The sequence below is a fragment of the Dendrobates tinctorius genome, unplaced genomic scaffold, assembly GCF_039654945.1.
Source record: "Dendrobates tinctorius isolate UK_male_01 unplaced genomic scaffold, ASM3965494v1 ptg000016l, whole genome shotgun sequence".
In the NCBI taxonomy this organism is placed as follows: domain Eukaryota; kingdom Metazoa; phylum Chordata; class Amphibia; order Anura; family Dendrobatidae; genus Dendrobates; species Dendrobates tinctorius.
The window spans coordinates 77,700,190-77,988,547 of record NW_027361684.1 but is presented as its reverse complement, the minus strand read 5'-3'; positions in this window follow the sequence as shown (position 1 = coordinate 77,988,547).

The window sequence follows — 288,358 nt, the reverse complement described above, 5'->3', positions numbered from 1 at the left end:
TCCTGTGTTGGTTGAAGCGATATCTCTGGTAGTGATGAGCAGGTAGTGGGGTCATAGCAAGCTGTAAGCTTTCTTGAAGAGCTGGGTTTTCAGGTTCCATCTGAAGGATCCGAATGTGGTTGATAGTCGGACGTGTTGGGGCAAAGAATTCCAGAGGATGGGGGATATTCGAGAGAAGTCTTGGAGGTGGTTGGGTGAGGAGCGAATAAGTGTGGAGGAGAGAAGGAGGTCTTGGGAGGACCAGAGATTATGTGAGGGAAGGTATCGGGAGATTAGTTCAGAGACATATAAGGGAGACAGGTTATAAATGGCCTTGTAGGTTAGTATTAGTAATTTAAAGTGACCAGTAAGTTGCAGTGACCAGTAAATGATGCCCAGCTTATGCTTCTGGAGACACGCACCTGCAAATTAGGTGAGCTCTCATCATTACGGAATTGCCAAACCTGTGGGTGTTAAATATGGTTTAGACACACTGGGGCTCAGAAGGAAGGGGGACATTTGGATTTGGGAGCACAGAATTTGCTGAATTTCATTTGAGGGGGCGAGAGCCATTGAACTTTTCCAGAGTCTTTTAACTACCAGTAATGTTGAAACCCCCTATATTTCTGCTAATAATTGACATACCAGAGTGGGCACTTGCTTTTTTTATGGATTGAGATGAAGGTTTTATTTGAAACATTTTACATAACATTTAGGATCACATTTATCCAGCGCACTAATGCTGAGCACTTACTTTGGGGTTTCTATCTAAATCTCCTAATGACATAATTCAAATGAAATCCCTGAGGGACACTGCCAGAACCCAGGTCACAGGGGTTCCGTCTGACATAAGTATTTCAGAGATTTACTCAGAAACCCCAGTTTAAGCGCTCAGTGCCATGTGCAGCATAGATGTGAGCCAAGCCTTACTGCAATCTTTGGGAGTGAGAATGAAAAAATCAACAGCAGGTGAAGAATTGGTTTTATTTTTTTTACATCATTTCTCGTGTGGTATAAGTTATTAAACAACTTTTTTCATCGAGTCGGTGTAATAACAGTTATTCCAGATTTATATTGGGTTTTTATGTATGGCTGCTGACACACATTAAAAGACGCTTTTTATTGCAAAAACTATTTATTACTTCCCCATATTTAGACAGCTATCATTTTTCCATATTTCTGACCACAGAATCATGTGATGGTGTGTTTTTTTGTGGGATGAATTGATGTTTTTATTGGTATCATTTTCGGTCTCATGACTTTTTTTATCACTTTCTCTTCCGATTATTGTGAAGTAGAGTGAACAAAAAACCAGCAAGTCTGGAATTTTTTTTTTTCATACCATTCAGCATATGGCAAAATTGATAAGGAGGCTTTATTCTTCAGGTTAGTATGATTACAGTGACACCACATCTTTTTTGTATGTTTTGGCACTTTTACACAATAAAAACTATTGTATAGAAAAAAATATATTTTTTACACCGCTTTATTCTGGGAGCTATAACTTTTCTATTTTTCTGCTGATGGAGGTTTGTGGCAACTTGTTTTTTGTGGGATAATATCACGTTTTCAGCAGTACCATTTCTACTTGCAATCGTCTTTTGATTGCATTTTATTGTACTTTTTGTTTGGCGGTATGATGATAAACCATAGCTTTTTGCCTTGCTTTCCATTTTTATTTTTTATTGTGTTCACTGAAGGGGTTAACTAGAGAGACAGATTTATAGAGTGGGTTATTCCGGACCTGGCAATACCAAATGCTGTATTTGTACTTTTTTGCTCATTTTTGTTTTTACTTAAATAAATGTATTTATTGAATTAATAATTTTTAATTTTTTTTTCCTTATTTGAGGATATTTTTTACATTTTTGCACTTTTTAATAACTTTATTTTTATCTTTTTTACATTATCCCACTTGGGACATCATCCTTATACTGATAGATCGCTGATCTGATACTCTTCAATGCTTCTGCTCTCTCTCTGCGATGCTCCTCAATGTCGCTGTCACTATTAACAGCGGCATCAGAAGGGTTAAACATCCATGATTGGTGCTAGCACTGATCATGGAAATCGCTGCTGGATATCAGCTCTCACATAAAGTAGAGCCGGCGTTATTGCAACACCGTACATGTACTGCGGTTTGCGAGAAAGGGTTAACTGGCCGAGACAGCCGCACCTAAGTTATCACGTAAATTGCTTCTGATACCCGCATGATCACCATGATGTACCAATACATCAAAGATTACGAATTTCTATCTAACCATGATGTCAGTGTGCAGCATGTATCATATAAGTGTTTATCATACAAGTGTGAAGCTTCAGAATTAATCCAAAGTGATGTATACAGACTGTGCCCTGCCATCTGCCACTATCGCACTCTAATCAGCATGTCCATTTATCTTTTCTCCCTACAGGTAGGTAACCCAACTTTCCACACAGACTTTTTTTTACCTCTGCTGCTAGCATTCACTCGGTACGTAACCCAACTTTCCACACAGACTTTTCTTACCTCTGCTGCTAGCATACACTCGGTACGTAACCCAACTTTCCACACAGACTTTTCTTACCTCTGCTGCTAGCATTCACTCGGGATGTTTCAACTAACCCCTACTTACCCGAATATTATTGATGACCTTGTTTACACTGCCTCGATCATATACATCTGGCTCATTCTTAATTATCTGACAAAGATGAGCATGAACACTCCTCTCTGCTTCACACCAGAATGCACTATGTAGCAAATATATTGCAAACCTTACGTCTGCAAGACATCAGTCTGCAGCATGTATCATACAAGTGTGAAGCCTCAGAATTAATCAAGAATTGAACCAGAAGGGAACTGAAGGTAACTGGATACAGTCACTGTAAACAATGTTTGTTTGTTCTCACTCTCACCCCTATAATCCTTCACTTTCTGCTAACCCCCCTAATCTCTACACCTAGTAAGGAACTGTTTATCTTTTCTTCAATCCTCCCTATCCATCTCACCTGCTCCTCAGAACTGTTCCTCAACATACAATCCACTGTCTCCAAACACAGACAGCCCCCTCATACTCTTTCCTGCTAATATTTTCTCTGCTCCTCTTCACTGCCTGTGATATTGCTCCAAATCCTGGTCCTCCCCATCACATTCCCACAGTCATTTCTACCTCCCATCCACGCTCTATCACAACTTTCTGAAACCTCTCTAACCTTATAACCATTCACCTTGCCCCCGCTTCCCCAGTCTCACTAACAGGAGCTCTTTGGAACGCTCGCTTTGTCTGCAACAAACTTTCCTACATCCATGATCTCTTCATTACTAACAAACTTTCCTCCCTCGCCATCACTAAAACCTGGCTCACCCCTTCTGAAACAGCCTATCCTGTTGCATTTTCGTATGGTGGATTCCACCTTTCCACACACCCCGCCCCAGCACCAAACATGGTGCCGGAGTTCATTTTCTCCTGTCAGATAACTGCTCCTTAACCCCAATCCCACTGCCACCTTCCGCTACCCTCCCTTCCTTTGGCTGTCATTTACCATCCTCCAGGGCCAGCCACCACCTTCTTCGACCACTTCACCACCTGGCTAATTCATTTCCTTTCCGCTGACATCCTTACTATCATCTTGGGTGACTTCAACATCCCCATTGACACTTCCCGCTGGCACTAAACTTCTGTCTCTCACTTCCTCCTTCAACCTCAATCAATGGTCTTCTGCAGCCACTCACAAAGATGGCCGCAAACTGGACCTCATCTTCACCCGCCTCTGTTCCCTATCCAACCTCTTTAACTCCCCTCTTCCTCTTTCTGACCACAACCTACTTACATTATCTTCCCTCTCCTCTCCAGGTCCACAATCCCCACCCCTCAAACTTGCAGAACCTCGCAGAAATCTTAAACACCTCAATCCACACTCACTGTCTGAATTCCTTCTTCCTCTTACAGACATAAGTTCCCTACACAATGCGGAGGCCGCTGCCATTCTATATAACACTGCAATAGCTGCAGCTATGGAATCGGTTGCCCCTCTCACACATACCAAAGCTTGCATAATCAACAGACAGCCCTGGCACACCTGCCTAACCAAACAACTGAGGCGGGCTTCCAGGGTTGCAGAGCAGAGATGGAAAAGATCCCACTCCAACGAGCACTTCATTGCATTCAAAAAGTCCCTCACTACTTTCAAGGCCACACTCGCTGCGGCAAAACAAATCTACGTCTCATCACTCATATCCTCCCTGTCTCACAACCCTAAACAGCTCTTCAACACCTTCAATTCTCTCCTCTGTCCCACAGCACCTCCTTCCTTTCCACTCATCTCAGCTGAAGAATTTTCCCCCTTTTTTCAAGCATATGATTGATAAAATCAGAGACAGTTTTGTTCGACAATCCCCAGAGCCTTTCCTCCTTACTGCCCACCCGTCCTCCTCCAAAACCAACTTCTCAACCATTACAGAAGATCGACTCCCCACTCTACTCTCAAAGATCACATCTCAACACCTGTGCACTTGACCCGATCCCATCCCACGTCATCCCAAACCTCACCACAGTCTTCATCCCAACACTAACCCATCTATTCAACCTATCACTAACAACTGGTGTTTTCCCTTTAAGCTTTAAACATGCCTCAATCACACCTATCCTAAAAAAGTCCTCTCTTGACCCATTCTCTGTATCTAGCTATCGCCCTATGTCATTTCTCCCCTATGCCTCAAAACTACTGGAACAACACGTCCATCTTGAGCTGTCCACCCACCTTTCTTCTTGCTCCCTCTTCCACTGCTTACAATCTGGCTTCCAGCTGCCCCACTCCACTGAAACTGCCTTAACTAAGGTTACCAATGACCTTTTAACCACCAAGGCCAAGCGATACTACTCTGTCCTCCTCTTCCTGGACCTGTCCTCTGCCATTAACAATATGGACCATTCCCTATTAATACAGACCCTCTCGTCTCTTGGCATCACAGACTTGGCCCTATCTTGACCAGACATTCATCATCTCCCACTCACACACTACCTCCTCACCTCGCCTCCTATCTGTCGGATACCCGCAAGGTTCAGTCCTAGGGCCCCTGCTCTTCTCCTTTTACACCTTCGACCTCAGACAGCTCATAGAATCTCACGTCTTTTAGTATCACTTCTATGCTGATGACACACAGATCTACATCTCTGGACCAGATATCACCTCCCTGCTAACCAGAATCCCACAACGTCTGTCTGTTATTTCATCCTTCTTCTCTGTTAGATTTCTAAAACTTAATATGGACAAAACAGAATTCATCATCTTTCCTCCATCTCATTCGACCTCCCTAACAGACCTATCCATTAAAGTAAATGGCTGCCCACTCTCCCCAGTCCCACAAGCTCGCTGCCTCGGGGTAATCCTTGACACTGATCTCTCTTTCAACCCACATATCAAAGCCCTTTCCACTTCCAGCCAACTTCAACCTCCTGCTCTGTGGACTCCCATCTAACACTCTTGCACCCCTCCAATCTATTCTAAACTCTGCTGCTCTACTATTCCACCTGTCTCCCGCTATTCTCTCCCCTCTCCCCTCTGTCAATCCTCACACTTGCTCCCCATTACCCAAAGACTCCAGTTCAAAACCCTATCTATGGCATACAAAACCATCTACAACCTGTGTCCTCCATACATCTGTGACCTCGTCTCCCGGTACTTACCTACATACAACCTCTGATCCTCATAAGATCTCCTTGTCTACTCCCCTCTTATCTTCTCTTCCCACAGTCGAATAAAAGATTTCTCTTGCGCATCACCCCTACTCTGGAACTCTCTACCACAACTGTTATGAATGGGTCACCGAGGAGGATAGCAGGCCCAGACTAAGCCACAGAAAACCAGAGAGGTTGGTACCTAAGCAGATTGCAGACCCCTGATCCTATCCACACAACTAGCAGTAGCTGTGGAGCGTACCTACGATGATCCTAGATGCCTCGGCACAGCCGGAGAGCTAACTAAGCCTAAAGCAAGAAAGGGGAAATCTAAACTGCCCCGGAGCAGACCCCAAAGGAATAGATAGCCCCCAAACATATATTATCGGTGAGACAAGATAAAAACACAAACGCAGGCAGAAAACTAGACTGAGCAAACGATGGGGCCCACACTGACAAGACAGGAAAGGAAAGACACTGTCTGCAATCATGCAAAAAACCCTGCAAAAAGTTCAACACGTCTGATGCACAAAAACACTGAAGTCGCACGACTTTGCCCCCACTATATCAGCACTCTGGTATATTCTGAAAGCAAAGCAAAAAGAGACCAATATAAAAGGGGGCAAAACAAACTGGCACATGCAGTAACATATGGGCGGTGATTCAGCACAGCCCCAGCCGGAGCTAGCTGACCCGCACAAAGCAGAGATAAACAAAACCAGATCAAATGCAAACAGAATAGCAAATAAACCACTTAGCTGAACATGCAGGGAAAGTCACCAGCAAGGATAGAGGGAGTCAGCTACCTTAGATCCCAATCAGAAACCCCAGATCTCTAATTGTCTTCCTCATTATCAGGTGGCAAGCCTCTGTCAATCAGATCAGCTCCACTACCTCCAGTAACCACCAGAGGGAGCCCAGAAAGAGAACTTTCAATCTGACCAGCTCCACTATCTTCAGTAATCACCGGAGGGAAGCCAGAGAGAGAATTCACAACAGCACCCCCCCCTTGAGGAGGGGTCACCGAACCCTCATCCACGCCACCAGGCCGGTCAGGATGGGCCCGGTGAAAACCACGAACCAATCTTTTGGCATGAATGTCAGAAGCAGAGACCCAAGAATTATCCTTCTGGCCATAACCCTTCCATTTGACCAGGTACTGTAATCTCTGTCTAGCCAATCGAGAATCCAATATTTTCTCTACTTCATACTCCAAATTACCTTTAACCAATACAGGGTCAGGAGGCGCCGCCATGGGAACTACTGGCTCTACAAACCTCTTCAACAAGTATTTTTGGACACGTTATGAATCTTAAACGTAATTGGAAGAGCCAAACGGAAAGAAATGGGATTAAGGGTTTCCAAAATCTTATAAGGTCCAATGAATCTTGACTTGAATTTTGGAGACGCAATCTTCATAGGAATATTCTTTGAAGACAACCAAACCATATCACCCACTTTAAACCGGGGACCAATGGTCCTATGCCAGTTGGAAAACCGTTGGGCTCTTTCCTGAGAGTGGGACAACTTATCCACCACTTGGTCCCAAATCTGCTGCATTCTCTCTACCACAGAATCCACACTTGCGCAGGCCGTAGGTTCCACCTGCCCTGAAGAAAATCGAGGATGAAACCCAAAGTTACAGAAAAAGGGCGACATCAAAGTGGCAGAACTAGCCCTATTGTTTAGCGCAAATTCGGCCAAGGGCAAAAATGAGACCCAGTCATCCTGATCAGCAGATATGAACATCTCAAATAGGATTCCAAAGTCTGGTTTGTTCTCTCAGTCTGCCCATTGGTCTGAGGATGAAATGCAGAGAAGAAAGATAACTGAATTCCCAGTTTGGAACAAAAAGCTCTCCAAAATCTGGAAACAAACAGGACTCCTCTGTCCGACACAATGTTCTCAGGAATCCCGTGTAACCGAACCACCTGTTGTAAAAACAAGGGCACCAGCTCAGAAAAGATGGCAACTTATGGAGTGGTACAAGATGGACCATCTTAGAAAATCTATAACAGATCACCCAGATAACAGTCATTCTCTGAGAGACAGGAAGATCAGAACTAAAATCCATTGAGGTATGGGTCCATGGCCTCTTGGGCACCGGCAGGGGCATCAACAACCCACTAGAACGTGAACAGGGCTTGGACCAAGAACAAGTCCCACAGGACTGCACAAAATTCCTGACATCACGAGATAAGGCAGGCCACCAAAAAGACTGACTCACCAAATCTCTGGTACCAAAAATACCTGGATGACCAGCCAACGCGGAGCAATGAATTTCAGACATTGCTCTTTTCCTCCACTGGTCGGGGATGTAAAATACAATTTTCCCATAGGGCAGCGTTAAGGTTTGCACTCCTGAAATTCCTCCAGGGCACGTCTCAAATCGGGTGAGATGGCAGAAAGAACTGCACCCTCATTTAGAATGGTAGTAAGCTTAGTCACATCAAGAGAATCCGCAAAGAAACTCCTAAAAAGGGCGTCCGCCTTAACATTCTTAGTGCCAGGAAGAAAAGAGACCACAAAATTAAAACGCATGAAAAACAAGGCCCCCCAGCCCGTCTAGGATTCAAGCATTTGGCTGTTTCGAGATAAATCAAATTCTTGTGGTCGGTGAGGACCACAACTTGATGTTTAGCTCCCTCCAACCAATGTCTTCACTCTTCATATGCCCATTTCATGGCCAACAATTCCCAATTCCCCACGTCATAGTTACGTTCAGGTGGGGAGAATTTTCAAGACACGAAGGCACAGGGATTCATCTTAGAAGTCACCAGATCTCTTTGGGACAAAACGGCTCCTGCACAAATCTCAAGCATCTATCTCCACCTGAAATGGGAGTGAGGCATCAGGTTGCCGTAGAACCGGAGCAGAAGTGAATCTCCGCTTAAGCTCCTGAAATGCCGAAACTGCCTCTGGAGACCAATTCACCACATCAGCGCCCTTTTTGGTCAAATTAGTCAGTGGTTTAACAATACCAGAAAAATTACTTATAAATTTACGGTAGAAATTAGCAAAACCCAAAAACTTCTGGAGAGCCTTCAAAGAAGTGGGCTGAACCCAATCATAAATGGCCTGTATCTTGGCTGGGTCCATTTCGGTAGCCGACAGGGACAAAATTAATCCCAAAGATGAAATCCTCTGTACACCAAAGAGGCACTTCGATCCCTTAACATATAGAGAATTTTCCCTCAAAATCCGGAACACAGTCCGGACATGTTCCACATGAGAATCCCAATCACTAGAAAAGATCAAAATATCATCCAGATAAATGATCAAAAACGTATCCACAAAGTCCCGGAAAATATCGTTCATAAAAGACTGGAAGACAAAAGGGGCATTAGTGAGCCCAAAAGGCATCACCAGGTACTCAAAATGTCCCTCCAGAGTATTAAACGCCGTCTTCCATTCACCCCGTGCTTGATGCGAATAAGATTATATGCCCCCCTGAGGTCAAGCTTGGTAAACCAACAGGCACTTTTAACTCTGGAAAATAAATCAGAAATCAGGGGTAACGGGTACTGATATTTAACAGTGATTTTGTTAAGGGAACGATAGTCAATACATGGCCTTAATGAACCATCTTTCTTGGCCACTAAAAAACCCCCAGCACCTGAAGGTGAAGAGGATGGTCTAATATGACCTTTCTCCAATGACTCCTTGATATAAGATCACATAGCATCATGTTCGGGTACCGATAAATTGAAAAGCCAACCCTTGGGAAATTTACACCTGGGCATTAACTCAATTGCACAGTCATAACTCCTATGAGGAGGCAAAGATGCAGACTTACTCTCACTAAATACATCAGAAAAATCAGCCAAATAGTCAGGAATATCATGAGATTGGGGAGAGGTGGAGAAAACAGGAGTGTCCCTAAGAACACATTGACAACCCCAACTCACCACAGACACAGATTTCCAATCCAAACAGGATTATGAGTTTGCAACCAAGGAAAACCGAGAACAATAGCATCATGCAAATTGTGCAACACCAAAAATTTACAATTTTCTCGGTGGTCCAGGGCGACCCGCATTATCACCTGGGTCAAAAACTGGGGTTTATTCTCTGGCAAAGGAGTAGCATCAATACCCCTCAAAGGGATAGGAGTCCGCAGGGGTATCATAGGAAAACCACAATGTTTAGCAAAGTCCAAATCCATCAAATTCAAAGCTGCTCCTGAATCTACAAAAGCCTTAGCGGAAAATGTAGACAAGGAGCAGATCAGGGTAATCGCGAAAAGAAACTTAGGCTGTACACTGCCCACCGCAAAAGTGTGAGCAAAACGCTTTTCTCATTTAGGGCAGACAGAAATAGTATGAGAGGCGTCTCCACAGAAAAAACACAGCTTATTACGCCTTCTAAACTCCTTACGTTGCGCCTTAGACAAAACCCTATCACATTGCATGGGTTCAGAAATTCGTTTGAAAGCGGCAACGCCTCTTGTGTAGTTTTACGTTCATGTAAACGCCGATCAATTTGAATGGCCAATGACAGTAAGGTGAGAATAAGTATATTTTTATTTTATTTTTTTAAATCTTTAATGTTGCTTTACAGCACAGCAAAATGGCGGTTATTAGCCGCCACTTTGCTGAATCTGCACATAAGCAAATTACAAAATTTTTAGTGAATGCAGATTTTTGTAATAGCTAAGCAGAATTGAGTTCCTCATGAATATATTCAGCTATCTAAGGTATAACAGATAGTGCACCGCACTGAAGCTGCTGCTGTACAGATAAGAGAGTGTCTGTGAATCAGTAACTAGTAACTGAAACAAGGTAAAAAGTGTGGCATACAAATGATCCTGTGTGACCACTGGTGTTTGGTCAGTTCACGTCTTCCTGCTCCAGCGCCCAGGACCCTCTATTGCCAAAGCACCACTTTGATTGAAGGTAGGCAGGATAGAGGGTCCTGGGCGCTTGAGCAGGAAGACGTGAACTGACCAAACACCAGTGGTCACACAGGATCGTGCCGACACGTAAGATGGATTGAGTGTACCAGATGGAGGGAGGCTGGGCACCGGAGAGCGTCCTCCCCTGAATGGCACCCACCTACCCTCCTCAAAGTCTGGGTGCACGCGGCGTGCGCCGGCCGAAGAACGCCGCCGAAAGTGTCGGAGTGTGGAGGGGGCGTGATCTACTAACGAAGCACCGCTTTGATTGAAGGTAGGCAGGATTTCATTTGTATGCCACACTTTTTACCTTGTTTCAGTTACTAGTTACTGATTCACAGACACTCTCTTATCTGTACAGCAGCAGCTTCAGCGCGGTGCACTATCTGTTATACCTTGGAACCATTATTGCCAGTTATTTGCACAGTAATGGCTTGAGCACCTGCAGCTTTAGCAGGCACTGCTGGGAGCGCCGGTGTATTATGATTACATTTATATTCAACTATCTCCCTTTTAGCTTTTTCAAGACGTTATGCATTAATCTCATAGTATCTGATCTAATTTTCAGATTTGACTATTTCACCATCCCATCTCTAATATCTCCTAAAGTTAGTGTTATTCATTCTTAATTCCCTTTCCCCTTGGATATATTTTATAATTTTACCTTGTGTTTTGTGCAAAAGGGGACATATGTGATATCTTAAAGAACAGATATGAACCTAGATGAGTAAATTCCCTCAGTCTTCAAAGTATAATACTTTATTTCTTCTTCTAGCAGGTCTTAAACCCTATATTAATTTCCCCACTATTGTAATAATCTCTTTAAATATTTATTTAGGTGTTCACATCAAGGAATTTTGCATTACCCAGAAAAACTGGGGTAAAACAACATTTTCAGAAGATTTTAGTTCACTCAACTACTTACAAGGGTACCCTCAATCAACTTGTTATCGGCTTTGTCCACCTTTTTATTGTCAGAAAGCTATACTGTCTTTTTAACGATCTGATATTTTTTTACTCACTGGATTATTTTTGTATATAGTCATTAAAAAAACAACTTCATAGATGATTTTCCTGTTTAGATCCATAAATAGACAAGGAAAAGTCATTGAACCAAAACATCATGTCTCTCTTCTTTTCCTCCATGTCATCACTATTTCATCACATATATTAAGAACTTGGAGCAGGTTCTACCCTTTCTAGCTAATGTTACTTCCAATGCCTACTGAGCTGTGCCTTTTTTTATTTAGAAGGAAAATGAAATGTTGTCAACTCCCTGAGTGACAATGAAATTCCAATGAATAGTCCATTCATTACCACAGGAAAATAAGAAATATAATATAGCTATAAATGTGAAGTTACATGTGGGTTTTCTTAAGTTTACTAAGTCTAGAGAATTGTGCTTCAAAAATGCTGTTTTCATTATTTTGCTGTTAAAATTTATGGTAAAAATATTGAATCTGTATGAGATAACAATTTAATTCTCAATAAACCTAGATCTGTGCTTAAAACTTGTTTCCTATGTCATTGGTGTGAAGTAAAATACTGTATGTGATATAAAAAGCCTTCCCCAAATTCATGTATACTAATAAAAATCGATTCACTGTACCAGAAATAAGAAGATACATTTAAAATTATATATTTTAAAAAGACTGCCTAAGGCTATGTGCCCACGCTAGCATTTTTAAATGCTCAGGAATCGCATCCCCTTTCCCAGAAAGCGCGCGTCTTTTTCCCGCTCAATTCTTGCGCGGTTTTTGTCAAAAAGGCGTGCGTTTTTGACGCGTTTTTTTGACACGCATTTTCTGGGAACATTGGGGGAATGCTAAAAACGCTCAGCTATGCGGAAATTAATGAGCATGCTGCGTTTTTAGCTGCTAAGCGATTCCTGAGTGGTTAAAAACGCATGCATTGGCACAAAAAGCTAAAAATGCATGCAAATTAATTGGATGCATCTTGTAAGCATTTCTGCAGCGTCTGATCCAGCACAAATGCTGTGGAAACGCTTGCAAAAATGCAACGTGGGCACACAGCCTAAAGAGGACCTAGACCTCCTAGAAAATTTCATGAAATAAAAGGAGACCAAAATATATAACATTTCTCAGATATTTATGATTAGGAAAAAGTAAAATATCTTCTCTCGCATTTGGTACTGTAATTAAATCCGTGACTGTTTAAGAGAAGGAAAATCAGCTGCTGTGAAAGCGGCATCAGTGGCTATCTGTGACATCATTGAGGTTACCTCAGGTCACTAAGGCATCATTCCCACACAGCTCTGTGAGCCAGGCCAATGAACTGTGGTGACCTCAGTGAGATCACTGCTAGCACAGAAAGAAAGGGTTTCATGGTGAAGTGCTGAGCAGAACGTGTTCACTGTAGTTCATTGTGAGAAATTTCTTACGGTGAACTCACTGAGCTCAATGGTGCACCGTGAGACTATTTCTCATAGTGCTTGCGGTGATCTCACTGAGATCATCATAGTTCATTGGCCTGGCTCGCACTAAAGTGAGCTGGGAATGCAGCCTAAGTGACCTGCAGTAACCTTGATGATGTCACCGCTAGTCACTGATGCTGCTCTCACAGCAGCTCTTTCTCCTGTGGTTTTCAGCCTGGATAGTCGCATCTTGGCACCAACCAAGTTGAAAACCAATTATAGCAGACATGGATTAAGACATGGGACAGTATGTCAGGCAGGAAAGTGATATTGTTTTTTTATTTTTATTTTCTTTACAGGAGAGAATGGCTTCAATGGAATGGGTGTTAAGTAAGAATAACTGTGTTTGTTATTTTTAAACAAATTTGTAAAATGGTGTTAAATTTTATTTCAGATAAATAACTTTATTCTGGGTGTTTTGCTGACAATATGACTTTGGGATTAGTTATGGAAAGAGTTCTCATAGATGCCTCTCCACTACTAAATTGTCATGGTCATGTGCGGCTGGACACAGCGCCTCCAGCAGGGCGAATTTAGATGACACACGTGACCCTGGATACACTGTCTCCAGTTGGGCAAAATTAAATAATAATAAAACGTGCAGCTGGATAAGCTGCCTCCAACAGGCGAATTTCGGAAATACACGTAAGTCTGGAAACCCCGCCTCCAGTAAGGCGAATTTAAACAATAAAGGGGAAACCTGGGTAACAATAACAATGGTAGCCCTGCGATAGGGAATGGGGACGTGGAGACCTCCTGCACTCCCCTGAGTCATTGTCTCTACACTCCTAGCATTCCCTAGGCTGGTTCCACACTGGGCGTCGCTCAGGATACCTTTAAACCCTAGCTCGCCCTCCACCTGAACCCTCACTAGTGAAGTGGACGGTGTGGAAACTAATCCCACCACTGCACTAAACACACATAAGGAAAAGAGACAAAACAGGGGAACACCACTTAGCTTTGCTCTGCTGCTTATGCTCCCAGCAACAGAACCCACCACCTGCGTGCATCTTTTCCTACGACTGGGTCCAACACCATTGTGCAGCCTTGGAGCAAACAGAGTCCACCACCTGTGTGCAGCTGTCCAGAAAACAGAGTCCAGCATATGAGTCCAGCTTTCCGCCAAAGAGTCCAGCATGTTGAGTCCAGCTTTCCAGCAACCGAATCCAGCATCATGAGTGCAGCTCTACACCATAGCTGCCACTCCACCAAGCCATACAAGAACTCCTTGCTGACACCACAGCTGCAACTCCACCAAACCATGCCAGCCCTCCTCGCAGACACCATAGCTGCCACTCCAGGATTCTCACTGAGCTGCCGGGACTCTCTTTCAGCTCCATCCTTCACCCAGGCTTGCATGTAACTGAGGACTAATCAACAACAGTGATTGACACACCTGACACTCTCCTATAGAGCAACCACACCTGCTACATAATTACGTGCACAAACCAAAGCAACCAAGTGCAATGATGCTCACCACCACTGGGGGTCAAAATTAGAACAAAAGACACCACAGTGCAATAATCCCAATGGCCACCGGAGGCAAAAACCAAACCTTGGCACTCAGCCAAAGGAAAAAAGGTTACTTTGTGCATTTAATCTGTCAGATCCAACCTGAATCATGACATAAATGCTGGGCTTGATGTCACCTGAAAATACAAAGGTGACATCTGTAAGAAAAAGTTCTACTGAGAGCTGGAAGAGTCGGGAAGAAGTTCCACAGATGATCTCTTATCAAGCTGAGGTTGAAGTTTATTTGGAGATACACGGCAAAACAGATACAGAATAACAGAGGAGTTGGAATATGCGGGCAAAAACAGGAATGCAGACAGGCAGAGATTCGCTAGGAAGTCTGGCGATGGTAAGGCTCTGTGCCCTGGCCATGGTGAGGCACAGTGGCATGATGGCGATGGAATGGCAACAAGCAACAGTAACAAGAGCTTCTTATACATTATCAGAACAAAGAAAGCTGCATTTTGCCGCAGAGGGCGTTAACATTATAATTCTAAGGCGTTTTCATGGTAATCTACAGAAATGTGGTTTAGAACAGAGAATATAATGACATAATACGAAGATATTAATTAACATTTCTCCAAGCAACACTAAAACCCATAAGTCATTGGTATCTATGACTACTGTCCTAAAATCTTAGCATTGTCTCCAGTCTAGGTCCATAAATTCTTACATCCTGACATTTTAACTACTCTACACTTCGCTAACACACTATCACGTATAAGCATACTGACCATATATTTGGTTACCCTATTCCCCTATTGATCCAATCTTCCTCTATGCACATCTACTGAAGTTGGTAAGAGACATGATCTCATTTTCCATCCTCCATTTAGTACATTTTATTAGCTCTTTTGTAAAAGTTGAATCTTCTCTAACTTTCAACAAAATAGCTGCTAGAGACAACATGGCCGCTCAGTATATTATGGCTGACCATTCTCTTACAACATCAACCCCACAAACTTAAACCCCACTTGCCACTGTACTAGTGCAAATGGGAAGAGCCAGACATAGAGAAAGAATTGGAGCATCTAATAGATGCACATTCTCTGAAGTAGCTGCAGGCAGCAATTTTTAGGCTGGGGGCAAATATCCATGGCTTCTTATGAGATTGAGAATACTATAACCAAGCTGTCTGCTTTAGCTTAGCTGGTTGTCAAAAATGAGGGCCCCGGAATGTTTTTTAAATTATTTATTTAAACAACTTAAAAAACAGGGTAGTGACCCCTCTATTTTAATGATAAATCTGATAGCTAAGAGTTGCAACCCACTTCTGTCAGTTTTTCCATGCGTGTTATCAAAAATAGAAAGACACCATGTCATATATGTTTTTTTATTTTTTAATTGTGCAGGCATTGGCTAATTTATATTTCCATCTGTAGCTTTTTACCGCCGGCTACAGTTGCTAGCTGTCTGATGAACCGCAGATCTTTGGTGGTAATAATCTTACCGCTGATCAGATCCACTGGGGTGGCAGATGACAGCATGAGAAATACCTGATGTTCAGGGTGCCAAACATGAACAGTAACACTGACTTCCTGTAGAATTCCATATTCACGGTCCATTCCTAAATAGTAACTGCTTGGATGCAAATATAAATATATATATGTCCCTAGTTTGATACAGGAAAGATGTACAGTGGGGCAAAAAAGTATTTAGTCAGTCAGCAATAGTGCAAGTTCCACCACTTAAAAAGATGAGAGGCGTCTGTAATTTACATCATAGGTAGACCTCAACTATGGGAGACAAACTGAGAAAAAAAAATCCAGAAAATCACATTGTCTGTTTTTTTTCATTTTATTTGCATATTATGGTGGAAAATAAGTATTTGGTCAGAAACAAAATTTCATCTCAATACTTTGTGATATATCCTTTGTTGGCAATGACAGAGGTCAAACGTTTTCTGTAAGTCTTCACAAGGTTGCCACACACTGTTGTTGGTATGTTGGCCCATTCCTCCATGCAGATCTCCTCTAGAGCAGTGATGTTTTTGGCTTTTCGCTTGGCAACACAGACTTTCAACTCCCTCCAAAGGTTTTCTATAGGGTTGAGATCTGGAGACTGGCTAGGCCACTCCAGGACCTTGAAATGCTTCTTACGAAGCCACTCCTTCGTTGCCCTGGCGGTGTGCTTTGGATCATTGTCATGTTGAAAGACCCAGCCACGTTTCATCTTCAATGCCCTTGCTGATGGAAGGAGGTTTGCACTCAAAATATCACGATACATGGCCCCATTCATTCTTTCATGTACCCGGATCAGTCGTCCTGGCCCCTTTGCAGAGAAACAGCCCCAAAGCATGATGTTTCCACCACCATGCTTTACAGTAGGTATGGTGTTTGATGGATGCAACTCAGTATTCTTTTTCCTCCAAACACGACAAGATGTGTTTCTACCAAACAGTTCCACTTTGGTTTCATCAGACCATAGGACATTCTCCCAAAACTCCTCTGGATCATCCAAATGCTCTCTAGCAAACTTCAGACGGGCCCGGACATGTACAGGCTTAAGCAGTGGGACACGTCTGGCACTGCAGGATCTGAGTCCATGGTGGCGTAGTGTGTTACTTATGGTAGGCCTTGTTACATTGGTCCCAGCTCTCTGCAGTTCATTCACTAGGTCCCCCCGCGTGGTTCTGGGATTTTTGCTCACCGTTCTTGTAATCATTCTGACCCCACGGGGTGGGATTTTGCGTGGAGCACCAGATCGAGGGAGATTATCTGTGGTCTTGTATGTCTTCCATTTTCTAATTATTGCTCCCACAGTTGATTTCTTCACTCCAAGCTGGTTGGCTATTGCAGATTCAGTCTTCCCAGCCTGGTTCAGGGCTACAATTTTGTTTCTGGTGTCCTTTGACAGCTCTTTGGTCTTCACCATAGTGGAGTTTGGAGTCAGACTGTTTGAGGGTGTGCACAGGTGTCTTTTTATACTGATAACAAGTTTAAACAGGTGCCATTACTACAGGTAATGAGTGGAGGAAAGAGGAGACTCTTAAAGAAGAAGTTACAGGTCTGTGAGAGCCAGAAATCTTGATTGCTTGTTTCTGACCAAATACTTATTTTCCACCATAATATGCAAATAAAATGAAAAAAAAACAGACAATGTGATTTTCCGGATTTTTTTTTCTCAGTTTGTCTCCCATAGTTGAGGTCTACCTATGATGTAAATTACAGACGCCTCTCATCTTTTTAAGTGGTGGAACTTGCACTATTGCTGACTGACTAAATACTTTTTTGCCCCACTGTATATCTTTGTACCGTGTTAGCCAGTAGATAGAAAAATATTCAGGATTGAGAGTCCTCAGTAGTTGATACCTTTTAATGGCTAACTGAAAAGATGGTAACACATTGCAAGCTTTCGAGATTACTCAGGTCTCTTCATCAGGCTAGACTAATACAAAATCTGAAGTCACATATTTATGCACAATACAGCCTAGAAAAAATGCAATAGATAAGACAAGTGACGTGAAGCAGAACTATCAATATGGGAGAGGGAGAAACATAAATATAAACATTGGACCAGTTCATAGATAAGGAGTCCGGATGTTTTATGGTCCTCTGATTGGGGTCTAGTTCTGTGTTGTGATGCCCCCACACGGTTTTAAAAGGAAATTCCTTAATTGATGTAAAAAGACATAAATCCATGCGACACATTCATTCCAGCACTGAGAGTGTCAAAGTTCGTCATAAATTTGTGGTGTTTACCACGTCCAGGAGGACCAGGCTGCGCTGATATTTTCAACTATTAAGATTATCCTGCGTTACAGCAGCTTTCTGACCATTTGATTACTGGCGTTAGCAGTGAGTAACATAAAAAGCGCCCTCCTTCAAGCTACTTTCAAACATACTAGCACGTAACTGATGAAGGTCTATATCGACCGAAACGTTTTCTGGTACTACAATAAACTGCCTCACCAAGCATTAAGTTGAGTGCCAGGTTTTCATTTTATCATATATGGTTTGGGAACCTTACTTGGCACCACTACAGTAGTGCACACGGTGTTTTCTACTCAACACGCAGGGCCGGCTCCAGGTTTTTGTGGGTCCTGGGTGAAAGTGTCTCAGTGGGCCCCTTTAACACGTACCACAATTCATGATGCACAGATATGGCAAAGAAATATAAGTGTAGTACAATTCCAAAGATATCACTTACTTCTTACATTACATGAGTGATCTCTATTGTAAATTCTACAATAGCTCAGAAACCAGCAAATCCTCGCAGAACACAGCGCGTGCCCTAGTGGGGATTCAAAAGTTTCCATTTAAGACTGGACAGTGTAGAACTCCATACAGTATTCTTGGCATCACATAGTCTTCCATACAGTTTATTGGGCCCCATATATTGCTTCATACAGAATAATGAGCCTCATATAATGCTCCATACAGAATAATGAGCCCCATATATTGCTCCATACAATATAATGAACCTCATATATTGCTTCATACAGAATAATGGGCCCCAAATATTGCTTCATACAGAAAAAGGGTCCTCATATAATGCTCCTTACATATTAATGGGCATCATGTAGTGCTCTATACAGAATAATGGGCCCCATACGATGTTCCATACAGAACTCCATACAGAAAATGGGCCTCATATAATGCTCCATACAGAATAATGGAAACCATATAATGCTCCATACAGAATAATGGGCCCAATATAATGCTCCATACAGAATAACGGGCCCAATATACAGTAATGATCTATACAGAATAACGGGCCCAATATAATGATCCATACAGAATAACGGGCCCAATATAATGTTCCATACAGAATAATGGGCCCAATATAAGGCTCCATACAGAATAATGGACAACATATACAGTGGGGAAAAAAAGTATTTAGTCAGTCAGCAATAGTGCAAGTTCCACCACTTAAAAAGATGAGAGGCGTTTGTAATTTACATCATAGGTAGACCTCAATTATGGGAGACAAACTGAGAAAAAAAAATCCAGATAATCACATTGTCTGTTTTTTTTTCATTTTATTTGCATATTATGGTGGAAAATAAGTATTTGGTCAGAAACAAAATTTCATCTCAATACTTTGTGATATATCCTTTGTTGGTAATGACAGAGGTCAAACGTTTTCTGTAAGTCTTCACAAGGTTGCCACACACTGTTGTTGGTATGTTGGCCCATTCCTCCATGCAGATCTCCTCTAGAGCAGTGATGTTTTTGGCTTTTCGCTTGGCAACACGGACTTTCAACTCCCTCCAAAGGTTTTCTATAGGGTTGAGATCTGGAGACTGGCTAGGCCACTCCAGGACCTTGAAATGCTTCTTACGAAGCCACTCCTTCGTTGCCCTGGCGGTGTGCTTTGGATCATTGTCATGTTGAAAGACCCAGCCACGTTTCATCTTCAATGCCCTTGCTGATGGAAGGAGGTTTGCACTCAAAATCTCACGATACATGGCCCCATTCATTCTTTCATGTACCCGGATCAGTCGTCCTGGCCCCTTTGCAGAGAAACAGCCCCAAAGCATGATGTTTCCACCACCATGCTTTACAGTAGGTATGGTGTTTGATGGATGCAACTCAGTATTCTTTTTCCTCCAAACACGACAAGTTGTGTTTCTACCAAACAGTTCCACTTTGGTTTCATCAGACCATAGGACATTCTCCCAAAACTCCTCTGGATCATCCAAATGCTCTCTAGCAAACTTCAGACGGGCCCGGACATGTACAGGCTTAAGCAGTGGGACACGTCTGGCACTGCAGGATCTGAGTCTATGGTGGCGTAGTGTGTTACTTATGGTAGGCCTTGTTACATTGGTCCCAGCTCTCTGCAGTTCATTCACTAGGTCCCCCCGCGTGGTTCTGGGATTTTTGCTCACGTTCTTGTGATCATTCTGACCCCACGGGGTGGGATTTTGCGTGGAGCACCAGATCGAGGGAGATTATCAGTGGTCTTGTATGTCTTCCATTTTCTAATTATTGCTCCCACTGTTGATTTCTTCACTTCAAGCTGGTTGGCTATTGCAGATTCAGTCTTCCCAGCCTGGTGCAGGGCTACAATTTTGTTTCTCGTGTCCTTTGACAGCTCTTTGGTCTTCACCATAGTGGAGTTTGGAGTCAGACTGTTTGAGGGTGTGCACAGGTGTCTTTTTATACTGATAACAAGTTTAAACAGGTGCCATTACTACAGGTAATGAGTGGAGGAAAGAGGAGACTCTTAAAGAAGAAGTTACAGGTCTGTGAGAGCCAGAAATCTTGATTGCTTGTTTCTGACCAAATACTTATTTTCCACCATAATATGCAAATAAAATGAAAAAAAAACAGACAATGTGATTTTCTGGATTTTTTTTTCTCAGTTTGTCTCCCATAGTTGAGGTCTACCTATGATGTAAATTACAGACGCCTCTCATCTTTTTAAGTGGTGGAACTTGCACTATTGCTGACTGACTAAATACTTTTTTTCCCCACTGTAATACTCCATACAGAATCAGCCCCATACATTGCTCCATACAGAATTGGCCCCAAATAATACTCCATAGAGAATAATGGACATCATATAATGCTTCATACAGAATAATGGGCCCCATATAATGCTCCATACAGAATAATGGACACCATGTAATGCTCCAAACAGGATAATGGGCCCCATATAATGCTCCATACTGGATAATGGGCCCCATATAATGCTCCATACTGAATAATGGGCTCCATATAATGCTCCAAACAGGGTAATGGGCCCCATATAATGCTCCAAAAAGGATAATGGGCCTCATATAATGCTCCATACATATAGAATGGGCCCCATATAATGCCCCATAGAGAACAATGGGCTCATCTTCCCCACTGGGCTCATTCTCATCTCCGCTGGGCTCATTTCACCTCCTCGCTCCCTCTCATCTTCCCCGCTGGGCTCATTCCACCCCACTCACTCTCATGTCCTCCGCTGGGCTCATTTCCCTTGCTCACTCTCATCTCCTCTACTGGGCTCATTTCGCCCCTGCTCACTTTCATCTCCCCCGCTGGGCTCATTTCCCCCAACTCACCCTCATCTCCCCTGGGGGCTGGGCTCATAACCCCCGGCCCCCCCGCTCATTCTCCCTGGCTCATTCTCCCCTCGGCCCTGCCGCCGCTCATTCTCAACGCCGCTCACCTGAGTCCAGGCACCGGTAACTTTTTCCTGTGAGAGCCCACGGTCACATGGCACCACTCATTAAGGTCATGAATATGGGTGCCACACCTATGGGAGTGGAGTGGTTTCCATATTCATGACCTTAATGAGCGGTAACATGTGGACCATGCACTTTCACAGCAAAAAATATAGTGGTGAGTATGGTGTTTTGCGGAGGGCGGGGGACCGACCCCGGAATGATAAATAAAAATTTTAAAAAAACTTGTTCAGGTTCAGAGTGGGCCCCCCATCTCACCAGGGCCCTGGGACTTGCCCGGGTACACCAGGTGCTGACGCCGGCCCTGCTCAACAGCAAAGTTGAACTTTTTGTTTTTTTATTGACTAACATCATTTGACCTCCATGAAGATATATAAGGACTCTTTACCAGAAGAAGAACCATCCATGAAGAAGGAAACCGGAGTTTACGAAACGTGTTGGTTAATGGTCCTCGCCACAACCCGTATCTAGCCCTAGTCATGCAGACACCACATGATCCATCGTATCACACATGTCCTGCTAACCAGGCGCACCAGCCGCATGTATTCAGTGCATGGCGCTTGGACACTGACTGAATTCCCTCCGACTATTGGAGGTACCTTACGGAGCAGCTGACACCAGCTGGGGTAGCTCTCCTGCAATGATCTACAGACTCATTTATTGCCATACAACAGCACAATGTCATTTTCATGAGAGACATCAAGTCTTTCACTGCCAGGATAACGCACTCTCCTATACGGTAATAGACTGCGATGTTTCATTGTATTTAATGTTTAGAGATTTTAGACAACAGCTCCTGTTGCATTGCACATATATGCCTAATTGTTTTGATTACTTGTACTGATTTTATAGTCCCATACCCTGGCAATACCATCATAGCACACTATCATCTGTGTTCACTTTTACCACGAAGTGTGCTTCTGTATGAGCAAATTTTTCTCCTAAAAAACTGGGTTTATCATCACGAATATACTATCTAATATAATATATATGCCTGAAGGAGGAGCTAGAACAGCACCAAAACGTGTAGGAAGCTAATAAGATTTTAAATAGTTATCACCTCAGTGATATTTTGTATCTCAAATACCCAGCAGCGCTGTTTCACACACATATATATACACACTCACTGGCCACTTTATTAGGTACACCATGCTAGTAAGGGGTTGGACCCCCTTTTGCCTTCAGAACTGCCTCAATTCTTCGTGGCAGAGATTCAACAAGGTGCTGGAAGCATTCCTCAGAGATTTTGGACCATATTGACATGATGGCATCACACAGTTGGCGCAGATTTGTCGGCTGCACATCCCTGATGCGAATCTCCCATTCCACCACATCCCAAAGATGCTCTATTGGATTGAGATCTGGTGACTGAGGAGGCCATTTGAGTACAGTAAACTCATTGTCATGTTCAAGAAACCAATCTGAGATGATTCGAGCTTTATGACATGGCGCATTATCCTGCTGAAAGTAGCCATCAGATGTTGGGTACATTGTGGTCATAAAGGGATGGACATGGTCAGCAACAATACTCAGGTAGGCTGTGGCGTTGCAACGATGCTCAATTGGTACCAAGGGGCCCAAAGAGTGCCCAGAAAAAATTCCCCACACCATGACACCACCACCACCAGCCTGAACCGTTGATACAAGGAAGGATGGATCCATGCTTTCATGTTGTTTACGCCAAATTCTGACCCTACCATCCGAATGTCGCAGCAGAAATCGAGACTCATCAGACCAGGCAACATTTTTCCAATCTTCTACTGTCCAATTTCGATGAGCTTGTGCAAATTGTAGCCTCAGTTTCCTGTTCTTAGCTGAGAGGAGTGGTACCCAGTGTGGTCTTCTGCTGCTGTAGCCCATCTGCCTCAAAGTTCGACGCACTGTGCGTTCAGAGATGCTCTTCTGCCTACCTTGGTTGTAACGGGTGGCAATTTGAGTCACTGTTGCCTTTCTATCAGCTCGAACCAGTCTGCCCATTCTCCTCTGACCTCTGGCATCAACATGGCATTTCCGGCCACAGAACTGCCGCTCACTGGATTTTTTTTCTTTTTCGGACCATTCTCTGTAAACCCTAGAGATGGTTGTGCGTGAAAATCCCAGTAGATCAGCAGTTTCTGAAATTCTCAGACCAGCCCTTCTGGCACCAACAATCATGCCACGTTCAAAGGCACTCAAATCACCTTTCTTCCCCATACTGATGCTCGGTTTGAACTGCAGGAGATTGTCTTGACCATGTCTACATGCCTAAATGCACTGAGTTGCCGCCATGTGATTGGCTGATTAGAAATTAAGTCTTAACACACAGTTGGACAGGTGTACCTAATAAAGTGGCCAGTGAGTGTATGTGGCGGCACGGTGGCTCAGGGGTCCTGGGTTCGAATCCCACCAAGGACAACATCTGCAAGGAGTTTGTATGTTCTCCCCGTGTTTGTGTGGGTTTCCTCCGGGCACTCCGGTTTCCTCCCACATTCTAAAGACATACTAACAGGGAATTTAGATTGTGAGCCCCATCGGGGACAGTGATGATGATGTGTGCAAAATGTAAAGCGCTGCGGAATATGTTAGCGCTATATAAAAATAAAGATTATATATATATATATATATATATATATATATACAGTTGTGGCCAAAAGTATTGACACCCCTGCAATTCTGTCAGATAATACTCAGTTTCTTCTTGAAAATGATTGTAAACACAAATTCTTTGGTATTATTATCTTCATTTAATTTGTCTTAAATGAAAAAACACAAAAGAGAATGAAGCAAAAAGCAAAACATTGATCATTTCACACAAAACTTCAAAAATGGGCCGGACAAAAGTATTGGCACCCTCAGCCTAATATTTGGTTGCACAACCTTTAGCCAAAATAACTGCGACCAACCACTTCCGGTAACCATCAATGAGTTTCTTACAATGCACTGCTGGAATTTTAGACCATTCTTCTTTGGCAAACTGCTCCAGGTCCCTGATATTAGAACGGTGCCTTCTCCAAACTGCCATTTTTAGATCTCTCCACAGGTGTTCTATGGGATTCAGGTCAGGACTCATTGCTGGCCACCTTAGAAGTCTCCAGTGCTTTCTCTCAAACCATTTTCTAGTGCTTTTTGAAGTGTGTTTTGGGTTATTGTCCTGCTGGAAGACCCATGACCTCTGAGGGAGACCCAGCTTTCTCACACTGGACCCTACATTATGCTGCAAAATTTGTTGGTAGTCTTCAAACTTCATAATGCCATGCACACAGTCAAGCAGTCCAGTGCCAGAGGCAGCAAAGCAACCCCTAAGCATCAGGGAACCTCCGCCATGTTTGACTGTAGGGACCATGTTCTTTTCTTTGAATGCCTCTTTTTTCTCCTGTAAACTCTATGTTGATGCCTTTGCCCAAAAAGCTCTACTCTCATCTGACCAGAGAACATTCTTCAAAAACGTTTTAGGCTTTTTCAGGTAAGTTTTGGCAAACTCCAGCCTGGCTTTTTTATGTCTCGGGGTAAGAAGTGGGGTCTTCCTGGGTCTCCTACCATACAGTCCTTTTTCATTCAGACGCCGAAGGATAGTATGGGTTGACACTGCTGAACCCTCGGACTGCAGGGCAGCTTGAACTTGTTTGGATGTTAGTCAAGGTTCGATCTCCAACATCCGCACAATCTTGCGTTGAAATCTCTTGTCAATTTTTCTTTTCCGTCCACATCTAGGGAGGTTAGCCACAGTGCCATGGGCTTTAAACTTCTTGATGACACTGTGCACGGTATACACAGGAACATTCAGGTCTTTGGTGATGGACTTGTAGCCTTGAGATTGCCCATGCTTCCTCACAATATGGTTTCTCAAATCCTCAGACAGTTCTTTGGTCTTCTTTCTTTTCTCCATGCTCAATGTGGTACACACAAGGACACAGGACAGAGGTTGAGTCAACTTTAATCCATGTCGAATGGCTGCAAGTGTGATTTAGTTATTGCCAACACCTGTTAGGTGCCACAGGTAAGTTACAGGTGCTGTTAATTACACAAATTAGAGAAGCATCACATGATTTTTCGAACAGTGCCAATACTTTTGTCCACCCTCTTTTTTATGCTTGGTGTGGAATTATATCCAGTTTGGCTTTAGGACAATTCTTTTTGTGTTTTTTCATTTAAGACAAATTAAATGAAGATAATAATAACAAAGAATTTGTGTTTGCAATCATTTTCAGGAAGAAACTGAGTATTATCTGACAGAATTGCAGGGGTGTCAATACTTTTGGCCACAACTGTATATACACCTGAAGAAGAAGCTGGAACAGCTCCAAATTGTGTAGCAAGCTAACAAACTTTTAAATGGTTATCGCCTAAGTGGGATTTTGTATCTCAAATCTTCAGCATTGTTATTTCAAGCACCCTTATCCTCCATTCATTGTGATATGTCTTATTAGAAAAATCAGCTTCTTTCGCCTCCAAAACTAATAATTCATTTTCAAAATTCTACTTTTATGGGTAAAATCTGTATTAAGTGAAGACTGGTTTCACATTTATTAGCCTTCAAATTTGTTTCTTTCCCATTACTGACTAAAACTACTAATCAAGATGTTTTTAATAAATTACTTTCAATTAAATCACTTCTGAGTTGCTATATATTTTCTAAAAAAAATAAACATAAAATGTTTCATTTTTTGCACAATCTTTGTGTCTTCATAGATAGCAGACTTTGCGTAAGATAAATCCAGCCATGGTTTTGAAATAACAAATATAATTACTACTATGATTCTCCCCAAAATCTTCTTTTATCTGCTCTAATAGAAGTGGAAGGTCTTGTTTAACTTACTTCTGTGTTTAAACGTTATGTTACATATACTGATTTTTTTTCAAAGATTCTATTCGATCATTGTGTTTCAAAAGAGAGTCTCGTCTATCTGGGCCCTTTCTCTACCAACACCATTTACATCAATCATTGCCCCCAATGAGGCTCAGAATATATTTTTCTAAAACACTAAATCAAAAAACTTTCAGATTGAGAAATACCCAATTAAGTGTAATTAAGTCTAAATCTTACATATGTTAATTATATTAATATCAGTAATCAGGAAAGTCAGTAGAAATGTTTTCTGTATTATCTAATCAATCAATCAATCTAATCAAAGCTCAAAACTTTGCAGCCAAACAAAAAGCCAACAAAAACAAGAAATTTAAGTCCCACTGCCTGCTCTTTACAAAATAAATGTAATATAAAAACTGAAATGTCACATTTATATTCAAAAGCCATTTCACTTTTCAATAGGTCACATTTTCTGTTGAAATTTTCATTTCCGCTCCTTGTACTTTATACAATACATGTTTTATTATTCAAGATTGATTTTCTACTTTTAAAGTTCTAGTCAACGTATTATTGCCATATAAAATGATTATGTTCTTCCCTTCATTTCTTCCCATGTACGGAATATCTTCATTTTATCAGTTGCAGTATAAAAATTAGTTGTCTACTGTTAACAGTTCCTTTAATTGTCTTACATGTTAGTTTTCGTATTGTATTTCATAATCTTTTGACAACTCGCATCCCCAGATGCTGTTCTTAAGAAATTGTATGTATCCACAGATTTTACATGCAAACTTACTTTTTCTTATTAGCTGACATTTTCAGTATGGGGTCTACTCTTGTAAAGCCTGTACATTTGACAGGCAGAGCTGTAGACATTTTTTGCATTGCCATTTTGAAATTCATTAGTTGTAGATTAATGGCTATTGCAAGTAAAATTTCCACTTGTTCCATACTAACGTCTTTTTCATACATGATTGTGCAGCTAAGCATCTTGTCTCTGCTTATTAGTTTGTTCTACTTTGCTCAGATATTGATTCAATTAACAAAACTTAGGATAAAAATAATGAGCAAACACCCTTCTGTAAATAGATAAATTAAAATTTAGTAATAGTACATTTAAATATAGGGTACTTAGTTGACACTATTTTGCTTAAAAAAGGCATAAAACCCAACCCAATGTGACAAGATGTACCCAATATGAATGGTCCAAAGCTCTAGTATTTCATTGTCAACAGGCCTCACAATAGGCGGGGCATAGCACAACTTAGACTCATGTACAAAATACAAGGAACTAAAGCAAATCTGAAATAATGGGCCAGGACATTAAGTGCACTTATACCAACAGCTGTACCTGCCCATTCCTTAGGTTTTGCATCAATGCAAGAAATCTTATAACGCTATCCATATTATAGACCTTTTCCAGAATAATGATTTCCTCAGTACTAATTTCTCAGTAAGCCAATGTTTATTGTACTTAATTTTTTAAATTTTATGTTAATTACAGTGGGGAAAAAAAGTATTTAGTCAGTCAGCAATAGTGCAAGTTCCACCACTTAAAAAGATGAGAGGCGTCTGTAATTTACATCATAGGTAGACCTCAACTATGGGAGACAAACTGAGAAAAAAAAATCCAGAAAATCACATTGTCTGTTTTTTTTTCATTTTATTTGCATATTATGGTGGAAAATAAGTATTTGGTCAGAAACAAGCAATCAAGATTTCTGGCTCTCACAGACCTGTAACTTCTTCTTTAAGAGTCTCCTCTTTTCTCCACTCATTACCTGTAGTAATGGCACCTGTTTAAACTTGTTATCAGTATAAAAAGACACCTGTGCACACCCTCAAACAGTCTGACTCCAAACTCCACTCTGGTGAAGACCAAAGAGCTGTCAAAGGACACCAGAAACAACATTGTAGCCCTGCACCAGGCTGGGAAGACTGAATCTGCAATAGCCAACCAGCTTGGAGTGAAGAAATCAACTGTGGGAGCAATAATTAGAAAATGGAAGACATACAAGACCACTGATAATCTCCCTTGATCTGGTGCTCCACGCAAAATCCCACCCCGTGGGGTCAGAATGATCACAAGAACGGTGAGCAAAAATCCCAGAACCACGCGGGGGGACCTAGTGAATGACCTGCAGAGAGCTGGGACCAATGTAACAAGGCCTACCATAAGTAACACACTACGCCACCATGGACTCAGATCCTGCAGTGCCAGACGTGTCCCACTGCTTAAGCCTGTACATGTCCGGTCCCGTCTGAAGTTTGCTAGAGAGCATTTGGATGATCCAGAGGAGTTTTGGGAGAATGTCCTATGGTCTGATGAAACCAAAGTGGAACTGTTTGGTAGAAACACAACTTGTCGTGTTTGGAGGAAAAAGAATACTGAGTTGCATCCATCAAACACCATACCTACTGTAAAGCATGGTGGTGGAAACATCATGCTTTGGGGCTGTTTCTCTGCAAAGGGGCCAGGACGACTGATCCGGGTACATGAAAGAATGAATGGGGCCATGTATCGTGAGATTTTGAGTGCAAACCTCCTTCCATCAGCAAGGGCATTGAAGATGAAACGTGGCTGGGTCTTTCAACATGACAATGATCCAAAGCACACCGCCAGGGCAACGAAGGAGTGGCTTCGTAAGAAGCATTTCAATGTCCTGGAGTGGCCTAGCCAGTCTCCAGATCTCAACCCTATAGAAAACCTTTGGAGGGAGTTGAAAGTCCGTGTTGCCAAGCGAAAAGCCAAAAACATCACTCTCTAGAGGAGATCTGCATGGAGGAATGGGCCAACATACCAACAACAGTGTGTGGCAACCTTGTGAAGACTTACAGAAAACGTTTGACCTCTGTCATTGCCAACAAAGGATATATCACAAAGTATTGAGATGAAATTTTGTTTCTGACCAAATACTTATTTTCCACCATAATATGCAAATAAAATGAAAAAAAACAGACAATGTGATTTTCTGGATTTTTTTTTCTCAGTTTGTCTCCCATAGTTGAGGTCTACCTATGATGTAAATTACAGACGCCTCTCATCTTTTTAAGTGGTGGAACTTGCACTATTGCTGACTGACTAAATACTTTTTTTCCCCACTGTATATGTTCATATTTTAAACATTATTTAAAAATCCTCTGTATTTCACACATAGTAGAGATTAGTGGAACTATATAAATGCTGTGCCTATTACACACTCAACTTTGAAAACCTTCTTATTATTCTTTGTAAATCATCTTAACATCTGAAACTTTATATTCCGTCTTAAGTATAAATGCTCTACATGTTGTATATTTTTATAGAAAACATATATGGACCTGTTGAATCTTATATAAGACATAATAACAGGTATATGTTCTACTGCTCTAATAAATATTTGGACATGTATTATCTATATTTTGATTAATTAGTTAGAATTTTGATCACTTGGGAACTACGATTGAGATATGTGACTCTGGTTTAAAAAATGTAGTGCTTCTGTCAAATAAATAATGGAAAATTTTGGAAAGTAATGGGAAAGTTCTTACAACTTGGTTCTCATATCTTGTTTTTGGATGAAGAATAACACAAGCAGCTTAAAATGTCAAGAACTTCAACCTAGCACATGTGATTGACAGTTAATTTCTACAATAAGAAAAGGTAGATTTCTGGGAACCATTCCTTAACAGTTGGCTTTTATGGGCTAAAAACATAAACAATGCAATGCTTCAATATCATTACCCATTTTTAAAAGTGCCAACATTTTCAAATAATAATGTGTCTCGTATGTGTAAAATAACAAAATGCCAAGCATTGGCAGGAGACAGAAATAGGAATGAGAGTCCTATGAGAATCTGTTTTGTATATTTAACAAATTCTTGTTATAACCTATAAAGACATACACTTAGTTCTTAGTTACTTTTCTTATTCTTTTTTGAAAAGATGATACTTTTGACTAGGTAAGGATGTGAAAAAAATTGAAGAATGGTCAAATTTCCAATATGGCCACTTAAACATATATATTGGAAATCCTGTTTGTATTTCCACCAAACATTTAAAGAGAATCTGTCATGTAAAAAAACACTTTAACCTGTAGATATAGTGTTAATCTAGAGATTAATAGTGTTCTGAACCTACCCTGCACCTGCATTTAATGTCCCACTGCCAGGAGGAAATAAAATGTATTCTCCCCAGCAGTGTTCAGTCATGGGGATGGCGCTGGCACGACCTCAGTCTCTGTGCAAGGAGAGTGTTGGCTGTAACTTCACCCCCAGCACTGACTGACAACTCACTCATCATTAGAGCTGGCTATCAGTTAGTGTTCTGGGTGTGGTTACAGCTGCCATTCTCTATATACAGAGCAATAACTAAAGCTACACTGACCCCACCCTTGTGGCCTAATTCTGCCAGGAGGAATAAAGTTAATTTCCTCACAACCGTTGGGCTCTAAGTTCCGGTATCAGGAATGTTAATAACACTATTCACCTGCAGATTAACTAACCCCATATAGACTGGGAAACTGAAACCTGCGTATCTCAGAAAGGAAACCAATTTCTGTCAGTGACCAAGGATAATTATCTGTCACAACTTTTGCAGGGCCCAACTAGAGGGACAGCCCTTCTGGACTTAATTTTAAGCAACAGGCCAGATAGAATAACAGAAGTACGAGTCGATTGTCACCTAGGGAACAGTGACCACAATATAATACAATACCACTTGTCCTTCAGTAAGGTGCCCTGGAAGGGGGCTAAAAAATGCTGAATTTCAGGAAAGCAAAGTTTGATCAGCTTAGAGAGGACCTTCGCCGAATTGATTGGGACAATGTCCTCAAAAATAGGAGCACAGAAAATAAATGGGAAATATTTAAATCAGTTTTACACATCCACTGCGAGCTAGCCATACCGTACAGAAATAAAAGGGCTAGGAACAGGAGAACACCAATGTGGCTAAATAAGGATCTAAAAAGGGCAATAAATAACAAGAACAAGGCATTTAATAAGCTAAAACAAGAAGGCAATGAAGAAGCATTAAAAAGTTATAGAGAAAAAAATAAAATGTGTAAAAAACAAATACATTTAGCAAAAGTAGAAACTGAGAGACTCATTGCTAAGGAAAGCAAAACAAACCCCAAACTATTCTTTAATTATATAAATAGTAAAATGATTAAAATTGATGGTGTCGGCCCTTTAAAGAACAATGAGTGTGAAATCATGGAGAGCGATGTGGGAAAAGCAAATGTTTTAAATACTTTTTTCTCAGCAGTGTTCACACAGGAAAAGGATTTGCCAGGGGAAATGCAGAGTGATAATGTAAACTCCCCATTAAGTATTACCTGCCTAACCCAGGAAGAAGTGCAGAATCGCCTTAGTAAGATTAAAATTGAGAAATCACCAGGCCCTGATGGCTTTCACCCGCGGGTATTAAGGGAGTTAAGTAATGTGATAGACAGGTCTCTATTCCTTATATTTAAAGACTATAGAAACAGGGTCTATTCCTTTTGATTGGCGGCAAGCAAATGTGGTACCAATATTCAAAAAGGGGTGTAAAAGGGAACCTGGAAACTATAGGCCGGTAAGCTTAACATCTGATGTGGTTAAAATTTTTGAAGGGTTTCTAAGGGATACCATTATGGAATATCTCAATGTTAATAAATGTTTAACTCCATATCAACATGGATTTATGAAGGACCGCTCCTGTCAAACTAACCTGATCAGGTTCTATGAGGATGTAAGCTCTCAAATAGACCAAGGAGAATCATTGGATGTCATTTATCTCGACTTCTCTAAAGCATTTGACACTGTCCCACATAAAAGATTGGTAAGTAAGATGAGAAAGCTTTGGCTTGGGGAAAATCTGTGTAGATGGGTAGGCAGCTGGCTTAGTGATAGAAAACAAAGAGTGGTTATTAATGATGCATACTCAGATTGGGCCAGGGTTACTAGTGGGGTACCACAGGGTTCTGTATTGGGCCCCCAACTATTTAATATATTTATTAATGATCTAGTGGATAGCTTACACAGTAAAATATCAGTATTTGCAGATGATACAAAACTATGTGAGGTAGTTAACACAAAGGAGGACAGTTTACAACTACAGACAGATTTGAGTAAATTGGAGAATTGGGCTGAAAAATGGCAAATGAGGTTTAACACAGATAAGTGTAAGGTTATGCACATGGGAAGGAGAAACAGATGCTACAATTACTTACTAAATGGGAAACTGCTGGGGAAATCAGACATAGAAAAAGACTTAGGCATCTTAGTCAATAAGAAGCTAAATTGGAGTGCCCAGTGTCAGGCAGCTGCCACCAAAGCAAATAGGGTCATGGGATGCATTAGAAGAGGTCTGGGGACATGAGATGAAAACATAATTCTCCCTCTGTACAAATCACTCGTCAGACCACACATGGAGTATTGTGTGCAATTTTGGACGCCGGTGCTCAAGAAAGACATTACTGAACTTGAAAGGGTTCAAAGGCGGATTACTAAAATGATAATTGGAGTTGGCTCACTACAATACCCAGAAAGGTTATCAAAATTTGGTCTATTTACTCTAGAAAAGAGAAGACTTAGGGGAGACCTAATATATATGTACAAGTATATCAGAGGGCAATACAGAGATCTCTCCAATGAACTGTTTGTACCAAGTACTGTGACAAGAACAAGGGGGCATTCTCTTCAATTGGAGGAAAGACAATTTCTGCATCAGCATAGAAGAGGGTTCTTCACGGTAAGAGCAGTGAGGCTCTGGAATTCTCTTCCTGAGGAAGTGGTGATGGTCAACTCACTGAATGAATTTAAGAAAGGAATGGATGCTTTTCTTGTGAGTAACAGTATAGAAGGTTATGAATAACATAATATTATAGGTAGATGGTTGACCCAGCTTAGGGGAAGGAATGTTTTTCCCTATGGAGAAAATTGGCTTCTACTCTGTGGGTTTTTTGCCTTCCCCTGGATCAACAATGCAGAACAGCTGCACTAAAAATAGGCTGAACTAGATGGACATAAGGTCTTCCTTCAGCCTTCAAAACTATGTTACTATGTTACTATATCTGCATATTAACAGTGGTTCCCTTTAGCTAAATTGTCAGATGGCAACTGATAGAGAAACTGATCCATTTATGTACAATGAGATCATTCTTATTTGTCCAGTGTATTGGTTGTGTTGGCGGACAGATTAAGGCATCGGTTCAGGGACTGGATAATGATATTTGAAACAAGTCTGGGATTCATACTCGAGCCAGCACCCACAAGAAAAATATGACATTACTTGATGACAACTGATGCATTTTTGCTTCTGTCTTGACATCAGATGTGATGAGTTGAGCTTCATCAGGCTCAAAAAAGTAAGGACCCAAGTCATCATTGCATTTGCACCTATTTTTTGTCTAGTTTTGTGTTTTCTCTGCTTTTTTTCAATTTATTATTTTATTTGTGATTATTTTGATTTCTATTTTATAAGTGCTCAGATGTCATTTTTGTTTTCTTCTTTGTGATAGACTTTAGCATTTCTGATTCATCAATTTGAGCGCTTTAAAAAAATAGAAACAAAAAATGAGAATGTTGGCTAAATTATTGTGCAAGTTTGAGAAGCATGTGACTTTTGGCTCCAAAAAGTCACAAAAACAGATCAATACAGAAAAAAATACCATTTTTGACTTCGAGCCAAATTCATGAATCACCATTTGTTAGAATTTGGTGTCAAAAATGGCAATTAATGTTGCAAGGCAAAAAAGAAAAGTAACTTTAAAAAACGCAAATGATGAATCAGGCCTAAGCTAAAATATGTTTATTTTAAAACCAATGCAAACATTTACAGTGATCAGCATTAATGAGTACATCCCAACAGATTTATCAGAAAACCTTTTAGTTTTCCTACAGGATTAGAAAAATATTCAGAATTGAGAGTCCTCAGTGGTTGATACCTTTTAATGGCTAACTGAAAACATGGTAACACATTGCAAGCTTTCGAGACTACTCAGGTCTCTTCATCAGGCATAGTCTAAAACAAAATGTGAAGAATCACATATTTATGCACAACACAGCACAGAAAAAAATGCAATATTTAAGACAAGTGACGTGAAGCGGAATTATCATTATGAGAGAGGGATAGCCATAAATATTGGAACAGTTCATAGATATGCAGTCTTGATGTTTTATTGTCCTCTGAATGGGGTCTGGTTCTGTGTTGTGATGCACCCACAAGGTCTTAGGAGCAAATTCCTTAATTGATGTAAAAAGACATAAATCCATGTGACACATTCATTCCTGCATTAAGAGTGTCAAGGGTCATCATGAATTTGTACTAACAAACTCTTCTGTCTCTCTGAGATGTGAAGTTAGCTTTCAATACCAGGATTAAACATTTTCCATGGGATATCATACTACAAAATACTCCCCAAAAATGTTGGCCATTGATTGCAAATAAAATATGCTATTTTGTAAGCCCAAATATAATTAATATTCCTAACAAATTAAGTCAGGATCATAATGCAAACATTAGTACACCCCAATGAATGATTAGGAGGATCTCTGAATGTTAGAGTACAAAATTCCGATTAAGAAAAATTGAACCACAGGCAGGTCTAAACATTCAATAAACAGGTGTCCAGCAGAAAGTTGACTATACAAGGGCATTACTTAACAAAGAAAACCTCTTCCCATTTCATGCTTCCAACAATAGCATCAAATGGAAGAGAAATGTCACAAGACCTGAGAAAATTATTTACACAAAAAGGTGAAAGTTACAAAAAGATCAGCAAACCTTTACTTATCAGACAGAATATTAATGCAATACTATAGTACACAGAATAAGGCGACATGCCCACATTGAATATTTGGTGAGTTTTTTAAACTCACGTGTGTCCATATGAAAAACACGCAGACATGTCAGTTTTTATCAGCAGCACTGACAAAATGAGGTCACCGCAGTTCAACGGGCTGCTCACAGTGAACTGTCCATAGGAACACAGCCTCAGTGACCGGCGGTGACCTCTATGATATCACCGCTTATTACTGAAGCTACACTTGCAGTAGCTGATTGTCTCCTGATTTTCAGCATAAATGGCACCATCATGCCACCATTCATTTTGAAAATGAGATGTCGGAGAGATGGATTACGGCTTTACAATGAACAGGTAAGGCATGTGGTTTTTTATTATTTTTGTTTCTTTTTACCTGGGAGATGAGCATCATAAAAGAATCAGCAAAAATTGGAGTTTTTATGACACAATAAAAAGTACTGTCAAAATTATATCTGACTAATTTAGCAAAGAGAGACAATATAAACTAAAACATAACTTTTAATGTGTTGTCTTAAAAACTGGATACATCATGACAATCAAGCCAAGGTGATAAAGTGCAAGTGCTCAGAAACTTACTAGTGTATAACAATAAATGTTTGGTCTCAACACTTTTGTAGAAATTCTCTGCTGGTTGCAGGCACTCAGTAGCCCAGAAGATGACTGTATAAACAGTGAAGGGGAAAGTTTCTGATATCCCCTATTATGCCCCTGTATTGCTCCTGCCCTTACAAGGACAGTTCCCAAGTAAGGCAACTAAAATGTACTCACCAAATCATGTCGAATCTCCCTACGCATTTCCTCCCCTTTGGGGGATTCATCAGAGGAGTACACAAACACCATATGTGTGGGGAAATCAAAAGTTCCTGCATTGGCAGGTAACTCATGTCAGTTCTAGCTAGTTTAAGCCAGAACTCATTCTTTTGAAGCCTGGTACAATTTCTACAAAAGTGGTGAGACCAAACTATTTACTATTGAGCACTGGTAACTTTCTGAGCACTTGCACTTTATCACCCTGTTTTGTTTGTCATGATTTTGCCAGTTTTTAAGACTACACATTAAAAGTTATGCTTTATTTTATATTGTCTCTCTTTGCTAAATTAGGGAGATGTGCTTCAATAGATTAGGCGTCAAGGTGAGCATAATTGTGCTTTTTTTAAACACAAATGTGTAAAACAGGGTGTTTTGTTTTATTTCAAATAAAGGATTTTATTCTTGCTGTGTGTTTACTTCAATACTTACTATGGTGGTAGTAATGTTGGCATCTTATAGATGCTTCTCCATTACTAACTAATGGGCTTGATGTCACCTGACAATACAAAGGTAACATCACCCCCAACTTTGTTACCCCACTTGCCAGAGCCACAGTGGAAGTGAGTAGAGCTAGGTTAAGTGCCAGATTTTGTGCATTCTATGCATGCACCATTTTTGAGGCAATTGATGGCTGATGTTGGTGGCCTGGGGGCATAGGGGCAAGATCTTTGGCACCTTACCAGGCTGTTAATATTAAAGCACAATTTGTTTGCTTAGATTTTGCTGGTTTGAATTTATAGGAGGACCCTGTGTCATTTTTATTGTGAGGTCCCCCATAAATTCACCAGGATAGTCTACGCAAACAGCATGGAGCTGTAATTAATAGCCTGGGAACCTTTCTGGATATTGCCCCTTTTAGCAGATTATTAATATCAGTCCCCAGCTGTGGGCTTTGCTTCTGCTAGTTATGAAAATTGCATGGTAGCCCACGCTGTTTTTTTTATTTCATTCTTTATTTTTCACAGGAGAGACACAACAGGTGTTGAATATACCTCCCATCATTGTTACCTGTTTTTTCTGATCTCAAGGAGATCATGCAACAATGATGAGAGATGCCCTCAGCAGCTGGCGCCTGAGATCAGCAAGCACAAACTGTACTACTTTTCCCAGGTGCCGGTATGTGTCACACAGACACACGGACTGCACATGGATGCCACACAGATGTGAAAGTCAGACACAAGGACAGCAAACTGACAAACAGATGTCACATACCGTTGGCACATCGATAGGTCCCATGGATCTCACCAGTATTATGTTTTCTTGTATTGTAATCATCAGGACGTGTGAAAGAGATCTAAAGTGGTTAGTGTTACATTATGGTGGTATACAAACCTAAAGACGCTCAAAGATTTTTTTCTGGATTCAATTAGTCATTCATAGAGTTTAACCCCTTTCTGTCATGTGACATACTATCCCGTCCATGTGCCCTGGGACTTCATTCCCAGGGACGGGATAGTACGTCACAGCGATCAGCGGCGCCCACGTGGTGAGCGCCGCTGATCGCGGCCGGGTGTCAGCTGATTATCACAGCTGACACCCGGCACAATGTGTCAGGAGCGGTCATGGACTGCCCCCGACACGTTAACCCCTTGCACACTGCGATCAAACACGATCGCGGTGTACCGGGGGTTAAAGGGAAGCATCGGCAGGGAGGGGGCTCCCTCTGTGCTTCCCTGAACCCCCCACTGCAGCGCAATGTGCAGCACTGCTGCGGGGGGCTCCATCCCTGCAGGTCCCCGAATCCAAGATGGCAACGAGGACCTTCAGGAGCCTGAAGGGAACTGGCTTCCTCATGCCTGCAAAGCGCAGGCAAGAAGGAAGCCTTGTGCAGTGCCTGTGACAGATTGCTGATCTGTCACAGTGATCTGTCATGTGACAGATCAGCGATCTGTCACAGTGATCTGTGATGTGACAGATCAGCGATCTGTCACAGGACAGTGGTGTCCCCCCTGGGACATTGTAATAAAGTTAAAAAAAAGTGTAAAAATAATTTTTAAAAAAATCGCTAAATAAATTAAAAAGAAAAAAAAATTATTCCCTAATAAATTCATTTTTTGGAAATAAAGAAAAAAAAACAATAAAAGTACACATATTTGGTATTGCTGCCTCCGTAACGACCCGCCCTATAAAACTTTCACATTAGTTAACCCCTTTAGCGAACCCCTTAAAAAAAAAAAAACGAAGCAAAAAATAATGATTTATTATCATACCGCTGAACAAATGGTGCAATAACGCGCGATCAAAAAGACACATATAAATATCCATGGTACCGCTGAAAACGTCATCTTGTCCTGCAAAATAAGAGCTGCCATACAGCATCATCAGCAAAAAATTAAAAAAGTTATAGCTCACAGAATAAAGCGATGCAAAAATAATTATTTTTTATATAAAATTGTTTTCATTGCATAAAAGCCCCAAAACATAAAAAATGAGGAATCGCTGTAACCATACTGACCCAAAGAATAAAAGCGCTTTATCAATTTTACCGCAGGCAGAACGCTGTAAACGCACCCCCCAAAAGAAATTCATGAAACAGTGGTTTTTGTTCATTCTGCGTCCCAAAAATCGGAATAAAAAGCGATCAAAAGATGTCACGTGCCCAAAAATGATACCAGTAAAAACGACAACTCGTCCCGCAAAAAATACGACCTCACATGACTCTGTGGGTCAAAATATGGAAAAATTATAGCTCTCAATATGTGGTGATGCAAAAGCTATTTTTACAATAAAAAGCGTCTTTTAGCATGCGACAGCTGCCAAAAATAAAAACCCGCAATAAATAGTAAATCAAACCCCCTGTTATCATCCCCTTAGTTAGTTTCCATTTTACCATTAGGGTTAGGGCTAGGGTTAGGACTAGGGTTAGGACTAGGGTTAGGGTTAGGGCTAGGGCTGAGATTAGGGTTAGGGGTGTGTTGGGGTTAGGGTTGGAGTTATAATTGGGGGGTTTCCACTTATTGGGCACATCAGGTGCTCTCCAAAAGCAACATGGCATCTGATCTCAATTCCAGCCAATTCTGCGTTGAAAAAGTCAAATGGTGCTCCTTCCCTTCCAAGCTCTGCCATGCGCCCAAACAGTGTTTTACCCCCACATATAGGGTATCAGCCTACTCAGGACAAATTGCAAAACAACTTTTGGGATCCAATTTCACCTGTTACCCTTAGGAAAATAAAAAATTGGGGGCAAAAATATCATTTTTGTGGAAGAAAATGATTTTTTTATTTTCACGCCTGGGCGTTATAAACTTCTGTGAAGCACCTGGGGGTTCAAAGTGCTCACCACACATCTAGATAAGTTCCGTGGGGGTCTAGTTTCAAAAATGGGGTCACTTGTGGGGAGTTTCAATAGCTTAGGTACATCAGGGGCTCTCCAAACGCACATGACACCCGCAGACCATTCCATCAAAGTCTGCATTCCAAAACGTCACTTCTTCCCTTCCGAGCCCCAACGTGTGCCCATACAGTAGTTTTCTCTTACATATGAGGTATCAACAAGCTCAGGACAAATTGTACAACAACTTTTGGGGTCCAATTTCTCCTGTTACCCTTGGGAAAATAAAAAAATTAGGGACTAAATGATCACATTTGTGGAAAAAATACAATTTTTTTATTTTCATGCCCGGGCATTATAAACTTCTGTGAAGCCCTTGGGGGTTCAAAGTGCTCACTGCACATCTAGATAAGTTCCTTAGGGGGTCTAGTTTCCAAAATCGGGTCACTTGTGGGGGGTTTCTACTATTTAGGTACATCAGGGGCTCTCCAAAAGCAACATGACGCCCGCAGACCATTCCATCAAAGTCTGCATTCCAAAACGTCAATACTCCCCTTCCGAGCCCTGACGTGTGCCCATACAGTAGTTTTCTCCCACATATGGGGTATCAGCATACTCAGGACAAATTGGACAACAACTTTTGGGGTCCAATTTCTCCTGTTACCCTTGGGAAAATAAAAAAATGGGGACTGAAAGATCATGTTTGTTGAAAAAATACGATTTTTTTATTTTCACGCCCGGGCGTTATAAAATTCTGACAAGCACTAGGGGGCTCAAAGTGCTCACAACACATCTAGATAAATTCCTTATGGGGTCTAGTTTCCAAAATGGGGTCAATTGTGGGGGGTTTCCACTGTTTAGGTACATCAGGGGCTCTCCAAACGCACATGACACCCGCAGACCATTCCATCAAAGTCTGCATTCCAAAACGTCACTACTTCCCTTCCGAGCCCTGACGTGTGCCCATACAGTAGTTTCCTCACACATATTGGGTATCAGCGTACTCAGGACAAATTGGACAACAACTTTTGGGGTCCAATTTCTCCTGGTACCCTTGGGAAAATAAAAAAATGGTGACTAAAAGATCATGCTTGTGGAAAGAATAAGATTTTTTTAATTTCACGCCCGGGCTGATAAACTTCTGTGAAGCACTGGTGTCATTTGTGGGGGGTTTTCACTGTTTTGGTACATCAGGGGCTTTCCAAACACTACATGGTGTTCGATCTCAATTCCAGCCAAAAACGTCAAATGGCGCTGCTTCCCTTCCAAGCTCTGCCATGCACCCAAATAGTGGTTTACCCCCACATGTGGGGTATCAGCATACTCAGGACAAATTGCACAATAACTTTTACGGTCCCGTTACTCTTGGAAAAGTAAGAATTGAGGGTGAAAAGATCATTTTTTGGAAAAAATATGATTTTTTAATTGTACGGCTGTACGTTATAAACTTCTGTGAAACCCTTGGGGGTTCAAAGTTCTCACCACACATTTAGATAAGTTCCTTGGGGGGTCTAGTTTCCAAAATGGTGTCATTTGTGGGGGGTTTCCACTGTTTTGGTACATCAGGGGTTTTCCAATCGCGACATGGTGTCCGATCTCAATTCCAGCCAAAAACGTCAAATGGCGCTGCTTCCCTTCTGAGCTCTGCCATGTGCCCAAATAGTTGTTTACACCCACATATGGGGTATCAGCGTACTCAAGACAAATTGCACAATAACTTTTTGGGTCCTGTTACCCTTGGGAAAATAAAAATTGGGGGTTAAAAGATCATTTTTGTGGAAAAAATATGATTTTTTAATTGTACCGCTGTACGTTATAAACTTCTGTGAAGCCCTTGTGAGTTCAAAGTTCTCACCACATATCTAGATAAGTTGGGAGGTCTAGTTTCCAAAAATGGGTCACTTGTGGGAGGTTTCCACTGTTTAGGTACATCGGGGGCTCTCCAAATGTGACATGGCGTCGGATCTGAATTCCAGCCAATTTTGCATTGAAAAAGTCAAACGGCGCTCCATCCCTTCTGAGCTCTGCCATGCGCCGAAACAGTGGTTCCCCCCACATATCAGGTATCAGCGTACTCAGGACAAACTGCACAATAACTTTTGCAGTCCAATTTCTCCTGTTACCCTTGGTAAAATAAAAAAAAATTGAACCCGATTTTTTTTTTTTGTGAAAAAAAGTTAAATGTTCCTTTTTTTAAGTATTCAAAAAATTCCTGTGAAGCACCTGAAGGGTTAATAAACTTCTTGAATGTGGTTTTGAGCACCTTAAGGGGTGCAGTTTTTAGAATGATGTCACTTTTGGGTATTTTCTATCATATAGACCCCTCAAAGTGGCTTCAAATGTGATGTGGTCCGTAAAAATAAAATGGTGTTGCAAAAATGAGAAATCGCTGGTCAACTTTTAATCCTTAAAACTTCCTAACAAAAAAAAATTTTGGTTCCAAAATTGTGCTGATGTAAAGTAAACATGTGGGAAATGTTACTTATTAAGTTTTTTATGAACCTACATAGAAAACGGAGTATAACGCCATAGAGTCAATAAACATAAATAGTTATAATATCAAAAATTATTCGCTCTTTATTAGTACAGGTGCATAAAAGGTGTACATTACAAAATACAATCATATGATCAGATGTCGGATATGACACTAAGAAAGAGAGGGGATGGATACACCGCACATGTATGGTAAATGCAATGGTACAAAAATTGATAATACATAGCCCCAAAAAACTGCATAAAGGCTAATATCCATGCTGAAGAGTCTCACACTTGACCGTCTAGTGTTACTATCAAAGTGAAGTGCATACCACAAGACATGGGGAATTCATACAGGACCTTCCAGTAAAGTGCTATGTGCAAAAAGGTATGGGGAAAATTATGGAAAGGTAACCATGCTTACCCATAAGGAAAGTGCATGTGCGTGGTGTCCAGCCCCAGAGCCCCTACGCACGTTTCGCGCTAGGCTTCATCGGGGGGCATGTCCAAAATTGTGCTGATGTAAAGTAAACATGTGGGAAATGTTACTTATTAAGTTTTTTGTATGCCGTATCTCTGTGATTTAAGGGCATAAAAATTCAAATTTGGAAAATTGCGAAAATTTTCAAAATTTTAGCAAAATTTCCATTTTTTTCACAAATAAAGGCAAGTTATATGAATGAAATTTTACCATTAGCATGAAGTACAAAATGTCACGAGAAAACAATGTCAGAATCACTGGGATCCATGGAAGCATTTCAGAGTTATTACCTCATAAATAGTGTTGAGCGATACCATCCGATACCCTATAATATCGGATCGGATGGTATCAGCCCGATACGAAAAAAGTATCGGGTATCGCCGATTCTGATACCGGAAGTCCCATTCAAGTCTATGGGACTTCCGGTATCGGAATAAGAAAAAACCTTTTCTCTCCTTGTACAGCCTCTCGGGGGGGTGTACGGACCTTCCAGAGGTCTGTGTCGACTACCCGGGGGTCTGTGCGGACTGCCAGGGCTCTGTACCGACTGCCCGGGTGTCTGTACAGGCTGCGGGGGGTGGTCTGTACCGACTGCCCGGGTGTCTGTACCGGCCTGCCGGTGGTCTGTACCGACTGCCCGGGTGTCTGTGCGGACTGCCGGGGGCTGTGCCGGCCTGCGGGTGGTCTGTTCCGACTGCCCGGGTGTCAAGTCCCATCGGGCGATGCCTGCTACCATGACGGTGATTGACACATTAGCCAATGATGGGACAGTAGTAGTCCCATCATCCGGCTAATGTGTTGAATGTACAAAAAAAAAAAAAAAATCCCTACTACATACATGCTACATACATACTACATGCTACATACATGCTACATACATACTACATGCTACATACATGCTACATACATAATACATACAAGCTACATACATGCAACATATATACTACATACTGCATGCTACATACATGCTACATACATACATACTGCATATATACCACATGCATGCAACATACATACATACTGCATATATACCACATGCAAGCAACATGCATACTACATATATACCACATATATACTACATGCATGCAACATGCATACTACATATATACCGGGGGTCTGTGCCGACTGTCCGAGGGTCTGTACCGGCCTGCCGGGGGGCTGTGCCGGCCTGCCGGTGGTCTGTACCGACTGTCCGGGGTCTGTGCCGACTGCCCGGGTGTCTGTGCGGACTGCCGGGGGGCTGTGCCGGCCTGCGGGTGGTCTGTTCCGACTGCCCGGGTGTCAAGTCCCATTGGGCGATGCCTGCTACCATGACGGTGATTGACACATTAGCCAATGATGGGACAGTAGTAGTCCCATCATCCGGCTAATGTGTTGAATGTACAAAAAAAAAAAAAAAATCCCTACTACATACATGCTACATACATTCTACATGCTACATACATGCTACATACATACTACATGCTACATACATAATACATACAAGCTACATACATGCAACATATATACTACATACATACTGCATGCTACATACAGTCATGGCCAAAAGTATTGACACCCCTGCAATTCTGTCAGATAATACTCAGTTTCTTCCTGAAAATGATTGCAAACACAAATTCTTTGGAATTATTTTCTTCATTTAATTTGTCTTAAATGAAAAAACACAAAAAGAATTGTCCTAAAGCCAAATTGGATATAATTCCACACCAAACATAAAAAAGAGGGTGGACAAAAGTATTGGCACTGTGCGAAAAATCATGTGATGCTTCTCTAATTTGTGTAATTAACAGCACCTGTAACTTACCTGTGGCACCTAACAGGTGTTGGCAATAACTAAATCACACTTGCAGCCAGTTGACATGGATTAAAGTTGACTCAACCTCTGTCCTGTGTCCTTGTGTGTACCACATTGAGCATGGAGAAAAGAAAGAAGACCAAAGAACTGTCTGAGGACTTGAGAAACCAAATTGTGAGGAAGCATGAGCAATCTCAAGGCTACAAGTCCATCTCCAAAGACCTGAATGTTCCTGTGTCTACCGTGCGCAGTGTCATCAAGAAGTTTAAAGCCCATGGCACTGTGGCTAACCTCCCTAGATGTGGACGGAAAAGAAAAATTGACAAAAGATTTCAACGCAAGATTGTGTGGATGTTGGATAAAGAACCTCCACTAACATCCAAACAAGTTCAAGCTGCCCTGCAGTCCGAGGGTACAACGGTGTCAACCCGTACTATCCGTCGGCATCTGAATGAAAATGGACTGTATGGTAGGAGACCAAGGAAGACTCCACTTCTTACCCCGAGACATAAAAAAGCTAGGCTGGAGTTTGCCAAAACTTACCTGAAAAAGCCTAAAACATTTTGGAAGAATGTTCTTTGGTCAGATGAGACAAAAGTAGAGCTTTTAGGGCAAAAGCATCAACATAGAGTTTACAGGAGAAAAAAGAGGCATTCAAAGAAAAGTACACGGTCCCTACAGTCAAACATGGCGGAGGTTCCCTGATGTTTTGGGGCTGCTTTGCTGCCTCTGGCACTGGACTGCTTGACCGTGTGCATGGCATTATGAAGTCAGAAGACTACCAACAAATTTTGCAGCATAATTTAGGGCCCAGTGTGAGAAAGCTGGGTCTACCTCAGAGGTCATGGGTCTTCCAGCAGGACAATAACCCAAAACACACTTCAAAAAGCACTAGAAAATGGTTTGAGAGAAAGCACTGGAGACTTCTAAGGTGGCCAGCAATGAGTCCAGACCTGAATCCCATAGAACACCTGTGGAGAGATCTAAAAATGGCACTTTGGAGAAGGCACCCTTCAAATATCAGGGACCTGGAGTAGTTTGCCAAAGAAGAATGGTTTAAAATTCCAGCAGAGCATTGTAAGAAACTCATTGATAGTTACCGGAAGCGGTTGGTCGCAGTTATTTTGGCTAAAGGTTGTGCAACCAAGTATTAGGCTGAGGGTGCCAATACTTTTGTCCGGCCCATTTTTGGAGTTTTGTGTGAAATGATCAATATTTTGCTTTTTGCTTCATTCTCTTTTGTGTTTTTTCATTTAAGACAAATTAAATGAAGATAATAACACCAAAGAATTTGTGTTTGCAATCATTTTCAGGAAGAAACTGAATATTATCTGACAGAATTTCAGGGGTGTCAATACTTTTGGCCATGACTGTACATGCTACATACATACATACTGCAAATATACCACATGCATGCAACATACATACATACTGCATATATACCACATGCAAGCAACATGCATACTACATATATACCACATATATACTACATGCATGCAACATGCATACTACATATATATCGGGGGTCTGTGCCGACTGTCCGAGGGTCTGTACCGGCCTGCCAGGGGGCTGTGCCGGCCTGCCGGTGGTCTGTACCGACTGTCCGGGGGTCTGTGCAGGCTGCGGGGGTCTGTACCTGCCTGCCGGGGGGCTGTGCCGGCCTGCCGGTGGTCTGTACCGACTGTCCGGGGGTCTGAGCGGACTGCCGGGGGTCTGTACCGGCCTGCCGGGGGGCTGTGCCGGCCTGCCGGTGGTCTGTACCGACTGTCCGGGGGTCTGAGCGGACAGCCGGGGGTCTGTACCGGCCTGCCGCGGGGCTGTGTCGACTGTCCGGGGGTCTGTGCCGACTGCCCGGGGGTCTGTGCCGACTGCCGGGGGTCTGTACCGGCCTGCCGGGGAGCTGTGCTGGCCTGCCGGGTGGCTGTGCCGGACTGCCGGGGGGCTGTGCTGACTGTCCGGGGGTCTGTGCCGACTGCCCGGGGGTCTGTTCGGACTGCCGGGGGTCTGTACCGGCCTACCGGGGGGCTGTGCTGGCCTGCCGGGGGGCTGTGCCGACTGCCCGGGGGTCTGTGCGGACTGCCGGGGGTCTGTACCGGCCTACCGGGGAGCTGTGCTGGCCTGCCGGGGGGTTGTGCCGACTGTCCGGGGGTCTTTGCCGACTGCCCGGGGGTCTGTTCGGACTGCCGGGGGTCTGTACCGGCCTACCGGGGGGCTGTGCTGGCCTGCTAGGGGGCTGTGCCGACTGTCCGGGGGACTGAGCAGGCTGCGGGGGTCTGTGCAGGATCGTCCGATGGGACTACAAGTCCCATCGGGCGATGCCTGCTACCATGACGGTGACTGACACATTAGCCAATGATGGGACAGTAGTAGTCCCATCATCCGGCTAATGTGTTGAATGTACAAAAAAAAAAAAAATCCCTACTACATACATGCTACATACATACTACATGCTACATACATGCTACATACATGCTACATGCTACATACATGCTACATACATGCTACATACAAGCTACATATATACTACATACATATTACATGCTACATACATGCAACATACATACATACTGCATATATACCACATGCATGCAACATACATACATACTGCATATATACCACATGCATGCAACATGCATACTACATATATACCACATATATACTACATGCATGCAACATGCATACTACATATATACCGGTGGTCTGTGCCGACTGTCCGGGGGTCTGTGCAGGCTGCGGGGGTCTGTACCGGCCTGCCGGGGGGCTGTGCCGGCCTGCCGGTGGTCTGTACCGACTGTCCGGGAGTCTAAGCGGACTGCCGGGGGTCTGTACCGGCCTGCTGGGGGGCTGTGCCGGCCTGCCGGTGGTCTGTGCCGACCGCCCGGGGGTTTGTGCGGACTGCCGTGGGTCTGTACTGGCCTGCCAGGGGGCTGTGTCGACTGTCCGGGGGTCTGTGCAGGCTGCGGGGGTCTGTACCGGCCTGCCGGGGGGCTGTGCCGGCCTGCCGGGGGGCTGTGCTGGCCCGCTGGTGGTCTGTACCGGCCTGCCGAGGGGCTGTGCAGGTTGCGGGGGTCTGTGCAGGCATCGTCCCATCGGGCGATGCCTGCAACCATGACGTTGATTGACACATTAGCCAATGATGGGACATTAGTAGTCCCATCATCCGGCCTATGTGTTGAATGTAAAAAAAAAATACATACTACATACATACTACATGCTACATACATACTACATACATACTACATGCTACATACAACATATATACTACATGCATGCAACATACATACTGCATATATACCACATGCATGCAACATGCATACTACATATATACCACATATATACTACATGCATGCATACTACATATATACCACATATACCGGGGGGCTGTGCCGACTGTCCTGGGGTCTGTGCCGACTGCCCGGGGGTCTGTACCGGCCTGCCGGGGGGCTGTGCCGGCCTGCCGGTGGTCTGTACCGACTGTTTGGGGGTCTGTGCAGGCTGCGGGGGTCTGTACTGGCCTGCCGGGGGGGGCTGTGCCGGCCTGCCGGTGGTCTGTGCCGACTGCCCGGGGGTTTGTGCCGGCCTGCCGGTGGTCTGTACCGACTGTCCGGGGGTCTGAGCGGACTGCCGGGGGGCTGTACCGGCCTGCCGCGGGGCTGTGCCGACTGTCCGGGGGTCTGTGCCGACTGCCCGGGGGTCTGTGCAGACTGCCGGGGGTCTGTACCGGCCTGCCGGGGAGCTGTGCTGGCCTGCCGGGTGGCTGTGCCGGACTGCCGGGGGGCTGTGCCGACTGTCCGGGGGTCTGTGCCGACTGCCCTGGGGTCTGTGCCGACTGCCGGGGGTCTGTACCGGCCTACCGGGGGGCTGTGCTGGCCTGCCGGGGGTCTGTGCGGACTGCCGGGGGTCTGTCCCGGCCTACCGGGGAGCTGTGCTGGCCTGCCGGGGGGCTGTGCCGACTGTCCGGGGGTCTGTGCCGACTGCCCGAGGGTCTGTTCGGACTGCCGGGGGTCTGTTCGGACTGCCGGGGGTCTGTACCGGCCTACCGGGGGGCTGTGCTGGCCTGCTAGGGGGCTGTGCCGACTGTCCAGGGGTCTGAGCAGGCTGCCGGGGTCTGTGCAGGATCATCCGATGGGACTACAAGTCCCATCGGGCGATGCCTGCTACCATGACGGTGACTGACACATTAGCCAATGATGGGACAGTAGTAGTCCCATCATCCGGCTAATGTGTTTAATGTACAAAAAAAAAAAAATCCCTACTACATACATGCTACATACATACTACATGCTACATACATGCTACATACATGCTACATGCTACATACATACTACATACAAGCTACATACATGCAACATATATACTACATACATATTACATGCTACATACATGCAACATATATACTACATACATATTACATGCTACATACATGCAACATACATACATACTGCATATATACCACATGCATGCAACATACATACAAACTGCATATATACCACATGAATGCAACATGCATACTACATATATACCACATATATACTACATGCATGCAACATGCATACTACATATATACCGGTGGTCTGTGCCGACTGTCCGGGGGTCTGTGCAGGCTGCGGGGGTCTGTACCGGCCTGCCGGGGGGCTGTGCCGGCCTGCCGGTGGTCTGTACCGACTGTCCGGGAGTCTAAGCGGACTGCCGGGGGTCTGTACCGGCCTGCCGGGGGGCTGTGCCGGCCTGCCGGTGGTCTGTGCCGACTGCCCGGGGGTTTGTGCGGACTGCCGTGGGTCTGTACCGGCCTGCCGGGGGGCTGTGCCGACTGTCCGGGGGTCTGTGCAGACTGCGGGGGTCTGTACCGGCCTGCCGGGGGGCTGTGCCGGCCTGCCGGGGGGCTGTGCTGGCCCGCTGGTGGTCTGTACCGGCCTGCCGGGGGGCTGTGCAGGTTGCGGGGGTCTGTGCAGGCATCGTCCCATCGGGCGATGCCTGCTACCATGACGGTGATTGACACATTAGCCAATGATGGGACATTAGTAGTCCCATCATCCGGCCTATGTGTCGAATGTAAAAAAAAAAAAATACATACTACATACATACTACATGCTACATACATACTACATGCTACATACATACTACATACACACTACATGCTACATACAGCATATATACTACATGCATGCAACATACATACATACTGCATATATACCACATGCATGCAACATGCATGCTACATATATACCACATATATACTACATGCATGCATACTACATATATACCACATATATCGGGGGCTGTGCCGACTGTCCGGGGGTCTGTGCCGACTGCCCGGGGGGTCTGTACCGGCCTGCCGGGGGGCTGTGCCGGCCTGCCGGTGGTCTGTACCGACTGTATGGGGGTCTGTGCAGGCTGCGGGGATCTGTACTGGCCTGCCGGGGGGGCTGTGACGGCCTGCCGGTGGTCTGTGCCGACTGCCCGGGGGTTTGTGCCGACTGCCCGGGAGTCTGTGCGGACTGCCGTGGGTCTGTACCGGCCTGCCGGGGGGCTGTACCGGCCTGCCGGGGGGCTGTGCCGACTGCCTGGGGGTCTGTACCGGCCTTCCTGGGGTCTGTGCCGGCCTGCCGGTGGTCTGTGCCGACTGCCCGGGGGGTCTGTGCCGACTGCCCGGGGGTCTGTGCCGACTGCCCGGGGGTCTGTGCCGACTGCCCGGGGGTCTGTGCCGACTGCCCGGGGGTCTGTGCCGACTGCCGTAGGTCTGTACCGGCCTGCCGGGGGGCTGTGCTGGCCTGCCGGTGGTCTGTACCGACTGTCCGGGGGTCTGAGCGGCCTGCCGGGGGTCTGTACTGGCCTGCCGGGGGTCTGTACCGGCCTGCCAGGGGGCTGTGCTGGCCTGCCATGGGGCTATGCCGACTGCCCGGGGGTCTGTACCGGCCTTCCGGGGGGCTGTGCCGGCCTGCCGGTGGTCTGTGCCGACTGCCCGGGGGTCTGTGCCGACATCCCGGGGGTCTGTGCTGACTGCCCGGCGGTCTGTGCTGACTGCCGTGGGTCTGTACCGGCCTGCCGGGGGGCTGTGCTGGCCTGCCGGTGGTCTGTACCGACTGTCCGGGGGTCTGAGCGGCCTGCCGGGGGTCTGTACTGGCCTGCCGGGGGTCTGTGCCGACTGCCCGGGGGTCTGTGCCGACTGCCCGGGGGTCTTTGCGGACTGCCCGGGGGTCTGTACCGGCCTGCCGGGGGGCTGTGCTGGCCTGCCGGTGGTCTATACCGACTGTCCGGGGGTCTGAGCAGGCTGCGGGGGTCTGTGCAGGATCGTCCGATGGGACTACAAGTCCCATCGGGCGATCCCTGCTACCATGACGGTGATTGACACATTAGCCAATGATGGGACAGTAGTAGTCCCATCATCCGGCCTATGTGTTGAATGTAAAAAAAAATAAAAATACATACTACATACATACTACATGCTACATACATACTACATACATGCTACATGCAAGTAACATACATATATACTACATATATACTACATGCATGCAACATGCATACTACATATATACCACATATATACTACATGCATGCAACATACATACATACAACATATATACTACATGCATGCAACATGCATACTACATATATACTACATGCATGCAACATACATATATACTATATATATACCACATATATACAACATGCATGCAACAAATATATAATACAGATATACTACATGCAACATACATACTACATACATACTACATATATACCACATGCATGCAACATGCATACTACATATATACTACATATATACTACATGCATGCAACATATATATAATACATATATACTACATGCAACATACTACATACATACTACAAATATACTACATGCATGCAACATACATACATACTACATATATACCACATGCATGCAACATGCATGCTACATATATACCACATATATACTACATGCATGCAACATACATATATACTACATGCAACATGCATACTACATATATACTACATGCATGCAACATACATATATACTACATGCATGCAACATGCATATTACATATATACCACATATATACTACATGCATGCAACATACATATATACTACATGCAACATGCATGCTACATGCATGCAACATGCATACTATATATATATACCACATATATACTACATGCATGCAACATACATATATACTACATATATACCACATGCATACTATATATATACCACATATATACTACATGCATGCAACATACATATATACTACATATATACCACATGCATACAACATGCATACTATATATATACCACATATATACTACATGCATGCAACATACATATATACCACATATACACTACATGCATGCAACATATATATAATACATATATACTACATGCAACATACATACTACATACATACTACATATATACCACATGCATGCAACATGCATACTACATATATACTACATATATACTACATGCATGCAACATACATACATACTACATATATACCACATGCATGCAACATGCATACTACATATATACTACATATATACTACATGCATGCAACATACATATATACTACATACAATACATTCATACAATACATACATATAGACATACAGTACATATAACATAGAGTACATACTCACCATCACTTGTCACTTTGATCCCCGAAGCCATTGTCGTTTATGGAATAAAGATTAAAATAACAAAGCACAAACATACTCACCCCTGATCCGCAGAAGTCCACGGGTGTCCCACAACGATCTTGCGTGGAGAACTGCAGCATCAGCTGATGCTACCGTTCTCTACGGGCTCCAGGAAACCAGTGTCGGGAGGTAGGTTTCCTTCCGCCCTGTATTCCTCTGCCACTGTAAAGAAAAAAAAAAGTCCCTAGTCTCATTTCATGGCATTGCTGTGTGAAAAATTTCCCATGCAGCTTTTGCCATAAAGTGAGACTAGGGACTTTTTTTTTTTTTTTTTACACTGGCGGAGGAATACAGGGCGGAAGGATACCTACCCCCCGACACTGGTTTCCTGGGCCCCGTAGAGAACGGTAGCATAAGCTGATGCTGCAGTTCTCCACGCAAGATCGTTGTGGGACACCCGTGGACTTCTGCGGATCAGGGGTGAGTATATTTGTGCTTTGTTATTTTAATCTTTATTCCATAGACGACAATGGCTTCGGGGATCAAAGTGACAAGTGATGGTGAGTGTGTACTCTATGTTATATGTACTGTATGTCTATATGTATGTATTGTATGAATGTATTGTATGTAGTATATATGTATGTTGCATGCATGTAGTATATATGTAGTATGCATGTTGCATGCATGTGGTATATATGTAGTATGTATGTATGTTGCATGCATGTAGTATATATGTAGTATGTATGTAGTATGCATGTTGCATGCATGTGGTATATATGTAGTATGTATGTAGTATGTATGTTGCATGTAGTATATATGTATTATATATATGTTGCATGCATGTAGTGTATATGTGGTATATATGTATGTTACATGCATGTAGTATATATGTGGTATATATATAGTATGCATGTTGTATGCATGTGGTATATACTGTATGTAGTGTATATGTATGTTGCATGCATGTAGTATATATGTGGTATATATATATAGTATAAATGTTGTATGCATGTGGTATATATGTAGTATATATGTATGTTGCATGCATGTAGTATATATGTGGTATATATAGTATGCATGTTGCATGCATGAGGTATATATGTAGTATGTATGTATGTTGCATGTAGTATATATTTATTATATATGTGGCATGCATGTAGTATATATGTAGTATGCATGTTGCATGCATGTGGTATATATGTAGTATGTATGTAGTATGTATGTTGCATGTAGTATATATGTATTATATATGTTGAATGCATGTAGTATATATGCGGTATATATAGTATGCATGTTGCATGCATGTAGTATATATGTAGTAAATATGTATGTTGCATGCATGTAGTATATATGTGGTATATATATAGTATGCATGTTGCATGCATGTGGTATATATGTGGTATGTATGTTGCATGCATGTAGTATGCATGTTGCATGTAGTACATATGTATGTTGCATGCATGAAGTATATATGTGGTATATATGTAGTATGCATGTTGCATGCATGTAGTATATATGTATGTTGCATGCATGTAGTATATATGTAGTATGCATGTTGCATGTAGTATATATGTATGTTGCATGCATGTAGTATATATGTGGTATATTTGTAGCATGCATGTTGCATGCATGTGGTATATATGTAGTATGTATGTATGTTGCATGCATGTGGTATATATGTAGTATGTATGTATGTTGCATGCATGTAGTATATATGTAGTATGTATGTAGTATGTATGTTGCATGTAGTATATATGTATTATATATATGTTGCATGCATGTTATATATATATGTGGTATATATGTAGTATATTTGTATGTTGCATGCATGTAGTATATATGTGGTATATATATAGTATGCATGTTGCATGCATGTGGTATATATGTTGTATGTATGTTGCATGCATGTAGTATGCATGTTGCATGTAGTATATATGTATGTTGCATGCATGTAGTATATATGTGGTATATATATAGTATGCATGTTGCATGCATGTGGTATATATGTTGTATGTATGTTGCATGCATGTAGTATGCATGTTGCATGTAGTATATATGTATGTTGCATGCATGTAGTATATATGTGGTATATATGTAGTATGCATGTTGCATGCATGTAGTATATATGTTGTATGTATGTTGCATGCATGTAGTATATATGTGGTATATATGTAGTATGCATGTTGTATATATGTAGTATGTATGTATGCTGCATGCATGTAGTATGTATGTAGCATGTAGTATGTATGTAGTATATATTTTTATTTTTTTTTACATTCAACACATAGGCCGGATGATGGGACTACTACTGTCCCATCATTGGCTAATGTGTCAATCACCGTCATGGTAGTAGGCATCGCCCGATGGGACTTGTAGTCCCATCGGACGATCCTGCACAGACCCCCGCAGCCTGCTCAGACCCCCGGACAGTCGGTATAGACCACCGGCAGGCCAGCACAGCCCCCCGGCAGGCCGGTACAGACCCCCGGCAGGCCAGTACAGACCCCCAGCAAGCCGCTCAGACCCCCGGACAGTCGGTACAGACCACCGGCAGGCCAGCACAGCCCCCCAGCAGGCCGGTACAGACCCACGGCAGTCCGCAAAGACCCCCGGGCAGTCAGCACAGACCCCCGGGCAGTCGGCACAGACCCCCGGGCAGTCGGCACAGACCACCGGCAGGCCAGCACAGCCCCCCGGAAGGCCGGTACAGACCCCCGGGCAGTCGGCACAGCCCCCCGACAGGCCGGTACAGCCCCCCGGCAGGCCGGTACAGCCCCCCGGCAGGCCGCTCAGACCCCCGGACAGTCGGTACAGACCACCGGCAGGCCAGCACAGCCCCCCGGCAGGCCGGTACAGACCCACGGCAGTCCGCAAAGACCCCCGGGCAGTCGGCACAGACCCCCGGGCAGTCGGCACAGACCACCGGCAGGCCGGTACAGCCCCCCGGAAGGCCGGTACAGACCCCCGGGCAGTCGGCACAGCCCCCCGACAGGCCGGTACAGCCCCCCGGCAGGCCGGTACAGCCCCCCGGCAGGCCGCTCAGACCCCCGGACAGTCGGTACAGACCACCGGCAGGCCAGCACAGCCCCCCGGCAGGCCGGTACAGACCCACGGCAGTCCGCAAAGACCCCCGGGCAGTCGGCACAGACCCCCGGGCAGTCGGCACAGACCACCGGCAGGCCGGTACAGCCCCCCGGAAGGCCGGTACAGACCCCCGGGCAGTCGGCACAGCCCCCCGGCAGGCCAGCACAGCCCCCGGCAGGCCGGTACAGACCCCCAGCAGGCCGGTACAGACCCCCAGCAGGCCGCTCAGACCCCCGGACAGTTGGTACAGACCACCGGCAGGCCAGCACAGCCCCCCGGCAGCCGGTAGAGACCCACGGCAGTCCGCAAAGAACCCTGGGCAGTCGGCACAGACCCCCGGGCAGTCGGCACAGACCACCGGCAGGCCGGCACAGCCCCCCGGAAGGCCGGTACAGACCCCCGGGCAGTCAGCACAGCCCCCCGGCAGGCCGGTATAGCCCCCCGGCAGGCCGGTACAGACCCACGGCAGTCCGCACAGACCCCCGGGCAGTCGGCACAAACCCCCGGGCAGTCAGCACAGACCACCGGCAGGCCGGCACAGCCGCCCGGCAGGCCGGTTCAGACCCCCGGGCAGTCGGCACAGACCCCCGGGCAGTCGGCACAGACCACCGGCAGGCCGGCACAGCCCCCCGGCAGGCCGGTACAGACCCCTGGGCAGTCGGCACAGACCCCCGGACAGTCGGCACAGCCCCCCGGTATATGTGGTATATATGTAGTATGCATGCATGTAGTATATATGTGGTATATATATAGTATGCATGTTCCATGCATGTGGTATATATGTAGTACGTATGTATGTTGCATACATGTAGTATATATGTTGTATGTAGCATGTAGTATGTATGTAGCATGTAGTATGTATGTAGTATGTATGTAGCATGTAGTATGTATGTAGTATGTATGTAGCATGTAGTATGTATGTATTTTTTTTTTTTTTACATTCAATACATAGGCCGGATGATAGGACTACTACTGTCCCATCATTGGCTAATGTGTCAATCACCATCATGGTCCCATCGGGCGATGCCTGCACAGACCCCCGCAACCTGCACAGCCCCCTGGCAGGCGAGTACAGACCACCAGCGGGCCGGTACAGACCCCCGGCAGGCCGCTCAGGCCCACGGACAGTCGGTACAGTCTGCACCGGCAGGCCGGTACAGACCCCCGGGCAGTCGGCACAAACCCCCGGGCAGTTGGCACAGACCACCGGCAGGCCAGCACAGCCCCCCGGAAGGCCGGTACAGCCCCCCGGGCAGTCGGCACAGCCCCCCGGCAGGCCAGCACAGCCCCCCGGCAGGCCGGCACAGCCCCCCGGCAGGCCGGTACAGACCCCCGCAGCCTGCACAGACCCCCGGACAGTCGGTACAGACCACCGGCAGGCCGGCACAGCCCCCCGGCAGGCCGGTACAGACCCTCGGACAGTCGGCACAGACCCCCAGTATATATGTAGTATGCATGTTGCATGCATGTAGTATATATGTGGTATATATGTAGTATGCATGTTGCATGCATGTGGTATATATGCAGTATGTATGTATGTTGCATGCATGTGGTTTATATGCAGTATGTATGTAAGTTGCATGTATGTAGCATGTATGTAGCATGTAGTATGTATGTAGTATATATGTTGCATGTATGTAGCTTGTATGTAGTATGTATGTAGCATGTATGTAGCATGTAGCATGTATGTAGCATGTATGTAGCAGGGATTTTTTTTTTTTTTTTGTACATTCAACACATTAGCCGGATGATGGGACTACTACTGTCCCATCATTGGCTAATGTGTCAATCACCGTCATGGTAGCAGGCATCGCCCGATGGGACTTGTAGTCCCATCGGACGATCCTGCACAGACCCCCGCAGCCTGCTCAGACCCCCGGACAGTCGGCACAGCCCCCCGGCAGGCCAGCACAGCCCCCCGGCAGGCCGGTACAGACCCCCGGCAGTCCGAACAGACCCCCGGGCAGTCGGCACAGACCCCCGGGCAGTCGGCACAGCCCCCCGGCAGGCCAGCACAGCCCCCCGGAAGGCCGGTACAGACCCCCGGCAGGCCGCTCAGGCCCACGGACAGTCGGTACAGACCACCGGCAGGCCGGTACAGACCCACGGCAGTCCGCACAGACCCCCGGGCAGTCGGCACAAACCCCCGGGCAGTCGGCACAGACCACCGGCAGGCCAGCACAGCCCCCCGGAAGGCCGGTACAGTCCCCCGGGCAGTCGGCACAGCCCCCCGGCAGGCCATCACAGCCCCCGGCAGGCCGGCACAGCCCCCCATCAGGCCGATACAGACACCCGGCAGTCGGCTCAGACCTCCGGACAGTCGGTACAGACCACCGGCAGGCTGGCACAGCCCCCCGGCAGGCCGGTACAGACCCCCGCAGCCTGCACAGACCCCCGGACAGTCGGCACAGCCCCCCGGCAGGCCGGTACAGACCCGCGGCAGTCCGCACAAACCCCCGGGCAGTCGGCACAGACCACCGGCAGGCCGGCACAGCCCCCCGGCAGGCCGGTACAGACCCCCGGCAGTCTGCTCAGACCCCTGGACAGTCGGTACAGACCACCGGCAGGCTGGCACAGCCCCCCGGCAGGCCGGTACAGACCCCCGCAGCCTGCACAGACCCCTGGACAGTCGGTACAGACCACCGGCAGGCCGGCACAGCCCCCCGGCAGGCCGGTGCAGACCCTCGGACAGTCGGCACAGACCCCCGGTATATATGTAGTTTGCATGTTGCATGTATGTGGTATATATGCAGTATGTATGTATGTTGCATGTATGTAGCATGTATGTAGCATGTAGTATGTATGTAGTATATATGTTGCATGTATGTAGATTGTATGTAGTATGTAGCATGTAGCATGTATGTAGCATGTATTTAGCATGTAGTATGTATGTAGCATGTATGTAGTAGGGATTTTTTTTTTTGTACATTCAACACATTAGCCGGATGATGGGACTACTACTGTCCCATCATTGGCTAATGTGTCAATCACCGTCATGGTAGCAGGCATCGCCCGATGGGATTTGAAGTCCCATCGGACGATACTGCACAGACCCCCGCAGCCTGCTCAGACCCCCGGACAGTCGGCACAGCCCCCCGGCAGGCCAGCACAGCCCCCCGGTAGGCCGGTACAGACCCCCGGCAGTCCGCACAGACCCCCGGGCAGTCGGCACAGACCCCCGGGCAGTCGGCACAGCCCCCCGGTAGGCCGGTACAGACCCCCGGCAGTCCGAACAGACCCCCGGGCAGTCGGCACAGACCCCCGGGCAGTCGGCACAGCCCCCTGGCAGGCCGTCACAGCCCCCCGGCAGGCCAGCACAGCTCCCCGGTAGGCCGGTACAGACCCCCGGCAGTCCGCACAGACCCCCGGGCAGTCGGCACAGACCCCCGGACAGTCGGCACAGCCCCGCGTCAGGCCGGTACAGACCCCTGGCAGTCCGCTCAGACCCCCGGACAGTCGGTACAGACCACCGGCAGGCCGGTACAGACCCCCGGCAGTCCGCTCAGACCCCGGACAGTCGGTACAGACCACCGGCAGGCCGGTACAGACCCCCGCAGCCTGCACAGTCCCCCGGACAGTCGGTACAGACCACCGGCAGGCCGGCACAGCCCCCCGGCAGGCCGGTACAGACCCTCGGACAGTCGGCACAGACCCCCGGTATATATGTAGTATGCATGTTGCATGCATGTAGTACATATGTGGTATATAAGTAGTATGCATGTTGCATGCATGTGGTATATATGCAGTATGTATGTATGTTGCATGCATGTGGTATATATGCAGTATGTATGTATGTTGCATGTATGTAGCATGTAGTATGTATGTAGTATATGTTGCATGTATGTAGCTTGTATGTAGTATGTATGTAGCATGTATGTAGCATGTAGTATGTATGTAGTATGTATGTAGCATGTATGTAGTAGGGATTTTTTTTTTTTTTTTTGTACATTCAACACATTAGCCGGATGATGGGACTACTACTGTCCCATCATTGGCTAATGTGTCAATCACCGTCATGGTAGCAGGCATCGCCCGATGGGACTTGTAGTCCCATCGGACGATCCTGCACAGACCCCCGCCGTCTGCTCAGACCCCCAGACAGTCGGTACAGACCACTGGCAGGCTGGCACAGCCCCCCGGCAGTCTGCACAGACACCCGGGCAGTCGGAACAGACCACCCGCAGGCCGGCACAGCCCTCGGCAGTCGGTACAGACCATCCGCAGGCCGGCACAGCCCCCCGGCAGGCTGGTACAGACCCCCGGGCAGTCGGCACAGACCACCGGGAGGCCGGCACGGACCACCGGGAGGCCGGTACAGACCCCCAGCAGTCCGCTCAGACCCCCGGGCAGTCGGCACGGACCCCCGGCAGGCCGTTACAGAACCCCGGGCAGTCGGCATAGACCCCCCCCTCCGGAAGGCCCGAACTGACGGCGCATCATGATGCGCACAGACTGCGCATCATGATGACGACATTTCGGCAGCCAATCAGAGCCACAGCAGTGGCTCTTTGCATTATGGGAACTTCCGATTCCGATATCCGATATTGTAAAAATATTGGTACTCGGTATCGGAATTCCGATACAGCGAATATCGTCCGATACCCGATATTTGCAGTATCGGAATGCTCAACACTACTCAAAGTGACAGTGGTCAGAATTGTAAAAATTGGCCAGGTCATGAACGTGCAAACCACCCTTAGGGGTTAAGGGGTTAAAGTTGTTTAAAATTATGTTAGTATATAAAACAGCAAAAATAATTTCAAATTTTTCTCTGTATTCAATTAGTCTTCCATAGACTTTAAGTTGGTTAGTGTTACATTATGGGGGTATATAAACCTCAAAAAAAGTTCAACATTTTCCTTTTATCCCTGTATTTTTGATGGGTTTTGATTAATACTCCCCACTATGATGCACTTTAATGTCCCCTGATGAGTATATTAAAACAAAGTGCTTAGCATGGGGTCTTAATATAAAGGGATTCCACATTAATTCCTTCCTTGGGGTATTGATTGGGTGAAAGTGAATACCTCCTCCCTCTGGCAATAGGAATTGGTGGCCCTTCATAAAGGTTGGACAGATGAATCAAATGAGGTGAGGTTGTTCCATTATTAATGATTCCGGAATACTATACAGTATGCATAATCACATTCTACCTCATATTATGATCACAATATTGATTTAAAGAGCATTGCTATCTGAGCATTGATAATTGTGTTCATGCTGAGTGTTTTCTGATACTTTGGGTATTTCTTTTGATTTCATGTACTGTATGTGTTATATGTTTGTGTTTTGGTGTCACTCTTGAAAGTATTTTAATCATATTTAATAAAATATTATTTTAGCATTTCGTCCTACTCTGCTTTTTCTGGTATATAAAACAGCAAAAAAAGTTCAAATTTTTTTTCTGGATTCAATTAGTCATCCATAGACTTTAAATTGTTCAGTGCTAAATTACGGTGGTATATAAACCTCAAAAAAAGTTCATAATTTTCTTCTTGATTCAATAAGTCATCCATATAGTTTAACGTGATTAGTGTTACATTACAGCTATGTACAAAACTGCAAAAGAAAGTTCAATATTAGTCATCCACACAGAGTAACATGGTTAGTGTTACATAAGGGTGGTATATAAACATCAAAAAAAGTTTTTAAAAAGATAAATAATATAATGCAAACGCATGTATAATACACAGCATATCAGGGGGTACAAATGCAAAAAAGAAGGTGGGTATTAGTGGATTAAATGAAATATGATACTATGCTATCTCTTAAGAGGATTATTAAATATTTAGAAAAAAATTCATACCACATGATAAAGACAAAATGTCATATAAATATATGATATCATGCTACCTGGGTGTGGTGGGTCCCTTGCTACCTGCACTGCTGGTAACTTTACAGGTATAATAGGTCTGTTATGTCTGTGTTTGTTAATATATTTTATGTGATCTCTTTTTAGCCTAAGACTCTTAAATGGATATAATATTCCTATATAGATAGAAGATACTATTATGCTATTATAAGAATACATCAAAACTTTTTTATTATGATAATCAAATGTATTGATGTATGGATTGAATATCACTTAAAAGCATATTATTGTTAAAATCTATTCATTTTAGAGTGATTAAGCGCACTATTATATGGGTATTTTTCTGTACAATTATTTATATGACATGATAGTATATATATTTATATGATTCTTGATTTTAATATGTGGTATGAATTTTTTTTCTCTAAATATTTAAACAACCTCTAAGAGATATATCAGAATACCATATTTCAATTTATCCAGGTATACCCACCTTTTTTCCTGTATTTTTACCTCCTTGTTTTTTTATGTATTATACATGCATTTGCATTATATTATATATATTTTTAAAAAAGCATCTTTATAAGTGTTTAGTCATCCATAGAGTTTAACGTACTTAGTGTTAGATTACGTTGTTATGTAAAACTGCAAAAAAGTTAAAAATAAGTCACCCATAGGGTTTAGCATGGTTAATATTGATGGACGCACCTGTGCATGTTCAGGTCCATCATGTTTGACCGAACATTTAAAAAAAAATTTGGTTCATGTACTGCTAAGCCATGAATCCAGGAGACACTGAGCTGAGCCTGAGAACGGCTGCCTGTGACAGGTGGTAACCTCAATATCATCACTGCAGTTCATTGAAGCTGCGCTCTCAGGCTCAGCTAAGTGTCTGCTGGATTCACGACAGAGGGTTCGCATCATGCCACCACTCAGCCATGTAAACCAGATGAAGCTGAGTTGATCTCTTTGTGGCACAAATGGATTATCGGCAGACATGTGAAGTTTTATTATTTTTAATTTTACAGTAATAAATGGTTAAAAGAAGGTGGAGAGTGTTTATTTCAATTAAAGGTTTTTTTTCCGTGTGTCTTTAATTAATTTTCACTACTGGGTTAGTAATGGGGTGTTTTATAGGCATCTCTCTATTACTAACGTGTGGGATTGATGTCAGCTGACATTACAAAGCTGACATGAACCCAATAAATATTACTTGCAAATGCACCAGGGCAAGTGGGAATAACCAGGCAAAGTGCCAGAATTGGCACATCTAATAGATGCACCTTTTCTGGGGTGACTGTGGGCTGCTATTTATAGGCTGGGAAGGGCTAGTATCCATGGCCCCTTCCCATTTAGAGAATAGCAGCTCCAGCTGTCTGCTTTCGCTAAACTGGCTGTTAAAAATGGGGGTGACCACACGTCCTTTGTTTAAAATATTTATTTAAATCCTTTTTAATAAAGGCGTGGGGAACCCTCTATTTTTGATACCCAGCCAAGATAATGCTGACAGTTAGAGGCTGCAGCCTGCAGTTGTCAAGAATAGATGTGACCCCACACCATTTTTTCATTTCATTTATTTATTTGTTGCACAGGCATTAGCTGATTTATACTCTCATTATTGTATGCATGCTCTCCCTGCTATCAATGAGACCAGATGTACAATGATGAAAGTATTACTCTCATGAGCTGATGCCTGTGACTGGCTATAAACTTTTTACCACTGGTCACAACTACTGGTTCACATGCTGTCATCTGTATAATAGCGTGGGAACTGCAGCTCTCTGACAGGCTGTAAAAAATTTGCAGGAATTCAGAGCCAGTGTTTCTCGCGCTGTCACACAGATAACAGCGTGTGAAACATTGGAAGATCAGGCTGCCGAACTCCAACACTAAAATGGACTTTCAGTGAAAGCCACCAGTTGTTGCTTTCTATGGTCTATGGATTACTGTTTTACCCTCCTTATCATTTTTTCTTGGCTTTGCACTTTGTGCAAATCATTTATGAGTGTAGGAGTACATCGACTACACTTTCAAAATATTTTAACGAGGCCTGCAAGTTGTTGCCTTCAAGGGTCAATGGATGACTGGCTGATCCTCCTTATAATTTTTTCTGACTTTGCACTGTGTGCAGAGCCTTCATATGTTGGACTACCACATCTTCACTTTAGTAATATTTGAACGAGGCACTACAATTGGTGATTTCAATGATGTATGGATGACCCTGCTTGTGAATTTTGACAGTCTCTACACTTAATGCATAGCCTTTATGAATCTAGTAGTACCATTACATGACAATATGAATATAATGTGTATAAGGCCATTCTTTATATCTAATATAGACTGTATCTGAGTCCCTCTTCCATCTAATTTTTGCCATTTCTTGCTTCCTTCATAAATTACACTGAAATGTCCATTTTGTTAATAAAAAAATCAATTTTGATTTACTTAATTTTTTTAAAATCCTTTTTAAATTTTGCTATACATGTAAGTCATTATACAGAAAAGAATGTTTCTTAATTTTTTTTCTTTTAAACTCCAATTTCTCATCTATTTTGAATGTTTTATTGTCAGTTTTAAAGTGGAGTTAAAGTGTGACACCATTGTTCTCAACAGCGATCTGGCAGATGCTTTCTTGGGTCTTCCCCATGCTGTTTGTCTTCCATTCAGCATTTTTTCTATGCATTTCAATAATTTGACTGCCCCCAAACCTTCTTGTAGGCTCTGCCGGAAAAATTCTTGGATTTCCTATTGACTCCCATTATACTCATTATTTGAAGTGCGCTTCTGAACATTAGGAATTGCTCTGTTTGAGTAACAAGCATACGAGTATTTTAGTGCTCTCTCATCCCTAGTTCTAACTCTGATAATTATAGACATATTATGAAATGTAAAATCACAGCATTTGGACCTATCTAAAGGGAATATAACTAAACACAATGGGGCTGAAGGGTCGAATTTCACATTAAGGTACCTTGTAACATATGTTTACTTATGTCTGTTTTGTCCAATCAGTTTTACTAGTTTTAAGAATCTTAAAGAAACAGCTAATAGTGATAAGCCGATGCGTGGATGTTTGGGTTCGCTAGGTTGGGACCCAAATTCGATGATTTAAGATGGCTGTAAAATAGTCATTGTCAAAGCATGGGGGATGCAAAAAGAAACTAAATGGGGGTAAGAGTAGGAAAATTGCCCTTCAAACAAATGTGGATAAGGAAATGACTTAAAATAACACAAAAGAAGAAAAAATAATAATTATCTTGAACCAGGAGGCGGATGTCCAAGTTAGGGAGGAGTTGGACGTGGCGGTGTAGATGGAAGAGGCAGGAGAGAATGTATCCAACAGTTTTTTATTTTTTTTGTTAGTGAACTGACTTAAAGGAACATATAATTAAAAACGTAACAATCTAGAACCAGGAGGTTGACATGGAGGAGGAGGTTGAGGTGTAGGTGGAATATGTATAAGAGGATGAAATAGCCAACATTGGTTTGGTGTTTACTTTTTTTTGGGGGGGATGGTGTAATCTGAAAACAGGCAATGTAATAATCTGCTGGCCATTCTCTGCATATACTGTATACAGATGAAAACAAAAATAAGTCAAAATAAGCATAAATTAACTATAGTAAATGCTGAAGAAATAACTTCACTCCAAAGAATAAGGCATAATGCCTAACAACAAATGAAAAAATGAAAAAAATGGAAATGCTCCCATTAGAATGATATACATAGAGAAAATGGAGCACAGAAACACCATCCAATAAAAGAATTATATTTTATTAACTAGATGTGTATTTCCTGAAGGAAGTACAGATAGTGGTTTGAAATGGTGCCCGGGCTGCCCCTTTAAGAGAGACTTGCCTGCTGCACCTGCAAGACTTTCAACTCAGGATCCGTTTTAACTGTGGGTGCCTCTCAGGGGCCACTTTGGCCTCGGTCTGATTTTGTGGGTCGGACCCCTCAGGGCCCGATTTTGTGGGAGGGGCCCCTCTGGGTCAGATTTTGTGGCCGGGGCACCTCAGGGTCCGATTTTGTGGGTGGGGCCCCTCAGGGTCCGATTTGGTGGGCGGGGCCACTCAGGGTCCGACTTGGTGGGCGGGGCCACTCAGGGTCCGACTTGGTGGGCGGGGCCACTCAGGGTCCAATTTGGTGAGTGGGGCCCCTCAGAGTTCAATTTGGTCAGCGGGGCCCCTCAGGGTCCGATTTTGTGGTTGGGGCCTTTCAGAATCTGATTTGGTGGCCTGGGCCCCTCATCGTCTGATTTGCTGGGAGGGGCCCCTCAGGGTCCGATTTTCTGGGCGGGGCCCCTCAGGGTCCGATTTGCTGGGTGGGGCCCCTCAGGGTCCGATTTTCTGGGCGGGGCCCCTCAGGGTCCGATTTGCTGGGCGGGGCCCCCCAGGGTCCGAATTGGTGGGCGGGGCCCCCCAGGGTCCGATTTAGTGGGCGGGGCCCCTCAGGGTCCGATTTGGTGGGCGGGGCCCCTCAGGGTCCGATTTGGTGGGCGGGGCCACTCAGGGTCCGATTTGGTGGGCGGGGCCACTCAGGGTCCGATTTGGTGGGCGGGGCCACTCAGGGTCCGATTTGGTGGGCGGGGCCACTCAGGGTTCGATTTGGTGAGTGGGGCCCCTCATAGTTCAATTTGGTCAGCGGGGCCCCTCAGGGTCCGATTTTGTGGTTGGGGCCTTTCAGAATCTGATTTGGTGGCCTGGGCCCCTCATCGTCTGATTTGCTGGGCGGGGCCCCTCAGGGTCCGATTTTCTGGGCGGGGCCCCTCAGGGTCCGATTTGCTGGGTGAGGCCCCTCAGGGTCCGATTTTCTGGGCGGGGCCCCTCAGGGTCCGATTTGCTGGGCGGGGCCCCCCAGGGTCCGAATTGGTGGGCGGGGCCCCCCAGGGTCCGATTTGGTGGGCGGGGCCCCTCAGGGTCCGATTTGGTGGGCGGGGCCCCTCAGGGTCCGATTTGGTGGGCGGGGCCACTCAGGGTCCGATTTGGTGGGCGGGGCCACTCAGGGTCCGATTTGGTGGGCGGGGCCACTCAGGGTCCGATTTGGTGGGCGGGGCCACTCAGGGTTCGATTTGGTGAGTGGGGCCCCTCATAGTTCAATTTGGTCAGCGGGGCCCCTCAGGGTCCGATTTTGTGGTTGGGGCCTTTCAGAATCTGATTTGGTGGCCTGGGCCACTCATCGTCTGATTTGCTGGGCGGGGCCCCTCAGGGTCCGATTTTCTGGGTGGGGCCCCTCAGGGTCCGATTTGCTGGGCGGGGCCCCCCAGGGTCCGAATTGGTGGGCGGGGCCCCTCAGGGTCCGAATTGGTGGGCGGGGCCCCTCAGGGTCCGATTTGGTGGGCGGGGCCCCTCAGGGTCCGATTTGGTGGGCGGGGCCCCTCAGGGTCCGATTTGGTGGGCGGGGCCCTTCAGGGTCCGATTTGGTGGGCGGGGACACTGAGTCTGATTTGGTGGGTGGGGCCCCTCAGGGTCCGATTTGATGGGCTGTGCCACTCTAGGTCCGTTTTGGTGGGCGGGTCCACTCAGGGTCTGATTTTTTTAGCTGGGCCACGCTGGGTCCGATTTGGTGGGCAGGGCCCTTCAGGATCCAATTTGGTGGGTGGGGCCCCTCAGGGTCCGATTTGGTGGGCTGTGCCACTCTGGGTCCGTTTTGGTGGGCGGGGCCACTCAGGGTCTGATTTTTTTGTAGAGGGGCCACGCTGGGTCCAATTGGAGGCCAGGGTGGATCAGCCTCCGATTTGGAGGTCGGGGTGGCTCAGCCTCCGATTTGGAGCCTGGGGTCACTCAGCTTTCGATTTAGCGCGCCGGCCCTTTAAGACTCATTTCGGTGTGCCGGCCCTTTAAGAATCACTTTGGCACGTCGGCCCTTTAAGAGCTAGTTTGGCTCACTGGGCTTCTAAATCCACTTTGGCGCACATTCTCTCTCAGTGTCATGCGTCATGTGATGAAGCTAGATTTGCATTTATGCTGTTGGTTTCGCTTTAAGAGCTGAAATTATCTGCCAGAAACGCTGTCCTAAAGAGGTCATGTGAAGTTCGTAGGCGTTGGCATAGTAACTGGGTGAGCCTGCGCATATCAATGAGCTTAACTGCCACCTCACGACTGTCCCATGTTTTCCCTATGGCAACATTTTCCCATTGAAATGCATAGAGGAAAATGTTTTTTCAAACGCAAATTGCGCAAAAACTCCAAATCCGATCTACATGAAAAATACTTAGCACACCACTCGTGGACGCTGGCTTCGAAACGAGGCCTCAACAGAGTCTGTGCGTGTAGCGGTTCGGGCCGCATTAATTGCGGAAATCAACTGAATAGTAATAATAATACTAGATGTGTATTTCCTGAAGGAAGTACAGATAGTGGTTTGAAATGCTGCCCAGGCTGCCCCTTTAAGAGAGACTTGCCTGCTGCACCTGCAAGACTTTCAACTCAGGATCCGTTTTAACTGTGGGTGCCTCTCAGGGGCCACTTTGGCCTCAGGGTCCGATTTTGTGGGTGGGGCCCTCAGGGCCCGATTTTGTGGGTGGGCACCTCAGGGTCAGATTTGGTGGGTGGGGCCACTCAGGGTCCGATTTGGTGGCCGGGTCCCCTCAGAGGCTGATTTGGTGGGTGGGGCCCCTAAGGGTCCGATTTTGTGGCCGGGGCCCCTCAGAGGCTGATTTGGTGGGTGGGGCCCCTCAGGGTCCAATCTTGTGGCCGGGGCCCCTTAGGGTCCAATTTTGTGGGTGGGGCCCCTCAGGGTCCGATTTTGTGGCCGGGGCCCCTCAGGGTCCGATTTGGTGGGTGGGACCCCTCAGGGTCCGATTTGGTGAGCGGGGCCCCTCAGGGTCCGATTTGGTGGGCGGGATCTATCAGAGTCCGATTTGGTGGGCGGGGCCCCTCAGGGTCCAATTTGGTGGGCAGGGACCCTCGGGTTCCGATTTGGTGGGCGGGATTCCTCGGGGTCCGATTTGGTGGGCGGGGCCCCTCGGGGTCCGATTTGGTGGGCGGGGCCCCTCGGGGTCCGATTTGGTGAGCGGGGCCACTCTAGGTCTGATTTGGTAGGCAGGCCACTCTGGGTCCGATTTGGTGGGCGGGGCCCCTCAGAGTTCAATTTGGTCAGCGGGGCCCCTCAGGGTCCGATTTTGTGGTTGGGGCCTTTCAGAATCCGATTTAGTGGGCGGGGCCCCTCAGGGTCCGATTTGGTGGGCGGGGCCCCTCAGGGTCCGATTTTGTGGCCGGGTCCCCTCAGGGTCTGGATTTGTGGGTGGGGCCCCTCAGGGTCCGATTTTGTGGGTGGGGCCCCTCAGGGTCCGATTTTGTGGCTGGGGCCCCTCAGGGTCTGATTTTGTGGCTTGGGCCCCTCAGGGTCCGATTTTGAGGGTGGGGCCCCTCAGGGTCTAATTTGGTGGGCGGGGCCCCTCAGGGTCTGATTTTGTGGGCTGGGCCCCTCAGGGTCCGATTTTGTGGCCGGTGCCCCTCAGGGTCCGATTTTGTGGCCGGTGCCTCTCAGGGTCCGATTTTGTGGTTGGGGCCCCTCAGGGTCCGATTTTGCGGCCGGAGCCTCTCAGGGTCCGATTTTGTGGTTGGGGCCCCTCAGGATCTGATTTTGTGGCTGGGGTCCTTCAGGGTCCGATTTTGTGGCCGGGGACCCTGAGGGTCCAATTTTGTGGGTGGGGCCCCTCAGGGTCCGATTTTGTGGGTGGGGCCCCTCACGATCCGATTTTGTGGGTGGGGCCCCTCAGGGTCCAATTTTGTGGCCAGGGCCCCTCAGGGTCCAATTTTGTGGGTGGGGCCCCTCAGGGTCCAATTTTGTGGTTGGGGCCCCTCAGGATCTGATTTTATGGCCGGGGTCCTTCAGGGTCCGATTTTGTGGCCGGGGACCCTGAGGGTCCAATTTTGTGGGTGGGGCCCCTCAGGGTCCGATTTTGTGGGTGGGGCCCCTCAGGGTCCGATTTTGTGGGTGGGGCCCCTCAGGGTTCGATTTTGTAGTTGGGGTCCCTCAGGGTCCGATTTTGTGGCCGGGGCCCCTCAGGGTCCGATTTTGTGGCCGGGGCCCCCCAGGGTCCGATTTTGTGGCCGGGGCCCCTCAGGGTCCGATTTTGTGGCCGGGGCCCCTCAGGGTCCGATTTTGTGGCCGGGGCCCCTCAGGGTCCGATTTTGTGGTTGGGGCCCCTCAGGGTCTGATTTTGTGGGTAAGGCCACTCAGGGTCCGATTTTGTGAGTGGGGCCACTCAGGGTCCGATGTTGTGGCCGGATCCCCTCAGAGTCTGATTTTGTGGGTGGGGCCCTTCAGGGTCCAATTTTGTGGCCAGGGCCCCTCAGGGTCCAATTTTGTGGGTGGGGCCCCTTAGGGTCCGATTTTGTGGGTGGGGCCCCTCAGGGTACAATTTAGTGGGCGGGGCCACTCTGGGTCCGATTTGGTGGGCGGGGCCACTCTGGGTCCGATTTGGTGGGCGGGGCCACTCTGGGTCCGATTTGGTGGGCGGGGCCACTCTGGGTCCGATTTGGTGGGCGGGGCCTATCAGAGTCCGATTTGGTGGGCGGGGCCCATCAGGGTCCAATTTGGTTGGCGGGGACCCTCGGGGTCCGATTTGGTGGGCGGGGACCCTCGGGGTCCGATTTGGTGGGCGGGGCCCCTCGAGGTCTGATTTGGTGGGCAGGGCCCCTCGGGGTCCGATTTGGTGAGCCGGGCCACTCTAGGTCTGATTTGGTGGGCGGGCCACTCTAGGTCCGATTTGGTGGGCGGGGCCACTCTGGGTCCGATTTGGTGGACGGGGCCCTTCAGGGTCCAATTTGGTGGGCGGGGACACTGAGTCTGATTTTGCGGGTGGGGCCCCTCAGGGTCCGATTTTGTGGGTGGGGCCCCTCAGGGTCCGATTTTGTGGCTGGGGCCCCTCAGGGTCCGATTTTGTGGCTGGGGCCCCTCAGGGTCTGATTTTGTGGGTGGGGCCCATCAGGGTCCGATTCTGTTGGTGGGGTCCATCAGGGTCCGATTTTGTGACCGGGGACACTCAGGGTCTGATTTTGTGACTGAGGCCCCTCTGGGTTCGATTTTGTGGCCGGGGTCTCTTAGGGTCAGATTTTGTGGGTGGGGCCCCTCAGCGACCGATTTTGAGGGTGGGGTCCCTCATGGTCCGATTTTGTGGGTGGGGCCCCTCAGGGTCCGATTTTGTGGGTGGGGCCCCTCAGGGTCCGATTTTGTGGGTGGGGCCCCTCAGGGTCTGATTTTGTGGCTGGGGTCCCTCAGGGTCTGATTTTGTGGGTGGGGCCCCTCAGGGTCCGATTTTGTGGGTGGGGCCCCTCAGGGTCTGATTTTGTGGGTGGGGCCCCTCAGGGTCCGATTTTGTGGCCGGGGTCTCTCAGGGTCCGATTTTGTGGCCGGGTCCCCTCAGGGTCTGGATTTGTGGGTGGGGCCCCTCAGGGTCCGATTTTGTGGCTGGGGCCCCTCAGAGTCCGATTTTGTGGCTGGGGCCCCTCAGGGTCTGATTTTGTGGCTGGGGCCCCTCAGGGTCTGATTTTTTGAGGGTGGGGCCCCTCAGGGTCTAATTTGGTGGGCGGGGCCCCTCAGGGTCTGATTTTGTGGGTGGGGCCCCTCAGGGTCCGATTTCGTGACCTGGGCCCCTTAGGGTCTGATTTTGTGACTGGGGCCCCTCTGGGTTCAATTTTGTGGCCGGGGTCTCTCAGGGTCCGATTTTGTGGGTGGGGCCCCTCAGGGTCTGGTTTTGTGGGTGGGGCCCCTCAGCATCTGATTTTGTGGGTGGGGCCCATCAGGGTCCGATTTTGTGACCGGGGCACCTCAGGGTCTGATTTTGTGATTGGGACCCCTGAGGGTCCTATTTTGTGACTGGGGACCCTCTAGGTTCGATTTTGTGGCCGGGGTCTCTCAGGGTCTGATTTTGTGGTTGGGGCCCCTCAGGGTCTGATTTTGTGGCCGGGCCCACTCAGGGTCCGATTTTGTGGGTGGGGCCCCTTAGGGTCTGATTTTGTGGGTGGAGCCCCCTGGGTCCATTTTGGTGGGCGGGGCCACTCTGGGTCCGATTTGGTGGGCGGTGCCCCTCATGGTCCGATTTGGTGGGCGGGGCCCCTCATGGTCCGATTTGGTGGGCGGGGCCCCTCTGGGTCCGATTTGGTGGGCGGGGCCCCTCTGGGTCCGATTTGGTGGGCGGGGCCCCTCTGGGTCCGATTTGGTGGGTGGGGCCCCTCTGGGTCCGATTTTGTGGTTGGGGCCTTTCAGAATTCGATTTAGTGGGCGGGGCCCCTCAGGGTCCGATTTGGTGGGCGGGGCCCCTCAGGGTCCGATTTGGTGGGCAGGGCCCCTCAGGGTCCGATTTGGTGGGCGGGGCCCCTCAGGGTCCCATTTGGTGGGCGGGGCCCCTCAGGGTCCCATTTGGTGGGCGGGGCCACTCTGGGTCTGATTTGGTGGGCGGGGCCACTTTGGGTCCGATTTGGTGGACGGGGCCCTTCAGGGTCCAATTTGGTGGGCAGGGACACTGAGTCTGATTTTGCGGGTGGGGCACCTCAGGGTCCGATTTTGTGGCTGGGGCCCCTCAGGGTCCGATTTTGTGGGTGGGGCCCATCAGGGTCCGATTTTGTGGGTGGGGCCCATCAGGGTCCGATTCTGTTGGTGGGGCCCATCAGGGTCCGATTTTGTGACCGGGGACCCTCAGGGTCTGATTTTGTGACTGAGGCCCCTCTGGGTTCGATTTTGTGGCCGGGGTCTCTCAGGGTCAGATTTTGTGGGTGGGGCCCCTCAGCGACCGATTTTGAGGGTGGGGTCCCTCATGGTCCGATTTTGTGGGTGGGGCCCCTCAGGGTCCGATTTTGTGGTTGGGGCCCCTCAGGGTCCGATTTTGTGGTTGGGGCCCCTCAGGGTCCGATTTTGTGGCTGGGGTCCCTCAGGGTCGGATTTTGTGGGTGGGGCCCCTCAGGGTCCGATTTTGTGACTGGGGCCCCTCAGGGTCTGATTTTGTGGTTGGGGCCCCTCAGGGTCCGATTTTGTGGCCGGGGTCTCTCAGGGTCCGATTTTGTGGCCGGGTCCCCTCAGGGTCTGGTTTTGTGGTTGGGGCCCCTCAGGGTCCGATTTTGTGGCTGGGGCCCCTCAGAGTCCGATTTTGTGGCTGGGGCCCCTCAGGGTCTGATTTTGTGGTTGGGGCCCCTCAGGGTCTGATTTTGTGGTTGGGGCCCCTCAGGGTCCGATTTTGTGGCCGGGGCCCCTCAGGGTCCGATTTTGTGACTGGGGCCCCTCAGGGTCTGATTTTGTGGTTGGGGCCCCTCAGGGTCCGATTTTGTGGCTGGGGCCCCTCAGAGTCCGATTTTGTGGCTGGGGCCCCTCAGGGTCTGATTTTGTGGCTGGGGCCCCTCAGGGTCTGATTTTTTGAGGGTGGGGCCCCTCAGGGTCTAATTTGGTGGGCGGGGCCCCTGAGGGTCCGATTTCGTGACCTGGGCCCCTTAGGGTCTGATTTTGTGACTGGGGCCCCTCTGGGTTCAATTTTGTGGCCGGGGTCTCTCAGGGTCCGATTTTGTGGGTGGGGCCCCTCAGGGTCTGGTTTTGTGGGTGGGGCCCCTCAGCGTCTGATTTTGTGGGTGGGGCCCATCAGGGTCCGATTTTGTGACCGGGGCACCTCAGGGTCTGATTTTGTGGTTGGGACCCCTGAGGGTCCTATTTTGTGACTGGGGACCCTTTAGGTTCGATTTTGTGGCCGGGGTCTCTCAGGGTCTGATTTTGTGGTTGGGGCCCCTCAGGGTCTGATTTTGTGGGTGGGGCCCCTCAGGGTCTGATTTTGTGGGTGGAGCCCCCTGGGTCCATTTTGGTGGGCGGGGCCACTCTGGGTCCGATTTGGTGGGCGGGGCCCCTCTGGGTGCGATTTGGTGGGCGGGGCCCCTCTGGGTGCGATTTGGTGGGCGGGGCCCCTCTGGGTCCGATTTGGTGGGCGGGGCCCCTCTGGGTCCGATTTGGTGGGCGGGGCCCTTCAGGGTCCGATTTGGTGGGCAGGGCACCACTGGGTCCGATTTGGTGGGCGGGGCCTTTCAGGGTCCGATTTGGTGGGCGGGCTCAATCTGGGTCCGATTTGGTGGGCGGGGCTCCTCGGGTCCGATTTGGTGGGCGGGGTCAATCTGGGTCCGATTTGGTGGGCGGGGCTACTCTGGGTCCGATTTTGTGGGTGGGGCCCCTCTGGGTCCGATTTTGTGACTGGGGCCCCTCAGGGTCTGATTTTGTGGGTGGGGCCCCTCAGGGTCCGATTTTGTGACTGGGGCCCCTCAGGGTCTGATTTTGTGGTTGGGGCCCCTCAGGGTCCGATTTTGTGGCCGGGGTCTCTCAGGGTCCGATTTTGTGGCCGGGTCCCCTCAGGGTCTGGATTTGTGGGTGGGGCCCCTCAGGGTCCGATTTTGTGGCTGGGGCCCCTCAGGGTCCGATTTTGTGGCTGGGGCCCCTCAGGGTCTGATTTTGTGGCTGGGGCCCCTCAGGGTCTGATTTTTTGAGGGTGGGGCCCCTCAGGGTCTAATTTGGTGGGCGGGGCCCCTCAGGGTCCGATTTCGTGACCTGGGCCCCTTAGGGTCTGATTTTGTGACTGGGGCCCCTCTGGGTTCGATTTTGTGGCCGGGGTCTCTCAGGGTCCGATTTTGTGGGTGGGGCCCCTCAGGGTCTGGTTTTGTGGGTGGGGCCCCTCAGCGTCTGATTTTGTGGGTGGGGCCCATCAGGGTCCGATTTTGTGACCGGGGCACCTCAGGGTCTGATTTTGTGGTTGGGACCCCTGAGGGTCCTATTTTGTGACTGGGGACCCTCTAGGTTCGATTTTGTGGCCGGGGTCTCTCAGGGTCTGATTTTGTGGTTGGGGCCCCTCAGGGTCTGATTTTGTGGCCGGGCCCACTCAGGGTCCGATTTTGTGGGTGGGGCCCCTTAGGGTCTGATTTTGTGGGTGGAGCCCCCTGGGTCCATTTTGGTGGGCGGGGCCACTCTGGGTCCGATTTGGTGGGCGGTGCCCCTCATGGTCCGATTTGGTGGGCGGGGCCCCTCATGGTCCGATTTGGTGGGCGGGGCCCCTCTGGGTCCGATTTGGTGGGCGGGGCCCCTCTGGGTCCGATTTGGTGGGCGGGGCCCCTCTGGGTCCGATTTGGTGGGCGGGGCCCCTCTGGGTCCGATTTTGTGGGCGGGGCCCCTCTGGGTCCGATTTTGTGGGTGGGGCCTTTCAGAATTCGATTTAGTGGGCGGGGCCCCTCAGGGTCCGATTTGGTGGGCGGGGCCCCTCAGGGTCCGATTTGGTGGGCAGGGCCCCTCAGGGTCCGATTTGTTGGGCGGGGCCCCTCAGGGTCCCATTTGGTGGGCGGGGCCCCTCAGGGTCCCATTTGGTGGGCGGGGCCACTCTGGGTCTGATTTGGTGGGCGGGGCCACTTTGGGTCCGATTTGGTGGGCGGGGCCACTTTGGGTCCGATTTGGTGGGCAGGGACACTGAGTCTGATTTTGCGGGTGGGGCCCCTCAGGGTCCGATTTTGTGGGTGGGGCCCCTCAGGGTCCGATTTTGTGGCTGGGGCCCCTCAGGGTCCAATTTTGTGGCTGGGGCCCCTCAGGGTCCGATTTTGTGACCGGGGACCCTCAGGGTCTGATTTTGTGACGGAGGCCCCTCTGGGTTCGATTTTGTGGCCGGGGTCTCTCAGGGTCAGATTTTGTGGGTGGGGCCCCTCAGCGACCGATTTTGAGGGTGGGGTCCCTCATGGTCCGATTTTGTGGGTGGGGCCCCTCAGGGTCCGATTTTGTGGTTGGGGCCCCTCAGGGTCCGATTTTGTGGTTGGGGCCCCTCAGGGTCCGATTTTGTGGCTGGGGTCCCTCAGGGTCGGATTTTGTGGGTGGGGCCCCTCAGGGTCCGATTTTGTGACTGGGGCCCCTCAGGGTCTGATTTTGTGGTTGGGGCCCCTCAGGGTCCGATTTTGTGGCCGGGGTCTCTCAGGGTCCGATTTTGTGGCCGGGTCCCCTCAGGGTCTGGATTTGTGGGTGGGGCCCCTCAGGGTCCGATTTTGTGGGTGGGGCCCCTCAGAGTCCGATTTTGTGGCTGGGGCCCCTCAGGGTCTGATTTTGTGGCTGGGGCCCCTCAGGGTCTGATTTTTTGAGGGTGGGGCCCCTCAGGGTCTAATTTGGTGGGCGGGGCCCCTCAGGGTCCGATTTCGTGACCTGGGCCCCTTAGGGTCTGATTTTGTGACTGGGGCCCCTCTGGGTTCAATTTTGTGGCCGGGGTCTCTCAGGGTCCGATTTTGTGGGTGGGGCCCCTCAGGGTCTGGTTTTGTGGGTGGGGTCCCTCAGCGTCTGATTTTGTGGGTGGGGCCCATCAGGGTCCGATTTTGTGACCGGGGCACCTCAGGGTCTGATTTTGTGGTTGGGACCCCTGAGGGTCCTATTTTGTGACTGGGGACCCTCTAGGTTCGATTTTGTGGCCGGGGTCTCTCAGGGTCTGATTTTGTGGTTGGGGCCCCTCAGGGTCTGATTTTGTGGGTGGGGCCCCTCAGGGTCTGATTTTGTGGGTGGGGCCCCCTGGGTCCATTTTGGTGGGCGGGGCCACTCTGGGTCCGATTTGGTGGGCGGGGCCCCTCTGGGTGCGATTTGGTGGGCGGGGCCCCTCTGGGTGCGATTTGGTGGGCGGGGCCCCTCTGGGTCCGATTTGGTGGGCGGGGCCCCTCTGGGTCCGATTTGGTGGGCGGGGCCCTTCAGGGTCCGATTTGGTGGGCAGGGCACCACTGGGTCCGATTTGGTGGGCGGGGCCTTTCAGGGTCCGATTTGGTGGGCGGGCTCAATCTGGGTCCGATTTGGTGGGCGGGGCTCCTCGGGTCCGATTTGGTGGGCGGGGTCAATCTGGGTCCGATTTGGTGGGCGGGGCTACTCTGGGTCCGATTTTGTGGGTGGGGCCCCTCTGGGTCCGATTTTGTGACTGGGGCCCCTCAGGGTCTGATTTTGTGGGTGGGGCCCCTCAGGGTCCGATTTTGTGACTGGGGCCCCTCAGGGTCTGATTTTGTGGTTGGGGCCCCTCAGGGTCCGATTTTGTGGCCGGGGTCTCTCAGGGTCCGATTTTGTGGCCGGGTCCCCTCAGGGTCTGGATTTGTGGGTGGGGCCCCTCAGGGTCCGATTTTGTGGCTGGGGCCCCTCAGGGTCCGATTTTGTGGCTGGGGCCCCTCAGGGTCTGATTTTGTGGCTGGGGCCCCTCAGGGTCTGATTTTTTGAGGGTGGGGCCCCTCAGGGTCTAATTTGGTGGGCGGGGCCCCTCAGGGTCTGATTTTGTGGGTGGGGCCCCTCAGGGTCCGATTTCGTGACCTGGGCCCCTTAGGGTCTGATTTTGTGACTGGGGCCCCTCTGGGTTCGATTTTGTGGCCGGGGTCTCTCAGGGTCCGATTTTGTGGGTGGGGCCCCTCAGGGTCTGGTTTTGTGGGTGGGGCCCCTCAGCGTCTGATTTTGTGGGTGGGGCCCATCAGGGTCCGATTTTGTGACCGGGGCACCTCAGGGTCTGATTTTGTGGTTGGGACCCCTGAGGGTCCTATTTTGTGACTGGGGACCCTCTAGGTTCGATTTTGTGGCCGGGGTCTCTCAGGGTCTGATTTTGTGGTTGGGGCCCCTCAGGGTCTGATTTTGTGGCCGGGCCCACTCAGGGTCCGATTTTGTGGGTGGGGCCCCTTAGGGTCTGATTTTGTGGGTGGAGCCCCCTGGGTCCATTTTGGTGGGCGGGGCCACTCTGGGTCCGATTTGGTGGGCGGTGCCCCTCATGGTCCGATTTGGTGGGCGGGGCCCCTCATGGTCCGATTTGGTGGGCGGGGCCCCTCTGGGTCCGATTTGGTGGGCGGGGCCCCTCTGGGTCCGATTTGGTGGGCGGGGCCCCTCTGGGTCCGATTTTGTGGGCGGGGCCCCTCTGGGTCCGATTTTGTGGTTGGGGCCTTTCAGAATTCGATTTAGTGGGCGGGGCCCCTCAGGGTCCGATTTGGTGGGCGGGGCCCCTCAGGGTCCGATTTGGTGGGCAGGGCCCCTCAGGGTCCGATTTGTTGGGCGGGGCCCCTCAGGGTCCCATTTGGTGGGCGGGGCCCCTCAGGGTCCCATTTGGTGGGCGGGGCCACTCTGGGTCTGATTTGGTGGGCGGGGCCACTTTGGGTCCGATTTGGTGGGCGGGGCCACTTTGGGTCCGATTTGGTGGGCAGGGACACTGAGTCTGATTTTGCGGGTGGGGCCCCTCAGGGTCCGATTTTGTGGGTGGGGCCCCTCAGGGTCCGATTTTGTGGCTGGGGCCCCTCAGGGTCCGATTTTGTGGCTGGGGCCCCTCAGGGTCCGATTTTGTGGCTGGGGCCCCTCAGGGTCCGATTTTGTGGCTGGGGCCCCTCAGGGTCCGATTCTGTTGGTGGGGCCCATCAGGGTCCGATTTTGTGACCGGGGACCCTCAGGGTCTGATTTTGTGACTGAGGCCCCTCTGGGTTCGATTTTGTGGCCGGGGTCTCTCAGGGTCAGATTTTGTGGGTGGGGCCCCTCAGCGGCCGATTTTGAGGGTGGGGTCCCTCATGGTCCGATTTTGTGGGTGGGGCCCCTCAGGGTCCGATTTTGTGGTTGGGGCCCCTCAGGGTCCGATTTTGTGGTTGGGGCCCCTCAGGGTCCGATTTTGTGGCTGGGGTCCCTCAGGGTCGGATTTTGTGGGTGGGGCCCCTCAGGGTCTGGTTTTGTGGGTGGGGCCCCTCAGCGTCTGATTTTGTGGGTGGGGCCCATCAGGGTCCGATTTTGTGACCGGGGCACCTCAGGGTCTGATTTTGTGGTTGGGACCCCTGAGGGTCCTATTTTGTGACTGGGGACCCTCTAGGTTCGATTTTGTGGCCGGGGTCTCTCAGGGTCTGATTTTGTGGTTGGGGCCCCTCAGGGTCTGATTTTGTGGGTGGGGCCCCTCAGGGTCTGATTTTGTGGGTGGAGCCCCCTGGGTCCATTTTGGTGGGCGGGGCCACTCTGGGTCCGATTTGGTGGGCGGGGCCCCTCTGGGTGCGATTTGGTGGGCGGGGCCCCTCTGGGTGCGATTTGGTGGGCGGGGCCCCTCTGGGTCCGATTTGGTGGGCGGGGCCCCTCTGGGTCCGATTTGGTGGGCGGGGCCCCTCTGGGTCCGATTTGGTGGGCAGGGCACCTCTGGGTCCGATTTGGTGGGCGGGGCCTTTCAGGGTCCGATTTGGTGGGCGGGCTCAATCTGGGTCCGATTTGGTGGGCGGGGCTCCTCGGGTCCGATTTGGTGGGCGGGGTCAATCTGGGTCCGATTTGGTGGGCGGGGCCCCTCAGGGTCTCATTTGGTGGGCGGGGCCCCTCAGGGTCTGGATTTTGTGGGTGGGGCCCCTCAGGGTCCGATTTCGTGACCTGGGCCCCTCAGGGTCTGATTTTGTGACTGGGGCCCCTCTGGGTTCGATTTTGTGGCCGGGGTCTCTCAGGGTCTGATTTTGTGGGTGGGGCCCCTCAGGGTCTGATTTTGTGACTGGGGCCCCTCTGGGTTCGATTTTGTGGCCGGGGCCCCTCAGGGTCCGATTTGGTGGGCGGGGCACCTCTGGGTCCGATTTGGTGGGCGGGGCACCTCTGGGTCCGATTTGGTGGGCGGGGTCAATCTGGGTCCGATTTGGTTGGCGGGGCTCCTCGGTTCCAATTTGGTGGGCGTGGTCAATCTGGGTCCGATTTGGTGGGCGGGGCTCCTCGGTTCCGATTTGGTGGGCTGGGTCAATCTGGGTCCGATTTGGTGGGCGGGGCCCCTCTGGGTCCGATTTGGTGGGCGGGGCCCTTCAGGGTCCGATTTGGTGGGCGGGGCACCTCTGGGACCGATTTGGTGGGCGGGGCACCTCTGGGTCCGATTTGGTGGGCGGGGCTCCTCGGGTCCGATTTGGTGGGCGGGGTCAATCTGGGTCCGATTTTATGGGCCGGGCCCCTCTGGGTCCGATTTGGTGGGCGGGGCCCTTCAGGGTCCGATTTGGTGGGCGGGGCACCTCTGGGACCGATTTGGTGGGCGGGGCCCTTCAGGGTCCGATTTGGTGGGCGGGGTCAATCTGGGTCCGATTTGGTGGGCGGGGTCAATCTGGGTCCGATTTGGTGGGCGGGGTCAATCTGGGTCCGATTTGGTGGGCGGGGCCCCTCAGGGTCCGATTTGATGGGCGGGGCCCCTCAGGGTCCGATTTGGTGGGCGGGGCCACTTTGGGTCCGATTTGATGGGCGGGGCCCTTCAGGGTCCGATTTGGTGGGCGGGGTCACTCTGGGTCCGATTTGGTGGGCTGGGCTCCTCAGGGTCTGATTTGGTGGGCGGGGCTCCTCAGGGTCCGATTTGGTGGACGGGGCCCTTCAGGGTCCGATTTGGTGGACGGGGCCACTCGGAGTCTGATTTGGTGGGCGGGGCCCCTCAGGATCCGATTTGGTGGGCTGTGCTACTCTGGGTCTGATTTTTTGAGCGGGGCCACACGGGGTCCGATTTGGAGGCCAGGGTGGCTCAGCCTCCGATTTGGAGGCCGGGGTGGTTCAGCCTACGATTTGGAGGCTGGGGTGGCTCAGCCTCCGATTTGGAGGCCGGGGTCACTCAGCTTTCGATTTGGCGCGCCGGCCCTTTCAGACTCATTTCGGTGCGCTGGCCCTTTAAGAATCACTGTGGCACGTCGGCCCTTTAAGAGCCAGGGTGGCTCACAGGGCTTCTAAATCCACTTTGTCGCACATTCTCTCTCAGGGGCATGTGTTATGTGATGAAGCTAGATTTGCATTTGTGCTGTGGGTTTCACTTTAAGAGCTGATATTATGTGGTAGAAGCTCTGTCCTTGGGATGTCATGTGACGTTCGTAGGCGTTGGCATAGTAACTGGGTCTGCCTGCGCATATCAATGAGCTCAACTGCCATTTCAATCGCCTCAGGGCACGTTTTGCCATTACCCATTGAAAAGCATTGGAGACAGTGCATTCCAATGACGGGAAAAAAAAATTTCAAACGCAAATTGCGCAAAAACTACAAATCCGATCGACACGAAAAATACTTAGCACACCTCTCGTGGACGCTGGCTTCGAAACAACACCTCAACGGAGTCTGTGCGTGTAGCGGTTCGGGCCGCATTAATTGCGGAAATCAACTTAATAAGAAGAAGAAGAAGAAGAAGAATAAGTTAGCAGCGTTCGGATTACAATATAGTGGTTTTTTCAAACCACTATAATTAAAATAATTTTGAAGATACAAAAGTTGTACATACGAATATTAAGGCTTTTATAATAAAAAAGAAAGGAGGAATTCTACGGCCAATACAGGGATACACATGGTGATACTGCGACTAAGAGTTATACAATATGCATATCGGTAATACAGTACAACAGGATAAATCCCAAGCAAAGTATCCATACAGAAACATGAGCAAATATTAACAACATTGTCCGGAACAACTAACAGATCAGTGTGCACATCTGCATCAAAATAAATATCACTTACCCATAATCACCAGTACACCAGTGTGCCCTCCTGTGACCCCCTGATGCGTGTTTCGCTTTGAATGCTTTTTCAAAAGGGGTGCCACATATACTGTATACAGGTCATTTAATGCTCTGCACTTTTTGGGGATGAAAGGAATGAGAGGAGCATAAAATAAAGGAAATGGTTGTGTTGCTGCTGGTAGTGTTATGGCTGCTGCAGGAAGAAACGGGACATCATCAATCTTTTCCTGCTATGCACCCAAATGAAACACCTTCCTCCCGTGCACAGAGGTGACAGGACATTCTGTGTAATTTCGTAGGTACAAGTACTGATGGATGAATGGTGAGGCCAGAATAAATAGAGCTGGTTTTAGATTGGATGGCTATCAGTGCCTTCATCTTCTTGGCTTTGTCTTCCACCCAAACCCCTGCTAAAAGCTCAGATTTTGCACCTGCGACCTATGGGTGTCTGACTTTCACCTCACCACCTTGCAAATCATGCTAGCAGTTTGAGCCCCAAGTCATGCAGTAGTCACTTCTGCTTATTCATAACTCTGTTGGCAGTGGTTCCATGGCCAACCACCTGGTCCTGTCCAACAAGTGGAAGAGATTGATTGCACTGATTCCCAACAACTTGATGATGATGACAAAACACAGGTACCAGTTGCTGCAGATGTGTATAGAATAGCAAGGATGGCAGTGGTGAATGCTGGGTAGAAGATCATGTGAGGGATGATTATTATTAGTTATTTTTAGAGCACCATTGATTCCATGGTGCTGTACATGAGGAGGGGTTTACATACAAAACACAAATAGAAATTAAAATGAACAAATTAATAGTAACAGACAGGTACAGCAGGGACAGGACCCTATCCTATAAGCCTTACATTTTACAGGATAATGGAGAAGGAGACAGTAGGTTTTGGGGTTGGTGCAACCTCGACATTAGTGAGGTGGAACCAGGGTCATTGTATGCTGTAACTTGTTCTGAAGACATGGGTTTTCAAGTTTTGCTTGAAAGTTCTGAATGTAGGGGATAATTGGATGTGTTGGACCACAAAATTCTACAGGATAAGGGATACTCAGGAGAAGTCTTGCAGGCAATTGGATGAGGAACTTAAGATTGTGGAGAGGAGATCTTGGGAGGACCAGAGATTACGTGGTAGGAGATATTGGGAGATTAGATCAAAGATATATGGGAGAGACAGAGAATGGGTGACTTTGTAGCTTAGTGTCAGTAGCTTGAAGTTGAAATTTTGTGGATTTGGGAGACAATGAAGGAATTTGAAGAGGGGAGAATCTGAGGAGTAGCAAGGACAGAAGTGGATTAATAGGGCAGCAGAGTTAAGGACAGACTGATGAGGTGTGATTTTGCGATCAGGGATGATGTATTTCTATACTTCACATGGAGTCAAGGCCATCTGAGTGATGTGGGCAGTTCAAAGGAAGAGGTGGTGTTGACAATGGCCCAGCTGCACAGCAAAAGCAAGTATGTGAGCTGCTACTGGCCACCACACTAATGAACTGAACACACCAAAGCCAGCTCAAAGAAGCTCCCTGACAATACACTGGTTGTTTGCATGCTGTGCCGTCAGAGACTGAAGCGAGGCATGAATGTTCTTAACCTGTGCACCACTTGCATGACGAGGTATCTGAATGCAGTGAAGTATACACCTGAAAAACCAAGAGAGATCTGAGCCCCTTTCTGCTCCCTCTTCTGCTGCAGTCTCTGCCTCTCCTTCCCACTCCTGATTAATAGGGCCACCAAGCTGCCAGCAAAGAGAGGATGGGACAGCACCACCACTGAGCATCTACATACCATCCCATTGAAGCGTTTAGCTGTACATCCCCTAAAAACTGGATTACTTATTCCATATATGGCCTTAGGCTGGTTTCACATTCGCGCTTTTTAAGCGCACGCACGGCCGGGGGTAGCTCCGCCCCCGAGCCGGCTCTCTGCCCGGCGTGCCCGCCCCTTCCTTGTAGCGCCGCCTCCTAGCGCACAGCGGCGCCTGCGATCGGCGCACCCTATCTTTAGCATAGGGTGCGCAGATCGTGCGCTAGTTGCGCTTTGACCTGCGCTGCGCACTTTTGACGGTGCGCCGTGCGCGCCAAAATCCGAAAAGTTTGATTTTGGCGCGCACGGCGCACCGTCAAAAGTGCGCAGCGCAGGTCAAAGCGCAACTAGCGCACGGCCTGCGCACGATCTGCGCACCCTATGCTAAAGATAGGGTGCGCCGATCGCAGGCGCCGCTGTGCGCTAGGAGGCGGCGCTACAAGGAAGGGGCGGGCACGCCAGGCAGAGAGCCGGCTCGGGGGCGGAGCTACCCCCGGCCGTGCGTGCGCTTAAAAAGCGCGAATGTGAAACCAGCCTTACAAGTAATTTCTAAAGGCCTAACAATTCATTGGGATCACGGGAATTGCATTATATGGATTCAAGCCACCACTACTTTTCCAGGTGGGCCATTCCTGCATGTAGTGGACAAAATCAGGTGTGCACTGCGCAATGCCATCAGTGTAAATGTCTAAATAATCACTGATGCATGGACAGTTAAGAATGGGTAGGGACATTATATTTCTCTAAATGCCCTCTGGGTAAATGATTGGCTTCAATGCTGCCTAGGTTGGACTGTCCCACCAGAGAACCAGAGGATTCCCTGGTAGGCCTAGGCACTGACACCTGCTGGCATACTGGCCAGCAGATGCCTAGGGCCCCCACTGCTCCAGGGACCCCCAGCCAGTGATGTGTTGCTAATAGTGGCACACCCAGCTGCTATGGGGCCCTTGAGTCAGGGGGGTCCTCCTGGTACCAGCAGAGCAGCAACTGGATACAGGAGCCTGTCCCGCACTACTAATGATAAATTAATATTCATGCTTCCCCACGTCCCCATGGGTGTGGAGAGGAGTGAATACCATTTCACTTTAATAGCGGACAGTGTTAGCCGCAGGCTGAGGCTAACACTGCCTGCATGTAAAGCCAGTGCGGCTGCATCAGGGCCCCAGAAGTGGGCCTCTGCAAGGTGGCTAACCCTGATTACAAACAGCGGGCAGGGAGTGATCTCTGCAGCTTTGCAGTGGAGCGGAGCTGCAGGGATACAATGAAGTCCTGCTTCCTTCACTTCCTGTCTGACACAGCGTAGCTGGATGATGTCATCATTCAGCATGGCTGCTTCAGAGAGAAATCTGCTGGAATGTGCTGCGGCTGTGTGGGATGTGCATAGAGGTGAGTGGTGCTGTGTGTGTCTGTCTGCCTGTGTGAATGTGTGTGTGTGAGAATGTGGTGCAGTGCGGTGCTTTGTGTGTGTGTGTGAGAGTGGTGCGGTGTTGTGTGTGTGGTGCTATGTGCGTATTGGAGATTGGCAATGATGTGGGTGATGGAGAGAGCAGTGATGGGGGTGGTGGGAGAGAAGGCAATGTTGGTGGTGGTAGAAAGGATGATGGGGTGATGGGGGAGGAAGCAATGATAGAGGTGGTGGAATGGGCAATGATGGGGTGGTGGGAGAGAAGGCAATAATGATTGTGGTGGAAAAGATAATGGTGGTGGTGGGGGAGGCAATGATAGGGGTGTTGAAATGAGCAATGATGGGCGGTTGGGGAGAAAGCATGGATGGTTGTGGTGGAAAGGACAATGATGGTAGTGGTGGAAAGGACTATGGTGGTGGGGGAGGATCAATGATGGAGCTGGTGGAATGGGCAATGATGAAGGTGGTGGAAAGGGCAATGATAGAGGTGGTGGGTGAGAAGGCAACGATGGAGGTGGTGATGAGGATGATGATGTGGTGAAGGTGGAGAGCAATGATAGAACTGGAGGGGGACTGCATTATACCCTATGAGGGGGCTGTGTTATACTTTATGAGGGGGCTACATTATATTCTGCGGGGGGCTGCATTATACTTTGTGCGTGGGCTGCATTATTCTCTCAGGGGGCTATGTCATACTATATGAGGGGGGCTGCATTATGCCCTATGAGTGGGCTACAGTATATTTTATGGGGGCTGCCTAATGAGGGTGTTGCATTATACTCTGAGAGGGCTACATTATATTCTTTGGAGGGGCTGCATTATACTATATGAGGGGGCTGCATTATACCATATGAGGGTGCTACACTATATTCTATGGGGGGCTACTTATATATCTAGGAGGGGGCTACTTTATATTCTATGAGGGGGCTACCCCAACCCCTGCTACATAATTAAGACGTGTACTACCTTATATTATACCCTGATATTAGCACGTTTTACCACACAATTGGTGGTCTTGTATTTACTTCTATGTAGCTACATAGTGGGCGTCAAGAATGATTTTCTCTGGTGGGCCTAAAGTGCTCCAATCCAACACTGACTGCAGTCTTTCAACAAGCATTATTAGACTGTGAAACCCGAACAGGAAACTGGACATCCAGTAAAAAGTCTGTGTTCAGGGTTCAGTAACAGACACTAGGTGTTTGGTATGGACTATGAACTTTCCCAATTGGATTTGCTCATCCCTAACAGCTACTTATTGTACTTCAAGACAAATCATGCTGTTTAAACTATATTCAGAAATTGATAAGTGTATACTACTATCATTTAAAAAGGAATTTTTTAATTAAATGTGGCAAAAAGAAAACATATCCCTAAACTACTAAATTTCATGGATTTGCAATGCCAAAGACAATATATTATTTCTTTTAACCTAATATTTCTATGTCTTTTCATAAAATATTGTTTAAATATCTTTTCTGGTTATTTCCAAATTTAGAGAGAATGAAATGTGACCTTACAAGCCTGACAAATTCTTCAACTTAATAAATATTTCGAAGATCATTCAACTGAACTGCTCCTGAAACGTGGGGTGATTTTCTTTTCAGACTATTTGGATGCATTTCTAGAAACCTACAATCAAATAGTTGTTTCAAGCAGTGAAATGCATGAATGGTTAGTAAAGTATTTTCTGGAGGGCTAACCAAGGATGAAGAACTATGGTTTAACCATGCTTCCGTTCCTTTCGCATTCTTGTGGTTGTAACATTTATAACACATGCCGAGTAATGTTTGTAGAATAAAGCATGTCATATGCTGTGAAACATCTTGTGCCAGCACACCTCTGTGTTGGCAAGGTAAGGTCCCAAAGGTGAAGACTAAAGCACACTCGTTCACTCAATCATGGCAAAATGTTTTACATTTTTTTGAAAATCTTTTTTGGACTTCCCATCTCTTACAATTACTTTTTTAAAGTCACATATAGTTCTTTGACACGTACTGTGCAGTACAGACTAACTCTAAACACATGCTGGCGAGCCATAGAAGTACAGTGGTTCCTCATGGTGCAGATTACACTGCATTCACCTTACAATGGCCTTTATTGCTTTAAACAGCATTAAACTTACACCAAATTTATTGCATTTACTCGTACTACATGTGCTGTGTCTACATTATAAGTTCTGCCCTCTGCCTATTTTGTACTACATTCTTACTTACAGTGCTTTGCAAAACTATTCCTTGGCCTTCATGATGCTCTCTGTGCTTCAAACATAACCCTGAGACTATCACAGAGCAGGTGCATTTATACTGAGACTTGATTACACACAGGTGGATTATATTTATCATCATCATTAGTCATTTAGAACAACATTGGATCATTCAGAGATCCACAATGAACTTCTGGAGTGAGTTTGCTGCACTGAAAGTAAAGGGGCCGAATAATATTGCGCTCCCCACTTTTCAGTTTTTGACTTGCCACAAAAATTTATAATAACCAATAAATTTAGATCAACTTCACAATTGTGTTCCACTTGTTGATTCTTCACCTAAAATTTAGATTTGGTATCTTTATTTTTGAAGCATGATATGTGGGAAAAGGTTGAAAAGTTTCAGGGGGCTGAATACTTTCACAAGGCACTGTACATGTACTTCATGTACTGCACTGCTTTCTACTAAACTACATGTACTTCACTGCTCTCTACTTATACTGCATGTACTGAATTTTTAGTGACAGTATATGTACTTCATATAGTATACTGCTCTCTACTTTTACTAAATGTACCACTTCTCTCTACTTTTACTAAAAGTACTACATTGCTTTCTACCTATACTATAAGTATTCTGTATACATACTGTAATTATATATATTATGTATGGAGAATTATATGGGGTCCATTATTCTGTATGGAGCAGTACATGGGGTCCATTATACTGTATTGAGCACTATATGGGGCTCATTATTCTGTATGGAACACTATGTGGTGCCCATAATACTGTATGGAGGACCATACTGTCTGTTTTAGCCAAAAAAGAAATGTTTTCAGTTTATGAAAAACAAAGGGCAAATGTATCTGTTAGGTGCGGGGATTCTCCAGCTGCACAGGATAGATCTCAAGCCTTGTCTGGTGCAGTGGTCTCCCATTGATGCTCGGCCTCTGGGATGACTGCACAGCATAGACTCTGGACCCAGTGCCTTGTGCTTCAGATTGGTCCACAGGTAAGGTCCTGTCTGTCTGGACTTGAGCTTTAGGCATGAAAGACTCTCAATGACGCACGCCTATGCTCTAGTATCATGTGTGTTTGGTGGCTACTTTACCACCCTGTATGCATGTGTGCTGCTAATAGCCCTGTGAGTGGTGGTCTAGACAGGCAGTGTAGGGTGAGAACTCCCGCTTGAACTTAGCATCTGCACCAGGCGTCCTCAGGTGCTTGTGCTAAAGCACACCGTGTGTCAGAGCGGGTCCAACCACCAGTTTAGTCGTTCCTGGGGGGTTAAGTTATAGGGACCCCAATTAGCATTTTTCTATTCGCGTGTGCAGTCTAACAGGGTATAGTTCTTTTTGTTTTGCTTCATAGTACCGCTCTGTGGTGAAACAGAGGTTGTTACTTTGCGCTCTGTGCACACTGAATGACATTCAGCTCAGTGTGCTTTAAGTGTTTTCTCACAGCCTTGCTTCGCCATTGTGCTAACTGCGGCTTCTCCATCACTGCATGGTAGACCCCGGGTTGCGAACGCACCTTATTATAACGTCTTATTTGGTGCATTCCACCAATCCTTACAGTATCCCACATCCAAGATGGGGGCCGTGATACTGCATGTGCACTGAGCACGTGTGAGGGCACACTGACCTCAGAGCCCTCTGTTTGGCTAATAGATGATGACACATACAGACATGCGCAGTGAGCATGTTAGGATGCCAAGAATGACAAAGAATGAGAGTTTTTTCTTTTTCTCTTATCCCACAGCAGTTTTCACCGGGTCTATTATAGTCCCTTTTGTATTTTTTTTAAATATTAGAGATCTGCCTCTTTTTCTGAATTTATATCCTTTTGCACAAAGGGGACTCCTTGCTGAGAGGCTGCACCTATAGTACTTTTATATGTGTGCTGTTGGTATTTTTATCCTCTATATTATTATCCAGGAAATCTGCACATTTTTTCCATTACAAATCTCTATATGGATAGAAATCTTTCTGGGACTATGGAACAAGGTGGTCCTGAAACTGGAGTTTTTTCTTATACCACTGAGGATGAGGAGAGGATATTGAGAGGATTGGAAGGAGACGCAACATTTCTCAATACACCTTCATTATTAGATCTTAATTGCAAGTATAAAAATGATATGAAACGATTGCTGACTTTACAATTATTTGCACCTTACCACTTTGGGGGAATACTATAAAGCATGAAAGATCCCTAGAGGTTTGCGCTCCAACATTTGCCCAAATCTCTTTTCAGGAAATACATTTTGTTTGTACATGTTTTTCTGTGTTTTCTAACAAATATGCTATGGGTATCATTCTCTTGAATATTGAATTCCTGCAATTAGAAATAAAAAAATACAAGATGACACTTTAGAAAAGGAAGGCAAGTTACAAATGCACCTCAAAATGGAGGACTGGAAAATTTTTAAAAACACTGTCAATGTGCCTGTGAATAAATTATGTGGAGAATTAGAAGAAACAAAAAGACGCAAATGGAATAGAGATATGGAGGACTATAAAAGTGGGAACATTTATGCCTGGCAGATGGTCAGTAACAATAGCTCTTGGGAAAAAAAAGAGGTCATATATCTGATAGTAGGAATTGTACCAGATCAAAATATATGTATTCTAACAATTTTGTTTATTTCAGCAATGGGACCAGACACAGGGACTCGATGTCAGAAAAGGAGAGGGGATAAGCATCACCATCGACAACAAAAAAAGGGAAACCAGAGAAAGGCAAATCTCAACCTCAAAGACAAGTGACTACAAGAATGAGGGAGCAGACCTAGTAGTGAGCAACTCACAGAAGGCCTTATTTCTGTCACCATTGTGGGTTTTTCTGTCATTAAACGAGGGGTACCAACAATTTTGACAAAGTGTGTATGCTAAGCACTTAAATCAGGGTTTCCATCAAAATCCCCAAATAACGTAATTCAGACAAAACTCCCAATGAAACTACTCATTATACTGAGGCAGATGGAGTCACATTGGACTCTTTCCAGACTCTTTTCCAGTGGTTGAGACACGGAAAAAACACAGTATGACAAATGTGCATGAATACTCTGTTGTAAAATATATGTAACAATATGCAGCAAGTGCTGGTAAAAGATGATAACAAAAACATGGTATTTAGTTGATACGTTTTTTGCAAAAAATGTATACGAAGCCACCCCACCCCATCACGGTATACCCTTCTCGGAGCAGTCCTATCAAATGTATTTAAACCTGATCATATGAACAGTACCTACATGAGCATGATTCAGAAAGGCGGTGCCCGGTATGGGCATGCTGGGCAAAATGGCTCTTCATGTGCAAGTCCCACAAGAGAGAGGCGGGGATCTCTCAAAGCTTGCATAAGCAAGAAATTAATGAATTAAAAACATATGGGACATGCACAAGAATGCACAGGTCAATGTTCACACCACCCAAAGACTGATACATGGAAAAAACAGTATGACAAACGTACATGAATACTCTGTTGTAAAATATATGTAACAATATGCAGCTTGCTCATGCAAGCTTTGGGAGATCCCCGCCTCTCTCTTGTGGGACTTGCACATGAAGAGCCATTTTGCCCAGCGTGTCCATACTGGGCAGTGCCTTTCTGAATCCTGCTCATGTAGGTACTGTTCACATGATCAGGTTTAAATACATTAGATAGGACTGCTCCGAGAAGGGTATACCGTGACGTGGTGGAGTGGCTTCGTATACATTCTTGTGCATGTCCCATGTGTTTTTAATTCTTTTCTAGTGGTGTTCGATCTTTTTTAAGCATCCACAAAAACATGCTCAATTGCAGAACATGACTGGAACAGAAATCAACTGTAGTCCAAAGTGACTTTTTAGTAAATACTTCTGTTGGGGGTTTAGTCTGATTCACATGTTTGGCCAGGGTCAAACCTGCGAGGGCAATGCGAGAAACCCGCACCTGAATACCCGGCACTGCCGTCGGCAGTTCGGACTGGAGCGTTCAGCTGCATAGAAATACATGCAGCCGCACACTCCGGTCCCGAGTGCCGGGTATTGAGGCGAGAGACTCGCATTGCATTCGCAAGTGTTACCCCGGCTTTAGAAGGGATTTAGAAACCCGATGTAAGTGTCAGCAAATAGAACAGATTTATTATCACCTTATTCCAATTTGGGAAGCAGAATGAATAAAAAGCAGTTCAAGAATAGATTTTAGTTTATACCTTTTTTATGCCATTTATCATGAGGTAAAAGTGGCAACAAGACAGATATGTACTTCAGGTCAGTACAATTACAGCCATACCAGATTTATATACAGTATACTGTATAATATATATATATATTATATATATGTGCAGTATATATATATATATTTTTAAATGTTTTGCTACTTTCACACATTATAATATTTTATTCGCTATATTAGGAGAGATACAACTTTTTATTTTATTTTTCTTCTAACAAAACTGCATGTGGACATTTTCTTTGAGGGACGAGATGTCGTTTTCTATATTTTATATTCCCATACACATTTTCAGTCATTTTCTAGCATGCTAGTATGATGAAAAAGCTACATTTGTCATTTTTTATTTATTTTTCTTTCACGGTTTTCACTGTACAAGATGAATGATGTGACAGTTTTATAGTTTGCATCCTTTTGGATGCAGAAATACCAATTATGAGTTAGGATTTTTTTTGTTTATTTTTGTTTTTACGTAAAATCTGTATTAATAATAGTTGTATAACATTTTACATCATTTATTTTCTTTGTTTTTGCATTTTTACAGGTGTCATAGTTTTTCTTTTACTTGTGCTGCAGTGCATAAGAGCTGTTAGTTTTAGGCCACATTCACACGTACAGTATTTGGTCATTATGTTACATCAGTATTTGTAAGCCAAAACCAGGGGTGGGTGATAAATACAGAAGTGGGGACATGTTTCTATTACGCTTTTTCTCTGATTGCTCCACTTCTGTTCTGGCTTAAAAATGCTGATGTAAAATACTGATCAAATACTGAAGGTGTGAACATTACTCTGCTGCTTGGCTTGTTAGACCCATTTTATGGGTAATATCAGGCCTCAGGTTTGCGATTGTAACCATTGGAACATTGGAACCAGGCAGTCACAATGTTAGGGTTATTCATCTAGATTCTACTGTCACTACTGATAGCGACATCTAGGATGTGATGACACCAATCAAAGAAGGAAGGTGTACAACAGCTGGCAGCTCTGATCATATCTGTGACATCACTGAGAAAATAAGAGTCAGAAATGCAGGCTAGACCAGTCTGCTTAAGGCCGGAGTCACACTTGTGAGTGTTATCAGAGAAACTCACGTGAGTCTCTCACATCAATACCAGGCACTGATGCTGGCACTCAGGACTGGAGTGTGTAGCTGCATACTATAGCAATGCATGCAGCCGCACAATCCGGTCCCGAGTGCCGGCGGCAGTGCCGGGTATTGATGCGGGTTTCTCACATCCCACTCGCAAGTGTGAGCCCTGCCTAACTCTGATTAATCTGCCCAGACCCAATCACAGCGATTGCCAGGTGAAATCAAATCTTACTGCTCCTGGGCCTGCTCGCTGCATGTGTCACGTGTAGGAGATACAATATGTAATAAATCATCATTGTGCAGTTTTGCTCGGTAATAGCTTAACTCAATCATATGAATGCAGTAAGACACTGCATGCACTGATGTACATTTTTATAATTTTTCTCTAAAGGGTTAAACACAAAACATGATAGAAATGATAAGAGAAAAAAACTAATAAAATTAGTTTCCTTTACGTGGCCAATTGTAATTTTCATTTTTATATTTTGATCTTTACTATTTAACAATTCCCTATTTTATGGATTTTAATATAAGGCAATGTCATGGACAGATATTTTCTGACTATCTATTACCCAAAATGTGTGAATAAACTAAGATAAATCCAAGAGTAAAAAATCTATATAATTTTATTAAATAGCAATATTAAGAACATGAAAAATAGGGGAAACAGAAAAGCAACATCAAAATACCATAGTACAAAGAGAAAATCATTATTGGGAAAACTGACCAAAGAACATGATTCAATACAAAGAAAATCCCTTACTAGTAGTTTTTATAAAGTGCAAAGGCTTAATAGACAAAAGAATTGTCTAAAAGTAAAGTGCATAAAGAGCATAAAAAGAAGGGATAAAATAAATAAATTTATGCCAGTGGTCAGTAACCCGCGTCTCCTTGACTCCAAAACATATATTACAACTTTGAGCTCTAACCATTGGCTGATGCTTAGAATAGTAAATAACCTAAAGAAGTAATCTGCAAATAAATGCAATTCTATTTTACATGTGAAAACATATATTCCCATAAAAAAATCTTCAAAGACTGAAAATGGCAGGATCAAAAAGGTTAGACAATTTATTAATCTCAGATCAAAGGGCCATAAATTATATTCCCTACTGACATCCATTTAGATTGAATCCTCACGAACCCACTGACCTGTTAAATATAACCTGTAAACCAAGAAAAAACTGAGAGCACTTCTGGTATATATACCTTTTAAAGCATAAAAGAGCTTGTAACACAATATATGTCAATTTCCATTTTGGAAAAAAAGCCCTAAAACATTGGATAAATACAGTGCCTTGCGAAAGTATTCGGCTCCCTGGAACTTTTCAATCTTTTCCCACATATCATAATTCAAACATAAAGATACCAAATGTAAATTTTTGGTGAAGAATCAACAACAAGTGGAACACAATTGTGAATTTGAACAAAGTTTATTGGTTATTTTAAATTTTTGTGGAAATTCAAAAACTGAAAAGTGGGGCGTGCAATATTATTCAGCTCCTTTAACTTAATACTTTGTTGTGCCAACTTTTGCTGCGATTACAGCTGCAAGTCGCTTAGGGTATGTCTCTAACAGTTTTGTACATCGAGAGACTGAAATTCTTGCCCATTCTTCCTTGGCAAACAGCTCGAGCTCAGTGAGGTTTGTTGGAGATTGTTTGTGAACAGCAGTTTTCAGCTCTTTCCACAAATTCTAGATAGGATTCAGGTCTGGACTTTGACTTGGCCATTCTAACATCTGGATATGTTTATTTGTGAATCATTCCATTGTAGATTTTGCTTTATGTTTGGGATCATTGTCTTGTTGGAAGACAAATTTCCGTCCCAGTCTCAGGTCTCTTGCAGACTCTAACAGTTTTTCTTCAAGAATGGTCCTGTATTTTCCATCCATCTTCCCATCAATTTTAACCATCTTCACTGTCCCTGCTGAAGAAAAGCAGGCCCAATCCATGATGCAGCCACCACCATGTTTGACAGTGAGGATGGTGTGCTCAGGGTGATGAGCTGTGTTGCCTTTATGCCAAACATATCGTTTGGCATTGTTGCCAAAAAGTTCGATTTTGGTTTCATCTGACCAGAGCACCTTCATCCACATGTTTGGGGTGTCTCCCAGGTGGCTTGTTGCAAACATTAAACAACACTTTTTATGGATATCTTTGAGAAATGGCTATCTTCTTGCCAGTCTTCCATAAAGGCCAGATTTGTGCAGTGTACGACTGATTGTTGTCCTATGGACAGAGTGTCCCACCTCAGCTGTAGATCACTGCATTTCATCCAGAGTGATCATGGGCCTCTTGGCTACATCTCTGATCAGTCTTCTCCTTGTTTGCGATGAAAGTTTAGAGGGACGGCCGGGTCTTGGTAGATTTGCAGTGGTATGATACTCCTTTCATTTCAATATGATCGCTTGCACAGTGCTTCTTGGGATGTTTAAAGTTTTGGAAATCATTTTGTATCCAAATCCGGCTTTAAATTTCTCCACAACAGTATCCCGAACCTGTCTGTTGTGTTCCTTGGTCTTCATGATGCTCTCTGTGCTTCAAACAGAACCCTGAGACTATCACAGAGCAGGTGCATTTATACGAAGACTTGATTACACACAGGTGGATTATATTTATCATCATTAGTCATTTAGGACAACATTGGATCATTCAGAGATCCACAATGAACTTCTGGAGTGAGTTTGATTGAACTGAAAGTAAAGGGGCCGAATAATATTGCACGCCCTACTTTTCAGGTTTTGAATTTCCACAAAAAATTAAAATAACCAATAAATTTCATTCAATTTCACAATTGTGTTCCACTTGTTATTGATTCTTTACCAAAAATGTACATTTGGTATCTTTATGTTTGAAGCATGATATGTGGGAAAAGGTTGAAAAGTTCCAGGGAGCCGAATACTTTTGCAAGGCACTGTACTTCAGACTTGCATCTAATAGAGGCGAGTACAAATGAATCTCTGCCTGCCGGTTCAGAGGGACACCAGCAGTCTGATCACGTCATGTGATCATGCTGCCAATTTCACTCGCTGGCGCTGCAGAGGTGCACACTGACGGTGGGTGCTCCAAACTGGAAGATATGGGGAGATTTATTTACTGCTTGGAGGGATGTTTAATTCTTGGGGGTGTATTTACTGTGTGGAGGGAGTATTTACTGGGTGTGGGTGATTTTTAATGGGGGGAATTTACTGTGTGTGTATTTACTGTTTGTGTGGAGGTATTTAGTGTATATGGGAGTATATACTGGGTGTGTGTGGTGTTTACTGGGGTAGTGCATTCACTTTGTGTTTGCAGTTGTATTTAGTGTCTGGTGGTATTTACTGTGTGTGGGGGTATTAATTGTGTATGGGGAAGTATTTACTGTGTGGGAGGGAGTTATTTACTGTGTGGTGGTATTTACTTGTGGGGGGTATTTATTGTGTATGGGGGCATTTACTGTGTGTGGTGGTATTTATTGTGTGTGTGGGGTATTTACTGTGTATGTGCGTGTGGGGGTATTTTCTGTAATGGGGCTGAACGAGATTTACTGTGTTGGGGTATTTCGTATAACGGGGCTGGGTGAGATTTCATGTAACAGGGATGATTTGAGGACAAAATTGGGGCACAAGGAAGGTACTTGTGCAGTCACTATATGGGGATCAGGAGAAATTTGAAGACACAATATGAGGAGGAAGGCATGAAATGGGGCATGTATGGTGGATGGGTGCAGACATACAGTAGTATGATGAGAGAGGGGAAAATTTATGAGGACACAGTATGGAGAGCGAGGGTGATGGGATGGGTGCGGACAAAGTATGAGGAGTTGGAGGGATGTGTGATGAGTTAGTATGGAAAGAGAGAGGGTAAATATATAAGGAGGGAGGGGAAGTTTGTGAGGAGACTATTGAGAGGAATAGTGCAAGGATACAGTATGAGGAAAAAGTGTGAGTGGGCACAGGATAGAGACTGAGTAGTGTGAGGGTGTAGCATGGGGGAACAGTGTAAGGTCACAACCAGGAGGTGACAGTATACCAAGGAAGGAGAGTTTGATGAGGGGGCACATTTTAGAGACTGGGCCCTATAAGGGGGACTCAGTGTGTGAGAACAGTGTGAGGAAGTGGACCTAGTATGGAAAGGAGGGGGCAGTGTGGAGAGCATGTACCATAAGATGAAAAGTGTAGGGGTCATATTTTGTGCAAGGAATATAGTGGAGGAATTTTTTTTATTCAGGGGCTCAGCACAGGGCAGATATTTTTATTCGAGAGCACTATAATGACACTGATATTTTTACCTCTTAACCCCCGGAGCTTTATTTGGTTTTGCATTTTTGTTTTTCGCTCCCCTTCTTCCCAGAGCCATAACTTTTTTATTTTTTCATCAATATGGCCACGTGAGAGCTTATTTTTTGTGAAACGAGTTGTACTTTTGAATGAATCCATTTGTTTTACCATGTCATGTACTAGAAAATGGGAAAAAAATTCCATGTGCGGTGAAATTGCAAAAAAAGTGCAATCTCACACTGTTTTTTTGTTTGGCTTTTTTACTAGGTTCGGTAAATGCTAAAACTGATCTGCCATTATGATTCTCCAGGTGATTACGAGTTCATAGACACTAAACATTTCTAGTAGGATGGGCGAATCTACTCGTTAGGACTCGCTACTCTGCGAGTAGTAGGGGACTCGCAGGAGTCGGTACTCTGCGAGTTTCCAAGCGATTGCTCGCACAGTAACGAGTCCAATGCAAATGAATGGCAATCCTAGTTTTTGCAGAGTTTCTTAGCGATTTTGTGTCAGCAGCTGGACACAAAATCGCTAAGAAACTAGGAATGCTTGTATTAAACTGTGAAAAAACTAGCTAGGAGTTCTCTCTCTCTGTTTTGCAGCGATTCCTGTGCTGGGGGATTCCTGTGCTGGGGAGGAGGAGAATGGGGATGCGAGTTTTGCAGCGATTCCTGTGCTGGAGGGGAGAGAGAGAGAGAACTCCTAGCTAGTTTTGTGTGTCCTAGCTGGACACAAAATCGCTAACAAACTAGGATTGCTTGTATTAAACTGTGAAAAAACTAGCTAGGAGTTCGTTCTCTCTCTCTCTCTCTCTCTTTCTTTCTCTCTCTCTCTCTCTCTCTCTCTCTCATCCCCATTCTCCTCCTCCCCAGCACAGGAATCGCTGCAAAACAGAGAGAGAGAACTCCTAGCTAGTTTTTTAACAGTTTAATACAAGCAATCCTAGTTTCTTAGCGATTTTGTGTCCAGCTGCTGACACAAAATCGCTAAGAAACTCTGCAAAAAAAAAAAAATCTGCATCCCCATTCTCCTCCTCCCAAGCACAGGAATCGCTGCAAAACTCGCATCCCCATTCATTAACATTGGACTCGCTAGACTTGCAACGAATAGCGAGTTTCCAAGTCGGACTCGTTACAGCCTAGCGATTCCGAATATTTCAGGATTCGCCCATCCCTAATTTCTAGTTTTTTTTTATCTAACTGGTGAAAAAAATCCAAACTTTGCTAAAAAAAAAAATTTGCGTCATTTTCCGATGCCCATGGCGTCTCTATTTTTCATGATCTCGGGTTGTGTGAGGGCTTATTTTTTGTGTGTCAGGCTGACATTTTTAATGATACCATTTTCGTGCAGACATGATCTTTTGATTGTCCATTACTACATTTTAATGCAATGTCGCTGCTACACAAAAAATGTAATTCTGGCGTTTTAACTTTTTTTCTCCCTACGTCATTCAGCAATCTGGTTATTCCTTTTTTTATTGATAAATCAGGCAATTCTGAGTGTGGAAATACCAAATATATGTATGTTTGATTTTATTTTTATTATTTTGAATGGGGCGAAAGGGGAGTGATTTGAACTTTTATATTTTTTTATCTTTTTAATATTTTTAAAAACATTTTTCCTTAACTTTTGACATGCTGCCATAGCCCGATCGGCTCTGCTACATAGAGGTGATGGTCACATTGCCTCTATGTAGTAGAATTGATGACTTGCTATGAGTGCCGACCACTGGGTGGCGCTCACAACAATCCAGTACTGACAACCATAGAGGTCTCCAGGAGACCTTCAATTGTCATGCTGACACACCAGTGACCCACGTCACGTGATCGTGTATTTCCGGTGTGATTGCCGGAAGCGCCATTTAAATGCTTCTGTCTGAGTTTGACAACTACATTTAGCTAGTCAATAGTCGTGGGTGGATCGCGATTCCACCGCCAGCTATTGCGGGCACATGTCCCAGGAAAGATGTCAGCTCACCGCCGGAGCTCACATCAAAGGGAGGGAGTCTGACATCGGTGTAAATACGCCCGATGTCGGAAAGCGGTTAAAGGGTGTCTTGTGGGGATGTGCTGCAGAAGAACGGAGAAGATGAAAGTCTGAAGACGGCTGGAGATGGAAAACTCATGGAGTTTGGAGAAGATGATGAAGAAAAGAAACAGATTGACTCCAGAGATGACATCATCTATCAATTACCTAGATGTACATTTTTTTTTGTGACAATGACTAACTCTCAGATTTTTATTTGTTAGGAATATTTAATGTTTTCCAAGTTTTTTATGAGTCTGCAGTCATTCTACGTGACTGCAGACTTCTGAATTTTCAGTGCACATTGCACGCTGTCAGGATTCTCTGGTGCCTGCAATTTGCATACATGTGGCTGACAACTCACTCAATGAAAATGAATTGAGTGAGTCGGGGCATGTCTAGTTGGAATGTGGCTAGAAGTATACAAATCACATACTTGTGCAAGGCAGAATCCTAAAAGTGTAGAGTGCATGAACTGTGAGAATTCGAAAGCCCGCATTCACCTATAGTAACTGCAGACTTTCATCTCAAACCTGGACACACCCTTTAATTATAAAATGAAGCCCTGCTGCCAATCCTAACAGTCTGAAATATACTCATTGTAAGGCCGGGGTCACACTTGAGAGAAACTTCCACGAGTCTCGCCTCTCAATACCCGGCACTGCCATCGGCACTTGAGACCGGAGCGCTCAGCTGAATAGAAAGACATGCAGCCGCACACTCCGGTCCGAGTTTCAGCGGCAGTGCGGGTATTGAGACACGAGACTCATGCGAGTTTCTCACAAGTGTGACCCCGGCCTATGGTTTCAACTCTGCTTGCATGTTCCAGCGGTCATCACATGGTCATCACATGGCCTCTTCACTCATATGGAATTTTCATACTTACACTGTTACTTGACAATGAGCTTCTGTTCTGCTTCTCTCCAGTTTTTCTTTGAACATTGAAATAGGGTGAGCAGCTTGTCGGTACATGACTAAGTGAGCAAATTGCATATGTGCTTGAGTTGGGGGGGCGCCAAACTGAATTCATGCCCTGGGTGCCAGAAACCCTAGATACACCACTGGTTATGGCCTGGTTACCATCAATGGTAAAGTCACTTTGATTTTACAAAGGCTGTATGTGTGTCAAAGAGCTGTAGAAAGGTTAGAAACAGTTCCACGAGAGCTCAGAATATGCTATGCATCTTTTGAGGGCAGTTGAAGGTTTTATTTTGCATTACTGCAATACGCAGTAAATTGATTTACTGCAATACGCAGTAAATTGATTTGCTGCAAATCTAACTTTTTGGAAAAATTTATTGAATTTGCCAAATTCTAATTTCAAAAGATTTGATCATTTAATTCACAATAAAATAAACTGCAATATAATATATTTAGCATTTCCTTTGTATATACAACTAAGAGAAAAACAGAGTGCACACTCTTTGAATTAAATGGATTTACTTATCAGGACATAAAATAAAAAAAAAAAACAGGTCGTTAAAAGGTCTAAAAATGACAAACATCACAAATTACACTGTCATTGTTTATTTAACACAGATTAAGCCGAAATGCTAAAGCAGTGTGTGAAAAATTAAGCACGCCTTTACCACTTCCATGTTATTTAAGAGGGTAAGTAGCATCCAGATGCTGCTAATGAAATAAATGCCCTTAAATAATTGTTCATCAGCAAGTGTGAGCATCTCTATATAGTATAAAAGTTTTGACAGTTTGCTGGTCTTGAGCATTTAGCATTAACACACTGCCAAGAAAGAAACAAATTAGCAGTGATATTAGAGCAGCAATTGTTGCTGTCCTTTAATCTCAGAAGGATTATATGGTTAGGTGCAAACTATTTAGTCCAATAACCCATTGAACAGACGTCCTGGATGGCCACATGAAACCAAAGTTCCCTTTATTAGCCCTAGAACGCATACCTGGGGCCTCGCAGGCCTGCCAGGTTACTTGTTTTCTATTTTCTGTAAAAGTACTTTAGTTAGAAATTTGAAAATCTAGGTAATCCTCAGGTATATAGTTGTTAGTAATTTCCAGTTATTCATATATTTTTGTTACAGACATTTCGGTATAACAACCTTTTTTTGGGACTACCCCATATTCACGCACCTGGGGCCTTTTAGGCCTGTACTAGGTTTACATGTGATACTCAGTCTTTTTGTCTGTACTGTTGCTGGGAAAGAACTTTTATGACTCTGCTATTGCTGGGAAGAGTGTGGGTTCTGCATGACAACATGGTCATGTGATCTTGGAAGGGAGGCTCCCTCACAAAGTCATGTGTCTCTGACCTCATTGCAGGTCTTTTTGTCCTAATTGCTGGAGAGACTTTGGAGGAAGAAGTCAGCTTTCTTTTGTCTGAAAATAGAAACTTTCTGAGCTCCAAAACCAGAGGCTTCTACTGCACTACAAGAAAGTGATCTGTTGGAGGTAAGAGGAGGGGGGCTGCACTTTACCTGCTTTATATCGCTTGGTGTGCTGGGACCCTAACAAAGAGTCTTATCACATACTGTTTACAGTGCACAAGCCTGATTGTAATCTTTTTTTTTTCTTTTTAGTTTACTGACATCTAAAATTACAATGGCACAGTCTACTTCCAGGGGATTGACTGACCATGAAATCGAGGTGATTGTTTTCAGTAGTGATGAAGAAAGTGAAATTTCTTTGTCTGATGAAGACTACATGCCACCAGCTAATGTATCAACTTCATCGTCCAGTGATTCTTCAGATGATGAAGAAGTAGTGGATCCAGCAGAACGTTCAAATAGAACATCTAAAACGAATATTTTTTGGAACAGTACTGCTGCGGCTCCTGCACGCACTCCATCACATAACATTATTAGAGTTGCTCAAGGAGCTGCTGGAATTCCCCAATTCATGTCCAAAAGAGATGTTTTCTGTAAATTTGTTTCGGATGATATTGCAGATGAGGTAGTTTTGTGTACTAACGTAGAAGGAAAATGTATCGCGTCAGGAAGAAAAAAAACATGGAAAAATATAACTAAACAGGAACTATATGCTTATATTGGCCTTACTCTTCTGGCAGGGTCGACAAAATCATACGATGTTCCAATCAGAGAGTTATTTCAGAACCCATTTGCAGATCCACACTACAAAGCTACTATGTCCATCAATAGATTTGAGGGTATTCGGAGATGCCTTCGTTTTGATGAAAATAGAACTCGCCCTGTGAGGTTGGCAATCGTTAAATTAGCCCCTATTAGTTATATCTGGAATCTTTTTTCAAGAACTGTACAAAGCTTTACCATTCCAGTGATAATGTGACAGTGGACGAGCAACTTCTTGCCTTTAGGGGACGTTGCAAATTCATTCAGTATATGCCCAGTAAGCCAGCTAAGTATGGCATAAAAATTTTCTGGATGTGCAATTCAGCAAGCTATTATGGGATGAATGGTCTGATTTACTGTGCCAAAGAAGCTGATGCTCCAGTGCAGAAAGACCTATGTTCTGACATAGTAAAAACACTTGCTCTACGGATTACGGATCCATTACGGATCACCTCCTGGCGGACCCCAGCGCTAGTGGGAATGCATCCTTACCTTGCAATTGTAAAATAAATTTTGAAAAGTATTTTTATTTGAGTTATTCCGTGTTATTTGCACACAGGCCTAAAAGGCCCCAGGTGCGTGAATATGGGGTAGTCCCAAAAAAAGGTTTTTATACCAAAATGCCTATAACATATACATATATATGAACAACTGGAATTTGCTAACAACTGTATACCTGAGGAATACCTAGAGTTTCAAAATTCTAACTAAAGTAATTTTACAGAAAATAGAAAACAAGTAACCTGGCAGGCCTGCGAGGCCCCAGGTATGCGTCCGCCAGCCTTAGCTGGGGTCACCAGGAGGTCAGATCCATTACGGAATCCCGTCCTGGCGGACCCCAGCGCTAGTGGGAATGCATCCTTACTTTGCAATAAACTTTGAAAAGTATTTTTATTTGAGTTATTCCATGATAATTGTAAACAGGCCTAAAAGGCCCCAGGTGCGTGAATGTGTAGATTTCTATGGGTATGCGTTCTAGGGTTAGTCATTTGGTACTCCCATAATGTTTGCCCATGAACTGAATGAAAGGCCTGCTCCAAGTTTGGACGCACTCCAATAACCCATTTAACAGATGTCCTGGATGGCTACATGAAACCAAAGTTCCCATTATTATTCATTTTGTACTCCCATAATGTTTGCCCATGAATTGAATGCAAGGCCTGCTCCAAATTTGGACGCACACCAAAAACCCTTTGAACAGACGTCCTGGAAGGCCACATGAAAGCAAAGTTCCCATTATTAGTCATTTGGTACTCCCATAAAGTTTGGTGTAGAGAAGTCTGGCCCAATCCAGCCCTTGTTCATTTTTATAAGAGTCAGCCTGTCAGAATTTTCAGCTGACAGGCAGATGCGCTTATCAGTTATAATTCCACCAGTGGCACTAAAAACCCGCTCTGACAAAATGTTGGTGGCAGGGTAGGCCAGGACCTCCATGGCATAGAGAGCCAGCTCATGCCATGCTTCCAGCTTGAATACCCAATAATAAAAAAGCACAGAGGAATCCCGGAGTATGTTATTACGGTCAGCAAGGTACTCCATCAGCATCTTCCAAAACTTTGCACTCCTTGTGGGAGTACCCCATGCCTCAGGGTCACCTCGATGGGAGAGTCTGAGAAAACTGTCCCAGAACTTATCCAGTGATACCCTGCCTCTGCTGGATTGTTGTGTCTCTCCCACCTGTACTAACTCATTGATTGTCCAACAATCTGTGACCTCTGACCACCAGCGTTTTCAGATGAGAATTTTTTTAATAACTACGGAACAAGGGCCATTTGGTACTGAACTATTTTAGTAGACCTGTCTGCCTTTGAAATAAGAGATAGAAAGTTCTCCTTGTAGCATGAGTCTAGAAGTGTCACCAACCAGTAATTCCTCATGGATAAAATATTTTTTTCGGACTCACTGTGCGCTGCTTGACAAAGTTCAATAGTACAGCATGAAGGGTTTTAACAGTTTAATCCAACGCGTTTCGAAGTTTCTAATACTTCTTCCTCAGGGGATGACATGAAGTGAACAGATACAGCCATCTCCAGTTTTATACATACAATATTTGAAATTGGGCGCCAAAAGAACATGTGATAGTGGAACAAATGTCAGAGTTCAAGGGTTAAAGCTGCGCAAAGTATATTAATCCATTTGCAATCAAATTAAAATGCTTTTTCTTTTGTTTCTAATTGCAGAACAAACATGATGTAAAAAAGAAAAGAAAAAAGAAAAAGTGATAAAAATGAAAAAGGAAAGTACCGAACCCGTTAAAAAAGAGAGGGGAAAGACTCCGAGTCCAGAGTCAGAACCACTATACTGGAGGAAGATGCGCTTGGAAAAAGGGAATATTTGTTGATAGAATTATGGTGACACATGTCCCTACACTCAAGAGTTTCATCAAAGACTCCACACATCTTATTCAAATTTTACAGCATATTAAATGGAAACCACAATATGTTTTTTTAACTATGGATGTATCCTCCTTATATTCGAATATTTCCCATGATCTGGGACTTGCATGTTTTAATAAGGTTTTAATAAGTGATATGAGACTGTCTGCTGCACAAAAAAAGTTTTTATTGAAGGGTATGGAGTTTATTTTAAAAAACAATTATTTCACTTTTAATGGGTGTTTGTATCATCAGCGACTTGGGACCGCGATGGGTTCCCAAGTCGCACCTACATATGCTAATATTTTTATGGGGGTCTTTGAGGATTTTTATATTTTTAACTCCAGATTACACCATAATATAATTATTTATAAGAGATTTATTGACGATTTATTCATCATATGGGACAATTCAAATAATGACATTAACGAATTTATTAAGGACATGAATAATAATTGCTGGGGTCTTTCTTTTTCCTCAACATATAATCCTCTTATGATCAATTTTTTAGACATTCCCATTTTTATTCAAGATAATAACATTTTAACCAAAACTTTTTTTAAAAATGTTGACAAAAATAGCTACATACCCTTCAGTAGTGGGCATTTTGGTAAATGGCTTAGAAATATACCTGACAATCAGTAAAGAAGAATTAGAAAAAATTGTTCTGATCAGGAAGACTTTGAAAAACAGGCGGAAATTTTAAAGAATCGTTTTCTAAACAAAAAATACCCTGTGGATTTGGTCAAAAATGCCTATAATAAATGTAAAAATCTATCCCAAAATTCACTAGTGAATGGATCTAAGATGATTAAAAATGATAATAATAGATTCTCAAGTAATTTCATCACACAGTATTGTGCTGAGAATATTGAAATCAGGCAGATTTTAATGAATAATTGGCATATTTTACTAAATGACCCTGTTCTAAACAAAATTCTTCCTAGAAACCCAGGTATTACCTTTCGAAGAGCTCCTACAATTAAAAATCTAGTGGCCCCTAGTCGTCTCAGAACAGATCCTCTGTCCTCCTCACAAAATCTTCTAAAAGGAATATATAAATGTGGTAGAAGAAATTGTCTATGCTGTAAAATCATTTCACATAAAGAAAATACTTTTAAATCCACCACCACTAATGAAAGCTTTCCTATCAAAAGTTTTTTGAATTGTTCTACAGAATTCATGATCTATTTAATTGAATGTGAGTGTAAAAAACAATATGTAGGGAGAACCACGCAACCCTTGCATCTAAGGGTTAATTCCCATAGACACAATATCAAAATTGGTTTTCTACAACATAGTCTCTCTAGACATTTTGCTTTAAAGCATAATAGAAATTCTAATGGATTCAAAATATGTCCTATTGCGCGTATTCCAAATGATCATCCTGACAGAATCGGGCAATTGAATCGCAAAGAAATCTTCTGGATTTATCGATTGAACACATTGAAACCTAATGGACTTAATGAGATCACTGAAGTTTTTTTATAATGTTACTTTTTAACAGTATAATTTTTTGCTAATAATTTTGTATGATAATTTCTTTTCCATATATTTGATGATTATAGATATAATTCTCTTTTTATATATATCACATATTTTTTATTTTCATTTTAATTGTTCACAGAAATAACATAATATTCCTCTTTTTTTACCCATCCCGGTCGCGATCCGGCTCCATATGGTCGTTTTTGGTGCGATTTCTTGTAGGTCCTTTCCTTACATTTAGTACCTATGGATCCTTTTTATTCACATGTTTTTTATTCATGTTATACATACACTTTTTCTTATATATATATATATATATATATTTATTTTTATATATTTTTTTTTAATTTTCTCCTTTAATAAACGAATTTTAACCCCCCCCTTTTTTACATATATAAACATTCCCATTTTTTATATATACATAAATATTCCCTTTTCACCAAGCGCATCTTCCTCCAGCATAGTGGTTTTGAACCCCCCTTCTTTTTCTCATATGTGATTATTAATAGATATAATTTTCCTGTCTTAAAATTGAGCGTTTCTTTATATATCATATTTATATATTTTATTTTTTATCACAAAAGTGACATACATAATTGAATATAATATTCTTCTTTTTCCACCCATCCTGTTAGCGATCTGGTTCCATATGGTCTTTTTTGGTGAGATTATTGTAGGTCCTTTCCTCACACTCGGTACCAAAGGATTCCTTGAAATTTTAAACATAGTCACACTCCTTCTTAACCAAAAAAATTTTTTTTATTTATGTTATACACACAATTCTTTATATATATACATTTTTTATTTTTTCTTTATTTCTTTTTCATTTTTAATAAACGAATTTCACCCCCCTCTTTTTATATACACTTAAACTTTTCCTTTTTTATATATACATAAATATTCCCTTTTTCCAAGCGCATCTTCCTCCAGTATAGTGGTTCTGACTCTGGACTCCGAGTCTTTCCCCTCTCTTTTTTTAACGGGTTCGGTACTTTCCTTTTTCATTTTTATCACTTTTTCTTTTTTTCTTTTCTTTTTTACATCATGTTTGTTCTGCAATTAGAAACAAAAGAAAAAGCATTTTAATTTGCTTGCAAATGGATTAATATACTTTGCGCAGCTTTAACCCTTGAACTCTGACATTTGTTCCCCTATCACATGTTCTTTTGGCGCCCAATTTCAAATATTGTATGTATAAAACTGGAGATGGCTGTATCTGTTCACTTCATGTCATCCCCTGAGGAAGAAGTATTAGAAACGTCGAAACGCATTGGGAATTAAACTGTTAAAACCCTTCATGCTGTACTATTGAACTTTGTCAAGCAGCGCACAGTGAGTCCGAAAAAAATATTTTATCTATGAGGATTTACATTGGCGGTCACGGAGTGGACCTTCGGGCGTGCAGCAGCTGACAGTCGATTATAGGCTTTTATCTCCCCTGGAAAAGGTGAGTGAACTTCTTATCATTTATTCTCAATACCACCCAGATAAGACCCTATTGCGCTTTTTTTTCCTTCAGCTTCTTTTATATTGAACCAACCAGTAATGACTGACATCCAAAATTTTGAGAATGCAAGGGTCACGGGAAAGGCAGCTTAACATAAACTCAGAGAAACCTCAGAACCAATATAAGCCGGGACCAAAAATCAATTAGAAACCAAGAGAGCACAAAATTGGAAAAACCCTTAAAAATTAACCTTTAATTCAATATCTTAAAAAGATTATTAGTATAAAAAAACTACAATGCTGGGTGATTTCAGGTTTCCATCAGTGCCCAAAAATTGACACACAAAAGAGAATTGTTTATATATATCAAGGGAAGGGGGGACTTCACCCTAATAAACCCTAATGTGTCCCTTCCTAACCGCGGAGGTTGGCACCCTAGTTGTTGACGATGTGGCGCCCCCGCTCAACGTCGGTAGCCCTAGATACCCTAAATCACCCTAGCAAAGCAAAAAAAGGGATACAAAAAACCACACACATACAAATATACCTAAAATACAACCCCTAATGGGTAGACATAGATATGTCTTAGTAGGAGGAAAGTGCTGAAGTGCTGTAAACTTATCTCGTAGTCAAAAAGGCTCACAAATAGAAAAAATAGCAGCTAAATACCTTATCTCATAATGAAAAATACAGATGCTGCAAAAAAGATTACAATCCATGCAGTTCATAAATCTTATCTCGTAGTAAAAAATGCATGCACTGCAAAAAAACAAATCATATATCAATAATGATGCCTAAAAAAACGTCTACAGTAATAGGTTAAATAAACCACAGCATTAACAGCAACATTTCCACCAAATGATTGCAAACCAACAGTGCACAGAAAAAATTAATCCATATACAAAGGACATAATAATACATAATAATCCATCAGAGGCTCATTGCAAACAGTGTCAATAATATTCCATGGCAAATCACAGCACCGATAGAATGTACCTCAAAGACAATGGCTATAAAAAACAATGTGAGGCACATTTACAATGCAACGTTGGTCTGTCAATCAAAAAATTAGAAAAATGAATACTTATAAGCCATTGATGTGCCGAGAATGCCTAACGCGTTTCCCCCTCCTAATCATCGAGGGTTCATCAGGGGCAAGAATCATTGGGGTCTCATCACCCTCCCTAGCTTACTCATTTGTGAAAGTAATTGTAATATTTACTATTTCTCCATTGCGTGTGCAGCTAACCACCTCATTGATCTTATTTATTAATTTTTATAGCATCATCTATTCTATGGCGCTTTACATGTGAAAAAAAGGCATACAAAGACAAGTACAATAAACATGAGCAGTACAAGACACACAAGTACAAAAAGAGAGAGGACCCTGCCCACGAGGGCTCACTATCTACAGGGGGTGTGTGAGGATACACTAGGAGAGAGTAAAGCTGGTCATGCGGTGGTTCAGTAGACTGAGGATCACTGCAGTTTGTAGACTTTCCAGAAGACATGGGTCTTCTGGTTCCTTTTGAAGGTTTTCATAGTAGGCAAAAGTCTGATGTGTTGGGGTAGAGAGTTCCAGAATATGGGAAGCACGGTAGAAGTCTTGTATGCAGTTGTGGGAAGAAGAGATAAGAGGGGAGTAGAGAAGGAGATCTTGAGAGGATCAAAGGTTGCGTGTAGGTAAATACCGGGAAACCATGCTACAGATGTATGGAGGAGACAGGTTGTGGATGGTTTTGTATGTCATAGTTAGGCTTTTTCTCTGGGCAATAGAAAGCCAGGGAAGGGCTTGGCAAAGAGAAGAGGCTGGGGAATAATGGGTAGACAGGTGGATTAGTCAGGCAGCAGAGTTTAGGATAGATTGCAGTGGGACAAGAGTGTTAGAGGGGAGGCCAGAGAGTAGGAGGTTGCAATAGTCGAGGTGGGAGATGATGAGGGCATGCACAAGCGTTTTTCAGTTTCTTGGTCAAAGAATGTACAGATCCGGGAAATATTTTTGAGTTGGATTCGGCAGGAGGAGGCAAGGGCTTGGATATATATTTGAAAGAGAGGGCAGAGTCAAGGATAACCCCGAGGTACCGAGCATGCAGGACTGGGGAAAGTGAGCAGCCATTGACGTTGATGGATAGGTCTAGTGGAGGGGTAGCGTGAGATGGGGAAAGATGATGAATTCTGTTTTACTATGTTCAGTTTTACAAAGCGAGCAGAAAAAAAGATGAAATAGCAGACAGACATTATGGGATTTTGGTCAGTACAGAGGTGATGTCAGGTCCAGATAGGTAGATCTGCATGTCATCGACATAGAAATGATACTGCAAATTGTATGATTCTATGAGCTGTCCCAAGCCAAAGGTGTAGATGGAGAAGAGAAGGGATCCTAGAACTGAGCCTTGGGGAACATCGACTAACAGGGGAGAGATGCAGAGGTGGTGTGGGAGAGAGAGAAACTGATTGTCCAGTATGATAGATATGATGAGATCCAGGAGAGGGCCAAATCTGTGTTGCCAAAAGATGAGAGAATATGTAATAATAGGAAATGGTTTACAGTGTTAAAGACAAAAGACAGGTCCAGGAGGTGGAAGAAAGAGTACTGTCGCTTGCTCTTATTTATCTTATTTAGTGGCTTTGGCAAGAAAAGAACAACTCCACAAAACCACGTGCTTTTCCTATTAATTCATCATGCTGGTAAAGTAGAGCTGACCTCAGGGATCTAGATTAAATCTGTGAACTGTAGTCAACTTGGTACTGGTACAAGGCCCACTGGGGTCTAGCAATCAATTTGACATAGTTTGTGCACAGCTGAAAAGAGTTTCCAGAAAAAACAGATTTTGATTCTATGACATGCTGGATGGATTGTCTAGTGGAAACATCCATATCATGGAAGTCACATCTACGACCACCATGCTCTTTGAATGACACATTTTGAAATCTAGCCAAAATGTTAAAATCTCTAGCTTCTGGTCTAGCAACTGCTCGGGCTCCTTTTTGATGTACTCATCCAACAAGTTCAGTATTAGTAGGTGATGGCTTGTCAGAATCAGGCCCAGGAACACCAGACTTGGGTGGCTGTGAGTTCTGGCACCATGCTCTTCCACGTGCTCTTGCTCTGGCTCTTCAAGTCATGATTTAATCTAGAAGCTTTAGCCTTCATAATTCACTGACAGAGTACAACACCGCCCAAGCGTTCACCCTCTGCTCTTCAGACTTTCTACCTGCCCAGTAACTGCCTCTAGGCAGAAGATGATGAACGCCACAAAACCCAACTGAAAGGGTGCTCAATCCTTAGTGAAAAGGACAAAATAGATTTGCATGGAAGTAGAAAAAAGAGGATGGCACTCACTGTTCTGAAGTGATAATTTTTATTGCAGGGTAAAAAGCATTGGTTCGGGAGTAATGCAAAAGATGTGGACAATGGCCGTTTCACGCTCCTGTGCTTCAACAGGTCCTGATTCTACTTCCATGCAAAAGTATAATTAGATAAATCTGGATGGAGAAAGTGCATGTGCATGGAGATAAAATGCTAGCAATAAGTCACATATGTACAGTAGTATCCTGATCAAGTCATGCAGGCATAATGTAGCCTAAGTATCAGCATGTGTCTCCCTAGATAAATCTCAACCATGTCACATAACAATCTGATACTTACTGAGCTGGAGTGTCCCATGAAGCCTCAATGCACATTTCGCCACCGCTTTCTCAAGGGGAGGTCATTCATGTGTAAGGATTCTGACAGGTAACTGATCCCTCAGTGACCTGTCCCCCAGTTTACATAATAAATATCATATTTATCTTGGGGGAAAAAAACATCCACAGACAGGAGCCAGCAGTGGCACCGGCACTGAAGCATGATCACATATGTAATGTGTGTTTAATTAATTTATTGGCTGTTCTCCTGTTATTATTAAAAAAAAATCCATTTGAAAATGGCACCGGCCACACGATAGCTGCTATTATGCAGATGCCAATGGCGCTATCATGCTAGAGAAAGAAAAAATTCCTCCTCCAAGATGTGTCCACACAAGTTTAAAAGACATCATGACTGCAATTTTTACATTAAAAATTTTTGTATGTGAACTTTATTTTGGTTGCTGCTTTCATGTACTCAGGGTGTGTAAAATCTGTGAGGAAATCCAATGTGCCTACGAGGTGTTATGAGTATGACAGCTCATATACTTGTTGGTTAATAAAATATCCCTAAGGATATAATCACCTTGTGTTCACTGACACATTACTTCTCCCACCCATTTAGCTTTAAAATGCGTAGACATAAAATGTTTGGTATTTTGCAGGTGTGTTCGTTTGCTTAATTTCTTTCCACTAATTAGGATAGATACATATTTTTTAGTGTCACTCATTTTGACAATTTACTGAAATAATCCAGTGCTTACATGTTTAGACCTATTCTCTCTCCAAGTTGAAACAAAGTGGGCCTTTGTATACTATAATGTTGCAAATGCATCAATTATTTAAAGTTCAATCCTAAAAAGATTTCGCAGGTCCACTTTTTGCCTGGAAGAAAACTGAGAAACTGGTTATTTAAGATTCAGCTTTAACTTTGTTGTGGGACACATTAACAGTGTATAAATAAAATATCTGGAATTAGTACACATATAAAAATATAAAAGTAAAACCATACAAAATAGACACAACATTAATAAACAGATGAGCCAAACATCACAGCTTCATAGTTAATAAAATGTATCCTTAGTTAAGCAAAATATGCATAGTGCTAAAGTGGCACATAAAGAAAAATCAATAACTAAAGTGTTTTGTGTTCAAAAAATTCCTTAATTGTACATAAGAGACAGATATCTCTAAATTTTGCACACATGTAAAAAAATTGTGAACAGTCAATGCATATTGACTCAGCTATGAGCACACCCGCAGAACAACGAATGGATGAAGAGTTTATATTCTGCAAATCATAACTTTATCTTACATGCCACACCTCTCTGACAGACCAATCGGTAATTTTTGTGGTCTGTATTGTTGTAGCTTTATTAGTACAATTTATTCTATACATTCATAAAGGTAATTTTATTGTACAATGTTCATGGGTCTCGCACATTGTCCTTTAGGTGTTTGTTCATCTGTAACCCACCGCAGGTGTTAGGTGTTTCAACTTTACGCTAAGGATGGTTTAATTTTACTGGAATTGTAATTAACCGGAAATAACCTCTGTTATGCTCATTTTACTAGGAAAAGAATAAATAAATTCACATGTAATTAGTGATGGGTGAACGCCTGGATGTTCGGGTTCAGCGGGTTCAGCAGAACATCTGAAAAAAGATTGGTTCGGGTACCAGAACAGTACCCAAACCGAAACTTGAACCTGGATCCCATTCAGACAAATTGGGACTCGAGCATCCGTTGTTTACCATGCTGTCATCTGCATGACAGCGCGTCAAATATGGACTCTTATCGGCGATGACAGCGTGAGCTATTAGCTGTGACCGAAGTTGATAAGTTTACTTCCATCATAGAAATTGTCTGTGCCTGCTGTGGCTGAAACCAGCAAGAGCAGGCACCACTAATGGGACTATTCATCAGCCAGCACCTTTCAAAAAGAATAATGTGAGTTTCTCTCTCTATTTTTGATAACCAGCACAGGTAAAACTCACAGCTGCGGGCTGCAACCCTCAAATATTAGTTAATCATGGCTAGTTATCAAGAACAGAGGTGCCCCCAAGCCATTTTTGAAAAAAAAATGTAAATACATAATTTAAAAGAATGATGTGGGGTCACACCATTTTTGACGACAAACCAAGCTAAAGCAGACAGCTGGGGGCTGGTATTCTCAGGCTGGTAAGGGGTCATAGATATTGGCCCCAAGCCTAAAAATAACATCTTGCAGCTGCCCCAGAAAAGGCACATCTGTTAGATGTGTGGATAATATCAGCTGTTTAATGACCACTGACTAACCCCATAGTTAGATTGTAAAAAAGACACAACAAGAATAAAATCCTTTATTTGAATGAAAGACACAGATACCAATGATCCCTTTAATAGAAGCCTGGGGTTAGAATCAGAGTGCTGAGGGATTTGCCCTAACTTCCATACCGGAGATACCGGAGATCTATTTAAGAGAGGCCTGGGGTCAGTATCAAAGTGCCTAGTGGATTTGCCCTCTGGTGATCCCTTTAACAAGGGCCTGGGATCAGAACCTGAGCGCTTAGTGGAATTGCCCTAACTTCCATACCAATAATCCCGTTAAGAGACCCTCGGGTCAGAATCACAGTGCTGAGTGGAACTGTCCTAACTTCCATACCGGAGATCCCTTTACAAAAGGTCTGGGGTCAAAACCAAAGTGCTGGATGGATTTGCCCTGACTTCCATACCAATGATCTCTTTAATAGAAGCCTGGGCTCTGAATCAGAGCGCTGAGGGATTTGCCCTAACTTCCATACCGAAGATCCCTTTAAGAGGGAAGATGTGTCTATGGGATGGAGGATGTGTGATGGGTATATAGGCATGGGAGGGGGTGATTCATTTCTGTCATGTGCTCTCTGCTCCTTTCTGTGGGGCAGACAATGGCTGGGAGCTTATGTTCCAGGGATGCTAGATTTCTCCCACCTGGTCAGTGTCTGCTGAGGTGTAGTCGTGGAATGGGAACAATGTTGCGCATAGCAACCAATTACAGCTCAGCTTATTTTAAACAGCTCTGGTGAAATGAAAGATGCTTAGTGATTGGTTGCAAGGAAAACTGTTGCGCATAGCAACCAATCACAGCTCAGCTTCTTTTAAACAGAGCTGGTGAAATGAAAGCTGCTTCGTGATTGGTTGGTGATATAGACATACATACACACATTCTATTATATATATATATATATATATATAGAGAGAGAGAGATAGATAGATAGATAGATAGATAGATAGATAAAAAATCAAATAAATAGAGCGGGAGAGAGAGAGAGATTATTCCATCTCCAAAGTTCGAGTCCCCATTGATTTCTATGGAGTTCAGGTTCAGATTCAAGTTCGGATATACTTATGGTACGCGAACCAAAGTTTGGATTAAAGTTAAAGTACAGTTTATCCCAAGAAACCTCCAATCGTCTTTGTATCCATAGTCATTGGAAGATATTACGGCTCACAATTACAGTTTAGAACAATTCCTTTTGGTGGTTAATTTATATTGTTTTTATCTATAGAATAAATAGTCAAATAAAGCAATTACGTTTTTGGTGAGTGTACTAAAACCAGAGTAACATAAAAAAATCCATTTTTTATTTCTTGCACAATACAAATTTTAAAAAACTGAGCAGAGAATCTTTAACATGCAGAGAAGCATATATAGTATTCTATTTTATTTCACAAATGGTATAAATTATAAATGCCCAGTGGCTTACAATGTTAAAAAATTCTATTTGGTAAGAAATGGAACATTGCTGGTTTACATTTGATATTATGAGTGCGATCATGAAGAAATCTGGCAAGGTCTGCAGTGAATATGAAACCTTATTTATGAACATTAAATATTTAATGGCAGCTAAGAGATGTATTGAAATCAGAAGATTAAAAGCAGAGTTAAAGAATCCAACATCTTAGGTGGCATAGGATGAAAAGATACATAAGTCTATTTTTTAGGCTACCAATATTAAAATATAATAAAATACAAATTTAAACACAAAGGAATATACTTTATTATAGTTCTCTTTTACCACTTCATTCTTTGGCAGCTGAACATAAATATATTGCAAAGTCACATTCCTTATTGGATATAAATATATTTCAAAGGAATATAATTTATTTTATTTATACGGCTTAATAAAATACTCAGTCAACAATTAAATATTATGACATTTGTATTTAAATATGGCTTTAGCCTCTTTATGATTCTGTGGGGAAAGCGTATTTCAGCAAAAAATTTAACTAATTTATACTTATGGCCCAAATTAAGGAATCAGTTTGCTGTAAAAAAAAGAAAAAAATTCAATAAGACCAAAAGATTTTCCTCAAAGTTTAAATAAAAAAAAAGAAAAAAAAATCATTCATAAATGTACTTTTCATTTTTGGAGAAATAAAATCGTTTTGTAGTTTAGAGATGGGTGGATCAATTTTTGGTATGCTTCTTCCAATTCAGTGATTTTGAGAATGATTTTTTGTGACACTTTGTACTTCATGGTATTGGTATATGTAGGTTGATATGATTTGCATTCATTTAGGAAAACATCAGAAATTACTGGAAAAAATTGAAAATGTACACTTTCCAAGTGTTGAATTTTTATGCTTTAAAACAGTCAAACCAAACAAAATAGTTGATACATAATAAGAAAGCGTGTTTGCATTGTGTGCCAGGGCTGCCATTGTCTGTGTCGGGTCTTTCTGTGTGTAGAAGGTGCTGCTTGATCTAGGGCATTCTTCAGTGTATTATTGAAGTGTGACAATGCTAAGTCTGGACAGGAGAGGGAGGAGATGGGGGCTAAAGATGTGTGGAGATTGTCCATAAGCTGCTGGGTATTAATGGTACGTGTATTCCGATAAGTGTGGTAAGTAGGGGTGTCCCGGGTGAGGAGACAATTCTTGACTGAGAAGGAAAGAAGGTTGTGGTCCAAGAGCGGAAGAGGGGAGTTAGTAAAGTCGTGCAGTGAGCCGGGACGGGAGAAAACCAGGTCCAGAGTATTCCCGCCCTCATGTTTAGGAGAATTAGTAAACTGTGAGAGGCCGAATGAAGAAGTTAGAGAAAGAAGATGAGAGGCAGATTGGGAGAGGGGATCATTGATGGGGATGTTAAAGTCTCCCATGATGAGGGTGGGGATGTCACAGGATTGAAAGTGAGTAAGCCAGGTGGCGAAGTGGTCTAGAAACTGGTGGGAGGAGCCTGGGGGGCGATAGACAACCGCTACTCGTAAGGAGAAGGGCTTAAAGAGTCTGACGGCGTGGACTTCAAAGGAAGGAAATGTAAGTGAGGGAACCGGGGGGATGACCTGGAAAGCATATTGTGATGAAAGGAGCAAACCAACACCTCCACCCTGTCTGTTCTTAGGTCTGGGGGTATGTGAAAATTTCAGCTCACCAAATGAGAGAGCGGCAGCAGCGGTGCTGTCTGAATGCTGGATCCAGGTTTCTGTAATAGCCAGAAGGTTAAGGGTATTAGAGAGAAAAAAATCATGAATGTAAGTCAGTTTGTTACACACAGACCGTGCATTCCAGAGAGCACATTGGAAAGCAATAGGAGAAGGCATGCACTGAATGTTAATAAGAATAGCAGGGCTTCTATATGCAGCTGGAGGAGAGTAATGTACGCTGGTGGAGGGAGGCCCAGGGTTGTGGGAGATGTCGCCTGCAACTAGTAAAAGGAGAAAAAACAGAGCAGGTGGTGGGATGATTTGTATGAACTTTTTGAGTGCTGCATGGAGGTATTGGATGGTTTGGAGTGGGTAAGAAATGTTAGTAGTGCCTCAGAGTTATACATGGGAGAGGGGAGAAGGGAGGGGTGGATATGCAGAGAATGCACATAATGTGTAAAAGGGCAGGCGAGTTGTGAGAAAGCAGAAGTTAAGACAAATAAGCAGCAGGTTGATATGATCAATGCATAATGTAGTACGACTGACCAACAAGCATGCTTGCATGAAAAACTTATGCACCTTACCTGTCACCTGCCCTGTCCAACTGCATTGTCTAACTGCAAAGCACTTTATCCTGTGCACTTAATATATGTTGCACGCGTGAGCCCGCACGCGTGCTATCCCAGCCAGAGCTAAATATATATGAAATGAAATGTCTGCTAGCTTCAGCCACCAAATAACCACAATCAGTAATTAAACAATTAGCACAAGGCCAGAGCAGGCATTACTAAGTGTATAACCAAATCACCCACTCTTACCCATAGTTATCCTTGTGTGACACCTGACCTGAAGCCCCAGTGTGCGTTTTGCGTGGGTTTCCTCAGAGGGCTGAACGACCTATTGGTAAAAGTGCTGCTGCAGAGCTGAATATGTGGATAGCTCTTTGGAACAGCAGAGCTGATACAGCAGTTAAACACCTTATTGTAGTTGAGCCTGACATGCAGGCAGTACCTTGGAACAGCATAGCTAAGTTGGCAGTCTGTCAGACACCTGGTTATAGCTGAGCCAAATACACCGTGTGCAGAATTATTAGGCAAGTTGTATTTGAGAGGATTCTTTTTATTATTGAATAACAACTATGTTCTCAATCAACCCAAAAGACTCAAAGATATAAAAGCTTAAAATTTTTGGAAGTTGGAGTGGGTTTTTTTTTAGATTTGGCTATCTTAGGAGGATATCTGTTTGTGCAGGTAACTATTACAGTGCAGAATTATTAGACAATTTAATAAAAAACAAATATATACCCATCTCACTTGTTTATTTTCACCAGGTTAACCAACAGAGCAACACAAAATTTAGAAATAAATATTTCTGACATTCAAAAGCAAAACAAAAAAAATCAGTGACCAATATAGCCACCTTTCTTTATGATGACACTCACCTTCCTTCCATCCATAGATTCTGTGAGTTGCTTTATCTGTTTACAATCAACATTGCATGCCGCAGCCACCACAGCCTCCCAGACACAGTTCGGAGAGGTGTAATGTTTTCACTCCCTGTAGATCTCACATTTTATGAGGGACCACAGGTTCTTTATGGGGTTCAGATCAGGTGAACAAGGGGGCCATGTCATTATTTTTTCTTCTTTTAGACCTTTACTGGCCAGCCACGCTGTGAAGTATTTGGATGCATGTGATGGAGCATTGTCCTGCATGAAAATCATGTTTTTCTTGAACGATACTGACTTCTTCCTGTACCACTGTTTGAAGAATGTGTCTTCCAGAAACTGCCAGTAGGTCTGGGAGTTGAGCTTCACTCCATCCTCAACCTGAAAAGGTCCCAAAAGTTCATCTTTGATGATACCAGCCCATACCAGTACCCCACCTCCACCTTGCTGGCGTCTGAGTCGGAGTGGAGCTCTTTGCCCTTTACTGATCCAGCCTTGGGCCCATCCATCTGGCCAATCAAGAGTCGCTCTCATTTCATCAGTCCATAAAACCTTAGAAAAATCAGTCTTAAGATATTTCTTGGCCCAGTCTTGACGTTTTATCTTATAAACCATAGCAAAAAAAGGTGAACACAAGGCCAAAATAACGTATAAAAATACAAATTTTATTTAGAGCAATTAGTAAAATCCAATTGACAGGTATATATGGGGAAAGGTATAGGAAAATGCACACATAATGGTGGTACATAAGCAAATGCAAAGAGACGTACACATCCAGATTAATATATAATAGTAATGTATAAAATGATCTCACAATTGTGATTTAACCCAAAGGGGAAAACCACCCATAGTATATAGTAACCAGAGAGAAAATCATGGACGCACACACAGCTGGAGTATATACCACAATCATTCCCCTTAGCTATATCCATAAGAATCCCACCCTGCTCACTGCTCATGGCCTCCCATGTTACTAATCACTACCGCAAAATTGCCAAATCAAATACAAGGAGTTAAATTACCAATTATTAGCGGCAGCAGCAGGAACCGTGTTGTAACCCGGATAAGCACGTCAGCCCCGACGCGCATTTCGGTCCTCCTTCTTCACGGGGCATCAAATCTTATCTTATGTTTCTTGTTGAAAGGTGGTTGTTTTTCAGCCTTCCTTTGCTTGGCCATGTCCCTGAGTATGGCACACCTTGAGCTTTTTGATACTCCAGTAACGCTGCAGCTCTGAAATATGGCAAAACAGGTGGCAAATGGCATCTTGGCAGCTTCACGCTTTATTTTCCTCAATTCATGGGCAGTTATTTTGCGTATTTTTTATCAACACGCTTCTTGCGACCCTGTTGGATATTTCTTCAGACCCATTTTGCCAAAAGGAAAGGAAGTTGCCTAATAATTAAGCACACCTTATATAGGGTGTTGATGTCATTAGACCACACCCCTCCTCATTACAGAGATGCAAATCACCTGATTTACATAATTGGCAGTTGGCTTTCAAGCCTATACAGCTTGGAGTAGGACAACATGTATAAAAAGGATGGTGTGATCAAAATACTCATTTGCCTAATAATTCTGCATCCAGTGTATGCAGACAGTATGTTGAAACAGCAGAGCTTGGATGGCAGTAAGGGATTAGGTTTTAACACAACAAAATGTCAGGGGAGCACCTAACAAAAGTAAAACTACATTGACATGGTTTTAGAAGAGAACATAAGAGCTGATTTGACAGTAGTTACCTTGAAGTAGCAAAGCCCAATAATAACAGCTGGGTTTATAGTTTGGGTAAGCAGCCTAAGTTGACATTAAGAGTCCAGCCTTGGGATATAGCTATAGTAACCTTTTGCACAGAAGAGCAAAGGAGGTCAGCCATACAGAAAAAAGACACACCAACTGATGCTGGAATCAGCTCCGGTGAGTAGCAAGTATTCTTTAGTGGACTAAGGAAGCTCTAGTCCATTACTGTATTAAGTAGGTAAAATACATATCCTGTACAGAAAGTGCCTATATTAGCTATGATCACCCAATTGATTTGTCATTATAGCATATTATTGAATATTATTATTGGATTATTGGATATTATTATTATTATTATTATTATTATTAATAATAGATTATTGGATATTATTGGGTGTTCCATTCTTAGAAACAAGTGCAATAATGTAGGTGTCATGTCGGACGCTATTCACACCACAGCGTCCGGCAGGCAGCGGTAGTTCCATCTCCGTCCACTATAGCCTCAGTGGCGCCGGCTTGATTTTACTCAGATTATTGGGGGTTAATCTAGCTGGAAATCAGTTGGGATGTTTGGTCCCGCCCACGGTCTTTAAATAGTCGTGCTGGCCTATGGGCGACGCCGATTATAGCTTGTGTTTTATGCCAAGTGGTTCCGGTCTGGAGAGGAGGTGTTGGAGAGAGAAATTCGTAGCTGGTGGCGTATGATCCGTTGTTACCTTTTCGCCTTCCTATATTTGTGTTTTGTTTTGCCCTGTTCACATTACGGTATTGTCCTGTGTGTATGCGGCGCGGGGCGGTTTAAGTTCTCCCTGTCTGTCATTACTGTGTGGGCTTTGGTGGTTTGACGATTCACTGGGTGGAGGGTTCAGCTTAGGGCTGAGCAGTAGATAAGGAAAGGTTGGAGGCTCAGGCATTTGCACCATTAGCAAAAACCCTGAATTGAGGGTCAGACAGGGTTTTCCCTAGTTGGAGGGACTTCGCAGGGGCCCCGGGTATTTCAGCCTTCTTTGACCTAAGCCCCGCGTAACAGTAGGACTTTATAACAATGGTATTTTAGACAAGCTCAATGTTAATTCACTCAGAGTTAGCTAAAAATGGCCTTTAAGGAAAGCATACTGTGACTATGCAGAATATAACTTAAACTTAATATTATTAATTCAATAATTTAGATTTTCTTTCTGGTAAAATTTACAACATTATACATATTCCTATGAACAATAAACTCCTTTTGTATGTTACTTAGAATTCAGACAGACAACAGAGTTATGGAAACCAGATTTCTCTTACACCATTCTTCTGCACCTGCTGAGTATCTGAAACAAATTCTAAGGATGATTTACAGATAAAAAGTAGAAGGAAAAAAGGCCATGCCAAAACAATTACATCGGATAGCAGATGGTTACAGTCTTGCTGCTTGGATTTCATAGTCAACATTTGCTTTATGTTAACATTTACTGCACTAACAGAAGAGAAATGAATGTTTAAAACCAGATGACCACTCTTGTTTTTTCCATTAGATATGTACCTTTTTCAAAGACAATGAAAAATAGTTTTAGGCAATGTGATCAGTATCATGTCAGATAACCTGTTATAGCAAACACATGAACAAGCATAGGTATTGATTACATTACTTAAGCATGTATTATTATTTTCCAAAAATATAAGGACGGTGTTATTGAAACCTGTCATGTCCAAAAATGCTATATACCTTCAAACATAGGGTTAGTCTGCAGGTCAATTATATTAAAATCTTGCCTACATGTTTTAATGGAAGAGTAGCTACTGGGAGAAAACTAGCTTACTTCTTCTCTGAAGCTCACTTCCACTTTTTGGGTAGGTGAAGAGAGACACAGCACACTATAAAATGAACGCGGCTGTAAGCACTCCCGGAGCTTTGATTGATAGCCCACTTTGTAAATACATGCTAAATAGGCCATAAGGGCTATAGTTTGCATTCATACTGCCATAGGCACTTTAAGTGGTCACACCCAAACTGATAAGTCACACCAAGGATATGCACAGGTGACATCCATTTCAGGCTGATCTGTTCTGTAACCTGCCTAACAAAGAGCTAAATATACTGTATGTACTGTACTGCAGTGTAAAAATGACTTTCTCTACATATTGTGGTGTAGTGTCCACTCTGTCCGCTAAGGGGCGCTGTATGGATATCCCAGGAGAGTGGATGAATGGCGAAATACGGAATGATCGTTATGTATCTCAAGGTGGGTGGCCTTGAGATGGAGATTTATGTGTGTGTTAGTCAGCAGTGATACTGCTGAGGTGCTGGTTCAATGTGTCAGGAACTAGTTACCTACAAACCCACCCAGGGGGTGTGTTTAGTAACGCTATTGTAAAGTGTATATGTGTGTGTGAAGGACCTGTGATGAGGTCATAGCCATGTAACCTGGTGGGCGTGGCTACGGACCATATAAGGTGACCAGGGTAGGTCACATGGAGTGAATGCAGGGACCTGGTTGGTCTGTTATTGGAAGGTCCCGTCTGAGAGAGATGGGGCTGCCTTCTGACAGCAAGGAATGCTGTGTTGAATGACTGCACGTGCCTGGTAATTCCCTGGAGGGAATGGATGTCTGCAGCATGGAGAAAGAGCTATGAGTGAACCCTGACGGGTGAGATAACTGTGAGGCTGAAGAGCCTGTGTATGCGCAACCTGTGTGACTACAGGCTTAGCAGAGTGAAGCTCTGTTATGGACGCTATGCTGACTATATGATCTTTATGTTGCTGCTGTGGGTTTATGATGCTGAATAAACCACATGCACTGTTTTGGTTTGATGGAAAACCTGTGCCGGACGTGATTTATTGGCTGCCAAGCGAGTATCCCCTACCCGAATGACAGCACTACCTTACAATATGTTCAGGTCTCTTGTGCTTCCTTTAACTGCTTCATGTTTCCAAAGACATAAAGCTGCCAAAAGAACAGATTAAACAATTTTCTGGGTGGATTCTGCTTGTAAAGCACTCATTAGTTCATTTAAAAAAATGATGTAATGAAAAAAAAGATGACCGAAAGATATTAGAGTCCTGAAATGTCTTATGCCATAACAATTTAGTAGGTTCACAAACTTCTAAAAGACATCATCTGATCATATGGTAAAATTTCCCATACCCTTGATTGTCAGGGGATAAGGATGCAGCATTTAATATTTTCTGCTGAAATTTTTTTCATTGCCTGAGTGATAAGCTGACGCCAGACACATCTAGCATGTGCGCTCATAAAGATTACAATAGCGCTTGGTAGTGCGAGCGCTTCTGTGTATGGCAAATATGGGAAAGAGAGCAGCCGGCAGAATAATCAGACAGCTGTCTTTAGCGTATTGGGGCTTCAGTTAAATACTAGTTCAGCTGACAGATATGGCCTTATTCAGATGATAGTATTTCTAGTCCAACACAATCATTTATCATGTGTGTGCATATAAGAAGCACATACTGGCCATATATCCAACATCACCCCTGAGGAAGACATTTCTTTTCTTTGATGTGCGTGGGGTACCTTCTCCCCTAGCTGCACAGGGGGCATAGTTGGTAACAGATTGAAGTACCCATTAATACCAATGTTGAATATGTGAAACTGCACCTCTTAGGAAATATAAGAAAGTAAAAAATGACATATATTCAGATTATCATGCAGATTGAGCATTCATGTCAGGGCATCATGCAAATATGTGACTGCACATGACTCAAATAGCATACTCACACCCAAAGTAACCCATATATCATAAACACATAGCAATATTAGGCTTATTCAATAATATAGCTTTATTTGATTTTTTCTTTAAATTAAAAAAATTCACATGAGGCAACGCTAGCGGCAGGGGGAAAGCTTCCCCCTTGCCCAACCAAGGATGAGTGGTGAAGGAGACATACAGCAGGGGTAGGGGTACACTGTCAAAAGCCTTGGCTAATTTCATGACATCATCTCAATGTCCAGAGCCTGATGACTGGGTATTTTTGACAAGGCGGGAAAATTTTTTAAAGATGGTCAAGAAATTCTTGGCTGAACAAAGGCGCATACTCCCTAATTCCAAGGTGACCTTCAACTATTGGGTCTCAAAGCTGAACACCTGTCATGAGTTGTCTTTCTATGCCTTGGAGGTGTTATGCTGCCCTGCAACTAGGGGCCAAAACAGTGCCACTGGGGGTTAAAACAGACATTTGAATTTGCCTGTCGACAGAGAATACTGACAGGCACTCTGATAAAAATGAAAAAGCCTGGATTAGCCCCCACTTTCATCACTACCAAATGACAGCAGCACATAAAGTGTTTTTAGTGTTCAATATTTGAATGAAACAAAACAGTTGTTGCCTTCAAGGGTGTATGAATGATTCGCCTTATATTTTTTCTTCTGGCTGTGCACCGTGTGCAAAGCTTTTATGAGTGTAGTAGGGCAGCAACTACACTTTAAAATAAAAAAAAATATTTGCATGAAGGATGCCACTTCTTGCTTTTCAGAGGTCTGTGAATGACTGGATGACATGCCTTATAATTTTTTTCCTGACTTTGCACTTTCTGCTAAGCCTTTATGAGTGTAGGAGTACAGAACTACACTTTCAAAATATTTGAATGAGGCCAGCCAGTTGTTGCCTTTTAGGTGTTCTATGTATGACTGATTGGCCCTCCTTATAATTTTTTCATGGCTTTGCACTTTCTGAAAAGTCTTTATGAGTGTATAAGTAAATAAACTACACTTTCAAAATATTCACATTCAAAAAGTTTTTCTGGATTCAATTAGTCATCCATACAGTTTAGTGTGGATTTGTTATATTACAGTGGTATTGTCGCGTCCGTCTGCAAGTCTGGGCTGCAGACAGACAGCGCCCCGAGTAGCACCGACACCCTTTACCCCTATACAGGGATCTGGATTTACTGCAGAGCCCAGGAAGCGCTGTCTGAACAGGAGCAGAGTGCCAGAGCAGAACGGTCGCAATAGAAAAGCAGGAAGGGAGCCAAAAATGGAGTCGGAAACCAGGCGAGCAGTGGAGGTACAGAAACGGCAGGCAGAGGCAGAGTCGAGAGTCCAGGCAGAGGTCAAAAACCGGGAGAGTAGCGGAGGTACAAAATCGTCAGGCAGTAGAGGGGGTCAGGAATCCAGGCCAAGGTCAGCGTCAGTAATCAGGAGAAATGCAAGGTACAAAAATGGCAGGCAACAGAGTAGTCAGAAGTTCAGGCTGAGGTCGGAGTTAACGATAGGCAATCACAAGTAACACGTAGGGGAACCAAGAATATATCCGGCGGCTTGCAAGCCCAGTCCCAAGGTATTTGAGGGATCAGGTCTTCCCTCACAGGCTCCCGGGCTGGTGATGTCATCAGGACCGCCCCCAGGACCAGACCTGATGATGATGCACCAGCCCCTTCATGACTGACAGAGGAGCGGAGTCTGCATCCAGTAGATGCCTGCGCAGAAGCCCTTTCATTGTTGCCGCCCTCACTCGGGTGTGAGCCACGGCGCCTCCTAGTGGTTGAGGGCGGAACAGCAGGCCCCGAGATCGACGACGACATGTCAGTCCGGCGTCTCCTGGTGGCCGAGGCCTGGACAGCAGGCCCCGAGCCCGAGGGTGGCGTGACAGTCCATCGCCTCCTAGTGGCTGAGGGAGGAACAGCCGGCCCCGAGTCTGACGGCGACGTGACAGTACCCCCCTCTCCAGGAGGGGCCTCCGGACCCTCAAAGCCCGGTTTGTCAGGGTGAAGGAGATGAAATCTCCTAATTAATACCTTGGCATGGATGTTCCTTGCGGGGACCCAGGACCTCTCCTCCGGGCCGTAGCCCTTCCAGTGTACAAGATACTGTATGGAGTCTCTCACAAGGCGGGAGTCAAGGATACCCTGGACTTCATACTCCAAGGACCCTCCGACCGAAACAGGAGGAGGAGGGGACTGTACAGGGTGAATTGGGGAGCGATACAGTTTGAGGAGAGACTTGTGGAACACGTTAGGTAATTTAAATGACTGCGGAAGTTTCAAACGGAAGGCTACCGGGTTAACCACTTCTATAATTTCATATGGGCCGATAAATCTGGGACCCAGTTTGGCAGACGGTACTTTCAGTTTGATGTTTTTAGTAGAAAGCCAAACCTTGTCCCCAACCCCCAAGTGTGGCCCCTTGGACCATCGTTTGTTTGCAGCTGAAGCCTGTCTAACCTGGGCCCCTTTCAAATTCGTATTTACTTCAGACCATATTGTTTTCAAGCGATGTATGTTTTTCTCTACCCCAGGGAGCTCCGACATCTTAGCCGAGAACGACCCAAAGCGCGGATGCAATCCAAGGTTACAAAAAAAAGGGGTAGTTTTAATGGAGTCCTGGTAGCGATTATTTAAGGCAAACTCAGCCAATGGCAGATGTTCTACCCAATCGGACTGGTGTCCTGACACGTAACAATGGAGGTATTGCTCCAGAGCTTGATTAGCACGTTCGGTTTGCCCATTGGTTTCGAGGTGGTAGGCTGAGGAGAAGGATAACTCAACACCGATGCGTTTACAGAACGCCCTCCAGAATTTTGATACGAACTGGGTACCTCTGTCGGACACAATATTTGACGGAACACCATGAAGACGTACAATGTGCACAAGGAACAATTTGCTCAAGGTTTCGGAGTTAGGTAAGCCAGACAGGGGAATAAAATGGCACTGTTTGCTGAACCTGTCTACCACCACCCAGATACATGTTTTCCCATCTGAGGTAGGCAGGTCTGTGATGAAGTCCATGGAGATGTGGGTCCATGGACTCTCAGGGGTGGGCAAGGACTGAAGCCAGCCAGCAGGGCGATTATGGGTGGATTTGGCGCGGGCACAGACTTCACATGCTGAAACATAGTTCTTACAGTCCTTGACCACCGTCGGCCACCAAAAGTTCCTAGTTACCAACCTGGTGGTATTATTGAGCCCAGGATGACCTGCCAGAACAGAGTCATGTGACTCTTTAAGAACTTGAAGGCGAAAGGAATTCGGAACGAACAATTTTTTGGGGGGTGTAGTGTCAGGAGCTCGTTCCGGAGACCTACGGATCTCCTCCAGAAGGTCCAAGGAAACTGCCGACACAACGATCCCATTGGCTAATATCGGAACGGGTTCATAATCTTCGGCTTGTGTGGGGCAAAAACTGCGAGAGAGGGCATCGGCCCTCACATTTTTCGTACCAGGGCGAAAGGTGATTAAAAAATCGAACCTTAAAAAGAACAAGGCCCACCTGGCCTGCCTGGAAATCAGTCTTTTAGCTGACTCCAGTTAGGTCAGGTTTTTGTGGTCTGTAATGACGGTGACCTTGTGTTTGGCGCCTTCGAGAAAGTGACGCCATTCCTCGAAGGCCCATTTGATTGCTAGTAATTCTCGATTCCCAATATCATATTTCTTCTCTGTGGCAGAGAACCTTTGGGAAAAAAAAGCACATAGGCGCAGCTGAGTGAGGGCTGCAGTGCCTTGCGATAGCACTGCTCCCACTCCGACTTCGGAGGCATCCACCTCCACAATAAATGGGCGGTCTAAGTCAGGTTGTACTAAAACCGGGTTGGCCACAAAGCATTCTTTTAATGTAGAAAATGCTTGAATGGCATCGGGATTCCAGTTGGCCACGTCCACCCGCTTCCGGGTTAGATCCATGAGTGGCTTGGCAATCTCAGAAAAACTCCTGATAAACTTACGGTAGTAATTGGCAAATCCCAAAAATCGCTGCAGTGCTTTCAGCGATTTGGGTTGCACCCACGCCTTAATAGGTTGGATCTTGGCAGGATCCATGCGGAACCCCCTGCCTGAGACCATGTACCCCAAAAATTGTACCTCCTCAGCGAAAAAGACACATTTCTCCAACTTAGCAAACAAGGAGTTCTCCCGTAGTCTCTGCAGTACTGAACGGACGTGTTGAGCATGTGTCACAGGGTCAGTGGAGTAAATCAAAATGTCATCCAAGTACACAACGACATACACACCACAGATGTCCCTGAAAATATCGTTAACAAAGTGCTGAAACACTGCAGGAGCATTACTGAGTCCGAAAGGCATTACTAAGTACTCAAAGTGACCAAGAGGTGTATTAAACGCTGTCTTCCACTCATCGCCGTCTCTTATGCGGATTAGATTGTATGCCCCCCGGAGGTCAAGTTTAGTAAACCAACGGGCTCCAATTAGCTGATTAAAAAGATCAGGGATGAGTGGAAGCGGGTACTGGTTCTTTATAGTGATTGCGTTTAATTCCCGGTAGTCAGTGCAGGGTCTGAGACCACCATCTTTCTTCTCTACAAAGAAGAACCCAGCTCCAACTGGTGAAATAGATGGTCTAATGAACCCCTTTCTTAAGCTATCCGCTATGTACTCATTCATGGCCTGACGCTCTGGACCAGAGAGATTAAATATTCTCCCTTTTGGAAGATGGGCATCTGGAATTAGGTTTATAGGACAATCATACTCTCTGTGGGGTGGTAGTTTCTCAGACTCTATAACGGAAAAGACATCTCCATAATCCCTGAGAGCAAACGGTATGAAGGGGTGTTTTTTTGGCTTGGTTTGATTTACTGCTACAGACATGCAATTATCCTGGCATTGCGAACTCCAGCGCACCACATCACCCAGGTGCCAGTCAATGACAGGGTTATGTTGACGTAGCCACGGCATCCCCAAAATGACCGCAGAAGATAGATTGTCCAACACAAAAAAGGAAATAAGCTCAGTATGTAGTGCTCCTACTGACATAGTTATCTTAGCAGTAACAAATTTAACCCCCTCCTGAATAATGGATGTGCCATTAATAGCCGTGGTTTTAATTGAAATATTAAGTTTCAGTAGTGAGACACCAAGTTTTTTAGCAGCAAAAGAGTCCATAAAATTCCCTTCAAACCCGCTATCGACATAGGCTTTTAAACACAGAGAATCCTGACCAAAATACAACGAAATAGGTAGTAAAACTTTGGCCACATCTGCGGGCAATACCTGAGCCTCTGCGCAACCATAGCCAGAGCTGCTCAGAGGCTGATGTTCCCGGGGTACGGATCTCTGACGTTCAGCTTTGTCCCTGGAGTCTCCTAACTGCAGCATGCTCGAGCAGGAAGGTGAGACTGATCCTCCAGGCTGTATACTGAGGCTTAGTAACAGGTGTTTTAGGCCAACAATCAGCTCAGGCAAGAGAGGAAAGGAAAAAAAAAATTCAGAGAAACTGTCTTTATATACTGTAGGTGTGATATATATATATACACACAAGAGACAGTTTTATTTGGGCCGGATATAATGTCGCGTCTGTCTGCAAGTCTGGGCTGCAGACAGACAGCGCCCCGAGTAGCACCGACACCCTTTACCCCTATACAGGGATCTGGATTTACTGCAGAGCCCAGGAAGCGCTGTCTGAACAGGAGCAGAGTGCCAGAGCAGAACGGTCGCAATAGAAAAGCAGGAAGGGAGCCAAAAATGGAGTCGGAAACCAGGTGAGCAGTGGAGGTACAGAAACAGCAGGCAGAGGCAGAGTCGAGAGTCCAGGCAGAGGTCAAAAACCGGGAGAGTAGCGGAGGTACAAAATCGTCAGGCAGTAGAGGGGGTCAGGAATCCAGGCCAAGGTCAGCGTCAGTAATCAGGAGAAATGCAAGGTACAAAAACGGCAGGCAACAGAGTAGTCAGAAGTTCAGGCTGAGGTCGGAGTTAACGATAGGCAATCACAAGTAACACGTAGGGGAACCAAGAATATATCCGGCGGCTTGCAAGCCCAGTCCCAAGGTATTTGAGGGATCAGGTCGTCCCTCACAGGCTCCCGGGCTGGTGATGTCATCAGGACCGCCCCCAGGACCAGACCTGATGATGATGCACCAGCTCCTTCATGACTGACAGAGGAGCGGAGTCTGCGTCCAGTAGACGCCTGCGCAGAAGCCCTTTCATTGTTGCCGCCCTCACTCGGGTGTGAGCCACGGCACCTCCTAGTGGTTGAGGGCGGAACAGCAGGCCCCGAGATCGACGACGACATGTCAGTCCGGCGTCTCCTGGTGGCCGAGGCCTGGACAGCAGGCCCCGAGCCCGAGGGCGGCGTGACAGTCCATCGCCTCCTAGTGGCTGAGGGCGGAACAGCCGGCCCCGAGTCTGACGGCGACGTGACAGGTATGTAAAACTTCCAAAAAGCATAGAAAATTTTTTCTTGATTCAATTAGTAATCCAGAGTATTATGTCCTTTCTGCTACATTTTGGTGGTACATAAAACTGCAAAAAAGCGTTGAAAAATATTTTTGTTCATCTTTGGAGGATTAGCTTCAATGGCTTGCACTATCTCACTATCTGGGATGTCATTGGTCGGCAATTACCAACAGAGCTAAAGGCAGCAGATTTTAATGATTTGCATGCTGAAGTGAATTCAGCTTAACAGAACATTCCTTGGAAAATCCTTAATATCCTCATTGAAAGATTGTCAAATTGTGTAAGTGTGTCTATTTCTGCATTGTGCTCATATGCAAACCTGAATAAATTGAGATGTTATAAAAATGCTTCATTTTTTTCATCATTTGTATATCATTAACATGTTTATTGATCCCATGATTTCCATAATACCAGAAACTAGAGATGAGAGGATATTTTGAAATTTACGCTTGCTGGTTTCTTTATATCTTCCCCCCAAAAATAGATTTTTTGGCAAATAGGATGGCATGAATCTCAGCACTAAATGTTTAAAAATACACATCAGCGACATGAGACAGAGTCAGAAAACCTAGTGGCCATAAGAGAGAGACTCTATAGGACAGAGTGCGAGAAGATCCCATTGGCCATAAGAATCTACAATCTAGTATAGAGAAAGAAGACCATGCTGACCATAAGAACTTACACTCTACAGGAGAAAGAGACTTACCCAGTGATTCTGAAGTCTGCTATACAAACTGTGCTCCATTGGAAATTTCTAATCTGTGTTAGCTTAGGTCCTGACCAACACTGTGCAAAAAAAAAACAATAGTCTACTTTCTAATGCTTCAAAAGTGTGGAAAATTGTGCCAAGTTTGGGCATGCTTTTTTTTTCTTTTTTTGTGTGAATCTGATCTTAAAATGTTAATATTTGCATGAAACTGCAAATTTTGGGAAATTCGATTTGTACTCAATCCTCTGCAGTGCAATACACTCATCCCTAGCTTCACCTTTTCTTCCTTGCTGTTGCAATTTCAATGTTTAGGAATGTATAAAATATATTTTCTTTATTATATGTCTACTCGAGCTATATGATGATGGTTTAGATATTGCAAGTTCAAATGCAATGTGCTCCATTTCTTTAGTGTTGGTAAAAAACATAATGTTGTGAAAAACTCAATAACGATTGCATAAAAAGCTATGAGCTACTTTTTTAGCACTAAATGTGACTGTAAAAGTCAAGCTCCTAGTTCCCCTGCTTCCAATACCACACAGTAACTAATAAAAGTTTTGTAAACATCTGTAGTTAGAAAGTCTTAATATAATAGGTAAGAATCTGTGGAGACCAGAAAACACATCTGTTTTAACTTAAACTTCACAAGTGTGATGACTTAATAAATTTTAAGCATTTCCTACAAGTGACACAGGAAAGTGATCATAAATGTACTACTCCTCCTGCTATGATATTTTATAGCACATGCCATTGCTGGTCATCTAGAATTTCAAGGCAGTCTTCGTGAAGGCTGATGTAATGTTAATTATTTTATAAGTAGTCTGCAATCTGTAGCATTCCACTACAAAGATGATTGTGAATGTAAATCTTACATCCTGACCATTCTAGACCATGTCTAATGCACTAAATGTAATGGTATCGCTACCTACATTAAGACATTTGTTCTGGGTTTTTTTTCGGGTAAATCCTCTCTACAAAATAATATTTAACAAATGCATAAATGTATATATATTTTATCTACGCATCTGTGAAAAGAATGAATGAATTTCTAAAATGACAATATGAAAAAAGGGGAGCCAAATGTGGTTTATCCATGCTGTTGGTGGGCAATGGAAATCCAAATGGAAGTATATTAAAGCAAATTTTTATTTCAGGTTTTTTAATCAATGCGTTTCAAAGTTTTTTTGTCCTGAGGAAGAAGTCTGGAATGTCTTTGAAATGAGTTGACTAATGTGCCTGAAATAAAAAATCCTTACAATATACTTCCATTTGGATATTTATTGCACACCAGCATTGCGTATAAATGGCATTTGGCTCCCTTTTTTCTTTTTCCTGGTTGGAAGACCCGTGGATCTGCAGTAGCAGTGTTAACGCGTATTCATAGTTATTTGTAACACAACCCTATCAGGTTAGCATATCTTTTATTTGCTTAATTGTTACTCTAAGATAAGACCCTACTTGCGTTTTTTTGCTTCTAATTTCTAAAATTTGAATGTGGAACATTTCATTTGCTCGAATTCAGCAAAAAATTCAATTTGCATTAAATTAACTTGATGCAAAACCAGTTTGCTATTTAATCATATTTATTGTACTTTGATGTCTCTTCCGTCTCCATCGCCTGATGAAACATTGGTTAAAATAAAAGATAATAATGTCTCTTATCCTTACATCTCTGGCTGTACAGTTGTCTCTGGCTCTGGTCACTCTTCCAGACTGTTCACTACTTCCGGTACTGACTAAGCCTCACAAATTCATGAGAGGAGACTGATTTGAGCAAGAGAAAGCTTTGTTTTGGGATGAGTGAAGCCCGAGGAGAACTCAACAAAATGAAATATTGCAACAGCAAAAAATATTGAATTCTGGCATATTTTATCCCTCCTTCGTGGATATTCTTGCCTCCCACACTTTATAAGGTTCACTATTAGCTTTTGAATCAATCACAATAGTAGAAGTTACCAAGCTCACTGCCTTTTCTTAATCTACAACTTCACCATTGACCCCACAACTTTTCCAATCCCTCTCCCTAGCTGTCACTACCCAACTAACAAATATTGAGCCTCTCTTTTTTTCAGAATCTTTTCCTCTTTCTTCAAGTATGCAATCATAAACACATTACTAAAACAAAATCACTTGGCCAGAACTGCTTTGCCACCTACAGACCAGTCTCTTATCTGTACTTCATCTCTAAACTACTGAAATGCTTGATCTGCTCTCATCTAATCCGCTGTTCGATAGCTCTTTGAATCTTTACAATTTGGTTTTCGGTCTTTATACTTTATAAAAACTGCCCTTACTGAAGTCTATAACAACAGCGAAATCTAATGGTCTGTCTGCTGTCTCTAACACTATGTCCTCCTTCTATGTGAAACGGAATCTTTCCAATGCTGAACTTCTTGTGTTTCCTCCTTCTAATAACCAAACACGATATTGCTATTTCTGTGGGTGTGTGACTTTACCATATCTCCCTAGCAGCACAGTCATTGTCTTGAGGTTAAAAATGACACAAATCTTTCCTTTGACAGTAGCTTTGTCTGAAAAAAATAATATTGTTGATCTGATTCATTCTCATCTGGACCTCTGCAAATCTCTATTAACCCCTTTCTGACATCAGACATACTATCCCATCCACGGTACTCGGGCCCGTATGACCGGGGACGGGATAGTACGTCTAAGCGATCAGCGGCACTCCCGTGGGGGTGCGCCGCTGATCGTTGCCAGGTGTCAGCTGATTATCACAGCTGACACCAGACACTATGTGTCAGGGGCGATCACGGACCGCCCCGGCACATTATCCCTTGGCACACTGCGATCAAACATGATCGCAGTGTACCGAGGGATTAGGGAAGCATCGGCAGGGAGGGGGCTCCCTCCGTGCTTCCATGAGACCCCCGATGCAGCGCGATGTGCTGTGCTGTCCGAGAGTCTCCTTCCCTGCAGGTCCCCAGATCCAAGATGGCTGTGGGGGCCTTCAGGGGCCTGCAGGGAGGCGGTTTCCTCAGTGCCTGCAGAGAGCAAGCACGGTGGAAGCCTGTGCAGTGCCTGTCTGATCACTGATCTGACAGAGTTCTGTCCAAACTGTTCAAACTGTCAGATCAGCGATCTGACTCATTACAGTAATGTCCCTCCGGGACAATGAAATAAAGTGAAAAAATAAATAGATGTAAAAATAATTTATAAAAATCCCTAAATAAATTTAAAAAATGTATTCCCTAATAAATTATTTTTTTAAATAAAAGAAAACAATAAAAGTACAAATATTTAGTATCACTGCGTCCGTTTATTTAAAAAATAAAAATAAAAAAGAATGCTTTATCATCATACAGCTGAATAAAAAGTGCAATAACGTGCGATCAAAAAGATGGATATAAATAACCATGGTACTGCTGAAAACGTCATCTTGTCCCGCAAAAAATGAGCTGCCACACAGCATCATCAGCAAAAAAATAAAAAGTTATAGCTCGCAGAATAAAGCGATGGAAAAATTATTATTTTTTATATAAAATAGTTTTCATTGCACAAAAGTGCCAAAACATAAAAAAAATAAATGAGGTATCGCTGTAATCGTACTGACGCGAAGAATAAAACCGCTTTGTCAATTTTACCATATGTGGAACGGTGTAAACGCACCCCCAAAAGAAATTCATGAAATGCTGGTTTTTGTTCATTCTGCATCCCAAAAATTGGAATAAAAAGCGATCAAAAAATGTCACTGTGATGAAGGAGCAGCCGCCATCTTGGATATGGGGAATAATGCTCGCCTCATGTCTGAGCTTGGCCTGTCCCAGCGACGCCAGTTTGTCTGACAGCTAACTGCTCCTATCCCCCATGGCCTGTAAGCATATTGAAGAAAGCAGGATTTAGTGCTCCAATGTTGAATAGCAAGTATAATAATGAGATAAGGCCAAAACAGAACTTCAAAGCTTGAGTAGGAGCCATGCCAGCATGGGGCATGAAGGTGCCTGGGGGCTACAATTAGAATATACCTGTCAGCTGGACACAGAAATAAACATCCATTGTCTCTCCCAGCCACTCTGACTCCATCGTAGGATCATGGATTATGAGCACACCTCTCGAGTTACAGACTCAAAAAAATATCCACATGACCCTGAGGAAATTGCGCATCTGGCAGTGCGACTCCTGAGTCAGTGAGGGCTCTGGGACCTGAGATACAGAGATTGGCCCTCCACAGCGACCCAATGGGGCCATGTTTGCTCTCCACACAACAGGCAAAACAAACTGCATTCACTGGTACCTCTCGTGTCCTGATCCGATCATCCTGGAGAAAGTTACCCCCTTTCTTAGATATTGGGAATAAGTTCTGCAGGGAGCTAAAGGGTGGAGATTATTAGCCCACCCTCTGACACAGGGGGAGGAACCCAGCATGCTTAAGAACTGGGAGCACATGACAGAGACTCTCTCTCTCACAGGAGAACCAGATGATGATGATCTAAGAAGGAACTGGGGACAGATCTGCCAAGGGAACAGCGGCACATGCTTTGGGGTCTTTCCGGCAACTAAGATTCTTGTACCTGTGGAATGCAGAGCTCCCGGCGTCCACATGCAACCTACAACCTGGTAAATTGACCTCCAGCTTAATACCTCTAAGTCTTGTACCATTATTGTTATATTTTACTCTGACTGCAAATCCACTGTAATTTCGTTGTATAGCTTACTGTATATTTCTGTAATTATCTAGTGCGCCCTTAAGGCAATTAAACCATAAAATCAATCTTGGGCTGATGATTTTACTCTGATTACGGATCTTAGAATACCCAGCGGGTAACAGGACATCCTCCCCGGCGGCCATTTGCTCTAGGTGCAATTCCCTTACTGACCTGAGAGACAAAGGGGGCGCCAGAGAGCTGTGCCTGTGTAGTTACTTCACATTGATGACATGGGAGGAACCAGTCTTCCCTCACATTGGTGGCAGCGGTGGGATCAGAGTAATGGTGTGCGTGGGACCCCTACTCCCAGACAATAAAGACTACCAGCGATAACTTTCACTGCTGGGGTCTTAAGGTCAGCACAGCACTAGACGGTCAGAGTGTAAATATAATAATTTGTGTGTGAGGTCAGGATTGCTGCTGTGTCAGTAACCAGATGTTCCCAAGATGGCGAAAGGCACCAGGAGTAAGACAAAGGGGGAGGCCAATGCTATGGTCTATGAGGAGGTGGTGGATGACAATACCAATGAAGGCGAGGGGGAGCTCAGCCAGGGCTTCCCAAGGAGCCAGACCCCTGTGCTGTCCCGCAGTGGACTGTCCACCACTTGCCCGCCCCAGCCTGTCCAGATCGGAGACCCTTTTCCAAGTGGCTATAGCACAGCTCGAGGCTGGTAACGACGCCGCCCATGACAAACTCCTGGTGGCGGCAGAGAAAGCAGCGGAGCATGAGCAAGCGGCGGCAGAGCGTGAGCATGCAGAACGTGTGCTGCAGGCTGCAGAATGTCATGAAGCTGCGGAGCGCCGGCACCGACTGGATATGGCTCAGCATGGGCTCCCACTGGATGCTCCAGCCCCACCGGGGACCAAGGCATCCAAGGGCTGGGTGGAGGACTTCCCCCTGCTTGAAAAGGATGGAGACCTGGATTCCTTTCTTCTGGCCTTTGAGAGAACCTGCCTCTAACACCATCTGGCCCTGGATCAGTGGGCAATATACCTGACCCCCGTTTGAGGGATAAGTCCCTGGAAGTTTTGGGTGACTTACCTGCCGGGGAGGAGCAGGACTACAACAGCATCAAGCGGGCCCTGATCCAGGACTACAACCTCACCCCGGAGTCGTACCACAGGAAGTTCCGGAACCAGCAGTGGGGCTCAAAGGACACCTGGACCGACCACATGCGGGCACTGCTGAGAGCTGCGGAGCACTGAACCTTGGGACCTTGGGTCTAGAGCTCACCACCCGCCAGAAGGTCCAGGAACTGTTCATCAAGGAGCAGTTCTTGTGGAACTGCCCAGAGAGACCTCCAGCAATTCCTCCGTGACTGGAAACCAAAGGGGGCTTCTGCTACAGCCGCCCTGGCAGACGAGTATGCCAACAGCAGGGTGTCTGAGCCAAAGAAGCCTGCCAGCAGCACCTGGAGAGGGGGTAAGCCCAATCCTGCCCCTGTCCCCCCAGCTCCCAGAGTGCAAGGGGTGTACCACCTGCTGCCCTCTCCAGGCCAGGAGCAGAACCCAGGCATTGTCATCATTGCAACCATCCGGGACACTTTAAGGCTGCGTGTCCCCAGTCCACTGTTTTGTGTGGGAGGGGGTGGTGGGAGGTCCCTGGACAACTACCAAACCATCACCATTGGCCGCTCAGTGGCCACTGAACCCCCAAGTCGGGCTCCCCAAGAATGTCATGACTCTACTGTGAATGCTAATGTTAATGTGTTGAATGTGCCTCCAACAGTGGAGGAGGGAGTAAAACCTGATGGTAAGCCATGAACTGACACTACACACACAGGGCTCACAGTGAGGACAGGTGAGAAGACTGCAGGGGAGAGCTCAGAGGTGAAGGGAGGGGCTGCTATGGGCAGTGTAGGGCCCCAAAGTGAATCCAGCCTGCTGAGTCTAGGGCCTCTGCAGAGAGAGGAACAGGCCATGGGGGAGGGGGCGTCCCGGGAGAGGAGCCACCAGGTAAGACCCCAGGGCAGGAGTTCCCCACATCCCGGATGTCAGGAGGCCAGGGAAGTCTGCTTGACCACTGAGATGACAGGTAGAGCCTGCTTCCTTTTGGCCCCCAACCAAGTCACCGGACTTGGTTGGGGGCCAAAAGGAAGCAGGCTCTACCTGTTATCTCAGTGGTTGTGGCCACTGTTACCAGGAGTAGGAGCGCTGGAGCCCAAGGAGCCTCGCGAAGGTCCAACAGTTTCCCCCTCTCCAACCAAGTGGCTGCCGAGTCAGACAGCGGCCAGGAGACAGATCCAGGGGAGCTGACAGAGGATGTGGCAGTTTCATCAATTCTTGCCACATCGAGTCAGGGATTTCAGGCAGTGTTGGAAGCTGACGCTAGCCTGAAAGCTCTCAAGGAGCAGGCGGCACAGCCTCCCCTGGATTCCGACCATGAGCGAGTGGTCTGGGACCAGGGATGGCTATATTGGGTAACGGTCCAGCAGGGTTCACCGGAGGCGTGGCCCAGGGACTGACAGTTAGTGGTACCCTATCCGTTCAGGGCGGAATTGTTGCAGATCGCACACGAGATTCCCATGGCTGGACACCTAGGGATCACTAAAACCAGGGCCAGGCTAGCGCAGCATTTCTACTGGCCAGGAATGAGGACCGAGGTGATTGCCTACTGCCGTTTGTGTGACACCTGTCAGAGGGTGGGGAAGACGGGGCAGCGTTCCAAAGCCCCACTGGTAACTCTACCCATCATCGAAGAGCCATTTTCAAGGGTGGCTGTGGACCTCATTGGACCTCTGTCCACTCCCAGCCACTCCGGGAAATGCTTCATACTAACGGTAGTTGACTATGCCACCCGGTACCCAGAGGCGGTAGCTTTGTTGTCCATTCGGGCCAACAAAGTGGCCACTGCCTTACTGGAGATTTTCTCCAGAGTGGGGTTTCCCCAGGAAATGCTCACCGACCGAGGGACCCAGTTCATGTCGCAGCTGATGGAGTCTCTCTGTAAGCAGATACAGGTGCAACATCTGGTAGCCAGCCCGTACCACCCACAGACCAATGGCCTGTGTGAACGGTTCAATGGCACCTTAAAGCAGATGCCGAAGATGTTGGTCGATTCCCACGGGAGAGACTGGGAGCGGTATCTCCCACACCTGCTGTTTGCCTACTGGGAGGTCCCACAGGCCTCTATGGGGTTCTGCCCCTTTGAGCTCCTGTATGACATGTACGGGGGCCCTATGCTCTGAGGAAGGAAGCATAGGAAGGGGATTTGGCCACCCCTGGAGTGTCGGACATTGAGTATGTTGTACGCTTCAGGGACAGAATGATGGCCTTGACATGGCTGGTGCATGACAATATGGCCCAAGCCCAGGCTGACCAGAAGCGGTAGTACGACAAGAATGCTTGTGAGTGGACCTACCAGTTGGGTCAAAAGGTGTGGGTACTGGTCCCCATACCTCAAAACAAGCTTCAGGCGGCCTGGGAATGTCCATACCTCGTGCACCAGCGGCTCAACGCTGTCACCTATCTGGTCACCCTGGATCACGCCCATGGAAGGAAGAAGGCCTTCCAAATCAACATGATGAAGGCCCATCATGAGCGGGAGGCTTGTGCCCACCCAGTGTGCAACTTTCCTGAGGAAGGAGAGGTAGAAACCCTCAGGATCTGCTCACCCAAGCCAAGGCGGGTGGATCCATCGAGGATGTGGGGGTTGGCCACCAGCTCTCAGAGGACCAATGTTCCCAGCTGGGGGTCACCCTACACCCCTTTTGGGAGCTGTTCAGCAGCCTGCCCGGAAGGACTGAGACAGCCGTCCATGACGTGGACACCGGCAATCACCCCCCAATCCGGCGTTCAGCATATCGGATCCCTCTTGAGGTGCAGCAGCACATGCGCCAAGAGATAAATGAGATGCTGAAGCTGGGGGTGATTCAAGCATCCAACAGCACGTGGGCTTCGCCTGTAGTCCTCGTCCCTAAAAAGGACCGAACTACTCAGTTCTAGGTGGACTACCGGGGGCTCAATGCTGTGACAGTCACCGATGCATACCCAATGCTGCGCATCGATGACCTGCTCGATCAGCTGGCCAGGGCCAAGTACCTGACCATCATGGATCTGAGCAGGGGGTATTGGCAGATTCCCCTGACCCCTGGGGCATGGGAATGCTCTGCCTTTATCACCCCATTCGGACTGTTCAAGTCCACGGTGATGCCATTCGGCATGAAGAATGCCCCTGCCACTTGTCAGAGGATGGTCAACACACTGCTCGAGGGACTGGAAGGGTATGCGACCATGTACCTGGATGACATTGCCATCTTCAATCCCACCTGAGAGGATCACCTAGAGCACCTGGCGCAGGTGCTCAGGCGGATGCAGCAAGCAGGCTTGACCATTAAGCTGGAAAAATGCCAGCTGGGTATGAGTGAGGTCCACTACCTGGGACACCGGGTAGGTGAGGGAGCTCTGAAGCCAGAGCCCGGGAAGGTGGATATCATCGCATCCTGGCCTACCCCCATGACCAAGAAGCAGGTGATGTGCTTTTTGGGAACTGCCGGGTACTATAGGAGGTTTGTTCCACACTATAGTGCCCTGGCCAAGCCCCTGACAGACCTCACCAAGAAGAAGCTGCCCGTCACAGTTAACTGGACAGTCGCCTGTGAGACAGCTTTCCAGGCACTCAAGACCGCCCTTCCTAGCTCTCCTGTACTACAGGCAGCCGACTTCACGCGGCCTTTCGTAGTGCAGACCGACGGCTGCGACTTCGGCCTCGGTGCTGTGCTCAGCGAGGTCGACACTACGGGCCATCAACACCCCGTTCTGTACCTGAGCCGGAAGCTCCTGCTGAGGGAAGTGGCCTATTCCACGATGGAGAAGGAATGTCTGGCAATTGTGTGGGCCCTGCAGCATCTGCAGCCATACTTGTACAGACGCCAATTCACCATGGAAACAGATCACAACCCCCTCAGCTGGTTACAAATGGTGTCTGTGACAAATGGGAGGTTGCTATGTTGGAGCCTCGTTCTCCAGCAGTATCAATTCACCTTTCGCCACAAAAGAGGCAGGGACCATGGTAACGCTGATGGATTGTCCCGGCAAGGAGAGGGTGCAGAAGGGCGCAAGGGGGAACACAGGAATGTGATACCCCCTAGCGCCCACTAAAGCAGGGAGGTGTGATGAATGAGCAGCCGCCATCTTGGATATGGGGCATAATGCTCGCGTCATGTCTGAGCTTGGCTTGTCCCAGTGACGCCAGTTTGTCTGACAGCTAACTGCTCCTACCCCCCATGGCCTGTAAGCATATTGAAGAAAGCAGGATTTAGTGCTCCAATGTTGAATAGCAAGGTCTTTTAGTATGATAATGAGATAAGGCCTAAACAGAACTTCAAAGCTTGAGTAGAAGCCACGCCAGCATGGGGCATGAAGGTGCCTGGGGGCTTCAATTAGAATATACCTGTCAGCTGGACACAGAAATACACATCCATTGTCTCTCCCAGCTACTCCGACTCTATCCTAGGATCATGGATTATGAGCACACCTTTCGAGTTACAGACTCATAAAAAATATCCGCCTGACCCTGAGGAAATCGTGCATCTGGCAGTGCGACTCCTGAGTCGGTGAGGGCTCTGGGACCTGAGATATAGAGATTGGCCCTCCACAGCGACCCAATGAGGCCATGTTTGCTCTCCACACGACAGGCAAAATAAACCGCATTCACTGGTACCTCTCGTGTCCTGATCCGATCATCCTGGAGAAAGTTACCCACTTTCTTAGATATTGGGAATAAGTTCTGCAGGGAGCTAAAGGATGGAGATTATTAGCCCACCCTCTGACACAGGGGGGAGGAACCCAGCATGCTTAAGAACTGGGAGCACATGGCAGAGACTCTCTCTCTCACAGAAGAACCAGATGATGATGATCTAAGAAGGAACTGGGGACAGATCTGCCAAGGGAGCAGCGGCACGTGCTTTGGGGTCTGCCCGGCAACTAAGATTCTTGTACCTGTGGAATGCAGAGCTCCCGGCGTCCACATGCAACCTACAACCTGGCAAATTGACCTCCAGCTTAATATCTCTAAGTCTTGTACCATTATTGTGATATTTTACTCTGACTGCAAATCCACTGTAATTCCGTTATACGGCTTACTGTATATTTCTGTAATTATCTAGTGCACCCATAAGGCAATTAAACCTTAAAATTAATCTTGGGCTGATGCTTTTACTCTGATTACGGATCTTAGAATACCCAGCGGGTAACAGGACATCCTCCCCGGTGGCCATTTGCTCTAGGTGCAGTTCCCTTACTGACCTGAAGGACAAAGGGGGCACCGGAGAGCTGTGCCTGTGAAGTTATGTCACATTGGTGACGTGGGAGGAATCAGTCTTCCCTCACAGTCACATGCCTGAAAATGACTCCAATAAGAAACGTCAACTCGTCCCTCAAAAAATAAGACCTCACATGACTCGGTGGGTCAAAATACGTAAAAATTATACCTCTCAAAATGTGGTGATGCAAAAACTATTTTTACAATAAAAAGCGTCTTTTAGCATATGACAGCTGCCAAACAAAAAAACCCTCTAAAAATAGTAAATCAAACCCCCCTTTATCACCCCCTTAGTTAGGGAAAAATAATAAGATAAAAAAAGTATTTATTTCCATTTTCCCATTAGGGTTAGGGTTAGGGCTAAGGCTAGGGTTAGGGCTAGGGTTAGGGTTAGTGTTAGGACTGAGATTAGGGGTAGGGGTGTGTTGGGGTGAGGGTTGGAGTTAGAATTGGGGGTTTCCACTGTTTAGGCACATCAGGTGCTCTCCAAACGCAACATGGCATCTGATCTCAATTCCAGCCAATTCTGCGTTGAAAAAGTCAAACGGTGCTCCTTCCCTTCCAAGCTCTGCCATGCGCCCAAACATATGGGGTATCAGCCTACTCAGGACAAATTGCACAACAACTATTGGGGTCCAATTTCTCATGTTACCCTTGGGAAAATAAAGAATTGGGGGCAAAAATATCATTTTTGTGGAAAAAATATGATTTTTTTATTTTTTGTGGCTCTACGTTATAAACTTCTGTGAAGCACTTGGGGATTCAAAGTGCTCACCACACATCTAAATAAGTTCCTTGGGGGGTCTAGTTTCCAAAATGGGGTCACTTGGGGGGGTTTCCACAGTTTAGGCATATCAGGGGCTCTCCAAAGGCAACATGACACAAGCAGATCATTCCATCAAAGTCTGCATTCCAAAATGTCACTACTTCCCTTCTGAGCCCTGATGTGTGCCCAAGCAGCAGTTTTCTCCCATATATGGCATATCAGTGTACTCAGGACAAATTGGACAACAACTTTTGGGGTCCAATTTCTCCTGTTTCCCTTGGGAAAATAAAAAAATTGGGGACTAAATGATCATATTTGTGGAAAAAATATGATTTTTTATTTTCACGCCCTGGCATTATAAACTTCTGTGAAGCACTTAGGGGTTCAAAGTGCTCACCACACATCTACACATCTAGATAAGTTCCATGGGGGAGTCTAGTTTCCCAAATGGGGTCACTTGTAGGGGGTTTCCACAGTTTAGGCACATCAGGGGCTCTCCAAAGGCAAAATGACACCCGCAGACCATTCCATCAAAGTCTGCATTCCAAAACGTCACTACTTCCCTTCCGAGCCCCAACTTGTGCCCATACAGTAGTTTTATCCCACATATGGGATATCAGAGTACTCAGGACAAATTGCACAATAACTTTTGGGATCTTGTTACCCTTGGGAAAATAAAAATTGGGGGTGAAAAGATCATTTTTTTGGAAAAAATATTAGTTTTTAATTGTACGGCTGTACGTTATAAACTTCTGTGAAGCCCTTGGGGGTTCAAAGTTCTCACCACATATCTAGATAAGTTCCTTGGGTGGTCTAGTTTCCAAAATGGGGTCACTTATAGGGGGTTTCCACTGTTTAGGCACATCAGGGGCTCTCCAAACATGACATGGTGTCTGATCTGAATTCCAGCCAAATTTACATTGAAAAAGTCAAACGGCGCTCCTTCCCTTCTGAGCTCTGCTATGCGCCGAAACAGTGGTAAGTTCCCACATGTCAGGTATCAGCGTACTAAGGACAAACTGCACAATTAGTTTTGCAGTCCAATTTCTCCTGTTACCCTTGGTAAAAAAAAAAATTGGACCTGAATTAAGTTTTTTGTGAAAAAAAGTTAAATGTTCATTTTATTTAAACATTCAAAAAATTCCTGTGAAGAACCTGAAGGGTTAATAAACTTTTTGAATATGGTTTTGAGCACCTTGAGAGGTGCAGTTTTTAGAATGGTGTCACTTTTGGGTATTTTCTATCATATAGACCCCTCAAAGTGATTTCAAATGTGATGTGGTCCCTAAAAATAAAATGGTATTGTAAAAATGAGAAATCGCTGGTCAACTATTAACCCTTATAATTTCCTAACGAAAAATAAATTTTGGTTCCCAAATTTTGCTGATGTAAATTAATCATGTGGGATATGCTATTTATTAAGTTTTTTGTGTGCCATATCTCTGTTATTTAAGGGCATAAAAATTCAAAGTTGGAAAATAGCGAAATTTTCAAAATTTTGGCCAAATTTCTGTTTTTTTCACAAATAAGTACAAGTTATATCAATTAAATTTTACTACTAACATGAAGTACAATATGTCTTGAGAAAACATTGTCAGAATCACCAGGATCTATGGAAGCATTCCAGAGTTATTACCTCATAAAGGGACAGTGGTCAGAATTGTAAAAATTGGCCTGGTCATGAACGTGCAAACCACCCTTAGGGGTAAAGGGGTTAATCGGTCTTCCTCGTACTAAACTTTTTCCTTTTATGTCTGTCCTGAATGCAGCAGCCAAGGTTATATTTCTGTTCAGTCATTCCATAGATGCCTCCACTTGTGACAGTCATTGTACTGGCTGCTCATTTGCGCAGAGTACAACATAGACTTATCACTCTCATTTTTAAAGTGTTCTCCACTGCCCTACATTTCCTCCCTGATCTCTGTATAACAACCTACCCAAGGTCTTCATTACGCTAATCTAAGTTTTAAGTAGTTTATAATCTGAACTTTTCATTTCCGCATCCAAGACTGTATTAGTTCTCTGTACTGCAGCACCTTAGAAAATGTGGTAATTCCCAGTATTCATAACTTTAAGTGTGCTCTAAAAACACAACCCCATAGACAGGCCTATCACATCGCCTCAATAATTTAATTATTCTCTGCTCACCCTTCCTAAATATTTCTTAGCATCTGGTCCATTTTATCATTTGTCTCCACACACTCCATGCATTCAGTAGTACTTTGTAGCTGTACTTTTACAAATACTGCCAGATGACTGGGTAATGCCTTTTTAATTTTTACATTTTGTGTCACCCCTTTTCCTTATATGTTGTAGAGTTGTGAGAAGGGTCCTCACTCCTCTGGTTAATTGTTCACTTATATGCTACTCTCTAATGTTTTATACTGTTTGAACATATTACCACTGAATTGTAAAGAACTATCGAATATGTTGGTGCTTTAAAAATTATTTACTTTTATTTCTTAAACATGAACTCTTGTGAAATTTGACATTAATTTGTTTTCAATAATTTCACTTGTCTCAGGCTGTAATGTACAATTTGATTTAATGCTGCATCAAAATGCTTGCAATGATAGTAAAGAAAAATGTTTACAGTGAAATAATAGGTGAGGATGCAAAAGATAGTACACAGACAGGACAGCATGGGATCATAGCTAATTCTATGTGTGAGGTAAAACATTTGAGGCTTGATTGTAAACAATGTTTTACCTCACAGAAAGAATCAGTTTTGATGTTGTGCTGTCCTGTCTGTATACTTTTTTGCTTCCTTCCCTGGCCAAGAAATTAGGTTTGATCAGACCATGTTCCTACAATGTTAGGGGTACTTCACACTAAGCGAGATCGCTAGCGACATCGCTGATGCGTCACCGATTTTGTGACGCAACAGCGACCTCGCCAGTGATCTCGTTACGTGTGACGCTTAGCAGCGACCAGGCCCCCGCTGCAATGCCGTTGATCGTGCTCAAATGTCCTGGGCCATTTTTTGATCACTGGTGTCCCGCTGGCCAGCATGCATCGTTGTGTTTGACACTGACGAGCGACCTCGTTAGCGACTCAGAAATCATGGACACAGGCAGGAGTCGTCAGAATCGCTGCTGTGTGACAAGGTCCAAACACCGCCGAGCTTGTTGCTGCGTTGTTGAGTAGATCTGACTGTTTGACATCTTACTAGTGATCATTTAGCGATGCACCAGCGATCCTTACCAGGTCGTATCGTTGCCGGGATTGCTGGTGCGTCGCTTAGTGTAACGGTACCCTTAGACCCGGCCATTACACAGTACACAGCAGGGACACATTTATAAGATCGTATCAGCAAACAAACAGTTTTTCTAACACATGCAATTGTAAAACTTATTGTTTTTCCAAGATCTACTGAATAAAATTTACTTGGGTCTCTTTAACATAATGCAGCTACAAAGGCCACATGATATATCATGGTCATTCATATTTTTCACTGTTTAATAACAATCTGGTTGCATGTTACTGGGCTGTGCAGGAGAAGCTTCAAAAACTGTACCCCTTCAGTTTTAAATGCAGGATTAAGCAACTAAATTACAGATATTAGTATGGCAATAAGGAGTGGACTGTATGACTGCCAATGAAGGAACAGGCCAAAGCAGGAAATCTGTATGACACAATTTCAACTTATAGCAGCAAAGCAGGTGATGACAGAAAAGTGATCATATATTAATAACTAGCCAGGAACGCACTGAAGGGCAGCAGCATGTTTTTGAGTTTCATTACACTAGCCTATTAAATTATTGGAAAAGAAATCATAAAGAGCATGCCAAAAAATAAAATTTATAGAAATGTAAATGATGTCAATTTTATTTCAACTATCAATCAAAATCTAATGCTTACTATATAATTATTAGATATATCTTGCATGAAAAATCCTTAAACAACAGTTAAACCTTGCAGCAATTTTTTTTCCTAATAATCTTAATTCTCATAGAGGTGAACTCTTCCGAACTTTAATAGTAAGGACTTACAATTACATAGCCCACATATGACCTAAACATTTTTATAAGTTCTCCCATATGGAAAAAATTACATCTATATGAATTTTGAAAATGTATAATTTGCATATTTTATATCATGTTCTAATATTTGAAAAAGAGAAAAACTTTTATTGATAGTCTTATTAAAGCCTTATGAAATGCCTGATATGTATGTGCTAAATGAATTAATATCTTTCTGAAGCAGTGAATAAGAGAATACCGATGGATTTATATGGATAAGTTAACTCTAAGAATAAAAGGTTACGACCACTTGACTTTTGGCTGACACTTTAAGACACAGTGCATTTTTAAAGGCATGTGAACTCATCTTTGCATGAGAGCACAACATCACGGGAAAGGTATTATTTCCAAAGACTACATTCTTCATGCACAGCTTATATTCATTTACTACGTATATTAACCCACACTTTACATTTCTCTCTTGCAATTTGATGAAGAAATATCCTTCCCAAAAAGATGAATAAAAAGTACTTTTTCTCCCACATATGTATGTAATCTGTCACCCCATTTTTGCCCCATAAGCTGGGGCCACTGCCATCAGGGGCTTATCTACAGCATTCTGTAATGCTGTAGATAAGCTCCCGATGAAACCTGAAAAAAAAGAAAAACACGTTAGATTATGCTCACCGGGGTGTGGGGGCAGGTGCGGTGGGTGTTGCGGTCTGGTCCAGCGCCTCCCATCTTCATATGATGATGTCCTCCTCCTTGCTTCTTCCTTGGCTCCTGTGCACTCGTACTTTATCTGCCCTGTTGAGGGCAGAGTAAAGTACTACAGTGTGCAGGGCCGGGAAAAAGTTCAGAGAGGTCCGGCGCCTGCGCACTGCAGTACTCTGCTCTGCCTTCAACAGGGCTGATAAAGTACTCGTGTGCAGGAGCCGAGGGAGAAGCAAGGAGGAGGACGTCATCGTATGAAGATGGGAGGCGCTGGACGGGACGGCAACACCCATCGGACTGGACCCAACGCTGGGGTGAGTATAATCTAACTCTTTTTTCTTATCTTTTTTATCTAGCAGCTGATCTCCCGATGGTAGCGGTGGTGTGTGTAGTTTGAATTATGCGCCAATTTGCGGCCGGACTGTGCCTGTTGCTGATTGGTCACGGCTGGCCGGGCATTACCAATCAGCGACGCGGGATTTCCCTTACAGACAGACAGACAGAATTAGATGATTATATAGTAGATGAGCAAGCAAAAAAAATGCTCGGATGCTCGTTATTTGAACAGAGGAATTCCTAATGTTCAGATGCTTGCTTCAAATAATGAGTATAATGGGATGCAATGGGAAATCCAAGCATTTCTCCAGCAGACCCTACAAGGAGGTGTGGGGGGCAGTGAAAATATTGAAATTATTGGTAAAAGTGCTGGATGGAAGAACAGCATGGGGAAAACTCCTGGAAGCATCTCTGAATCTGAGATTGCTACTGAGCAGAATGGTGTCACACATTTACTCTGACATTAAAATATTCAAAATCGACGAGAAATTGGGAGTATACAGGAAAAAAGTTAAGAAACATTCTTTCCTGTATAATGACTTGTTTATAAGGTAAAATTTTAAAAGGATTTAAAAAAATATAATTTGAATAAACCAAAATTGAATCTTTATTAAAAAAAATTGGACTTTTCAGTGTAATTTATGAAAGAAGAAAGAACTGCCAAAAATTTGATAGAAGAGAGACTCAAATTAAACAAATTAATTTTAGACATGAAGGAGAGCCTCATACAAATTCTGTTCAAATAATCATGTAGTGGTATTCCTAGATTCATACAGGCTATGCACTAAGTGCAATGCCTGACAAAAATAAAAAACAGGGTCATCTATACACAGTTCAAAGCAACAACTGTAGTATCTCATTCAAATATTATGAACAAAGTATAGTTGTGGTACTTCCACACTGATAAAAGCTTTGCAAACAATGCAAAGCCTGACAAAAATTACAATTAGGATCATCCATACAGCTTTGAAAGCACCAACTATAATATCTCATTCAAATATTATAAACAAAGTGTAGTAGTGGAACTGCTACACTGATAAAAGCTTTGCACACAGTGCAAATATTGCCTAAAATTGCAAGCAGGGTCAACCATACACCCTTGAAAGCATCAACTTTAGTGTCTCATTCAAATATTGTGAGCAATGTGTAGTTGTGATACTCTCACACTCATAAAAGCTTTGCAAACAGTGTAAAGCCTGCCAAACATTGCAAACAGGACTATCCATACATCCTTCAAGGCACCAACTGGAGAGCCTTATAAAATAATTAAGTAGTTGTAGTTCTGGTACTTCTACATGCATAATGGCTCTACACAGAGTACAAAGTCATTAAAAAATTCTAAGAGGGTCATCCATACACTATTGAAGGCAACAACTGGAGGGTCTCATTCAAATATTGAAGATGAACAACAATTTATGCGCTGCTGTCATCTGGTGGTGTGGAAAAATCTACGCTAATCCAGACTTTGTTTTGTTTTAAAACATCTTTTTATTGTTTTTTCTTTTAAACAAGAAAGCTGGCAATCAACACAGTATGTACAGTATATACTATTTCATCTTATATAGTAGAAAAATATTCTTCTGTTAATCAGAGCCCATGTTGAAATGATAAAGAGAACTTATCACATTATATTTCGCGATAATCTTCTCAGAGTTTAAAATAACAAACTCAGACGCAGAAATTATGCACCTCCACTCACAATCTAGCCATTGTCCAACAAACTTGTCCACAATAACTAACGGGACCTATTTCTCCACACAGGGTGAGGGCTTCTTCTAATATCAATTTCCAGCTATTTCTTCCTGGAACATAAGTGATTTCTAGTGTAGAAACATTCCTGTACTGTCATTGCTATAAACCTTACAATAATATGTAAATAAAGAGGAGTAAGTATATAGAAAGAGATGAAGTAATAGAAGAATCCTTCAGCTGTGGGAAGAAAGGTAGATTTGGCAATTAATTTTGATGTCCGAGAGAGACTATCAGGGAGGGTTCTTTTATCATTACATTGTGGTATGCCGTAAACTTTATACCTATTGCTAGGTCATCCTGTAAATTACATAACCATCACATCTATGTGGAAGTCTGGTTCCCTTTAAACTTCAAATATTCTTCGGTTTTCCTATATATTACTCATGGAGCCCAGGTTTCCCTAAATTTATCATGTGAGAGGTGTGTGTATGCCGCTATCTCCTATACATAATAAAGCTAATCATATTTATGCATCCAATCTGGGATGCTCGGGTAGCTCTGGGAGCACCATTTTGGGGAATTAATAACTTGGCTCCTGCTACTAAACATAACAGTAAGGATTTGTGCCTGGTCTGCGACAGATCACTAGACCAATTCAGGAAGATAAGATTCGGCTGCAGGGGTCCAGGAAGCCTACACGTTTTAGTAATAATTTTCAGGGTGTTCTTCCAGAATGATTGGATCTTCTCATAAAACCACCACATGTGTAATAATGTCCCTCTGGCCATCTCACATCTCCAACAAGTTGAGGGGATACTGGGGAACCTAATCCAGACTTTGCTCATTTTTATCAGTGTTCCTGTCAGCATTTTCTATTGACAGGCGAAAGAAGATGTCTGTTATTACCCCCAGTGACACTGAAACAGACAAGACTCTAGAGGAAGGGCAGTACAGCACCTCCAAGGCTTAGAGGGACATGCCAGGTGTTAAGCTTTGGAACTCAGCAGTTGAAGGTCTCAGAGGTATTAGTGAGCATACTGGTTTTGTCAGCCAGGTATTGCTTGACCATCTTTAAAAACTTTTCCCTCCTTGTCAAAAATACCCAGTTATCAGGGCCTGGACTCAGGGAGGGTGCCATGAAATATGGCCAAGGCATTTGACAGTGTACCCATGCATCTGCTGTACTTGGTGTGTGTCTCCTTTGCCTCTCCTCCTTGTCTAGGCAAGAAAGCTAGCCTCCTGCCACTAGCATTGTCTGATGGGAATATTTTCAACATATTTTCCACAATGGCTTATGGTATAGCACCACTTTAGTAGACCTCTCCACTTCAGGAAGGAAATATGCAAGGTTTGTCTTGTAGCATGGGTCCAACACGTCACAGGAAGGCAATGGTACATAGAGTCAACCATATGTGCCAAGCTCCCTACAGCCAAAACTTCCCTGTATCCACCATAATGATGACTCTTCATCTTCTCCTCCTCCAACTCTTCCACATCAGCCAATAAACATAGGAGAAACAAGACAAAGCTTGTATGGGTACTATCTTATGTTGCTCCAGCAACCAGTTCCTATTTCTCCTCCTCCTCCACTTCTGCCTCTTCATCCTTACCCAATCTGCACTGAGAATATCAGATGAGGCTGGACTGGGTAGTATCTCCCTGTCTCTTGTCTTCCTCCATCTCCACCTGGTACACATGCAAAGATGCAAAGATCCATGTTTAATTGTGATTGACTGTTTATGTAGGCACAAAAGCAGAATCATTGCTCTAGTTATGGTGTTATCGCCACTAGCCATCTTTGTGGAGTCCTCAAACTCTTAAAGAACTACACAAATGTCAGACATCTATGCCCACTCTTCAGTTGATATGTACGGAGGCTGACCAGAATACCGACAGGAGTGCTGGAGCTGATATCCCACAACTGACCACTGCTGTGGAGTTCCAGTGCTTGGTCAGTCGGTGATCTGGAACCTGTATGCACTGCTGCAGCACTGCCAGTGTATTTGCAGATGTAGCTGACTTGTGGAAATGGGCGCTGATGTGGCACACCTTGGCCAGATCTGTGCCATCATGTCCTCATCATTTGCATGCACCATTATCAGCACTTCCACTTCACCATCCCTTACCAGACACCTTACTCATTTAGTAATTGCTGGCCTTCCGAAACCAAGTTTCCTTGATAAATTGAAACTACATTTTTGAATAGAAAAAAGGGTTACTCTCTCCCTCTAATCACAAGTGTCCCTGAGCTGCACAATGGTGTCAGTGAGTCAAGCGTGATGGTGCCAGTCCTTTTATAACCTCTGATGAGGTAGTACGGCCAGCCAATCATAGTTATGCCACCACCAAGATGGCTACGGCATTACAGTGTATGGCAGGCAATCTCTGCATGTTTATTGGTTGTGGAGCAGGCGCCAAAAATGTGGGGAAGGGATTCAATCATTCAAACAAGCACAAGTCAGTGCTTGATGAGTGCCAAGCATATCCGACCACCCAGATATTCGAGTGATATCCTAGTATCACGGAGTAAATTCGCTCATCACTAATTCTTATCCACTGCCCAAGTAGCTGACTTGAGGCCTCTCTTTTTTATTTATTAACTACAATGCAAGGTTTAACCTTAGAATTTAAGATTTCTTAGCCATATATTATAAAGAAATTGTTTTCACATTTAGGGAAAATTTAAGATTGGTGTTAAATGATAAAATGTTTATAGATTTTAAATAATGCATTATTTAAAAGTTTTACATTAGCCTAGCTGGTTCTATTACTGCAAAATTTTCTTGAATATAAGGAACCTCATCCGTTATAAAGTGTGGCTAAAAACATATATTCCCAAATGAGAGGGAGGAGGTGGTAGAACTGATTGAGCCAATATATCAGCTGTAGTAAGGGTTCAGAGAGGAGAATGGCTTAAATACTGTGGTTTATGCAGCTCTGGAGACTAAGGGAAAACAAAAGAAATAGATGTGTTCTCTAAAAATGTGATTTAGCAGTTTGAAATTTTGTATTGTTTGTTTTATTTAAAGAAACAGCACTTCAACTATGATAAAGAGAAACGAAACCTGTGAGTAAAAGTACTTGTGCATGAAAAATGTGCTACAGTAAAACATATTAGAATACACAGATATAAAATATTAACATTCTTGTGTTTTCAAAGGAAGAAATGTTTAAAAAGGTCTTAAAGGATGTTTAAGTAACAAGCTGTTTAGTTGGTGTTATTTTATTCACTAGTATGCACAATACCATCAAGCTTCCATTTTTAACAGAACTGTGATAACTAGGCTGCTGTCATGATCCAGACTGGATTTTTCCTTGTCTGGTAATGTCAGGGGTTAACTTTTCTCGGCCTCGTTCTGGTGTCAGATCGGCTATTTCTCTGCGATGCATCCTGCAGGCACTGTCAGTTATATATTCTGCCTACGGCGTGAGTAGTTGACTCTGGTTATACCCTGATTTGTCCTGCTGTGTTTTGCTGACTGTGCCCATGTCTGTTCATTCCTGTCTTCCCGTCCCAACTCGAGATGAGCGACTTTGCCATTTTTCGGGTCGAGTCGGGTTTCACGAAACCCGACTTTCGCAAAAGTCGGGTCGAACGAAATCTGCCGATTATTGTGAAAAGTCGAAGTCCGATTGAAACACGAAACCCAATGTAAGTCAATGGGGAAGAAAAGTCGGCAGTGAGTGGACGACAGGAAACACACCTACAGTGCCCATTTTAATGCCAAAAACATCAATTCTTATTCCCTAAGCTTGTCAACCTTAATTTACTTTATATTAATAGTTAGGCATTGAAAATTGAGGGTTATTTGGCTAAAGTTGTGGGAGGGTAGTGCTGGTTCCAGATTTTCGTGGGCCCAGGGCCAAAGAGTGTCACTGGGCTCCTTTAACACATGACACAAGTCATGATCCTTTGATACGGCAGAGAAATAGTGGTACAGTGCAATGAAAAATACTTCAATTCTTACATCACATGACTGATATCCATTTTAAATTCTCCAATAGCTCCAAAAACAGTCAGTATATTCCTCCATACAGTATTATGGCCACCGCATAGTGCGCCATACAGAGTAATGAGGCCCATATATTTCTCCATACAGAATCATTGGTCCCATATAATGTTCCATACAGTATATGATGAGCTCCACATAATGCTACAGTATATGTTGTTCACCATGGATGAAGCTCCAGTGTCTTATGGGCCCAAATAATGCTTCATATAAAATGGGCCCCATTTCTAATGCTCCAATGTATAATGGGCCCTGTAAATGCTGCTCCAGTGACTGATGTCCACCTTTGGAATGCTCCAGTGTATGGTGGGCCCCAGATATCATTCTCCAGAGTATCGTGCTCCCCAAAAATTGCTCCCAACCTTTAAAACAATTAAATAAGTCTCCTCGCTAGGGAATCCCTGTACTCTGGACTCCTCGTCATCCCCATTTTCCATCTCTCTGCACTTGGACTGTTTAGGCAGAGGGCGTACAGACGTGATGTCATCGCTCTCTTTGACCAGAATGTCACTGTCAGGAAAAGTGTTTGGTTTCCGGGGGCAGTATGGTTGCAAAGCTGAACCTTAAATGAATGTCCAGAAGGGCACCACCAGGAGTGGAGCCTGTGGCTTAATTGGAATCAACACAGGCAACCTCAACCATGCCATCCACAAAAAAGCTGCACAGATTGCAAGCTTAATTCCGTTAACGAACGAGGCTCAGGCATGCCCCTGCGGTCCTCATTCAGCTTACTAGAGTGACACGCGAGGCTCTGGTATGCGAGATCTGCCAATAACAGGTCTGTCATGCTCTTACATGTCCGGGGCTACACGCGTGCTACAATGAAAGGACCAGCGTGTATCGCTTACAGGTGCGGATAACATGCTGAAACCCGTTAGTGATGGGGATCTGGGATTACAATTCTTCCCTGCGAACAAGCATTTTCCAGTAAGTGCAGGTCAACCGCAATTCCGGAATTAGGTCTAAACGGCATTCCAGAAAGAATGTGAAAAAATTAAGTGTCCAAACCACAGGTGCTGTAGCTTGCTTAACAGCTGGGCTCCTCTGCTGAGTAGCACACAGTTCTTACATAAACAGGTGGCATAGCTTGGCTCATGGGTGGCCAACTCTGCTGAGTAGCATACACAGTTACTAGGCCCAAAGTATTAAGTGGTGTAAATGCAGTAAAAAACTGGTTCTTTCATAAACAGGCGGCATAGCTCGGTTCACGGGTGGGCTCCTCTTCTGAGTAGCAGACACAGTTACTAGGCCCAAAAGGATTTTCAGGACAATATGCGGTAAAAAATTATTAGAAACACAGACGGTGTAGCTCCTTCACAGGTGTACTACACCGCTGGCTACCAGACACCACTACTATGCCCTAAAACTGTCTATTATCATTGAAAACCATTATTAATGTGAAAAAAAGATACGCTTTTGTTTAACGAAACGTTCTCGAACGGAAACTCGAACAGCTGAATTTTAATCAAAGTGTTGTAGTTCGACGAACAGATCTAACACTGCCCAAAACAGCTAGAATTTGAACTTGGCCAACAGTTCCACTCAAACACCACTCATCTGTAATCAGGAGGCAGACTCAGATGGTATCGGGCACAGAATGGATTCGACAAGATTGCAGAAAGTTGAGAAAGGGTACAGTATCACCGGATAACAGGTATATATAGCATAGTTTAAACATTTAAAATCTCCGTGTTTATTTCCGGAGTCCGACAAAGACACTCACAGCCTCAGTATGGATTAGATAACATTCTAAAAAGTAGAAAAAAGGAAATGTTTTTGAAGCGTACACCAGTATACACTGTTGGGGTATTTTTAAATCTTCATATATATTTCTGTCTCAGTAAGACAGTCCAGACTCTCCGCAAGAGGAAACGAGATGGATAAAAGTACAGACATAAAGACGAGTGATTGCAGAAATTTAGGAATTACTAATCACAGGAAAAACTCCCTGGAGAATTCTCAGAGGCGATGCTGACCCTCAATTACTTTGTGTGTGGAGACAGCGAAAACAGTTCTTTGTGAAGAAAGGGTTGCTGTATCGCAGTACCGTTGATCCCATCACCCTTACTCATCTCCTTCAAATTTTGATCACAGGGAGAGATGTAGACATGGTCTTCACTGCCTATCATGATCTATCTGGTAACTTTGGAGTGCAAAAGACAGAAGCCACAGGCTGTAGGCGATTCTATTGGATTGGCATGAGAGGGCACATTTAAAAATGTGGGCAGGAATGTCACACGTCTGTGAGTAGGAAAACTGTGAAAGCAGATGATGATAAACCACCACTGCATCTCATTGTGAGTCGACGTCCATAAGAAATGGAAGCCATTGATCATCTGAAGCTTGAGCCCGGCCAGCAGGACAGGGCGTAGCTACGTCTTAGCCATCATCTATCAGTTCACCAAATTTGTAGTGGCAGTCCCAGGGAAGGATTTGACAGCCCAGACTACACAACGGAGGAGCAGGGAGAAGTAAATATTTCAAATGCTGGGGCCCTGCCCAAGCAAGGGCGGCCCACTCGTGGGCGTCGGTAGTGGCACTGGGCCCCTCATAGTACACCGGTGTGTCTGATGGTGGGTGTGCACCCCCACCATCAGAGACACTTGATTGCACTATGAGGGACCCTGTGCCAGTGCCGGCACCCAAGAGTCGGCCCACCCACCTGTCCAGGGCAATGGCACTTGCACGGCTGCGTGCGCTAGGTGGTGACCCTAGCCATGGGGGGTAGCCCAGTTAGGGAGGTTTAAAAAATGGCATATGTTGATGTTGGACATTCAGCAGCTGCAAATGGAGGAATCGGAGAAGTCGGAGGAAGAGGAGGACAAAAGCGAGCCATTTTTCTGGCAACCTATGTGTCATCAGGGGAAGGTGGGACAAAATCCTTTGAAACCCATGAATAGTTCATTTTAATGAAGGTTAGATCATCAACATTTTGGGTCGACAGATGGGTCCTTTTTTCTGTCAGGATTGAGCCAGAAGCACTGAAGACTCTTTCCGTTAGCACACTAGCAGCAGGGCAAGCGAGCTCCTGTAAGGCATATTGTGCCAATTCAGGCAAGGCGTCCAGTTTAGAGGCCCAAAAGTCAAAGGGGAATGACCTGTGAGGGAGAACATCAATATGGGAGGAGAAGTACTTTGTAACCATAGTTGACAACTGCTGTCTGCTGTCACTTTCAATCGATGCAGTATTACCAGTCTTGTCAGCGGGACTTGAAAACTCAGTCCACAACATGGTCATGAAACCCCTGTCTCCAACGCCAGTTCGGATGTGTGCACCATGAACACCTCTTCCATGTTTCCCCCTACGGCTCTTTTGAGAACCATCACCGCTGCTGTGTGCTGGGAATTCCTCAAACCAGAGTTGCTTGTTTGTTAGCCAATATTAGGTCAAGGTTCTCCTGTGGCATGATGTTTTGGAATTTGCCTTTATAGCGTGGATCCAGGATGCTGGCCAACCAGTAGTCTCCATCGTTCATCATTTTGGCAATGCGGGGGTCCCTTTTTAGGATCTGCAAGGCATAATCTGACATGTGGGCCAATGTTCCAGGTGTCAATGATGCATTGTGAGTGCTGGGTGGAGGAGCACTTTCTGGCAAATCCACATCCCTCCAGTCACACACAAACCCTGTACCAGACCTTGCCAGGCCAACATTTTCTCTTGCCCCACGAGAAGCATCCTCCTCCCCTAAATAATCATCCCCATCATCATCCTCCTCCTCCTCTTCCTCTTCTTCCTCCACCTCATCCAGGAGAGATCCCGGAGCAGACAATGGCTGACTGTCATCAAGGCTTCCCTCCTCCTCTTCCTCATCCTCATCGGCTGCAGACACCTGCTCCTTAATGTGCGTCAAAGTTTGCATGAGCAGACACATAAGTGGGATGCTCATGCTTATGATGGCGTCGTCTGTGCTTACAAGTCGTGTGCATTCCTCAAAACACTGAAGGACTTTACAGAGGTCTTTCAGCTTCGACCACTGCACACCCAACAACTCCATGTCTGCCCTCAAAGTGCCTGGCCGTGTATCCTCCCACAAATGCATTACAGCCTGCCTCTGTTCGCACAGCCTCTCAACCATGTGCAAGGTGGATTTCCACCTTGTTGCAAAGTCGATAATTAGGCGGTGCTTGGGAAGTTGGAGCAATCGCTGCTGCTTCTGCATATGACTGGTGTGTACGGGCGACCAGCGGATGTGCGAGCACAGTCTTCGGACCTTCTGGAGCAGGCCTATTAACTCCGGATAATTATTGAGTAAGCACTGCACCACCAGTTTCAAGGTGTGAGCCAGGCAAGGTATGTGTCAGAGTTTTGAAAGGGCTATGGCTGCCACAAAATTCCGGCCATTATCACAAACTACCTTGCCTGCCTCAAGAAGTAGACTGCCCAGCCATGACTCAGTTTGTCGCTGCAAGTCGTCGGCCAGTACCTCCGCGGTGTGTCTGTTGTCGCCCAAACACATCATTTTCAACACAGCCTGCTGACGCTTACCACTAGCTGTTCGATAGTGGGACACCGAGTGTGCAACACTGGCAGCTGCGGATGGAGTGCTCGTGCGACTGCGCTTTGTGGACGAGCTTTCGCTTCTGGAGGAGGTGGGTCGAACGCCTACACCCATCTGTTTCCTATACTGTGGGCTAGGCAGCACTGTCCCACCGCCGCTGTCCCCTGTGGACCCTGCATCCACCACATTAACCCAGTGCGCAGTGATGGACACGTAACGGCCCTGACCATGCCTACTGGACCATGCATCTGTTGTGAGGTGCACCTTTCCACTCACTGATTGCTTGAGTGCGTGGACAATGAGGTCTTTCACATGAAGGTGGAGGGCTGGGATGGCTTTGTGAGAAAAGAAGTGCCGACTGGGTAGGTCATAGCGTGGTACTGCGTAGGCCATGAGTTCGCGGAAATCTTCGCTTTCAACCAACCGTTAGGGCATAATCTCTAACGAGATTAGCTTGGCAATGTGGGCATTCAAACCCAGTGTACGCGGATGAGAGGATGAGTACTTTCTTGTCCTACTCATAATCTCTGGTAGGGTGAGCTGGACTTGAGAGCTGCATATGGTGGAACTAGCAGTGGACATGGCGGACTGAGAGAGGGTTGATGATAGTGATGGAGTTGGTGTTCTTTCTGATGGCGTAGATTCAGTCTTTCATAGCAATAACATTGTGTTTCCCTGACTGCTTTGGCCTTGCAACGACACCTTAACATTTGCTGGAGGTGGTGTGCTAACCGATGGGCTTACAGTGGGGGAAGCGATGTAGAATTGCTGACTACCTTCATTGGGAGCAGTTGCACATGTGGTACGTGAGGTTTGGTAGTCCGTCCACGCTTGCAAGTGCATGGTGGTTAAATGTCTAAGCATGCAACTGGTATTCAAATTTCTCAGATTTTTCCCTCGACTAAAGGTCTTTGCGCACTTCGTACAGATAACCTTTGCCTGATCATTAGGATTTTGTTCAAAAAAGTGCCACACTCCACTCTTCCTACTATGGAAGACATTTTGAGGCCTTGCACGCTGTGCTAATTTGAATGTCTGGCCTAGCTGTCCTGCAGTTCTTTTGGTTTTTGTAACCCGTTTTTGGACTGCTCCGGGCCTGCCAGAAAATAGTTGCGATGTCAATGCCTGCTGCGGATGCTCCTCCTCCTCTTCTGAGCTATTGGCAGCGGCACCCTCTTCCCCCAATGGATGCCAATCTGGGTCAACAACTGGGTCATCCATCACCTCCTCTTCAATGTCATGTGCACCTTTTCTCTGTGTCACCATGTAAGGTGGTATAGTATGCGGGAAGGGGCACCTGAGTCTCATCAGGGTCAGATTCTGGCTCAGTACACTGCGAGGACAATGTAGTGCTCTGAGTGAATGTACCAGCAGCTAAATCTAGAAGTGGCTGTGCATCAGTGCACTCCATGTCAGATTCTTCTTGGACTGGGTAATTCACGATTTGACTGATAACCCAGGCATGGTATATGAAAAGAGCTCTGTGGAGTAATCTGTAGTGTGGCCTGCCGCATCCTTTACTTTTGGTAGGTGTGAAGGACACAAGGAAAGGTGTGGTTCCTGACCATGAGCCTCCAATGACGACTCAGTGCTTGCATTTTTTGAAAGTTCAGAAGAGGAGGCGATAGAGCAGGAGGCTGTGTCAGCAATGTAAGTCAAAACTTGTTCCTGACGCTCCGGCTTTAAAAGCGGTTTACCTACTCCCAGAAAAGGGAGCCTTCGAGGCCTTGTGGAGCCAGACGATGACGCAGGCTCAACACCTCCTGCATTAGGTGCTATTGCGCTTTTGCCACTACCAACAGATCCACCACCACCAACAACACCATCATTACCAGCTGGCAACCCCCACCCACTTCCACGGCCTCTTCCAACACACTTCCTCCTTTTTGGGAAAATGTACCCAAAATACCACCAGCAATATGGTACTGTAAAACAAGGTACAAGGTGTATATAGGACTGGGGAGAATTTGAGTCTCCCTACAGTCTTGAGGACACTGAACTATTATCTCAGGCCCAGTGTAGATTACACCTCAATATAACAGACTGAATTTGGATGGTGTATAAAATGTCTGTATAGGACTGGGGAGAATTTGAATCTCCCTGCAGACTTGAGGACACTGAACTATTATCTCAGGTCCAGTGTAGATTACACCTCAATATAACAGACTGAAATTGGATGGTGTATAAAATATCTATATAGGACTGGGGAGAATTTGAATCTCCCTAGAGATTTTAGCAAGCTGACAATGATGCTTTCAGGTGTGCTGTACAGGCAAAATCGCTATCAGTAGAAGCAGTTTTTGGCATCTTCTTCCCTGCCTAACGCTCTCCCTACAGAATCAGCAGCAGCAGCAGCTCTCCCTATTCTGAGATCAGCAGTAAGATGGCGGTCGGCGTGCATGCCCTTTTATAGTCCCTGTGATGCCACACAAAGCAAGCCAATCACTTGCATGCCCTTCTCAAAGATGGTGGTGACCGCTGCCTATGTCATAGCATTGCCCACAGTGTGCATCCTCCATCAGTGTCTGAAAAAGGGCACTGAAGCATCATTTGAAATGCGACTTTGGCGCTCTGGTCGCTGACCTAATGGTCGACCTCACGCTATGGTCGGGTTTTGTTTCATGAAACCCGACCTTTGCAAAAGTCGGCGACTTTTGAAATTGACCGACCCGTTTCGCACAACTCTAGTCCCAACTCAGTGTTTTCCTTCATGTTTCGACTCCCAGGTACTTGACTCTGCTTTGACGCTGACCTCCTCCTGCCTCTTGCTTCTGGTATTTCTGCTTCTGACCGGTACTGGCCTTTTTGGCACTCTCCTGACTCTGTGTCTGGTATTTTCCATTGTACTGTGGCACTCTCTTGTATCAACCCGGCTTGTTTGACTATTCTGCTGCCACCTTGTGGTAGCCTCAATGCAGTGCTGCTGGACTGCTCTGAGCTGTATTTTAGTCTTCCCTCCACTCTGCTGCCATCTTGTGGAGTTTTCATTTAACTGCAGAGCTGCAGCGTGACAGCTGCAAACATTTTTAGAGGGAATTCTGATCTACCTCAGTGACTTTAGTTGAGTGTGGAATGAATGATGGCAAAAAAAGTATTCAAGACTGAAGCAAAACCGAGGAACCAAAAGAAAGAGATAAAGCCTAAAGAAAGTGCTCTAAAAGCGAAACTGGAAATTATATGCAGGTAAGTGTAACCTCTATTGTTGGTAAAATATTTGAAGTGTCCCCGCATCATGTTCCCACATGCTTTATGCATCCATTAGCCCTCTGTGTCTGTACTGTTACACACTTAACATTATGGCTGGTCCATACAATCAGGGCAACTGTTACCACCCACCTTTCGTGTCTACCTCTTTCCTCATAGACTGTAAGCTTGTGAGCAGGGCCCTCATTCCTAATGGAATTTGCTATAATCTATGTGATTATTGTTATGTTGTAATGTCTACTGTCTGTAAAAATCCCTTCTGAAATGTAAAGTGCTGCAGAACATGTTATGCAAAATAGAAATAAAATGTATTATTATTATTATTATTATTGTTTTTGAGGGATGTTATTCTAGATTATGTCAATGAGAATAACTGTTTAACTCCATATCGGCATGGGTTTATGAGGAATCGCTCCTGTCAAAGCAATCTAATCAGTTTTTATGAAGAGGTAAGCTATAGACTGGACCATGGTGAGTCATTGGACATAGTATAGCTTGATTTTCACAAAACATTTGATACCGCACCACACAACAGTTTGGTACACAAAATGACAATGCTGGGTCTGGGGGAAAATGTGTGTAAATAGGTAAGTAAAGGCCCCGTCACACATAGTGATCTCGCTAGCGAGATCACTGCTGAGTCACAAGTTTTGTGACACAACAGCGATCTCACCAGCGAGATCGCTGTGTGTGACAGCGATCAGCGACCGGCCCCCCTGCCGGTATCGCTGATCGCTCTGGGAAATCTCTGGACATTTCTTTCATCGTTGATCTCCCGCTGGCCAGCACGCATCGCTGTGTGTGACAGGCGGGAGACCAGCGATCAGTGATAAAATAATAAAAAAATAAATAAAAAATATTACTATTCTCACCTTCCGACGTCCCGCGCAGCATTCCCGCCTCTCTCCACGCTCCGGTCCCAGTAATCCTTTGCAAGAATGACCGCGAGACTTCGCGATTCCGCGAGAACGGATGTCATCGCGGTAATTCTCGCAAAGGATCACTGGGACCGGAGCGTGGAGAGAGGCGGGAAGGCTGCGCGGGACGTCGGAAGGTGAGAATAGTAATATTTTTTATTTTAATTCTATTTTTGACATGAATCAGCGCTGAACACAGCGATGCCGCACGCGCGGTGTTGCTGTGCTAATCGCTGGTGAAGCTGTCTGTTTGACAGCTCACCAGCGATCACATAGCGATTCACCAGCGATCCTGACACGTTGATATCGTTGTCGGGATCGCTGGTAAGTCGCTATGTGTGACTGGGCCTTAACTTGCGCAGTAAAATAAAGCAGAGGATGGTTATAAATGGCATATTCTCTAACTGAAAAAAATACAAAAATTGAGCTTGGTTTGAGTTGGTACACATGCAGCATATAAACACATGTTCACTTTGGCCATAAAGCATACAAAACCTAAAAAAGACAAAATGAGAAAAACCCTGCTGTAATTAAATAAATAAAAAGCAAAAGTGCATTTAAGTCATTCAGAGTTCTTAGTAATACTGTTTTTGATCAAATATAGCATAAAAACCGTCCCACTATCTGTGATCAGGGCGGTCCTACACTGTCTGATACAGTATTACTAAGAACTCTGAATTACTTAAATGCACTTTTGCTTTTTATTTATTTAATTACAGCAGGGTTTTTATCATTTTGTCTTTTGTAGGTTTTGTATGCTTTATGGCAATGTGAACATGCTTTTATATACTGCATGTATACCAACTCAAACCAAGCTTAATTTTTGTGTTTTTTTCTTTGCATTTTTGGATTCTGTGCAAGCAGGAGTGTGGCATCCCTCTCCTGAGCTGGAAATTGTATTTAAAGGCTTCACCTGACTGGTTACCACTGGTTGGGACCCAGTCCTTTTGTCTGCCTTTATTCATACACTGACGTCAAATTTGACACATGATAAGGTTTTTAATATTAGACAGTGTAGAACCACCCCGATCACAGAGTCACCTTGTTGATGGTGGGAAGGCTTTTATGATATATTTGATCAAATACAGTATTACTAAGAACTCTGAATTACTTTAATGCACTTTTGCTTTTTATTTATTTAATTACAGCAGGGTTATTAGCATATTCTCTAACTGGGTCGCTGTGACCAGTGGGGTACTGCAGGGGTCAGTGTTGGGACCTATTCTCTTCAACATATTTATTAACAATCTGTTAGAATGTTTACACAGTAAAATATTGATATTTGCAGATGATACAAAACTATGTAAAGCAGTCAATGCAAGAGAAGATAGTATTCTGCTACAGATGGATTTGGATAAGTTGCAAACTTGGGTCGAAAGGTGGCAGATGCGGTTTAACTATGATAAATGTAAGGTTATACAAATGGGAAAAAAGAATCAACATCACCTTTGCACACTGAAAGAGAAACCACTGGAAAAATCTGACATGGAGAAGGACAAATCCCTGGTTAGACGGCACATGGAGTACTGTGTACAGCTTTGGGGACCGGTGCTCAGGAAGGATATAATGAAACTAGAGCGGGTACAAATGAGTGCAACAAAATTTTTAAAGGGAATGGGGGAACTTCAATACCCAGAGAGATTAGAAAAATTAGGATTATTTAGTCTATGAAAAAGACGACTGAGGGGCGATCTAATAACCATGTATAACTATATAAGGGGGAAATACATATATCTCTCCGAGGATCTGTTTATACCAAGGAACGCGATGGTCACAAGGGGGCATTTTCTGCGTCTGGAGGAGAGAAGGTTGTTCCACCGAACATAGGAGATGATTCTTTACTGCTAGGGCACTGAGAATCTGGAATTCCTTGCCAGAGGAGGTGGTGATGGCAAACTCAGTGGAGGGGTTCAAGAGAGACCTGGATGTCTTTATGGAGTGTAACATTATTGTATTTTACAGTTATTAGGTTCTTTAGAAGGATGTAGATCTGGGATTTATTCTGATGCAATATAGGCTGAACTGTATGGACAAATGTCTTTTTTCGGCCTTGCTAACTATGTTACTTGCTAACTCTGTTATGTTAATAAGCCATGAATCATTTATCTTTAGTGGAGGACAGATTTAATCCCGAGTAGAGATGAGTGAACTTTCGGAAAATGCTTGCCAATCTCAAATTCAGAGCGAACATAGCACATTCGGATTCGTGTTCGGTTTCGCAAACATTTTTACTCATAGTCGGCAAAATTCGCTAACAGTTTGTTAAATCATTGTGTTTCCACTAATGCATTTATTATTACTTTGGCTAGAATATTGATGCTATTTGATGAGCAGGGGGAACGTGTTTTGATGAAGAGAGGGGTTGTGGAGATGTTAAAGGAGCAGCACGCTGGCAGGGTGCAGGAACCATCCACAACGTCTTGACACAAAGTCTTCTGTGATTGGATACTGAATTCACATGTTCCTGGCCATATAAAAAGCAGACATCTTGTTTTGTTGGTGCCATTTTCTCAGTGTCACAGTGCAGAGAAGCCACTCGTGTTAGTGCTGCAAGTTAACTTTAACAGTTAGGTAGATACAATCCTGTCCTGTGTGAAATAGATCTTCCAGCATCTAAATAGATTGTGCAAAAACTGTATGGCAGTCTCATGAGGTACCATTTGCTAATCAAAATCAATTGTGATAAAACTGTGTTTCACTGAGAAACCAGAAGGTCAGATTTTCACTTAAAAATTGTTAGACCTAATACTGGGGTGCAGCCAGGAGGCCCAATAACCTAATCCAAATTGTTTGTAATAAAACTGTGTTTCAGCGACAAATCAGAAGGCCAGATTTCCACTAAAAAATCATTAGGCCAAATTTTGGAAAGCAGCCAGAAGGCCCAATTAGCTAATCAAAATCATTTTTGAAAAAGCTGTGCTTTTTGTGAGAAATCAGAAGGCCATATTTCCACTAAAAAATGGTAGACTTAATACTGGGTTGCAGTGCGGAGACCCAATTAGCTAATCCAAATTGTTTATGATAAAACTGTGTTTCAGTGACAAATCAGAAGGCTACATTTCCACTTAAAAATCGTTAGATATAACAGAGTTGTTCAGGCATACTTTATCAGACAATAAATAATGATTAATAATTTATTTGAAGATGACTGGCAGGTCTGGGTCTAGGGGTGTGAAAGAGCAGGATAAAAGAGGGGAAGGGTACATTTAACATAAGTGGGAAAAGTGAGATCATGGTGGAAGGGCGATAGGAATGGTGTATAGCGTGTACAAGGGTTAGATGTTAATAAAAGCTCAACTAAACAAACACAGTTTCATCCTATCAAAAGACCACTACCAACATCTGAATGGATGGGCTACTTGACTCCCGTTTTTTGGCAGATGCAAAACGCCTTGTAAGATAGACTCAGAAAGAGCATGTGCTCCAGTGTATGGCAAGCGCTGCATCAAGTGGCTTCTCCTCCTCTTCCTCCACCTTAGCATCTTCACAGTACAGTTCTTAGACCTCAGAGGTAACACCCCAATAACCCTTGTTTCCCTCGCATCGCAAATTTCCAAAGGTCCAACTGATTGTGGGGAACCACAGATGGGCCATGCTGCGGAGCTGTTCACAAATTCTATTCCATGGATATCAGAGGACTGCTCCAAAGATTCACAGAATGCATAGAAGAGAAGCATCTGCACTGATTCTCAACATTTTTTAATGTTGGATCCGAGGACAGACAGTGGCGGAGGTGATCCTGATGAGACAAGGATACCAGAGGCACACATGGACTGCATTGTGGTGTCAGGATAGGAAGAGGAGGGTGACTTTCAGGGTGAGGAGTGTGAGAACAGAGAGGATGATGATGAGGTTGTAGATCCCACTAGGTGTGAACCCAGGGGAATGCAGCTGAGTAGCTCAGCAGAGGAGGTGGAGGAGGAAGAAGATGAGCAGGTTACATTACGGCTTACCGCACAAACCCAAAGTAATGCAACCACGAAAAGCACTGGATCCTCAGCCACAACTGTGACTCTTGCCAGCACTGGTTGCGAGTATGTAGTTAGTAGGTGCCCAAGAAACTAAAGGAGAGATCAGTGCAAATAGGGTCTTATCTGAGAAATACAGTTAGTTTAGCACTCAGATTAAACTCTCCTATTCAATCTGTAAAAACGCAAATAATGTAGAAAATCAGCTGCAGTGGATCCATGGGTCAGCAAGGGACCATTAGACATCAGACTGTGAAGGGAGTTAGTGGACAAATTCCGTGCTGCTGACAGAATTGAGATGTATATCCCAGTATGGTTCGGTAAGATGGTGGTTTATTTGTCCACTAACTCCCTTCACAGTCTAGTTAGCAGATGTGGCAAGGTTTGCATAGCTTGGGCCATTTTTGAGACAAAGGAGGATAACCCACCTTATATGACCTGACAAATTTGCAAAAAAAAATTCAGTAGAGGCAAAAATTCCAATAATTTGACAATGACCTGCTTGAACCGCCATCGATTAATATGCCTTAGTCTGGGAATCTGACTACACTAAAATGCCAAATTGCAGGCCTCGCCACCCACGGGCCATCCCATCAACCACATCTGCTGCATATTCCTCCTCCGTAACCATCCAAGTGTTCTCACACAGGTCTCTGGAAGCAAAAAATGCACTTGTTTACCCCCTCCAGTCAGGGTGAGTGAGAGCCCATCAGCTGTTACGGAAGTTGACATGCCTGCTGTTTTTGTGTCACCTAGCACAATTATCTTTCTCAATCCATCATAACATCTCCAGGCCTGCACCTCACTCTCAGGCCATAAATTTGTAATATTCACCCTAATTCACCCTCTCTCAGCACAGCAGCCAGTCCTTGATCCTGCAATTATGGTCATGTAAAAGGATGTTTCCTCCTAAAGTACATATGACAAAGCTAAGAGCTTGAACTTCACCATCTTTAATCTGTTGGACACCCAAATGCTGCCTTTCTGCCTGTTGGAAAAAGACAGTTTCCAAAAGTTGATGACCATTGCGGATGCCCAGTTGCCATTACTTCTCAAAAAAACTGTGCCTGTGCTGCACCAGCATGTCACAGGCAATATCACTTGATGCCTGAAAAAAACTATGTCTGCCAGGGTGCATTTCACTATTTACACCTGAATCAGCAAACATTGGCAGGGGTGTTACATCTCGCTGACTGGGCACTGGCATTTAAGTGACTGCTTCACAAGTCTTTGAGCCCCCAAGTCTTGCGGGACAAACCTCTCTATCTAACAGTTCCTCCACTGCTTCTGGCTCCTCCATCTCCTCTAGGGCCTCCACCTGTGCCCTCAACCTCTCCCTTAATCAGACATGCCTTACAACTGTGCAGATAGAATCACCCCCACCTCCATACTGTGCAGCCATGGCTCACCACAGTCAGGCAGTGTTCTAATTAAGATGCATTAGAGATAACAGGCACAAAGTTGAAGAGTTGTGTGCAGCTATCCAGGCTGAATTAGAGCAATTGCTGTCTCCACTGAACCTGGAGTCAGAGAAGGCCGTGTGCAATAATGGTGCAAACATGGTGGCAGCCCTACACCAGGGCAACATCAAACATGTGCCTTGCATGGCTCACATCCTCAAACTGGTGGTACAGCAATTTCTCCACCACTGTGCTCAGCCTGGATGCTCTGCTGCAGAAAACACAGTTGCTGTGTGCTCACTTCCAATGGTCGCACTAAGCAAGTCATTGACTTGCATAGCTACAGAGGTCATGCGGCATACCGCTTATCTGTTTGATATGCGAAGTTCCGACATGGTGGAATTCCAGTCTGCACATGTTACAGCGACTGTTCCAGCAGCGATGAGCCCTGGTGCAGTATGTTGGAGTGGGCATAGATGAAGGACCTCTATACCCTTCTGCATAGTTTTGAAATGGCTACTAAGATGGTTATTGATGAAAATGCTGTCATCAGCATAATTATTCCGGTCATCTACATGCTGGAGCACACTTTTAATAATCTGCGTGACAGGCTGGTGGTCCCAGAGCAAGAGGTGGAAGGAGAGGATGATGTGGAAGGGATAACAATAGCTCAAAGTTCTGGACTGTCAGTGCACAGTGAGGTGCCATGGGAATGTGGATTACAGCACACAAGTGGGGTTCATGGTACCAGACCAAACTATTAGTGAAGATGCCATAGCCGAGAAACAAATGGAGTAGTACGAGGAGGAAGAGGTGATGAACATGCCTCAATCAGGAGACGAAGAGGATAATGATCCCCTCTCTGTTGTCCGTGGTTGGCAGGAGGGGAAGGGGGAAGCAACCTTGAGTGTTAACCAGCCAACAACACATCATGGACTTGGACCTCACGGAAGAGCACAACACATGAGCGCTTTCTTGCTGGACTATCTTCAACATGATGCCAGTATTCTTAGGATTGGAAATAGTGCAGATTACTGGGTTGCCATTGTGTTAGAGCCATGGTACAAGAGTAAATTTAGCAAGATGCTTCCTCCCCTGGAAAGGGACGGCCGCATGCTGGCACACTTGTAAACACTCTTTAGAGTGGTTTTCCCCAAAACAGCAGGGAGGCCCGCAGTGTGCATTGCAGTTCTATACATCCAACCCTGGGAACATCAATGCGTCACTGCAAAAACATTAGCAGCAGCAGCAGCAGTGGAGGTGTCATAAGCAGTTTCTGTGAGTCATTTCAAACATTCTGTAATCCTGCCCGTGCACCAGCAGAAGAGAGTACAAGTCTGACATGTTGTGAATGACTGGATAGGAAAGTGCAAAAGTATCTGGAGCTCAAGATCAATGTTTTCAAGGGGTTTTGCATTTTGGTCTTCAAAATGGAAGAGTAGCCTGAGCTCACCTGTCACTCCTTGGAGTGTTGTCATGCCCGGCAGCCAGCGTTCTCTCAGAACATGTCTTGAGCACTCCTGGTGGTGTTCTGATGGTTATGCACATCCGACTATCCCCTGGAAGTGTAGACTGCCTAATTTAATCAAAATGAAAAGTCAATGATTTCCAATGACTTTTGCACCCTAGTCTCAAACTGGGCAGACTAAGTGATCGTGTCATTTTTAGTATCATTCATTGATCTCATGTTATTGTCATCTGAGTCACCTTAGTGATATCTTCTGTGCCCGCTGTTGTTAATGCTGCTTATGTTACAAATATTTTTTTGAAATGTGGAAACTCTAAGTTGGCTCTCCATCTGGTGGGTTGCCAATAGTAGAAGGTGTGTCAGAGGCTTACTATTCAGTTTCTATTCTGTGGAAATTGATGATACTTTTTTGGTGTTTGACAATAATTTTTTGAGATGTGGAGACTAGAGTTTACCGACTTTGATCGGATCGGGTTTCATGAAACAAAATTTGTTTCAGATGAAACTGGTCCGACTAGGGCAAAAAAAGTCAGAGTTTCGCCCGAAACCCGACCCCAATGCAAATCAATGGGGATTAAAAGTTGGCATTGAGCGGATGAATGTCATCCAAATGCCGACTTTCATTTCCCATTGACTTGCATTGGGGTCAGGTTTCAGACGAAACTCCGACTTTTTTTGCCCTAGTCGGACCAGTTTCATCTGAAACAAATTTTGTTTTATGAAACCCGATCCGACCAAAGTCGATCAACTCTAGTGGTGACTCCAAGTTGGGTCTCCATCTGGTGGGTTGCCTGTAGTGGAAGGTGTATCAGAAGCCTATTATACATTTTCTACTTTGTGAGAATTGATGAGACTTTTGTGGTGTGTGACAATAATTTTTTGAAATGTAGAGACTCCAAGTTGGTTCCCATATGGTGGGTTGCCCAAAAGTAGGGCTCCAAACAGGCAGTCCTGCACTTACTTCCACTCAACTACCTGTGCTACTTTCCTTAAAATTTTCTACCAATAGTACTGTATGAAATTGATGTTTGTGCCATCTACCGTAAGTGTGGCTGGAAAGAAAAATTGGAGGTGTTTGCTCCAAGCAAAGAAAAAAATGGAAATTCATCAGCTCACCCATATTAGCCATTGTTCCAAGTTCCTGGTCCCACATGGACTGGGCAGAGCAGCCTCAGAGAAGATAATCAAAAAGCAGGTGAATTCCAGCAGGATCCACAGGAAATCTTGATCACTTTAAAAAGTAAATTTTATTTGTATCATAAAATCAGAACAAATCTTGTGTTCAGTACAAAAGAAGAACTTAGCAGCAGAACACACATAGCCGCATAATCCAACGCGTTTCGACTCTAGGTCTTAATCATGGTATAGTGGTATAGACATTGTTCACATTTAAATAATATACTCCCCATTCCAATCAGGTGTTCCAATCATGATGGTTGCTGCAGGTTCAAACGACAAACCAAATAGCTGCATATGGACAAGAAATAATTAAAACACAAATGCCAATGGCAAAAGGACTAATAAAAGCATGTAGATCATCCAAGAAAAATCTCAGAATAGTATTAATTCACAGTAGGAGAAAATTGCATACAGATTTTAAATGGATTATTTATATCAAAAAATATTTTTGATATACTGTATTTAATATTGTACAATCAAATCTTGTCTAAAATTTAATCCAGTCAGAATTCTTGTTTCTTGAGTGAATATCCAGAAAGATTCTCTATTGAGAAATTTGTGTTTATAGTCACCACCTCTATGAGGGCGGTATACTTTCTCAATAGCACAAAATTTTAATCCTCTTACATCTCCTTGTGAATTCTGGCAAAATGTTTAGAAACTGCTGATGAGGAGAAAGCTTGGGAATTGGCAGCATCTGATATATGCTGTCTAATCCTAGTTTTTAGCACACAGGTAGTGCAGCTGACATGCTGCAATTTACACAAAACACATTCTACAAGATAAATCCCATAATTATTGTTACAATTAATAAAATCACGAATGTGATATACAGTATATTAGAATTGTGCACAGATTGAAATGTATCTGTCTTATTCACATGGTGACACGCAATACATCGTTTTGCCCCACATCCAAAAAAAACCCTTGTAAGTTTAACCACGTTTTTTTTGTGATGTACGCGTATATTCTCCAAAAAGACTAGGTGATAATAAGGGCCCTAAAGTGAGGGCTTTTTTCACTACAAATCTGACATCATTGCCAAGAATTTCTTTTAATCTCAAATCCTCATTCAATGTTGGAAGATATTTTTTAATAATACTCACAATATCACTATATCGGGGGCTATATTGTGTTGAAAAAGTTATGCCCGAAAACTGTTTTTTGTTATTTTTAAATTTATATAATAAGGTCTTACGATCTATGTTGTCTATTCTAGCTTTAGCCTTTTTTAGACACCAATCTGGGTATCCTCTATCAGATAATCTATTGAGAGTATTATTGTATTCTTGTTCAAAAACTGCACTTTATTCTGGTAAGTTTCCCAAATGGTATATTAAATTTAACGTGTGGCGCATGGCATGATTGGGCTGCTAAAATGGTGTTGCTTGCTGTAGGTTTCCTGAATGGGGCAATATTGATTTTATTCATATCACAATTAACCTGTAATTTTAAATCCAAAAAAATAATCTCACAATTATCAAAAAAATATGTAAATTTAAGGTTAAAGTTATTGTGATTAATATATTCAACAAATGCCATTGTTTCTTATAGCGTCCCCCATACAAAGAGCAGGTCATCTATAAATCTGCCATACTATTTAATAGAATTACCAAAGGGCTTGTCATCATTATAGAGAAAAAGTTTCTCCCATCTAGACATTACCACATTGGCCAAAACCAGGGAGAATTTGACCCCCATGCTCACACCATTTTTTTTGCAGGAAAAAACGGCCATCAAAACTAAAATAGTTATGGGTCAGAAGGAAATTAATAGCAGATGTCAAAAAATCTTTAGTTGCGAAATTGTAAGAGCTAAAAGTATCCAAATGATAGGATAAACTTTCTATAGCAATATGGTGTGGAATTGAAGGATATAGCCCCACAACATCGCATGCTAGCCAACTGTAATTTTCTTCCCATACAAAATTGTTGAAAATGCCTGCTACAAATTTAGTGTCCTTAATAAAACTAGGTGTCTCAACTACTAGTGGTTGTAAATGATGGTCAACCCATGACCCCAATTTCTCTTCCAAAGCACCTATACCAGCCACAATAGGTCTTAACGATGGTGGAAAAATATTTTTATGCACTTTGGGAAGGGCATGGTAGATTGGAATAATCGGATTCACCACATACAAGTAATCAGCAATTTTTTTATTTATTGCACCGATAAATAAGGCCTCCTGGATCAAATCATATAAGATTTGATTATAATCCTTCGTAGGATCTTTTGTTAACTGTAAATAATTATCAACATTCTCCAAATCTTCCAGGATCAGCTTTTTATAAAGGTCTGCATTTAACAGACAATAGTACCACCCTTGTCCGCCTGGTGGACTACAAGATCAGGGTTAGCTCTGATTTTATTAAGAGCATGTCTTTCCGCTATTGCTAAATTATCGTTATGAAATCTTGAGGAACAATCCTTTTTAATTTGGATAAGATCCTGTTCTATCATTCCTTGGAATTGATCCAAGACTAGTGGACGAGACTGCAATGGATAATAAAAAGGATTATTCATCATAAAACTATCATTCAAATTGAATGTGTTTTGACGATATTCTGATTCTATAATTTTTAAATTCAAAATTGACCTTTGTTCCTCAAAATTTCTTACAAGCATAGGTTCAGTAAATAAATCATTCTCATTATAAGAACAATGTCTCACAAAGTCCTCTTCTTGGTAAAAAAAAATGACGCTTTAAAGTAAGGTTGCGTGCCAGTCTGTTGACATTCAAAATGGTTTTAAAAATGTCAAATTCATTGTTAGGTGAAAAACTTAATCCTTTACTCAATAAATAAATTTGCGAGGTCGCTGTTGCGTCACAAAACCTGTGACGTTTCAATGATCTCGCTAACGATCTTACTATGTGTACCCTTTACACTGCTCCCTTAACCACCAGGTCCTCATTAAAACTTCAATTCAAAGCTGTAAATGCTTGCCCAGGTCCTTATACCTCACAAGTCACCTGTGGCTGACTGCTTCTGTGCCATTATAAAAGGTTTTACTGTGGGTCACTTGATTAGCTAACTACCTGTGTTACTTTCCTTTGTTACTTTCCTTACTTTTTTTTAATATTGGACTGTATGAAACTGATGTTTATGCTATCTGAGTGTGGATGGAATAAAAAATTGGAACCTTTGCATGAGGTATCAGGGCTCCCAGCAAAGAAGGCTTACAATGCTCCCTTAACCACCAGGTCTTCATTGAAACTTATATTCAAAGCTGTAAATGCTTGCCCAAACCCTGGTACCTCATGCATGGCCCAGGACTTACTGCTACTGTGCCATTATAAAAGGATCTACTGTGGGTCAATTGCAATTGATCAGTCAACTACCTGTATTACTTTACTTACATTTTTCTAATAATAGTACTGTAAGAAATGGATGTTTGTGCTGAGTTTGGCTGGAAAAAAATTGTGCTGTTGCGTGTGGTATCAGGGCTCACAGCAAAGAAGGCTTACACCACTCCTTTAACCACCAGGTCATCATTGAAACTTCAATTCAAAGCTTTAAATGCTGGCCCAGACCCTGATGCTTCATGCATGGCCCATGGCTGACTGCTTCTGTGCCATTATAAAAGGTTCTACTGTGGGTCAATTGATCAGTTAACTACCTGTGTAACTTTACTTAAATTTTTCTACCAATAGTACTATATGAAACTGATGCTTGTGCCATATGAGTGTGGCTGAAAATAAAGTTGTCTCCTATCTTTGCAATCCTCAATTTCACAAGACAAGATAATCCTTATTGAAAAAATTAAAACGAAAACAATCCAAGACTTTGATACATAATACCGATTATTAAAAGAAATGGGAAGACAGAGCCCATCTAATATCATGAGATACTATCAGACAAGAACCTTATTGGAATCTCCCATAATAGCTAATCTAGAGAGTTTTAACTCTGTTCCTAAACTAATTAAGAGTTCTTCTTTAGCACCATTTCAATATATTACTACATAGGAGATACTTTAAGCAATCAAATGCACTCACATAGCATCCTTAGCTGTGCTAGGATACATAAGAACACTTTTAAAACACTCTCCAGATGATACACAACTCAAAAAAATTCCTGTACAGGCATCAATCTGAATAATATTGATATACACTCACTGGCCACTTTATTAGGTACACCTGTCCAACTGTGTGTTAAGACTTAATTTCTAATCAGCCAATCACATGGCGGCAACTCAGTGCATTTAGGCATGTAGACATGGTCAAGACAATCTCCTGCAGTTCAAACCGAGCATCAGTATGGGGAAGAAAGGTGATTTGAGTGCCTTTGAACGTGGCATGATTGTTGGTGCCAGAAGGGCTGGTCTGAGAATTTCAGAAACTGCTGATCTACTGGGATTTTCACACACAACCATCTCTAGGGTTTACAGAGAATGGTCCGAAAAAGAAAAAAAATCCAGTGAGCGGCAGTTCTGTGGCCGGAAATGCCATGTTGATGCCAGAGGTCAGAGGAGAATGGGCAGACTGGTTCGAGCTGATAGAAAGGCAACAGTGACTCAAATTGCCACCCGTTACCACCAAGGTAGGCAGAAGAGCATCTCTGAACGCACAGTGCGTCGAACTTTGAGGCAGATGGGCTACAGCAGCAGAAGACCACACTGGGTACCACTCCTCTCAGCTAAGAACAGGAAACTGAGGCTACAATTTGCACAAGCTCATCGAAATTGGACAGTAGAAGATTGGAAAAACGTTGCCTGGTCTGATGAGTCTCGATTTCTGCTGCGACATTCGGATGGTAGGGTCAGAATTTGGCGTAAACAACATGAAAGCATGGATCCATCCTGCCTTGTATCAACGGTTCAGGCTGGTGGTGGTGGTGTCATGGTGTGGGGAATTTTTTCTGGGCACTCTTTGGGCCCCTTGGTACCAATTGAGCATCGTTGCAACGCCACAGCCTACCTGAGTATTGTTGCTGACCATGTCCATCCCTTTATGACCACAATGTACCCAACATCTGATGGCTACTTTCAGCAGGATAATGCGCCATGTCATAAAGCTCGAATCATCTCAGATTGGTTTCTTGAACATGACAATGAGTTCACTGTACTCAAATGGCCTCCTCAGTCACCAGATCTCAATCCAATAGAGCATCTTTGGGATGTGGTGGAACGGGAGATTCGCATCAGGGATGTGCAGCCGACAAATCTGCGCCAACTGTGTGATGCCATCATGTCAATATGGTCCAAAATCTCTGAGGAATGCTTCCAGCACCTTGTTGAATCTCTGCCACGATTGAGGCAGTTCTGAAGGCAAAAGGGGGTCCAACCCCTTACTAGCATGGTGTACCTAATAAAGTGGCCAGTGAGTGTATGCTGGCAATGTGAATTAGCTACTGGCAACATAATGTATCGCACATCTGGTTGGTCTGCCATTGAAACTGAAGTTACATATATGATAATGAAAGTTCAAAAACAAAGTGTCATGGCTTAGTTTCAGGACTCAATCCAGTGACCTATTGCTGTATGGTTGTTTTTCCTCCCTGCTCAGCCACAGCCTTTTCAGTCTCTGTCCACCTGCTGACAGTTCTCTTGTCTTTTTTTCCTTTCCTTGGTTAGCTTCTAATCAGTTATCTCTCACTTTCTCATTTGGTTCTGTCCTATCACATCATGGCAGGAGCTATTTCTGCTCTATTTGCATCTGCCTTCTTTGCTGGTTATACTTCAAGATTGATGAATGTTTTGAGTTCCAGATCCTCAATTAGGGATTATCTTGCCGGGTTACTCTCTGTTGATTTTCCTGCAGTTTGTTTGTAAGTCTCCAGCACCCTTCCCTTTCTTTTATGTTTAGGTTCTGAGAGATTTCCACATTTTCCATTTGTTTTTTGGTTCTTATTTTCCTCCATCTTTCCTGTCTGACTGTGTGGACACATTCATATGCCTGTGCCTGACCCTCAAATTTATGTGTAATTCAATTTCTAGTAATAATTGCTTTAGTGTTGCCCAGTATCTGTAGATCGGGAGCAGTTAAGAACATTCATGGTCAGTCAATATCGAGTGGGGGTGCCATTATGTTTAATTAGGGTGCCAACATCCAAAGTCAGGTAGGGACAAGTCAACGTCAAATTAGGGACTTTCTAAGTCTGGACGTCTGAACAGGGACCTGTTGTTTGCATTTACTGTGTCTTTCCTGAGTTGTTCATTACCCGTGTGAGTGTGCTTACACAGTAATAACACAAAGATGTTTTTGAACGGGAGACTGCAGAAGCTCCCTCACTCCAAAAGTGGTCAATAAAATAGACAGTAGACACCATATGCAAAATGGATAGAACAATGTGAGTGTGAATTTAGGAAGCACTTCCAATATGCAGATATTTGGGCCCTTTGGCTGTAGTTTTTGATCATGAGGAGCCCCATTTCATCTTTATCACCTAACCTGCTGCTAGGGTTGATGGATTGCACTAAATTAAAATAAACTATAAAGTGCAATGGCAACCCGGGGTCCATCGTACAGAGATGTTTAACTGCTGCTAGTGAACAGTGACAGAAGATAAACAGTGAGCGATTGCTTGAACACACTGTGTTAACGCTACACAGTGTGAACAGAACACTGAGTACCAAGCTTGGTTACTTCACAAAGCAGTACTGAACAGAAGTTTATTAAGAGCAATACCCTGTTAAATGTCACAGGGATAAAGCACATGAAACTTATTTGACTCTAGATATAATACCCTCTAGGCTAGGGGTTGGACTTGCCAAGAAACTCAACTGTGCTAACTGCACACATGAAGGAAACTGGTGCCAAGTCAAGAGATTGATTGCCCCCACTGACACTAACTGCCTGCCTATAAGTACAGTCCCAGAGCTTAAACACACTCACACAACCTGCAGACAGAATGGTAGAGTATCCACACTCACACACTATAACATATGTGATACTAGCGCACCAGCATGCACCTTTGAGAGCCTTTCATACACTAGGCTCCACCCCAAACACTCACGCCTAGCCGGCCATGACATTAACCGCAGACCAATCCGGAGCTGCCAGATCACCAGAGCAGGTAACGTCCGACCGCCAATGAGAAGATGCCATATCACGGACATGCTCAGTAAGGTGATCTTTGGACTTAGGCTCCAGATCGCAAAACTGCACCTGTGCATCACTGGCTCCCATAGACTTAGCTGATACTATGACTGATTTCCTGGACATCCGCCTGGAAATCAATTCTGACCAGCGCATCCAGACGGATGTCTTCAGGAAACCAATGTCTGTTAACTCTCTATTACATGTGTCCTCAGCTCTCTATCCAGCCACCATAAGGGCAGTCCCGATCGGACAGTTCCTTAGGATGTGGCAAATTTGCTCTTCAGACATCATATTCGAGGCACAGGCCTCGGATCTAAAAGACCGATTTCTCACATGCAGCTACAGCCACAGATGCGTGAAAACTGGTTATGACTGTACAAGGAAGACACCACGAAAATATCTATTAAATTCTACCAGAAAAGGGACCAAGGTGGATTATGATGGACCTATAAGGTTCATCTCCACCTTTAATCATGAGTGGCATGAGATGAGTGCCATTCTTAAAAAACATTGGTCTATCTTGGAGACTGACTCCTCCCTGAGGACTGACCTGGGTAGTTTTTCCTCTATGACTTCCAGGAGATCGATGAATCTTGGCGATCTTCTGGTGAGGAGTCATTATATTCTGGGTCCTAGCAATCAATTTGGTACTGGTGTCCCTCAGGTTGGCTCTTTTTCATGTGGACATTGTCTGGCCTGCGCCAATGTCCTGCGCTGCTCTACCTTTGCCTCTGCAGATGGGTTTAAGGAGTTTACGATCAGACAATGTATATCTTGCAGCACTTCTAATGTGATAAATTATGCCACTTGTCCGTGCCCCAAGATATACGTTGGCCTTACCACCAGAGAGCTTAGGGTTAGGGTACATGAGCACATACAGGGCATTGGCGCGGCCAAGACAGTGACAGACTCTATGGATCTAAAGGTGATACCCCAACATTTTAAGTTGCACCATAATTGTGATGCAAGGTTATTTAGGGTAAGGGGGATCGATGATCTCCATCTTGGTATTAGGGGCAGGGACAATAAAAAACTCCTAGCGCAAAGTTAAACAAGGTGGATTGTCCTTCTGGATACTATAACACCGAAGGGCTTGAATGAATCCTTGAGTTTTGCCCCATTTCTGTAGGGTCCCCATAATTTCTCCTGGTGTCTTTTTTCCTCCTGTCCCCTTCACCACACCCTCCTACCCCTTCAGGATGTGTGTTGTTGTTTTTATTTTTATTATTGTTTTTAATTATTCTAATGTCAATTTGGTTTCATTTTTTGCTAGTGATTTTATTGGCATTTCACCCTTTCCTTCCTTTGGCTCTGTTTAAATACACTGGAAAAATATCCTCTGTTAAAGGGGTTGATGTTATCTAATATGGAAGACGCATATGCTCCACTTTGACCTCCTTTGGGCTTGCCTCCTTGGTACTACATGTGTCACGTTCTTCAGCAATGGATAACAAGCATTTTATTATATATTATTATTCATTATTTTCCCATATACCAATTGCTGTATTGTGATGTATCTCTTATATATTGTATAGCATGTTCCGACGGGACAATTACTGTGGGATAGTCTGTTTTTCCCATTTCTTTCAGTTTTCCCTCCTTCTTTCCTTTACAAATGCTCTGACAGTGACTGTGCTCATTGAGCTGAGACTGGTGGAGTCCTGTCTGTGTTGGGGGCATCTCTATGCCCTGTGTATTGCGTCCGGGGTTTCTTTCCTTGGCGCGTGCGCAGTGTGCGTGACGCCTTTTTCACACATAGGACCTTACTGGCCCAGTGCGTATGTGTCGCTATGGTCAGTTTCCATTGGCTGTTAGTAACCATGTGACCGGGTTCATGGGGCTATTTGAAGATCCTGTTGGGATGCTGGTTACATCCCCTTGAGAAAGCGGCCCTGTGTTGCCGCGAAACGCGCGTCGGTGCGCACCACATCTCTTGTTCTCTCACTTTTCCTCCCCCTGGTAAGCTTTGGTGCCTTTAGTGTTTATTTTCTTTTTTATAATATCGGAACATTGAGGCACTGTGCAATAGAGCTCCGATTGTGGAGCTTATGTAACCATGGCTGCTGATATTGGTAATAATAGTACATATTGGTTTACCATTGTGCTACGATGTTGACCCCTTTCATTATACTATGTGGGGCCACCTTTTGAGGTATTAGAGAGGAAGGGGGTAGCTTTTTTTTGCATTTTTTCACTGGTATTTTGCATGACTTATGTATTTTTGTTACTGTATATTGACTAATAAAATTGACATTTTTTACTCTACTTTTGAGGACATTGTTTGGCTCCGTTTTTCTCCTGTTTTTCTCAGTTTATCTCGGCAACCAAGCATGTACTTCAAGCCTGGGACAGCAATCTGAGGAGCCGGACCAAAACGGGGGACCACAGCACCAGGCAATTACTGAGATATATCCCACACAGCGGTAGAATCCTGGCGTCTAAAACCTACTTCCTCATGAGCTAGCACATTGTTGTTCTGGCTTCGTTCTTGATCAACGCAATGAATATTCAATCGCATGCCTGTCTTTCCACATGTTTATTTTTTCACTATGCAACTCTATGTACATATCTGCCAAGTAGCTACCCGAAGTTGAACCATTCACTTTAAAATAATTATTTCTGTCAACAAAATAGAATACAAAAATTAAAATCTGATATTGTGTAGATAGTCTGTTATTTTTTTTAAATCTTTTCTGTAATGTCTCTCTTTATGTGCACTCTTCTATGAGAATAGATTGCACATGACTTAATGATATATTGAAACTACTTTTGTTACAGTACATCAATAAATATAAAACTTGTGAAAAATATGATCTGCTTTGTAATTTTTACAATTTTTGCATGAATGAAACTGTTTACCATTAGGTTCCTATCTTTTACCATTTGATCATACTGAACCTAATGCATAGAAATCCCAGTTCAAAATACATTATCATAGCAATGCTTTACTATTGTTCACCTTTCAGTTTTACACTTTTACATCTTTCTACATTACATAATAATCAAGAAAGAGCATTGAAGAATGTGTTATATGAAGGAAAAAATAGAACATTATAGCAAGCTAAAATTGATCTAAAGGGCCAATGATAAATGCTGTTTATATCATGATAGACAAATTCTTGACCTATTGGGTAAAACACAGTTGCAATACAGGTGAAATAAATGAAGATACAGAAAAAATTAAATTACAAATGCTGCCAACTATGTGTAAAATGTGATCAGTGCTAGATATTAAAAACAATACTGCTGTATTTATGATTATTATTTTTGATGACAGATTATTTTATTGCTTGACGATATTGCATATGAGATATTATTGATGGCTGCCTTCTTCTGAAGGTAGTTTTCTAATATTGTTTTCTTTGCCGGGCTTATTGCATAAGCTATTAAAATATATAATGTATATTCTTATCAGTTAAATGTACGTTAGGCAACTGGTGATATAAACAGTTTAGTGTTGGTTATGATGAAAAGGTTAATCCCTTATTTATAACAACAGGCAAAGATTTATTATTTGGTTCCATGTGATATTTGTTTTTCTACTGATAAATTATGTAAGATGTTTCCATACATACTGTAAAAATGACACTTAACCTGGTAGAGTTGAGCGAAATGATTGCAGAAATCTGATCCAAAATCCTTTTACCTGCCAACATCCTCAGCTCCTCTTTTGATTAGTAAACCCGGCACTATATCATCTGAATGAGTAATCAAAAAAGGAGCTTGAGTTTGAAGGAGCTAGAAGGAGGTTTGCAGGGTTCAAGACCAGCAGCTGCTGGAAAAAATTTTGGTCAAGTTTACTATCTGTCTGTCATCACTCACAAGGATCCTTTGATTAGGAATTGATTATTTTAACTTTGGTACCAATATAATAAGGCCGAGTTCACATTTCGTTTTGGCAGTCCGTTAGACGGACTGCGTTACACCGCGGCATAACGTGGTGTAACGCAGTCCGTTAACTTTGCTATTGCCCTCCATTGTCGGGCGCATTGTGATGCATGCTGTAAAGCGGCACGCGTTAGCGATGTGCCGTCATTCAGTGACGGAGCCTCGGACGCGAGATGCAGCGTCTGAGGCTCCATCACCACTAGTGCAGATGGAGCATCTGCGCTAGCGGTATAGCATAGCGCATATCGTATTATGCTATAGCATTAATGCAGCCTATCAACGCTATGCATTGAACGGGCTGTGTTAAAGCAATGTGAACCTGGCCTAAGTATAAACTGCAAATATAAGTTCGTCATTTTGATATAGAAATTGAATAAATTCCTCCTTATTTTACTTTTAAAATTAAACCCCTTACATGACAATCCTTTGATTTGCGGTCTAAGCGATTGCAACATCTAAACATTTAGACATTCTGTAGCGTTTCCTCTATGATAAAAGTAACGCTATCCTGCACAGTAAGTTACAAAAAATAAAACAGTGACGCAACAGCATTTATTGTTCTTTTTAAAAGCAATTAAAAGCTTTGTACCCCCAAATTTATAATCAACCCCTTTCAAACATCAGGCGTAATAGTACACCGACGTCGGACTCCCTCCCTTTGATGTGGGCTCTGGCGGTGACCCCACATTTTCCCGGGACATGCCAGCTGTTTTGAACATCTGACATGTGTCAGGAAAAGCTGTGGGTGGAATCGCGATCCGCCCACGGTTATTAACCCATTAAATGCCAGAGTCAAGCGCTGACAGCAGCATTTAACATGTAATTACAGCCATTCAGCTGGAATTCCATCCACCGGTGGCCCCGTCACATGATTGCGGGTCACCGGTTTGTAGGCATGACAGCCAGAGGTCTCCTGGAGACCTCTATGGTTGTCACTGCAGGCTTGCTGTGGTTTGTGCTTATAACAAGTGAGTAAATCTACTACATAGAGGTGATGTGATCATTGCCTGTGTGTAGAATAGGAGCAGAAACGAGGTCTTAGTGGAGCCCTGAAGGACAGAATTGCAAAGAGGCACAGATTAAAAAGGTGCAAACCTTTATTAAGGGGGTAATCCACAATGCGTTTCAATGGCTGAACGCCGTCTTCATCAGGTGGCATAACAATGGGGGGGAAGTGATGTATTTCAAAGCAGAAGAACCAATGGAAACACAGTAACAATTTACAATTAATTGGAAAAAACTTAGACGTGGTATAAAAGGGATAAAAATAGTTATGAATAATACCAGGAAATAAAATCAATAAAATACAATGAAAAGTATAACAAGCAGATGAAATTAAATAAAAATAGGATAAAATGGGAAAAAAATATAAAAGAAGATCACTTATTGATACAAGAAAAATACATAGTTAAATACAATTATCTGGCTGCATTCTCAATGGTCAAATTTAACCCCTCTGGAGCCAATTAATTGTAAATTGTTTCTGTGTTCCCAATGGTTCTTCTGATTTTAAATACATCACTTCCCTCCATTGTTATGCCACCTGATGAAGACGGTGTTCAGCCATTGAAATTTGTTGTGGATTACCCCTTTAATAAAGGTTTGCACCTTTTTAATATGTGCCTCTTTGCAAATGTGTCCTTCAGCGCTCCACTAAAACCATGTTTTTTGCTGCCTGACTAATCCACCTGTCCCCCTGCTATTCCCCAGCCTCTCCCCTCTGTCAATCCCTGCACTGGCTCCCCATTACCCAAAGACTCCAGTTCAAAACCCTAACATACAAAGCCCTACCACAACCTGAGTCCTCCATACATCTGTGACCTTTTCTCCCGGTACTTACCTGCACGAAACCTCTGATCCTCGCAAGATCTCCTTCTGTATTCCCCTCTTATCTCCTCTTCCCTCAATCGCATACAAGATTTCTTCCGCGCATCCCCTCTACTCTGGAACTCTCTACCACAACATATCAGACTCTCGCCTACCATGGAAACCTTCAAAAAGAACTTGAAGACCTACCTCTTCTGACAAGCCTACAACTTGCAGTAACCACCCATCCACCAAACCGCTGCATGACCAGCTCTACCCTCGCCTACTCTATCCTTACGCATCCCCTTGTAGATTATGAGCCCTCGCGGGCAGGGTCCTCTCTCATCCTGTACCAGTCGTGACTTGTATTGTTTAAGATTACTGTACTTGTATGTATTATGTATACCCCTCCTCACATGTAAAGCGCCATGGAATAAATGGTGCTATAATAATAATAAATAATAATAATCTAGGAAGTCATTGCTTCACTCCTCATCTGAGCAGGCTGTCAGCTTGACAGCCTGCTCAGACAATGGCTAATCCAGGAGACAAGTCAGAGTGCTGCATAAGGTCTTCCTTTCTGACAATGCTCATCTGACCCCCCCACTAAGTACACCAGTGGTGTTTTTAATGTGACAACTTAAATAAGTGTGCCAAAAGAAACCTGCAAATTTCCATGTCTAAATTTAGTGCAATAATTTTTGGTTTAGATTTTTTAATCAAACAAATTTATTCCTAAATATAAGAACATAACAACAAATTTCAGTAGGTAGGTACATGGCTTCCAAATGCAGCAGTAATCCATTTATATTTGTGGGGTATATGGTTGCCAAATTGGACAGATCCAAACTTGGGGAATGTCCTTCTTAGGACGGGAGTCTCGCTTGGGACACAACAGGATAGCTTTTTAGCATTATTTCCCCTCTTTTTCTCTCAAGAAAATGGGAAGTAAGAAACATTCGGATTTGTGATCGCTTTCACGAGCATTTTAAATCAAAGTTGACAAAATTCGATCACAGTTTGGTAAATCATCACATTTCGACTAATGCTTTTGTTATTACTTTGGCAAGGATATTGGTACTGTATGATGAGCAGGGAGGACGGAGGATGAGGGAAGAGTGTGTGGAGAGGTTAAAAGAGCATATGCAGAGGTTACAGGAACTGCGTTCACTTTTTTCTCCTTAACTTTATGTGTGTTGATTCCTGCAACCAGTCAAGGTTCAGAAACCATCCACAACATCATGACACAAAGTCTTCTGTGATTGGCTGCCGAAATCACATGTCCTTGGCCATATAAAAAGTGGACATCTTGATTTGCTGGCGCCTTTGTCTCAGTGTCACAGTGCATAGAGGTCGCTCATACACTAGTGCTGATGCTCCTGAAACTTTTCCAGCATCGAAGTAGACTGAGCAAAAACAATGTGGTAGTCTCCAGAAGCCCCATTTGCTACTCAAAATCATTTGTCCTAAAACTGTGCTTCAGTAGCAAATCAGAAGGCCAGATTTCCACTTAAAAATCGTTAGGCCTAATATACTGATGCAGCCATGAGGCCCAGTTAGCTACTCCAAATCGTTTGTGATAAAACTTTGTTTCAGTTGCAAATCAGAAGGCCAGATTTTCATTTAAAAATTGTTAGGCCTAGTATACTGATGTAGCCATGAGTCACAATTAGCTACTCTAAATTGTTTGTGCTAAAACTGTGTTTCAGTAGTAAATCAGGATGTTAGGTGTCGAATTCCTGCTTCTGCACAGGAGTAATCTCAAGCCTTGCCTTCTGCGGTCTCCCATTCAGTCCCAGCCGCAGAGGAGCCTGCCCATCAAAGACATCATTCCCAGCTTCTTTCTCAGGCTAGTGCTGTCAGGTTGGTTGCTGCTGCCACCTCTTGGTCAGCATTGGCAATCCGCACTAGCCAGCAGCGAGCAGCTCCAGAGGCTAAGTCCTTTATGCAGCCTTCTGAGCATGCCTGTTGGACGACCTCTCATTGGAGGTCAGGGGTCACACGCTCAGGTCCTCAAGCAGCTCTGATTGGGTCATCAGGAAGGTCCCGGAAGGTTGCGCCTATAAAAGGATCGCACGGCCGTGTGCTCGCATAGTCTGTAATTTGTAGTGGTGTGTGTGATGATGGATGCTTGTGAACCACTGACTTACTCATTATGAAACCCCATCCCTCTGATACACATGTTAGTAGGGTTTAGAGTTTCGAGTCAGCGCAGAGTGGTGGCACTGCCTAGCACCGCAGTGCTCCCAGCTCCTACCACATGTTAGCGCCAGTGTGCACCACACTACATTAAGCACTACGGTATCGCACATTCAGCAACATCAGTCATCGCGGCGCTGTGTGCCATTAATGCACTTTCCAGACCAAAGCTTAGGCTGGTTAGTGGCATCCGCCAGAGCTGTGCTGTACGTACTTCGTGCAGTATTCATCTATCAGCTGCACCCTGTGACTGTTAACAGGGCACAATGTTCAGTAAGGGTCTCTCCCTGGTGTCGCAGTCGCGGCGCCGAACGCTAGTGGGTCTAGAGGGACTCTAACCCCGTGTCCTTGGGGCAGGGTCCTGTCACCAAAACACTAGCGTTCACTCTGCGGTATTGCGGCCCTGTGAAGCAACAGGGTCCGCCTCCTATTCACTGGGTGAAGTTAACCCATATGTGTTTGCTATACTGCCAGTTTCCATCCGCCTTTACCGAGCAGCAGTCTATCATCTCTGCACGGTGAACCCCGGGCTTCGAACGCACCTCATTACCATCTTTTATTATTTGGTGCGTTCCGCCAGCGCTAACACAGGAGGCCAGATTTCATTGTAAAAATCATTTGGTCTAATATTGTAGTGCAGCCATGATGCCCAATTAGCTACTCTAGATTGTTAGTGATAAAGCTGTGTTTCAGTGGCAAATCACAAGGCCAAATTTCCAGTTTAAAATCATTAGGCCCAATATTGAGATGCAGCCTGGAGGGCCGATTAGCTTTTCCATATCGTTTGTGATAGAACTGTGTTTTATTGGCAAATCAGAAGGCTAGATTTCCACTTAAGAATTGTTAGGCCTAATACAGTGGTGAAGCCACAAGGCATAATTATCTACTCCAAATAATTTGTGATAAAACTGTGTTTCAGTGGCAAATCAGAAGGACAGATTTCCACATAAATATCATGATGTCTAATATTGTGGTGCAGCCACGAGGCCCAAATTTCTACTCCAAATTGTTTGTGATAAAGCTGTGTTTCAGTGGCAAATGAGAAGGCCAGATTTCCGCTTAAAAATTGTTAAGCATAATATTGCTGTGCAGCCACGAGTCCCAATTAGCAACTCCAAATTTTTTGTGATAAAATGTGTTTCAGTGGAAAATCAGAAGGTCAGATTTCCACTTAAAAATCAATATGTAGAACAGTGTTGTTCTGGAACACTATCCAAGAAAATAAATAGTGATTATTCATTTAGTGACAGGTGACTGACAGCTGTGGGCCTAAGGTTATGAAACAGCAGGTTACAAGAGGGGAAGGCTATTTACAATGTGAGTTTGAAAAAGTGAGGTCATAGTGGAAGGGGGAATAGGCTTAGTGTATGACATGTACCTGGGCTAGGTGTTAATGTGAATGAAAGCTCAACTGAACAAACACTGTCTCATTCTATCTAAAGTTCACTGACATCTTTTACTTGCTGGGATACTTGAATCCCTTTATTTGGCAGCCACACAGCGGTAGGCCTTGTAAATGAGGCTCAGAAAGAGCATGTCCTACAGTTGATAGAAGCGCAGCATCAAGTGGCTTCTCGTCCTCTTCCTCCACCTTAACATCATTCATGGTACAATTCTGAAAGGTGGCACCCCCATCACCCTTGTTTACCCCATGTCAAAAATTTCCAAACACCCGACTGTGGGGAACCTCGGATTTGCCATTCTGCAGAGCTGTTCACACATTTTATTCCATGGGCATCAGAGGTCTGCTACAAAGAATCACATAATCCAGAGGAGCAAAGCATCTGCATTAATGCTCAAAATTATTTCATGTTGGATCTGCAGCCAGACTAAGTAGTTGCATCACCACCAAGTAGTATCACCAGATGCTAACCACCAAGGGTGGACGTGATCCGGATGAGTCTCAGATATCAGAGGTGCTTGCAGCTGTACTGTGGTTTCAGGGCATTAAGAGGAGGAGGGTGTCTCTGGTGATGAGGAGTGTGAGAACAGAGCAGAAGATGATGAGATTGAAAATCATATTTGATGTGAACCCAGAAGTACTCAGCTGAGTAGCTCAGCAAAGGAGGTGTAGTAGGTGGAAGATTAGGAGTTTACGTCGCGGCTTCCCACACAGACATGAAGAAACTATGGCAAGCACTGCTTCCTCAGCCAAAACTCTTGCTGTGGCCAGCACCGGACGCAGGTGTGCTGTTCACTGGGATGGCAATGGTTGCCTAGCCAAGGTGTTATTTGAGACCACAAAGGATAACCCAACACATTGTATTTGTCAAATGTGGAAAAAAACCTCAGTAGTGGCAAAAATTGCAATAGTTTGACAACTACATTTATGAACCGGCACATGAGCGATAATTGCACCTAAGTGTGGGAATCTCACTTCGCTAAAATGAGGACTAGTGGGTCATGAAAACCACCAGCTCTCTCATCAACCCCATCTGCTACTTCTTTCTCCTCCATCACCATACCTAGTCTTCTCACATAGGTCTATGGCCATAGAAACTGCAATTATTTACCCACCATAGTTGGGGTGTATGAGAGCCGGTCACCTGTTATGGTAGTAGACATGACTGTGCCATTTATGTCACCTAGCAAAACACATCTTTCTCAATCCACCATAATATCTCTGCCTACACCTCACTCACTGTCCTACAGTTTGATCTGTTCTCTTTACTCTGCCCTCTCTCAGCACAGCAGACAGCCCTTGGTCCCGTAGTTGTGGTAATGTAAAAGAATGTTTCTGCCTACACATGACAAAGCTAGAGCTTTAAATTCACAATCTCCAATCTGTTGCCCATGGAAATGCTGCCTTTCTGCCTGGTGGATACAAACGGTTTCAGAAAGTTGATGGCCCTTGCAGTCTTCCAGTACCAGTTGCCCAGTTCTATTACTTTTCTAAGAAAGCTGCATTACACCAGCATGTGGCCAACAATATAACCTGTTCCTTGAACAAATCTATGTCTGCCAGAGTGTAGAGTTGAGCGAAACGGGTTGAACAATTTCAAAAGTCGCCGACTTTTGGCAAAGTCGGGTTTCATGAAACGAAACCCGACCCTAGGATGAGGTCGGCCACGAGGTCGGCGACTTACGCGCCAAAGTCGGGTTTCAAAAGTTTGTTTAGCGCTCTTTTTCAGCCAAACAGGATCCACGGACACTGTTGGCAACGTGATGACATAGGCAGGGGTCGCCACCATCTTTCAAAAGGGCATGCAAGTGATTGGCTTGCTTTGGTGGGCATCACAGGGGTTATAAAAGGGCGTGCACGCCGACCGCCATCTTACTTCTGCCGATCTTAGCATAGGGAGAGGTTGCTTATTCTGTAGGGAGAGCGTTAGGCAGGGAAGAAGAAAAAAAAACTGCTTCTGCTGCTAGCGATTTTGCCTGTGCAACACACCAGTCACTGTGTGTGCAGTGCAAGGGGAGGCTATATTGTGGTGGATCAGCGGTGTTGGTTGTTAGGCTGCCTTCTAAGGCTTCCTGACAGCTGCATTGCTGTTTCCCCACTGCTCTGCAAACTGCTTTTTTAAAAGCAATCCCAATTTTTTTTTTGTCCTGCTAAGGTACTGAGCGTGCATTTATTCACACCATACAGCGGTGTACGCTCCTCACACAGTACCGTGTAATGGCTGTTATCACAGCCACAGTGAAGCTATCTGTGTGTCACTGTGGAGGACTTGTTCCGTTCTTACAGACCTACACTCTAGGGAGATTCCTATTCTGCCCAATTCTACAATTCACTTTTTTCACACCTGTGCCATCGAGCCTGTGACATAGCGCTCTGATATTCAGTGGGCCTCACACAATCCAAAAGTGTCCAGTGTCCACAAGTGTCTGCAGAAATTCAAAATCTCCCTTATTCTGTAGTCACTTTTTTCACACCTGCTGCATCGAGCCTGTGACATAGCGCTCTGATATTCATTGGGCCTCACACAATCCAAAAGTGTCCAGTGTCTGCAGAAATTCAAAATCTCCCTTATCCTGTAGTCACTTTTTCACACCTGCTACATCGAGCCTGTGACATAGCGCTCTGATATTCATTGGGCCTCACACAATCCAAAAGTGTCCAGTGTCCACAAGTATCTGCAGAAATTCAAAATCTCCCTTGTCCTGTAGTCACTTTTTTCACACCTGTGCCATCGAGCCTGTGACATAGCGCTGTGATATTCAGTGGGCCTCACACAATCCAAGTGTCCAGTGTCCACAAGTGTCTGCAGAAATTCAAAATCTCCCTTATCCTGTAGTCACTTTTTTCACACCTGTGCCATCGAGCCTGTGACATAGCGCTGTGATATTCAGTGGGCCTCACACAATCCAAGTGTCCAGTGTCCACAAGTGTCTGCAGAAATTCAAAATCTCCCTTATCCTGTAGTCACTTTTTTCACACCTGTGCCATCGAGCCTGTGACATAGCACTGTGATATTCAGTGGGCCTCACACAATCCAAGTGTCCAGTGTCCACAAGTGTCTGCAGAAATTCAAAATCTCCCTTATCCTGTAGTCACTTTTTTCACACCTGTGCCATCGAGCCTGTGACATAGAGCTGTGATATTCAGTGGGCCTCACACAATCCAAGTGTCCAGTGTCCACAAGTGTCTGCAGAAATTCAAAATCTCACAGAAATTCAAAATCTCCCATATCCTGTAGTCACTTTTTTCACACCTGTGCCATCGAGCCTGTGACATAGCGCTCTGATATTCAGTGGGCCTCACACAATCCAAAAGTGTCCAGTGCCCACAAGTGTGTGCAGAAAATCTAAATCTCCCCTGTCCTATAGACACCTTGTACCTTGTTTTACATTACTATATAGTTTGTTGGATTTTGTCTACATTTCTACCAAAAATGAGGAAGGCTGGTGGAAGAGGCCGTGGAATTGGGCGGGGGTTGGCAGCTGGTAATGATGGTGTTGGTGGTGGATCTGATGGTAGTGGCAAAAGCAAAATAGGACCGAATGCAGGAGGTGTTGAGCCTGCGTCATCGTCTGGCTCCATAAGGCTTCGAAGGCTTAGTTTTCTAGGAGTTGGCAAACCGCTTTTAACGCCAGAGCATCAGGAAAAAGTTATGTCTTACATTACTGACTCAGCCTCCAGCTCTATCGCCTCCTCTTCTGAAGTTGTAAAAAGTAAAAGCACTGAGTCGTCATTGGAGGCTCATGTTCATGAACCACACCTTTCCTTGTGTCCTTCACCACAACCAAAATTGAAGGATGACACAGGCCATACTACTGATTACTCCATGGAGCTGTTTTCACATACCATGCCTGGATTATCAAGTGAAATGGTGAATTACCCAGGCCAAGATGAATCTGACATGGAGTGCACTGATGCACAGCCGCTGATAGATGATTCTGCTGGTACATTCACTCAGAGCACTACATTGTCCTCGCAGTGTACAGAGACAGATTCTGACCCTGATGAGACTCAGGTGCCCCTTCCCGCACACTATACCACCATACACGGTGACACAGAGGAAGGTGCACGACATTGAAGAGGAGGTGATGGATGACCCAGTTGTTGACCCAGATTGGCATCCATTGGGGGAAGAGGGTGCTGCTTCCAATAGCTCAGATGAGGAGCATCCACAGCAGACATCAACATCGCAACAGCTGTTATCTGGCAGGCCCGGAGCACTCCAAAGACAGGTTCCAAAAATCAAAAGAGTTGCTGGACAGCTTGTCCAGAGGGTCAAAACATCACAGCGTGCTAGGCCGCAAAATGTCTGCCAAAGTAGGAAGAGTGCAGTGTGGCACTTTTTTGAACAAAATCCTCATGATCAGGCCAAGGTTATCTGTAAGAAGTGCGCAAAGACCTTTAGCCGAGGGAAAAATCTGAAAAATTTGAATACCAGTTGCATGCTTAGACATTTAACCAGCATGCACTTGCAAGCGTGGACACAACACCAAACCTCAAGTGCCACATGTGCAACTGATCACAAAGAAGGTAGTCAGCAACGCTACATTGTTTCCCCCACTGTAAGCCCACCAGTTAGCACAGCAGCAAATGTTGAGGTGTCGTTGCAAGGCCACAGCAGTCAGGGAATCCCACTGTTATATCAACGAAATACTGAATCTAGGCCATCAGAAAGAACACCAACTCCATCACCATCATCAACCCTCTCTCAGTCCGCCCTGTCCACCGCTACTTCTACCATATGCAGCTCTCAAGTCCAGCTCACCCTCCCAGACACTATGAGTAGGTCAAGAAAGTACTCAGTCTCTCATCCGCGTACACTGGGTTTGAACGCCCACATTGCCAAACTAATCTCATTTGAGATGATGCCCTATCGGTTGGTGGAAAGCGCAGCTTTCCGCAAACTCATGGCCTATGCAGTACCACGCTATGACCTACCCAGTCGCCACTTCTTCTCTCGCAAAGCCATCCCAGCCCTCCACCATCATGTGAAAGACTGCATTGTCCATGCACTCAAGCAGTCAGTGAGTGGAAAGGTGCACCTCACAACTGATGCATGGTCCAGTCGGCATGGCCAGGGCAGTTACGTGTCCATCACTGCGCACTGGGTTAATGTGGTGGATGCAGGGTCCACAGGGGACAGCGGTGGTGGGACAGTGCTGCCTAGCCCACGGTATAGAAAACAGTTGGCTGTAGGCGTTCCACCCTCCTCCTCCTCCTCCAGAAGCGAAAGCTCGTCCACAGAGCGCAGTCGTACGAGCACTCCATCTGCAGCTGCCACTGTTGCACATGAGGTGTCCCCCTATCGAGCAGCTAGTGGAAAGCATCAGCAGGCTGTGTTGCAGATGATGTGTTTGGGCGACAGACACACCGCCGAGGTGCTGGCCGAGTACTTGAAGCGACAAACTGAGTCATGGCTGGGCAGTGTACATCTTGAGGCAGGCAAGGTAGTTAGTGATAACGGCCGTAATTTTGTGGCAGCCATAGCCCTTTCAAAACTCAGCCACATACCTTGCTTGGCTCACACCTTGAACCTGGTGGTGCAGTGCTTCCTCAAAAATTATCCGGAGTTAACAGCCCTGCTCCATAAGGTGCGAAGACTGTGCGCGCACATCCGCCGGTCGCCTGTACACTCCGTTCGTATGCAGAAGCTGCAGCGATTGCTCCACCTTCCCAACCACCGCCTCATTATCGACATTGCAACAAGGTGGAACTCCACCCTGCACATGGTGGAGCAGCTGTGCGAGCAGAGGCAGGCCATAATGCATTTGTGGGAGGATACACGGCCAGGCACTTTGAGAGCAGACATGGAGTTGACAGGTGTGCAGTGGTCGAAGCTGAAAGACCTCTGTAAAGTCCTTCAGTGTTTTGAGGAATGCACATGGCTGGTAAGCGCAGACGACGCCATCCTAAGCATGAGCATCCCACTTATGCGTCTGCTCATGCAAACTTTGACGCACCTTAAGGAGCAGGCGTCTGCAGCCAATGTTGACGAGGAGGAAGAGGTGGAGGGAATCCTTGATGACATTCAGCCATTGTCTGCTCAGGGACCTCTCCTGGACGAGTTGGAGGAACAAGAGGAGGAGGAGGATGATGATGGGGATGATTACTTAGGGGAGGAGGATGCATCTCGTGGGGCAAGTGAAAATGTTGGCGTGGCAAGGTCTGGTACAGGGTTTGTGCGTGACTGGAGGGATGTGGATTTGCCAGAAAGTGCTCCTCCAACCAGCACTCGCAGTGCATCATTGACACCGGGAACATTGGCCCACATGTCAGATTATGCCTTGCGGATCCTAAAAAGGGACCCCCGCATTGCCAAAATGATGAACGATGACGACTACTGGTTGGCCAGCATCCTGGATCCACGCTATAAAGGCAAATTACAAAACATCATGCCACAGGAGAACCTTGACCTAATGTTGGCTAATAAACAAGCAACTCTGGTAAATCGGTTGCTTGAGGCATTCCCAGCACACAGCAGCGGTGATGGTTCTCACACGAGCCGTACTGGCCGGGGGCAGCTTGGCAAAGGTGTTCATGGTGCACACAGCAGAAGTGGCGTTGGAGACAGGGGTTTCATGACAATGTTGTGGACTGATTTTTCAAGTACCGCTCACACAACTGGTAATACAGCATCGATGGAAAGTGACAGGAGACAGCAGTTGTCAACTATGGTTACAAACTACTTTTCCTCCCATATCGATGTTCTCCCACACAGGTCATTCCCCTTTGACTATTGGGCTGCTAAACTGGACACCTGGCCTGAATTGGCACAATATGCCTTACAGGAGCTTGCTTGCCCAGCTGCAAGTGTGCTATCGGAAAGAGTCTTCAGTGCAGCTGGATCAATCCTGACAGAAAAAAGGACCCCTCTGTCAACCCAAAATGTGGATGATCTAACCTTCATTAAAATGAACCATGCATGGGTTTCCAAGGATTTTGTCCCACCTTCCCCTGATGACACATAGGGTGACAGAAAAATGGCTTGCTTTGGTCCACCTCTTCCTGGGACTTGACCTATTTCGCCTTTTGCATCAGCTGAATGTCCAACATCAGCATATGCCACTTTCTAAAACTCCCTAACTGTGCTGCCTCCCCCCCCTGGCCGGGGTCACCACCTAGCGCACGACACCATGCGAGTGCCGTTGCCCTGGACAGGTGGGTAGGCCGACTCTTGGGCGCGGGCACTGGCACAGGGTCCCTCATAGTGCAATCAAGTGTCTCTGACGGTGGTGGTGCACACCCGCCGTCAGACACACCGCCGTACTATGAGGGGCCCAGTGCCAGTACCGACGCCCACGAGTGGGCCCCCCTTGCTTGGGCAGGGCCCCAGCATTTGCAATCTTTACCTCTCCCTGCTCCTCCGCTGTGTAGTCTGGGCCGTCAAATCCATACTGTGCCTGACACCGTCTGAGCCTGCCTCCTGGTGTATTGACATATATTTTGAATGTGTACGCTATCCATACATGTTATCCGGGGATACGGTACCCTTTCTCACCTTTGTGCAATCACTTGCAAGCCATACTGGGCCTTACACCGTCTGAGCCTGCCTCCTGATGTATAGACATATCTTTTGAATGTGTACGCTATCCATACATGTTATCCGGGGATACGGTACCCTTTCTCACCTTTGTGCAATCACGTGCAAGCCATGCTGGGCCTAACACTGTCTGAGCCTGCCTCCTGATGTATAGACATATATTTTGAATGTGTACGCTATCCATACATGTTATCCGGGGATACGGTACCCTTTCTCACCTTTGTGCAAACACGTGTAACCCATACTGGGCGTGAGAACGGCTGGCGAGCTGTTAAGCAAGCTACAGCACCTGTGGTTTGCACACGTAAGTTTTTCATTTTTTTCAGGAATGACGGTTAGGCCTAATTCCGGAACTGCGGTTGACCTGCACTTACTGGGAAATCATCGTTCGCGAGTAATAATTGTAATCAGTGATCCCCATCACTAACGTTGTTCAACTGCTTAACTGCACCTGTAAGCGACAAACGCTGGCCTTTTCAGTGTAGCGCACATGCAGCCACAGACATGTAAGGGCATGACACACCAGTTATTGGGCAATCTCATGTGCCAGAGCCTCACGTGTCCCTCTAGTAAGCCAGACTCGGACCGCGGGGCATGACGGAGTCTCGTTCGTTAACGGAATTAAGCTTGCAATGTGTGCATCTGTTCTGTAGCTGGCATGGTTGAGGTTGCCCATGTTGAGTCAAATTACGCCGTAGGCTCCACTCCTGGTGGTGCCCTTCTGGACATTCCTTTAAGGTTCAGCTTTGCAACCATACTGCCCACGTAAAACAAACACTTTGCCTTCATGAACGCTGTTTGGAGGGTCATGACTCGTGGGAATAACGCCGCCCAATCAGTTAACCTGCTAGAGAGATCCTTCGTTGCTCCCAAGCATGACATCACACTCCCTAGGAGGAAGGTAATGCCACTGTGGCGACTGTACTCCTGGGGGCGACACAAGTGCACTGATGCCCAGCCACTGCTCGATGAATCTGCTGGTACATTGACCCAGACCACTACATTCCCCTCGCACGCTACCCGGCCTGAATCTGACCCTGATGAAACTCAGGTTACCCTTCCCATATACAGTTCCATCTTACACGGTGACAAAGAGGAAGCTGCAGATGAAAGTGCAGGTTCGGCCCACCCGCCATCAGACACACCACCGTACTATCAGGGGCCCTGTGCCAGTGCTGTCGCCAATGAGTGGGCCCCCCCTGCTTGCTCAGGATCACAGCACTTGCAAGGTTGAAATACTGTGCAGTGAGATGGAAGAAGGGGACGACGAGGAGTCCAGACTAGTACAGGGATTCCCTAGCGAGGAGACTTATTTGATTGTTTTCAATGTTGGGACAGCAATTTTTGGGGAGCACTATACTCTGGAGAATGATAGATGGGGCCCACCATACACTGTAACATTCCAAAGGTGGACATCAGACACTGGAGCAGCATTCACAGGGCCCATTATACACTAGAGCATTAGAAATGGGGCCCATTATGTTTGGAGCATTATTTGGGCCCATAAGACAGTGGAGCTTCATCCATGGGGACCAACATATACTGTAGCATTATGTGGAGCTCATCATATACTGTTTCAAACATTATATGGGACCAATGATTCTGTATGGAGAAATAGATGGGCCTCGTCATGAGATGTAAAAAGTGAAGTATTTTTCATTGTACTATACCGCTATTTCTCTGCCGTATCGGAGCATGATGAGTTGTGGTATTATGTGTTAAAGGGGCGCTCTTTCGCCCAGGGCACATGAAAACCTGGAGCCAGCCCTACCCCCCACAACTTTAGCCAAATAACCCCCATTTTTCAGTGCGTAACTTGTATTATGAAGTTAATTAAGGTTGACCAGCTTAAGTAAGAAGAATTGATGCTTTTGGCATTCAAATGAGCACTGTACGTGTGTTTCCTGTCCTCCTCTCACTGCCGACTTTTATTCCCCATTGACTTACATTGGGTTTCGTGTTTCGGGACGACCCCGACTTTTCCCTATAATCGGCCGATCTTGCTCGACCCGACTTTTGGAAAAGTCGGGTTTCACGAAATGAAACTCGACCATAAAAAAACCAAAAGTCGCTCAACTCTACCAGAGTGCATTGATGCCACTTTATTGCTGTGTGACAATTATTTTTTAAATGTGGATACTTAAAGTTGAGTCTCCATCTGGTGGTTGCATGTAGTAGAATGAGTGTCAGAAGGCCTATTATACTGTTTCTACTCTGGAAATTAATGCCACTTTAGTAGTGTGTGATAATTATTTTATTGAAATGTGGAGATTCAAAGTTTGGTCTCAATTAGGTGGGTTACCTGTGTAAGTAGGGCTCCCAGACAGGCAGGCCTGCACTCACTTTTAATCAACTACCTCTGTTACTATCCTTACATTTTTGTACCATTAGTACTGTATGAAACTGATGTTTATGCCATCTGAGTGTAGCTGGAAAAAAAAGGTGTTGCATGAGGTATCAGGCCTCCCAGATAAGAAGGCTTACACGTTGCCACATCTTAATTTAAACGTAAATAAAAAGTTCTAAATGGTGGCCCAGACCATAATACCACATGCATGGGCCATGGCTGACTGCTAGAGTTGAGCGATACCGTCCGATACTTCAAAGTATCGTATCGGATGGTATCGGCCGATCTTTAAAAAAAGTATCGGTATCGCCGATTCCGATACCGGAAGTCCCATTCAAGTCTATGGGACTTCCGGTATCGGAATAAGAAAAACCCTTTCCTGCCCTTGTACAGCCTCTCTGGGGTCTGTACGGGCCTTTCGGGGGGCTGTGCCGGCCTGCCAGGGGGTCTGTGCAGGCTCCGGTGGTCTGTGCCGGCCTGCCGGTGGTCTGTGCAGGCTCCGGGGGGCTGTGCCGGCCTGCCGGGGGGCTGTGCCGGCCTGCCGGGGGGCTGTGCAGGCTCCGGGGGGCTGTGCCGGCCTGCCGGGGGGCTGTGCCGGCCTGCCGGTGGTCTGTGCAGGCTCCGGGGGTCTGTGCAGGCATCGTCCGATGGGACTACAAGTCCCATCGGGCGATGCCTGCTACCATGACAGTGATTGACACATTAGCCAATGATGGGACAGTAGTAGTCCCATCATCCGGCTAATGTGTTAAATGTAAAAAAAAAAAAAAAAAAAAAAAAATTACATGCTACATACATACAACATGCATACTACATACATGCTACATTCATACTACATACTACATACATGCTACATTCATACTACATAAATACTACATGCAACATACATACTACATATATACTACATGCATGCTACATACATACTGCATGCTACATGCATGCTACATACATACTACATATATACTACATGCATGCTACATACATAACACATATATACTACATGCATGCTACATACATACTACATGCTACATACTACATATATACTACATGCATGCTACATACTACATGCTACATACATACTACATATATACTACATGCATGCTACATACATACTGCATGCTACATGCATGCTACATACATACTACATATATACTACATGCATGCTACATACATACTACATGCTACATACTACATATATACTACATGCATGCTACATACTACATGCTACATACATACTACATATATACTACATGCATGCTACATACATACTACATGCATGCTACATACATACTACATATATACTACATGCATGCTACATACATACTACATGCTACATACTACATATATACTACATGCATGCTACATACTACATGCTACATACATACTACATATATACTACATGCATGCTACATACATACTGCATGCTACATGCATGCTACATACATACTACATATATACTACATGCATGCTACATACATAACACATATATACTACATGCATGCTACATACATACTACATGCATGCTACATACTACATGCTACATACATACTACATATATACTACATGCATGCTACATACATACTACATGCATGCTACATACATACTACATGCTACATACATACCACATACATACTACATATATACTACATGCATGCTACATACATACTGCATGCTACATGCATGCTACATACATACTACATACATACTACATGCTACATACATACCACATATATACTACATACATACAATACATTCATACAATACATATATAGACATACAGTACATATAACATAGAGTAACATACTTACCAATACTTGTCACATTGTTCCCCGAAGCCATTGTCTTTTCCGGAATAAATATTAACATAACAAACCACAAAAATACTCACCCACGATCCGAAGCAGTCCACGAGTGTGTCCCACGACGATCTTGGGTAGAGAACTGCAGCATCAGCTGTTGCTGCCGTTCTCTACGGGCTGCAGGAATCCAATGACGGAAGGTAGGTATCCTTCCGCACTGTATTCCTCCGCCACTTAAAAAAAAAAAAAGTCCCTAGTCTCACTTTATGCCATTGCTGTGTGGGAAATTCCCACACAGCAATGGCATAAAGTGAGACTAGGGACTTTTTTTTTTTAAGTGGCGGAGGAATACAGTGCGGAAGGATACCTACCTTCCGTCATTGGATTCCTGCAGCCCGTAGAGAACGGCAGCATCATCTGATGCTGCAGTTCTCTACCCAAGATCGTCGTGGGACACACTCGTGGACTGCTTCGGATCGTGGGTGAGTATTTTTGTGGTTTGTTATATTAATATTTATTCCGGAAAAGACAATGGCTTCGGGGAACAATGTGACAAGTATTGGTAAGTATGTTACTCTATGTTATATGTACTGTATGTCTATGTATGTATTGTATGAATGTATTGTATGTATGTAGTATATATGTGGTATGTATGTAGCATGTAGTATGTATGTAGTATGTATGTAGCATGCATGTAGCATGTAGTATGTATGTAGCATGCATGTAGTATATATGTAGTATGTATGTAGCATGCATGTAGTATATATGTAGCATGTATGTAGTATGTATGTGGTATGTATGTAGCATGTAGTATGTATGTAGCATGCATGTAGTATATATGTAGTATGTATGTAGCATGTAGTATGTATGTAGTATGTATGTAGTATGTATGTGGTATGTAGCATGTAGTATGTATGTAGCATGCATGTAGTATATATGTAGTATGTATGTAGCATGTAGTATGTATGTAGTATGTATGTAGTATGTATGTGGTATGTATGTACTGTAGCATGTAGTATGTATGTAGCATGCATGTAGTATATATGTAGTATGTATGTAGCATGCATGTAGTATATATGTAGTATGTATGTAGCATGCATGTAGTATATATGTAGCATGTATGTAGTATGTATGTGGTATGTATGTAGCATGTAGTATGTATGTAGCATGCATGTAGTATATATGTAGTATGTATGTAGCATGTAGTATGTATGTAGTATGTATGTAGTATGTATGTGGTATGTATGTAGCATGTAGTATGTATGTAGCATGCATGTAGTATATATGTAGTATGTATGTAGCATGTAGTATGTATGTAGTATGTATGTAGTATGTATGTGGTATGTATGTAGCATGTAGTATGTATGTAGCATGCATGTAGTATATATGTAGTATGTAGTATGTATGTAGTATGTATGTGGTATGTATGTAGCATGTAGTATGTATGTAGCATGCATGTAGCATGCATGTAGTATGTATGTAGCATGCATGTAGTATGTATGTAGCATGCAGTATGTATGTAGCATGTATGTAGTATGTATGTAGTATATATGTAGTATGTATGTAGCATGTAGTATGTATGTAGCATGCATGTAGTATATATGTAGTATGTATGTAGCATGCATGTAGTATGTATGTAGTATGTATGTAGCATGCAGTATGTATGTAGCATGTATGTAGTATGTATGTAGTATATATGTAGTATGTATGTAGCATGCATGTAGTATGTATGTAGCATGTAGTATGTATGTAGCATGCATGTAGTATGTATGTAGCATGTATGTAGTATGTATGTAGTATATATGTAGTATGTATGTAGCATGTAGTATGTATGTAGCATGCATGTAGTATGTATGTAGTATTTTTTTTTTTTTTTAACATTTAACACATTAGCCGGATGATGGGACTACTACTGTCCCATCATTGGCTAATGTGTCAATCACTGTCATGGTAGCAGGCATCGCCCGATGGGACTTGTAGTCCCATCGGACGATGCTTGCACAGACCCCCGGACATCAGCACAGCCCCCCGGCAGGCCGGCACAGCCCCCCGGCAGGCCGGTACAGACCCCCACAGGGTGCACAGACCACCGGCAGGCCGGCACAGCCCCCCGGCAGGCCGGTACAGACCCCGGGCAGTCCACACAGCCCCCCGGCAGGCCGGCACAGCCCCCCGGCAGGCCGGCAGAGACCCCCGGAAGGCCCGAAATGACGGCGCATCATGATGCGCACACACCGCGCATCATGATGACGTCAGGCCGTCAATCAACTGAACTTCCGATTCCGATGCCGAATTCCGATATTGAAAAAATATCGGAAGTCGGTATCGGAATTCCGATACAGCAAGTATCGGCCGATACCCGATACTTGCGGTATCGGAATGCTCAACACTACTGACTGCTTCTGTGCCACTATAAAGTGTTCTACTGAGGGTCAATTGATCAGTCAGCAACTTGTGTTACTTTCCTTACATTTTTCTATCAGTAGGGCTGTATGAATCTGATGTTTGTGCCATCTTAGTGTGGCTGTAATAAAATAAAAATTGGATGTGTTGCATGAGGTTTCAGGCCTCCAAGCTAAGAAGGCTTACACCACTCCCTTAACCACCAGATCCTCATTAAAACTTCAATTGCAATTTGTAAATGCTGGCTGGGTCCCCATGAATACATTGTGGGAGTGCCGATTGGAAGGCATAGGGGGCTCCTGACATCCTGAATTAGCAATCATTATCAGTAAAGAACATAGTATCACATAGCCGTTCATTACCTGATAAATTTTCACCCAAAGAGCTCAATGGGGAGGGCAGACGTGCCACTGTTCTTTACTAGAGTTGAGGGACTTTTGGTTTTTTAGGGTCGCGTTTCGTTTCGTGAAACCCGACTTTTCCAAAAGTCGGGTCGAGCAAGATCGTCCGATTATAGGGAAAAGTCGGGGTCGTCCCGAAACACGAAACCCAATGTAAGTCAATGGGGAATAAAAGTCGGCAGTGAGAGGAGGACAGGAAACAAACCTACAGTGCCCATTTGAATGCCAAAAGCATCAATTCTTCTTTCTTAAGCTTGTCAACCTTAATTAACTTCATAATACAAGTTACGCACTGAAAAATGGGGGTTATTTGGCTACAAACTGTGGGGGGGAGGGCTGGCTCCAGGTTTTCATGTGCCCTGGGCGAAAGAGCGCCCCTTTAACACATACCACAACTCATCATGCTCCGATATGGCAGAGAAATAGCGGTATAGTCCAATGAAAAATACCTCACTTTTTACATCTCATGACGAAGCCCATCTATTTCTCCATACAGAATCATTGGTCCCATATAATGTTTGAAACAGTATATGATGAGCTCTACATAATGCTACAGTATATGTTGGTCCCCATGGATGAAGCTCCACTGTCTTATGGGCCCAAATAATGCTCCAAACATAATGGGCCCCATTTCTAATGCTCTAGTGTATAATGGGCCCTGTAAATGCTGCTCCAGTGTCTGATGTCCACCTTTGGAATGTTACAGTGTATGGTGGGCCCCATCTATCATTCTCCAGAGTATAGTGCTCCCCAAAAATTGCTGTCCCAACATTGAAAACAATCAAATAAGTCTCCTCGCTAGGGAATCCCTGTACTTGTCTGGACAGGTGCTGTAGCTTGCTTAACAGCTCGCCAGCCGTTCTCACGCCCAGTATGGATTACACTTGATTGCACAAAGGTGAGAAAGGGTACCGTATCCCCAGATGACATGTATGGATAGCGTACACATTCAAAATATATGTCTCAGGAGGCAGGCTCAGACGGTGTTAGGCCCAGTATGGATTGCACGTGATTGCACAAAGGTTAGAAAGGGTACCGTATCACCGGATAACATGTATGGATAGCGTACACATTCAAAATATATGTCTATACAGCATGAGGCAGGCTCAGACGGTGTTAGGCCCAGTATGGATTGCACGTGATTGCACAAAGGTTAGAAAGGGTACCGTATCCCTGGATAACATGTATGGATAGCGTACACATTCAAAATATATGTCTCAGGAGGCAGGCTCGGACGGTGTTAGGCCCAGTATGGATTGCACGTGATTGCACAAAGGTTAGAAAGGGTACCGTATCACCGGATAACATGTATGGATAGCGTACACATTCAAAATATATGTCTATACAGCATGAGGCAGGCTCAGACGGTGTTAGGCCCAGTATGGATTGCACGTGATTGCACAAAGGTTAGAAAGGGTACCGTATCCCCAGATAACATGTATGGATAGCGTACACATTCAAAATATATGTCTCAGGAGGCAGGCTCAGACGGTGTTAGGCCCAGTATGGATTGCACGTGATTGCACAAAGGTTAGAAAGGGTACCGTATCCCCGGATAACATGTATGGATAGCGTACACATTCAAAATATATGTCTATACAGCATGAGGCAGGCTCAGACGGTGTTAGGCCCAGTATGGATTGCACGTGATTGCACAAAGGTTAGAAAGGGTACTGTATCCCCGGATAACATGTATGGATAGCGTACACATTCAAAATATATGTCTATACAGCATGAGGCAGGCTCAGACGGTGTTAGGCCCAGTATGGATTGCACGTGATTGCACAAAGGTTAGAAAGGGTACCGTATCCCTGGATAACATGTATGGATAGCGTACACATTCAAAATATATGCCTATACATCAGGAGGCAGGCTCAGACGGTGTCAGGCACAGTATGGATTTGACGGCCCAGATTACACAGCGGAGGAGCAGGGAGAGGTAAAGATTGCAAATGCTGGGGCCCTGCCCAAGCAAGGGGGGCCCACTCGTGGGCGTCGGCACTGGCACTGGGCCCCTCATAGTACAGCGGTGTGTCTGACGGCGGGTGTGCACCACCACCGTCAGAGACACTTGATTGCACTATGAGGGACCCTGTGCCAGTGCCCGCGCCCAAGAGTCGGCCTACCCACCTGTCCAGGGCAACGGCACTCGCACGGTGTCGTGCGCTAGGTGGTGACCCCGGCCATGGGGGGGGAGGCAGCACAGTTAGGGAGTTTTAGAAAGTGGCATATGTTGATGTTGGACATTCAGCTGATGCAAAAGGCGAAATAGGTGAAGTACCAGGAAGAGGTGGACCAAAGCAAGCCATTTTTCTGTCACCCTATGTGTCATCAGGGGAAGGTGGGACAAAATCCTTGGAAACCCATGCGTGGTTCATTTTAATGAAGGTTAGATCATCCACATTTTGGGTTGACAGACGGGTCCTTTTTTCTGTCAGGATTGATCCAGCTGCACTGAAGACTCTTTCCGATAGCACACTTGCAGCTGGGCAAGCGAGCTCCTGTAAGGCATATTGGGCCAATTCAGGCCAGGTGTCCAGTTTAGCGGCCCAATAGTCAAAGGGGAATGACCTGTGTGGGAGAACATCGATATGGGAGGAAAAGTAGTTTGTAACCATAGTTAACAACTGCTGTCTCCTGTCACTTTCCATCGATGCAGTATTACCAGTTGTGTGAGCGGTATTTGAAAAATCAGTCCACAACATTGTCATGAAACCCCTGTCTCCAACGCCACTTCTGCTGTGTGCACCACGAACACCTCTGCCAAGCTGCCCCCGGCCCGTACGGCTCGTGTGAGAACCATCACCGCTGCTGTGTGCTGGGAATGCCTCAAGCAACCGATTTACCAGAGTTGCTTGTTTATTAGCCAATATTAGGTCAAGGTTCTCCTGTGGCATGATGTTTTGTAATTTGCCTTTATAGCATGGATCCAGGATGCTGGCCAACCAGTAGTCGTCATCGTTCATCATTTTGGCAATGCGGGGGTCCCTTTTTAGGATCCGCAAGGCATAATCTGACATGTGGGCCAATGTTCCCGGTGTCAATGATGCACTGCGAGTGCTGGGTGGAGGAGCACTTTCTGGCAAATCCACATCCCTCCAGTCACGCACAAACCCTGTACCAGACCTTGCCACGCCAACATTTTCACTTGCCCCACGAGATGCATCCTCCTCCCCTAAGTAATCATCCCCATCATCATCCTCCTCCTCCTCTTCTTCCTCCACCTCGTCCAGGAGAGGTCCCTGAGCAGACAATGGCTGAATGTCATCAAGGATTCCCTCCTCCTCTTCCTCCTCATCAACATTGGCTGCAGACGCCTGCTCCTTAAGGTGCGTCAAAGTTTGCATGAGCAGATGCATAAGTGGGATGCTCATGCTTAGGATGGCGTCGTATGCGCTTACCAGCCGTGTGCATTCCTCAAAACACTGAAGGACTTTACAAAGGTCTTTCAGCTTCGACCACTGCACACCTGTCAACTCCATGTCTGCTCTCAAAGTGCCTGGCCGTGTATCCTCCCACAAATGCATTATGGCCTGCCTCTGCTCGCACAGCCGCTCCACCATGTGCAGGGTGGAGTTCCACCTTGTTGCAATGTCGATAATGAGGCGGTGGTTGGGAAGGTGGAGCAATCGCTGCAGCTTCTGCATACGAACGGAGTGTACAGGCGACCGGCGGATGTGCGCGCACAGTCTTCGCACCTTATGGAGCAGGGCTGTTAACTCCGGATAATTTTTGAGAAAGCACTGCACCACCAGGTTCAAGGTGTGAGCCAAGCAAGGTATGTGGCTGAGTTTTGAAAGGGCTATGGCTGCCACAAAATTACGGCCGTTATCACTAACTACCTTGCCTGCCTCAAGATGTACACTGCCCAGCCATGACTCAGTTTGTCGCTTCAAGTACTCGGCCAGCACCTCGGCGGTGTGTCTGTCGCCCAAACACATCATCTGCAACACAGCCTGCTGACGCTTTCCACTAGCTGCTCGATAGGACAGTGGCAGCTGCAGATGGAGTGCTCGTACGACTGCGCTCTGTGGATGAGCTTTCGCTTCTGGAGGAGGAGGAGGAGGAGGAGGGTCGAACGCCTGCAGCCAACTGTTTCCTATACCATGGGCTAGGCAGCACTGTCCCACCACCGCTGTCCCCTGTGGACCCTGCATCCACCACATTAACCCAGTGCGCAGTGATATACACGTAATGGCCCTGGCCATGCCGACTGGACCATGCATCAGTTGTGAGGTGCACCTTTCCGCTCACTGACTGCTTGAGTGCATGGACAATGCGGTCTTTCACATGATGGTGGAGGGCTGGGATGGCTTTGCGAGAGAAGAAGTGGCGACTGGGTAGGTCATAGCGTGGTACTGCATAGGCCATGAGTTCGCGGAAAGCTGTGCTTTCCACCAACCGAAAGGGCATCATCTCAAACGAGATTAGTTTGGCAATGTGGGCGTTCAAACCCAGTGTACGCGGATGAGAGACTGAGTACTTTCTTGACCTACTCATAGTGTCCGGGAGGGTGAGCTGGACTTGAGAGCTGCATATGGTGGAAGTAGCGGTGGACAGGGCGGACTGAGAGAGGGTTGATGATTGTGATGGAGTTGGTGTTCTTTCTGATGGCCTAGAATCAGTCTTTCGTTGATATAACAGTGGGATTCCCTGACTGCTGTGGTCTTGCAACGACACCTCAACATTTGCTGCTGTGCTAACCGGTGGGCTTACAGTGGGGGAAACAATGTAGCGTTGCTGACTACCTTCGTTGTGATCAGTTGCACATGTGGCACTTGAGGTTTGGTGTTGTGTCCACGCTTGCAAGTGCATGCTGGTTAAATGTCTAAGCATGCAACTGGTATTCAAATTTTTCAGATTTTTCCTTCGGCTAAAGGTCTTTGCGCACTTCTTACAGATAACCTTGGCCTGATCATGAGGATTTTGTTCAAAAAAGTGCCACACTGCACTCTTCCTACTTTGGCAGACATTTTGCGGCCTAGCACGCTGTGATCTTTTGACCCTCTGGACAAGCTGTCCAGCAACTCTTTTGATGTTTGGAACCTGTCTTTGGAGTGCTCCGGGCCTGCCAGATAACAGCTGTTGCGATGTCGATGTCTGCTGTGGATGCTCCTCATCTGAGCTATTGGAAGCAGCACCCTCTTCCCCCAATGGATGCCAATCTGGGTCAACAACTGGGTCATCCATCACCTCCTCTTCTATGTCATGTGCACCTTCCTCTGTGTCACCGTGTATGGTGGTATAGTGTGCGGGAAGGGGCACCTGAGTCTCATCAGGGTCAGAATCTGGCTCTGTACACTGCGAGGACAATGTAGTGCTCTGAGTGAATGTACCAGCAGAATCATCCATCAGCGGCTGTGCATCAGTGCACTTCATGTCAGATTCATCTTGGCCTGGGTAATTCACCATTTCACTTGATAATCCAGGCATGGTACGTGAAAACAGCTCCATGGAGTAATCAGTAGTATGGCCTGCGTCATCCTTCAATCTTGGTTGGGGTGAAGGACACAAGGAAAGGTGTGGTTCATGAACATGAGCCTCCAATGACGACTCAGTGCTTTTACTTTTTACAACTGAAGAAGAGGAGGCGATAGAGCTGGAGGCTGAGTCAGCAATGTAAGACAAAACTTTTTCCTGATGCTCTGGCTTTAAAAGCGGTTTGCCAACTCCTAGAAAACTAAGCGTTCGAGGCCTTATGTAGCCAGACGATGACGCAGGGTCAGCACCTCCTGCATTCGGTCCTATTTTGCTCTTGCCACTACCATCAGATCCACCACCAACACCATCATTACCAGCTGCCAACCCCCGCCCAATTCCACGGCCTCTTCCACCAGCCTTCCTCATTTTTGGTAGAAATGTAGACAAAATCCAACAAACTATATAGTAATGTAAAACAAGGTACAAGGTGTCTATAGGACAGGGGAGATTTTGAATATCTGCACACACTTTTGGACACTGGACACTTTTGGATTGTGTGAGGCCCACTGATATCTCAGCGCTATGTGACAGGCTCGATGGCACTGCTGTGACAAAAGTGACTAGAGGATAAGGGAGATTTTGAATATCTGCACACACTTTTGGACAGAGGACACTTTTGGATTGTGTGAGGCCCACTGTTATCTCAGCGCTATGTGACAGTCTCGATGGCACTGCTGTGACCTAAGTGACTAGAGGATAAGGGAGATTTTGAATATCTGCACACACTTTTGGACACTGGACACTTTTGGATTGTGTGAGGCCCACTGATATCTCAGCGCTATGTGACAGGCTCGATGGCACTGCTGTGATAAAAGTGACTAGAGGATAAGGGAGATTTTGAATATCTGCACACACTTTTGGACACTGGACACTTTTGGATTGTGTGAGGCCCACTGATATCTCAGCGCTATGTGACAGGCTCGATGGCACTGCTGTGACAAAAGTGACTAGAGGATAAGGGAGATTTTGAATATCTGCACACACTTTTGGACACTGGACACTTTTGGATTGTGTGAGGCCCACTGATATCTCAGCGCTATGTGACAGGCTCGATGGCACTGCTGTGACAAAAGTGACTAGAGGATAAGGGAGATTTTGAATATCTGCACACACTTTTGGACACTGGACACTTTTGGATTGTGTGAGGCCCACTGATATCTCAGCGCTATGTGACAGGCTCGATGGCACTGCTGTGACAAAAGTGACTAGAGGATAAGGGAGATTTTGAATATCTGCACACACTTTTGGACACTGGACACTTTTGGATTGTGTGAGGCCCACTGTTATCTCAGCGCTATGTGACAGGCTCGATGGCACTGCTGTGACCTAAGTGACTAGAGGATAAGGGAGATTTTGAATATCTGCACACACTTTTGGACACTGGACACTTTTGGATTGTGTGAGGCCCACTGATATCTCAGCGCTATGTGACAGGCTCGATGGCACTGCTGTGACCTAAGTGACTAGAGGATAAGGGAGATTTTGAATATCTGCACACACTTTTGGACACTTTACACTTTTGGATTGTGTGAGTCCCACTGATATCTCAGCGTTATGTGACAGGCTCGATGGCACTGCTGTGACAAAAGTGACTAGAGGATAAGGGAGATTTTGAATATCTGCACACACTTTTGGACACTGGACACTTTTGGATTGTGTGAGGCCCACTGATATCTCAGCGCTATGTGACAGGCTCGATGGCACTGCTGTGATAAAAGTGACTAGAGGATAAGGGAGATTTTGAATATCTGCACACACTTTTGGACACTGGACACTTTTGGATTGTGTGAGGCCCACTGATATCTCAGCGCTATGTGACAGGCTCGATGGCACTGCTGTGACAAAAGTGACTAGAGGATAAGGGAGATTTTGTATATATGCACACACTTTTGGACACTGGACACTTTTGGATTGTGTGAGGCCCACTGATATCTGAGCGCTATGTGACAGGCTCGATGGCACTGCTGTGACCTAAGTGACTAGAGGATAAGGGAGATTTTGAATATCTGCACACACTTTTGGACACTGGACACTTTTGGATTGTGTGAGGCCCACTTATATCTCAGCGCTATGTGACAGGCTCGATGGCACTGCTGTGACAAAAGTGACTAGAGGATAAGGGAGATTTTGAATATCTGCACACACTTTTGGACACTGGACACTTTTGGATTGTGTGAGGCCCAATGAACATCTGAGCGGTATGTGACAGGCTCGATGGCACAGCTGTGACCAAAGTGACTAGAGGATAAGGGAGATTGGATTGCTTTTAAAAAAGCAGTTTGCAGAGCAGTGGGTAAACAGCAATGCCAGCCTGTCAGGAAGCCTTAAAAGGCAGCCCAACAACCAACACCACTGATACACCACTATATAGCCTCCCCTTGCACTGCACACACAGTGACTGGTGTGTTGTGCAGGCCAAATTGCTATCAGCAGCAGAAGCAGTTTTTTTTTCTTCTCAGCAGGACAAAAAAAAAAATTGGGATTGCTTAAGCAGTTTGAGGCCCAATGAATATCTGAGCACTATGTGACAGGCTCGATGGCGCAGCTGTGCCCAAAGTGACTAGTGGATAAGGGAGATTGGATTGCTTTTAATAAAGCAGTTTGCGGAGCAGTGGGTAAACAGCAATGCCAGCCTGTCAGGAAGCCTTAGAAGGCAGCCCAACAACCAACACCACTGATACACCACTATATAGCCTCCCCTTGCACTGCACACACAGTGACTGGTGTGTTGTGCAGGCCAAATCGCTAGCAGCAGAAGCAGTTTTTTTGTCTTCTTCCCTGCCTAACGCTCTCCCTACAGAATCAGCAGCAACCTCTCCCTATGCTAAGATCGGCAGAAGTAAGATGGCGGTCGGCGTGCACGCCCTTTTATACCCCCTGTGACGCCCACCAAAGCAAGCCAATCACTTGCATGCCCTTCTGAAAGATGGTGGTGACCCGTGCCTATGTCATCACATTGCCCACAGTGTCCGTGGATCCTGATTGGCTGAAAAAGAGCGCAAAACAAACTTTTGAAACGCGACTTTGGCGCGTAAGTCGCCGACCTCGTGGCCGACCTCATCCTAGGGTCGGGTTTCATTTCATGAAACCCGACTTTGCCAAAAGTCGGCGACTTTTGAATTTTTTCGACCCGTTTCGCTCAACTCTATTCTTTACTGATAATGATTGCTTTTTGGTATTATTTCACCCTATTGTTCTATTGGGTCGAGTCAATGCTGATGCACCCCCTATATATTTGACACTATCTGCCCATGTGGTTCGCCATGCCCCTACATGTTTAACTGAATATGTGTGTCATTTTATCCCTTGTCTGTCCTGATTTGTCACTTTGTTAGTAAGGATTCAGTAAAGCTGCTTAATTTTTATGACCTCTTTGATTGTCTTTGTTAGGGACAGCGGAACGCACTAATAAATAAATAATAATATGTGCGTTCGCCGCCCGGGGTCCACCGTGTAGTAGATGTTACACTGCTGCTAGATAATGGCAGATGCACAATATTGCGGTATATCGCACACGGGTTGAACGTCACCCAGTGTGCACAGAGCGTACTCTGTTATCTCCACAGAGACGCTTGGAACATAAACATAAGTACTGAGCCTGTTGGACTCACAGGTCTCAGAGAACTGCATGCATGGCATATGGTCACAGGAGCTGAACCCAAAGCAGAGGGACAGGGTCCGTCTAGACCTACCATGTGGGCAGCGTCACTACCGTGGACGCCCACAGACGCTGCTGATTGCAGCGCGGCGACTGACTCAGAAACAACCAGTCCTACAGAGTTCGTCTGAGCAGAGCGTCTGGGACGCCTAGTTTGCTGTGCAGGTTCCTGAGTGTTTGGTGGAGAATGGGAGACTGCTGGATGCAAGGCTCTGGATTCCCGCTGTGCAGCTGCAGGAACCTGACGCCTCACAGTCTTTCATGGTTCAGTCCTTAATTAGGTCATGAAGATTAAATAAATTAGAGCCTGTGTTGGTGGAATAACCCTTTTACCTGGTGCTAAATTACAAAGAGGACTGTCACTACCTACAAAGGCCTTAAAATATTTAAACGCCTTACCATAAATCTTTCTATAGACGCAAAATGGGAAAAAAAATTGCTTTGTAATATAAAATCTCATTTTAAAATATTTATCTACTTGCTACAATGTATAGATTCAAAAGAACATTTATGTATATTATAAATATACATATTACAGTATTTACAATATATTATATATTTATTATATTAGTCCAATTGATAGTTTTGTAAATTTAATAAAACTGTATTGTCACTTAAACATTTTTCTAGGATCTATTTCAAATGATTGTTTTAACAGGAAAACCAGATTCATCAATGAGGAACACACACAATCAGAATGCTGAACTTTAGAATCCTTACTTAAGGTTTTGTGTCAAAGGTCACATAAACATCATATAAATGTGTGTTTTGCAATTGAAAACGCTGACATATGGGCTTTACTCTAAGACTAAGCATTATGTGGTTCGAGATTTTGAAAACCAAGATCTGGAACACATGGCTGCAAATCCTCATGAATTAAAGATCACCTAGTTAAATCTTAGGCCATATGTCCAGTGCATTTCTGATCAGATCAGCAGTAGAAAAAACATCTTTATATATATATATATACTGTAGCTTAAAAAAACATTATTTTTTTCTTTACTCATCCTACCCAGATCCAACGCTGAGTCTCTGCTGCCTTTCTCTGTGTCTATGATTGTCTGCAGAGCGGATGACAAGTTGACAGCACTGGTAACATAGTAACATATTAACATAGTTTTGAAGGCTGAAGGAAGACCTTATGTCAATCTAGTTCAGCCTATTTTTAGTGCAGCTGTTCTGCATTGTTGATCCCGGGGAAGGCAAAAAACCCACGGAGTAGAAGCCAATTTTCTCCATAGGGAAAAAAATTCCTTCCCCTAAGCTGGGTCAACCATCTACCTGTAATATTCTGTTATTCGTAACCTTCTATACTGTTACTCACAAGAAAAGCATCCATTCCTTTCTTAAATTCATTCAGTGAGTTGGCCATCACCACTTCCTCAGGAAGAGAATTCCAGAGCCTCACTGCTCTTACCGTGAAGAACCCTCTTCTATGCTGGTGCAGAAATTGTCTTTCCTCCAAACGAAGAGAATGCCCTCTTGTTCTTGTCACAGTCCTTGGTACAAACAGTTCATTGGAGAGATATCTGTATTGCCCTCTGATATACTTGTACATATATATTAAGTCCCCCTAAGTCTTCTCTTTTCTAGAGTAAATAGACCTAATTTTGATAACCTTTCTGGGTATTGTAGTGAACCAACTCCATTTATCATTTTAGTAGCCCGCCTTAGAACCCTTTCAAGTTCAGAAATGTCTTTCTTGAGCACCGGCGTCCAAAATTGCACACAATACTCCAAGTGTGGACTGACGAGTGATTTGTACAGAGGGAGAATTATGTTTACATCTCGTGTCCCCAGACCTCTTCTAATGCATCCATTGGCCCTATTTGCTTTGGTGGCAGCTGCCTGACACTGGGCACTCCAATTTAGCTTTTTACTGACTAAGATGCCTAAGTCTATTTCCATGTCTGATTTCCCCAGCAGTTTCCCATTTAGTAAGTAATTACAGCGTCTGTTTCTCCTTCGCATGTGCATAACCTTACACTTATCTGTGTTAAGCCTTATTTGCCATTTTTCAGCCCAATTCTCCAATTTACTCAAATCTGTCTGTAGTTGAGTAAATTGGAGAATTGGGCTGAAAAATGGCAAATAAGGTTTAACACAGATAAGTGTAAGGTTATGGTCAATCAGTGAGCTAAATGGATTTTCCAATATTTACAGCATATAATGTCAGAGCTGTAGGTAATACCAAATGCGAGATGTTCTTTTCCTGAAATTCTTTGCAATATTTTTGTTCGCCACACAAACCTTTGATCATTGTGGCCAAATAGTTTTATTTTAACCTCATAGGTCCACAGGATTTGTTTCCAAAATGCATCAGGTTTCTTTAGATGTTGCATAATTCTGACACTGAATTTTATGGTGAAAAAGTAGGAGAGGTTTTCTTCTGATGACTCTTCCATGAAGGACAAATTTATGCATGTGTCTCTGAATTGTAGAACAATGTTTTTATGTTGTGTCAATAAAATGTAATATTTATCTTGAAAAACTCTTTTTATTCCTAGTTCTTGCTTAATTGACTTGATAGGGGATATTGTATTGTGTTGAATTTTGATTTGTCCTCTACATTCATTGTTCCAGTGAATAGGGAATTTATTTGTGTCAAACCAAAGGCAGCATAAATCATAGATTTTTTTTACATTTGAAAAAAAATTGTCTTAAAAATGTAACCTGTAATGACATTAGTAGGTCATAATGAAAGTTGAGAAGATTATCTGGTGTCGAGTGAAAGGTTTCATTCAGACATCTTTTTTTCTCATGTATGAGAAAAATTAACTGATTTTTTGATCAAAGTTTGATCAGTGTTTGATCAGCGTATTATCAGTTTTTCACATAGGTGGTGAAGAAAAGTTCCTTCACCTTTTCCTTTCTGACAGTCCATGAAAATCATGAAAGTGTAGTTCAATTTTTTCATAGTCCCATAGACTTGCATTTCCTATTTTGATCCAACATTTGAATCAAAAAAGGATATGTGAAAAATCATAGACATATGAATAGAACCATAAACTATCGCAGGTACAAATGTTATTTGTGACAAACAAGGATAGCACTTGTACTTATTGGACATCTGAATGAGGGCTAACAGAGGAAAAATTGCCCAAAAATTTTTATACCCTGACTTGATTGCTGACAGCCACTACTTCCATCTTCACATTTACAAATAAAATTTAAGCTTGGGAAGCATTGGAAGAGATTTTTAATGTCTTAAATGAAAAAACACAAAAAGAATTGTCCTAAAGCCAAATTGGATATAATTCTACACCAAACATAAAAAGAGGGTAGACAAAAGTATTGGCACTGTTCGAAAAATCATGTGATGCTTCTCTAATTTGTGTAATTAACAGCACCTGCAACTTACCTGTGGCACCTAACAGGTGTTGGTAATAACTAAATCACACTTGCAGCCAGTTGACATGGATTAAAGCTGACTCAACCTCTGTCCTGTGTCCTTGTGTGTACCACATTGAGCATGGAGAAAAGAAAGAAGACCAAAGAAATTTCTGAGGACTTGAGAAACCAAATTGTGAGGAAGCATGAGCAATCTCAAGGCTACAAGTCCATCTCCAAAGACCTGAATGTTCCTGAGTCTACTGTGCGCAGTGTCATCAAGAAGTTTAAAGCCCATGGCACTGTGGCTAACCTCCCTAGATGTGGACGGAAAAGAAAAATTGACAAGAGATTTCAACGCAAGATTGTGCGGATGTTGGATAAAGAACCCCGAATAACATCCAAACAAGTTCAAGCTGCCCTGCTGTCCGAGGGTACAACAGTGTCAACCCGTACTATCCGTCGGCTTCTGAATGAAAAGGGACTGTATGGTAGGAGACCCAGGAAGACCCCACGTCTTACCCCGAGACATAAAAAAGCCTGGCTGGAGTTTGCCAAAACTTACCTGAAAAAGCCTAAAACCTTTTGGAAGAATGTTCTCTGGTCAGATGAGACAAAAGTAGAGCTTTTTGGGCAAAGGCATCAACATAGAGTTTACAGGAGAAAAAAAAGGCATTCAAAGAAAAGAACATGGTCCCTACAGTCAAACATGGCGGAGGTTCCCTGATGTTTTGGGGTTGCTTTGCTGCCTCTGGCACTGGACTGCTTGACCGTGTGCATGGCATTATGAAGTCAGAAGCCTACCAACAAATTTTGCAGCATAATGTAGGGTCCAGTGTGAGAAAGCTGGGTCTCCCTCAGAGGTCATGGGTCTTCCAGCAGGACAATGACCCAAAACAAGCACTAGAAAATGGTTTGAGAGAAAACACTGGAGACTTCTAAGGTGGCCAGCAATGAGTCCAGACCTGAATCCCATAGAACACCTGTGGAGAGATCTAAAAATGGCAGTTTGGAGAAGGCACCCTTCAAATATCAGGGGCCTGGAGCAGTTTGCCAAAGAAGAATGGTCTAAAATTCCAGCAGAGCATTGTAAGAAACTCATTGATGGTTACCGGAAGCAGATGGTCGCAGTTATTTTGGCTAAAGGTTGTGCAACCAAGTATTAGGCTGAGGGTGCCAATACTTTTGTCTGGCCCATTTTTGGAGTTTTGTGTGAAATGATCAATGTTTTGCTTTTTGCTTCATTCTCTTTTGTGTTTTTTCATTTAAGACAAATTAAATGAAGATAATAATACCAAAGAATTTGTGTTTGCAATCATTTTCAGGAAGAAACTGAGTATTATCTGACAGAACTGCAGGGGTGTCAATACTTTTGGCCACAACTGTAAGACCTTATTGTTGCTTAACTCGATAGTGTTTGCTGCAGCTTTGTTATTATTGTTATTTATTCATTCAGTCCTATTCTTTTCTAAAACACTGATTTTACCCCGTGAAACTCATGAGTGTCCATTGTTTTGAAAGTTGGATAAAAATGTGGCGAAGACGTCCATTGAGTTATCAAAAGCGTGCCAATGCCTCAGACTCTGAAGATGATAACTGGAGAAAGTGTCTGAAGATGAGGACCACACAAATGTCGGGAAAGTGATTTTTAAAATTCTGATTCTGAAGTTGAATCTGATGTGGCATGATACCCAAGAAATTAGTCTGATGCAAGCAATTCAGTCTAAAAACAAAATTGTAATTTATAACTTGCAACCTTCTGCCCAGGCAGGAAAATTGTCATGTGCTAACACTGGATAAAAAGTAGCCGCTACTGGAAAAGTTTTGCGACAAATGGATAGAAATTCATCCAAAATTTTGCAATACTGGTGAAAATGTCACTTTGGATTAACAACTTGTGTCATTCCGAGGTAGGTGCCATTCAAACAATGTATACCGAGTAGGACAGCAAAGTACGGCATCAAAATGTTGACACTTTGTGAAAGCAGCAGTTCATATGCTCTAAATGCTCAGGTATATACAGGAAAAAAGCCTGGAGAAAAACCAGAAAAGAATAAGGGTATGCGAATCATTTCAGATTTGACATATGGACTAAGAGGACAAAATGTGACATGTGACAACTTATTTACATTGCACTAACTGGGGAAGCTGTTGCTAAAAGGAAAACTTACAAAGCAGGGAACTGTAGGAGAAAACAAGCCTGAACTGCTGCAAGGTATCCTTTGAAAAAAAAGATGCTCATAGTTCCACGATTTTCTTTACTGAAGATACAACAGTGGTTTGTTACTTTACCAAAAAAGCAAACATGTCTTTCTAAAGAGCATGATGCGCCATGACAATGCAATAAATTGACAAGATTAAAAAAAGCTGCAGATGAAATTAGATTATAATTACAACAAAGGGGAAGTTGAAAAACCAACTAATATGGGAGATGAAAACTATCCAGATATTTGTTGGAAATCTCTTTCAGGCAAAAGTAATGGATCCAGAAAATTCTTATCTCCTCTTGCTGACAACTTTATCTTTGAAGAGGTAGAAGAGAGAACAAGAGGACATGCAATCTTGGACCTGATTCTTACCAACAGGAAGGAAATGGTTGAATAAGTAAAAGAGGTTGGGAATTTAGGAGGCAGCGATCATTCTATCCTTGAACTTTGGATTACAAGAGAAGGAAGACCAGCGAGCACTCAGACTTTAAAGTTAGGGTACCGTTACACATAGCAATGCACCAGCGATCCCGACAACGATATAGATCGCTGGTGCATCGCTAAGTGGTCGCTAGTGAGCTGCCACACAGGCAGATCTCACCAGCGACATAGCAGGGATCGGGGGTCGCTACTTACCTGTCAGACGCGGCGATCCTGATGTCCTCCCACCCGCGTCCACAAGTCGCTCGTCGGCGCCACAGGAAGCCCAGCAGGAAGCGCCCGATGAGAAATGATCCAGGACGTTCTCGCGTGACCAGCGATGAGCAGCAGGGGAGCCGGTCAGAGGTAAGTATCAGTCATAGTGATGTCGCTAGCAATATTGCTGCTACGTCACAAAATTGGTGACGTTACAGCGATATTGCTAGTGATATCGCTATGTGTAACGGGGACTTTAGACTTCAGAAAGGCAGATTTTAATAGACTCAAAAAGAGGGTAGGAAAGGTTCAATGGCTGGATGTTCTAAAAGACAGAATTGTCCAAGATGGATGGGAGATTTTTCTAAATGAAATTCTCACTGCACTCAGTAGCGATCCCCAAAAGAAGGAAGAATAGGAAGCATTTAAAAAGACCAGGATGGAGAAACAAAGAACTTAATCATTTGTTAAAAATGAAAAAAGTATGTTAAATAGAAAGAGGGGGGCAGCTATAAAGAAGAATATAATGCAGTTTGCAGGGAATGATGGACAAGTGTCAGAAGCGTTCAAGCCAGTAATGAAGTGAGGCTTGCAAGAGAGACCAAAAGCAGTAAAAAAGAATTTTGGAGGTATGTGAAAAGCAAAAGAAAAGTCAAAGATGCTATAGGATTTTTACAGGATGAAAAGGTTGAAATGGTCAAAAATGATATTGAGAAGGCCAATTTTTTAATTTTCTGTTTTGCATCTGAATTCTCTAAGAAAGCAATTGTAACATCAATTGATCTTCACAATGCCATTGAAGGTATAAAATAATCCACATAATCTATAAACAGAAATATAGTGAGGGAACAGTTAGCTCATTTAAATTAATTTAAATCTCATGGTCCAGATGAACTACATCCTAGGTTATTGAAAGAGGCAGCAGAGGAAATTTGAAAAATCCTGGAGAACAGAGGTCTCCGAAGATTGGAGAAGGGCAAATGTTGTCCCTATCTTCCAAAAATTAAAGAAGATGGAGCCAGGAAATTAAAAGCAAGAAAGCCTTACTTCTATACCATAAAGATATTTGAGCAAATTATTAAACAGCATGTGTGTAAGTGATTGTGTGAGAATACAGTAATTGACCAGAGCCAGTATAGTTTTGTAGTAAACATGTCATGCCAGACTAATTTAATTTCCTTCTATGATGGAATCTCTGACTGGGTCGATCAAGTTAATTTGATATATAGTATATCTCAACTTCATCAAAGCTTTTGATAAAGTATTTCATGCTATCCTTTTTGAAAAAATGGCCAACTATGGGATTTTCAAGGTTTTGGTTAAGTGGATTCATAACTGGCTTTGTGATAGTAGTCAAAGAGTGGTAATAAATGGTTGCACATCCAATTAGAATGATCTAGATAAGGAAACTGAAGGTAAACTAATCAAATTTGCAGACAATGCAAAGCTAGGAAGGACAGCTAATGTTAGGGAAGACAGAGAAATGATTCAGAAGAATCTAGAGAAGTTTGAACAATGGGCAGTGACTAATAGTATGTTTTTTTATCAGGGAGGATTGCAAAATTTGACATCTGGGCAAGAAAAACAAAAAAAAATCTACAAAATGGAAGCAATAGAACTAAGCAACAGAATGTGTGAAAAAGACTTTGTTATACTAATAGATCACAGGCTGCACATGAGTTAACAATGAGATGCAGCAGCAAAAAAGCCACCACAGTTCTAGGATGTATTAAGAGAAACATAGAGTCTAGATCATGTGAAGTAATTATCTCCCTCTACTCTTCCTTGGTCAGGCCTCATCTGGAATACTGTGTTTAGTTCTGGGCACCACAATTAAAAAAAAGACATTGAAAAACTGAAGCAAGTTCAGAGACGAGCTACCAAGATGTTGAGTGGACTGCAAAATATGTCCTATGAGGAACGGTTAAGGGTTCTGTCAATGTTTAGCTTGCAAAAAAGAAGGCTAAGAGGAGACTTAACAGCTGTCTACAAATATCTGAAGAGATGTCACCGTGTACAGGGATCATCATTATTCTAGTTTGCACATGGAAACTCTAGAAGCACTGGAATGAAACTGAAAAGTAGGCAATGCAAATTAGATATTAGAAAAAACTTTTTGACAGTGAGGGTGATCAATGAGTGAAACAGGCTGCCATGAGAGGTGGTGAGTTCTCCTCCAATGGAAGTCTTCAAGCAGAGGTTGAACAGACATCTGTCTGAGGTGGTTTAGTTAATCCTGTGCTGCATTGAACAGGGGGTTGGACATGATGAGGTCCCTTCCAATGCTAACATTCTATGGCAGTACGGTGGCTGTGTTTAGCACTACAGCCTTGCAGTGCTGGAGTCGTGGGTTCAAATCCCATCAAGGACAACATCTGCAAGGGTTTGTATGTTCTTCCTGTGTTTGTATGGCTTTCCTCCAGGTACTCCGGTTTCCTCCCACATTCCAAAGACATACTGATAGGGAATTTATATTGTGAGCCTCATCAGGGACAGCGATGATGTTAGCGTGGGTAGTCTGGAGCCGGAAACTCCAGGAGTGGCACCGAGGGGCCCCGGGCAAGCTGCTAGGTGGAACCGACCCCTATACAGGGACGGTTAGGAGCAGGCCCAGGGGTTCGAGTATCACGAGAGCTGGTACCGAGAGGGGTAGCTCAGGATGGACCGGAATAGGACTGTGGGACTGAAGTATAGATGATAGAACAGAGCTGGAACCAGGAGGTAGGAATGAAGTAAGACAGTAGATTGGGACGAGGAGGGATGACAGGAGAAGGAACACAGGAGAAAGGATTAGAGGAGGATGGAAGGACTGAAGCTGGATGGAACAGGAACACCAGAGGCAGGACTGGAGTAGGACGGCAGGACTAGAGTAGGATGGATCAGGAACACCGGAGGCAGAACTGAGGAAGACAACAAAGGAACACGGGTAGCAGGACTGAGAGGCTGCTGTGGGGAGCAGACGTGAACGGAACTGCCGGAGCAGAGAGCACACGATGAAGTGAGGCCCAGTGAAACAGGGGGAAGCGGCCTGATATGCTCCTGTCTGGTCTGCCATTGGTCAGGGAGGTGCTTCCGGGTCAGGGCATAGCCGGAGCACAAGAAGCAGGAGGGAGGTGCGGCCGCGGCCTATGGCACATGCGCATTGCATGCAGGGACACCACTGGCCGCGCACCTGCCAGAGGCGACCTTCTTGGATGTAGGGCGGTGGAAGGTTGCGGCGTGGGAGCGGTAGCCGAGTGAGTGTTCGCAGAGATGGTGTAACAGATGATAATGTGTGCAAAAACTGTAAAGCACTGCGGACTATGTTGGTGCTATGTAAATAAAGAGATTATTATTATTATGTTTCTAATAGCTATGTACACAAGTAATCACAAAAAGCAATCGGTGGCAAATGATTTTATTTCATAACATTGCTGATGTATCTGCCTACAATGCATTTGTTTTAAACCTATGCCGGGATCACACATGCGAGAAACTCGGACAAGTCTCGCATCTTAATACCTGGAACTGCCGCTGGCACTCGGGAGTGGAGCGTGTGGCTACATAAAAATACATGCAGCCGCACGATCGCTCCCAAGTGCTGGTGGCAGTTCCAGGTATTAAGATGCGAGACAGACTCGTCCGAGTTTCTCGCATGTGTGATCCCAGCCTAAACTTCATAAGCAATGACTTTTTCTGAAAGAATTAGGAAAGTCACTTGTTATGCCATCTATTTTAAGAGCAAAAGTAAAACCTTGAGATGAAAGAGCAGTAGCCATTGTAAACTATGACCAGCAACAAGCTCAGCAACACAAACTCACAGCCTCCAACACCACTGGAAAAAAGACTAAAAAGGAAAAGAAGCAGCATTTGTCCATTTTCATGTGATAAATCAAGTATTACATATTCTATTCATAGTAAATATTTATGTAAAGCACATGTGAGTCATTTCTGTGGAGAATTTCAGAATACCCGAATTTAGCAGTAAGTGAACCTGTACAACCTTTTTCTAAAGAAAATAAAGCATACCAAAGTTTTGGTTTTCATTTTTCATTTGTTTTTGACCAACCATGTTCACGTACAGTTAAATATTGCAACTTGTATTCAAATAATACACTTAGAGTAGCTAAATATCAAAATGAATAGACTTTAATAGGTTGAACAGTACAAGTGTATAGCCAATACGAACTGATCAGCATGGTTAAATTCAATCAATAGCGTAAATAGAAATTCCACCCAAGACATAAGGTATCAAAAAAGATTTTTTATGCAACAACAGGAAATTGCAAGAGAAGGAATAAATATGTTATTGAACAAGATGAAAGCTCTCCAGTCATATAGCATTCTTCATAATGTATTAATCTTGACTTTTCACATTACTTTCATAGCCTCTTTGTTGTAGCAAAATGTTTTAACATAACAATATATCAAAATGTTAAGCAATTCTTGTTGACACTTATGTGACAAGACAATTGAAGGGTTAATTTAAATCATTGTGCCTGTCGTTTGCCTGGTTGTCAAAAGACCAATTACATGAAATCCTTGCATAAGGTAACACTTTTTTTAAACCAAATACTGACTTTCCTGTATAGCACAGCAACACTGGTGCTTGATTGTCAGATGCTATTAAAATATGGCTTGAAATTGCAAGCCTGAACTGTCGATTCTCAGATTTAAACAAGCTATGACAATATTCCTTTACTGCAATTATCTATGATTGTTAAATACATTTAGATATGATTACAGACAAAGATTTTTAGGAATGATAGCTGACATAAATCCATAAAGTCAATATATATCATACAGGTAGTAGAATTACCTGGCTTCACAAATGTTTATTTTCTTTTTTTGTTTGTTGTGTTAGTGTGTGATAATAGACTGTATAAGCTACTAATATCAAGCCAACATATCTGAGCTGTTATGAGTAGAAATTTGAGTTAGTTGTTGCTATGCACAGACATTTAACATCTGTCTAGTAATGTTCCAAAGAAATTTCAAGTAGTATTTGCTTTTATATCATTTCTTTGTAAATATATGGAGAACAGTAGGTTTTAGAGAGCGAAAACACAATTTTAATCCTTTTTTTCTTTAACATATAGAGAATAGTTAATCATAGGAAATAGTAAATCCTAGGATGCTAAAACCCGGTCTAAAGACTTACACTTAGTTAATGTCTGCTTATATTTTTGTTCTTAGGTAAATATGAGGAGAACGATATGTCCTAGATAGTTGTAACCTGTCTTATATTTCATTTTTTTCCAAATATGTCACAGGAATAGTAGGTCTTAGGGAGTGTGAATCTAGTCTAAGACCTTTAAAAGTGCCTGACTGTCTTATGCTGTAAATTTGATCAAGAATGGTCCAATTGATTGGCCACGAAGTGGCATGTATAGTCGGAACTGGAAAACAGTACCTCAACGATGTTGCAAATATCTTGTGCTATTTGATGACTCCAAGAAAGGTGTTTCTAGAAGGTATCCTTATGAAGATGAAAGCATCAGTAAGAACAACCAATGACTCCGCCTTGCACTTTATTTCACTGTGAACATTGTAATGCCAGAAGAATGTGGCATCAACTTTTGTTTGGGACTAAGGTGTGTTCAATTGCTTAGTTTGACATCTCTGGTAGCAATATGCATGAAACAGAGACTTGTTGTAAAATTGTGTATCTTGTTCTAGTCCTACATTGAGGAAATCACTGCTTGACTAAAATTTATATATAATGGGAGCTGAAGTTGACATTACACCTGGGCTTACCCCGGAGCTCTGAGATTCGTATGAGGTCTTTTCAGCCCTTATCATAATTCCAATTCTATTAAAGACCTTTCATAGTAAGGGGTCTTATTATAGATTTTTGCACTGGGACCTACAACGATATTTCCAAGTGCATGACAACTATTAAGACATAAGGCAATTAGCAATTACTTAATGTTGTTTTGCGTTTGTGTTTTATTATAAAAAAAAGTAATTCAGCTTAAATTTTATGAACATATTTGTTTGCTTAACTCCTCAGGGACCAACATAAAGACACAGGAATTTTTTATTTTTATTGACAAATTCATAGAACTATACATTTTTCATGTCAGCAATCATATGAGAACTCGCTTTTTGGGAGAGTTCATGTAACTAATTGATTAAATTTTAATTGCGAGAACCTGTCAGGCGATTCAACCTACTTAAACCAAAGGCAGCATAAATCATAGACTGGTTGCCAGGTCTATAATTTTCTGAAATGCTAATGGAATTTTAAAAACAAATACTTTGAAGATCAGGCTGAGGATTATAGCAGAAGATGAGACTAGTCCCAACCCCAGGATGACTTTTTTCCAACACTGCTAAAGGTAACTGATATATCTCTCACTATTTATACATGAGGTAGAGACCTGTCAATCAGCTGCAGTGGCACTGGAAAGAACCGATTGGAGACAGAGTCAGACTAGTCTCTACATAGGGCACTTGACCGAGTCTTGAAAGTACCATAGTTTACAGACTATAAGGCACACCGGACCATAAGATGCACCCAAATTTTCAGAAGGAAAATAGGGAAAAAAATTAATGTGTCAAATGGGGTCCGTCTTACAGTCCGAATTCAGCTTACCGGGGGGATCTGCAGCGCTGGTGGAGCATGGTCACAGGGGTGTTCGGTGGTCTGGAGATGATATGACTCCAATCCCAGTCTGGTATGGCGGTGCTCATAATGCGGGGGGCTCCGCCATCATTTTCTGAAAAGCCTGGAGCCCCCGCATATCCATTGATGTGATGCGGTGGCCTCCGGGAAATTCCATTCCAGGCTAGTGCACCAGTTTCGGGGGTGCTTAATTGTGTGGGGGTTCTGCCGACATTTTGTGAAAGCACGGAGCCCCCTCACATCCATTTCTGCAATGCAGTGGCCTCTGGAAAAAAGGCCTCTGGAAAAATGGTCACTGGGAATGGCACATGCGCAGATTAAGATCTCGGCACCAAGATCACATCTCATGCCGAGATCTCAAACTGCACATTCACTGCTTCTGGCAGGCCATTTTTCCAGAGGCTACCATCACAGTAATGGATGTACGGGGGCTTTTACAAAATGTTGGTGGAGACCCCATACCGAAGAGAACCGCCAAATACTGCCACACCAGCCTGGTAAGTGAGTGTGATCATCACCCTGTAGCATCTGACTGCCGGAGAATCGCCCGACTCCTGCTGCCGTCACACTAGTTGTAAGTATATTCTGACTATAAGACACACCCCCGCAAAAAATTTTTTGGCAAAAAATGCATCTAAGGCTAGTTTCACACTTGCTTTTTTTTGCAGCGCGTTTTTCCCGCAAAAAAATGCATTGAAAAAACGCATACATAAGCATACAACTGCTGCGTTTTTTTCAAGCAATTTTATGAGCATGCATGAAAAAAACGCAGCGTTTTTATGCGTTTGTATGCGTTTTTAGCGCGTTTTTACCGCATTTGCGTTTTTTTCCAACATTTTTAGGTGGCCCCTCACACTACCCAAACCATGACTTTACTAACCCTAACCCTGACCCTAACCCTAACCCTAACCCTGACCCTAACCCTAACCCTAACCCTGACCCTAACCCTTAACCAAATCATACTTAACCCTAACCCAAACCCTAAACCCTAACTAACCCTAACCCTAACCCTAACCCTGACCCTAACCCTAACCCTAACCCTAACCCTGACCCTAACCCTAACCCTAACCCTGACCCTAACCCTTAACAAAACCATACTTAACCCTAACCCTGACCCTAACCCTAACCCTAACCTTGACCCTAACCCTTAACCAAACCATACTTAACCCTAATCCTGACCCTAACCCTGACCCTAACCCTAATCCTGACCCTAACCCTGACCCTAATCCTTAACAAAACCATACTTAACCCTAACCCTGACCCTAACCCTAACCCTGACCCTAACCCTAACCCTAACCCTGACCCTAACCCTAACCCTAACCCTGACCCTAACCCTTAACAAAACCATACTTAACCCTAATCCTGACCCTAACCCTGACCCTAATCCTTAACAAAACCATACTTAACCCTAATCCTGACCCTAACCCTGACCCTAACCCTAACCCTAACCCTGACCCTAACCCTAACCCTAACCCTGACCCTAACCCTTAACAAAACCATACTTAACCCTAATCCTGACCCTAACCATGACCCTAATCCTTAACAAAACCATACTTAACCCTAACCCTGACCCAAACCCCAACCCTAACCCTGACCCTGACCATAACCCTAACCCTAAACCCCCTTAACTAACCCTAACTCTAACCCAAACCCCTAAATTCCATGGTTTAAAAAAAAAAAACGCATATGCAAAAAAACGCATACATGAGCATGCCAGTGCGCACATATGCGCATCCATAGGCTATAATGGCCATTTTTAGCGCAAAACGTGCGCATATGTGCGCATGCGCTTTTTTGCAGGGCCAAAAAATGCAACATGCTGCGTCTGGAAAATCCCAACGCACACCCCAAAAAAACGCAGCGCATGAAAATCGCATACATGCGCTTACCAGCGCGCAGGTATGCGCACCCATGTTAAATATAGGGGAATAAACGCATGCGCAGGTGTGCGTTTTTTTCCAGCGCTAAAAAACGCAAATGTGAAACCAGCCTTATTGTCTGAAAAATATGGTATGTTTTCATGGAACATTGATTGGAATCACATTCCTGGTTGCAATCAAGCAGGCAGGCTATAATTCATATATAATTTTATGTTGCCAAATTCTGAGAGCCATAACTTTTTAGTTTCCATCAACAGCTCTAAAGGACCTTTTTTGGTTTGTGTGTGTGTTTTTTTTGCAGGAGGTGCTTACATTTTTATTTCTACTATTTTGGGATGTATGTGACTTTTTATTTCATTTTTTGTTTGACAGGATGAACAAAATGCCAAAATATGTTTTTTCTTCAATTACATTTTTTTTTAGCATTTGTAACCTTTAGATGTTTTTTTACAGTATTTTCAGGTCCAATGGGGACTTTAAGTTATGATACTTTGATTGCTTGCCTAATAAACAACTTTGTGTAGACCTGGAGGTCGCAATAAATAGCGGCTTCTAAAGGATTAGATGACCCTTGTGCGAAGGGGTTAAATAGAGCAAAAAGGTACAGTGGAGAAAAAAAGTATTTAGTCAGTCAGCAATAGTGCAAGTTCCACCACTTAAAAAGATGAGAGGCGTCTGTAATTTACATCATAGGTAGACCTCAACTATGGGAGACAAACAGAAAAAAAAATCCAGAAAATCACATTGTCTGTTTTTTTTTTCATTTTATTTGCATATTATGGTGGAAAATAAGTATTTGGTCAGAAACAAAATTTCATCTCAATACTTTGTGATATGTCCTTTGTTGGCAATGACAGAGGTCAAACGTTTTCTGTAAGTCTTCACAAGGTTGCCACACACTGTTGTTGGTATGTTGGCCCATTCCTCCATGCAGATCTCCTCTAGAGCAGTGATGTTTTTGGCTTTTCGCTTGGCAACACGGACTTTCAACTCCCTCCAAAGGTTTTCTATAGGGTTGAGATCTGGAGACTGGCTAGGCCACTCCAGGACCTTGAAATGCTTCTTACGAAGCCACTCCTTTGTTGCCCTGGCGGTGTGCTTTGGAGCATTGTCATGTTGAAAGACCCAGCCACGTTTCATCTTCAATGCCCTTGCTGATGGAAGGAGGTTTGCACTCAAAATCTCACGATACATGGCCCCATTCATTCTTTCATGTACCCGGATCAGTCGTCCTGGCCCCTTTGCAGAGAAACAGCCCCAAAGCATGATTTTCCACCACCATGCTTTACAGTAGGTATGGTGTTTGATGGATGCAACTCAGTATTCTTTTTCCTCCAAACACGACAAGTTGTGTTTCTACCAAACCGTTCCAGTTTGGTTTCATCAGACCATAGGACATTCTCCCAAAACTCCTCTGGATCATCCAAATGCTCTCTAGCAAACTTCAGACGGGCCCGGACATGTACAGGCTTAAGCAGTGGGACACGTCTGGCACTGCAGGATCTGAGTCCATGGTGGCGTAGTGTGTTACTTATGGTAGGCCTTGTTACATTGGTCCCAGCTCTCTGCAGTTCATTCACTAGGTCCCCCCGCGTGGTTCTGGGATTTTTGCTCACCGTTCTTGTGATCATTCTGACCCCACGGGGTGGGATTTTGCGTGGAGCACCAGATCGAGGGAGATTATCAGTGGTCTTGTATGTCTTCCATTTTCTAATTATTGCTCCCACAGTTGATTTCTTCACTCCAAGCTGGTTGGCTATTGCAGATTCAGTCTTCCCAGCCTAGTGCAGGGCTACAATTTTGTTTCTGGTGTTCTTTGACAGCTCTTTGGTCTTCACCATACTGGAGTTTGGAGTCAGACTGTTAGAGGGTGTGCACAGGTGTCTTTTTATACTGATAACAAGTTTAAACAGGTGCCATTACTACAGGTAATGAGTGGAGGAAAGAGGAGACTCTTAAAGAAGAAGTTACAGGTCTGTGAGAGCCAGAAATCTTGATTGCTTGTTTCTGACCAAATACTTATTTTCCACCATAATATGCAAATAAAATGAAAAAAAAACAGACAATGTGATTTTCTGGATTTTTTTTTCTCAGTTTGTCTCCCATAGTTGAGGTCTACCTATGATGTAAATTACAGACGCCTCTCATCTTTTTAAGTGGTGGAACTTGCACTATTGCTGACTGACTAAATACTTTTTTTCCCCACTGTATTACTTCATATGCAGCCAGTTGAATTATAAAGAGAGGTTTGTGAAAGGCAATTTTTGGAATTATTTGAAGACAATGAATAATTGTTATATTTCTTACAGTATTGGTTGCAAAATGATAAAGATTAGTATCAACTGATACAGAGGTATTAAAGAAGCACCTGTTTTGAATATTTCACCATTTAATATTCTCTCAAATACTCAATAAGTCTTTAACAGATTCATTAGAATGATTACAATTGTAAGCTAGAATGCGTACACTTAGACTGTACACATGGAGTTAAACAACAACTTATTCATTTGTAATCATATAATTCTGCTTGACTGAACTGTCGTACTGAACCATAGACCTGACTTATGAGATAGTGTTTTTAAAGTGAAATTGTCATTGGAAATGGATTTTATGAGTCTCAGAGATATTTATCTCCTCTTACAAGATTACCTTGTCAAATACGAAAGAGGTATCAGCATTCTTATATTACCTGTCAGTGCAATATATTTCTATCCTTAGACCTTCATAAAGTTTATTCGGAGTGCAAATAAACAATTATTGAGCAAATTTTGACATTATCTAAGTATGATATTGGGATATATAAGCAAAGTCACCCGTAGATAAACAGAATAAAATAAAATATCATGATGTCCTTGGAATGTCTACTGCACTTAATAGAAGTAACTAACTCATCAGATATCTGGAATTACGTATTTTGGATATTTTCAAATACACGCACTAAAATTTAATGGATTGTAATCTTTTTATGTACTTAATAAAATAACTACAAAATAAGTTGCTTTAAAATATTTCATCAAACCTGTGTAAAAGTAAAACTGTCTTTTCACCCATATCAACCATCCTTAATGAAAGCTGCATTATTATTATTTTATAAATCTCCATTGCCTATAGCTTGGTGGTAGCTTAGCTTAGTTTTAAAGGGAATCTGTCACCTGAGAAAATGATAAAAACCTGCAGATATGGGGTTAATCTGCAGGTTAATAGAATTCTGAACCTGTCCAGCACCTGTACTTAGAGCCCGGCTTCTGTGAGGAAATTAATTTGATTCCTTCAGGAAGCACTCAGGTTTCAGCCATGGAGGCGGCGTAAATGCTAGTTCAGTCACTACTCTGTGTATAGAGAGCATTGGCTGTAACCAACGTCCCTGGAAGTGAATGGCAGCTTGCTCATCATTAGGTCCTCCTGCCCTTCAGTGCTGGGGAAGTGGTTACAGCCACCACTCTTTATACACAGAGCGGTGACTGAACCAGTGTCGGCGCAGCCTCCATGACTGAATCCTGAATGCTACGGGGAGGAATAAAGTTCATTTCCTCCCAGCAGCAGGGCTCTAAGGGTGGACAGGTTTAAAAAAGCTATTAACCTGCAGATGAACCCCATATCGGAAGGTTAATAGCATTTTTTCACGTACAAGGTTCCCTTTAACTTAAAATTTGTTTTCATACTTATTAATGGACTATAACATTGATGATGTGTCCATGAATTTACACAATGTCACTGTAGATGCATTACTATTAGTATATTGATGTATTGGGTACAGTATGCTATCCACTTATCCTCTTATGTGGACAGAATTAATTTGTTAAATAGATATATTACCCTACAATATGCGCTCTTGTATTGTAGACATTATTTCAACTACTAAATTAAAATACAAATATGACTATATTTATAGTTGTAAAGGACTGTGCAAAGAAACACTCTGCTTTTTTAATGCACACAAGGTAAGTAGTAATCAGACACGAGAGTACTGACTCTAGTGCTCCATGAACAATATGTAGTGAACAGAAGCATCTGTATCTCTAGTGATTTTGATGGACGCAGTATTCACATGATTGCCAGATGTCTCCCTGATAAAGCAGAGCAGCTAAATGTTAGCAGACCCAAGGAAGCTTCACCAATAGCTTTTTCAATGGTAGGGGATGTATGTTCCAATTACTGGAAAACTACTTTTAGTAGACGTAACAGTGAAAAATTGACCATAAAAATATAATGTTCCCAAGATATCTTTCTTTAGGAATCAATAACAAATATATCTGGCTAAAAAACATTTAAAAAAATGAATCTGAAAACTTTTAAATTCTCCCTTCAATGAAATATGAAACAGATTGTTTAGTATAACTTACATTGTACTGCATATAAATTACAAAAAACTCTGCACATATTAGATATTCGCATAACTGTAATAACCTGAAAAGTTAATTAATTAAAAAAATTGGTGTAAAACATAAGCAGCATGAAAAAAGTAAAAACCAAACGTAAACATTTTTTCTTATCACAATACAAAAAAAGTTACAAATGTTTATGAATCTTCCAAAAAAACCACTATTTTCTTTGTTTAATTGCTTCGATAAAAGATTATAGAAAGTTTTATAGTATTTGTACTATAGTAGTGAAACAATTTTTTACCCCTACATCATATGTTAAATATTTGAAATGAGAGACTGAATATCACTGATAAATTACTTTCCTTTTATTGATCTATAAGCAGAATGCAATTCTAAATGAGCTACACCACAGTGGAAAAATAGGATCAAATTTCACTAAATGGTTGGTTATTTTGTTCCCTGAATGACAACTTAAGACAGTGAGCAAACATTGCTTTAAAAGCGCTTTCATATTTTCTTTTAAATGTACCCCTGATGATTGACTCTTATTCTTGATAAGAGGAATGAGATTGAAGTAAAATACATCTGTCGTTGAAAAGGCCTGATTGAAATTGATGGTACTGTATTTTTATACTTATAAGATATTGGATATTAAGGCTGTCAAGAATCTACTTTTTTATAGGTAAGTGACAGACAAATATGTGTACTGTGCACTAAAAAGGAAAAATGGAATGCAAACCTAAGGTTATAGTAAAGACAGAACATGTTGTTAAGAACAATGTATACCTCTATGTTAAATGCAAGGAGATGTACCATAAGATATCTAAATGCTTAAAGAAAAAGGAATAAATTCTGCATTCTTATAAGTTCATTTTGCCATACAAGCCATCTTCATCACAAGAGATGTGCAAACCTGTCATCTGTCAGGACACCACTCGCAGTGCTGAAGACACGTTCTGAGAGAACGCTGGCTGCCGGGCTTGATAAAACCTGTAAGGCATGACAGGCAAGTTCAGACCACTCTTCTATTTTTGAAGGGCAAAATGCAGAAGGATCCAAACCCCCTGATGGCATTGATATTGAGCTCCGAATACTCCTGCTCCATCTTCTCCAGTCATTCACAATGTGTCAGACTTGTACTCTGTTCTGTTGTTGCACAGGCTGGTCTGAAAAAATGTGTGAAACATCTACCAGAAATTTCTTATGCCACTCATACTGCAGCTGCTAATGTTTTTTGCATTGATGCCTTGATGTTCCTGTAGTTGTATGTCTAGAACAGGGATGCATACTGTGCCTCACTGCTGTCTTGGGGAAAACCACTCTTAAGTTTATTAACAACCATGTTTTGGTACTCCAGCATGCACGTGTCCCTTCCCAAAGGGGAAAGCAACTGGCTAAATGTACTCTCGTACAGTGGATCAAACTGAGTGGCAACCCAGTAGTCAGCACGCTTTCTAACCATAAGAATATGGGCATCAAGTTAAAAACACTGCAGCAAGAAGGCATCGGGCACTTTCATGAGGTCCAAATCCATGGTGTGTTATTGGCGGGGTAACATTTGAGGTTGCTTCCTCCATCTCCTCACGTAAACCACAGAAAACAGAGAGGGGATCATTATCCTCTTCATCTCCTGATTGTTGGGAGTCCATCACCTTGTTCTCCTCCATTTGTTTCTGGGCTCTGGCACTATCACTAACAGTTTGTCTGGTACCATAAGCTTCCCTCGATTTCTGTAAACCACCCTCCCATGGCACCCACCTGTGCAACAACAGTCCGGAAATTTGAGATATTGCTATCCCTTGTGCATATGCCTCTGCTTCCACCTCTTCCTCTGGGACCACCACCTCTTTACGTAGACTATTCAAAGTGAGTTCCAGCGTGTATATGACCAGAATAGTGATACAACTGGTTATAATGATGCACACAAACAAATTAAGTAAATAATAGAAAGCCACTGAAACATATTGATAAATAATTAAATTTTAGGAAAAATACTTCCAACTCAAAGGAGAGTGACTTTTCGAAGTTGTATGATTCTAAAATCTCTACAAATAGCATAAGCAAATTGCAAAGGGACATGAGCTGGTATCCGTGGCTCTTATTTTGATTAGCAAACCTGATGCAATGTCACATGTATGTCATGCCACAATGATTACGTTAAGCCAGGCCAGCTAATCACAAGATGAGCCATGGATGCCTTTAGTTAAGAGGCAGTTGCCAAAACTCCCATCCAGCATTCTCAGATTGATTGCAAGGCCTATGGATTGGGTCATACAAATCAATTAGCACCAACTCTATGGGAGACAACTACACTGCTCAAAAATATAAAGGGAACACTTAAACAATAGAATATAACTCCAAGTAAATCATACTTCTGTGAAGTCAAACTGTCCACTTAAGAAGCAACACTGATTGACAATCAATTTCACATGCTGTTGTGCAAATGAAATATACAAGAGATGGAAATTATTGGCAATTACCAAGACACCCTAAATAAAGGAGTGGTTCTGCAGGTGGGGACCACAGACCACATCTCAGTACCAATGCTTTCTGGCTAATGTTTTGGTCACTTTTGAATGTTCGTTGTGCTTTCACACTTGTGGTAGCATGAGATGGACTCTACAGCCCACACAAGTGACTCAAGCAGTGCATCTCATCCAGGGTTGCACATCAACACAAGCTGTGACAAGAAGGTTTGCTGTGTGCCAGTACACCAGGAAATGTGGAGGGAGCCGTAGGAGGGCAACAACCCAGCAGCAGGACCTCTACCTTCCTACCTTCGCCTTTGTACAAGGAGGAACAGGAGGAGCACTGCCAGAGCCCTGCAAAATGACCTCCAGCAGGCCACAAATGTGCATGTGTCTGCACAAACGGTTAGAAACCAACTCCATGAGGATGGTCTGAGGGCACAACATCCATAGATGGGGGCTGTGCTCACAGCCCAACACCATGCAGGGTGCTTGGCATTTGCCACAGAACATCAGGATTGGCAAATTTGCCACTGGTGCCCTGTGCTCTTCACAGATGAAAGAAGGTAAACACTGAGCACATGTGACAGACATGACAGAGTCTGGAGACTCCATCGAGAGAAATCTGCTGCCTTCAACATCCTTCAGCATGACTGGTTTGGCAATGGGTCAGTAATGGTGTGGGGTGGCATTTCTTTGGAGGGCTGCACAGCCCTCCATGTGCTTGCCAGAGGTAGCCTGACTGCCATTAGGTACCGAGATGAGATCCTTTGTGAGACAATATGCTAGTGCAGTTGGCCCTGGGTTCCTCCTAATGCAGGACAATGCCAGACCTCAGGTGGCTGGAGTGTGTCAGAAGTTCCTGCAAGATGAAGGCATTGAAGCTATGGACTGGCCCTCCCATTCCCCAGACCTGAATCCGACTGAGCACATCTTGGATATCATGTCTCGCTCCATCCACCAATGTCACGTTGCACCACAGACTGTCCAGGTGTTGGCGGATGCTTTAGTCCTGGTCTGAGAGGAGATCCCTCAGGAGACCATCTGCCGCCTCATCAGAAGCATTCCCAGGCGTTGTACAGTAGCGAGGTCATACAGGCACATGGAGGCCACACACAATACTGAGCATCTTTTCCGTGTCATGAAAAATATTCAGAATTGAGAGTCCTCAGTGGCTGATACCTTTTAATGGCTAACTGACAAGATGGTAACAAATTGCAAGCTTTCAAGACTACTCTGGTCTCGAGTCATGAGGCATTTCCACTGAAGTTGGATCAGCCTGTAATTTAATTTTCCACTTTGATTTTGAGTATCATTCCAAATCCAGACCTCCATGGGATATTCACTTTGATTTACATTGATAATTGTTGTGTTTTATTGTTCTGAACACATTCCACTATGTAATGAATAAAAATTTGTAACTGGAATATTTCATTCAGAGATATCTAGGCTGTGGTATTTAGTGTTCCCATTATTTTTTTGAGCAGTGTATATTTTAGCAACAGCTTTACCCTCCCAGTCACAATCACATATCACTTAACTCTGTAATTAATATTTATTGTACCTTGAATGTTCAATCTGCTCAATCCAGCAAGACTAAAATTGCTTCAAATATGCCATGTATTTGCTAATCGCAGGATAGCTTAGATTTAAATTAATAATGACATAAGCCCTAGATTCAAGATCTGCTAAATAATATGAGTAGAATTATGTTTATAATGAATGTTATTTCTCACCTGTTGAAGTTATTCCTCAAATCCTTTGGTCTGTATAAAGAAAGCAGACTGGTAGTGTTGATGCAGTGATGTAAACTGAAAAGCAATGGAGGCTGGAGAAACTGGATGACAGTTGGTGGAATGGTGGCTGTAGAAGTGGATTGAAAGCTGAAAGATCTGCAGAGCAGGGAATTTAGGACACCACCCTGTTTGATGCCCTGCAGAGCTGAGTATGCAGACATACACAGGTAGAGCTGCGTTTGTCTGGAGAAACATTGTCCAAATTGTAGAAGAACCCAAAGTGTGCAGCTGGTTTTGTAAGGAAACACACACTAAGGCTTGTAGTTGAACCCATGTGAAGGCAGAGCTGGGTTTTTCAGGGAACATGTAGGCTGTTAGAGCCCTGCATGTGTTGTGGTAGCCAAATACCTGATTACTCACATGGTGTCCAGCAACCTGAGATCACCTATAAGACCAGGAAAGAAGACATTGCTTATTTGCTCCAGGTTGCCATAGTTTTCAGATGCTGAGAACATATTGCGCTGACTGCAGCAAGATATGGATGGGATGCTGGACACTGGAGCAAGGTGAAATGAGTAACAGCACAACATAAATAAGGCACACTAAATATGTGGTTTTAGAAATATAAGCTTGTTGGCAGCTTTTTAAATATCACCATCAATGGTAGAGTTTATTTTCTAAACTCTTGAAATGTTATGTTTCGTGATAGCGTGTTAGGAAAAGTTACCATGAAAATCCATATTATCAATAAGATTAGTTAAAATAAAAAATAAAAAACAGACATTGGCCTAGCAGGTTTGTATGATTCTAGATATGTGGATGAAAAAAGAAGAGAATTTATGTGAGATGTATAAGAGTACATGAAAGGATGTCAGATGTGCTTGATGTTTTCTGTCAACCATGGTGGAGGAAATATCATGATATTTTGTAGTGGTCAAATGAGAGAATGAATAAATTAATATACCAGCAAGATTGGGTTTTTTTGTACTGCAGTACAATTCTATACATTTTAAGGGAACCTGGACAGCATGTATCAGTCACTGGCTGTGGTATCTAAGCCATATACAGTGGGGCAAAAAAGTATTTAGTCAGTCAGCAATAGTGCAAGTTCCACCACTTAAAAAGATGAGAGGCGTCTGTAATTTACATCATAGGTAGACCTCAACTATGGGAGACAAACTGAGAAAAAAAAATCCAGAAAATCACATTGTCTGTTTTTTTTTCATTTTATTTGCATATTATGGTGGAAAATAAGTATTTGGTCAGAAACAAAATTTCATCTCAATACTTTGTGATATATCCTTTGTTGGCAATGACAGAGGTCAAACGTTTTCTGTAAGTCTTCACAAGGTTGCCACACACTGTTATTGGTATGTTGGCCCATTCCTCCATGCAGATCTCCTCTAGAGCAGTGATGTTTTTGGCTTTTCGCTTGGCAACACGGACTTTCAACTCCCTCCAAAGGTTTTCTATAGGGTTGAGATCTGGAGACTGGCTAGGCCACTCCAGGACCTTGAAATGCTTCTTACGAAGCCACTCCTTCGTTGCCCTGGCGGTGTGCTTTGGATCATTGTCATGTTGAAAGACCCAGCCACGTTTCATCTTCAATGCCCTTGCTGATGGAAGGAGGTTTGCACTCAAAATCTCACGATACATGGCCCCATTCATTCTTTCATGTACCCGGATCAGTCGTCCTGGCCCCTTTGCAGAGAAACAGCCCCAAAGCATGATGTTTCCACCACCATGCTTTACAGTAGGTATGGTGTTTGATGGATGCAACTCAGTATTCTTTTTCCTCCAAACACGACAAGTTGTGTTTCTACCAAACAGTTCCAGTTTGGTTTCATCAGACCATAGGACATTCTCCCAAAACTCCTCTGGATCATCCAAATGCTCTCTAGCAAACTTCAGACGGGCCCGGACATGTACAGGCTTAAGCAGTGGGACACGTCTGGCACTGCAGGATCTGAGTCCATGGTGGCGTAGTGTGTTACTTATGGTAGGCCTTGTTACATTGGTCCCAGCTCTCTGCAGTTCATTCACTAGGTCCCCCCGCGTGGTTCTGGGATTTTTGCTCACCATTCTTGTGATCATTCTGACCCCACGGGGTGGGATTTTGCGTGGAGCACCAGATCGAGGGAGATTATCAGTGGTCTTGTATGTCTTCCATTTTCTAATTATTGCTCCCACAGTTGATTTCTTCACTCCAAGCTGGTTGGCTATTGCAGATTCAGTCTTCCCAGCCTGGTGCAGGGCTACAATTTTGTTTCTGGTGTCCTTTGACAGCTCTTTGGTCTTCACCATAGTGGAGTTTGGAGTCAGACTGTTTGAGGGTGTGCACAGGTGTCTTTTTATACTGATAACAAGTTTAAACAGGTGCCATTACTACAGGTAATGAGTGGAGGAAAGAGGAGACTCTTAAAGAAGAAGATACAGGTCTGTGAGAGCCAGAAATCTTGATTGCTTGTTTCTGACCAAATACTTATTTTCCACCATAATATGCAAATAAAATGAAAAAAAAACCAGACAATGTGATTTTCTGGATTTTTTTTTCTCAGTTTGTCTCCCATAGTTGAGGTCTACCTATGATGTAAATTACAGACGCCTCTCATCTTTTTAAGTGGTGGAACTTGCACTATTGCTGACTGACTAAATACTTTTTTGCCCCACTGTATATTTGTCTCTGAAACATTGTGGCATTTTAGAGAGGAACATTCTTTTAATAGCAGCCGAGGAATGAGTCGTACTATTGACTTGTCATACAGGTGGGTGACCGATGGCTTCTACCTGCTGCTGACAGTGATTGACAAGTCTCTTCCCATGTGTGCATATAGTCACTATATTGTCAGTCACTACCAAAGGGTGAGGAGAAGCCGGAAGGGGTTGGATCTCACTGATTGATTCAGTATTCAGAGATTCATTCCTTATGTATTTGTTAGAAGAAATTTTAATTAAATATGTGTAAGCTAAACTAGCAAATGACTGTAAGTTACAAGTTCACTGAGTTTAATATTTAATTAGTATAACAGTTATTATGAATAAAAACAAAACACGTCAATGTCTTGAGAGATTCTCCTCTAAATTGTATGTATTAAAATAAGTCATCTTAAAGTTAACATAATCAGCAAAAGTGGAGATTAACCTCTCCCCGACCGCCCACAGTAGATAAACATTGGCGCTTGCTTGGCTTTGTGCAGCGCCGACGTTTATCTACTGTCGGCGGTTTTGTGCCCCCCGTGACCCCCACATACCTTACAACGCGGGGATCCCGGTGCACAATGCATGCTGGCACCCCCGACGTCATTGAGACCTGATTGGTTCAGGTCCTGATGACGTCAGCGTCACAGCAGCCAATGGAAGCGATCGCTGGGAAAGCTGCTTGTTTCCCAGCGATCTCACTCATTGTAACGCGGCTTCTCCTCTGATCTAACACTGACAGATGATCAGAGGTGAAGCAGCGTTACTGTGTGACTAGATCGCTGCCTGGCACAGCTGATCGCTGCCTGGCACAGCTGTGCCAGGCAGCGATCTTGTCACACAGTAACGCTGCTTCACCTCTGATCATCTGTCATTGTGAGATCAGAGGAGAAGTCGCGTTATTATGTGCCAGGCAGCGATCTTGTCACATAGTAACGCTGCTTCACCTCTGATCATCTGTCAGTGTGAGATCAGAGGAGAAGTGGCGTTACTATGAGTCAGATCGCATGGCAGCAATCTTGTCACAAAAATAAAAAAAGTAAAGAAAAAAAAAAGCAGGTACACAGGTTAGGGCTAGGGCAAGGGCTAGGGCTAGGGTTAGGGTTAGGGCTAGGGTTAGGGCTAGGGTTAGGGTTAGGGCTAGGGTTAGGGCTAGGGTTAGGGCTAGGGCTGGGATTAAGGTTATGGGTGTGTTGGTGTTAGGTTTGTGGTTAGGGTTATGGTTAGGGCTGAGATTAGGGTTAGGGGTGTGTTGGGGTTAGGGTTGGAATTAGAATTGGGGGTTTCCACTGTTTAGATACATCAGGGGCTCTGTAAATGCAATATGACGCCCGCAGACCATTCCATCAAAGTCTGCATTTCAGAACGTCACTACTTCCCTTCCGAGCCCCACCGTGTGCCCAAACAGTAGTTTTCTCCCACATATGGGGTACCAGCGTACTCAGGACAAATTGGACAACAACTATTAGGGTCCAATTTCTCCTGTTACCCTTGTGAAAATAAAAATTAGGGGATAAAAGAACATTTTTGTGGAAAAAAAATGATTTTTTTATTTTCACGCCTCTACATTATAAACTTTACTGAAACACTTGGGGGTTCAAAGTGCTCACCACACATCTAGATAAGTTCCTTGGGGGGTCTAGTTTCCAAAATGGGGTCACTTGTGGGGGATTTCCACTGTTTAGGTACATCAGGGGCTCTGCAAACGCGACATGACACCCACAGACTGTCATGTCGGACGCTGTTCACACCACAGCGTCCGGCAGGCAGCGGTAGTTCCATCTCCGTTCACTATAGCCTCAGTGGCGCCGGCTTGATTTTACTCAGGTTATCTGGGGTTAATCTAGCTGGAAATCAGGTGGGATGTTTGGTCACGCCCACGGTCTTTAAATAGTCGTGCTGGCCTGTGGGCGTCGCCGATTATAGCTTGTGTTTTGTGCCAAGTGGTTCCGGTCTGGAGAGGAGGTGTTGGAGAGAGAAATTCATATCTGGTGTCGTATGATCCGTTGTTACCTTTTTGCCTTCCTATATTTGTGCTTTGTTTTGCCCTGTTCACATTATAGTATTGTCCTGTGTGGTTGCGGCGCGGTGTGGTTTGAGTTCTCCCTGTCTGTCATTACTGTGTGGGCTTTGGAGGTTTTACAACTCACTGGGTGGAGGGTGGAGGGTTCAGCTTAGGGCTGAGCAGGAGATAAGGAGAGGCTGGAGGCTCAGGCATTTGCACCTTTAGCAAAAACCCTGGGTTGAGGGTCAGACAGGGTTTTCCCTAGTTTGAGGGACTCCGCAGGGGCCCGGGTTTGTCAGTCTCCTTTGACCTAATCCCCGCATTACATTATAATCGGCCCAACATTTTTCCATGGATTCCATGACTTCCATTAACCGCCAGTTGGCGGCGCTGTCCGTACAGGTCACCGAGTTGAAGGGGGCAGTTCAGCAGCAGGGCCTGGTTGTAGCTAATGTGCAAGCGGCTTCTGCAGGTGCAGGTGCAGAGCCTAAGATTCCGCTGCCTGAACGATTTTCTGGGGAACGCAGCAAATTTGTCATCTTTCGGGAGGCCTGCAAGTTATACTTTCGCATGCGCCCGGTCTCCTCAGGTAATGAGGCTCAGCGGGTGGGTCTGGTGTTATCTTTACTGAGTGGGGACCCCCAAGCATGGGCGTTTTCCTTACCAGCCGACTCTGCTATGTTTCATTCGGTTGAGAATGTTTTTTCAGCACTCGGGCTCATTTATGATGACCCCGACAGATTGGCTTTGGCGGAATCTAAAATCCGCGCCCTCCGTCAGGGGGAACGTATGGCGGAAGACTATTATTCAGAATTTCGCCGTTGGGCAGTAGACACACAGTGGAACGACCCAGCGTTGCGGAGTCAGTTTATTCATGGGGTCTCAGAAAGAGTTAAACAGGCCCTCCTGATGTATGAGACTCCTGCATCGTTAGAATCTGCCATGAGTTTGGTTATTCGTATTGATCGCCGTTTGCGTCAAGGGGCGCAGGAGACGCTGCCTCTGGGGGAAAGCAGGGGTGCCAGTGTGGTTGCTGCAGGTGAGCCCACGGAACCTATGCAAATCGTGGGGGTATCGCATGTGCAGCGTCGCGTTCCTGGGTTCAGGAAGCATGGAGCATGTTTTTACTGTGGTAAAAGAGATCATTATGTAAATGCTTGTCCTGTGCTACCAAAGAAAGTCGCACTGGCGGAAAACTGGTAAGCTCAGAGGGTATGGAGGAGGCCCAACTGAGCGTATGCATTTCCTCCATGATGGTATCTCAATGTATGCTCCCTGCCAGGGTTATTATTGCGGGCAGAGAGCTACCAATATCAGTGTTTGCGGATAGCGGTTCAGCCACCAATCTCATGGATGAGAAGTTTGCACGCATGGCAGGTTTCAAGATCGAAAAACTCCCTCATCCTATTCGCGTGGTTACCATTAATGCCGCTCCCCTCCCACAGGGGGAGATTACTGAGTTTGTAGCTGAGGTTAAACTCCACATTGGGGTCCTACATTCTGAGTGGGTTACATGTAAGGTACTCAATAATCTCCCAGCACAAATAGTCCTGGGTTTCCCATGGTTGTCTAAGCACAACCCGGTGATTGACTGGAGAACCCAGGACATAGTCTAGTGGAGCAGTTTCTGGCAGGAAAATTGCTGGGCCACATGTGTGTCCGCCGTGAAGTCCAGCCTTCCGGAGGCATTGCTGGATTTTGCGGATGTATTCTCTGAGAGGGGTTGCTCAGAACTACCTCCACATCGAGCCTATTACTGTCAGATTAGGTTAAAACCCGGGGCTAAATTGCCAAAGGCGAGGATGTTTAGTATTTCTGGTCCGGAGAGACAAGCTCTTAAGGATTACATTACGGAGAGTTTAAGTAAAGGGCACATCCGGCCTTCATCCTCACCTGTAGCAGCGGGGTTTTTCTTCATTAAGAAAAAAGATGGGGGGTTACGCCCCTGTCTGGATTTCCAGGAGTTAAACCAGATTACGGTCCGTGATCCCTACCCGATGCCTCTGATCCCTGATTTGTTCAACCAGGTGGCGGGTGCGAAGTGGTTTTCCAAACATGACCTCAGGGGGGCATATAACCTCATAAGGGTCCGTCACGGGGATGAGTGGAAGACGGCATTTAATACCCCTGTGGGTCATTTTGAAAGCCTAGTTATGCCATTTGGGTTGACAACCGCGCCGGCTGTGTTCCAACATTTCATAAATGATGTATTTGCTCATGTGCTGGGGAAATTTGTGATTGTGTACCTGGATGATATCCTCATTTATTCGAGCGACCAGGACACTCATTTAGAGCATGTCAGGCAGGTGTTACAGCTGCTCCGTGAGAATAAGCTCTATGCTAAGCTTGAAAAATGCATGTTTTTTGTTGAAGAGTTGCCTTTTTTGGGATATATTGTGTCCGCCGCAGGGTTTAAAATGGATGCCGCGAAGGTGCAAGCGGTGCTGCGATGGGAACGGCCTGGTAATCTAAAAGCGCTCCAGCGGTTCCTTGGATTTGCTAACTATTATAGGAAGTTTATTAAGAATTTCTCTACTATAGCCAAACCGCTCACGGACATGATGAAAAAAGGTACCAATCTCGCTATCTGGTCTGAGGATGCGGTGCATGCATTTGAGCTTCTGAAGAACCGTTTTGCTTCAGCCCCCATTCTGGTGCATCCGGACGTATCTAAACCTTTTACGGTGGAGGTCGATGCGTCTGAGGTGGGAGTGGGGGCAGTACTGTCACAGGGCTCGTCCCTGAGCAATTTGCGTCCATGCGCCTACTTCTCCAAGAAGCTATCACCGGCCGAACGGAATTACGACATCGGCAACAGGGAGTTGTTGGCCATCAAATTGGCTTTTGAGGAATGGCGACACTTCTTGGAGGGGGCGGCCCACCAGGTCACAGTCATCACCGACCATAAAAACCTGCTCTATCTGGAGTCGGCCAAGCGTCTGTCTCCCAGGCAGGCTCGCCGGGCACTGTTTTTTTACACGTTTTAACTTTCTGGTGACTTACCATCCTGGGGCGAAAAACACCAAGGCGGATGCCTTGTCCAGGTGTTTTCCGGGGGGAGAACCTCGGGAAGATCCGGTACCCATCCTCCAGGAAGGTGTAGTGGTCTCGGCTCTCACGACTGAGGTAGAGGCAGAGATTGCCGAGGCCCAGGAGGAGGTACCACCAGGACTTCCCACTAATAAGTCGTTCGTACCCCTTCATCTTTGTCTTAAAGTGTTGGGGGAACACCACGACTCGGTCCTGGCCGGTCATCCAGGGGTTAGGGGCACCTTGGAACTGGTATCGCGCCGCTTCTGGTGGCCAAAAATCCGGCAGGACGTGGTTTCGTACTTGACAGCTTGCATCACGTGCGCCAGGGCCAAGTCACCCAGAACCCGTCCTGCTGGCACTCTACAGCCTCTGGGGATACCTAGTAGGCCATGGACAGAAATCTCCATGGACTTTATCACAGACTTGCCTGCCTCGGCGGGGAACACGGTCATCCTGGTGGTGGTTGATCGATTTTCGAAGATGGCGCATTTTGTGTCGTTGCCTTCCTTGCCCAACGCGAAGACGTTGGCTCAGGTCTTTCTGCAGGAGGTGGTCAGACTGCACGGAGTTCTGTCGGACATAGTGTCTGATAGGGGTACCCAGTTTGTGGCGAAGTTTTGGAAAGCTTTTTGCTCACAATTGGGGATCAAGTTGTCTCATTCGTCGGTGTTTCATCCGCAGTCAAATGGTCAAACTGAGCGCATGAACCAAAATCTGGAGCAGTATTTGCGATGTTTTGTGTCTGACAACCAAGAGGAGTGGTCGACGTTCCTTCCCTTGGCCGAGTTAGCATTAAATAATCACCGCCAAGAATCATCGGGAGAGTCTCCGTTCTTTTGTGTTTATGGGCACCATCCTCAATTTTGTACCTTGCGTCAGGGGGGCTCTGGGGGTGTCCCAGAGGAGGACCGGTTAGTTCAACTATCATTGGTCTGGAGGAGTGTGAAACAGCGGTTGCAGAGCATGAGTGCAAGATACAAACGTGTGGCTGACTCTAGACGCATGCCAGGTCCGGACCTGTGTGTGGGTGATTGGGTGTGGTTAGCTACTAAAAACATAAAACTCAAAATTCCATCATTGAAATTGGGTCCAAGATTTATTGGCCCTTTTAAGATTGCTGCCATCATTAACCTGGTTGCTTATCGGTTGGAGCTTCCTGCGGTATACAAGATACACAACGTGTTTCACAGGTCTTTATTGAAAAAGGTGGTAGGCTCTGTGGACACGACGCCGATGCCACCTCCAGTCATGGTGGATGGCGATTTAGAGTTTGAAGTCTCCAAGGTGGTGGACTCTCGAGTACTGCGCTGTACTCTTCAGTATTTGGTGCACTGGCGGGGGTATGGTCCGGAGGAGAGGTCTTGGGTACCAGCCTCGGACATACATGCGGATCGGCTGGTCAGTTCCTTTCACCGCCGCCATCCGGACAAGCCGGGTCCTATGAGTCTTGAGGGCCCTGGGGTCCCTCGTAGAAGACGGGGTACTGTCATGTCAGACGCTGTTCACACCACAGCGTCCGGCAGGCAGCGGTAGTTCCATCTCCGTCCACTATAGCCTCAGTGGCGCCGGCTTGATTTTACTCAGGTTATCTGGGGTTAATCTAGCTGGAAATCAGGTGGGATGTTTGGTCACACCCACGGTCTTTAAATAGTCGTGCTGGCCTGTGGGCGTCGCCGATTATAGCTTGTGTTTTGTGCCAAGTGGTTCCGGTCTGGAGAGGAGGTGTTGGAGAGAGAAATTCATATCTGGTGTCGTATGGTCCGTTGTTACCTTTTCGCCTTCCTATATTTGTGCTTTGTTTTGCCCTGTTCACATTATAGTATTGTCCCTTGTGGTTGCGGCGCGGTGTGGTTTGAGTTCTCCCTGTCTGTCATTACTGTGTGGGCTTTGGAGGTTTTACAACTCACTGGGTGGAGGGTGGAGGGTTCAGCTTAGGGCTGAGCAGGAGATAAGGAGAGGCTGGAGGCTCAGGCATTTTCCCTAGTTTGAGGGACTCCGCAGGGGCCCGGGTTTGTCAGTCTCCTTTGACCTAAGCCCCGCATTACACAGACCATTCCATGAAAGTCTGCATTTCAGAACGTCACTACTTCCCTTCCGAGCCCCACCGTGTGCCCAAACAGTAGTTTTCTCCCACATATAGGGTACCAGCGTACTCAGGACAAATTGGACAACAACTCTTAGGGTCCAATTTCTCCTGTTACCCTTGTGAAAATAAAAATTGGGGGCTAAAAGATCATTTTTGTGGAAAAAAAATGATTTTTTTTATTTTCACGGCTCTACATTATAAACTTTAGTGAAACACTTGGGGGTTCAAAGTGCTCACCACACATCTAGATAAGTCCCTTGGGGGGGTCTAATTTCCAAAAAATCCAATACTTTTGTCCACCCTCTTTTTTATGTTTGGTGTGGAATAATATCCAATTTGGCTTTAGGACAATTCTTTTTGTGTTTTTTCATTTAAGACAAATTAAATTAAGATAATAATACCAAAGAATTTGTGTTTGCAATCATTTTCAGGAAGAAACTGAGTATTATCTGACAGAATTGCAGGGGTGTCAATACTTTTGGCCACAACTGTGGATGTGAGTTTGACATTATAGTGCCTTTACTGTATCATATGGCCACTGCATAATACAAACAGTGCAGAGAATTTCGCAATATGTTTACATTTTTAAAAGTTTCTTTTTGCAAGATAAGTTAATAATGTGCACTTTTAAGTCATAATTTGTCAACACAATTTAAATAAATTAATATTTTTGGCCGAAAAATGGCGAGCGCATGCGCAGTGCGCACGCCGGCTGCAGATTCCATTCATTCATTTTGATCACTGTGATAAACTCTCACAGTGATCAAAATATAATGAAAAGTAAATAAACCCCCCTTTATCACCCCCATAGGGAGGAACAAATAATAAAATAAAGAAATTATTTTTATTTTTATTTTTCCATTAGGGTGAGGGTTAGGGTTGGAAATAGGGTTAGGGTTGGAATTAGGTTTAGGGTTAGGGTTGAATTAGGGTTAGGGTTGGAATTAGGGATAGGGTTAGGGTGGAGTTAGGGTTAGGGTTGGAATTAGGGTTAGAGTGGAATTAGGGTTAGGGTTGGAATTAGGGTTAGGGTTAGAATTAGGTTTAGGGTTAGGGTTGAATTAGGGTTAGGGTTGGAATTAAGGATAGGGTTAGGGTGGAGTTAGGGTTAGGGTTAGAGTTAGGTTTAGGGTTGGAATTAGGGTTAGGGTTAGAATTAGGGTTAAGATTAGGGTTAAGGATGTGTTGGGGTTAGGGCTGGGATTATGAATGGGTCACCGAGGAGGAGAGCGCAATAGGCTATGCCACCAGAGCACCAGAGAGGTTGGTCGCTCAGCAGATTGCAGACTCCTAATCTTAACAACACAACTAGCAGTAGCTGTGGAGCATTCCTACTTTGCCCTAGACGCTTCGTCACAGCCGGAGGACTAGCTAAGCCTAAAGACAGAAAGGTGAAATCTAACTGCTCGGAGCAGATCCCCAAAGGAATAGACAGCCCCAAACATATATTGTCGTGAGACAAGATGAAGCACAAACACAGACAGAAAATAGACTGAGCAAATGATGGGGCCCACACTGACTAGCTAGGACAGGACAGAAAAGGCACTATCTGCAATAACGCAAAAACCCTAACAATTCCAACATGACTGATGTACAAAAATACTAAGGTTTGCACAAACCTCGCCACAACTATATCAGCACTCGGGTGTGAACTGGCGGCTAGCAACAGGCTAATACAGCAGGGGACTGAGCAAATAAATACAAGATGCAAAAATACAGGGCAGGAGCCAGCAGCCCCTAGGGGAGCAAGCTGACCCATGACAGCAAGGCAAAATCAGATGAAAAGGGTTTAGCAAATGACACTTAGCTGAAAAATGCAGGTTCAGGCAGGAGACAGAAATCCTCAATAAGCAAAGAAAGGAGTAACACCGGCAGCCACTGAGAGAAGTCTGCTCGCTTATTGTCACGTGGACCCGTCCTGTGTGACACGACCCGCAGGTCAGTAACTTAAACAACAAAACTGGCACGTGTAACTGTCCTGTGTGACATGACCTGCAGGCCAGTAACTGAAACAACAAGACACGGGGGAAGGTTAAACAGTTACAATGGTGGGCCCTGCGATAGGGAACGGGGACGTGGAGACCTCCTGCACTCCCCTGAGTCAGTGTCCCTTACACTCCTAAAGTTCTCTATACAGGCTCCTCACCTGTTGCCAAGCCAGATACCTGTTACCCTAGCACACCCTACACCTATACCTTGCTTTGGAGCTAGGTGGTGCAGGCACTGGCCCCACCGCTGTACTAATACACACAGGGAAAAATATAAACAGGGGAAACACCAAAAACACTTATCTTGCTCTGCTGCAGCACCAGGCAGCAGAGTGCATCACCGGATTAACTTTTCGCAGTGGCTCGACAATTGGTCATTTCAACCATCCTTGGTGGAGGAAGGAGCTAGAGAGAGTTCCTTGCAGCTCAGAGTCTTGGTGTGGAAGGAGCCACAGAGAGGAGTTCCTTGCAGTTCTGACAAAGCTTGGTGAAGCAGCAGCTATTCAGGAGGAAAGCTGCATTCTGGTGTTGGACTCTGTTGCTGGGAGCAGGAGCAACAGAGCAAAGCTAAGTGGTGTTATCCCTGTTTGTACCTTTCCTTTTGTGTGTTTCAGTGCAGTGGTGGGATTAGTTTCTGCACTGTCCATTTCACTAGAAAGGGCTAGGTGCAGGGTGAGCTAGGGTTTTTAGGTATCCTGCTCGGCGCCAGGTGCGGAATCTGCATAGGGACAGTCAGGAGTGCAGAGACACTGACTCAGGGGAGTGCAGAAGGTCTCCAAGTCCCTGTTCCCTGTCACAGGGCCCTCCATTGTATCAGTTTCCCTGGTGTTTCCCTTTATTATTTAAATTCACCCTGCTGGAGGCGGTGTATCCAGATACACGTGTAATTCTGAAATTCGCCTGCTGGAGGCGGTGTATCCGGCTGCACGTTATATTATTTAAATTCACCCTACTGGAGGCGGTGTATCCAGGGTCATGTGTGTCAGAGACATTCGCCCTGCTGGTGGCGGTGTGTCCAGTCACACGTAACCATCACACTTATGTAGTCCCAGTCACTACCCCCACTCCTCCAATTATCTTCTGCAGCTGTTGGGTTAACATCATGTTGACCAGCTCCACTACCAGCAGTATCCACCAGAGGGAGCCTTGCCTCAAAAGGCAGATTAAGAGAGTTCACAACAGTTAGGGTTATGGTTACGGTTGGGATTAGGGTTAGGGATGTGTTGGGGTTAGGGCTGTGGTTAGGGCTGTGTTGGGGTTAGCTTTGGAGTTAGAATTGAGGGGTTTCCACTATTTAGGCACATCAGGGGTTCTCCAAACGAGACATGGTGCAACCATTGATTCCTGCCAATTTTGCGTTCAAAAAGTCAAATGGTGCTCCCTCCCTTCCAAGCCCCGACGTGTGCCCAAACAGTGGTTTACCCCAACATATGGAGCGTACTCAGGAAAAATTGCACAACAACTTTGGGGGTCTAATTTCTCCTGTTATCCTTGGGAAAATAAAAAGTTGGGGGCTAAAAATTATTTTTGTGGAAAAAAATTATTTTTTTATTTTCACTTCTCTGCGTTATACACTTCTGTGAAGCACCTGGAGGTTCAAAGTGCTCACCAGACATCTAGTTAAGTTCCTTGGAAGGTCTAGTTTCCAAAATGGGGTCACTTGTGGGGGATTTCTACTGTTTAAGCACATCAGGGGCTCTGCAAACGTAATGACGACCGCAGACCATTCCATCAAAGTCTGCATTTAAAAACGTCACTACTTCCATTCCGAGCCCTTACTTGTGCCCAAACAATGGTTCCCCCCATATATGGGGTATTAATGTACTCAGGACAATCTGGGCAACAACTTTTGGTGTCCAATTTCTCCTGTTACCCTTGTGAAAATAAAAATTTGCGAGCTAAAAAAATCATTTTTTGAGGAAAAAAATGATTTTTTATTTTCACAGCTTTGAGCTATAAACTTTTGTGAAGCACTTGGGGGTTCAAAGTGCTCACTACACATCTAGATAAGTTCCTTGGGGGGTCTAGTTTCCAAAATGGGGTCACTTGTGGGGGGTTCCACAGTTTAGGTACATCTGGGGCTCTGCAAATGTAACACGACACCCGCAGACCATTCTATCAAAGTCAGCATTTCATAATGTCACTACTTCCCTTCTGAGCCCCGATGTGTATCCAAACAGTGGTCCCCACCCACATATGGGGTGCCAGCGTACTCAGGACAAACTGGATAACAACTTTTGCAGTCCAATTTCTCCTGGTACCATTGTGAAAATAAAAAATTGCGCACTAAAAATAATTTTTTGAGGAAAAAAAATATTTTTTATTTTCACGGCTCTACGTTATAAACTTTTGTGAAGCACTTGGGGGTTCAAAGTGCTCACTATGCATCTAGATAAGTTCCTTAGGGGGTCTAGTTTACAAAATGGGGTCATTTGTGGCTGAGCTCCACAGTTTAGGCACACAGGGGCTCTCCAAACACGACATGGTGTCCGCTAACAATTAGAGGTAATTTTAATTTCAAAAAGTCAAATGGTGCTCCTTCCCTTCTGAGCCCTGCCGTGCGCCCAAACATTGGTTCCCCCCACATATGGGGTACCAGAGTACTCAGAACAAACTGGACAACAACTTTTGTGGTCCAATTTCTCCTTTTACCCATGTGAAAATAAAAAATAGCGTTCTAAAAAATCATTTTTGAGGAAAAAAAATTATTTTTTATTTTCACTGCTCTGTGTTACAAACGTTTGCGAAGCACTTGGGGGTTCAAAGTGCTCACTACACATCTAGATAAGTTCCATAAGGGGTCTAGTTTCCAAAATCGTGTCACTTGTGGGGGGTTTTCACTGTTTAGGCACACAGGGGCTCTCCAAACATGACATGGTGTCCAATAACGATTGGAGCTAATTTTCCATTCAAAAAGTGAAATGGCGCTCCTTCCCTTCCAGGCCCTGCCGTGTGCCCAAACAGTGGTTTATGAGCACATATGAGGTATCGGTGTACTCAGGAGAAATTGCCCAACAAATTTTAGGATCCAATTTATCCTGTTGCCCATGTGAAAAGACACAAGGTAATTATGCTGTATCAGCAAGGTTTCTCACAGGCAAAACATTTCAAAGCAGCCTGGACTTTCAAGAATATGCCCTTCAAGAACTTTTGAGGAAGCACCAATAAATGGCCAACATTGAGGACAGTAGGCACAGTGGTATGCCAATGATAATTAGTGCAGTAGATGTAAGACACATTATGTTTACTTTCCATCCAAATAAGGTGTCCAGAAGTGCCATAAAGACAGAACTGGCAGTGACAAGTGTGACCCAGCTACATCCATCTACTGTTTGGAATAGTCTGGCCAATTGGTTTTCATGAAACGGTTATAAGCCATCTCCTCAACTACAGTAAGTAATGAAGACCAAGCAACTCAACTATTTATAACGATAAACTCGGGTACAGGTAAACGGCAGCATGTGGTTGGTACTGATGAGTCAAAATATAAAATATCTGGCTGTAACAGAAATGAGATTACTTAAATGGATGTCTACAGGCAAAAGAGATACATGGTAAAAGTTCCATGCAAGTTTTAGGCTGTATTTAAAACAAAGGAATTTGTTTTATCAGGAAAAATGGTGTCCTCAATGCCAAGACATAGAGTCAGATACATACCAGCATGGAATAACATCAGTGAAGCATCTGATACACATTTATTCTGGTGTTGGACAACAACTCCAAACATACAGACATTGTCATTTTGAAATTTCTTCAGCAAAAACAAGAATAATGAATCTGGAAGTAAAAATATGGCCCCCTCAGAGCCCTGAGCTCAATATCATTGAGCCTAACTGGGATTACATTAAGAGTCAGAAGGATATACACATGCCCATTTCCACAGATCATCTGTACTTTGTTCTTCAATATGTTTGGAACAATCTTTCTGTCAAGTTCCTTTAAAAAACTGTATGCAATTGAACCAAGAAGAATATATACTGCTTCAAATGTATAGAGTGATCAAGTATTGATTTGATTTAGATTTTCTTTTGTTGACTCACTTATATTTATTAAATGATTCATAAATATATATTTTTTTAATTGTTAATTTTCAGCATTTAACACACACACACACACACTTTAATTTCACCTTATAATACAAACTTCCCATCGTCTTTGAGAAAACCACTCCCTAGAGGATCCTTTTTAATGCAATTTTGAATGGCATAAAATTATGATAAAACTAATTGTAAAAAGTTAAGCTCTTATTATAGAATTACATTCTATGAGTGATATTTGTATCTTCAACTTTATTCTGTAGTTTATCTTTTTTAATTAATGGATAAAATAAATATGATAAGTATAACTGAAACGTAATGCTAGAATTAAAGGAACAAATAAATAATAAGAACACATAAAAGGTTGAGTGAATGGAATCTATTTTCTCTGATCCCCTGTTTATATTTATGGCCCTTGCATAAATGATAATAAAGCTAGACTGGAGCTACAGGACATCTGAGAACAATTTTCATTACTACTTTTAATTACAGTGCCATGCCTCACTTGAACTGTTTGTCTGGAAACAAATAATACTATGTTATTAAGAAACATTACATATTTTGGAAATACAATGTAACGCAAATTTACAATGTTTAGCAATGTTAACTTTGCATTTCCTTGTTATGGCTATGTTTTGCAAATTAAGTTTTAAAGAACTGATCACATGCCGAATGGTTTTGGAGTTGGACCCAATGTTTTTGTACTGTATTACGCACCACTGTTGTATGGTGCATAATATGGCACAAAGGAAAATCTGTTGGCCCATGCAATACCCTGTAAGCCTTTTCTTTCACAAGGCATACAGAGTATTAGCTTACAGATCTCAGACTGAGCTAGAATAATGATGGTTTATATGCTAGCAGTTTGATGCACAAAATAAAGCAATTGGACATAGGAAAAGCAGAAATTGAACAGGTGCAAGGAATAAATGCCATGCCTCAATAAATTGTCACAGCCTGATATAGAATAACTGGTGTGGTGGTTTTTAAATGCTAGTAGTGTGTTGTAGAAAATGCTGCAATATTAGTTGTGGCAAAAGCAGTCATTAGACTGGTGCAAAAATGAGTGATTACAAGAGGAGAATGATTGAGTGAATTGCAGAGATTATGATAGCAACTCTCTGCCTAATCCAGCATTAGTGACTCATATTTCTTTCTTTTGCTGCAATTATTTCTTGTAATTAAATTTACCTAATCTCTTCTTTTAACACAGTAATCCTAACAATGTGTACTATGTCTTGCAGACTGAGGTCTATGGTCCTCAAACGCATACTCATTCCCCACAGAATGGCATCAGCATCTACTACTTAAGGTACTGTCACACTTAGCGATGTACCAGCGATCCCGACCAGCGATATGACGCGGTCAGGATCGCTGGTACATCGCTAAGTGGTCGCTAGTGAGCTGCCACACAGGCAGATCTCACTAGCGACATCGCTGGGGACAGGGGTCGCTACTTACCTGTCAGACGAGGAGATCCTGCGTCCTCCCGCCCAGCTCCACACGTCGCTCGTCGTCACAGCAGGAAGCGCCTCAGGAAGCTGACGACGAGAAACAGTCCAGGACGTTCTCGCGCGATCAGCGATAACCAGCGGGGGAGCGGGATGTAGGTAAGTATCACACACAGCGATATCGCTAGCAATATTGCTATAACGTCACAAGTTATAGCGATATTGCTAGCGATATCGCTTAGTGTGACAGGCCCTTTAGTCTTTCTAATGGCTATGAGTCATAAGTGAGCTCTGACTAATATTTCCTGACTTTGTTATATATTGAGATCACTGCAAAGCATTATGGGGAAGCTATGCCAGAGGTCATGTGAACCTTTTCTTTCTTATTTATCTTATGATGTCTGTAATGTGGTGTGGGCCTTTTTAGACCACTCATCTCAAATTAAAATAAAAAATGTTATGAATTCGCAAACTTTGATAATTTTTCAAAAATTGTACCAAATTTAATTTGTGCAAAATTGATTCACTTAACTTTAGTTTTAATTAAAGTTCTGGGTCTATTCCGAACACCTATTGTTTGAGCGCAGATCCCTAACATGGACTTCTCCAGTAAATCCATCTTACGAATTGGGCTCAGCACCCCAAACATCAGTTATTTCTCATGCTGTCATCTACATGACAGCACAAGAAACACTGGCGGATCTGATCGGCAGTAAGATTATTACCACTGGTAAGAGTGCCAGCAGCTGTGACCGGCATTAAAAAGTTTACTTCCAGTGATAGAGGCATTGGTTGATGTGGGTAGTACTCACACCAGCCTATGCCTGTGGCCGCTAATATCAGCAAGAGTAGAAACGGCTAATGGGAGTATTCATCAGTCGATACCTGCACTATAAATAAATACGTTTTAAAAAAATTACGTAGGGTCTTTCTAGTTTTGATAACCAACATGGAAAAACTGACATCTGCGGGCTGCAACTCTCAGCTGTCAGCTTTATCATGGCTAGTTATCAAGAATAGAGGGGTTGCCATGCGGCTTTTTTTTTTATTTTTTAATTAAATAATTTTAAAAAATGATGTGGGGTCCCATTTTTGACAACTAGTCAAGTTAAACAGACAGCAGGGGGTTGATATTCTCATGTTGGTAAGGGGCCATGGATACTGGCCCCACAGCCTAAAAATGGCAGCCTGCAGCTGCCCCAGAAAAGGTGCATCTAGTAGCTCTTCCCACTTGCCCTGCTGTGGTGGAAAGTGGATTTCATATTTGTGGCATAGATGTCACCTTTGTTTTTCTGGTGACATCAAGCCCAGCACTTAGTAATGGAGAGGCTGGGCTTGATGACTAACCCCATAGTCATATTGTAAGTAAAAAACACACAGAGTATAAAGTTATACTTACCTAACAAACATTCCATTGAAGCCCTGATCTCCTGTAAAAAAAAAAATAAAGAATAACAATATCCCTCACCTGTGAAACATACTGTTCCACATTGTAATCCATGTCTGCGATAATTGGTTTTCAACCTTCAACCTGGATGGTGCCAAGATTCGACTATCCAGGCTGAAAACCACAAAAGAATGAGCTGCCGCAAGCACAGCATCAGTGAACCGTTGTTGCATCATTGAGGTAACTGCAGGTCACTGCTATCACCATTCACCATAAGAAAAAGTTTCATGGTGCAGCGTTGAGATTAGTGAGTTCACTGCAGTTCATCGTAAGAAATTTCTTAAAACAAAATGAACAGAGATTTCAATGAATAAAATGCAAGTTATGACGCACTACCATATCCATGTGTTACTCGTTAAGGAGCGAACTGTGATGCATGGACAGTCCATGGGTCTTCCTGACCTGATCATGACAGCCATCTGCTGCATTCAATATAAAGGCACTCATTTAATTAAGAGGCTGTTTATTAATACACTGCACTGACAGACTTTTTATGCTTTTTAAAATGTAAAAATAGTTCAAAAGTTACCCTATTTGGGAGCAACTGATTGAAGTGCAGTGGTTTTACACAGTCAGTGTACAGATAAGAGACCATGGCTTTTTGACAAGCTGTGGTCCAAAATATTTTCCTTTTTGGGAAGTAGCAGTTTGTAGCATGTTAAAAGAAGTTTTATTTTCTTACAAGCCTTCCAAAAATTATCCATTGTATTGAAAGCAGAAATAGGTTTGCTGTTTGAAATGAGCTGAAGCCATGTATTTTTAACTAGTCTTTCAAAAGTTATTGCTATTTTGAGATCAGTCAGTGGTGTGCTGGTTGGAATATGACAAAGCAATAGCTTTTTATAAAGCTGTGCAAAAATTATCTCTTTTTGGGAGCAGTTTCATATTTTATTACCTTAGACATGGTAAGGTTTCCAGCTACAGACAGCTATAGCACACTATGGAAAGCAGGAGACGTCCATCAGCATTAACAGTGGAAGTGGCAGCAACCACACAATATAGAATATGATGGAAGAGACAAGGAGATATCCATTTCTGTATGACCAGCACTGAAAGCCCAGGCAGCAGAATTATATTTTAGCTATAAACCAGAATACACATGCAGGAAATGTGTATCAGCAGTTTCAGTGGAAATACCTTTGACTGTAGCTGTTAACAATAGAATACAAAGGCATAGGCAAGATGTCCAGTTAAGCAGAGCCAGTACTTGCAACAAAATTATAGTATTGCTGTAAAACTCAATGGATGAGCAGCAGATATGCGGCAGTCTACTACAGTCATATTCTTTACTACTGCATTTGTACAACATATTGTATTACTGTCTGGAGTTGTGAAATAGTTTAGTGCTTTCTCTTCATGTCTTTATTGTTGAAATGTGAGCTCAGATGTATACTCGTATCCTAAAATCATTCTCAAATGGCTGCTGCATTCACTGATTATTATAATACAATCTATGATAGTTTCTCCTGATTGGCTGCACTATATGATGTGATATGACAGCTGCAATGTATTATGCGGAAGCCCAATTGGTTGTGCTTGGAATCATATGAGCCTTCTCTAACTGATGATATCTTCTTTTTGTAAAATGGTGGCAAGCATTTTTTGGGGTGATTTGTGCAAATGGAATTTGCAAGTTGTTTGAAATCACAAAGGTCCTTGAAATTTTGTAAAATTTGACACAAACTTATGTTTTGAAAAAGCTATCATTAGGAAAATGATTTTCTGAAAATTGTTGTAAAAACCTTTTAATAATATTGTGATGCTTGAAGCAAACTTCAAATGCTCCTCATCAAATGCTATATGTACTGAAAGCCTGAGGATGATAATGATTCCTTGCTTAAAGATCCAGATACACAGAGTAAGGAAATGATTTGTAAGTGTAATATGCTTTTAACTGAGTACTTTAGGTTAAAGGGAAAAAGTAATGTTCAAAATTGTATTTAATCTGCAACAAAATATTGTCTTGCAGAATGCAGTGATCAGATTCTTAGGGTAAGTGTACATGCTGCGGATTCACCTACGGATTTTTTTTTGCGGATTTGCAGGTAAAACCGCAGGTAAAGTGACCTGTAGTTTTCCTGCGGATTTGCCTGCGGTTTTCCCCTGCGGATTGACACATGGACAATGGAACAGGTGTCAAACTGCTGCGGAATCCGCAGACAGAATTGACATGCTGTGGATTTAAAACTTCACAAACCAGCGCGGAAAAAAACGCAGCATGTGCACTGCAGATTTGAAATCACATTGGCTAACATTGTACTGTACACTGTCTGCGGAACTGCTGCGCATCCGTTGGGCCAAATCCGCTGCATATCCGCAGCAGAATCCGCAGCGTGTGCACATACCCTTATACATTTTTGTAGGTAAAAAGTTTAAGCAAACTTTTCTTTTTAATCACATAAATCCCTGGTGTTTGTATATATTTGAGCCCAGTGGGCGGTTCCAAACAGAGCTTGACAGATTTTCCCGTATGAGTGTTCATGCAGAGATAACTGTTGATCACTGAACAGGACCACCTACTGGACTCGTATGCATACAAACACCAGAGATTTCAATGAATAAAATAAAAGTTCTACTAAATCTCTTCGAACAAGCCTATATATCTGCTAAACTTCTCTTTATCTACTCCATGCTCTTCACAAGACTTAACAGTTTCTCTTTAGTATCATGAGGAAACATATCGTAATAGCGGGATCAGAATACTTTTTCTCTTTCAAAAATAAAGATAATGTTTTCGGTTTCATCTACATTTAGGAAATGTATTCCAGTAAGGCATTCCTAAAGACTCGGATTGTCAAAGGTTAAAAAAAATGTTATTTTTTTTAATGAAGTGCCATTTTTGTTTGCAAGCGGTTTCAGGTCTTGCAAGTGATTGGTGTTTTGCTATAGACACACCTCAAATGCCATGGCAACCGATCAACATCCTTCAATAACATTGTGGGGGTGAAGATGCCGTGGGTACCTGAAATGAAGCATCCCTGGGATTTTGTGCCCTAAATGCCACTGTCAGAGATTAGCAGTCATTATGAAAGTGAACTTTTCACCAAATTTTTCATATTCAACCAACCTGACACTATATAATAGTGGCAGATTCTCTGAGATATGCTTGTCCCATGGATAGATCTTAACAGCTCATTTACATATCAAAAATATGGATTTCTTATTTCATAGATACCAAGGTATCATTTTATCCCAATGTACTGTATATGACCTGTATGGCTGTATATACTGTACATCTTAGTAGTGGTGATCCTAATGAACACCTTGAGTATTTGGTGATTTTTTTTTACCTCAAAACCAGGAGTAGAACAATCAGAGGAAAAGTTTAATAGAAACACATCACCAATTCTGCAATTTTTACCCACTCCTGGTTTTGACTCACAAATACTGAGGCAAAGAGCTCATCAAATACTCAATGTGTGCAAGTGGCTTAAGACATTAACAGAATCATAGAATCATAGAATCGTAGAGTTGGAAGGGACCTCCTGGGCCATCTGGTCCAACCCCCTGCTCAAAGCAGGATTCGCTAAATCATCCCAGTCAGATGTCTGTCCAGCCTCTGTTTGAAGACTTCCATTGAAGGAGAACTCACCACTTCTCGTGGCAGCCTGTTCCACTCATTGATCACTCTAACTGTCAAAAAGTTTTTTCTAATATCTAATCTGTGTCTCTTCCCATTCAGTTTCATCCCATTGCTTCTAGTCTTTCCTTGTGCAAATGAGAATAAAGTTGATCCTTCTACAATGTGACAGCCCTTTAGATATTTGTAGACAGCTATTAAGTCTCCTCTCAGTCTTCTCTTTTGCAAACTAAACATTCCCAAATCCTGCAACCTTTCCTCATAAGACAGGGTTTGCAGACCGGTCACCATTCTGGTCGCTCTTTTCTGAACTTGCTCCAGTTTGTTGATGTCTTTTTTAAAATGTGGTGCCCAAAACTGGACACAATATTCCAGATGAGGTCTGACCAAAGAGGAGTAGAGGGAAATAATGACTTCACGTGATCTAGACTGTATGCTTCTGTTAATACATCCTAGAATTGCATTTGCCTTTTTTGCTGCTGCATCACACTGTTGACTCATATTCAGTCTGTGATCTATTAGTATACCCAAGTCTTTTTCACATGTGCTGTCACTTAGCCCTATTCCTCCCATTCTATATATGCTTTTTTCATTTTTATTGCCCAGATGTAGTACTTTGCATTTCTCCCTGTTAAAAACCATTCTGTTAGTTGCTGCCCACTTCTCCAGTTTATTTAAATCTTTTTGAATCCTCTCTCTCTCTTCTCTAGTATTAGCTATCCCTCCTAGCTTTGTGTCATCAGCAAATTTAATCAGTTTACCCTCAATTCCTTCATCTAAATCATTGATAAAGATGTTGAACAATACAGGGCCCAGGACAGAGCCCTGTGGTACCCCACTTGAGACATTCTTCCAACTGGATGTACAGCCATTTACGACCACTCTTTGGGTCCGATCACTAAGCCAGTTATGAATCCACCTAACAGTTGCCTTGTCCATTCCATACTTAGTCATTTTTTCAATAAGGATTGTATGAGAGACTTTGTCAAATGCTTTGCTGAAGTCAAGATATACTATATCTACAGCATTTCCTTGATCCACCCAATCAGTGATACCGTCATAGAAGGAAATTAAGTTAGTCTGACATGACTTATTAGTTAGAAACCCATGCTGACTCTGTTTAATCACTTCATTCTTATCCAGGTATTGACATACATGTTGTTTAATAATTTGTTCAAAGATCTTTCCTGGTATAGAAGTCAGACTCACCGGCCTATAGTTGCCTGGGTCCACCTTCTTCCCCTTTTTGAAGATAGGAACAACATTTGCTCTTCTCCAGTCTTCTGGCACTTCTCCTGTTCTCCAAGAATTTTCAACGATTATGGAGAGGGGTTCAAAAATTTCTTCTGCTATCTCCTTCAGTACTCTGGGGTGTAATTCATCTGGACCTGGAGACTTGAATTCATTTAGGTTAGCTAAGTGTTTCCTCACTATCTTTCTGTTTATAGATATCCTGGATTCTTCTATTCCCTTAATAGGACAGTGAATAACAGTTGATGTTGCATTTCCTTTCTGAGAGAAAACAGATGCAAAATAGGAATTTAAAAGTTCAGCCTTCTCAACATCCTGTCTTACCATTTCATCATTTTCATCCTGTAAAAATCCTATAGCATCTTTGACTTTTCTTTTACTTTTGACATATCCCCAAAATCCTTTATTATTGCTTTTGACATCTCTTGCAAGCCTCAGTTCATTTTCAGCTTTAGCTAATCTGATTTGTGCCCTGCAGGTTCTGCAGACAGCATTATATTCTTCTTTAGATATGCCTCCCTCTTTCCATTTTATAAACATTTTTTTCTTCCTTTTTAGCATGTGCTTAAGTTCTGTGTTCATCCATCCTGGTTTCCTTAAATGCTTCCTATTCTTCCCTTTTTTCGGAATTGTTAACAACTGTGCTTTGAGAATTTCATTTTTCAAGATTTCCCATCCTTCCTGGACATTTTTGTCTTTAAGGATATCCAGCCATTGGATCCCTCCAATTCTCTTTCTGAATCCCTTAAAATCTGCCTTTCTGAAATCTAACCTTGACGTCTGAGTCTTCACAGGTCTTCCACCTCTAGTAATCCAAAATTCTAAAATAGCATGGTCGCTACCTCCTAGGGTCCCAGCCACTTTTACCTCCTCAACCATTTCCTCCCTGTTTATAAGGATTAGATCCAAGGTAGCAGTTCCCCTTGTTTTCTCCCTTACCTTTTGGAAGATAAAGTTGTCAGCAAGAGAGGATAAGAATTTCCTTGACCTGTTAGTTTTGCCTGAGAGAGATTCCCAACAAATGTCTGGATAGTTGAACAGCATTGATTTGATCCTTGTTCTGGTCACTGCTGTTCAGGTTGTACTAAGACATCTGGCTGGTAGGATGGCTGGTATGATATAGGCTCAGCTCTGGACCCAGCTTCCTAAACCAATCCGAACATGCACTGTAATTACCCAGAGAAAATATTGACAGAGTTTATCCTCTAGGGAGTGATCTATCTAAATTTTTTTAATTTTGTGCTTGAAGAGACCCTGGTTTTGCTGAGAACCACCAAAGCTGTTTGTTTGGATTTATTTCCAGGAATCCAGTTCCTCAAATCTTAGAGTCGTGGAATGTTTCCTGTAATTCAAGGCCTATATTAACAAAAAATCTTGTTATTAGCTCTTTTTTTCTATTGGCTCATAGTTTTGCTGCAGTTATTCTGGGAAAACATCTTGTAAAACAGACTATGAGACGGCTACTCTAATTTGTGAAGACAGTTGAAATTTAGCTACTTTTTAGGTCATAAATATTTCAGACTGTTTACACTGGAAGGCTTTCCACATACTGATAGAGCTGAAAATTCTATAGGAATGCTCTTTTGGCAATCCAGACTAATTTAGCTGCCATATTTGTCGGAAAATATGGCAATGTTTGCTTCCACAGTTATTTTTTTGAGACAAGTAATGTAAAACATAGGCTGTGTGAAGTCAATGTATGGAAGCCAAACTATGTAGACAATTTGAAAATGTTCGAATTTAATACATTTAATTTCATTATTGAAGTAACAGATTTTTATTTCTGGCTCTTGGAAGGTACAGTAAAATCATTGCAATTTGGCACAAAGAACAAGGGAGGGGAACATGTTTGTGAAAATGAGTGGCAATTAATTGTGAAGTAGATATAAGTTGTAGGGAAAAAACCCTAAAAACTCTAAAATACACATTCAAAACAAAATTGCAAATAACTACAAAATGCTTAAAGTGAACCTGCGAGCAGTTTTGGCTGATATTAGATGCAGCCACTGCCTCTCAGGGCTTATCTGCAGCATTCTTTAATGCTGTAGATAAGCCCCCGTTCCATTCTGAAAGATAAGAAAAATAAGTTTTATTATACTCACCCAGGGGGGCGGTCCAGTGCGGATGTCTTTACACTGTATGCGTCTGCATGGAAATGTATAAAAAATTACAAATGGATTACCTTGAGTACATATTCACCTCAAATACAGATACTTGGGAACTGAACATATCGGACAACTGTGGCACAGAGAAGAAGAGTTTTGGCATATACAGTACAGACCAAAAGTTTGGACACACCTTGTCTTTCAAAGAGTTTTCTTTATTTTCATGACTCTGAAAATTGTAGATTCACTCTGAAGGCATCAAAACTATGAATTAACACATGTGGAATTATATAATTAACAAAAAAGTGTGAAACAACTGAAAATATGTCTTATATTCTAGGTTCTTCATAGTAGCCACCTTTTGCTTTGATTATTGCTTTGCACACTCTTGGCATTCTCTTGATGAGCTTCAAGAAGTAGTCACTGGAAATGGTTTTCACTTCACAGGTGTGCCCTGTAAGGTTTAATAAGTGGGATTTCTTGCCTTATAAATGGGGTTGGGACCATCAGTTGTGTTGTGCAGAAGTCTGGTGGATACACAGCTGATAGTCCTACTGAATAGACTGTTAGAATTTATATTATGGCAAGAAAAAATCAGCTAAGTAAAGAAAAATGAGTGGCCATCATTACTTTAAGAAATGACGGTCAGTCAGTCCGAAAAATTGGCAAAACTTTGAAAGTGTCCCCAAGTGCAGTGGCAAAAACCAGCAGGCGCTTCAAAGAAACTGGCTTACATGAGGACCGCCCCAGGAAAGGAAGACCAAGAGTCACCTCTGCTGCGGAGGATAAGTTCATCGGAGTCACCAGCCTCAGAAATTGCAGGTTAAGAGCAGTTCAGATTAGAGACCAGGTCAATGCCACACAGAGTTCTAGCAGCAGACACATCTCTACAACAACTGTTAAGAGGAGACTTTGTGCAGCAGGCCTTCATGGTAAAATAGCTGCTAGGAAACCACTGCTAAGGACAGGCCACAAGCAGAAGAGACTTGTTTGGGCTAAAGAACACAAGGAATGGACATTAGACCAGTGGAAATCTGTGCTTTGGTCTGATGAGTCCAAATTTGATATGTTGGTTCCAACCACTGTGTCTTTGTGCAACTCAGAAAAGGTGAACGAATGGACTCTACATGCCTGGTTCCCACCGTGAAGCATGGAGGAGGAGGTGTGATGGTATGGGGGTGCTTTGCTCACTTTTGGGGATTTATTCAAAATTGAAGGCATACTGAACCAGCATGGCTACCACAGCATCTTGCAGCAGTATGCTATTCCATCTGGTTTGCGTTTAGTTGGACCATCATTTATTTTTCTACAGGACAATGACCCCAAACACACCTCCAGGCTGTGTAAGTGCTATTTGACCAATAAGGAGAGTGATGGGGTGCTACGCCAGATGACCTGGCCTCCACAATCACCAGACCTGAACCCAATCGAGATGGTTTGGGGTGAGCTGGACCACAGAGTGAGTGCAAAAGGGCCAACAAATGCTAAGCTTCTCTGGGAACTCCTTCAAGACTGTTGGAAGACCATTTCCGGTGACTACCTCTTGAAGCTCATCAAGAAAATGCCAAGAGTGTGCAAAGCAGTAATCAAAGCAAAAGGTGGCTACTTTGAAGAACCTAGAATATAACACATATTTTCAGTTGTTTCAGACTTCTTTGTTAATTATATAATTCCACATGTGTTAATTCATAGTTTTGATGCCTTCAGAGTTCATCTACAATTTTCATAGTCATGAAAATAAAGAAAACTCTTTGAATGAGAAGGTGTGTCCAAACTTATGGTCTGTACTGTACATGTGGTGATTATTCATAACATACTAGTTAATGTGACATTCTCATTTATGACTTAAAATATACTTTAAGCTTGTAAAACATTACTGAGCATTTTAATTTTTCCATTCTGAGTTTTAACTTCTAACAACATTTTTATTGCTATGACTTGACCTCTGCTACCATATCTATCCATCCCGAAAACACTTGTACAATATTAGTCAAGCACATTCAATTATTGATCTCCTCATCAGATGAAACAATACCACCTATGAGGTACATATCCATAAATTGCTTATTATGACACAGGATCCAGATGAAATTGGGTTCACAAGAATTCACAATTCTATTAAATTCATAAATCCTCCTAATTTACATCTTTTTTGACATTTTGATTTCTTTATGTTTTTTATGTGTTGTTTTCATCTTCCAATGCTTTATAGGGTCCTTCTTTTGGTTAATTTTTTACAGATCTGCTCAATATGATTCTTCACTTTGAAATTAGTCGTGCTTCAAAATATCCTCTTTATTGAGATAAACAGAGACAAAATATCAACCATAAAACATTAACTGTGCAGTAGTACATCTTTATTTTAAAGCTTTTCTGTAGATTTAGTACTTGGAGTAAAAAGACCTTCTTTGGCGAATGTGACCAGCATGGAATAACTTAGCTCTGTCTCCAGCTGTGAGGAACCAGTTCACACAAAATCACTTACAGTAAATGACAAAACTATAACTAATCGCAGTAGAATGTAGATTCATTAATCAGGAATGTGTTAATGTGCTAACGGAGAAAAAAACAGGTAATCAATCTCTTAATCAATACATTAAATATATAAATTAGCCAGCACCCCCAAACTGTTAAATGCTAAATAATATAGGAAACTGTGCTACATTTTCACATATTTGTTATTGCACAGCTGCAATGCATGATAATATCACAAGACTGAGAGTCATTGTATAGAATAGATTAATACCTTATGCAGTTGGACGAAATCATGAGAAAATTCAGAAAAAAAATCAGAAACAAGTAAACTTTTAAACGCCTTCATTATTCTGCATGGTTCAATAAAATGTTATGTGGTATCTAAAGCAATTATCATTTATTAGGAAGAAATATAGAACTGTGTGTTATAATCTCCAGCCTAAATTATGACGCATACAGTATTTCATTAAGATGCAAATGTTGGGGGAGCTAACATCATGTCCACAGGTAATGATTAAAATCAAAGTCCTTTATTATTCCATGTTAAAATTAGAGATTAAAAACATCCTTATAAATATTGCAGAAAATATTTGACCTGAGCCATACGTGTTTCAAACAATTCAGTTCTTATTCATAATACATAGGTTAAAAGCATCCTTGATAAATTAATATAAAATTAACACACTGGCCTAAATCCACTTGGACAGAGGCGGAAGGTTGAATATTCCCAGATGCAGCTGGTGGATAACAGGCTCTGTGCTGGTGCCTGTTTAAAAAAGCTGAAGCTGATAAGAAAAGAGATACACCGCGCTATGTTGGGAAATAAAGAATAGATAACTGGCAACTCATTTGTTGGTGTATGAAAAAAATAAGTGATGGTGTCTGTATAGCAGTATCCTGAGATTATTCACCTTGTTATAGATGTGTATTGCCTCTCATTTGGATGCCAAAACTGCAAAATAAATAATGTAGGGTTAAACTAGAAGTGAGCCTGTTATTGTTATTCAAAAACAAATTGAACCAGGCTTGATTTACTCACTAGAATACGTCAGCAACATAAAATACGTGCAATAAATATAGCCGTTGCTAGGCACTAAAATTGGAATGTTGCAGCCTGTTTCTGACGTAAAACAATACAATAGTTGGAAATTAAAATGAAACACCAAAAAGAGGGGGATAAAATAAATGTTAGGAATGACCATTAAATTCTGACCTTACATGTGAACATGTAACATGTGAACAGTGTCTAAATGAACAGAATAGTATGGGCTCGTGGTGTAAGACAGTTCATTTATGTGCATGTCACACAAGAGAGGGGTGGGGTCTCCCAAACCATGCTAAGCAAGGAAAAAACAGATTAAAAACATATGTGACATGCACAAATGTGAACAAGTCGGTCGGACAGTGTTCACACCACCCATTGACTGAAACACAACAAGAAAACACAAAATGACAAAAAAACATATATCACGTGCACTGTCCAACCGACTTGTTCACATTTGTGCATGTCACATATGTTTTTAATCCGTTTTTTCCTTGCTTAGCATTGTTTGGGAGACCCCACCACTCTCTTGTGTGACATGCACATAAATGAGCTGTCTTACACCACAAGCCCATACTAGGAGGCACCTGTCTGTATCCTGTTCATTTAGACACTTTTCACATGTTCAGATTTTAAATATATTGGATAGGGACTTCTCCGTGAAGGGTTACCATGACAAGGTGGAGCAGCTTGGTGTACATTTTTTGCAAAAAATGTATCGACTAAATACCCTGTATTTGTTATCCAGCACTTGCTGATTACTGTCATTTTTTACTGCAGAGTATTTTTGCAAATTTGTAATTTTGTATTTGTAATTTTGTGTTTTCTTGCTGTGTTTCAGTCAGTGGGTGGTGTGAACACTGTCCGACCGACTTGTTAACATTTGTGCATGTCACATATGTTTTAATCCATTTTTTCCTTGCTTAGCATGGTTTGGGAGACCCCACCCCTCTCTTGTGTGACATGCACATAAATGATCTGTCTTACACGACAAACCCATACTAGGAGGCGCCTGTCTGTATCCTGTTCATTTAGACACTGTTCACAAGTTCAGGTTTTAAATACATTAGATAGGGACTGCTCCGTGAAGGGTTACCATGACGAGGTGGAGCAGCTTGGTGTACATTTTTTGCAAAAAACGTATCGACTAAATACCCTGTATTTGTTATCCAGCACTTGCTGATTACTGTCATTTTTTACTGCAGAGTATTTTTGCAAATTTGTCATTTTGTGTTTTCTTGTTGTGTTTCAGTCAGTGGGTGGTGTGAACACTGTCTGACCGACTTCTTCACATTTGTGCATGTCACATATGTTTTCAATCTGTTTTTTCCTTGCTTAGCATGGTTTGGGAGACCCCACCGCTCCCTTGTGTGTCATGCACATAAATGAGCTGTCTTACACCACAAGCCCATACTAGGAGGTGCCTGTCTGTATCCTGTTCATTTAGATACTGTTCACATGTTCAGGTTTTAAATACATTAGATAGGGACTGCTCCGTGAAGGGTTACCGTGATGAGGTGGAGCAGCTTGGTGTACATTTTTTGCAAAAAATGTATCGACTAAATATCCTGTATTTGTTATCCAGCACTTGCTGATTACTGTCATTTTTTACTGCAGAGTATTTGTGCAAATTTGTCATTTTGTGTTTTCTTGTTGTGTTTCAGTCAGTGGGTGGTGTGAACACTGTCTGACCAACTTGTTCACATTTGTGCATGTCACATATTTTTTTTATTCCTTACTGAATAGGAGCAGCAGCAGCCCCCACGCTGAGCACCCAAGCCTGCCTCACCGAGCTTTGACCCTGCAAGTAAGTGCATCAGACACAAGCACCCCGTTCCACTAGCAGGCACAAGCTGCGTCTAATGCTCATTCACTTTGCAGGACCTGCACCACCATTTGTTCTGCACAAAGTAATCATTCTGATCATGCCTGTTGGAATTGGCATGCTGTAAGGTCAGCATTTAGTGGTCATTACTAACATTTATTTTATCCCCCTCTTTTTGGTGTTTCATTTTAATTTCCAAATATTGTATTGTTTTAAGCCAGAAACAGGCTGCAACATTCAAATTTTAGTGCCTAGCAACGGCTACATTTATAGCACATATTTTATGTTGCTGATGTATTCTAGTGAGTAAATCAAGCCTGGTTCAATTTGTTTTTGTTTTTGAATAACAATAACAGGCTCACTTCTAGATTAACCCTACATTATTTATTTAGCAGTTTTGTCATCCAATTGAGTGGCATTGCACGTCTATTACAAGGTGAATAATCTCAGGATACTGCTATACATCTACCATCACGTGTTTTTTTCATACAACAAGTGAGTACCAAGTTATCTATTCTTTATTTCCCAGCATAGCGCGGTGTACCTCTTTTCTTATCATCCTTGATAAATATTGTAAAAAATATTTGGGATGAACCTTGCGCATTTCAAACAATTCAGTTATAATTAGAGATGAGCGACTTTGCCTTTTTTCAGGTCGAGTCGGGTTTCATGAAACCCGACTTTCTGAAAAGTCGGGTCAAACAAAATCAGCCGATTATCTTGAAAAGCCGAAGGCCAACTGAAACACGAAACCCAATGCAAGTCAATGGGGAACCAAGGTCGGCAGGGAGTGGACGACAGGAAACACACCTACAGTGCCCATTTTAATGCCAAAAACATCAATTCTTATTACTTAAGCTTGTCAACCTTAATTTACTTTATAATAATAGTTAGGCATTGAAAACTGGGGGTTATTTGGCTAAAGTTGTGGGGGGTAGGGCTGGCTCCAGATATTCGTGGGCCCTGTGCCAAAGAGTGTCACTGGGCTCTCTTAAAACATGCCACAATTCATGATCCTCTGATACGGCAGAGAAATAGCGGTATAGTACAATGAAAAATACTTCACTTCTTACATCTCATGACTGATATCCATTTTAAATTCTCCAATAGCTCCAAAAATGGACAGTATATTACTCCATACAGTATTATGGCCACCGCATAGTGCGCTAAACAGAGTAATGAGGCCCAAATATTTCTCCATACAGAATCATTGGTCCCATATAATGTTTGAAACAGTATATGATGAGCTCCACATAATGCTACAGTATATGCTGGTCCCCATGGATGATGCTCCACTGTGCTATGGGCCCAAATAATGCTCCATATATAATGGGCCCCATTTCTAATACTCCAGTGCATAATGGGCCCTGTAAATGCTGCTCCAGTGTCTGATATCCACCTTTAGAATGCTCCAGTGTATGGTGGGCCTCATATAACATTCTCCAGTGTATAGTGCTCCCCAAAAATTGCTGTCCCAACATTGAAAACAATTAAATAAGTCTCCTCGCTAGGGAATCCCTGTACTAGTCTGGATATCTCGTCGTCCCCATCTTCCATCTCACTGCACTTAGACGGTTTAGACAGAGGGCATACAGACGTGATGTCATCGCGCTCTCTGACCAGAATGTCACTGTCAGGAAATGCGGAAGACGTCACGGCGGTGGAGCAGGGAGAGGTAAGTATTTCAACTTTGCAAGTGCTGTGATCCTGAGCAAGCAGGGGTGCCCACTCATTGGCAACGGCACTGGCACAGGGCCCCTCATAGTACGGCGGTGTGTCTGACGGTGGGTGGAGGTCCCTCCCACCGGCAGAGACACTTTTTTGTACTATGAGGGGCCCTGTGCCAGTGCTGTCGCCCATGAGAATGCACCCCCACCCGCTCAAGGAACCTGCACTTTCATCTGCACCTTCCTCTTTGTCACCGTGTACGGTGATATAGTATGCGGGAAGAGGAACCTGAGTTTCATCAGGGTCATATTCTGGCTGTGTAGAGTGCGAGGGGAATGTAGTGGTCTGGGTCAATGTACCAGCAGAATCATCTAGCAGTGGCTGGGCATCAGTGCACTAGTGGCGCCCCCAGGAGTACGGTTGCCACAGTGGCATTACCTTCCTTATAGGGAGTGTGATATCATGCTTGGGAGCAATGAAGGATCGCTCTAGCAGTTAAACCAACACACAACACAGTTCCCACTGCAGGCCAGCTGGGAGACCTCTGAACCTGACTGCTGAGGAGCTGCTCTCTGTGGTCGGGAGGAGGTAAGTTAGGGCAGTTTGTGAAGGGAAGGGGAAGTGTGTGGATGTGAGAAGGGGAGCTGGAGGATGAGCAGAGTTAAGGCTCACTCCTAGCTGGAGCGCATGGTCGGGATTCCGGTCTCCGAGTTTGTAGGGACACTGACGGTCCTGCAGCATAAACTGGAGGAAGTAGCAGCTGTAAATGCTCTGTTTCCAACTAAGGCTCGGAGGCCCCAGCAGCGACGTCTGTGAGCCAGAAGGAAAAGGCTATGGCTCCCTGCCATACGAGAAAGTTCCAAAAGAGAGTCAACAGGGGGAACTTCAGTGAACTCAGTACTGCGAGTAACTTAGATAAGTGCTAGAACAGAGGCCACACTACCTATCTGTAGAGAGAGAATTCCAAATTTGCTTCCAGGCTGACCAACTCCTTCTCCATCTGTACTCTGGGTCCTGGACGGCACTTACCAAGTACAGGTAAAGGAACTCCACGACTGTGTCTGTCATTTTTCTCCTGCGCCTGGCGCATGGCTCTGCTACATCCTGCACTGCACACCATCTACCAATGCTTTCATCTGCCCTGCGACTATGGCCCTACCTGTGCAGGGCTAATACATCTTAGCTGCACCACAACATCTGTCCCAGAGAAGCGACACTGCAGCACAGGTCAATCTGATCAGAAACCACAGGTGGTGTCACGTATCATTCACCTATAATTGTTATTCACCCCTTTGCATGGATGCCCAGGGCCACAGAACGGGTCATCACCACGAACATGACACATCCCTCTGAGACACTGGCCCGGTACCGATTAACCCCACTGCCCTGGCTGGCCACCCACACTCCATGTCAGATTCATCTTGGACTGGGGAATTCACGATTTGACTTGATAACCCAGGCATGGTATCATAGAAAGAGCTACATGGACTAATGTGAAATGTGACCTGCTGCATCATTCACTTTTGGTGGGGGTGAAGGACACAAGGAAAGGGGTTCTTCCTGACCAGGAGCCAGCACTTGACGACTCAGTGCTTGCATTTTTTGAAACTTCAGAAGAGGAGGGCGTATTTGCTGGAGTCTGTTTCGGCAATGTAAGCCAAAACCAGTTCCTGATGCTCCGGTTTTAAAAGCGGTTAACCTACTCCCAGAAAAGGTAGCCTTCCAGGATTTCCAGAGCCAGACCATGATGCAGGCTCAACACCTCTTGCCTTAGCTGCTATTGTGCTTTTGCCACTACCAGCAGATGCACCACCACCATCAGCACCAGCTGGCCCCCCAACGCCCACGACTGCGGCCTCTTCCACCAAACTTCAAAATGTTGCAGAACATGAACTCAAAATAATATCAGATATATGGTACTGTATCAGAAGCGTACAGCTCTATACAGTCAAAGGATAATTTTCAATCTCCCAATATATACCATCAGTCACACAGAGATGCTCACAGGCTCAGTATGGATTAGACAAGAATATAAAAAGTAGAAAAAGTGTACAGTATCATCAGATAGCAGGTATATATAGTATAGTTTAAATATTATATATTCAGGAGTAGTGTTGAGCCACCCCGCTAGTGTTCCAGTTCGTTGTAGTTCGTCGAACACGAGGCAAGTTCGTCGAATGTTTGTCGAAGACTTGACGAACAGCGTCGAACATCATTGAAAATAATGGCAGGCAAACACAAACACATACAAACACATAGAAAACAATTACAAAACACCTTAAAAGGTGTCCCAAAGCAGACAAAATGCTCAGAATACAAAAATAATATGGAAAACGGCAACTACATATAGAAAAGAGGTGGAGGAGTAAAAGGAGGAGGGGGAGACACAGATATAGGCATGTCATGCCCTTATGAAGTCAAGAAAGGCTGGAATAAAAATGTAAAATACCAAAAAAACATTAAAAATCTGAAATCGAAGACGATCATATACAGTCGGACTTCCCACCATAAATAAGGCCAACTGTTGATCGGGCGGCGTTATTCCCACGAACCTCCGAACAGCGTCCATGAAGGCAAAGTGTTTGATTTCCGGGGGCAGTATGGTTGCAAAGCTGAACCTTAAAGGAATGTCCAGAAGGGCACCACCAGGAGTGGAGCCTGCGGCTTAATTCGACTCCACCCGGGAAACCTCAACCATGCCAGCTACAGAAAAGATTGACAGATTGCAAGCTTTGTTGATTCTGTGGGTGGTGGTGGATGTCCGTTTTTAGTTCTGCTAGTGATTTGTCAGCTTAATTCCGTTAACGAACGAGACTCCGGCATGCCCCCGTGGTATGCGTTAAGCTTACTAGAGGGATATGCGAGGCTCTGGCACGCGAGATCGATCAATAACAGGTCTGTCATGTCCATACATGTCAGAGACTGCATGTGCGCTACACTAAAAGGTCCAGCGTGTGTCGCTTACAGGTGCAGGTAAACCGCTGAACCCCGTTAGTGATGAGGATCTGTGATTACAATTCTTCCCCACAAACGAGGATTTCCCAGTAAGTGCAGGTCAACCAGAATTCCAGAATTAGGCCTAGCCTGCATTCCAGAAAAAATGCTGTAGCTTGCTTAACAGCTGGGCTCCTATGCTGAGTAGCACGCAGTTCTTACATAAACAGGCGGCATAGCTTGGTTCACTGGTGGGCTCCTCTGCTGAGTAGCAGATAGTTCTACAAGGCCCAAAAGGATTTTCTGGACAAGATGTGGTAAAAAATAATTAGAAACACACACGGTGTAGCTCCTTGACAGGTGTACTAGACCGCTTGCTACCATACACTGCTACTATGCCATGAAACAGTCTATTAACATTCAAAGCCATTATTAATGTGAAAATGAAGTTACGCTTCTGGTGAACGAACCGTTCTCGAACGGAACCTCGAACAGTCGAATTTTAAGCAAAGTGTTCGAGTTCGACGAACGGCTCGAACACCGCCGAAAACAGCTGGAGTTTTAACTTGGTGAACAGGTCGACTCAAACACCGCTCATCTCTAATCAGGAAGCAGACTCAGACGTTCTCAGGTCCAGTATGGATTCGACAAGATTGTAGAAAGTTGAGAAAAGGTACAGTATCACCCGATAACAGGTATATATGTAGCATAGTTTACACATTAAAAACCTATGTCTATATATCAGGAGGCAGACTCAGAGGGTCTCAGGCCCAGTATGGATTTGACGTGATTGTACAAAGTTGAGAAAGGGTACAGTATCACCGGATAACAGGTATATATAGCATAGTTTAAACATTAAAAACCTATGTCTATATATCAGGAGGCAGACTCAGAGGGTCTCAGGCCCAGTATGGATTTGATGTGATTGTGCAAAGTTGAGAAAGGGTACAGTATCACTGGATAACAGGTATATATAGCATAGCTTAAACATTAAAAACCTATGTCTAAATATCAGGAGGCAGACTCAGAGGGTCTCAGGCCCAGTATGGATTTGACGTGATTGCACAAAGTTGAGAAAGGGTACAGTATCACCGGTAGTTTAAACATTAAAAACCTATGTCTTTATATCAGGAGGCAGACTCAGAGGATCTCAGGCCCAGTATGGATTTGACGTGATTGTATAAAGTTGAGAAAGGGTACAGTATCAACTGATAACAGGTATATATAGCATAGTTTAAACGTTAAAAACCTATGTCTATATATCAGGAGGCAGACTCAGATGGTCTCAGGCCCAGTATGGATTCGACAAGATTGCAGAAAGTTGAGAAAGGGTACCGTATCACTGGATAGCAGGCATATATAGCATAGTTTAAACATTAAAATCTGCATGTATATTTCCGGAGTCTGACAAAGACACTCACAGCCTCAGTATGGATTAGACAAGAATTTAAACAGTAGAAAAAGGGTTATGTATTTGAAGCATACACCAGTATACACTGTTGGGGTATTTTTCAATCTTCATATATATTTCAGTCTCAGTAAGACAGTCCAGACTCTCCGCAAGAGGAAACGAGATGGATACAAGTACAGACGGAAAGTCGACTGATTGCAGAAATGTTAGAATTACTAATCACGGTAAAAACTCCTGGGAGAATTCTCAGAGGCGATGCTGACCCTCAATTACTTTGTCTGCGGAGACAGTGAAAACAGTTCTTGTGAAGAAAGGTTTGCTGTATCGCAGTACCCTGGAACTCATCACCGTTACTCATCTCCATCAAATTGTGATCACAGGGACAGATGTAGACATTGTCCTCACTGCCAATCATGATCTGTCAGGTAACTTTGGAGTGCAAAAGACACAAGCCACAGGCCGTAGGAAATTTTATTGGATTGGCATGAGAGGACACATTTAAAAATGGGGGCAGGAATGTCAAACGTCTGTGAGTCGGAAAACCATAAAAGCTGATGATAAACCACCACTGCATCTCATTGTGAGTCGACGTCCATAGCAAATGGAAGCCATTGATCATCTGAAGATAGAGCCCAGCAGGACAGGGCATAACTACGTCTTAACCATGATCTATTATTTCACCAAATTTGTATTGGCAGTACCAGTGAAGTATTTAACAGGCCAGACAACACAGTGATGGAGCAGGGAGAGGTATGTATTGCAAGTGCTGTGCTCTGAGCAAGCAGGGGGGGCCCACTCGTGGGTGGTGGTACTGGCACAGGGCCCCTCATAGTACGCCGGTGTGTCTGACGGCGGGTGTGCACCCCCACCGTCAGAGACACTTGATTCTACTATGAGAGACCTTGTGCCAATGCCATTGCCAAAGACTGTGCCCACCCACCTATCTAGGGCAACGGCACTCGCACGGGTGCGTGCGCCAGGTGGTGACCCCTGCCCTGTGGGGGGAGGCAGCCAAGATAGGGAGATGGAAAAAATGGCATATGTTGATGGTGGACATTCAGCAGCTGCAAATGGAGTAATTGGAGAAGTCCGCGGAAGAGGAGGACAAGGTTAGATCATCAACATTTTGGGTTGACAGACGGGTCCTTCTTTCTATCAGGATTGATCCAGCAGCACTGAAGACTCGTTTAGATAGCACAATAGCAGCAGGACAAGCGAGCTCCTGTAAGGCATATTGTGCCAATTCAGGCCAGGTGTCAAGTTTACTGGCCCAATAGTCAAAGGGGAATGACCGGTGAGGGAGAACATCGATATGGGAGGAGAAGTTGTTTGTTACCATACTTGACAACTGCTGTCTCCTGTCACTTTCGATCGATGCAGTATTACCAGTCATGTGAGCGGTACTTGAAAAATCAGTCCACAACATGGTCATGAAACCCTTGTGTCCAACTCCACTTCTGCTGTGTGCACCACGAACACCTCTTCCATGGTGCCCCCTACGGCTCGTTGGAAAAACATCATCGCCGCTGTGTGCTGGGAATGCCTTAAACAAACGGTTTACCAGAGTTGCTTGTTTGTTAGCCAATATTAGCTCTAGGTTCTCCTGTGGCATGAATTTTTGTAATTTGCCTTTATAGCGTGGATCCAGGATGCTGGTCAACCAGTAGTCATCGATCATCATTTTGGCAATGCGGGGGTCCCTTTTTAGGATCTTCAAGGCATAATCAGACATGTGGGCAAATGTTCCAGGTGTCAATGATGTACTGCGAGTGCTGGGTGGAGGAGCACTTTCTGGCAAATCAACATCCCTCCAGTCACGCACAAACCCTGTACCTGACCTTGCCATGCCAACATTTTTTCTTGCCCCCTGAGAAGCATCCTCCTCCCCAAAATAATCATCCCCATCATCCTTCTCCTCTTCCTCTTCTTCCTCCACCTCGTCCACGAGACTTACCTGAGCAGACAATGGCTGACTGTCATCAAGGCTTCCCTCCTCCTCTTCCTCCTCGGCTGCAGATGCCTGCTGCTTAATGTGCATCAAAGTTTACATGAGCAGACACATAAGTGGGATGCTCAAGCTTATGATGGCGTCGTCTGCGCTTACCAGCCATGTGCATTCCTCAAAACACTGAAGGACTTTACAGAGGTCTTTCAGCTTCGACCACTGCACACCAGACAACTCCACTTCTGCCCGCAAACTGCCTGCCCATGTATCCTCCCACAAATGAATTACAGCCTGCCTCTGTTTGCACAGCCTCTGAACCATGTGCAGGGTGGAGTTCCACCTTGTTGCAATGTTGATAATTTCCAGCCGTTATCACTAACTATCTTGCCTGCCTCAAGATGTAGACTGCCCAGCCATGACTCAGTTTGTCGCTGCAAGTAGTCGGCCAGTACCTCCGCGGTGTGTCACCCAAGCACATCATCTTCAACACAGCCTGCTGACACTTACCACTAGCTGTTCGATAGTGGGACAACTCATGTGCAACACTGGCAGCTGCGAATGGAGTGCTCGTGCGACTGCGCTCTGTGAACAAGCTTTCGCTTCTGGAGGAGGAGGAGGGTCGAACGCCTACAGCTAGAGTTGAGCGATACCGTCCGATACTTCAAAGTATCGGATCGGAATGGATCGGCCGATCTTAAAAAAAAGTATCGGTATCGCCGATTCCGATACCGGAAGTCCCATTCAAGTCTATGGGACTTCCGGTATCGGAATAAGAAAAATCCTGTTTTTCCCTTGTACAGCCTCTCTGGGGTCTGTACGGGCCTTTCGGGGGGCTGTGCCGGCCTGCCAGGGGGTCTGTGCAGGCTCCGGTGGTCTGTGCCGGCCTGCCGGGGGGCTGTGCCGGCCTGCCGGGGGGGCTGTGCAGGCTCCGGTGGGCTGTGCCGGCCAGCCGGGGGGCTGTGCCGGCCTGCCGGGGGGCTGTGCAGGCTCCGGGGGGCTGTGCCGGCCTGCCGGGGGGCTGTGCAGGCTTCGGGGGTCTGTGCAGGCATCGTCCGATGCGACTACAAGTCCCATCGGGCGATGCCTGCTACCATGACAGTGATTGACACATTAGCCAATGATGGGACAGTAGTAGTCCCATCATCCGGCTAATGTGTTGAATGTAAAAAAAAAAAAAAAAAAATTACATGCTACATACATACAACATGCATACTACATACATGCTACATTCATACTACATACTACATACATGCTACATTCATACTACATATACACTACATGCAACATACATACTACATACATACTACATGCAACATACATACTACATATATACTACATGCATGCAACATGCATACTACATATATACTACATGCTACATACATACTACATATATGCTACATACATACTACATATATACTACATGCATGCTACATACATACTACATACATACTACATATATGCTACATACATACTACATGCTACATACATACTACATATATACTACATGCATGCTACATACATACTACATGCTACATACATACTACATATATACTACATACATACCACATACATACTACATACATGCTACATACATACTACATGCTACATACATACTACATATATACTACATGCATGCTACATACATACTACATGCTACATACATACTACATATATACTACATACATACTACATACATACTACATGCATGCTACATACATACTACATGCTACATACATACTACATATATACTACATGCATGCTACATACACACTACATGCTACATACATACTACATATATACTACATACATACTACATACATACTACATGCATGCTACATACATACTACATGCTACATACATACTACATATATACTACATGCATGCTACATACATACTACATGCTACATACATACTACATATATACTACATACATACTACATACATACTACATGCATGCTACATGCATACTACATGCTACATACATACTACATATATACTACATGCATGCTACATACATACTACATGCTACATACATACTACATATATACTACATACATACTACATGCTACATACATACTACATATATACTACATACATACTACATACATACTACATGCATGCTACATACATACTACATGCTACATACATACTACATATATACTACATGCATGCTACATACATACTACATGCTACATACATACTACATATATACTACATGCATGCTACATACATACTGCATGCTACATGCATGCTACATACATACTACATACATACTACATGCTACATACATACCACATATATACTACATACATACTACATACAATACATTCATACAATACATACATAGACATACAGTACATATAACATAGAGTAACATACTTACCAATACTTGTCACATTGTTCCCCGAAGCCATTGTCTTTTACGGAATAAATATTAACATAACAAACCACAAAAATACTCACCCACGATCCGAAGCAGTCCACGAGTGTGTCCCATGACGATCTTGGGTAGAGAACTGCAGCATCAGCTGTTGCTGCCGTTCTCTACGGGCTGCAGGAATCCAATGACGGAAGGTAGGTATCCTTCTGCACTGTATTCCTCCGCCACTTAAAAAAAAAGTCCCTAGTCTCACTTTATGCCATTGCTGTGTGGGAAATTCCCACGCAGCAATGGCATAAAGTGAGACTAGGGACTTTTTTTTTCTACCCAAGATATGTAGCATGCAGTATGTATGTAGCATGCATGTAGTATATATGTAGTATGTATGTAGCATATATGTAGTATGTATGTAGTATATATGTAGTATGTATGTAGCATGTAGTATGTATGTAGCATGCATGTAGTATATATGTAGTATGTATGTAGCATGTAGTATGTATGTAACATGCATGTAGTATGTATGTAGTATGTATGTAGTATATATGTAGTATGTATGTAGCATGTAGTATGTATGTAGCATGCATGTAGTATATATGTAGTATGTATGTAGCATGTAGTATGTATGTAGCATGCATGTAGTATGTATGTAGTATGTATGTAGTATATATGTAGTATGTATGTAGCATGTAGTATGTATGTAGCATGCATGTAGTATATATGTAGTATGTATGTAGCATATATGTAGTATGTACGTAGCATGTAGTATGTATGTAGCATGCAGTATGTATGTAGCATGCATGTAGTATATATGTAGTATGTATGTAGCATGTAGTATGTATGTAGCATGCATGTAGTATGTATGTAGTATGTATGTAGTATATATGTAGTATGTATGTAGCATGTAGTATGTATGTAGCATGCATGTAGTATATATGTAGTATGTATGTAGCATATATGTAGTATGTATGTAGCATGTAGTATGTATGTAGCATGCAGTATGTATGTAGCATGCATGTAGTATATATGTAGTATGTATGTAGCATATATGTAGTATGTATGTAGTATATATGTAGTATGTATGTAGCATGTAGTATGTATGTAGCATGCATGTAGTATATATGTAGTATGTATGTAGCATGTAGTATGTATGTAGCATGCATGTAGTATGTATGTAGTATGTATGTAATATATATGTAGTATGTATGTAGCATGTAGTATGTATGTAGCATGCATGTAGTATATATGTAGTATGTATGTAGCATGTAGTATGTATGTAGCATGCATGTAGTATGTATGTAGTATGTATGTATTATGTATGTAGTATATATGTGTTATGTATGTAGTATGTATGTAGTATATATGTGGTATGTATGTAGTATGTATGTAGTATGTATGTAGCATGTAGTATGTATGTAGCATGCATGTAGTATGTATGTAGTATATATGTGTTATGTATGTAGTATGTATGTAGTATGTATGTAGTATATATGTGGTATGTATGTAGTATGTATGTAGTATGTATGTAGTATGTATGTAGCATGTAGCATGTATGTAGTATTTTTTTTTTTTTTTTTTAACATTTAACACATTAGCCGGATGATGGGACTACTACTGTCCCATCATTGGCTAATGTGTCAATCACTGTCATGGTAGCAGGCATCGCCAGATGGGACTTGTAGTCCCATCGGACGATGCTTGCACAGACCCCCGGACATCAGCACAGCCCCCCGGCAGGCCGGCACAGCCCCCCGGCAGGCCGGCACAGACCCCCACAGGGTGCACAGACCACCGGCAGGCCGGCACAGCCCCCCGGCAGGCCGGCACAGACCCCCACAGGGTGCACAGACCACCGGCAGGCCGGCACAGCCCCCCGGCAGGCCGGTACAGACCCCCACAGGGTGCACAGACCACCGGCAGGCCGGCACAGCCCCCCGGCAGGCCGGTACAGACCCCGGGCAGTCCACACAGCCCCCCGGCAGGCCGGCACAGCCCCCCGGCAGGCCGGCAGAGACCCCCAGAAGGCCCGAAATGACAGCGCATCATGATGCGCACACACCGCGCATCATGATGACGTCAGGCTGTCAATCAACTTTGAACTTCCGATTCCAATGCCGACTTCCGATATTGAAAAAATATCGGAAGTCGGTATCGGAATTCCGATACTTGCGGTATCGGAATGCTCAACACTACCTACAGCCAACTGTTTCCTATACCATGGGCTAGGCAGCACTGTCCCACCGCCGCTGTCCCCTGTGGACCCTGCATCCCCCACATTAACCCAGTGCGCAGTGATGGACATGTAACGGCCCAGGCCATGCCTACTGGACCATGCATCTGTTGTGAGGTGCACCTTTCCACTCACTGATTGCTTGAGTGCATGGACAATGCGGTCTTTCACATGCACGTGGAGGGCTGGGATGGCTTTTCACGAAAAGAAGTGCCGACTGGGTAGGTCATAGCATAGTACTGCGTAGGCCATGAGCTCGCGGAAAGCTTTGCTTTCAAGTAACCGGTAGGGCATCATCTCTAACGAGATTAGTTTGGCAATGTGGGCATTCAAAGCTAGTGTACGCGGATTAGAGGATGAGTACTTTCTTGTCCTACTCAGAGACTCTGGTAGGGTAAGCTGGACTTGAGAGCTGCATATGGTGGAACTGACGGTGGACATAGAGGACTGAGAGAGGGTTGGTGATGGTGATGGTATTGGTGGTATTGCTGATGGCCTAGATTCAGTCTTTCATAGCAATAACATTGTGATTCCATGACTGCTTTGCCCTTGCGACGACACCTCGACATTTGCTGCTGGTGGTGTGCTAACCAGTGGGCTTACAGTGGGGGAAGTGATGTAGCGTTGCTGACTACCTTCATTCAGAGCAGGTGCACATGTGGTACGTGAGGTTTGGTAGTCTCTCCACGCTTGCAAGTGCATGGTGGTTAAATGTCTAAGCATGCAACTGGTATTCAAATTTCTTAGATTTTTCCCTCGGCTAAATGTCTTTGCGCACTTCTTACAGATAACTTTTGCCTGATCATTAGGATTTTGTTCAAAAAAGTGCCACACTGCACTCTTCCTACTATGGAAGACATTTTGAGACCTTGCACGCTGTGCTAATTTGACCGTCTGGCCATGCTGTCCTGCAACTCTTTTTGTTTTTGTAACACGTTTTTGGACTGCTACGGTCAAGCCAGATAATACCTGTTGCGATGTCATTGCCTGCTGCAGATCCTCCTCCTCCTCTTCTGAGCTATTGACATCGGCACCCTCTTCCCCCAATGGATGCCAATCTGGGTCAACAACTGGGTCATCCATCACCTCCTCTTCAATGTCATGTGCACCTTCCTCTGGGTCACCGTGTAAGGTGGTATAGAATGCGGGAAGGGGCGCCTGAGGTTCATCAGGGTCTGATTCTGCCTCAGTACACTGCGAGGACAATGTAGTGCTCTGAGTGAATGTACCAGCAGAAAAATCTAGCAGTGGCTGTGCATCAGTGCACTCCATGTCAGATTCATCTTGGACTGGGGAATTCACGACTTGACTCGCTAACCGAGGCATGGTATGTGAAAAGAGCTCCATGGAGTAATCGGTAGTGTGGCTTGCCACATCCTTCACTTTTGGTAGGGGTGAAGGACACAAGGAAATGTATTGTTCCTGACCAGGAGCCTCCACTGACGACTCTGTGCTTTTATTTTTTGAAACTTGAGAAGAGGAGGAGGAGAGCCGGAGGCTGTGTCAGCAATGTAAGCCAAAACTTGTTCCTGAAGCTCCAGCTTTAAAAGTGGTTTACCTACTCCCAGAAAAGAGAGCCTTCTAGGCCTTGTGGAGCCAGATGTTGACGCAGGCTCAACACCTCCTGCCTTAGGTGCTATTGAGCTTTTGACACTACCAACAGATGCAACACCACCACCACCACCATCTGGACCAGCTGGCAACCCCCTGCCCACTTCCATGGCGTCTTTCACCATACTTCCTCATTTTTGTGAAAATGTACCCAAAATACCACCAGCTCTATGGTACTGTAAAGCAAGGTAGAAGGTGTATCTGCTATTGGTGAGAATTTGAATTTCACTATAGATTTTAGGACGCAGAACTATTGTCTCAGGCCCAGTAGAGATTAAACCTCAATGTAACAGGCTGAAATTGGATGGTGTATGACAAGGTGGAGGGTGTCTATAGGATTGGTGAGAAATTGAATGTCATTATAGATTTGAGGACGCTGAACTATTGTCTCAGGCCCAGGAGAGATTACACCTCAATGTAAGAGACTGAAATTGGTTGGTGTATGACAAGGTGGAGGGTGTCTATAGGATTGGTGAGAATTTGAATGTCACTATAGATTTGAGGGCGCTGAACTATTGTCTTAGGCCCAGGAGAGATTACATCTCAATGTAACTGGCTGAAATTGGATGGTGTATGACAAGGTGGAGGGTGTCTATAGGATTGGTGAGAAATTGAATGTCATTATAGATTTGAGGACACTGAACTATTGTCTCTGGCCCATGAGAGATTACACCTCAATGTAACAGGCTTAAATTGGACGGTATATGACAAGGTGAAGGGTGTCTATAGGATTGGTGAGAATTTGAATGTCACTATAGATTTGAGGACGCAGAACTATTGTCTCAGGACCAGGAGAGATTACACTTCAATGTAACAGGCTGAAATTAGATGGTGTATGACAAGGTGTAGGGTGTCTATAGTATTTGTGAGAATTTGAATCTCACTATAGATTTGAGGACGCAGAACTATTATCTCAGGCCCAGGAGAGATTACACCTCAATGTAACAGGCTGAAATGGGATGGTGTATGACAAGGTAGAGGGTGTCTATAGGATTGGTGAGATTTTGAATCTCAGTATAGATCTGAGGACGCTGAACTATTGTCTCAGGCCAGTAGAGATTACACCTCAATGTAACAGGCTGAAATTGGATTGTGTATGACAAGGTGGAGGGTGTCTATAGGATTGGTGAGAATTTGAATCTCACTAGAGATTTGATGACACTGACATTGATGCTCTCAGTCCAAGTATGGACGCAGGCATCCTAATAAGCAGGACTTCTGCACACACAAATGGTGGAAAAATGAATGCTTGGTAACTGTGCAGAAAAGAGGAAGAAAAGTATTTTTACTTTTAAAAAAGCAGTTTGCACAGCAGTGTGCAAACAGCAATGCAGCTATCAGGGAGCCTTATAAGGCAGCCTAATAACTAACAGAGCTGATGCACAAAAATAGAGCCTCCCCTGTCACTGCACACAAAGTGTTGTGTTGTAAGTGGAAATCGCTAACAGCAGAAGCAGTTTTTTAGTTCTTCTTCCCTGCCTAATCCTCTCCCTTATTCTGAATCAGCAGCAGCAACCTCTCCCTAATGCTAATATCGGCAGAAGTAAGATGGCGGTCGGCGTTCACGCCCTTTTTTAGCCCCTGTGACACCACACAAAGCCAATCACTTGCATGCCCACAGTGTGCGTCCTCCATCATTGGCTGAAAAGGGCGCTGGAAGAATCTTTTGAAACGCGACTTTGGCGCTTTGGTCGCCGACCTCGTGGCCGACCTCACGCTATGGTCGGGTTTCGTTTCATGAAACCCGACTTCAGCGAAAGTCGCAGACTTTTGAATATGACCGACCCATTTCGCTCAACTCTAGTTGTAACTTGATGCACCTAAGCCTTTTTCAATCTACAATGGGGAAAATGATTGTTTGATACAATGCCGATTTTGCAAGTTTTTCCACTTACAAAGAATAGAGAGATCTGTAATTTTTATCGTACATGCACTTCAACTGTGAGAGATGGAATCTAAAAACAAGTTCCAGATAATCCCATTGTATGAATTTACATAATTAATTTTGCATTTTATTGCATGAAATAAGTATTTGATATAATGGAAAACAGAACTTAATATTTAGTACAGAAATCTTTCTTTGCAATTACAGCAGTCAGATGTTTCCTGTAGTTTTGACCAAGTTTGCACTCACTGCAGCAGGGATTTGGGGATCTTTCAGGTTCTGGGGCTATCGCTGGGGAACTTTGAGTTTCAGCACCATAAAATATTTTCTATTGGTTTTAGGTCTGGAGACAGGCTAAGGCCACTCCAGGACCTTGAAATGCTTCTTACAGAGCCACTCCTTAGTTGTCCTGGTTCTGTGTTTTGGGTCATTGCCATGCTTGAAGACCCAATCATGATCCATCTTCAATGCTTTTATTGAGGGAAGGAAGTTGTTAGCCAAAATCTCACAATACATGACCCCATCCAATACAGTGTCCCATCATGTCCCTTTTGCAGAAAAGCACCTCCAAAGTATGATGTTTCCCCCACCATGCTTCACGGTTAGGACTATGATCATGAAGTTCTACTCATCCTTCTTCTTCCTCCAAACACGGCAAGTGGAGTTGATATCAAAATGTTCTATTTTGGACTCATCTGACCACATGACCTTCTCCCATTCCTCTTCTGGATCATCCTGAAGGTCATTTGTTGTACTGGGCTGATTTCTGACTTTTCTCAGAATCAGACAAACCCACAAGGCAATATCTTGCATGGAGCCTCAGACCGAGAAAGATTGACAGTAATCTTGTGTTTCTTCCATTTTCTAATAATTGCACCAATAGCTGTTGATTATAACCAAGCTGCTTGCCTATTGTCCTGTAGTCCATCCCAGCTTTGTACATGTCTACAATTTTGTCCCTGGTGTCCTTAGACAGCTCTTTGGTCTTGGCCAGGGTAAAGAGGTTGGAGTGTGATTGATTGAGTGTTTGGGCAGGGGTCTTTTATACAGGCAATGAGTCCAATCAAAATTTAGCACCAGTATCAACATTGTGGGAATATCCTCACCGTCTTAAATTTGGAAACACTTGCCAATATTAAAGGAATCAAAAATAATTCAATCAATCACAAAACTATTCAAGAAAACATAATATTATCTGTATTTGAGCTAATCTTATAATATAATTTAATTATGCAGGAAGAATATAAAAAATATAACTAAATAACTAAGGCATCAAGCACAAAAAAATAGTGGCAAAAACTCCAATACCTTAATGAAATATTATGAATTATAACTAGAGTTGAGCTAAACGGGTCTGTCATATTCAAAAGTCGGCGACTTTCGCTGAAGTCGGTTTTCATGAAACGAAACCCGACCATAGCGTGAGGTCAGCCACGAGGTCGGCTACAAGAGCGCCAAAGTCGCGTTTCAAAAGATGCTTACAACGCCTTTTTTCAGCCAAAGATGGAGGACGCACACTGTGGGCAAAGTGATGACATAGGCATCGGTCACCACCATCTTTGAGAAGGGCATGCAAGTGATTGGCTGGCTTTGTGTGGTAACACAGGGGCTATAAAAGGGCGTGAACGCTGACCGCCATCTTACTTCTGCCGATATTAGCATTAGGGAGAAGAACCAAAAAACTGCTTCTGCTGTTAGTGATTTCCACTTACAACACAACACTTTGTGTGCAGTGGCAGGAGAGGCTCTATTTTTGTGCATCAGCTCTGTTAGTTATTAGGCTGCCTTATAAGGCTCCCTGATAGCCGCATTGCTGTTTGCACACTGCTGTGCAAACTGCTTTTTTAAAAGCAAAAAACTTTTCTTCCTCTCTTCTGCACAGTTAAAAAGCGTTCATTTTTCCACCCTTTAGTGTGTTCAGAAGTCCTGCTTATTAGGCTGCCTGCATCCATACTTGGACTGAGAGCATCATTGTCAGCGTCCTCAAATCTCTAGTGAGATCCAAATTCTCACCAATCCTATAGACACACTCCACCTTGTCATACACCATCCAATTTCAGCCTGTTAAATTGAGGTGTAATCTCTCCTGGGCCTGAGATAATAGTTCTGCATCCTCAAATCTATAGTGAGATTCAAATTCTCACCAATCCTATAGACACCCTCCATCTTGTCATACACCATCCAATTTCAGCCTGTTACATTGAGGTGTAATCTCTACTAGGCCTGAGACAATAGTTCAGCATCCTCAAATCTATAGTGAGATTCAAATTCTCACCAATTCTATAGACACCCTCCACCTTGTCATACACCATCCAATTTCAGCCTGTTACATTGAAGTGTAATCTCTCATGGGCCTGAGACAATACTTTTGCGTCCTCAAATCTATAGTGAGATTCAAATTCTCACCAATCCTATAGACACCCCCCATCTTGTCATACACCATCCAATTTCAGCCTGTTACATTGAGGTGTAATCTCTACTAGGCCTGAGACAATAGTTCAGCATCCTCAAATCTATAGTGAGATTCAAATTCTCACCAATTCTATAGACACCCTCCACCTTGTCATACACCATCCAATTTCAGCCTGTTACATTGAGGTGTAATCTCTCATGGGCCTGAGACAATACTTTTGCGTCCTCAAATCTATAGTGAGATTCAAATTCTCACCAATCCTATAGACACCCTCCACCTTGTCATACACCATCCAATTTCAACCCGTTACATTGAGGTGTAATCTCTACTGGGCCTGAGACAATAGTTCAATGTCCTCAAATCTTTAGTGAGATTCAAATTCTCGCCAATCCTATAGACACCCTCCACCTTGTCTTACACCATCCAATTTCAGCCTGTTACATTGAGGTGTAATCTCTCCAGGGCCTGAGACAATAGTTCTGCTTCCTCAAATCTATAGTGAGATTCAAATTCTCACCAATCCTATAGAAACCCTCCACCTTGTCATGCACCCTCCAATTTCAGCCTGTTACACTGAGGTGTAATCTCTACTGGGCCTGAGACAATAGTTCAGCGTCCTCAAATCTATAGTGACATTCAAATTGTCACCAATCCTATAGACACCCTCCACCTTGTCATGCACCATCCAATTTCAACCTGTTACATTGAGGTGTAATCTCTACTGGGCCTGAGACAATAGTTCAACGTCCTCAAATCTATAGTGAGATTCAAATTCTCACCAATCCTATAGACACCCTCCACCTTGTCAGACACCATCCAATCTCAGCCTGTTACATTGAGGTGTAATCTCTACTGGGCCTGAAACAATATTTCTGCGTCCTGAAATCTTTAGTGAGATTCAAATTCTCACCAATCCTATAGACACCCTCCACCTTGTCAGACACCATCCAATCTCAGCCTGTTACATTGAGGTGTAATCTCTACTGGGCCTGAAACAATATTTCTGCGTCCTGAAATCTTTAGTGAGATTCAAATTCTCACCAATCCTATAGACACCCTCCACCTTGTCATGCACCATCCAATTTCAGCCTGTTACATTGAGATGTCATCTCTCCTGGGCCTGAGACAATAGTTCTGCATCCTCAAATCTATAGTGAGATTCAAATTCTCACCAATCCTATAGACACCCTCCACCTTGTCATACACCATACAATTTCAGCCTGTTACATTGAGGTGTCATCTCTCCTGGGCCTGAGACAACAGTTCTGCATCCTCAAATCTATAGTGAGATTCAAATTCTCACCAATCCTATAGACACCCTCCACCTTGTCATGCACCATCCAATTTCAGCCTGTTACATTGAGATGTCATCTCTCCTGGGCCTGAGACAATAGTTCTGCATCCTCAAATCTATAGTGAGATTCAAATTCTCACCAATCCTATAGACACCCTCCTCCTTGTCATACACCATACAATTTCAGCCTGTTACATTGAGGTGTAATCTCTACTGGGCCTGAGACAATAGTTCAGTGTCCTTAAATCTATAGTGAGATTCAAATTCTCTCCAATCCTATAGACACCCTCCACCTTGTCATACACCATCCAATTTCAGCCTGTTACGTTGAGGTGTAATCTCTACTGAGCCTGAGACAATAGTTCTGCGTCCTCAAATCTATAGTGAGATTCAAATTCTCACCAATAGTAGATACACCTTCTACATTGTTTTACAGTACCATATAGCTGGTGGTATTTTGGGTACATTTTCACAAAAATGAGGAAGTATGATGGAAGACGCCTTGGAAGTGGGCGGGGGTTGCCAGCTGGTCCCAATGGTGGTGGTGTTGAATCTGTTGGTAGTGGCAAATGCACAATAGCACCTAAGGCAGGGGGTGTTGAGCCTGCGTTATCGTCTGGCTCCACAAGGCCTCAAAGGCTCTCTTTTCTGGGAGTAGGTAAACCACTTTTAAAGCCGGAGCTTCAGGAACAAGTTTTGGCTTACATTGCTGACACAGCTTCCAGCTCTCTCGCCTCCTCTTCTGAAATTTCAAAAAATAAAAGCACTGAGTTGTCAGTGGAGGCTCCTGGTCAAGAATAACACCTTTCCTTGTGTCCTTCACCCCTACCAAAAGTGAAGGATGTGGCAGGCCACACTACCGATTACTCCATGGAGCTCTTTTCACATACCATGCCTGGATTAGCAAGTCAAATCGTGAATTCCCCAGTCCAAGATGAATCTGACATGGAGTGCACTGATGCACAGCCACTGCTAGATTGATCTGCTGGTACATTCACTAAGAGCACTACATTGTCCTCGCAGTTTACTGAGCCAGAATCTGACCCTGATGAAACTCAGGTGCCCCTTCCCGCATTCTATACCACCTTACACGGTGACCCAGAGGAAGGTGCACATGAAATTGAAGAGGAGGTGATGGATGACCCAGTTGTTGACCCAGATTGGCATCCATTGGGGGAAGAGGGTGCCGCTGCCATTAACTCAGAAGAGGAGTAGGGGGATCCGCAGCAGGCAACGACATCGCAACAGCTGTTATCTGGCATGACCGTAGCAGTCCAAAAACGTGTTACAAAAACCAAAAGAGTTGCAGGACAGCATGGCCAGACGGTCAAATTAGCACAGCGTGCAAGGTCTCAAAATGTCTTCCATAGTAGGAAGAGTGCAGTGTGGCACTTTTTTGAACAAAATCCTAATGATCAGGCAAAGGTTATCTGCAAGAAGTGCGCAAAGACCTTTAGCCGAGGGAAAAATCTGAGAAATTTGAATAGCAGTTGCATGCTTAGACATTTAACCACCATGCACTTGCAAGCGTGGACAGACTACCAAACCTCACGTACCACATGTGCACCTGCTCTGAATGAAGGTAGTCAGCAACGCTACATCGCTTCCCCCACTGTAAGCCCACGGGTTAGCACACCACCAGCAGCAAAAGTCGAGGTGTCGTCGCAAGGGCAAAGCAGTCATGGAATCACAATGTTATTGCTATGAAAGACTGAATCTAGGCCATCAGCAACACCACCAACACCATCACCAACCCTCTCTCAGTCTGCCATGTTCACTGCTAGTTCCACCATATGCAGCTCTCAAGTCCAGCTCACCCTATCAGAGACTCTGAGTAGGACAAGAAAGTACTCATCCTCTCATCCGCGTACACTGACTTTGAACGCCCACATTACCAAACTAATCTCGTTAGAGATGATGCCCTACCGGTTGGTTGAAAGCAAAGCTTTCCGCGAGCTCATGCCCTACGCAGTACCACGCTATGACCTACCCAGTCGGCACTTCTTTTCGCGAAAAGCCATCCCAGCCCTCCACATGCATGTGAAAGATTGCATTGTCCTTGCACTCAAGCAATCAGTGAGTGGAAAGGTGCACCTCACAACAGATGCATGGTCCAGTAGGCATGGCCAGGGCAGTTACGTGTCCATCACTGTGCACTGGGGTAATGTGGTGGATGCAGGGTCCACAGGGGACAGCAGCGGTGGGACAGTGCTGCCTAGCCCACAATATAGGAAACAGTTGGCTGTAGGCATTCGACCCTCCTCCTCCTCCTCCTCCAGAAGCAAAAGCTCATCCACAGAGCGCAGTCGCATGAGCACTACATCCGCAGCTGCCAGTGTTGCACACGAGTTGTTCCACTATCGAACAGCTAGTGGTAAGTGTCAGCAGGCTGTGTTGAAGATGATGTGTTTGGGCGACAACAGACACACCGAGGAGGTACTGGCCGACTACTTGCAGCCACAAACTGAGTCATGGCTGGGCAGTCTACATCTTGAGGCAGGCAAGATAGTTAGTGATAACGGCTGAAATTTTGTGGCAGCCACAGCCCTTTCAAAACTCAGACACATACCTTGCCTGGCTCACACCTTGAACCTGGTGGTGCAGTGCTTCCTCAATAATTATCCGGAGTTAACACCCCAGCTCCATAAGGTGCGAAGACTGTGCTCGTACATCCGCCGGTCGCCCGTAGACTCCAGTCGTATGCAGAAGCTGCAGCAATTGCTCCACCTTCCCAAGCACAGCCTAATTATCGACGTTGCAACAAGGTGGAACTCCACCCTGCACATGGTTCAGAGGCTGTGCAAACAGAAGCAGGCTGTAATTCTTTTGTGGGAGGATACACGGGCAGGCGGTTTGCAGGCAGACATGGAGTTGTCTGGTGTGCAGTGGTCGAAGCTGAAAGACCTCTGTTTAGTCCTTCAGTGTTTTGAGGATTGCACACAGCTGGTAAGCTCAGACGATGCCATCATAAGCATGAGCATCCCACTTATGCGCCTGCTCATGCAAACTTTGACGCACATTAAGGAGCAGGCGTCTGCAGCCGAGGAGGAAGAAGGGGAGGGAAGCCTTGATGACAGTCAGCCATTGTCTGCTCAGGCAAGTCTTGTGGACGAGGTGGAGGAAGAAGAGGAAGAGGAGGAGGAGGATGATGGGGATGATTATTTTGGGGAGGAGGATGCTTCTCAGGGGGCAAGAAAAAATGTTGGCATGGCAAGGTCAGGTACAGGGTTTGTGCGTGACTGGAGGGATGTGGATTTGCCAGAAAGTGCTCCTCCACCCAGCACTTGCAGTGCATCATTGACACCTGGAACATTGGCCCACATGTCTGATTATGCCTTGCAGATCCTAAAAAGGGACCCCCGCATTGCCAAAATGATGAAAGATAACGACTACTGGTTGGCCAGCATCCAGGATCCACGCTATAAAGGCAAATTCCAAAACATCATGCCACAGGAGAACCTAGAGCTAATATTGGCTAACAAAAAGCAACTCTGGTAAACCGTTTGTTTGAGGCATTCCCAGCACACAGCGGCGGTGATGTTTTTCCAACGAGCCGTAGGGGGCAACATGGAAGAGGTGTTCGTGGTGCACACAGCAGAAGTGGCATTGGACACAGGGGTTTCATGACCATGTTGTGGACTGATTTTTCAAGTACCACTCACACGACTGGTAATACTGTATCGATCGAAAGTGACAGGAGACAGCAGTTGTCAAGTATGGTAACAAACTACTTCTCCTCCAATATCGATGTTCTCCCTCACTGGTCATTCCCTTTTGACTATTAGGCCAGTAAACTGGACACGTGGCCTGAATTGGCACAATATGCCTTACAGGAGCTCACTTGCCCTGCTGCTAGTGTGTTATCTGAACGAGTCTTCAGTGCTGCTGGATCAATTCTGACAGAAAAAAGGACCCGTCTATCGACCCAAAATGTTGATGATCTAACCTTCATTAAAATGAACCATGCATGGGTTTCAAAGCATTTTGTCCCACCCTCCACTGCTGACACGTAGGTTGCCAGAAAAATGGCTTGCTTTTGTCCTCCTCTTCCGCGGACTTCTCCAATTTCTCCATTTGCAGCTGCTGAATGTCCAACATCAACATATGCCATTTTTTCCACCTCCCTATCTGGGCTGCCTCCCCCCACAGGGCCGGGGTCACCACCTGGTGCACGCACCCGTGCGAGTTGCCCTAGATAGGTGGGTGGGCACACTCTTTGGCAACGGCACAGGCACAAGGTCCCTCATAGTAGAATCAAGTGTCTCTGATGGTGGGGGTGCACACCCGCCATCAGACACACCAGCATACTATGAGGGGCCCTGTGCCAGTACCAACACCCATGAGTGGGCCCCCTCTGCTTGCTCAGGGCACCATCACTTGCAATACTTACCTCTCCCTGCTCCACCACTGTGTAGTCTGACCTGTGAAATACTTCAATGGGACTACCAATACAAATTTGGTAAAATGATAGATGATGGTTAAGACGTAGCTATGCCCTGTCCTGCTGGGCTCTATCTTCAGATGATCAATGGCTTCCATTTGTTATGGATGTCGACTCACAATGAGATGCAGTGGTGGTTTATCATCAGCTTTCACGGTTTTCCAACTCACAGACGTGTGACATTCCTGCCCACATTTTTAAATGTGTCCTCTCATGCCAATCCAATAGAATCGCCTACGGCCTGTGGCTTGTGTCTTTTGTACTCCAAAGTTACCTGACAGATCATGATAGGCAGTGAGGACAATGTCTACATCTGTCCCTGTGATCACTACTTGATGGAGATGAGCAACGGTGATGGGTTCCATGGTACTGCGATACAGCAAACCTTTCTTCACAAGAACTGTTTTCGCTGTCTCCACATACAAAGTAATTGAGGGTCAGCATCGCCTCTGACAATTCTCCCGGGAGTTTTTACCGTGATTAGTAATTCTAAAATTTCTGCAATCTGTCGACTTTCCATCTGTACTTGTATCCATCTCGCTTCCTCTTGCGGAGAGTCTGGAAAGTCTTACTGAGACTGAAATATATATGAAGATTGAAAAATACCCCAACAGTGTATACTGGTGTACGCTCCGAATACATAACACTTTTTAGATTCTTGTCTAATCCATACTGAGGCTGTGAGTGTCTTTGTCATGCTCCGGAAATATACACGCAGATTTTGAATGTTTAAACTATGCTATATATGCCTGCTATCCAGTGATACTGTACCCTTTCTCAACTTTGTACAATCACGTCGAATCCATACTGGGCCTGAGACCGTCTGAGTCTGCCTCCTGATATATAGACAAAGGTTTTTAATGTTTAAATGTTTTTAATGCTATATATACCTGTTATCCGGTGATACGGTACCCTTTCTCAACTTTGTACAATCACGTCAAATCCATACTGGGCCTGAGACCCTCTGAGTCTGCCTCCTGATATATAGACATAGGTTTTTAATGTTTAAACTATGCTATATATACCTGTTATTCAGTGATACTGTACCCTTTCTCAACTTTGCACAATCACGTCAAATCCATACTGGGCCTGAGACGCTCTGAGTCTGCCTCCTGATATATAGACATAGGTTTTTAATGTTTAAACTATGCTATATACACCTGTTATCCAGTGATACTGTACCCTTTCTCAACTTTGTACAATCACGTCAAATCCATACTGGGCCTGAGACCCTCTGAGTCTGCCTCCTGATATATAGACATAGGTTTTTAATGTTTAAACTATGCTATATATACCTGTTATCTGGTGATACTGTACCCTTTCTCAACTTCCGGAATTCCGGTTGACCTGCACTTACTGGGAAATCCTGGTACACAGGGAAGAATTGTAATCCCAGATCCCCATCACTAATGGGGTTCAGCGGGTTTTCTGCACCTGCAAGCGACTCACACTGGACCTTTCAGTGTAGCGTGCATGCAGCCTCGGACATATAAGGGCATGACAGACCTGTTATTGATTGATCTCGCGTGCCAGAGCCTCGCGTGTCCCTCTAGTAAGCTTGACGCGTACCGCGGGGGCATGCCGGAGTCTCATTCGTTAACGGAATTAAGCTGACAGATCGCTAGCAGAACTAAAAACGGACATCCACCACCACCCACAGAATCAACAAAGCTTGCAATCTGTCAGTCTTTTCTGTAGCTGGCATGGTTGAGGTTTCCCGGGTGGAGTCGAATTAAGCCGCAGGCTCCACTCCTGGTGGTGCCCTTCTGGACATTCCCTTAAGGTTCAGCTTTGCAACCATACTGCCCCCGGAAACCAAACACTTTGCTTTCATGGACGCTGTTCGGAGGTTCATGGGAATAACGCCGCCCGATCAGCAGTTGGCCTAATTTATGGTGGGAAGTCCGACGGTATATAATCGTCTTCGATTTCAGATTTCTACTGTTTTTTGTTATTTTACATTTTTATTCCAGCCTTTCTTGACTTCATAAGGGCATGACATGCCTATATCTGTGTCTCCTCCTCCTTTTTCTCCTCCACCTCTTTTCTATATGTAGTTGCCATTTTACATATGTTATTTTTGTATTCTGAGCATTCTGTCTGCTTTGGGACACCTTTTAAGGTGTTTTGTAATTGTTTTCTATGTGTTTGTATGTGTTTGTGCTTGCCTGCCATTGTTTTCAATGATGTTCGACGTTGTTCGTCGAACGTTCAACAAACATTCGATGAACTTACCTCCTGTTCGCCGAAGCAAAACGAACTGGAACACTAGCGGGGCGGCTCAGCACTACTCCTGAATATATAGACGTACATTTTTAATGTTTAAACTATGCTATATATACCTGGTGTCTGGTGATACTGTACCCTTTTTTGCCAGGATGTCCTCCTCCACCCACCACTCTAAGTGTATCATTGACACCTGGAACATTGTCCCACATGTGTGATTTTTTCTTGCGGATCTTCTTGTTATATTGTGGTGTGATCCATCCTGAGCATGTGACAGTCTGTGGGTTACTCCTGCAATTTAGATGTACATTTAAAAATTACCCCAACACTAGTGTATACAGCTCTAAGCT